This window comes from Ylistrum balloti, unplaced genomic scaffold, assembly GCF_031769215.1.
Source record: "Ylistrum balloti isolate Yb309-2 unplaced genomic scaffold, AGI_CSIRO_Ybal_v1 Utg370196, whole genome shotgun sequence".
NCBI lineage: Eukaryota > Metazoa > Mollusca > Bivalvia > Pectinida > Pectinidae > Ylistrum > Ylistrum balloti.
Genome location: NW_026782173.1, coordinates 227,951 through 492,500, shown reverse-complemented (window position 1 = coordinate 492,500; position 264,550 = coordinate 227,951). Strand labels below are relative to the sequence as shown.

The 264,550-nt window shown below is 35.2% G+C and overlaps 4 protein-coding genes across 4 annotated transcripts; 1 reads left to right on the top strand and 3 right to left on the bottom strand.

Annotated features, from left to right (window-relative positions):
• Positions 1–22,915: 22,915 nt before the first annotated feature.
• On the top strand, positions 22,916–173,260 carry LOC132551342 (synaptotagmin-15-like). The gene is made up of 9 exons (XM_060215477.1): positions 22,916–23,352; positions 86,027–86,216; positions 134,824–134,972; positions 154,729–154,939; positions 158,614–158,707; positions 159,333–159,503; positions 160,717–160,828; positions 163,102–163,284; positions 169,628–173,260. The coding sequence occupies exons 1-9, from the start codon at positions 23,202–23,204 to the stop codon at positions 169,750–169,752; spliced, it is 1,386 nt and encodes a 461-aa protein (XP_060071460.1). The 5' UTR covers positions 22,916–23,201; the 3' UTR covers positions 169,753–173,260.
• A 4,112-nt stretch (positions 173,261–177,372) lies between these two features.
• Positions 177,373–182,130, bottom strand: LOC132551379 (RING finger protein 151-like). Its single transcript, XM_060215522.1, has 6 exons — positions 182,075–182,130; positions 180,562–180,670; positions 179,452–179,498; positions 178,989–179,055; positions 178,294–178,429; positions 177,373–177,521 (listed from the first exon to the last, which is right to left on the bottom strand). The coding sequence occupies exons 1-6, from the start codon at positions 182,128–182,130 to the stop codon at positions 177,373–177,375; spliced, it is 564 nt and encodes a 187-aa protein (XP_060071505.1).
• Positions 182,131–224,193: 42,063 nt separating this feature from the next.
• On the bottom strand, positions 224,194–247,581 carry LOC132551434 (bone morphogenetic protein 3-like). The gene is made up of 3 exons (XM_060215572.1): positions 247,299–247,581; positions 233,139–234,166; positions 224,194–224,385 (listed from the first exon to the last, which is right to left on the bottom strand). The coding sequence occupies exons 1-3, from the start codon at positions 247,579–247,581 to the stop codon at positions 224,194–224,196; spliced, it is 1,503 nt and encodes a 500-aa protein (XP_060071555.1).
• A 9,904-nt stretch (positions 247,582–257,485) lies between these two features.
• LOC132551378 (uncharacterized protein DDB_G0290685-like) lies at positions 257,486–258,367 on the bottom strand. Its single transcript, XM_060215520.1, has one exon. It carries the CDS (start codon positions 258,365–258,367, stop codon positions 257,486–257,488), a length of 882 nt encoding a protein of 293 aa, XP_060071503.1.
• Positions 258,368–264,550: the final 6,183 nt, after the last annotated feature.

Genomic DNA, 264,550 nt, shown 5'->3' with positions numbered 1-264,550 from the left:
GTAGATATGCGAGAGTCTGTGTACAGAAAGGTCGAAAAAATGTGGAACGAGATGGGAAACAGAATATAGATGAAAAATTAAAAAGATTGTAATAATGCGCTGTAGTCAGTTCGGCTACACTTTGTTTAACACTTAGTAGATATGCAATAGTCTGTGCCTCCCTCCCATCTTGTCCTTGTTTAGTATTGGGCCGCCACGGCGTATCCAGATGGCTCCCTAATTTCCCTGTCGACTATTCTGGAATTTTTCCCAGTCAATAATATGGTTTTACTGTGTAGAGTGATTTGATAGTGTTGATTGTTTATCTGAGACTGAGAATGTTTTCGCTCTGTGAATTTATTTCGGTCTTCGTGGGATTCCGCCTTTTCGTCTTTGTAGTTTCCTTTGGTATATTTTGGTATCAAATAAACCATGTTCAGTGGAAATACAATACATTTTACTTGTTATCAGAACCAGGAAACACTAAATTTTTATATTTTTATTTCTATTTCTAACTGTTTATTCGTATATAAGGACCAATGTGAATCCAATGCAGGATGCTCTCATGTTCTCTATAACATTTAAAAAAAACTGCTGAATCATGAACTTTCCGATGATTTACACTCGCCAGTGATTTTGTTGTTTCTGATTTTATTTCCTATGAATCACAACATGACTTATTCATTTGATTCTTTATCTAATGTTTATACTTTTTATTCCGATTTTTTGTTCAGATTTAGTCCTTATGTTCGCGTTTCCTTCTATTTTTCCCTTACTCACTTTAAAGCAATTTGATTATGTATGACAGACTGTGTCTGACGTAACTGTTTGTGTAACATTACTATCGATCTCAGATCGGGAGTGCGGATTTTCTTTGACTTCTTATGTAACAGTTATCAGATTAGTTCCCAGTAGACTATTGCAGGGTTTGTGATTTACATATCTGTTGATTTAGATTTTTTATTATTCTCGAGCAGTGTATAGAGAGATATTAATTATTAACATTAGTTTTTATGCTTCATGGACTTTTGTAGATGTGTCGTATATGTAATGATTATCGACGCTTTTTTTATAAGTAACTGACCAGTTCTTTTCTCCTGATATTAAGTATATAGCTCAAAAACAGATCGTTAACAGCACGATGTTGCGAAAACGTAGCTTGCATCGAAATTAATCTAAGTACATCGATTTTCCCGAATCATCGGAGATTTGTCCCAATATTCCATTACATTGGTTTTAACAAACGCTTTCTGATATTGACTGATAGGAATTTTTTTTTGTATGCAACAGTTGTCAGTTGAATACTGGGTGATCAGACTGTCAGGCGTAACCTTTCATTCAAGGGGAAACATTATCGGAACCATCACGCATAGACCATAGACCTTCTCCAATCTGGATTAATCTGTCTCTAACAAAACTATATTTCATGAGTTTATACCTGTCCTCCGTCGACATTTTAAACAGAAATCGTGATAATGGGGACAGGCCATTGGATATCGAGACGGTGCCATCGTTAAGTAAACAACCAAATTCTAATTTTGGTGGCTATGTTTGTAGTTCAACCGAAAAAAAAAACTGATCGCACCGTTGTTGTGTTCCTTATATTAGACCACACCTATGTGTCAATTTTCATCAAAATTGGACAACATTTAAATTTCACTTCCTGCCGCGGCCATCTTAGATATTGGAAAATATGTCTCAAACAAATCTCCACATGGTCATCAATATTCACGGCAAATTGCATTTCAATCTGACCAACTGTTTTGAGTTATAACCTGTTATATTTTAACTGATCAGAGACTCTAGTCGCCATATTTAATATGAATAGCAGAAAACACAATTCTACATAGCCATCTATGCTCATGCAGAGTTGCGCTTTAATCGAGAAATCGGACAAGCGTGACGGTAGAATAGAAATACGAAACAGGGTATAAAAAAATAAGTCCCTCACTTCGTTATGTTTATATAAATACATGTTTCATATTCATGTGCTGATGTGTTTTCCATTGTAGAAAAGCACGAGAGGAATACTTACATGAGAACAGAACCAGAAGTAATATCACTGACTATAACAGGGAAAATAGAAATAAACAAAAAAAACACCCTTGGTCACGAGAGAAAACGCACCATAACCTGGGACCGAAGGAGACACTTGACAAACAGATGTAAACAACAGTGGTGAACATGCTTAAAGGGTATAACTCAAAATATGTATACTTTACCGGAAAATAGTGGCTAGATTTAGGGTTACATACCAAAATTATAAGCCTATATTGTTTTTTATCACTGAATTCCATGTGCCTCTTATAATCATAGATCATTGTTTCCCACTGAACGGGGCGGTCAGAAGGTCAATGATAATCAACCTGCTATAATTCAATTAAACTTTTCAAAGTCAAAATGCATGTAACATTGAAATATAGAAAAACGTATTTCCAAATCGCTTTCTAACGGGAAACATGCTGCTTTTAGTTTTTTTAATTTTGTTCCAGCGAGAGTCACGTGTCTTGTGTCCAAAATTGAGATAACAACAATGTTTGAGTGAAAATTGATTGTTTAAATGTATCGTATACATTCAGTCATTCAGCTGACTATAATTTAAATTCTGACCCAGTGGGTCTCAACTATACGCATCTGTTTAAGAGATATCCACAAAAGGCCGTACATTGGTGTAGATAAATTGAATTTGAATAGTAAAAAATATTGAACACAATAAACACATTCATGAAACATTTTATATCAACAACGCCATTTTTCTACTTCTTCCTTGAAAAAGTTTTTGAAATAAAACGTAACAGCTTTAGGCTGAAATTGACTTTTTTTATCTTGTCTGTATATTGGTAATACTTCCACAAATACACGATAAAAATAGAAAAAAAGGACAAAAGACACACAAATTTAGAATTATTTACTGTAGAATTGGATATTGTGTTAAACTGCATTACACAGCGGTTCCGTCCTTTCAGAATTAATCAGTGATGTATATAGATCTTACTCTTGAAATCTAGGATGGGCCCGAGGGAGATCACAACTGATCATAAGGAATGATTGAATCTAGTTGAAGAAGTGCACTGGTCCTCTACTTCAATAAATTTTCATATGTTGGATATTTCAAAATTTCTAAAAAGTTACCCGATTTCCAAAAACCTGCGCCCTGTTATTATACGTCACGTGCCTGTTTTGTTTGTACGAGATGGTCTGGACTGTCATTTCCATTATTGATTGGCATTAATTAGCTTCAAAAGTTGATGACTAATTATAAAAAGGATGATTGGGAAACACAAATAGCTTGCGTGCTAATATTTGACTTGACTCTTTCGCCATGATGCGCATTCTACACAACGGCGAACAAGCCAATTTCCGGCGGTGACGAATTACGGGACATGGTATTACAACGCGATCAACATGAGTGATAATCAAGTCGTGTTGACTTCTGGTACCGTCCCCATTTACCCTTACGAAAATAAGTTCATGAATGCCCCTAAGCAATTCTAGTTTCAATAGGTTGGTGACATTTACGCTTTATTTATTGCAAAAGTTTGCAGAATCAGTTGAAGGCCTATCTTTTACTGTCAAATTACAAAAAAACAATAGCAACAGTATCGATGGTTAGAGTGATCCAAAGGCAGAAAAATCAGGTTTATTTGTGATGCAACTGGACAAGGCACCTTATTTACGAGGCGGTAGTGGGACCCATTAACCAAAGGTTCGACATTACTGGCCTTTAAGTAAGATTAATGGATATTTCCCGTCGTCGACCAAAATTGCATTACAATAAGCAGTCAAGCGGTAATTGTGTGAATAATGTAGACATCTAGACCCGGAAACTTGAGAGGTTAAATTAGATATGCAATACTACGAAACAACGCTATGGTGGCAATATTAGGTTATACATGTATGTAGCGCGACCGAGAAACGTATTTGTCACCTTTCAGACAGCAATTTGTTTGTATTTTCCTGCACTTTTTTACAATCGTAATGCTATATTGATACCCAATTCAAATAAGTCTTTCTTCAGACCTGATCCTTATAACCTGAAATGCAATTTACAAGAACAAAATTTACACTGAAGAAGTAAGTATACTGCAATGCATCGACTACTGTGATACTTGGGTTCAGGTGAGGAAATAGTAATTAAGATGTCGTGGCCACATTGACCATTTTACATCTTATTTGTACAAGGAAAAAAAGTACGTAAGATGTCATTTAACATTCTTTGAAATCAAATCCAAATCTTTTTGAAAACGTTCATACTACACAGACGTTCAGGAAGAACAAGTATATTGTATAGCTTGTAATACTTGCGGGGGATTTAATTTTCATTTCACTATATTCGCGGTAATTAAAATTGGTTGCGTGAAATTAATGCCTAGACATTACTACCATAGTGAATCAAAGTATCAGAAAATGTATATTGCATGTCTGGATATATGGATTCCAAAAAAAGGTACTCCCCTGTATACTGCAACAAACAATAGTTGTGTGAAATTTAATTCCGGGACAAACATGAAATACTATCTCCGAGATATTGAACAGCTATACAATATTGTAATGTTTTGTCTCGAAATCTATACAATTCCTATCAAAGCAAAAGTATTTAGACTTAGGAGACCATCCATGATCAGGTCAACCTCTCTCTGAATTGTTCTTACCGATTTAATTTCTAACATTACTGCTTTCTGTTTTTGGTATCAACGAAGGGATCTACTTCTAATTGGTAAAATCGTTCTCCAGACTGATTGAACCTCTATTGGATTGATCGTGGAATGAGCAATGTAAAATAGGCACTGGGGACATTAAGACTCTAATACAAATAAAATCAGGTGAGAGATAACTATTTCCTGGGGCTCATGTTTACAATTTACTATTTTGAAAATGTTGGATGCGTTTCCACACACATTTGGTTGTACAAGAGTTCTCCGCAGCAAATATTTGCCACGCAGAAGAACGTGATAACTCAAATAACATTTATTTAATACTGTATTACCAGTTTATTTCGCAAACGGAAATTTTAAACTCGTTTGATTGGTGTCAAGGTTCAAGATAAGTAATTTAGTTCGAATGCAACAAAATCTTTAATTTGAATTTTAGGTTGAACATTTCGTCCCCGTCTGGCTTTGAACTTTTCTTTCAACCAATTGTGATTTTTATCGACCAACTCCCAGGTTTCAACAATATAGGTTATCAGCATTACTTGTGGTTAATGGAAGAATTAAATACATTTAGCGGTAGCATTATCCATTTCCGCTTAATATTTATTTTCTTATTTATCATCGGGTATACATTTCCAGCACATTGCCGTTTTCCTTCAGAAAGAAGCATTGCCGCAGAACTAATTTAGCTGTTATGTTAAATACACATAGTCGCCTTTCAGTGTCACACTGATGACGTCTCCGGTCTTCTCCTGTATGCGTCTGGAATGACCGGAACTGACATCTCTCTAATTAATCAATCAGCATAGTTTCTCACCATGACGTTATCTAATATTAACGTTATTTACTACTTTACTGACTACGTCCATCAGGTTTTAGTCCAGTAAACAAATACACATGATAACTCAATTTCTACACAACTCTTTGGTTCCTTACCAGACCTAACCTTCAATTTCAGAAGGAAATGTTTACCTGGAGACATAAGTTAGCTACACTTGATAATTTAGGTATTGATACCTATTTTGGTAAATCATGTCTAAAAGGATCATAAGTGAAGCTAGGCTTATTTGCTTGTATTTTTTGGCACCCATTACGGGTCAAATCTAGTTTTATGATCATCAGGAATAAATGGTAAGGAAAGCAAGCAAGTCCCAATATCTCATTATTTAGAGGAGAAGGTGTTCGGCATTGATGATATCTTTAAGGACTTATGCAACTGAATCAATCACAATATGTTATTACTACGCATTTAAGCTAATAGCATTAATATTTGAAGTTCAACACAAATAACACTTGTCTAGATTCTTAAAAGCATACCTGTCAAAGGCTACAAATGGCATACTTTAACTGTCTTCGCCTTCAGAAGTCAATCACCGAAAGTTAACAAGTGAGACAAACTACTCACTTTGGGGAAACACCCCGACATTTTACTCCTGTCTAAGTCCGCCCATACACATCAAAATAGTTGAAACTGTACATTTTTAAGAAGCCCGATAAATCCATATTTCTTTCCTGTATTATAAATGATAAATCTTATCCCACAGAAAGCATGATCTTTTACCAACTCTCAATTTTGGTAGGGAATCTATCAGGAGAAAAACAGACACTCAGCCGTTCATTGGCTGATTTTGTTTTGCTGTTGTTAAAAAATAGAAAAAATAAAACTGCTTTCTTCACACAGCATATACTGAGTGTATAATTAATTTTCCGTTTTATGTTACTAGCGGGCAGATTACATTTGACACTGCTTTATGACGGTTTGCGCCGGGTGAGAGACCTGAAGCTTAGTACAAATAACAATGTAGCGGCGTCATTTATCTGTCTATAACGATAAAAAGGTGTGTTATCGTTCATCACAATATTGATCTGTCAAATGAGTCGAGTGCACTAGGTGCCAGGTTATAGTTAGACTCAAAAGTCGTTTCTTGGTCTATTATGTTTAGTTAATTAATCGTAAAACCCCTATTGTATTTAAATGTGACCACTTTTAACACAATGTACTTCTGTTATAGAAACAAATAATTAAAATATCAGTAAAGTCCTTATTTGTGTGATATATCCTTTAAAATATTTCTCAATTAAATGATTCAGTAGTAAATGGCCTAGAGCTTCACGGTCTGCATTTGCAGGTTCTCCTTTATTATTGTTATTATACTTTCGTACGAACAATCCCTAAGTCGTCGTAATTTGAAACATATTCAAGCATTGTACAAAAGATACATAAGTGAATTATGTGTCAAACATGACGTCAAGTTTGATGTAGGCAACACTAATATATTAAACGGAGTCCTGCTAAGTCATCAAGCATGTCCGTTGATTAAAAAAGACAAGGCTCCCTCTCCCCTCGCTCTAGAATAACATAAAGCAGATGTTAATTCAGCAATTTTGGATGCATTATCATTTAAGAACGAACTGTAATTATACGAATAAAAACATCTTTATTATATGGTAATCAGGAGACACTTAATCCCTGTCTTATTGCGGAGGATAACAGCTGTAAGCTTTCTTCGTTGCCTTATTCTGTCGGAAATTCTTCCAGCTTCAGACCATTGGTGTATCATCATGGATTACGCAACGTCATATACTTGATTCCTTTGTATTAGCTAACATTGGGGATGTTAAAACTGTCCACTGATGATCGTTTGAAACTAGTCTGTATGCTTCATAGATTTATCTATGATTTGGTTCAAATACAAAACCTGTGATAACCACTAAGATCTAGGAACATCTCGACCTTTTTAGGAAAGACTACATCGCTGAATAACAACCAAGGATGAATGCCTAAGTTTGATTCTGCTTCTCCACCACCACAGGCCAATGGTCCCGCTAAAAAGGAAGTAACGGATGATCTAAACATTACCTAGGCTATCACATTACCTCAGAGTTGATGAAGGTCGGAAGAATCGAAAGGCTATTTAGATAAAATGTGATTTTCTGGATACTGTTTAATTTGATGGAGGGCTTTGCGTCCGATCATGTTAACGCCGGACTCTGCTGCATCGGTTTCATTTTCACACTGAATTTAATACATATAACCATACAACAATTCACTATGCCTCCGATCATGTTAACGCCGACTCTGCTGCATCGGTTTCATGTTAACACTCAATTTAATACATACAGCCATACAACAATTCACTATGCATCAAATGTAACAGCTAGAAAAATTCAAAACTGAAGATCAAATCTATATTCCTTGATTCTGATGTCGAATCCACACTGCATAAGTTGCATGGTGTGAGATAACGTCTGGTGAGGAGGCATTCAGTAGTACGATACTTGTATACAAAGAATTATGCTAAATCACCAACTATGAGAAATGATACTAATATATCCGAAATGTCAATCGATTTCTCCTTATGCTTTTGTAAAAATAATTAAAGAAACACGTTTTAATGAGAAGGATTCGGGTCGGTTTTCTACATATTGGCATGAACAACGTAAACAACAGAATAATTACTAACATTAGTCTACAGCTCTCTCTTCAAGCTTCAAACTGCCGTCCCGTTTCGTATTAAATCAGAGCTGAACTCGCATCGTGGCTTTACATATACATATGTATGTGTTGTAGGCCCACATTTGGAGTGAAATCAAAGAATTGGTGATTCAACAAAACAAGTTCAGTGTTTCTTCAATGTGACAATTTCACTTTTCACAGAAAGGGACGTTTTGTTGTTTGATCTGTGAAACATTTATACACCAAGGTGAAAACTATTGAAGATGATATTGAAGATGATATTGAAAATTAAGTACATGTAACGATTTGGTAAACATTATTTGTGCAGACAAGATTTTCTCAAGGAATATCGTCATTCTTTTGCGGACGGTGAATGGTGAATATCTAAATAAAATACAGGTCAGATAACAAAAAACTTATAAAATCTCTCGCTGATATATCGATGTCATATTTTAGACAGTGAAATCCGTCAAACATGATCCACTCACATGGACTAAGATAAATGTGCTTCCGTCTCGGAAATTCAAGTTTATCTTCTCTACACGTTTCTCAATTTCCCTTACTCTTTTATTTCCATTTAACGGTTTTACAAGCGGATTTACTTTTTGTTCTAATTTTTGTTAGTTTTTGCAGTTTAAAAGATATTACAAATGTTTCAAAGATGTTGAAAACACACAAGATAAAGAAAAACTAATTTATAGAAAAAAACATGATACAATACCTCTGTTACAAAGTTCGAGCTGGATTTCTATATATCAATCGAGACATGGGTTGAGTTGACGAGGATCCCTTATTAACGGTGACAAGCATGCGACGATATACGCGCCATGGGAAACAGACTTATCAATCAGAGGGTTAGATCGGCGACGTCCCTGGATAAAGCAACCATTTAGGAAAAGTGTAAAACACATCAATGAGACTGCAGGATCGGTTATATATGGAATCTGAAAACTTTTTATTTCTTTAGTTAAATATAAGCTGAAGAATGACTAATCGAGAATTATTTTTGTCCTCAGATTCTTGAAATTGTTTTACATTTTACTTTCTTTTCTATCTTGCTCTTTCATTTCGTGTTTTATTTTGCACTTTTGACCGCTCCTTCGACTACCATCCTCATATGGACCCAGCTGTTGCGACGATGTTGAACTTGACAAGAACAAATTTTAACTTCTGTCTCTTTAGTTAAATCTATACTGGTGAAAAATGTCTATCAATGTCAATACTAGGTCAACAAAAATGCCAACATTAACAAACTTTTAATTCAAACTCGAAATCTCTAACTTTTAATGTTATGGATGAAAAGAAGTAATTGAGTCGTCCTTTAATGACACGACATTTTTTGTTGTCAGGTTCACGATGCTAAAATATTTTGTGTTTCACGTGATCGAAACATCAGGAGTCATTTAATGACGATTAATTTTATCTCTTTCTTCGGGACACCAAAGTTCAAAAATTAAAGGAAAAAAGAGAGAAGAGATTCGAGAAAAAAAACAAAGTAACACAAAACTCAACGTACCCTAAATAACGAAAGCAGCAGAGAGAACGCGATTTTTTATCGGCCAAATTCTAGTTGTATTCTTTGCGTCTTTTACTAGACTCTCACTAAATACAATCAGAGAAAGTACATAATTTCTCTTTACATGTATTGATCTGAACAACATCAACCACAATAATGAAAACTGGCAGTAATTGTTTCGCATCAATCAATTTTTATAATCATAGTCAATTGTGATTTTTTTAGTCATTTTTTACGACGAAAAATAATTGTTTTGTCATATTCATAGCTTTGTATGCAACTTTATTTTATACCTCAATTGTTTAATTCAACATTATTATGTATTTAACATTGGTTAACATAAAAAAATGATCGATATTTTACTGCAGGTTTCTACTTAATAGCATGACATTTTACAGTGTAGAGATATATCATCTGGTGTTTTGTTGTTAAATAAATATTTCTCATGAAATATGCTAGCTTTCAGAGAGAGGATTTTGTAGTTGATAACTTTGTGAATCCTCATCAGAAATTACAAAGAATCTAAATTCAAACACAAATTCAATGAAACGAAGGTGAAATAAGAACAAACGAAAAATATACAAAGCGATTAAGGCCAGATGTGCCGGAATACTTATAGTTTGATCATACATATACATCAATACAGATTATACAATCTGTGCAGTTATAATGTAATAGTAATCATCATATAAGTCTAGACACAGCTGTGACCTCGTGCTGGGAATAATCTGCATGGTAATCACACATTTACTACGTCATAGTCGATATCTAGATAGCAGGGAATTATTGGTGTTACAACAAATGTTTAAATTGTTATGGAATTCCGGTTATCTCGATAACAGATGACAGTAATACTTTTATACAGAAACACTTATGCAAAGGAAATTGAGGACCTTAAAACTATTAACGTTGTATTTTGCATTTGTTTGTGAACGCAACTTTTCGTTCATATACCCTGATGTCAAATGTAAGTTAATACACTGCTGTGAAGCTTTTTTACGTCATATTCTAAAAAAAGAAAAGTTTTGCCAAGCTTTAACTCTAAAATGTCATTCAAAAGTTAAAAATGATGTTGTGCAATACAAAATGCAAGCAGGTAGAACACAAGCTGTCATAATAACGATCTTTAATATTACAGATGGTGCTACACTTGCAACGGTTGCTGCAGATAAATAATATAATCTCTGTGCAACTGCAGCTTAAAAGCTGCAATGTTAATTTCCCTTTCTACGTTAATTATATGTTCAGTTTTTCAATGTGTATGAATATGTGTTATTACGATATCAGCAATGCAATTCTGAGAAATATAAATTAATCGCTGAATAAATCTGCAACATTTTAGGTTAGAAGTCTGAAGGAGAAGCTGCTATAATGGTAACACGTATGAGGAATATTACTCGAGCTCAGGAACTCAGGAAAAGTACAGCGTTGAAGGTGACAAATGCATAATAAAGCATATGTTCCCGATGAGGACAATGGTAGATAAGGTATAAATACTCCAATTAAATGTTTTTCGTGCAATACTTGTCCAGAATAGGATATATAGCATCATATAAATGGACAAAAATCTAAAGGTAAAGGTAATTCGAATAGACTAATATGTACTTCGACGGTAGTATGGATAGAGAGTGAAATAGACTATTTATAAATAACAACTTTTCTGATATATATTAGAATGGGAAGAGAGAGACTGACAGACTGACAGTCGACGCTATCGAGCAGAGAGTGTAGACAGCCAGACAGACTGACGGTCTATGATATAGAGTGGGGAGGACAGAAATACAGACGAATTGGCGGTCTATGACTAGAAATGGTGACAGATGGACGGAGTTTTAGGTTAAACTGATGAGACTTGATAATATATTTACTTCAGATTGCTTTCAACGTTTGGAGAGTTAATTATTCTTGGGAATAATAAAAATAAAAAATGATGTGATTTTCGAATGTCTTACCATTTCTCTTCATAAAAGTTGCAAACACAATACGAGTGAAGAAATAGTCGACAAAGGTTATCGACATCTGTGCGTGAGATGTTGATGATTATAGTATGCTTTTTGAAGGTTAGACTTTATTGGCCTCTTTCAAAGCGCTGATTTTCTTCATCAACCCTATCACTCAATTATGTAGAGTCTGTGTATATATAGATGTGTCCCTACTTCTCTGATCTATCAAAGACGAGTTCATTAGCACGCCATACTCCTAGTATATTGGTCACATCATCTGTTAACGGATATTGCTTCCGTCAATTCCTGAAAAGAAACGAGTAGTCACCAATATTGGCTATTTCTTAGAACATTCACCTCGGTGGCTGCGTTTGCTTGTTTAAGAACATGCTTGCATATATATCAACAGAAATTAGATATATGCTGTCGGTAGGGTTCCCACGTGTGCATTTGTATCAATAACCACACCTCTTTAATTCGAACATACCTCCGCAAACAATCTAGGTTGAAAACCACAGCAAACGTTTGCATCTTATTTCCTCAATTGGATCGGATTCTGAATCTCCTGAAAAACCTGTAGAATATAGAAAGAAAAACCTAATGACAGCTTTTGAAAATGCTGTAGTACTCTCAAATGTTTAGTCAATTTCTGTGAGCATTCGATATGAATTTCCGCCGCTGAAAACGTAGTTTTGATAATCATATGTGGTGAACGATGCCCATTACGAGAAGCTAGACACCTGTTTCAATTAAGACTGAATAACGTACACGAGGTGAGGTCGTTGTAGAATGCCTTAAAAACCTTTAAATTAATGAGTTTTGTTTTTAACTCTTGAAAGTGTTTTATTTCTTGAAAAGCAAATCCAAATAAGCAAGAAATTTGAATATGATGTTTATAGTAATGCAGTTGATATGAGCAGTAGAACCAAATAACTGCATATTTATTGCATACAAATTAGAACAAGCTAATGCAATAAAGACTTCGATATATCAAAGACAATATCATAAGAAAGAAAAACAGGACAGAAAAAGCCGTCCAATGGTCTGGCTTAGGTTCATTAAATATTAGAGCAACAGAAACAGTAGCCTGCCAACAGATGTTTCATTTCATAACCAAACTACACTGAAGATATCTGACAAGTGCATACTCGTGGGAACACCACTCATGGCTGTAAGAACTCAACTGAATCTTTGCGGTCTGAATAATTTAGGTCAAAATCTATAAAATTTTGTGAAACAAAATGGTTTACAAAAATAATTTATGTTTAGATAATGTGTTCAACTAAGGACCAATTGAAGAACGCCAGGCAACATTGCACATTATCCTGCAATCTGTTCTAGAAATGAAATTATCACAAAAGATCTTTGCCTTTATGAAAACTTTATGTAGGTGTTTTCATTTTATGCAAAGAGCATGAAAAGAATATTATTACTATCAAATAACTGAAAGAGAGTTTCCTTTTGACAGGATTTAAGGTCAAAATGATGATGACAAAAGCATACTCAGGCAGTTTTTCTGTTGCGTCAACCAACTGGCACAAGCAATGAAAAATGCTCCAAGATATCTTACAGTAGAAGTGGCACATAAGCAAAATAAATACATGGACGAAATATTTGGATAAGAAACAAATATGGTGATAAAGTACATGTACACTATGAATGTAACGACTATCTTTCACAGAGAACAATGTATGTTAAGTTTTCTCTTAGCTTATCATATTGCTCCTTGCAACCATTGATGATGAAGAAGAGCAACCCACTGTCACGTGCCTCAAATCATTTTCAAATTGTCTTTAAATTCGAGTTGTCTTTGGAACGACTTTCTCCGTTTTGATTATCTGTCAAAATCATTAAAGATATATTAAATTTACTTTTTAAGCATTTATTCACCTACACGTATAGCGAGTGTACTTTACTGATCGACTGGCTGAAGCTGAACATTATACATGTGCCTGTCACACCACGAGCATCCTTCTCCACGTGTCTGGTACACCTCTTGTAGGTCTTCGCACCTGTGAGTTCTGGCGCACCTTTTATTCTTTATTGGTTTCAAAGTCGTCAAGGATTACATAGGCGACTGTTATATATGGTCTGAACGATGTTATTTGAAAGTACATGGCTATTTGTTACGAAAGCAATCAGTGGGATCTGACAAATGCTACTTTTTTCATATCAAGATACCTTGCAAGTGAACTATTAGCAACTCCGTGTTATTTTTACCATGAGCTGTAAATCTCTCAAATTTCGCGACCGAGTATCTTGACTTATTGACGCGAAATTAAAATGCTCTACAAAACAAAAGTGATTTACAATAATTGCAATGCCGGATCACTTAATCAATGTTTTAGGTTATCGCCGTACATCAGTTGAAGCCCATGCATATGCTGCACTAGAAAGTGCTGATTTATTCGCTAAGTAAAACTTCCCATTACTAGATTCTCATAAACATATTGTGTGGGAATGATGTATATCGTCAATGAAACACTGAACCTGTGTTTGATAAGGAAATTCTTACGTGGGCATTCGTCTCGTGTTGTGTTATATGGCATTTTTGTGTGTTTGATACACAATATCGAAGTAGGAGTTTCCCCGTATAAATCAAGTACCATTTATGTGAAAATACTTTCACCGCCTAGATATATTATTTCAGAAACCACATGTAAAAACAAACAAAAAATGTACTATCAATATCATGGTGATACAACCTCACTTGATCAAATGTATTACCGAATGAAGGTGATATCGATTCAGGTGCTGAACTGGCCATATTTGGATACATCTATCATTTTGTGTCAACATATGACCAGAGGTTTCCCCGCTGTCTAAATAAACTCAATCTGTGAATGAATCACGGCTGATGAAGAGTATATGGCCTGTTTTGGAACACTTAAGAATGAATTCCCTTTGGCGTAAGGGATTATATTCGTATGATAATTGCACGTCTAAGATATCATATAAACCGTCATGGGGATAGCAAAATCAATATGTAAAGACCACTCCTCTACGTTAAATACTCTACCTATACTTAGTCTTATTTATAGGTAATGCCTAGGATGGTTACGTTATGGCGTATACTGTTTTTACTATCTTGGCATCACAGATGCGTCTTCCTTGTTCGCAATTCAATTGTATAAGGTAAGGAAACGGAATAACAAGGACAAAATAATTAGACTCGGGGCTATTATAGTTTACATATGAACATTTGTGATGATATAAATAAGCCTGGAACAATGATAGCGTAATAAATGGTAATGAAGGAAATTATTTTATTAATGTTTACTAAAACCATGCTACAAAAGTTAAGACACAACTACGTGCATAATTACTAGAGAGGTAGATCTTATTTGCTGGCCATAGCGTTGAAAGATGCGTTTTTTCACAAATAAGGTACCAACGATAAAAAGAAGAAGCAATCACATCTACAAATATAACAAATAAGAACCTGTCTATATGAATCGTGATTCAAATTCAAGTCTAATGAAACGAGGGTAAAATATGAATGAAAGGCAGATTCAAAGGAAATCCTTTAAAAATACCAGGAGAATAAACCAGGTATTCCACAATGGTAAGTGTCTTCTGTATCGAAGACACCCAGTTAGACTGAACGTAGAATTTACAAACCTGGTCTAGGGACAAGTCTACTAGGAATGTTTGTCGAAAAAAACATATAACTCAACAAGAGATCCAAGAAGGATCTTTACGCCCACCATTGTTTGATCTTTATTTGCTCTTTGAAATTTGGATCCTTTTCCTTCTCTTGTCTTCTCTGTTTTCGAACATTCCTTTGCAGATATAGGGATGATAGTCTTTTCCTGCCAAATCCAAAATAGTCGCCTGGAAGTCATGTTGTTTATTTTTACTCTGATCAGTCCCAAAATCGAACGGCAACAAGAAGAGGCCAAAGGGAACATATGTATGAAATGTGAGGGAGATCGGTTATGTTGTTTTAAGGTCATAACCAAAATCAACTGGGCACAACAAGGGTAAGGAGAACCTACACATTAAATCAAAGAAAGATATGTCAGGACATCTAATAGAAATAGTGATAACAATTCAAAATTCAAAATGGCCAGTTTATTTGTCTGATCAGTCCGAAAATTGATTGGGCACAACAAGGACGAAGGGGAACCTACAAAGGAAATTTGTATAAGATCCGTTGAAAAAAACAAAAGGTCCGCCTGTCAGCCATTTTATTAGTCACAATATGATACAAAGTAAAAAGTAAACAAGGAGGTTGAAGATTTGGGATTTGATATTTTTAAATGGGTTTCCAAACGACTATATTGACCGCTGGTCAAGGGGATACATCAAGGCCTACGTCGTTCAATCAATCATTTTATCGAAATGCTGTGTGGGTTCGTTTGCTGGTTTCAATTGATTAATCCACTTGTTCACTATATAGAAATAACATCTTTGTTTTTTAATCGGTAACTCTGGCATCGACTTTGGCCAATGAATTATCCCTCGAATGGAATAACATTTTATCAGCTCCTTCTTGTTTGCATTAGTTTTTTTCTGGGGTTTGTTTGCTTTTCATTTCCTGTTTGTATATGGATACAATTTTAGTATCACGGAGAATGTTTCATGAGATCATTGAAAACATGCAAATAAAATCAGGCGATGATTTTGATATGCACAATCATGAGTCGCGTTACCATGATTTGCATTCAGATGCAGATATCTGGGTCTCTTTAACACTAAACTGTCGTGTTAATAAGCATAGATTTCGATTTAGGTATTGTGAGATATTTTAAAACATGCTTGGAATTCATGAGCTCGAATAATGGAACGATAATATTGTTTAAGTCATGTACAAGTTAATTATTTCACCTAAGGCGAACAAAAAAGTTGACAGTTACTTTCTATAAACACACAAGTTGTTGGAAATCATCAAGTAAAGCAAATCTACTGAGTATTTATCCATTAAGAATAAACAGATCCGAAATATTTCTCGGCAACTTTCAACTCATAAAACCAATCCTGCTTCCTTGTTTCAAGGACATAAGACATATCGGCCACATTGTTGAAACAACAATGATATTTAGCACTGCTTCATACTGTGAATATTAAATCTAGTTATATCTTATCAGGTGTTAGTGTATGCATGTATCTCAGCAGTTGAGTGAGTTGTTCATGAAACAACATAATTTGGTATATAATGTGCCATTGTGTTTTAGAAAAATTCAGTGACCTTTGTCTAATATTCCTGTGAGTGTCTTATTTTTTGTCATTTATCCCGCATATTTTCGTTTATTTGTTCATTAGTGAAACATATTACAGGATTTAGCATGACCGTCATTGGTATTTGGAAATTAGCATTCATTGTGTCCTTGATATTTCAATAAACCGTACCCCAAACATGAAATGATGTTAGGTTGTCAAATGAGAGGAGGGTTAATTTTGAAACAAACCACGAGGCGAATCAAGGAGTACTGAACACATTGTAGTTCATGTCATATAATGAAATAAATGACTCCTCAGTAAGATTTTTCCCGTACCTTTCGGATTCTTGTGTTGTAAGTTAATATGTCATATGTCCACAATGCCCTGCTAATAGCAACATGTAAACTCCATAATATGGGTAAGAAATGGTCTTTACATAATCTATAATGGAAATTTACATCAGGAATATGAAAATCATCCCGTTTATCATAAGACTTGGCGGAAATTTTCCCTCCTCGTTTCTCAGAGGTAGAATTGTATGTTTTCCACTGTCAAAAACAAAAAGCTATCTTGAAATTACGTTTGGAAATACAAAAAAATAAATTTTAAAAAGCAAAGAAGCTCGAATTACAGGTAATTAAAGGAGAGCCTACAAATGCTGTCATAGAAAAACAGTAGATAAATAAAAAAATCACAATTAAAGGTAAGATTTATGTAATTTAGGTATTTGATGATGGTATGTTCTCAGTGTATAACAAATTAACTGAAAAGTCAGTTTACTTGAGAAAATCGTCATTTTTTGCCAGCTACATCTATTAAATAATTTACCTACGTGTTGTATCAAACGAGAGCGTAATTGCTTAATTCCAGTCCGTCTTTTTATTGCAATCGATATTTGCGAAAATCTTTTTCCTGTGTTAATTGGTAATACCATTATCAATATCGTAACGACAAAATATGCTCTTGAAATATACACATAGTTTTACATTATTATTATATGAACATTTCTCTTACGTATTGGATAAGCTCCTGCTGTGATAAAATTTACCAAATCTCTGTTAAAACTTGTAGCATGGAATATGCAAACAGTAATTCTCCACATGTTGACAAGCGTATCCTATGCAACTTGTGCTATTTTGCAGATGATAAGGTACATTTATGAATATAGGCTTTACGATGCAGACGCAGTCCATTTGCTTTCAAGCACAACTGATACATATGTATATGCAGGAAGTAAACAACAGACGACGGTCTGCAAAATAACACCAAATCCGCAAACAGAAAATTAATGTTCCAGATCAACGATTATGATATCTTTTTTTTATGTTTCTGTGATTCTTTGTCTGCTGTCGCGCACACTTGCGCCCCGTACCCTTGATGTGTTCATCGCTTGCATTCTTTAAAATACAGTTGTTTTTTAATGATTCCGCTCTGTACTCTCATTTACGTATGCCGCTTAATGGAAGTATCGTAACTGAAATTCCCTGCTTTGCAACTGACTGCGTCTTTGACAACGGTTGCCTTAAGGTCGTACCGTAATTTGATAATGTGTGGTTTTGTAAACACAGGAGGGTTATTTGGTTAATTGACACGTAAATAGTCACCTTATTGGAAAGTATAGATGAGAGCATACCAGATATAGTAATACCTTTATGCATAATTCACACCAAAAGCAAAGGCCAAAAGTTAATTTAACACAGAGAGATAATTAAAATGCCAGCTTTATTTGAAGTTCAATTTTTTATAGTAATTGAGTTCACAAACCTGGTATAAGCAGAGTCGTTTAGAAAACGCCACACTTGTATCGTAAAGCCAATGTCAAGTACAATGAAGGCACGAATGAATTCATTAACCTACACCTTAAATGTGCAGTTATATTGATAGATCTACACAAAATAGGATGTTCTTTAACAATGGACCTCCAAGCGCGTGGTATTTCCATGAAAGATATATGCAGTTTGAGAACGTAAGTCCTCGTCATTAAGGGCGTCGATACCTTGTCACGTGCCGTTAAAGTGAAAGTTATGTGGATTCGTTTTTAATTTCAATTTTAAGCAATTTTATTGACATATGAATGCACATATGACAAAGGGATTGGACATCCAGCGGAGTCTATTTATGTCCTGTCGCACCCATGACATCTCAGTGGTACATGACAAACTAAATTGACATACAATGTAGTCTTTAGATAATTATCATATAGCAATATCACACTAGAATCGAACACTATCTACCATAATGTTTGTATTGTATATAATCACATGTAAAACAGGAATAATGAACGTATTGAATAATAATTTCATCTTCTACTCAAATAATTACACTATTTTATATGCCTAAGTATTTATATTACTAATCACTAGGATATATATGTGTAAGTATTTGTCGAGATTAGATTTCTTCGCCTCATCAGGTACAGGTCAATTTGTTATTTCTAAATACCTATTCCTTTGGCGCCAGCAATACAATGTAAACGACGTGCGTTTCTATGAGCTCGTCGTTACACTTATCGTGATAATATCTCTACTTCTCTTTTTGTACATGCATAACCCTGAGACGACATGCCCATAAATAATTTATAGACACTAAAAACACAGTATATACACAGTAAAAGTGGTATACTTAGCCGACAACCAGCGTGTCAGGATTAAAACTGATGCTGTACTTGTAACGGTTTTTGGTTCACAGAATTTAAGGTAACACCTGTAACTATGGTGTGTTTACCGTAACCAACACGTTGTCTTTTGATGCAAGTTGTATACTATTTCTAGGAGAAAGATTTACAGGGTGACTTCTGAACAAGTTGCTTCAAAACAAATATTGGTCGATCAAAGTCAGTAATGTCACGTTCTAAAACGAACAACAACAACAAAAACGTAACTAGTAGTTTCGCACGACGAAATATAATATTTCTCAATGAGATCATTATGACGACCTCAAACTGCCCCATAATTTTCATTAACATGCATCTCGCGAAACATTGTGATATGAATTTTACATCTTACATGAAAACTGTGATATTAAGAATATGATCTTGAATATCGAATCAACAGTGACATGTACATGTAAACCATATGTTGGGAACGCATGAATGTTGCTATCCAGAAATGGAAAATACACAATAGAGAAATTTATATCATCACCCTTACCATAGACCTTGGTGGCAAACTAACCATGTTGATGTCGTTGTGGGGAAAGGTCGATATTAGCGGCTGTTGTAGAACAATCTGTCATGTCTTTGATTTCAAGTCATCCATCAGAGGGCACAGTTAGTCCCATATGTATGCCATTGATCTGTTAGAAGATTTTACCATCACACTCGACGAAGATATTGTCAACCAGAAACTCAACTGTTTTATGAGTTTCCCTTCGTGTATTTCGTCCTTGATTGGGACATATCTTTATCGAATATACGTGTCTCTTATATGGATTTTTTTAAAGATAAAGTTACATGTTTATCTTACTTCACTTACTTGAAATCTGTCCGCATGTACAAAATAAATATACAGTTGCATAAGGCAGTTCCTGTGACATAAAAAACCAAAGTCACTTACCCGTTTTACAGAAAATGAAAGCAGGCAAGACCGTAAAGTATATAAGATCTAACAACATACACCAGTTACGAACAAAATAAGGTGCACATAAAGCCGGTAATCCACGAAATTGCCAGTATTCGAATAAGTTAAAACGTGGCATGCAGACTAGGAAAACCTCGGGGACTAAAAGTCCAACAGCAATATCCACAATGTACAATTTCGTACAAGATTGTACAAAAGACACAAAAGTGAATACAAAGGATCCAAACAAAGAATTAACTAACTATAGATTTAAACATACCTATTCAGGAACCTTTTATGAATCAAGCAATTTCTCCTAAGTGTAGACAATACTTTTCAGTAGGTAAAATTTCTCTCTTAAGCATATTGTTGAAGGATGATCCATGGCGGACATACACCGTGCTGGTGGTGTGTGATTCAACATGTTGTCTTATTATCGACAGCAATGTAATTGCATAGTATACAAAAGAGCTCAGACACTTAAGTTCTCATTTGTTCTACTCCAGAATATCGTCTCCTTTCATCACGGATAGTCATTGACAGGACTTTGAAATTTACCCGACGGAAATAACGTCTAATAGAATTTTAATATACCTTAACGATGTCCCTTGTTATCACAATCCATAATAATTGATACTTCATATATAGCCATATTTTACTTGTTTTAGGACCAATTAAAAAGTGATCAAAGCACCGGAATGTAAATGAGAAGCTTTCCTGTACAATTTGAGTCATGTGAATTAATTCAGCGCCACATAATTGTCACAAACGACATTGCCATCTCCACTAGGGAGCTTCATTGTGGTAAAGTCGTGAAGGTTACTCACACATGACGATTGGCAAGGCTTGTCTAATTGTAGAAACACATAGTTCAGCAACACTACCGATGCTATGAGAGTTATCAAGTAAGATTTCGATGATTTAAAACCCGGGTTTGTGTTTTGGGAGAGAATATACTAGGGAGGTGAAAATGCAAGCTTCAGCTCTTCTTTTTGGACATTGTCTAGCACCTTTTCTGAATTCTGAGTTCAAAGAATTGTTTTAGATCATAGCCAATTACTTTGAATATGATAAATTTAATGTTCTAGAGGGTGTTTGTATGTCAAAGTTGTCAAGAATGATAAGAGAAATATAATAGTCTTCAAAAATCGAGGAAAAAAAGAAACCGATGAAAAACAATAGAACATAAAATCGTGGTCTAGACGTGTCATGTTCTAGACCACCAGTCTATCTAACTAAATCCTTGGTTATAATCATTGGCACATTCGCCTCTAAATCCATTCGTCGTTGTGATATATCATTAATTGGCCTGGATTCGTTTGTTACTGTCGCTTACTAATCTGATATCATTAGTATTTCAGCGGTTCAGTTTAAATAATTAGTCACTCCCTCTAAGGCCTTAATGACCTCTTTATCCCAAGCTTTCAGTCCTATTAACAAACTTTGCGTAGATTGTTAAACACTGGCCGAACCCACATAGCCAAGCCAAATATTGAATTAGATTACATGTGCATCAAAAATTACATTTTTGTCCTTCCAAGACTCGTAAGTGATGAGAGCTTTTAAGTGTTGAAATCTACAGACAAAACATGACAAAAAGAAAGAAAGAGTATGCATAGATATTTGATGTCCGGCGAACCGTGGTATTCACCCTTGATAGATTCATAGTACACTGGAGGCGTAGATGATCAAGACAAAATTATCACGAAACAATATTATCTTAATTTCATTACAGTTATGAACGCAACCATACAGTAAATTTGAAATTGACAACCAAATGAGAAGGAGACACAGACAAGAGTTGGGAGGAATACAAAACCGGCACATGAGGTATAATTCCATGTTTGAGTACGATAACAAACTTGGTATGGTGGTTAAATTTCGTATTTTTGTTGTGTATTTATTTTTTGAGGAGATAGTATACCAGAACAAGGTTATAGGAAATTAAGTTGCCATTTAAGGTATTGTAATTACATGAGCAATATGACTACTGTAGAAGGTCTAGTGCAAGAAACTTGAAAGTGGTATCAAAAAGGGCTTGTTTATTAATTTTCTTGTTTTGGCTTGGTTCATTTCGATTGGCAAATGGCCAATGCCATTTTTTGCTAATGCTTTCATAATCGAATACACTGAGTTTCAAATACAGTTCTTTGCATATCTAAATAATTAAGTCGACGAAAGAAAGAAAAACAAATTGTTTGGGGAACTTCGGAATCTGTTTGGGCATTTCGTTGTGATGACTGTTTGAACAGTGTGTGTAGAGCTAATCAAATGGCGTGACGGCAAGATGTGTACACAAGATGTTATCATAAACATTGAAGGCAAAGCGATCTGTCTGAATTAATCGAATGTTCCTTTGGAGAGACTGACAGATACATCAGAATATACCATCAATACACAGAGCTGATTGCGATTGTAGATACTATTTGAAAATATGAATAATTTCGGAATTCTAAGATGGAACAAAACTGGTGGACACTGCAATTGGCATTTAAACAAAAATGACCTTAGTTTGTTCAATAAATAAATGTCCAAGTCAAAAATAGCGGAGGCTTGAGTGTTATCGCAGCCGTGGTCGGTATTGATGTATTGGTACGGAAGAGATAGGGCGCATTGGTTGTAGTGCTGCCGATGGAAGGGTGTACTTGGTTGGTGGTGTACAGCGCATATAGACACCTTTAGATGGATATTGATCAGCAGTAGTCGTGTCTTATAGATCAGTGCAAAATATTTGACGATGTAACAGCTTGGTTTGTTTTGCCTTGAAACTCCTTGTTGACAACAGCATAATATTTGTGTCACCATCATATCCTTTTAACACTAACCGTGATCCGTTAAAAGCTGAACATTGTTATCTTGAAGCTTTTCTTGTCACCCATCGTCAATGTTTGATAATTATTGTAGTTAGCTTATTCCAAAGTATTCGATTCGAACATGCAACAAGACGCATTCCACGCCGAGATCAGGAATTTTAAAACTTTGGAAACTCCTAAAAGAGCTTGGAAGCGTATTGGAGAAGGTCATGAGAAGAAAAAATTCAAGTATCCTGATCGAGATAGTAAGAGCAATACATCGACTGCGAGAGGTAAGATTTACTAACACGTTTTGTTGTTATACATGTATAGCTAATAGATAAATAGTAAACGTACCCTTTTTATTGTAGCGAATATTAGTAGTGTTAAAGAGTATACACAAATCATCTTATCATTCAGTAAATAAAAAAGCTGACAGCAACACGAATAAAATAAAACGGTAGGGGCATAGTTTTTCTTATGACAAGCAATTGCCTTTAATCAAAATTTTATTGCATAGCAATGGGACACGTTTACTGACAAGTAAAAATATATGGCCCACAAATATATTACGCATTGATATGTCTGTATGTAAGATAGTAAACCATTCAACGGATGATAAATGCATACAATAAAATGCAAATGAATGAATTATGAGTGCAGAAACATTTTCTCCAATAGAAACAAGGCAAACGACAACAGAGACAATAAGGCAAACGAACGAGCATCAAACCTGTCCAGCTTCATATCGCACAAAGGAAATATAATATTTCTCATTAAGAGCACCATGATGACCATAAAACTTCCATATAATTTTTATCAACCTGCATCTTTTGAAACCATGTCTTACAAGGTTGTCCGTCAGTTGACGACTTCATGCACAAATCCGTGATAATGGGAACAGGCCATTGCATATTGAATCAAGTTTGACATGTAAACATTATAGGTGCAGGAATATTGCTATCCAGAAATGAAAAAGATCACAATAGGAAAGTAAAATTCATCACGCTTAGCATACAGCTGTCCAAAGCGGTTTCGTTGAACGAAAAGATCCAGATAAGCGGCTGATGTAGAAGAGTCTCTAGTGTCCTTGATTTCCAATTCTGGTGGGTATATACGATAGACGTGGTCAATAAATTTCTTGTTATTTATAGACAAACATCATCAACATGTCGGAAAGTGAAATTAAGCGACTTTGCTTTGATGAGTTCCTGGTCAAATTCAGCCTCATATGTAGAAGTAGCACAATCAGTTCCCATAGACATGCCAATGACCTGTTGTCAATCCGAAACTCGATCATTTTATGATTTCGTATATTTCTTCTTTGATTTGGACGTATATTTCACGAAATACGCTTCAGCATAATTTACAACCATTATATCTGTATCACCTTTCTTGAAAAGATAGCTCTCATAGCAAGAGAATAATGGCGTTCGTTCAATTTAGAATCGGATATGGTGGTGAACTGCGAAGAAAAATCAAATGTTCTTATACAAGAAATCGCTTTTAGAAGATGGTGTTGAAGATTGATCAAAAGCTCTTTGGAGTTCTTTACAGAAGAAACCCAGAACACTGGTTCCAATTTATGTTTTAAAGTTAAATAACCGGTAGTCTAGTGTGAGTACGGTAAAACATCAGTATGGTGTACGAAGAAAAATGTTCTCACAAAATGACCTCTATGGTTGGTATCCTTTACACAGCATGTCTTTATGATGGAATGACGCACTAGGCTGTGTTTTCATCAAAGGCCATTACTAACTTTGCTATACTTTTTCAGTAAGCAAGATTTTTCAGATCAAACATAATGTTAAAAAAAAAAGATTTTTATTTGCTGTAACTCGACAATGTTATGACAATGGCAAAGACAACATATTGTGATGGTCAGAGTTAATTTAATCGATACGAAAACTTATTTGATATCAACAATGGGTAAAAATGTCTATATCCTGATTCCAATTATTTTCATGAACTCTTGTATGAACCTGAACATTGACAGTTGCATTTGAAATTTAGCAAATGATAATGCCAAAATATTCGAAGATAATGTAGAAAGATTGGTTTAAATTTCCATATGTTAATCTATTTTTTAACTTTTCATTAGTAAAAGTTTTTAAATTATTTTTTTCTAACTTCTTGGAATTTTAGCTTATGAAATCCAATCAATTCGGAAAAATTATTGTTGTTCGGTAAATGTAGAAAGTTTTCAAGGTGATGATTTGTGCTTAATTGACTATCACGGAATTACTTTTAAATGAAATAAAATTTTAGTTATAATTAAGTTCAATTACCTGATTAAATCAATTTCTGTAAAACTGAAGTGCGGTCGGTTTTCTCACACGAAGTTCACATTGGATATTTTTGTAGGAAAACACATTAACTAATGCATATGGAATATCTCAAGGCAATGCAGAGGCAGACACATAATCAACGTTTTTTACATCCCACAACTCCCCGTACGTGAAAACGCGATCAAAGTTATGTAATGTTATATAATACACGTGTTCTGTACTTTTGTTTTAGTAATAATGTTGACGGATGTAACTAAAACAACTTGATCGCCATTTAGTAAATATCGTGAAGGTCAATGATGTAACACTCATGTATATTTTGATGTATTTTCAAGATTATTGGATATCAAAAAACAATTTAGAATTTTCCTAATTTTTATACTAGATGTCTAAACTGTAGGCCAACTACCAATGAAAACTGCCACGAGCACGAAATAGGATAAGAATGCTAGATGCAGTTGTGTCAACAAATCATCATGTTATTCGACCTCTTTAAAATAATGGCCTTCAATAAGAATTCATAGATTTTGGAGAAAACTCTTTTTATTCAACTTTCCCTTCATTTGCCTCCGAAAAAAAATCAGTACATTTCAATGCTATGAATAGTAAGCATCGATTCAAAATTAAATCATGATATTTCATCAATGGAAATTACATCAACACGAATCTTACTTATATCCTCGCTGCAGTGATCAAACAAGTTTCCAGTTTATCGATTGGTTGTTGAATGTATCTAACAAAATTGGAATAAATATAAATGAACTAATCATATTATTAATGTATAATTTAGAAGATAATGTGTGACAACAAAGAACATCCCTGAACCTGATTGAAAACCTAAAACTATGATAATGTAAAATAAGCTTAATTGTAACAAATTGTAAAATAGCACAGGAATATTATTGAATAAATCTACACAACGGAAAACTAAATTCCGAAATATATGCAATCCAGTTCGCTATATTGTAATTTGGATTACGTACATGTATTACGTGATTCTGTACCAAACACCCATGTTTGCTATCCATATATAATTCATGAAATGCGATGCCTTCGATATGGGAAATCTGGGACGGCTTAGAATGCATTCATTACTACATTTTTTCTCATTTAATTATTTAATTAACTTATTTTATATTATATTACATAATATATAGAAATTAACTGAAGGGGCTATTTACACGATGTTTCATACTATATGTCAAGTAACTCTGTGTTAAGACTTGACATAGATTGATATGTATACAGACAAAATTGTTTATCTACTTCCGATGTTTTTTTCTTTGCATCGAGACATGTGTTATTCAATTTCATTTCTATATCATTAAACTGATTAAAATTATTGTCAGACAGTGCTTTGATTTTCTGTTAAATCCGACCAGCATGTGCATTGTTTATCCCGTCTGCCTACTAACTTGGAACAATAACTAATAATATCTTCATTTCACTGCGTTACGATATTTGTATCTATTTGCTTATATTGATAACAAACGACGAAACTAAAAATCGACTTGTCAACAGAACCTTAATTAAAATTCCTAATCGATGACCAAGGACAAGTCATGAACACCAGCCAGACTTACAGATGAACTCTTGAGAAAGTACAAGGATAACAAAACACCATGTGTTCGAGAAGTATCAGCGTCTTTCGCTTCATTGATACCACCTACTAGGAAAATCTAGGTCAATCCAAGCATCATCTCGTTCTTAAAACCAACGTGCAGACTAAAAAGCCTCACACTTGTGAAAATTCTTATAACGAACAGAAATGGAAGATTTTCTTATGAGATCAGACCAGACAAACGTTTTCATAATCTTCACTAACCTGCATCCTTTTCAATTCCGGTGTGTTATTGTCCTTATAGATAAAACAGCATAAAAAATAAGACTTTTCAAGGCTATGACTGAAGTACTGTCCACAAGAAATCTTAGAAGTCTCAGTAGTTTGCATAATAGAAACACAAAAGGAAATGACCCCTTTTAATACAGATTTTGAATTAGATACAGAAGAACCAAATTAATCAACCTGCATCGTACACCCTTTTCGACCTTCTAGCGTTGTGATACTAAGGGTCTAAATTAATCAAGATTAAGAAGCAACTGAAAATTGGTCAAATATATGTTAAAACAATACTTCAGCATAGCATGCGTTTGTTACAAATTATTTTAATGTTCATTCACCAGGCATTTTGATTGGTTATTTTTACAATAATAAATGTGTTCTCTGTTTTCATTGGTCGAATTCCTCTAAAGATTGATATAAAAACAAAAGCGCATTAATTTATTTCAAACGTCTCTATGTCACACTAGTGAAATACAAAAATCATACAAAAGATTATTACACAGAAATTGACGTTTATGGTACGTGAACAAATTATTAAGCTTAAGCTGACACAAAAGGGAAAGAGGAAAAAGCAAAATTCTGATTTGCTGGAGGTCTAGTTGATTCTCGACTCTATTATCATATCCTGTGAAGGAGATAGCAAGGTAATCTGAGCCCAATGATTCGACACGCTCATCAACGTATGTATTTAATTAGGCGAAACCTAATTAGTCCGAAGTCTCATTACCATCTTCCAAGAGATGCCGGGATCGAACCTTTGTTGTGTCTCCAACATGATACTTAGCTGACTGACTTTCTGAAGATATTTCAGGTTCTATAGAGCAGCGACGTAAACATAAGTATCATGTACATCTATAAATAAATGTGCAGCATTCATGATATTCACATATGTTATCTCCAATGTGTTCAACGATGAGGTGTGGTTTGCCAACTTTGGACTGCTCCAAGACTAGGTCAACGCTCTTCAAGTATAAATTAGAAATTAGAAATTATTGATTAAGTTGTGCCTTGTAGAAAATGTTGAATGAAGAGTACGGATTTTCGCAATTAACAGTTGTTAAACCGACAATGCCATAGATACACTGTACGTGTAAAAGCAATAGATGCACATATCTATTTTTGGTGTAAATGTGGGCTTTTATCCGAGAAAGCCTACTTTAATCAAATAAGCACTGTAGCCAACTTTTGACGTCCCATCAAGATAAAGCAATTTAAGAAATATTTCTTTCAAATATGGATGGCAAATTAAATTGAATTAGTATGATGCATTACCTAATTGGTGTTCCTGAGATGGCAAACCAGTTGTGCCAGACAATTTTCCGAATCTAGAGACAGAATCAAACAATGATATTATGTGGTCAGTGCTCTGTGAGCGGTGCCAGCCAGGAATCATAGGGAATATTGAATTACTTCATAACATATAGAGTAGAACATATACGGAAATAACTAGCATTAGGTTAAATAGAGAACAGGGCATATTCATAACACAATTTATTGTAAGAGTAAATTTTGTACATATTCGCTGAATATACCGTTTGAAACTGTTAATGCATCTATTATGTTTAGTTTCATTTACAATGTGGCACGGTGAAGAGTATACATTTTTTTTCTTTGAAATCGTCTATAACTTGTTAAGCTATGTTGTTCGTTACCACCCAATTCACCTACATTTATATCAATATGTTATTAATATCAACCCACAATTGAAAGTTAAAATGATTGACAAGAAAGGTCAATTGATGCCGAATATGCATTTTCAAATTTTTAGAAATGTCACAACCAGGTCTGTTATTTCGCGATGATCGGACAACTTTTAGTAATACATGTGGGATAGCGGTAAAGTAACACGCACTGAACAGAAATTCCAACTCTAACGCGAACATTCTGCATTGTAATGACAAGTATTATAGTGAAAATCGAGCAAATTTCTATTGCAAACGCTGGTCGAATATCCGCCACAAACCCACGTTAAGTTACTTCTGACATCGCTATACTATTTAATCAATAACAGAGATCACTTCATTACAGGCCCATCTATTCCCAACTAACGTCGGTCCGTGAAATAAAACGTCATGACTTTCGAGGCGGAAAATCCTTCCTTGCTCCGGATCCACACCAAATTGATTAGTATCGCCCCATCTCTTCCGGCGTGTGTTTTAACAGTGTCATATTAAGTCACATGGGAGACCATACGTCCATGACGTTAATATAAGTTCCCATCTAGACTTGACGGAGTTGGATTCCAGTTACAGTGTTGGTATGAACAACCCTGTACGAATTACAGTGATGGTGTTCATCAGTAAGTGTCCATTCGCCGGAACAATTTGTAATGATATGGCATCCTTGTACGATGTAAATTGCCATGTTAAAATAAAACCATGCACAGAATGATTATATTAACTGGTATTGTAAATCCATAAGATTGTTAAATCAGTTAGGTTTTTGTTTTATTTTCTTCCGGTACATATTTAAGGGATATTGCCACGCAAACAACAAGTACACTGCATCAGTATTGTATTGACATAGATGTTAAGTATGAACAGTGTATAGATTATGATGTAAATCATAAGTAATTAAATTTCTTTATAAAATATCCTCTGTACCAGATTTAACTTATCATATTTCAAAATATGTCTTGCAACATCACGACTGTGTCAGCCCTCAAGACTGTGGGCAGTTTGACTTCATACGGGAGACAATACAATAAGTACACATATTGTACTCCTATGCTATCGGTACAGAAAGCCATGAGCTATTTTCCTTAGATTTGCTACACTTCTTTATCCTACTGTTTTGTTGATACGCTATACAATTCGACTACGAGGCATGAATGAACTACATTTTTCTGACGTTGTGTAGACTGTCAAATACATTTTAGAGAGCAATGTAGCAATTCCCCCAGAAATGTCATTTCAAAATGCTAAACTGATATTAGTTGGTTCAAACTAATGGTTGCGAAGTATGTGTCTGACATATGCCAAACCCATGTCAATGTCACATAATGAAAACACGGAATCGACCCCAGTAAAACAATTTCCGACTTGATGATTGTTAGTTTTGTGGGAACATGCTGCATGGCATTTCAAGACAATAAAATTTTATTACCGGGATTTAATAGTTCACACAAAGACAACTAATCACCATCTAGTTGTTTAGAGAACAACACAGGGAACGTATTTATCTGACTCCGTATTGTGATAAAGTGCATTGCTCTATCAAAGTGCGCTCTCGAATGATGTGTAAAATATATAACATATTATCTTCTTTAATATTCACTGACTCACTGATTTAATTATTAGTAATGTGTGTAGATTCAAACTACAAATTACATTGAAATCTGATAAATAAATCACAAAATAGCAAAAACCTATAAATATGTATATTGACTGGAAGGTACTGTCGAAATTATACATTCATCGCCTGAGGTCGCTTCTTACGTCATCTCAAGTATCGGAAAAGTGATTACATGTATCTTATTACGTCGTCGAAGGGATTGGCTACACCATCACGTGTATCTTATTACGTCGTCGAAGGGATTGGCTACGTGATTAAAATATCTTATTACGTCGTCAAAGGGATTGGCTACACCATCTCATGTATCTTATTACGTCGTCGAAGGGATCGGATACACCATTACGTGTATGTTGTTAAGCTGTCACATGATTAATATATCTTATGTATCCGAAACATAGTCACAGGTGTCATGTTACGTCATTAAAAGTACATTTGCATCACATTACGTCACCAATGAAGTCATCTCTAGTTGTAATATCCAGCAAGGGTTTGCATCACTTTGTTCTAGCAGAGATTTTTATCGATAACGTTATTTGCCTTTCTCAGACATTGATGCTTAAATATTTAACATCAACTGTTCTTCCAAAACTCTTTTGTTTTTCGTAAATTCCGTTTTTCCATTTTGATATTCAAACAATTACCTCCGTGCTTATCAGCTAACGACAGAACTTTGTTGGGTGAGTCATGAATATTTTGTAAGTGTCAACATTAATTATGAGTGACCTTTCTGAATAGCAATCGTGAAACCATCCCCCAAAATGTGATAAACTATTAGTGTATGTAGTTATGAGGAGAATAAGAAATTACACTAGGAAATAATGTGACAGTTCAATAATGTGACGGTTTGTAGTATGTCTAAGGGAAATAGATCTGTTGGTAATAATGTAATACATGTAGTTTGTAACTACCATTATAACAATAAATCACAACGTGATAATATCAATATGTTTCACGAGTACGAAACCTAATAACTACTGATAAACGGGAAACATTCACCCAAGGTAAGTATTGCCCTTCCATTAAAATATGCATCTTTGAAATGACTTTAGCCTTTATATTCGCCTAATTGGCGATGAAGCGAAAGTTAAACTGCTGCTGAAGTATCAAGTATTTAATAACATTAACAAATAGGGTATCATTAGACAGCCCCTATATATCATTTTGGATATATTCTGAACTTCTGATTAACAATGTCTTTGTAAAATTTGTAAGTAAGATCTCCCGACAGAATAATAGTATGCATACGGGAGCAAACTGTGTTTCGCTACTGACTTTTCTATTACAAAGTTGAATCTATCGAAGAGATTATGAAAGAAGGTCATAAAGGCCTTGCTTGTGTCCATCATCTTCGTTCTAAATATATTGACGATGTCTTCTCTTTAAATAACAAGAAATGTATCTTCCATACCCGTCGTATATATTCGACAGAATCAGGAACACTAGCCTTTTCCCCTAGTTGTTAGATACATGTGATTTTCACATATTTTATTTGCAATTTCTAGATAGAAATGTTCGCGTTTGTCAAATCTTTGGTGTTAACATGTCGTAGTTGATATGGTATTCAACAATACGTCGACAGCTGACAAACTCACAACACATGTTCCGGCTTCGAGGGATGAGGGTTGATAAAGTTTATAGGGAAGTTGATTCGATTTCCATGTTCAATATAAAGTTGCACTCTTTATTAATCTTTACATACTTGAATATAGCAATATTTACACGGCGGGTATCGTCAATGGAGCAGAAAAAGCTTACTCTTCCGGAGCAACTGGCCTCATCAACATTCTTCTTGAACTTTTTTTGCCGGCAAACTCCGTTTTAACCTTTAAAATGACTTTTCGGTACCTTCTTTGCAATGTTGTTCTACGTTATGAATGTGAAATTGATAAAGAAAATTGAAAAGTACAGTTAAGAATCACAGCTTTATTACCTAAGCTTTTTGATAGATAAAGTGAACCAAATAAAGATGTATGTGAAATAACCATCATTTTTTTTTTTTTTTTTTTATGAATTTTTGATAATTTAAAAATGATTTCCTCACTATTCAATGACAATTCATATTTATTCTAAAACTTGGTTGCTCAATGACAAGCGAATGAATACGTTTATTTGTTATCAAGCTGATCATACCAGCGATATCACACTGTAGACATGTTCTGTTCTTTAAATAATACAGCAAAATGTCAGATATTAGCGCTCTGAAACCGGAAGCATACGGACAGTCATATTGGAAATTATCGATTGTACATTAGGCATTGTCAATCAAAACAGATGGTATTTTATGGAAGTCGGTATTTTGTACGGATGTGTAGGCAGGTTGCTGGAAGATAGGAACTAGCGTCTGTATAACGAATCAGATATCAGATTCAATGTTGAATAAAAGAAATGTAAATTTACAACATACATCTGCTCGACAGCAAGAGATGATAGATGATGAATGAATAATATACCGGAAATAGAAAAAAAATTACGAAGACCGACTGACGAGAAGCATTGGAACTGCCCAGAACCGGGGAATGTGAAGGGACAGGACTGATGTTTTATAGGACGTGTGTATTGACGTGTGTCGATTTTTTCGTTCATGTTTTACAAAAATGTATTGAAAAAGCTTTTAAAAAGGTCGTATAAAGCCTTTGCGATGCTGTAAGCGTATCCTGGGATCGACTTGCATTCTCCTCCATAATGAAATTTATCGGTTTAGGTCGGTATGTTGGGAACGATCTGCCACACAATATGTAAACTTAATTCTGTGATGTTCGATCAATGTTACTCAATCGCCTCAGAATAGCATGGTTTATAGAAACGACACCAATAGGGAACGCAAAACTTAAACCCAAAGCTTTTAATTTTCTAGCTTCAGGTTCGTATGAGAATCATTTGATCGGGTAAAACGCTTCTTTTTTTACAACTTGGTATGGCGTCGTGGTTGCAATAGTCGCGACATCCGAAGTTAGTATTGATTAGCGCATGTGCATAAATAGGGCCAGTGTTACGTTTGGTTTAATTTTGTTTTGACAATTGTCACCTGCATAGATATTACACCTTGTTGCGATATTTGCAAATTATTTTTTTTAAAAAATAGACGAAAATAGGAAAATGTAGACCTATGCTTGTACTAGAACTATGTCTTTTTTAACCGGAAAACGGTGATTCAAAGGATTTTACAAGGAACCTCAGCCTCCAAATGACATGGCTGTTCGCGGGGCGACACCAAGCAGCCAACAAGCAATCGGACAACAATATCATGACGTAGCGATATGATAAAATACATGGGAATTTTCAGTTCTAGAATTTGATTGTTACATGTTTTATAACTGCAAACATTTGATGAATAACAAGGTTGTTCAAGGTTATTTAGACCTCATCAAGACTAGACACTAATTTAAATGTGAATTACTGTACCCTCGGCAATATATGTCACATTTAATTAAATCGATGTACACTTCAACTCTAGGACATGTTGCTGTTTGTAAAGTGTATTACAATTGAAACAGCCTTGAAATTATTCGATAACTTCGGCACGGATCCACAGAGTTAGGATAATTAAGAGCATAACATGGAACTAGGTCTTGTGTCAATGTTACCATTTTATGAATTCAGACTAAACGTCAGAAGATTATATTTCCATTCTGTCAACAGTTTCCCCGTTTAGTTCTATGTAAACTAGATGTGAGTATATCGGGCCATGAACGCCAAGCTGATCAAGCGTATGAATATATATTTGGTGGTTAAAGCGAGACGTCCACCAAAACTTAATCCTTCCAGCTACAAACGTGACATTTACATTTTGTGTTGAATTCGCCTATATATCATTACTACATCTAATTGCAGTATATTAGACTGTACACTACATTTCACAGTGATTCAGTCCGTGTTGAAATTAACAAATCTATATGTCTCCTTGATAAACAAAACTGGCCGCTTGTCACTTTCACTGTGGTATCAATATGCATTGAACTGACATATCCGCAGTTGCTTGACTTAAAGAAGACATTCACAACAAAATAAATAACTTTGCAAAGTTATCAAATTATAACAGATTTTTTTTGTCAAACATGTAGATTCGCTACAATTATTATCATCGTCATAACATACTTTGATAGGAAATTTGTCAACTTTGTCTGCTAAAGTACACGTCGATCTGACTTCAAAATTAAACGTGTAGAATCTGTTACAAACAAAATGTCGTCACATACTACGACCAACGCCCATTTATTATTTCCGTGGATATTCTATTCTGAAAATCGTACCAATCCGCTCCACGACACGAAAAAGTAAATGTTCTGCGAAGAAACACTAGCCACATTGTTCCGTGAAAACTGACAGAGCCGCATCCCTTTTGAATGTAATATCAATGCGCAATTTTATTTTAAACTAACGAAAAAATCTTCCATCCGGATTGGCATCATATCAATTGTATAATCCATCTGATAACAGTTTATTGTTTAAATTGTCATACCATTCATTGCTGGCCTATTGAACAGGCCTGTGATTGTACTCCTCCTGATTTCTGACTTGAAACGTTTGTCTTTTGCCTATATATCTCATTACCACATTACATTGTAATTATGTAAGGCTATTTTTATCAGCCAATGTCCTATTGACCCTTACTGGATACCTTTGTGTAAAGTTTTGATTATCAATCAATCAATCAATCAATCGATTATTTATATTGTATCACCTGAACATATACGCAAGGATTTCTTACACTATATATATTTTACAGTCAGTCAAGCTAAGTGTTTATCGTATTTTCAACGCCTGAAGACCGCAGTCAGGGCAGGACGTCCTCAAATGACAATAGAAGTTCATAGGTCTTTAAACCAAACCATTTATCACATCATTTATTTGAAAAATTATATATGATTTTACATACATTTCTGATTTCCAAATTTGACAAATCATTGATGGAATTATCGATTATCAATACATCTGGGTAAAACACCACATCCTTATCATTTAAATCCTAATGGAATTTGCTCTATCCTGATGAACGTGTGATGATTTGGAGTACTGACGAGACCTGTGATGAATTATTTACAAATGGGTATCCTTGCTTACTATCTTGCAAAATTACATACAATTTATTCAAAATTATTCCGTTGAAGGGTTCGAACTCAAATGAATAGGTAAACAACTTCAAGCTGAAAACCTAGGTGATATCATGTGTATTTGGGGGAGCAAGTCGGAGAGGTTTTCACATTTTTATGACATTCACAAAGAAATAATTATGTATAATGATGTTATTTCAACATGTACACCAATGTAAGACAAATTTAAACTGGCAGACTCGGAATATACTGAAGACATTTCCCGACTTACAATGAAGGAGCTACAAGTATGAATCTGATAATGTATTAGAGAAATATCCCTACTGAGTGTCTGCTTCAGCACTACAGAAGGAGGTAAAAAAAACCTTCCAATGGAAGAAACAAAAACTATCTATATATCACAAGCATAATTCATTAACCCCAGATTTTTTTAACCGTCTAATTGACATTTTAAACTAAACATATCACACATTAAAAAAGCTGGCTCAAGCAGAGGTGTAATTGATTACCTTGCTTACACTAATTCCAAATCCATGGAAAGGCGCCAGTGGCTAACGTTTCTGTTGTAGAAACCTTAATGACAAATAAATCTATATTGGCACAATGATTCCTTTATTCAGACTTTCCGTCTCTCATTAATCTTTTAAATCGTACTCGCCTCTTGGATGAAATGTCTTTAAGTGCTTTGTACTTCCTATTAGACACCATTGTCTTAGTCTTCCTATTCAAGCCCGTCATGTACTGACAAAATTTGCCTGTAATCTAAGGCACTCTGATAGTTCCGCCATTAATTATCAATTCAGAGCAATTGTTGACAGTTGTGAGAATACCTTCACTATCCTTTAAAAATGGAAATGCCAATAATTTTAACATAGTAAGGCATATCATGTTGTAACTTTTTAAATATTTTTATTTTATTTTATTTTCATCTCTCTAAAAATTAAACCTTAACACTTTGAACAAATGTGCTGCCTTTAAGTTGGGACAAGATGTTGAATCTTCATCTTAGATACCATGCGTATCGTCCCATTTTTCCACATTCTGTAATAAATGATTTTAAAGTCACCATACCATGTTGACGTATACTTTGATGTATATTTCCTACGCCGTGGTAACTGTCTCTATTTTCTGATAAAATCACAGTGCTCTCGCTCTCCGTTCGTATTATTGAGTGGTCTGACAACGCTATCGTTTTTCATGCATCATGACAGACATATGGCGTCACCATTGAAAACAATAATACGGTGTATTGGTACAGGGAACATAGAAACTTACTTCAGTAAATTGCAAAATATCATCACAAAATTGAGATAAATAGGCATTAGTACGTTTTAATAGCATATCTATCATGTCTCATAACTCATTTATAACCTATATTTATTGATATGTGGTCATTGGCCTTTAAAAGTGCATTGATGAGTTATATTAAGTGTTTGCTATGTCGGCAAAAAGTAGGAATTTGCAAATCAAACCACTTGCAATTCAAATTAAGATGATCTTATGGCTAGAAGGCCACCAATTACGTGTGGCAGATATATAACAACGTTAAACAAGCTGTCGTCGCACTGAAAAACTTGTAACATTCCCTATCATGTGATTTGATCGAAACCGATCAATTACACATAAAGACATTAAGTTCCAAGTAAATATTTATATACATATTCATGTGATATCTAAATTGTTCATAACAAAATAATTTTGTTATTTCCAATAGCAAGTCTTTTAGTCGAAATGATTTGCCACGATACCTGATTTAACTATAAACACATTTCATTGACCAATTTAAAAAATGGCACAAGTTATGACAATTTATGATTTCATCCTCTAACAACAAATATTCCATTAGTAGGAAGTGATTTTTTAATCAAACGCACACAGCAAACATCAATCTCAAAGTCAAGTTCAACCATGTTATCTTCTGTTCGATCTAATGAATAAATGCATCACAATTTGCATCAAAAGCTCGGTTTTCATCACAAAAATAATATCCATATTTAAACAATCAAAGAGTACAGGACAAGCATTTGTATATCAATAACATTTATGATAGGGGTTACTTTAAGACTGTGGTTTATTTACTTAATCTATTTTTCTATTTTTTTTTCTCTCCATTTGTGGTTCGTAAATAATATCTTTTATCAAGAATTACATGAGTTTATTCCATTACAATATCATTGTTGTCTATTGACAAAAGGCAACGGCACGCCATTCGGGAAATCACGTTCAATTGAAAGTTCCCATAGGATAGCTGTATTCAACAATCAAGTTGAAACAGACGAGTAATTTCTGGTCGAACATTTGCATTAAGTGTTTACATGTACGGCTTTTCGGATAGATTTTTAATCAGTTATTTTATCTGAATGTAAATATTTGGATGAGAGGGATAGACATATCAATACAGTAAATCCCAAACTTCCGGTGACTGTGAATTCGTAATAACAACAAAAATAATACCGACATGACAACAAAACGATAGTTCGATCTCAAATTTGATTGGAATAGAACAAAACATGACCAAAAGAAACAAATCCAATGGAGACTCCTAAAAAGCACGTACAAGGATAGCGAAGGGAAGGTACGATCTTAAGACACCCTTGTTGTCAATGTTGATCAATAAAGGAATTAATGCAATGTTCCCAAATGAGAACAAGGTAGATAACAACAGAATAGAAATGTAAAAATTATCTCTGGTGCTAACATTACATATTACGGTCCTGTAAAACAACAGCGCAATTAAATATACAAACAGGTACAGTACTTAAGTCACATAATAACAAAAACAAACAGGTACAGTACTTAAGTCACATAATAACAAAAACAAACAGGTACAGTACTTAAGTCACATAATAACAAAAACAAACAGGTACAGTACTTTAGTCATATAATAACAAATACAAACAGGTAATTTAATCACGTAATAACAAACACAAACAGATACAGTACTTAAGTCACATAATATCAGAAACAAACAGGTACAGTACTTAAGTCACATAATAACAAATACAAACAAGTACAGTACTTTAGTCATGTAATAACAAATACAAACAGGTACAGCACTTAAGTCACTTAATAACAAAAACAAACAGGTACAGTACTTTAGTCACATAACAAATGCAAACAGGTACAGTACTTTAGTCACATAATAACAAATACAAACAGGTACAGTACTTTAGTCACATAATAACAAATACAAACAGGTACAGTACTGAGAAAAAGGAAGTTGGGGAAGGTAACGCAATATATGTTTAGTGACACGTGGATTCTATTGAAATAAATGAGGTGACGAATGGAACCTACTAATAACTGAATTGGTTCTGTCCTAAAGAACGTGTGATACAACAGAAAATTTGATAAATGATTTTCATGTCAAACTAAATGATTGACCACTTAAACATGTACGTCTATTTACTCATAAACAGTATCAAACCTAAAGAGTATGGTGACAGGTTTAATTCAGGAGCGACTTGGTATAAATCATCTATAAAATTCGTAATCTAACTTCGGCTTATCGCGAACGTGTATTAAGGCATCTCGGACACCGTTGTGGTTCATATCTCATCAGAGATCTATTATTTTATCCTGGTGTGGCATTTCAATTAAGGGAACTACATACTTGGTTGACAGCACATTCAGTCACAATATGTTAGTTATGTGTCTATACTGTTTTTATTTCTTTTGAAGGTGTGTCGTCACTTTCGGATTGACGCATGCATACCGTTATCTCTGATTCAGATCAAGTTATATACAGTAAAAGTACATATTTTGGCGTCAATGTTATTTTGGTATTTTTGCGCTGACACGATGTGGTAAACTATGATTGCAATGCTTAAAGTTTCTGAATGTTGATTATATAACAATTTTTAGTTAATTCATTAAAGCGCTACGTCACCAAAACATAAAATGCGTTAAAATGTGATAATAGCTTGTAATATGAGAAACCTAATATTTTGCAGTGGTTATATTTACATTTTGCGATACTTAATAAGAAATAACTCAGTACCTATGGTGGGGACCGCGATAGCACAGACAGTCAAAACACTGACCTACATTACCACAGATCCGCCAAACACTCACCTACTTATATACATGTAAATACGTTATTTGCCCCAAAACCTCAATACTTTGCGTCGACTTTAAATGAAGAATTCTTGTCTTCAATATTGAAAAAAGTATATAGGAAGATAACTTAACCTTCAAGATTAGACTCCTTGGCTTACAGTATAAATGTTACAGTAAACTAATGACAAATAATCTCACAACATTCTGATGATGTTGGATGACAATGATGCTACCAGATCCTTCAATTTCAAATCAATATTTTATAGAAATGAAGTATTACGTAAATATTAAGCTCCCCCTCCCTTCCCAAACACATATTAAGTCAACATCTATAAACTGCATAGATATTAGATCTTGAAGGCACTTTAAAGCTCAATAACAAATTGGCACAAATGGACTTTATTGAGGTCAGTATGACAGCGTGAAACATTGGTCGTTAATGTGGATAACATTTAGACATTTTATGTAGATTTATGTATCAATGTCTATTACTTGTAATGACTTGATGTGTTATTCATATCACGTAATGCAAATGTATTGCTTTATTAGATAACATATACTGAATTTTAAGTGGATTTTTGATCTTCATATCTTTATAAATCTTGTAACGTTACTCTAGGTAAATTAATTGTATTGTATATTCCAGACACGTTATCTTGTTTGGTTTTAGACAAGTTGTAACAGTTACATTTAATCTTACATTCCAATATCTATATTTTTATTTTGGCTTTTGTCTATTTCATATTTCAATCTATTGTTTTATTATCGATATCCCATAAAAAAAACATACATTTGATAGTATGCCACGTGTCACTTCATAAAAGTAATACTGATGACCTCACTGTTATAAATCTTGGTTTTCCCTAACACCCTCTCCATCGATTTCACCTTTGTCAGCACTTTCGTTAAGAACAGAGAGACAAAAGGACAAAAGACGTAGGTGAACAGGTCCAAAACAATGGGTAGCTTTTAAGTTTGGAATGGTGAATTCATTCTACAGTACACCGTTACTGTAACCTTTAGTACGATTTTGTTGTCCTGCAGATGGTTGGATTGATCCAGTGGTTAGATAGTTCACTGAGTGACAGTTACCATTAACGAAACAGCAATATCTGTAGCAGCAGGTGTTATGATAAAGAATTCCATTAATAATGAGTGTTGACGTCAGCAGGTCTGAAGTCGAGATTCATGTCACATGCATAAACCCGATATAACTGACATTGCTGTTTGTTTATGCGTATTGTTCCTTGCTGAGTTAGTCGACCTGTGAACAATCAGGGTTGTTTTGAGCCGGGCTAACTTTGCAGTAGCTGGTAGCTACGTCACTGAGCAGAATACGGAGGCATGCCATACAATGTTATAAGAATGAAATTTCTTGCTCAATGACACAACATAAATACAAACGGGTCCGTTTCTTGGCTTCCCGAGATATACACCCGCCAAAGATACGGGTACTGTACGCCAAACATCGGATCTTCCCATGAAGTTACGTAAGACAACGCTCTACTGATTGAGCTGTCTCGGCCCCCTAACAAGCATTGTAGCCTTATGTTACTCTAGTAATAACAATATGTCATTTTGCCTTTGAACATGGTGTAAAATGATTATTAGATAAAATATGTATTTACCACATCGTATTCCAAAAAGGTAGCAAATAGCTATAAATTCATCTTAAAGTTGAGACATCAAGAGACTTAATATCAAGGGCGATTTCATACTCAGCCAACGCCTCAGTATGTCCCATTACTTGTATACATTCACGTCATGGCATTAGTGTTCATCTTCTTGTTTGATATGAGGAAGGATTTGCCGTCTGATCAGAATCATACGCGGATTTGTCGCGACTATAGCCGAGTCCCTAGAGAACATCAATATATCACTTACAAACTCGGTTATTATAATGGCGGTTATTGTTGACTGTATAATTACTCTCCACACCCAAATGAGTCATGTTGCTGAAAATTACCAAGTCTAATAATTACGTAATGTTTTGCTATTTATAATCTCATCTTTATGAAATTAATTTTAGATGATATAGCTATCAGAATTACTCATAAGTCATAAAAAGACGGAAACTATTTTCCTTCATTATTTGGCTCAACTGAATCTTATTGTAATTAGTATTCAAATGTGATATTAATTTCCGTGTCTGTTATACAATCCTCTACACTACAAATGTTGTGACTCCTAATGAAGTTAAATCAAGTTAAGTCATAAATACAACGCAAGGTGTTGGTGTATTTGCTTTCCTGGGAGCTGAAATAAAGAATATTGAATGTCCATAAATTGTGAAGACAGTCATATTGCAATGGAGTTTGTTCAAACCTTATTCTGGTACCATGTGACTGTGACTATCACCTGACACTCAAACTGAAAGTCAACAGCGTCAAATAAATTGCTGCAATTAAGGAAAAATGCCATTTTTCTTGATAAACAAAATTACTCTTCAGTGAATACTATCTAAATACGTAAAGAAACAAATTCTATAATAGTTGTTTTGGATGACAATAATGGGACTACCAGTTCTAACAAATCGGGGTTTTTTACTTCTTTTTTTCCTTGTGTATTTATAGACTAAGTGTCTATGATAGCAGACGTGTAGGTGCGTTTTGGTAGTGGTTAAGAAACCTCTATACCATTGCGAGCTTTCGTGATCCTGCAGCCAACTCCAACGTCACCAATCATTTATGCAATAAGAAATGTTCCGAAACACATTTCTCATATGTTGTTCGTTTGATATTATATCTATTTCACGAGTACAACAAAATTTCTATATTTTACGAGTGTGAAACATAAATATATTGTCAAACATCTGTAAACTCAACATATTAAAACTTTCGCTCTGTTTGCGAACGAATAGGGAAACTTGTGCAGTAACTGGAAAGCACCAACACGATTGGTCAAAACTTCAAAAGTTGTATCATTTCTGGATTAAAACTGACGTGTAAGACTTCTTTTATCATGAGTGAAATGGTAATACAGTTTTATAAAATTGAGCAATTCCTATATATCACTGATTACAATGTGATAAATACCTTATAAATTGGTATTAGAATGTTCGAAAGATTGATAGTTCCTTTCTGAATGTAGGAACTGAGTTTATAACGAACGATCTCAAGACAGGCAATGGAATATGTATGTTGGAAGTGCTGAGAAAATTCAAAGTAACACACGTAGATATGTTAATATCGATGTGTGAGTAATAGTGTCTATCTCGTCACCTACAGACTTTTCAAAACGATTATTTTATATCGTTATTTTTGCGTATAAAATCATGGTAAATTCATTTTAATCAAATATCAGTAACAGTATACCTCTAAAATTATACCGCAACATTTGATGCCAGCGTTTGAGAAATTCTTTTGTGTTGTTCATCTCCTTAACGTCAAACGACTCGGAAACAGCAACGTCGAGCTGGAGATAACATCTACCGTAATTAAGATCAATTGATCCCTGCCATCATATTAGGGGGAGATCTAGATCTATTTCAAGGAAATAATGTCAAACTACGATGGTTCCCTAACTGCAAAAAGAACGTTTTCTTTCAGTCCTTTTGAGCCATGTAAATTAAGTCCGATTAATTTTATCTTTTACAGTGTTTTTTTCTTACTGACAACCCAATCACTTTAAAATCTCGTGAGATCTATTGAAATTTTAAAACCGAGATCTATGACGACCGAATGTTGCTTTAGTTCCATGTAGAATTTTTCATGGAAATCATTAATATTCTTGGAAGACTCATTTTCGTTGAAATCACGGGTACACTAAATCCGCAAAATCCTTCATATATGTTTAGGAAAAGGTGAACATATAAACAAAGGCATGGATAATAGTACTGTGATTTATCCACGAAATTAAGTGCTATCGAAAATCAAAATCTTTGGAAAACCACGAAATTTGAGTCTTACGAAAACATATGATTTTACAAAATATAAAGTAATGGATGTTCTTACCAAAAGTCTATAATGCACATTGCTATTGCTTTCAATAGTGGTACGAAGTTTACCAGATACAAGAATGTATCAGATAACGCTAAAATTCTATTTGTCAAAGCAATCATCACTTATCTTGTCTTAGAAGAATACTACATGGAAATGTGATTTACTTAAAGAACGTTTCCCATGCAATAAAAACATTAATTTACAACGAAAAAAATATTGCTCAACAAACTTATCATTTTTACTTTTCTTTCTCTTTGTAAATATCAGATATCACTTCTCCTCATCCCATATCGAGCAGTTTATCGACAGTTGAAATGGAAAATAGTCTCCTAATGCATGCTTATGCAATGGAAATATAAAAAATGGGGGCGTGGCTTTATAAATAACAAAAGGTGTATATATATACGCTATAATACGGTACCGCAGTACAATCTTAACTAATTACCTTACATTTGTTTGTCACTGTCATCACAACAATCAGTGATATCCTAGGGACACAGAAGTTAATATTTTCTTATTCAGGTGTTTTTTTTATGATTGTAAGATATGGAGAAATATCCTCAGGATATTTGACAGTTATTACTCAATATAAACAATTCACATCGTAATGTCGGATACTTTTACCGTATGTCTGACCTTTTTTCCTATAGTTGTACTTAAAGTCTGCATTAGAGTGCTTTATATGACTGCATCTTACAACGACAAAGCTGACGGCGTCATTCGGTTAACACCGTCGTCAATTTCAACGTCCTTTCGCCGTTGATAATGTACTTATCTTGAGCATAAGTGTGAAGAATAGATTTGGAACCAAACTAATGTTAATCACTCTTGAATAATAGTGCGTTTTGGAAAGGATTCTGAGTTAACCCTTACATTTTCATGTACCTCACATCAAGGAATCAAGCTACGGTCACATACATGCTGTAGGAGAATGACGAATACTTTGACCATTGCGCTTGCATGAGCCAAAAATGGCACTTTTGAGTAGGAGAGGTTTTCAAATAACAATAATTATGCTTGGATTTAATTGCCATTCTATTCCAGTGACGCAACATGGCGTTCCACATTTAGACACGAATCAGTCAGTCAAGGATGAGTAAATCAGATTAATTGAAGCGTTGCAATTACCAAGTGTGTGAGGTCTCGAATTCTTACAAATTTGGTTTCTATTGTTGTCAAGAAGTCTGCTAAAACTGAAAACAACCTTAAATTAACAATTTGGAAATTTCGCGCATTACGAGTCAATTTGTTTTGTTGTGTTAACATAGAATAATCCCTGCCCTTTATTTCTCTCGTACCATTCATAGGGTAATCCACACTGTCCATTCTTACGTAAAATTCCTACCTCTGTCCTTAAAGGCTTCCATAAGAAATATCATATTATCTGATGAAGCTTTTTTCAATAAAGATAAGAAATGTCTCAATATCTCATGGGTAATCATATTTCCAGACAATAGATCCAATTACATATTCGTTGTATTATGTCTGACATATACAATATATCTTAATTAGATATTCATAGATTATTGTCACACCTAGATAGACTTCAACTCCACGCAAAACCATACCTGAAAGTACAGAGCTTTACGTAATAGGGCCAGAACCGTACATACATTCATCTGTACCTTTACTGAGGGAGATTATATCACGTTAAGGCTGAATTTGATACAATACACTCATATTCATAGTATTTATTTGTCAGAAGATGGAGGTAAAATAAACATGCCATACAAGAAATCAATTGCCAACACCTACGATTCTTCCAGTTACATAACGATTTTGGCTTTGCGTCCATTTTCCTGACTGAATGAACACGAGATATTTAGGTTTAATGAAGATTGATACCGTATTGAACAGCTCAGCGGATGGCTTTGTTTACGAGAATTCAAACATTGAGAAGGCGACTCTTCCCTAGGGTAATATTGCATTTTGAAACATCACAAACTCTCATATAAATCTGAATAAAAGTCAATGTTTGTTTTGTAACATTACACGGCATAACGACATCGATGTTAATTAATAACTCAGGCAGGCTGACCTCACAGGGAATGTTGTCAGCTTCAGCACGCGTTTTATACAGTGTTATGCATTCTTGATATGGTTATCTCTAGATTGATGCTCGATTATAACCTAGTGGAACATGTTTGTCGCTGTAAGAAGGTGTGCAACCATACGGTTATTAGATATATTTTGCCACATACTAACAAACAAAAATGAACAACAAATGGTTTGCCGATTACCTCAGTGTTTTTTGTTTTGTTTGTTTGTTGTTGTTTTTTTTAACTAGAGTCCTGGACTTATGCTTTTTCTGTGGAACTCACCTAAATCTTGAGAACCCTCTTTATCTCTAAAAACATTGACTGAATTTTGTTGAATGGGAATTTCGGACGGCAATAAGATATCGATCGTTGTGTTACGACAACATTTGTCAAAGAAGTTCCCTAATTTTATATGTACATTTATACTAAAACAACAACACTTTGTTAAAAGAACTACCATTTTACCATACAACAACATATTAAATGTCAACAATGAAATTAGATGCGATATCAACAACTTGTATTGACACGGTAAGCTGTGACCTCTACTACATCTTAGCTTTCTCCGTGTCTCCAGTAATGTCAGTTTGACAAACTGTGATAGAGATAAGAAATCTCCGTATATAGGTGTACGTCTCTGCTATTGAAAGTACAGTGGGCACCAGTCCGTCACATTTAATGTATGTTGAACGATAATTTCTTCAGCTGTTCCACACACCCATTTCCGACACCTAACGATAGAGCGGGCAACACATTAATGACCAGTGACGAGTTAGTTGGTAATTATCCCGGAATTTATTGTATTGACGTGCACATAATCTCACACTCTCAGTCCTCAGATGTCTGAAAGCCTTCACACAGAAAAGACGTGATATTATTTAACCTTAACAAGATAATGTAATGCTGACATTGTTGAACCATATTCATCAAGTTAAACGACGCCAAATTAGGCGTTACTATGACGTTCAGTACTCTTGATCGTTTGATATTCAATCACGTGCAATGCGCAGGTGTTTTTGCAGCAATATTCTGAATTCGTAATACATGAATCTTTCAATCTCAAGTCAGTATAACCCTTTTGAAAGTATTGACCTGAGATTCGCGTGATTGACATCTATAGAGACTATTATTGTATTGCAGGTATTTGTTTTTGATAAACATTGCAACACGCCAAGTAGCATTCTGATGCAAAACTTATGTTTAAGGAAAATGTTTTATCAAAACGTAACATCACACAATTTACACCACCTTACTATGAATATTTTATAGTGTGTCATGTATAGTGTCTTACGCCGTATAATGAATCCTGAAATCAATAATACATTTGTATTCATGCTTGATATGCAAACAAGCATAGGTTTGTTTGTTCAGGGTGTATTTGATCAGTGTCAGTAGGTTGTGGACATCTCCTTTTAGAAAATGCCACAGTATTGAAATCTGACTTTACTATTATTATATTTCTATTCAATTCTCATTCGTGGAATGCATATTCCAATAGAATATTCATCAATAGTAAAGGTCTCGGCTTGCCTTATAAAGAATCTTTTGTTTGTAATGTTCGATGACGACCTGATTTTCGTATCTGTCGTTTTATGTGTGCGAAATAAAAAGAAAACGGAAAGGCGCAAATATCTAAATTATATATATCAGTAAGAAAGGCAAAGTTTGAAAGTCTTTATTGTTATCATTTTTTTCTGAGAAAACGAAAATACTATCAGAGATTTTTTTAACTGAGATACTCGAAAAAAGGTCCGGTGAAATACCAACTGATACATCTTTAGTATGGACTTTTTTTATCGTGTACTGGACTAGCTTACAAAAATAAGTTACTAAGCCTGCTGTATTATCAGTCTTCTTTTTGGCAGGGAGTTTAAACTAAATTTAAATTGATTATGTAGCGCGTTTTTCAACTGGATAGTTTTCATAGTCCAATCCTATATATATATATATTTATGAACTCTTACGCTAGACTAACCTAAATATGGCGGCCATCTTCCCGTTTAAGGTAGATGTTCGACATGACCATAGAAGAAATTTACTATAATGACATGCAAAAATTGTCATCGAAATTTGAATTGGAGAATACGACAATGAAAACCTTATGATATATTTCGATTCACTTTTTCTTTGCTTAAAAATGTGTGTGTCGGTAATTTCAGAATGTTGAGAAATAACCGTTACAGAAGGTGCTATTCTCAATCCAGTGATCGATTCATTTAATAATATCACAGCTAAATGAAATCAGAGCACATGTCTCCTACCTTTACTGGATAATTCTATAGAGAATGGCACATGAATCCCAATCTCTTTTTCAAAGAAACGTACTGACAACTCCATACGAGTCTCCCGACATGAGATTAGTGAATAAATACCTTTACCATTGCAAGAGATATGGCGAGTTTTGGTTATGTACACTGGGAACCAACACAAAATCAAATTTAAACAGGAACATTTTAAGCCTATTCAAATGCCTGGAGCTACACCCTGACCCGAATTTGACGATAACTTGACTAGAAAGTGGGTGGAGCTTCTACGTCATCGATGGTTTAAATGAGCATTGTGATTTGCTAAGAACATGTGAGGGACTGTTTTGTACAATTGTGCAGTTCTTTAAGTTTTGTGAAATTTCGTTGACATTGCAACAATAGCATTACGTTTAGCTTCAAATTATTTCAGAATGAGGATAGTATTCTCATGTTTATGCATATACTTCGATCATGAATTGTGTCGTTTTAATTCTCTATTTCGTTCGTGTTAAAACCAAAATTCATTATTTTGTCTTCAGTATATGCATACAAACACGTGAAATGTTACCCATAATTCGCATACCTTACACCGTGCATCTAGATTGTGGTATATTGTATAAAACAACCATTCCCTACATCATATCACTGTAACATCATTCTGTCAATTTGTAAAAGCGTCTGACCCCATGACCTTCTTAGACAGTGAGAGGCCAACTAGACAGGTTGACCCTTTCTCTGATCGACACCAAACGATGGATTCGTTTTGCTGTGTATGGAACCGACCATGGCTCCGAAGCTAGAGCCTGTTTATCTTTTTTGTCATGCTTCATTTACATTTGGATGTAATACTTGTCATTCTGTCAATTTCAGACTTGTTTTTATGTTAGACAATTTGTATTCTCACTATTGGAGTTTATCGGCAATGTCACTGAGGCATCGCGAGAATATTAAAGGCTCTCTGAAATGAGGAGAGCGTAAAAAATCTCAACTTTGGAGGGATGTTTTAATAGTTAATATCAATTAACTATTTCTCGTTAGTATCTAATGGCCGTGCATAATATCTTCGAGTCGTTTAGCTACGGTCTACTGTTCTCTCAGCACATGGAAACAATACCGACATCTCAAAATAAACACCACTTCGATGAAACAAGGGCACAATGTGAACGAAGATATACATGAAAAGTACTAGCAAAATAAGACCTGGCTTTCCGAAAATGTAAGCGTCATCTTGATTTTTCGACACCATCCATGTATTTAATAGCCGTTCCAAAATTGGGAAAAAGATAAACGAAAAAAACGGTGTCAACGGAAAAACTAACTAACGACTTGATAACACACAACAAAACATTGTGACACCGGTAAAACAACTAATAATCTTCATCAAGGTGAAAAACTTAATTGCAACATAAGAACATTTAATAATCAATGAAGTACACATATTTTATCCAACACACATCGGTGAAATTTACAAATGATGGAACGTTGAATAATAATTATAAAAGTCTTCGGCATGACCTTGATCTGTCTAAATAATAAATAATTTACGTTCTTCTAGACATATCAGCCAAAACAAAACACTGAACTTTATTATATTTGAAGTATAAGGCTGGTGTACCACCTTATCTAGATTTTGACATTTCCTTTGTAAACTTTTTCTATCAGTCGCATTTTAGGGTTCAATACTTAGGCTCTGAAAAAAAAATCAATTAGAGTGTCGTACTGCATGACTAAAAGTTGATTTTATTTAACACATAGTATCAGCGGGGATGGATCTTGTGAGTCGTTCCAGAAACAATTGTACAAAAGACACACAAGAGAATAGCACATTTGGATGAAAATAAGACGGAACTAGATGAGCCTAATAGCAAATTAGACAGCATCACAAAGCTGTTTAGTCCTTCTATGACTCACCGGGGATGCCAAAGGCCTTGAATCTAGAAACATGCGAGGCGACTGATGAAATTCAAAGTGCTCTGGCCCCATAATTCAATTAATTTCGTATTTTTATATATCAGATCATATCAGAAGAACGTCAAGTTCCTGTGTATATTCTATTAATGATTCTCCTTTTAATCAACTAAGCATTTCCATTATTGACCATTTTAAATGTGTATATAAAAGGACACGTGCTACAGCATATTAGTAGATATCAGTAAGGATTTCTGTGTGTCCGTATGTTTTTGTTTAACGTAGACTGCAAAAGGTGTTCAGTAAGCTGTGGATAATGGACAATAATGAACAATATTCACCAATTTGTTTTAACTTATGTTCACCTGTTTAAGAAAGCAATGATTTGATATGTATTGTGGTACTCCAAGTCCGTGTGTTTAATATGAAATCATTAAGAAAAGCCATGTATCATGGAACTAGAAAGAGCCTTAAGCTCCTAGCCTTATCGTACGAAAATCAAACAAAAATCAATTAATCTTTCATAGAAAACTACTTAACAATGACAGGTAATAAATTTAGCAGATTTGTTTTATTTTTGGATGAGAAGTCTATGATCAGTGCTCAATAATTTTATTTCAATGACAACTTTAAAATAAATTGCTTAAGGACATATGCTTGAAACACCACAGTTGACTTCAAATAATTGGCTTTACTTAGGGCATAGATGCTATTTCATATAAGTAAAGAAATATTAATTTCCGTAATTTAATATTTTTCGATTAATGCATCAACCTCTGGTTTCTGCCTCCAGCGTGATGTACCAATAAATAGACATCCGGTGGGTTGGAGTAGAGCAGGTGGAAATGTATTTGTCGTATGCCAGTTCATGTGGGAGTAAGACACACGAAAATTCCAATTTATCTGAAGAAGGTCAATAAACAGTAAGTGTTGGGGGATACTTTATACTAAAAGGGTGCAACAAAAACATACATTATAAAGTAGCTTTCAATATAAATTTGTGATAAGAATCTGAATAGCTAAATAATGAATTAAAACTGTATTGTACAGCTGTTTTATCCCTCTGTGACTCGGCAGTGATGCTACAGGCTGCAGTCGTTGATACATTGGGAGCGGCTGAGGAAAATTAAAATTGCTGAAAACTAGAACCGGAGGTGCTCTGGATCCGATATTCAACAATTTCCTAAAAAATATTTCAAAAGGACTTCAATTTGATGTGTATATTCGGATTCGTGCCAACGTTCAAATGAAATATAACAAGGCATACAAGTTGCAGAAAATCTTTGGGACATAATTTTACATGCATTGTCTACCACCTACAGTCATAGAGATTGCGACGTGATGATCGATAATCAATACAAAGAATAATAAATTCTACAGGTTCTTGGTCTGTCGGAGACTTCATAATATGCAGCCACGCGTTCCTAATCTATCATTGTAAACGTGACAATCAGTTCAAAACCTAGGGAATTCATTTAAGATTGTATTAATTCGCCGACTAGTGATATCAAATTAAAGTTCAAAATAAAAACTAAACTTTTTTATCCCAATGTCAAAACCTCACTCAAATATGTGATCGTGTCTGCAGATTGGGGTATTTAAAAATGTTTCTTCACAAAAACATTTTTTTACTGCTTTTTGCATGTTCCAATTTTAGAAATGTATGCATGCATGAATATCATGTTTTAAGACATTAGCTAATCCTGCTTCATCTATATATACAACATTACCTAGTAAATAAAATAAACTAGCTAATTAACTTCATCTATATCGATAATGTACATGATAATGACAGCGCTAACCTAGTTGAAGACAATGTCATATTCAGGGAGCAACAGTAGGGAAACAAAAGGGAATGATTTAACAATTATAGGGTTCATTTAATAATGCTCTCCTTGACAAAGACTGTATTTGTGCGATATGAAGCTGGACATGCTAGTGAGTATGGTTTTATTTTCCGTTTAACTTGTGAAGTCTTTGTGTTAGCTTTTAATTTGTTCATATTTTGTTCTACTTTCATCTTTTTTAAATTCTATTTAAGATTCTTTTTGAAAAAAATATGTATATTATTCGTTGTTTTTATTGCCATTTTCTATAATTCATTTCAATTGTAAACCTACACATGCATCTATATCTGAACGTCAAAGCCCACAGTGCCACTTACAACCGATAACTGTATTGGTTAAGAACACGCAGTTCCTTCGAATAATTTCACAATTTGATCCAAAAACTAGCTATTTAATTTGAAATGGAACGATTGAAACCCTCTCTCCCCATTTGGTTGGTCAACCGAAATCTTCCCCACCCTTCTTTCCAATTAATTGCCATATGTTTGCCACATTATCATCATGAAAGGGTAACAGATAAAGTACACATCATATTAAGTACCAACTAATAGATACTATTACTTAAGATCTTAGCACAATCGTATATATTTGTTTATTATTACTGAAATCATATAAACTTTGTTTAATCACATTTACACTGTATTTCCAACTAAATTAAATATGTGTCAGTGCAATGATTCAACAGACTTCAACCATTGGTAATGATAGGCGCAGACCACAAAAATGTGTATATTTCATTGACAATTGATAACATCCATCTTGACCCATGTAACATTTGATAATGGACAACGCTGCCAATACGGTCTACCTACTGTATTGAACACCTACCATACAAGCTTGTAAGAAAGATGGCTGCTTACATCGATATCGCATTGCTTTCTCGTATTTATCACGTGATAATTAGTATCCAATCTTAACAATGCAAGGGTGACATTACTCGTCATGAATATTCATACATTGGAACAGAAATTAATCCCACAGACACAAATGGTTAATTGTGTTTGTGTAATTAGGCTGTAACAGATCTAGAGGACAGTCGTCCTTGTGTGTGAGTGGGCGTATGGAGACAATGTCATACAAGACACTTCTCGGAATATTATGACCAGCCCTGTGTTTTGGAAAATGAACAAGCACACACACTAGTCTACTGTAGATTTTTGATCGATGACATCCAGTTGGCTTAGCCATCACACTAAATGGTCATTGCTAGCCCGAGTAATCATTCAGAGGCTCGAGGGTCAGTTTTGATGAGTCTTCCCTAGGTTATGGTTCTAATACCATGAAATGGAAAGTACATTTCTTTGCATTTTGGATCAGGACAACTTCCCTTTATCGTAGCAGCTTACATCTGCGTTGATTTTTCCCTTATGAATCTCTGGGAATAGATTCACACTTTAATTCTAGTCGTCGACATTGTATTTCTTAATATGGAACATGCAATATTTACAAAAACGTGTGAATACATACATCAAACAACTTCACGTGTCCAAACTAATGAAAAAATGGCATGAGCTCTACACAGAAGCATGACGTTTGCAAGTCTGCCAACCCAACCTCTGACATAGAGAAAATACGGTCTACCGTTTGCTAAATTACATCACAGCATAAATGTGCACTGGCTTACCCGTTGAAAAACCTTAAACACGGCATTCCTTGTAACTGGATAGTTTGAAACTTCATTATTGCTCTATACTGATTCGAGATAGCTACTGTCATGTATGTAAGAATATCAATCTTCCCCGTGGGACTTTTAGAAAATATCTACGAATGAAGTCACCATTTTATCCGAAATTCAATTCAGTATTTGTCATTTCTATTTATCAATAAATCAGAAATGCTATATATACCTTGTACATACACATTAGGAACGAAAACATGAAAGAACAAAGACATTGAAAAAGTAAACTTTAAGGATATACTAGCTCGTGTTTAGTATAAATTATGTACTCTTCAGGGGTCCCTTTATGATTTTTAATTCATTTCATATTCTTCATGTTGACATGGCGATATCCTCTCGTGTGTATTGTTTATACAGTATTTATGCCGAACTGGGATCTTTAGAACTAAACAATGTACATCACTTATATTTAATGTTCGCGGTCTTTTTTAAGCTTTCTTATCCTATTACAGATATGACAGAAGCGCAAGTATTCAAAACAACATTCCACCATTTATCCGATTTTCTTTTTGTTTGCGATGCCTTCCAGCACACAGACGAAAGTCTGGCGCGTTGCTGTAATACTATTATTACAGAGCAACATACATCACGTCTTCCTAATAACTCGTTTATAACTTGTTTCTGGATCGTATGTCTTTTTTCCTGATGAGATATTCACTCTGGTCTCCTTGGTATACAGTTTGTAATATTGCCTGAATAATACATGAAAAACAACAGACTGTATTGCGCAGAAGATTCATTATGCCTTGATCCTATTATAGCCAATAAGGCGACGTCTTTACGTAAATTTGATAAAGGCAATGGAACAGCAAAAAAAAAGTTCAAACATTGAAATAATGAAATAAAAACTTTGTTGTGTCTGTGACACTGAATTGATGTTTTATCTATAGAAAAGCTGTAGTATTTTGTACCGAAGAGACATTGCAATGAACGCTTTCTCCATAGATATACTGAAATGAACTCTCAGAGGAGAGACAATATGAACAACCGTCCATAGATGTACTTAAGTAAACCTTTTAATATTTTAGTATAGAGAAAATCAAATTATTAACGATTGGTTGGAGAACGGTCAATAATCTTTGACAGCAAAAACTAATTCCGAAGTAGAGGGGAAATGAAAACCATGTCTATAATTTAAGCTCCGTTAAGAGTCCTTTTGTTAAAGCATATGATGTAGCTGTACATTATTATATGTTCTCGATCTGACATTTTAAGTAATATGTAAGTACGTAAAATGGAAAGACTCTTTAAAGTTCTTCAGAGTATTGATATGGGCAGCTATTTTTTTTCTAAAGATGACGATTGGTTAATTCAAATACATATAATTATATACATATATATGATTGGTAAGATGTGAGCCTTGCATTGAAGAAGTTAAGCACTGGTGTCTTTTTCAGCTTTACTTTTCCTGACTATTTAAGGCTGTGTACCCGAAGACTAGTGTCATTTGGTCAGTTTATGTCGAAGAGGTAGTACTCTAAAATAAAGAAAGCAAATGATTTTTGCAAAATGGATAAAATCCCTAACGAGAGGTGATTCACAAGAAAGGTCTAGCACCGAAAGACATCAATATCTATATAGTAGCAACACTAGGGATTGATGCCCATTCATATGCCAAATTGAAAAGGTGGGTGGCAGAATGGAAACATGACTGGAAGAGCTTTGTGAATGTGGCTGACGAGTAACAGAAAATATATAGTCAGAACAAGAAAAAGTACGTTCCATTCTTACAGAAGATCTTGCAATAAGAAAGTTCTAAGCCTGTTGGGTACCAGAACTTCTGATAGTGGATCAGAAGCATACCAGGTGGACTTTGTCCCTTGCTAATCTGAAGCTTTAGAGGCAGATCCTGCTAACTTTCTGCTGAGGTTTGTGACTATGGATGAAACGTGGGTCCACCATTTCACCCCAGAGGCCAAACAACAGTTTAAACAATGGAAGCACCCTGGTTCACCCACTCCAAAGAAGGCAAACACTGTTCCATAAGTTGGCTTCGGTTTTCAGAGATGCTGATTGAATTCTGATGGTAGATTATCTGCAAAAGGTACAAAAAATCAACGGCACGTATTATGCATCACTTCTTATGTAATTAAGAGAAAATATCAAACTCAAGTGGAAAACTCAGTAAAGATATGTTGGTCCATCAGGACAATGCCTCTGTTCACAAATCTGTCATTGCCATGGTTGTCATTAACGATTGTGGCTTTGAATTGATTGAGCATCCGCTTTATTCGCCTGATCTTGCTCAATTTGACATTCATCTATATTCAAAATTGAAAAAGGCCATTTCCGGTACTCACTTTCGGTCAGAAGGTGACGTCATACATGCAGTGAAGCATTTTCTAAATGGTCAAGAAAAGGACTTCTTTAGAAGTGGCATTGAGGCCCTTAAACATCACTGACAGAAGAGTGCTGGTACTGAAGGCGATTATGTTGAAAAATAATTCGATATGTCCGCCAAGAGTTAAATCCTTCAATATGAGGCTCACAACTTATCAATAAGCCCTCGTATTTAAAGCATACAGAAGTCATAGTGGGAAATTTAATTGATCGTTTCTTATAGATACAAAACGTACACTATAGTCGTTTGGTCAGTGTTGAACAGAGATAAAAGAGAAATTAAAATTATCCGTGAAAACAAGGGCGTTCAAAGCGAAATCGACACTCAAAATATATAGTTCTGACTCAACAAAGCTGTTGCTGTGAACTAATCACTGCTAAACTCCGAACTTTCAGAATGCATTGCCTCTGACTTCTTTCTATACACATGAAAGGACAACTCGTTTTAGTTAAAATAAGCACAACTAATTCTTCTAAAATTTATACATGTTTGTCTTGAAATATATCTGTTGTTAACGAACTACTTCAATATCGATTAAAGCAGAGAGGAAATCGACAATAGCACTATTAAATACAAATACTTTGGTAAGGTTTTATCTTCCCCAGAGACAAACCGCATGACAGCCTCTGTTAATAAGCCTATCCTTAGGAAAGACAGGCTCAGTCAATGTCCAGAAATACGTTTTCATTGTAACCGATTATTCCTCTCCAGTGGGAACCTGAGTAAAGTGCACTCCCCGCCTATAATGGAAAAAGATATAAGGGGAAAATAACACGAAACGGTCAGCCCGTTACAATAACCAGCTATTCCTTAATGACCAAATAGAAAATAACATAAAAATCACCATTCACAGACAAACAAAAAGCACGTTCATTTATATAACATCAGACACGATGAAATTAGTTTAGTCTCTAATATGCGCACTCATAGAAATATAATGAGTGTAAGCATCTCATGTCGAATCACTTCCTATTACACCATACAAAAATGGCCTCATGCTCGAACTACTTCACTAGAAACAACTGTAAACTAAACCAACTTGTTTAACCAATCCAAGTAAATCAGAGAAAAGACAATGCAATGATGCACACCTTTGTACCAGTAAATTACATAAAGATAAATATTCCAACCGATCACTGCCGTAATAAAAAAGAAACACCAATTAAATCTCTACACCATCGTATATATTATACTTAAACATTACATAACTTTAGAATTCTTATTTTTCTAATGTAAACGGGATATAAGGGAACGACTTGAATAAAATTGAGTGCAGGTTTACGATAGACATGCGCGGATCATGGTATGTTGTATATTGTATATAAAGACAATCTAATTACACGAATCAGACGAAATCAGACTCATTATGTTTAATAACACAGAACTTATACATAAAAATCCTACTCAAATTCTTGTATGTTAGATTTATAGACAAAATTCGAATGTGAGCTGTCCTCAGATGGCCTGATACTCGTATGAAAGTAAATTGATATTGCGATGAAATGACTTTTTTATATTTTGACCTGAACAAGCAAAATAATAGCCTGACCTTGTAGCAATATACAATAAACTGGAGGTCAGAATACTTTTTATAATCTGTCCTGGCTTTGTAACAAGAACACCTAACTCTGAGACAACATGGCCTACTTTGTAACAAGACCACATGACCTTGAGACAAGATGACCTGACCTTATAGTGAGATGATCTGACCATGTAATAAGGTGTGACCTTATAATACGGTGACATGACCTTGTAAAATGACGTCCCGATGGGAAAATAAGGTTACATGAGGTTATAATTACATTGAATATATAATTGAACAAAGTAATAAGGCAACGTTACATTGTTAACTTTCTCTCATAGTGGGTGAAACAATGGCCTTATTTCGTTTTGTGTCTGTTGTAAATATTGCATAAAAGATCTCGATTCTGAAAAGGATCTTATAGTATGGATACGGTAGAGCAAGGTGCTGCAAGTACATTCTATTGGAGCGTAGCGCAACCTGTCGTGGTAAATCTACTTCCCAATATTTGCCCTTCAGAATGTTTATATGTAAAAATATATTAGACTCATTGTATCCATGCGCATCAGTTTTGAATGATATTCACGTTAACTGTTTAAAGTTAGACGACAAAGGTCGTAATGTTGACATTCATCTCCTATCAATCTTGTTACTGAATAAGAATGGTCTTGATGTAATGATGCGTGTTGCACGACACTAGGAGTTTTGACTCGTATCTGCACTTTTTGAAATGTACACGACAAAGAAAGCACAAAACGAAGCGTCATCTAGACTACATCTAACGTAACAAAAATGGGTTACGTAAGACAGCAACCAAGTTTTAACTTATCAGCCAAACGTAATTTGGCGATTTCTGATCCTACAATGATTTTAATCGCGCCATGGCTACGAGGCAAGTATAGAAATGGACATAGAAAGATGTTGATGATTACTGGGACTGTATATGCGCTGTGCGATTTAAAAAAAAATATTCATTTTATTATATGACATTGTGTCGATCGTACATCACGCATGCATATGCACACACTCAGGAAGTGACAGTCTGCTTTTCAACCGTGCTGAAGACATATGAGAGAAAATAATTAGTTTTGAAGCGTTGATTTATTGTTTCAACTAAAGCAAGTTTCTTAGATTTTCCTGTTGAAGCCAGGTCTTCGTTTTATGGCTGGTTACATCTTTTGACAAAGTCAGTAAATAGTATTTAGAGAATCCACTGTACACAAATAGGGGTGAAGCACAGTTCTTGCAAACATTCTCCCGAAAGTATAAGTTAACATGTCCTTCACTGGATTTTTTTATGTATACTGCCATACCACACGGTAAACCAGGCAGCACACTGTTGTGATTTTGTTTGAAGGTGGTATATAAGGCTATGTGCTTTTGATAACTTGTTAAATATTAACAAAGGGCGTTTAAGTAAGAAATACCTTCCAAATAATTCGATAAAGTACATCCATGTATTGAATAACCTTGTATTATGCAGCTATTCCGTGCACGTTAGATTAAACATAGGTAGTGAAATTGCTTTTTATATCTTTAAAAACTAATTTCACTTAAAACCACAAAGGAATACTATCATGACAATAAAACCACAATTGAAACACAAAATCAAATAAACTAGGACAGATATATGCATAAGGACGTTTTATTCAACATGTAATACTATAATAATAAGAACATACAATAAAATAAATTCTATTTAACCTGTATTACTATAACAGTAAGTACATAAGGGAAGTTTTATTCAAACCGTATTACTGGAAAACTTGGATGTAAGTTGATTCGTCTGATGTCGATTTTCCTCATGGAAATCGTGATATTGATTAAGAATTGGTATCATTTGAAATCGTCATGGTACAATCAGTACGTATCAAACCGCTTATCATAACTGGTTTCACAGACCTCGAAAATCCTAAAGTTTCATTTTCAGATGTAATGATAATGTATCAATTTATCTAAATAACGAGAAATGTATTGACTATATACATCGTATATGCCTACCTGAATCGCAAATCAAGGACACTTACTTTCTGGAAAGTAGCAATCCTTCATTCGCAACCTTTGGTGTTTACAAGTCGTACTTGATATGATATTCAAGGGCTTGTTTTCACAAATGTCTTACATTATGTAAGCAACAGACACAGGGGTTTCGAAAGATGTAGGTTATGAAAATAATGGGTTCCATTCAAAACTTAATTATGGTATATTACTATGAGGAGTTCGTACACACAGTAACAAACCTGAATTTATGTACTAAATTGCAGTAGAGGATAAAACCAAAGTTCACACAATGGCATATTTAAACAAACAAATACAATGTTGTTTGTTCAGCTAGGAGCAATCAATAAATGACTATCCCGTGATTGGGAGCCAGACGTTGATTTAATTGTCATATTCTCATCGATTTACGACCATCCATGGCAGGTAAGAGGCTGTATATGTTTACCTGTGTTTAACACCAACTGGGACATTTAAGTGGGTAACGAGTGACGAACTAGTTGAGAATTAGCATCCGACATCCCGTCATAGGCACGTAATAGAAAAACTAATAGTAAACCGGATGGTATGATTATTGGGAAAGAATGGTGTTCAATTGATCTCTTAACAACATTGTGACGATGAAGCATTGGCAACAGAAAGCGTTTCTTTGTCAGTTTATTTGCATCTGCTTTTTGAAACACTAAACTAACAAATTAACATTCCATGGCTTTTGATGTATAGATAGGTGTCATATTGAAATTTTAAAAGTTTTTACATTAAGTGCATTTATTGATACTTACAGTTCAACCACTCAGTTTTTTACATGAAAACTTATAATAATGATTCAATAACACACCTTTCAGCCATAAGTAATATTTGTGGTCGTGTTTATTAACTTGTTGTTGAATACGCATTTGAGAACGTGATATTATTGACTTGGATTGAAAAATGTTTACATGGAGGGTGTCTTTGATGAAGTAATATACGCTTATCCTTCCGGACCACCGGATCTTATTATCCTTGTACTCTATGTGAACCTTTCTTTTGTTCCTATTTTCTATTTGCTGACATAAATCTTACATTGTCATCACAAACAACGCACTGACAACCAATTAAATAAATGAATAATTACTACATCTAAAATGACAGGTACTTCTACTGTTTTTTTTTTTTGTATTGAATTTGATTTGTATAAGCTATTCCAGTTTTTGACGTTGATGCTTATCTATATAATGTTGAAATTACATCGTAGTGGATATCAATATAAAACTTTATTGTTTAATCAAAAATAAAAACAAAACAAAAAATTCGATATATCAAAATAATGGCAAACAGAAGACTTCCTGGTTCTCGAATAAATAGATTAACTATACAAACCTGACAATATATGGCTAAACAGTTGGGCACTTGAATTCCAATTGTATTAGAAATGTGTAAATAATTACGTCCATCTTTATTCCATTGCAAGACATGAACTTCATAAATAAGTGGTAGGAAAGGTTGCTGCCTGTGAACTTGAGGAATTGTAGTGCTGAAAGGTGCAGTGTTCTTTGTAATGTTTCATTCGTTCTGCAGCCAATTCCCAGACTTTCATCAATCTCTCCACCAAATATTAACACCAACGAAAATTCTTTACGCGAAACAATTACCCGTATGGATTTTACTTTAACGGCCATTTGTTCGGGGGGGAAATTTTAACACTTCGTGTTCATCACCCAACGTTCTAACTCAGTGTGTACGTTACGAACTGCAAAAAATCTTAAACCAATGTGTAAATGCAATGATTTAGCAACATGTGCAAAGTGCACGATCGCCAGCGATGGGAGTTAAACAAATACAACGTAACACAGGGAAGTACACTCCATCCCTACCAAATTAGATTGTTCTAAACCAATTGGGCAATCTTCATACTACGTTAATGAGAATTACAATCTATTAAACGAATCATGTCCTAAATATTTATGATTACTTTTTTTATATTTGATTTGTAAACAGCTATTGAAAATATTAAATATTCGAATGAAAAGTTAATGTGATTAGACCACATCGTAAAGCTTGGATTTTAATGCAGTCATTATGTTAAATGGGTTTAAAATTCAGAACAGATCTTCAATATATCGCGTGAAAATGATTGATCTTGTAATACTTTATTGTGTAAAAACTATATTCGTGTGATATCTTTTGTATGTTACCAGCAGAAGAATACATTGTAGGCTTTAGTAGCAATGCGAATAGTAACATTAAAATAATTGCAAAAGTTTGATTATATAATTGTACAGCTACTTTCAGTGCAGTGTTTACAGCCTCCTGAGCTGCAGTATTGACTGTAGTGTATCTCTACTCCTCATATTACCACAAATGAAGCTATATTACTTTCCCCAAATCAATAACACCATGAAGTATAACGTGCTATAAAGACTTAAGTAATTCAATTCACCATTGTCTATTGTACAAGAAAAATCTATTGCTCTTTACATACTCTATATTCTCTGTTGTATAGAAAAAGTTTACGGTGTTGTGTATCATGTATTTCGTGGCATAGATACACAATGTAATTCGCAACATTCGGAATTCCAAACAGTTCATAAAAGTCATGCATACACAATGTCTGTCAGGGAAATCATGTTTGCAATGAACTAAACATGTAATTTATCTATAGCTCTACGGTAACTGACTTAATGGCAAAGGCAAATTGAAGGTAGTCACTTCATTTCTATTACAAATATATGATAGCATTTACAAATGCAACTATAAAACTCGTAAAATTGTCAATATAGTGTAAAGCTTACAGAGCTGCATCAAATATCAAAGCTATTACCTCCATTACTCATATAACTGCAGTGGACGGTGGCCTATATAAATGAACTGGAGCTTAGATATGTTACTGGGAATGTGGGCACATTTTCTCTTAGGTATATAGCAGAACAACAATTCTACTAACCGTTATATGACATCTATAAACGTTCATTAGAGTATAAGAATGTTATTGACAATTGTTTAAGGGATCTTATACCCTGCTGACAGTTTGATGTAATACGACTTAGAGTTTGGTATAACTCCATTATGGGCAAAACCGGTACATGTAGCTACATATTGGACTATCTTAACATATTAACGTCGTTTAATGTTTTACTGATACTTGCTATAAAGTATAGAGTTAGGAATCACGTGCAGTTCCTGTAATCCATTGTCGAACTTAAGATGATATTTTCTCTGGATAAACATTTCCATATAGAGCACAACAATCAATTTGATAGTTTTTTTTAATTTCGAATAAAGGTAGTGATTATTCTTTAAAAATATGCCAATCTTTTTCGTATTTTGTTCACATAAAAGCTTGCACGATGAAACCTAATCCGGTACTAGACAATATATTATGACACAGTGGGAAGTCTTGCAATCTACAATATGCATCCCCTTGTGTGTGGCTGAAGAATTCTAAAACACAAGTGAATAGTGCCTTTTAATACCAATTTAGAGTTGAATAGAGAAGAGCTAAACAACGAATTAAAATACGTCATACAGCTGTTTCGTCCTTCTGTGACAACAATGCTACAAGCCTAAAATCCAAAGTAATCGAAAATCAAGATCTAGGAGATTTTCACTAGTCCTATAATTGAAGAAATATCGTAATTTCCATGTATCCGATAATGTGTATATTCTGAACCGTGCCAATATTTGAATGAATTAAAGAACAAATTATTACGATAGTGATAAACAAGCCATAACTAGGGTTAACGGTGTCTTACTTTTGCACGAGATGTTATGTTTTTATGAAAGAATCGCAAATCAACTTGTGACTCCAGAAGACGGCAAAATTTATTTGACAACAAGAACGTATCAACGTGTTTACAAAATTGTGACTCAAACTCAAAATCGGTGAAGTTTTTACAGGGTGCCTAATCATTAAAGTGTTTGGCTTTAGATGATGTAACCATAAATCGATGTAGCACTTGAAGTAAGTTTCTACAGAAGATTCTCTACTATATGTTTTGGAAGATCACGGAGATATACAAACGGATCGACTAACCCATTCTTTAATTCAGGTATGTCCAAAAGACTTTACTTTTTTTATAACTTTAGAAGAACTTTGTCCAGGGCTCATACCTAATAAAAAAAGTTCAAGAGATGAAAAATAAATGTCGTTTTAAAAGGAAACCAATAGGAAACTTCTTCCTATATTTGGTTTACCCAATAGGAAACTTCTTCCTATATTTGGTTTACCCAATAGGAAACTTCTTCCTATATTTGGTTTACCCAATAGGAAACTACTTCCTGTATTTGGTTTACCCAATCAGAAACTTCTTCCTGTATTTGGTTTACCAAAGAGGAAACTGCTTCCTGTATTTAGTTTATCAAAAATGAAACTACTTCCTGTATTTGGTTTACCCAATAGGAAACTTCTTCCTGTATTTGGTTTACCAAAGAGGAAACTGCTTCCTGTATTTAGTTTATCAAAAATGAAACTACTTCCTGTATTTGGTTTACCCAATAGGAAACTTCTTCCTGTATTTGGTTTACCCAATAGGAAACTTCTTCCTATATTTCGTTTACCCAATAGGAAACTACTTCCTGTATTTGGTTTACCCAATCAGAAACTTCTTCCTGTATTTGGTTTACCAAAGAGGAAACTGCTTCCTGTATTTAGTTTATCAAAAATGAAACTACTTCCTGTATTTGGTTTACCCAATAGGAAACTTCTTCCTATATTTGGTTTACCCAATAGGAAACTACTTCCTGTATTTGGTTTACCCAATCAGAAACTTCTTCCTGTATTTGGTTTACCAAAGAGGAAACTGCTTCCTGTATTTAGTTTATCAAAAATGAAACTACTTCCTGTATTTGGTTTACCCAATAGGAAACTTCTTCCTGTATTTGGTTTACCAAAGAGGAAACTGCTTCCTGTATTTAGTTTATCAAAAATGAAACTACTTCCTGTATTTGGTTTACCCAATAGGAAACTTCTTCCTGTATTTGGTTTACCAAAGAGGAAACTGCTTCCTGTATTTAGTTTATCAAAAATGAAACTACTTCCTGTATTTGGTTTACCCAATAGGAAACTTCTTCCTATATTTGGTTTACCCAATAGGAAACTTCTTCCTGTATTTGGTTTACCCAATAGGAAACGTCTTCCTATATTTGGTTTACCATATAAGAAACTACTTCCTGTATTTGGTTTACCCAATAGGAAACTTCTTCCTGTATTTGGTTTACCCAATAGGAAACTTCTTCCTGTATTTGGTTTACCAAAGAGGAAACTGCTTCCTGTATTTAGTTTATCAAAAATGAAACTACTTCCTGTATTTGGTTTACCCAATAGGAAACTTCTTCCTGTATTTGATTTACCCAATAGGAAACTTCTTCCTATATTTGGTTTACCCAATAGGAAACTTCTTCCTGTATTTGGTTTACCATATAGGAAACTTCTTCCTATATTTGGTTTACCCAATCAGAAACTGCCTCATCTATTTGGTTTACCAAAGAGGAAACTGCTTCCTGTATTTAGTTTATCAAAAATGAAACTACTTCCTGTATTTGATTTACCCAATAGGAAACTTCTTCCTGTATTTGGTTTACCATATAGGAAACTTCTTCCTGTATTTGGTTTACCATATAGGAAACTTCTTCCTGTATTTGGTTTACCATATAGGTAACTTCTTCCTGTATTTGGTTTACCCAATAGGAAACTTCTTCCTGTATTTGGTATATAGAGCTTATTTGGGAATGTATTGGGTCCCATTCGACTTTATGAAATTGAACATTTTTAATTTTTTTTGTATTTTTTTTCTGAAAAAAAATTAAGTTAAAATATACTCAATGAACAAAACAAATCTCCATTCCACTTGACATTACATGCTATAATAGGGGCGTCAGTGAGAAATAAGCGCCGAATCAGAGATGATTTGACTCGTAATTTTATACTGCTGTCTGGCTAAAATCACACTGAAGCTTTACTGCGTGGGCCGTACAACCATCGATCCTTGGTCACCGAAAGAAATAAGGCATTTTATTGACCAAATTACTATCCGAAAGTCTCATTTAAGCTGACTACTGCAATGGCGTAATAATGGCATGGGTATCTCGTGGCTTTATTACCCTCGGGTCATTGTTCAGTTTATTATAACCTCCATAGAACTCCAGGAGGAGGCCAAATTAGGTCTTAAACCGATCGGAAATGCAACTGCGCAAGCGCGATTTATTGCATTTTATGAAAGTATTCGCCATCGGGGAACGGAAATTCATTTTACATAAATAAAGGTGTCATACAAGGGCTATAATGGAAATTGTGTAGTAAATGTGTATACAAAGAAATCTCAATGTTTTATTCTGATTTATGTTTTGTGTAAACAATTTGAAGAGAACACCGACATGTCAACAGAACAACGTGCCTGAAAGGAAAATATGAACAAAAGAAATATTAACATATTGACTATTCAAAATAGGAATCAGAATAAATGCACGTTTTGTCGTTGACTTAGACCACGTATTTTTTTATCAATTCAAGCAACTTTACGTTCTGAAAAGAGAACTCCATTAGTAGCGATCAAATAACCAGGCATATTAACAAACAGTATCTGTCAAAAGCATAGGTTTGAAGTTTTCCCCATGGGAACCTATCCGATAAATCATAACATAAACTTACCGCAGCGTAGAAATCTAGGATTCTCACAATTTTCAGAAATAGAAAATTCATAAAAGGGAATTTTAAGCATCATTATAGTACAGCTTATCAAACAGATGCTCCTTTTAGTTCTGAGGAATAAATATGATGGACATTAAATACAATCGGTTTCTTGATATTCATAAAAAGACATCAATCAAAGTGACATTGAATGACCATGAAAGGACTCCGTTACCTGCTCTGAAAACAAAACAAGTTTGTCCAAATTTAGTAATCAAAAACAAAGCTTTGGAGTCGGGTATGGCACATGTATTTTAACTCTTTTGAAAAAAAAATGATATGTTTTCGATATATTTTGAAGACACGTTCTGAAGGAGCGGATGACTAACAGTAATCAAAACTTCTTTAGAATTCGTCCAATTAGAATTGCATAAGGATTAGATTCCTCTCTATTTCGATATTACTTAATACGTATACATGTATTGCAGTAACGTGCTTAGATAAAGGGTTGGCTGAGCAACTACCAGAACTACGAAGTTGTTAAACGTTGCTGAATTATTAGTATTCTGCTTCTGTGAGTTAAACAGGTATACCGTGTTTTCTGTTTGTGATAATGAACACGCTCTTTGTAACTTGGACTGGTATATCATGAGTAAACAAACGGTCATCATTCTGCAGTGTACAATACAAAAACTTAAGGCTTCAATCAGTGTTTTATCCTGCCTGTTTCCTACATAAATTTCTATATTTTTTTCGTATTCTAGAGAACATTTACCGTACTTCGTACTAGTTCTAAATTTAGTTTCCTGTACGTTAGACAACAATAGGAGCATCATTACAGACATTGCTACCACATATGGATTTAATGGTGGTCAGGTAAAGGTTCTAGAGAATTTGTTTTCAAGTGTCTGATTCATTTATCTTCATGAACTGTTTAAGCATTCTACTTATTTAATTTAATTTATACACTGTCACATATCATTCACAATCGTATTTGTATAATGAGTTTCCGTTTTTTGAACGCATGTACAGTAAATCAGACAAACATTTTAATAGAACCTTTCAATACATAGGTATAAAATACAATATAGCAAAGTAATGAGGAAAACTGCAACATTATCCTTAGTGAGGCTAGGTTCTAAATTGGTGGGAAAAAAAGAAACCCAAAAAACAGAAGTCGAATGTTTGCGTTCAGAACATAATGATCTGCTCATATACTGTATCGTATTTCTTATTTACACATTTACAAAGCAAGACTTCCCCTCCCTTCCCACTTTCAACCCTCATCTTGTCAGACCAACTGTATCACAATCTCCTTCAGCCTACTTTGTTCTGTTGTGAGTCGTGAGAAATGTTATGTGGTTAACAACCCTTACAGTGTTGTCTAGTGATACCATCTGATACGTCAGTTATAACAGGGTTTTTCTAACAACAAAAACCAGATATAATAATTCACATATTCCATAACGTAGACAGGTTCTTGTCTTGTATTCTATCAAGAAGGGCTTAGAACCGATATGTAAATGCAAGATATATTACCAGCCACGTCTTATACAAAATTCCTTCGTTCAATTATTTTCTATCTGCAAAGAGATCACTTAGACATGAAATGCAAAGAAGCAGGTATCGGTTGCTTTAAATTCTAAATGCCGTTTTCAGAGCGTGGTTATCATTCTGAAAATAGATTACCGTTGATATATAGAGGTTTCAAGTGACACATGTAGAATATTGCAGACATCCGTTATAGTGTGTAAATTTGGTTAAGGACCTTCTTTGCTCCTTATTATAGAACAGCTTATAAGGGGCTTCAGTTGTTTTTACGCACAAGCTGTTCTGAATTACATCATCCAGGATACGAACAGATTGTGTAAGGGATGTTATTAGAGATCTTTACAAAACCGCAGAAACACTTTTCTACTGCAATGGCAATCAATAAAAAGAAGCCATTGAACTTGCTAATCTGATCTGATTTTACTAGAACGGAAAATTGGATAACTTTTTCGATATTTTTATTCAGGAAATAAATTGAACTAGCTTTGCTCCAGAGACGCATAGGACCATCATGAGTCCATCAATGAAAGCAAATGACAAACTATTCCCGGCAGTCGTAGAAAGGCATGTGTTTACCGAGAAAACTATACCTTATGAATGTGTTAGCCTCTGTGGTCAGTCATCCATGAAATCTAATCGCGGACGTCACTGTAGTGACGTCATTGAGCTGATTTATGTAACAAGTTTATTGTTTTTTTTGTATAGGTTACATACCGGCAACATACAGTTTGTCTGTGTAACCGGACACAATAACAGGAAGTTGTGACGGAGGAAATGCTATATTTCGTCTTATGTAATGATATATGAAATAATATCGTCTAGAAACTATATTTCGAGTACACTCTGGATTGTTCATGACGTTGGTGACGCAAGTATTGTAAGATATTGTCAAATTAATGCCATTGTTATCACATTTCTAATCATCGATCGTATTACTTGTCACATTCCTAATCATCCAATTAAATCAACGACCACATTCCAAAATCAAATGTGATCAACATTCTAAAAGTCGTTCTTCCACTTATAGCAACCTTTAATACACCAAACAAGGTCTTACTAATCTTGTAAATAATTATTTCGATATCTTAAATATGTTTAAGACATTGTACATATAACAACTTATCGGAACTTATATGATATATATACAATGTGCATTATAGTATTTCTAGTTTATACGCATAGTTTTGTACGGGTATTGTACATCAGCGTTGGGTAGTCTTGATTTGAGAAAGTCGTTTCATTTCAAATCATTATTCTTATGGTTTCGTTTTATAGAAAATTTCTAATTTTACGTCAACTTCCTGGTTCGTGCCTTCTTACAATGTATATATAGATCGCAGTAATTATTGAGTTATTAAAGGGACAATTTCAATTATTGTGAAGGTCAAAGATTTTTACGTGCAATGATACACAGAACTTAAATGTCACGGCTAATTTATATAGTGTATAATACAGTGCATGGAGCCACTGATTAAACAAAACTTTTGGTGTAAAGGGAAACAACTCTGGTTGCCAGATGGATGGAGAATAAATAATTTCTTTTACACGAGATACTAGTTCTACTATAATTATTCCTCGTCAATGTAACAATGGTATACTTAATAATATAAAAACCAATTTGTTATATACAAACTTAATAACATTGTGATTTCTTAAATTGGAAATTGATTAGCTTAATTGATAAGATATATCAGGATTTCGGTATAGAACGACGTCCAGTTATTAGTTATAATGGTATAAAGACATGACGTTGATATGATCAGCATACCGTGCTGGGGTGAGATTGGGGTCACAACAGTACACAGCATTCGTATACACAAGTTATAAAGCTAGCCGAAACAAGACATAGTTGTTCAACTCTCCGTCATATACATCTAAAAACGAAGTGAACGGCATTTTAAAAAGTTCATATCGGTATTACGGTTAATAGGTTTTAGTTCATTGAATGGAGCAACTTTTATGTGAAAAGTGTATTTCCCGATATAGCTGATAGGCGTACGCAGCGCAGCCGCACGAAAATTATAAAGTGTCATTCGATCCAAGTTTTTTTCTTCTTATCTGCTTTAATAAAAGCAAAAATTTGAAAAAAAAGTGTTCACATAAGTTCTTGCCGTGAGGTACAGCGTATTAAACAGCAATTTGATTGTTAGTAATCTGTTATGAGTGTATACTAGCCCACAGTTTACTGTTCAATAGCAGCCCTTGGTCCAATATCGTAACAAAAAATAAAATGAACAATTGACACATCCATCAGCTGACAAAAAAATTCAACACGCATCTTTTTAAATTGGTTTCCTGTGCGAATAAGGATACAAAATATAGATATCGTGAGAGATGGGATATCTAAAATGATTATTCATACTTGAAACATCCTGTACACCCACACGTTAAGGACATAATAAGACACTTATTTAATTGAAATCACCAATGCCTGGTAATTATGTAAGTATCAGTAATAGTACACGTAAGTTGATTGGCTAATCCCAGATATTTACGAAAGATCATCACTGACAACAGATTTTAACACAAGGAAGTGTTTAACGTTGTTACATCCACTTGGAGACAGTAATCAATGTGTGCTATTCACGAATTATCACTCGGGAAGTGTACTGCTCATCAGTAACATGTGTTACCTAATTTAAATATGAAAGGAATCCTGGAAGTGCTCTAATAAATAAGATAAATTCATGGCGCTGATTATCATTATGTTATGTCATGTACACCATGATAAGAAAAAATGTTAGTCTGTTTGTAATTCCATGTCCCAACATTTCATTTATGTGTACATCATTCGGAACAACTTGGCGCAAAAGGAACGTCCAGAGAGAACCGAATGTCAGTATGACTCAGTTCGTCTGAGGTGGTATTAACAAAGATGAATGCAAAAAAAAAAAATGGTACAAAGCTAAACATGTACATTCTACGATGTATGGACACATACACAAAGTGGTATACGGTGCATGAACACACACAATATGGTATACGGTGCATGAACACACAAAATGGTATATGATGCATGAACACACACAAAGTGGTATACGCTGCATGAATGCACACAAAGTGGTATACGATGCATGAACACACACAAAGTGGTATACGATGCATGTACACACAAAATGGTATACAATGCATGAACGCACACAAAGTAGTATAAGATGCATGAACGCACACAAAGTGGTATACGATGCATGAACACACACAAAGTAGTATACGATGCACGTACACACTTAAAGTAGTATACGATGCATGAACACACACAAAGTGGTATACGATGCATGAATACACACAAAGTGGTATACGATGCATGTACACACAAAGTGGTATACGATGCATGAACACACACAAAGTGGTATACGATGCATGTACACACACAAAGTAGTATAAGATGCATGAACACACACAAAGTGGTATACGATGCATGAACGCACACAAAATGGTATACGATGCATGAACGCACACAAAGTGGTATACGATGCATGAATGCACACAAAGTGGTATACGATGCATGAACGCACACAAAGTGATATACGATGCATGAACACACACAAAGTGGTTTAGGATAAAATGTTTGTAGAAACAAAACATCTACGATAGCTTCACGTTTATGGATGTGCACGTACATGGATACCAAGATAGTATAACCATTGTCACATGGTCATATGATTATTGTGAAAAATCGACGACTTTATCTGCACCTCGCCATGTAGGTGCCTTTAATGATAATGATAATAATAATAACAAATTCATTCAGCAAAATTTAACAACAAAAACAATAATTACATGTGTATATTACATTTAAAATCAATCTTTTTTTTCTACAATCAACATAACCAAAAATAAATGCAGTGTCCATTTAAAGAACCGGAATATTGAGACTACTCCGCTTGCTACCGCCTTTCTGAAGGAGCTCACGGATATGACTGCGTCTATACATGGTTCTTTTGACATAGGTGTTTTAAATAGTGCCGCGAGGAGACACAGTCCAACCTGGAGTTTTATTATCTTATAAACATTTTACATTCCATGGTTGTAAATTAGTCAAAATATTAAACGGTAAGAACCGTAAATTGATCAAAGTGATATCCTTGTTTCACACAACATCGAACTGCACTTGAAGACAGTTTATCTGGCTCGTGGCGGTGACAGCACAGGTGAATATCTTACTGTGTTGAAACAGGTGCATTAATTTGGATGATACAAAATGACAGGTAGGTTTGTATTTTAATTCTTATTTCGCTTTTATAACTTTAAATATTAATTCCAGGTTCATCCACTTACATTTGAACGGATGTTTATTTTTCATTATTGACGAGGTCGTTCATTCTATAATAAACCAGCCGTGTAAAGTGTGGGTAGGATGTAATCATGTTGACAGGCATTAAAACTCGTTACACTAATGGAACACTAGATTCAATATTCAGATTAATCTAAAGCAATTAGAGAATCGCGGTGCTGACTAAGAAAGGAAAATAATTTCAAATGCTACATGCACAGTAAACCATGGTTTCATGTCCCTGGTACCAAAATATTGGAAAATATTTTCAAATTTTGCACTAAATATTAGTGTGAATGAACCAAGAATACCACTATGTAATACAGAAAATGCGGAAATAACCTTCATTTCATAACTAAACTGTTATCAGTATAACGCCTTTCACAAAAACGTATGTAATACTACCGAACAGAGCGTGATTGAATGAAGTCCCATTATATCAATATTGACGTCTTGAATTCATGACGTCATGGCATTGTGACGTCATCGAAGAAATTTATGTGGTGTGAAAATAGATACCTGTCATTTCAGTGTGATTTTGTGTTGTTGTACATGTCAGCTTACCGATACAAAAAGCGTAAATAATCTACCATTTACTGAATTTGTGAACTCCATGTAGGAAATTTACGGTCTGTCCATGTTTGTGCCGTTTTAGAGCTATATACTAGTGTACAATATATAATATGACTGAATCGTGGAGTTCAAAGAATACAGACACCCGCAAAATCCTATTTAAAGAGTTTAAATCAACCAGAGTACAAATCCTCTTTAATATAAACGTAATAACATAATTCGCTCTGCTGCGTTGCCAATTTGTCAAAAGATATTATACACTGTTTAATTCTTAAAAAACATTTCTTAAAGCCACAAATCTGCCAATTAAATATTGAATATCTAGAAAATCAAGCAACTTATAAATGTAGCCAACATTGATAAAGTGTTACATTATTAAGGACGGTCGTTATCGCTATCATACAGCAAGCATTTAGCACCATACACAAACATAAGTAGCGACACTTCACTGCCGTTAATCCTGATAAGCCAGTCCAACGCCTGCCCGTAAGTCGGACTTTTGATAAGAACATTTCGAGCTTGGATAAATGTCAGTTTGTTATAAATGATTAAAACTGCTACTTGACAATGGTAACTACGATTTTTAAAACATGATAGGTGGATAAATATTTGTACGTTAGGTTTCTATAGTTTTGATACACAGCACTGTTAGTTGTCGCGGAATGCCTAGGAACTGTAGCACGTTTGTGTAGGAGTATATGATGGTGACAGAGAGACCTGGGCCCCCGAAGATCTCCCAACTACCCAGTTGTTATGATAGCGGTCCGAACGTGGTGGGTCGTTTACACGGACGCCCTTTTTCCTTCACAAATATGTAGGATCGAATAACTAACGTTGTGTGGGAATCACAAAATACAAGAAATTTTATTATATATCTGGAAATTTTAAACACTGGCTCTGTAGAGCTGTCTCCGTGTCGAGGATACAAAAGGAAACATTAAACATGAAACCAAGCAAAAGGGTGTATGACACTATTATAGAACAAAGGCAAAGCATTAACATACGTAACACGCATGGATAAGACCATTATATCGGTCAAAACATTCTTAAGTGATCACATACAACATTGCGTCAAGAAAACATTAGTATAACTGATGAGTTTAAAGACTTTGTAGGATTGAATTGAGTAAATAACGTTGTGGAGAAATATGGTATTGCTTGTGATATGATTGTGAAGTGTTAGACATCTTCATATCGGGGAAAATTCATCAGCACGTGGATATGACTTATTAAAGATTTATAAGCAAACTAACGAGATTACATAATCTGTCGATATATTGAACAACGTCCGTCCAATGTTATAACTCCAAGATAAATTAGATAAACACTGGAAATATCAACTACAAAAATAATGTTTTAAAGGAAAAAATCGAACTGAAAATATTATAACGTTTTAAAAGTAATGTTTTTCATTTCGTATCTGACTGTTAAAATATGTGAAATGCTACTTTATCATAATCAAATCTTTGTGTCTATGTAATGCTTTGTATATCCCTTATATGAGAGACTTCTAAGCGTTTCCTCAGAAAAGCTGACCAGTGATACATGGACATTTCGTAATACCACTTTCGTTCCAGTGACAGCAACTGACGACCGCAATAGAGCCCTGACTAGATAACATTTAGTGTTTTTACACCAGTCATGTTATTCCGTTCGCTTTCCCACTAGGGTTCTTCAACTTTGGTGAATAAAGTGTTATACACCCAGAACGTGTGAGGTTATTTCAACATCTGGATGCAACCCTTTACAACAACAAGTCTTTATACCATTCGTTCAGTCATATTCTTTCCGAGAATCAAATCTCTGACACCATTTTGCGTAAGATCATCAAGATTAGTGTTAAAAGAAATTGCATAAGCCACCGCGATCTATAATTCGACTTTTGATCTTGATGAGGCAATATGGTTTTCAAAACACATTGGCTGTACTATTTCGTGTAGAACCGAGAAGCCTAAGGGAAGTCTAAATATTGTACAAGAAATCGGTTTCTGTAACGTATATATATATTTTCTATTTTTTACATTCCTAGTATAGCCGAGCTACCGGGACAAACATCCCTTTTTTATGTATCCTCAAGATGTATGCATTTCTTGTGAAGATACTGTGTCATGTGCCATAAGGAAGTCGCTTTGATGTTTATCGATAAGCCTAAGTTTCCTGGTCATAACTACATGTTCCAGTCTTATGCTATCCTATGTTCTTTGAATAGTTCCACCATGCATGTGATTGATACAGACTTTCATTGTATTGTGAGGTGAGTCATCATCCAAACAGAGGCAACAGTCGTGTATATCCATTAACCATAGTGTTTTACACTTCTGATCATTTAAACAGACATGGTCATGTAAAAGGAGCTGCGGAAACGGAAATGACAGCAAGCTTTACTCTAAACTTTTTTTTTCAAAAGAAAAATACACTGCTCCATGCAATCATACAGACAACCCAAACGTTGTCTTGATCCGACTATTCGCTCTATGCAGGGATACAGTCAATGTTACACTGTTTTACAATTATGTACAACACTAAAGTTTACCTCCCAGAAGACTTGTCGTTTAACTTGAAACTGTATTTTTCACAGATAGGCATATTCAATGTAGGAACCCCATTAAAACAAAACATGAAGTGTGTGGGAGTTCAAACGAATCAGAGTGTAATGCTTTAAGGCAGAAATGTTTTGATCGTCGAAAAATGTTCCAGTATTATCCATTAAAGTTACCATCAATTATTTCCAAGCAACATTTTATTAAATTTGGAAAAGAACACAGTTTCAAGTATAAAACAATCTTCTAAGTTTGATTTTTCTCAGTCATTGGAGAATGCTTTTTTTTTTACATTAACTGTATCTTTCAATCAAAGACACCAAAGACAGCCTTATGCTGGTTAGTCAAGGAATTAATCAGATCCACATCAAACACCTAAAACATATAATACATATAATAAAGACACTAAATCGTATTAACTATGATAAGAAAGATATGGGGAAACGCAAAGTTCACGTGGAGAGAAGATTGGATGTGATCATAACCTTTACCGGAAAGTTATTAATGTAATACATGTAAAAACACAATGCTAGAATTAGAAGTCCAGTAACAACATTTACATGTTTATAATGTGATTAGATGATAAGTCGCTTCTTCTACCTATAATGGCCAACACTGAGTATTTCTTGTGTTCACGGGATGAACTGAATATATAATATAACCAGTTGATATTGCACACATCTATAATGTTGACGACAAATGTTAGAACTCTTGCGTGTACAGAAATCGGTTAATAACGATACCAGGTGAGATATTTCTCACGTTTGATTAAAGGTAAATTGTTCTATATATAACACGTATTGCAACGTTCTGTGTGCTTTATCAAAGTCTTCCTGGTGAATCATACGTAATATATCATAGTTATGAAATTCTCTTGTTTACGAAGACATGAAATACGGCACTTGTGACGACTATAGTGAATACAAGATGCAATAAAAGAATCATTTAATTTATTAAGACGGGAGTATCAAAGGATTGATATAACGTCTGAACATTTAAATGTTTACCATTGATACGCACATGTATACCTGTTTACTCAAATTTTCTTTGCATCGACAAACATGACACTATAGTTCATCAACCCTAGAAGGGGCAAGTAAATTAAGCAACATATGATTACTGTGTATAACCGAAGGTCGATCCTGTCCGATCGTTCATAATCTAACGTACTTCAGATCTTGGAAGAAAACAACACATTTTTTTTTCCAAAGGAAATATCAGTCCATGTTATGGTTAATTGAACTCTTCTTATTCAATAGCAGTGTTGCCCACGTCGGCAATCTTGTACAATGTTCATGTGTAAATACCTTCCGAATGGCTAAATGCACTTCACATTACACTATAAATATCTACTATAAATTGATAACATCAATACAGAAAATAAACGCTGTATCTATGTTTACTTATTGTATTATCATAACTGTTCTTGAATATCTTATATATGGTACATTCGGAAACAACAGCTTGATTTATAGGTTAACACATTTTTTACTAAAATATGTAAACATTCCTTTTATGTGTATATCATAGCTATAAAAACTTATGTTTATTTATTTTATTAGTAACTAAATGTGATCGATGAAATAAATTGATTTTTAAAGTGCGAGTTTTAATATGAATGTGATTTAAAGTGTCCGGTCGTATTGGTCACAAGCATTAATAAACAATATCTAAACTTTATCTGTTAAACATATACATGTACTAAGTAAAGTGTATACCTAAGATTTCGTCCTTCAGAAATCACTTAAAATCACATTAAGGATAACTTTGATACTCTGTAATTGATAGCATGTCAATTACATGACCTTTCAATAAGACGACGGTACAAGAAAGACAACTCGTGTAAGCGAGCTATGTTTGCTGTAATCTTAAAATTCCACGTGTCAATATCACATTCTTGAATAAGAATGACCGTGGCTTTATCCGTCCCTACATGAGAAGTTACTTTACTTTCCAAAGTGATAGTAGTCATGTACAACAATAAGTTCGCAGTGTGTTGAACTAGATCAAGATATTCTCCATCACCTGATGCAATTTTAAAAACCTTTTTCATGAAATAGGTTTATCATTTTGTTTTGGAATCTAATAAATCTCGCAGATTTATTACATTCTTCACTTGTATGTGACAAAGAAAAATCATTCTACTGTGTCTCACCAAGAGATCTTCCATAAGTATGGACAATTTGATATAAACATGAAACTCGCACTAGAGGTTCGCAAATTGATAACCTAAACTAGCATTGTTACAGGGAATCACCGTGACGTGAGTTATCGTCGCATATTGATAATATAGACAACTAAAATGCTGTGTCATACAACAAAACAGAACATAACAACAAAGTTTTTTTTTATGTTAATTCTAGGATTAGTCATCCTGATACGATGATATTCCAGAACTTTGCCGCTTGTAATCAATAACTGTATATTGTCAGTTTTGTTTTGTTGGTGAATCAGTTAATGCTATCATTACGGCAGAACTTATTTCATGAGACTTAGTCAAATTGATATTGATGAAATAAACACGTGTACTATAACACAGCAGTTCCGAACATCATTCACCAGTAATGATTCATCAGAAGGGAGGTAACTCGTTCTATTTTATCAAGTTGAGAGATTTTGGTTTGTAGATTATGAAAATTTTAGAATAATTGACGGAAAAATTACATCTATGAATCTACAACCGACCTGGTCAACAGTATTGTCACATTGTGTCTGGTAAAATATTGTCAACTCTGTGAGTAGCTGATGAAACTATTGTGTAAGTTTTGATATATACATGAGTAGGACAGTATGTATGGACTTACGTTTGTTCTGATACAAACTACTATATCATGATTACATTGTACCTGGTATGTCTGATGTGGGGAATATCTGAATGGTTCTTATCTATATTTACGATATTCATGAGACTTTGAATTTGAAAGCAGCAAGGAAAATCTTTAAAACAATATTTGTGTGTTATTGTAAATACCCAGTTTTCGACTACACAAAACATGTCTACACTTCCATATGGAATGTAGATAACGATATATCAATTTTAACAAAAATTTCGTGTATAACGTACATAACCTTAAGTAAACTGTAACATTCACTTTTGTGACTCCACACAATAATGCGTGCATTATGTAGTATTACTACTATCTTCTAAAGTTGTAACCCCTATGATCAGTAACATACCGAGTCAAGATGTTCTTTCTTCTGTAACCCAGCTTACCAGTATTGCTCGCCTAAACGATTTTTAAAGACGGGGGAATAAACATCATATATACATTTTTAATCAGCTCTTCAAATGCAATGAATGAATGTAACCTTTTCTACCCGTGAAAGTCTATAAAAATCTCATATCAGCCAAAACCAGTGAACGTTACATATACAAACTCCTTTTTATCTGAGAAAGGAGGGGTCTTCAACCTTAACTTATCTTAAATTGACGGATATTGTTTTTTTTGATAATTTACGAAATGACATCGGCAAATAAAATTTACACTTTATAACATTTACTTTGTAATTCTATACTACAATAGTGTTATTTTTCCTCAGTTTGGTTAAGGATTGACAAAATGCCATTTCACTCCCATTACATGTATGCTATGTGAGATTCCCTATAACCCAGTGTTACGTACATAAACGCTCATAAAAGTCCATATAAACAGTTCTTTTTTTCTATTTCACATCAAACTAAATAATTAGATTATGTGCTTTTGCATGACAAGTTTTTAGTTAATGGACTTGTATCATACACATCTCATTTCTTCTCACACAGATACGTGTCGATCAGACACGAAATGAAACGGGCACTGTTCGCTTAACACTGACTTTAGTGATGCTCATATCTAGTCTAGAACATATAAATTTCCTGGATTTTTGGCTTTGTTATTCAAGTAATATTTTCATACACAATTAAAATAAGATGATTCATGAGTTTAGAAGTAACGTGTATGTCGATTTACAGCCGAACAGAAAAGATATAGAACTGGTGTAAAGCTTGACTAATCTTACGTAGGACCGCCGTGATTTTCAGATTAGTAAAAGTAATTTTCCGTTTCTCAAGGAGTGCATGAACATGGAATTGTTTTGAACACATAATCAATTCCGGAACATTGATAAAACAAACTGTGCCAGCAAAAACCGTTGTTCGCATTGCACCTAATCCGTGTTTCTAGATTCCGGATCAACACTTTTACAACGAGAAGGACTTCCGGTTGTAAGTTTATAGTCGGAGAGGACCATTGGTAAGCTAAGGATCAACACCTGTTTCTATGCATACTTCTGTAACACTATTCAGTCGTTTTTCACCTGACAAATAACTCAAACCTCATGAGTCCGCCCTACAGAAAGGTGCCCAAATAATTCGGATAATGAGATCAATTGGCTCCCGACACAAAGTGTTTGTTAATTTGTCAATCCCCTGTGCTAACACCGAGCTACAGATTTGTTCAAGTTGATTGGTTAATCTTAGTTTTCCTAGTTAGCTTATCTGATTATGAAGGTGTAACCAGTTAGTAAAGCACTTACTAACCAACATTACCACTGGTATGTACACGTATTAAAACCTACATCCTAAGCCTATCGCTGGTTTACCTAACCTATTATAACCTACATCCCAAGCCTATCGATGATTTACCTAACCTATTATAACCTACCTCCCACGCCTATCGCTGGTGTACCTAACCTATTACAACCTTCCTCCCACGCCTATCTTTGGTGTACCTATTGTATTAAAACCTACCTCCCATGCCTTTCGCTGGTTGATCTAACCTATTAAAACCTTTCTCCCGCGCCTATCGCTGGTGTACCTAACCTATTAAAACCTACTATCCACGCCTATCGCTGGTTTACCTAACGTGTTTAAACGTAACAACCGCCCCTACCACTGGACATAATGTATAAACCCCTAACAACCACCCCTACCACTGGACATAATAACCCCTACCAACCGCCCCTACCACTGGACATAATGTATAAACCCCTAACAACCACCCCTACCACTGGACATAATAACCACTACCAACCGCCCCTACCACTGGACATAATGTATAAACCCCTAACAACCACCCTTACCACTGGACATAATAACCCCTACCAACCGCCCCTACTACTGGACATAATGTATAAACCCCTAACAACCACCCCTACCACTGGACATAATAACCCCTACCAACAGCCCCTACCACTGGACATGATGTATAAACCCCTACCAACCAGCTCTACCATTGGTATACTATGTTAAAACCCTACCAACCACCTCTACTATTGGTATACTGTGTTAAACCTCTACCAACCACCCCTACCACTGCGGTACCTCACGTATTAAACCTCTACCAACCAACCCTACCACTGCGGTACCTAACAAACCTCTACCAACCATCCCTACCACTGCGGTATCTAACAAACCTCTACCAACCATCCCTACCACTGCGGTATCTAACAAACCTCTACCAACCATCCCTACCACTGCGGTATCTAACAAACCTCTACTAACCACCCCTACCACTGCGGTACCTAACGTATTAAAACCCTACCAACCATCCCTACCACTGCGGTATCTAACGTATTAAGACTCTACCAACTACCCTTACCCCTACAAAACATACCGAACCCTTACCATCTGAACTATCATAATTCGTTACCAAAGTTAAAGAGGTTGATTACTGTACCATTCACTTAATGGTTATATTCCAAGTCTCTTTTTTACTGCCGACTTGTGTGTCGTCTATCCTACACTTCTCGTTAAAACAAACAACAGCCCACACCTTTATTTAACACAAAGACTTGATGACGGCACTATCATTCCATTATAGGGCTTGGTAATGTGAAGCAGTTCATTTCAAGTCAGTTCCCTTGGCGAATTCACCACCTAGAATCTGACAACACGACTAAATCACTTTATTTAATTGTCATAATTGTTTCAGGATCCTACTTTTTTTCTTTTATTCGTTCTATGTTGAAGGCACTTGATTTGACAGGTTTAAGTGTCTGATTAATGATAGTGGTACTCTGACAAATGAGTTTATTTTTTATAAAATAAATCAGTCCATCTGAATGAGTTTCTTTCGAATGTCATTAGGTAATCTGAGATTGTGTAAAGGTGACAAGAGATGAAATCAATGATAATGATGATGCTACGTCATTTTACAAGGAACCTTCACGTTCTGGATTGTGATTGGTTACATAAAACAAAAATAACTTTGTCATCAGAAGGTATAACCATGTATCGATTTTATTGAAGTTTGCTATTAGAAGTTAAGGTTTTCTATGTTATATGGAGATGACAGTTTATCAATTTCTATTGAAACTTGCAATGGAAAGGTGATAGTTCATCGTATTTATTGGACACTCCTGTAAAAACATATCGATTCCTCTTAATAAAGTGTATCAATATCATGATCGGGTCCCAGGCTATTGGGCCCGTTGAATCTTTCTATGATCGGGTCCCAGTCTATTGGGCCCGTTGAAGTTTTCTATGATCAGGTCCAAGTCTATTGGGCCCGTTGAACCTTTCTATGATCGGGTCCCAGTCTATTGGGCCCGTGGAACCTTTCTATGATCGGGTCCCAGTCTATTGGGCCCGTTGAATCTTTCTATGATCGGGTCCCAGTCTATTGGGCCCGTTGAACCTTTCTGTGATAAGGTCCCAGTCTATTGGGCCCGTTGAATCTTTCTATGATCGGGTCCCAGTCTATTGGTTCCAGTTGAACCTTTCTATGATCGGGTCCCAGTCTGTTGGTTCCCGTTGAATCTTTCTATGATCGGGTCCCAGTCTATCAATTCCCAATGAAATTACATGTACCTATAACAGAGTCCATGTGTACTAATTTCTTATGAATCGTCATCTAATAGGGTTCCAGAATATCTATTCTCAGTTACCTCTCTACAGGAGGGTCACATTTTATCGATTTATGTCAAACTGTTCTATCTTTCGACCCTCCCACTATATTATAAGATAAAGTCTGTCTGTCATACTTTTCATTTTGTCATTTTAACTATAATGATTTTTGTTTGTTTTAATATTCTGAACTGCTCGCCTTGAAACGCTTTCCGAATGTTCAAAGAAGCAAGCTACGGTGGCTACTCTTTGATAACAATCATACAGATTTTTTTATCACAGTTGAGCGCACGGCAGACGAATGAAAACGTGTTTGTTTACGCATGGCTATGCACGTTGTGTTTGTCTGGTGCGCTTAGCGGCCATATCACTGTAATTAAATTGTAATGGAGGACAGCGGAATACAACTTTCTATATATACATGTAGATAGAGAAATATGACTTCCAAATGAATGAAAATTGAAAGTAGAATAGTAGAGATATATGCAAAAATGAAATGAACAATTAATAGCAGATGAATACTGCAATTAAACTGAACTGAAAATGGAATGTTAGGAATACGACAATTGAAATGAAATGAAAGGAAAATTGATAGTAGCTTAATAGGATAATTAAAGCGAAATGAAAATAAATAGTAGAGGAATATGACACAATGACATGAAAATGGAAAGTAGAGGGATAGGGAACAATGACATGGAAATGGAAAGTAGAGGAATAAGACACAATGACATGGAAATGGAAAGTAGAGAAATACGACAACATCACATGAAATCGGAAAGTAGAGGGATACGGCACAATGACATGAAAATGGAAAGTAGAGGGATACGACACAATTACATGGAAATGGACAGTAGAGGAATACGACACAATTACATGGAAATGGAAAGTAGAGGGATACGGCACAATGACATGGAAATGGTTAGTCGATTTATACAACAATTAGGAGATAACTACTCCGTCAACATAGGCTCCTCAATGGTTGTAATTACGTAATATTAACTATAAACATGCAATGTGTCTTTGCAATATGACCTTATATGGCCAACGCCTTCTACAGAGATGACGCAGCAGATTATTTGTTTCACGACCTTCAGCATCTGTTTATCAAATACAGTCTTTTGACAAATCTCTGTAATTGAAATGAACGTGAAGCTAGCTCATAAACGATCAAGATTAGTGAGGCGTGCTTGTTTTGTTTATCTGTCGTATCAGTGTTAACACGCTTTGTAAAGTCGGGAAATGAAAGACGACATCCGCCATCCAAGATCTATTCTCCTGGTGCCGAGACCGCTTGTCTCTATCGTCGCTAAATATCTCTAGGAGCAGAGCAGCATACTGTATTATGTAACGTCTTCATACTGCCCAAATCGATCTACTAGCGGTACAAGATACCAAAGAGAAAGATTAAAGGGACTGAATCTAAGAGATTGGTTGTAACTCCACAAAGGCAATCAAAGGCAAAGGCAAAGACATGGAATAAAGCGTGTGAGTGATTCGGACGTTTATCATTCAGAACCATGACGTTAACATTTACAAATCTGAAAGCAACTCTGCCCGATGTTAAACGCTCCGTTCATACCGAGTACCCTTTCAAATTACATCGAAGCAGGATTGAACGATTTGTTTCAGAGCTAGACACGTCAAAATCTCACTTTCAACAAAGATACTGTCGGTCAACGTGACAATTAAACATGTATACTTTACTTATCATCAGAAACAAGGCTTGTAGGCTGGAATGCATCCTGTATCACATGTTCACCAGATACAAGACATATCGGTTGGTGACCAGTCTGTATCTCATGTTCACCAGATAAAGGACATATCGGTTGGTGAACAGTCTGTATCACGCGTTCACCAGATAAAGGATATGTCGGTTGGTGACCAGTCTGTATCACATTTTCACCAAATAAAGGACATATCGGCTGGTGACCAGTCTGTATCACGTGTTCACCAGATAAAGGACATGTCGGTTGGTGACCAGTTGTATCACGTGTTCACCAGATAAAGGACATGTCGGTTGGTGAACAGTCTGTATCACGTGTTCACCAGATAAAGGACATGTCGGTTGATGAACAGTCTGTATCACGTGTTCACCAGATAAAGGACATGTCGGTTGGTGAACAGTCTGTATCACGTGTTCACCAGAAATGGGACATGTCGGTTGGCAAACGGTCTGTACCACGTATTCACCAGATAAAGGACATGTCGGTTGGCAAACGGTCTGTACCACGTGTTCACCAGATAAAGGACATATCGACTGGTGAACAGTCTGTATCACGTGTTCACCAGATAAAGGACATGTCGGTTGGCAAACGGTCTGTACCACGTGTTCACCAGATAAAGGACATGTCGGTTGGTGACCAGTCTGTATCACGTGTTCACCAGATAAAGGACATGTCGGTTGGTGAACAGTCTGTATCACGTGTTCACCAGATAAAGGACATGTCGGTTGGTGACCAGTCTGTATCACGTGTTCACCAGATAAAGGACATGTCGGTTGGTGAACAGTCTGTATCACATGTTCACCAGATAAAGGACATGACGGCATGTGAACACATGATTTTTATCTGGTCAAATACAAAATTAAAAGTTGTTCCAAATGTTGACTATTTCCTGCTCTCAAAGGCCATCTGTAGAGTTTTAACACATATCAAGGCCGACATTAGCGTGTCAAAACAACCGTGTCTTTTATAGGTGTTAAGTCGCTCCTGATATTCTTCGTTGAAAGGATTTTAATCAAATACTTGATTATTTTCAAAAAATCGTCTGGCGCCAACGGTTAGATATAGAACACCATTTAATCAGTGACAACGTTTCAACAATTATATTGATAACCCATCGTTTGATTTTTATGTATGACGTTTCTTTGTAACTTGTTGATAAGGAACGTTTTCACGAGCACTTGTCATCTGGTTATGTAACAAATAATTGTCTTAGGTTATCTGCATAAAACGGGAAATTATTGTCTGTACCATCCTACACTAAACATCGTTGACTTTTGACATCGATGTTAAAAACCTGGAAACAATGTATGGAATTACCAATGAAACGGCTTTATTTGGTGATCGGTGCAGTATCTGGAACTGAAAATGTGCAACATCAAACTTCATACGTCATCCTATGTATAGAGATGTATTCCTGTAATAATTTATAATTGTGAAAATATTATATTGAAAAATATACGTTAATCAAAATAAATATGTAGGTGACAACTGATGTACATTAAACCATTAAACTATCTACTATCCTCAACAGAGGGTCTATCTAAGTTTTCCTTGCTATCTGTTTCTGTCGGTGATATATCCCTTTATCATGCTGCGACCAAACATCTTATCAGAAGATTAGATTTTGATTATTTAATTTTGTTATGTGCATATTTTCTTTTCTCTGCTGAAATATATATATTGAACTACCAGACAGAAGTAATCATATATATATGACTGGGAAATTAAAATTAAAATTTAAATTGGAATATATAAATTAGCAAAGCTCAACTTATCGTTAAGTAAACGAATTTTTCCAACTTGGTTCGTTTAAAGCGGATGTAGGTCCTCTATATGTATGTTCGTATAAAAAATATATTGGAGACAACTTCATGCACACAAAGCTTTCTTTTTCAACTCAAAGAAATCATAACCAAGACCTGTTGTTATTTCAGGTTGTGACCTAATGATAAGCTATTTGTAATAAATTGTTTGGTTAGAGTTTATTGCGTCCTTTACTTGACGTCACTAAGTACGACTTCACATGTTTATAACACCAAGGTGATATATGTCTCTGATCAAACGTTATAATTTTTCGTTGCTATCCACACGATATTTGGTCAGACTTACGATTAATCATTACACCACACCCTTCTCTCTCACCAGGAGAGATGGAAATCTGACAACTGCAACGGCACTTACTATTGTTACTCGTGTAGGGTCACAACAAACAGTGACGATATCAATATATATTCAAGTTAAACCATCAGTGAAAACGCTGTAGACTGAATGATGATTTTGATATAAAAAAAAATAAACAAAGAAAAAACGAAAGTGTCCATAGAGTTTATATTCAAATACAAATTAGCTGAAACCCGAGCAAAATATGGACGGAAGAACGATTCACACACATGCTACTGAAAAATTACAAGGATAATAAGACCAGTTGTTCCGGAAGGGTACATGCTGAGTTTCATAAAAAAAAATCCTTGAAGAGGTGATGAGAGAGAATGAAGGTGCATCGTTCTGGAAACATTTTAAGTTATGCATATAAAACGTTATGAGGATGAGGAACTTTTTTTTATTTTATTCATCAAACCTATATCAAAACGACATTCATAGTCCTAAATAGATGTGACTCAAAGTTCTTCAAAAACAAAATATTTGAAATACTCAATACGAAGCTTAGCAGGCGATCTGGGGGGGGGGGCAATATGTTTGTATATATATACTATAATAAAAAAGAACTTTTTCTTACAGATCTTGAAAAGAGTATTAAAATCAACCCATTTGTAATTTATAATAAAATGTTGTCATGTAATCTTTATATTTATCATTGCAGTGCCGTTGACAGTTGTCATTGTTGGGGCCGTGTGCAGTGCCTTCGTGTTGTCCCTCGTCATGTATATTACATGGAGGAGGTGCTACAGACAGCGCCGGAAGTCGTCCACCTACGAACAGATCGTATCGGAGCACAAGGCATCCAACATCCTCGTGGAGAATGGCACTGTCGTCCCCGCCGCTTCTGTCAGGTAAACGTAATTGCATTTGTACAGCTTTATCATCCTGGTCAAACATTAAATCAATCCGGGCAATCTGCGTCACATAAAGACGAGTTATGGTTTTGATCTTTTTTTTTCAAGCAGTAACACATTGGATTGTAAGGCTACTAATTACGTCATCAAGATTACTTTGAATGGAAAACTCTTCCTTCTAACATTTTATTAAAAATGTCAAATTCGTCAAAACTTTCACTGCTATTAGATTTTCGAAAAAGAAAGGAATACATGTTCATCACTAGTTACTGGCATTTCTGCCATTTTTCGACATACATAGTGTACCCCGAAAAATTAAAAAAAAAAAAAAAAAAAACAAACAAAAGAAAATTTCTTAATAAGGATATGGTGGTGTACAGAGTGAAAAATCAAATGTTCTTATGGAAGTAAAATTATGAAGAAGGTGTTGAAGATTGGTCAACATCTCTTTGGAGTTGTTTAAAATCCACATACTATTAATTCAACTTCTGAAGTGAATAGTATTACAATAAGACTGTAATCCAGATTTGATTGTGATAAGAATGATAGTTAGTACAAAAGTTTTAACAAACTGCTAGACGAATCAGGAATATAACGTTGTCTGTATAAATTCTTGTGAAGTGAAGGAATCCAATATAAACGGGGGAGGTCTGCATCCTTAACATGAATAGGCAATCTAAATGACTGTGATACTAAAGCATGGTTAGCCTGTTAACATAGAACAGAATGTTCGAAACCTGTCAATTCTCAGTGTACCATTTCCAACAATGGCCGACCAGCAAAAACAATTATATTCCATCAGCCAGGGTTAATTAGGTCATGGTGCCATGTGTAATGGCAGTTTAGTTTCCAATAAAACGATTTACAAGTATAAAAAGGTTATGTACCACCTAAAAAAGGGGCGACTGGGTATAAACATCAACTGATAAGACATGGAAATGTCATAAGGACACTGACAAGACAGCAGGTTGCATATGTATTAAAATCGTGTATGTGTATGGACGCATATCCTTATTATTCTCAGGAAAAATGTCTACGAATGTATGTTGATTGACATAACCTTTTCTGTTATCGCTATTTTCATGTGTCATGTAATCACAATGTATATGGCTTGACTACAACTGTAAACCAATCACACATCAGACGTGGTTATAAATATCGATTTTCTTTTTTTTTTTTTTTTTTCTTTTTTAAAATGTTCCCTATTCTTGTCAATGACACTTTAAAACCAATCAAAGGTAGAAGCACCATGTTTATCCCGGAGGCTTTCTTTTTTAGATTTATAGTTATATGGGTCAGGTAACCCCGTAGTTTGAGGATATCGCTAACACATAAAATTGTTATTGTCGGCGTTAGCGGCTGATTATAGAAATAATCTTTTTTTTTCTTTTATTTCATCTTGATTAGATTTTTCGGATTAATAACCTCGATTAGATGATCTCACACGATCAATATCTTATTTGTTTTTAGTACACAAAAGTGACTGACAAGACCTTTATTTCCTCGAAGAATGTACGTATGGTAATAAGCGAAATTATTCTCAAATATATAAATCTACAGATATCGCCTACAAAAAGTATAGTTTCAGTTCATAATGGCTCATAAATTCAAAGATTGTAAAAAAGACGCAAGTGATTAGCACCTTTCAAAGAAATTTAAATTACAGGATATGGGTACAGTATAGTGTATAACATGATAATGAATTAAACTGTTTCGTCCTTCTAGGACTCGTGAATGATGCTACTTCATACAGTTATTTCGTGCTTCTAGGACTCGTTAGTGATGCTACATCATACAGTTGTTTCGTCCTTCTAGGACTCGTCAGTGATGCTACATCATACAGTTGTTTCGTCCTTCTAGGACTCTTCAGTCATGTTAAAGGCCTAAATCCTGAAACCTAGAAAGCGATTGGGAAAAATCAGAATTGCTGGAAAGAAAGCGCAATATTCATTAAATTCTTAAATGTCAATATAGCGTAACTTTAAATGAACGTGATGTACTCTTGCATATTCTAATCCGTGCCACTATACGAATACATTAACACGTGACATTACGGCAAACCTCGTGGAATAAAAGTCTAGCAACAGTGTATCCTACCTGCAATCTCGAAGTAAAGACCACTTTACCCTCTAGGTCATTTTGATTACCATGATAAGTCTTGCTGAACGACACTTCGTTAATAACTGAATATAATAACTGAATATCTATTTGGATGGTCGGGTGGTGCTGTAGCATTGCAGTCGCCTTTCACCCTGGCGACCAAGGCTTTTGCCGGTTCCCTTCCACATTTACACAAGTCATGTACTTCTTTTTGGGCAAACAAAAGTAATGTACGTGTATGTTAGTACTTGTTCATGGAACTTGTTTTGCAGTTGTTGTAGAATAAATAAAGTTTATATTTACCTGGTCACGTGGTTTTTTGAACGCTTTAACCTCAACATCAGCACTGTCAGTGCTATAGAGAATTTCGCACTTGACCTTGATTCCAAAGTCACCAATCATGTCGAGCGGTCAGAATTAGTGTGATAGAGGGCATTGTACCAACCTGGTTGGAAGTGCATCTGTAACCTATTGTTCTAACACCATTCCGTCATTAACTGTATATTGTCCGCTCGCTGGTGTATTTTCAAAGCAACACGGACAAATCAATAGTTGATTGTATCGGTCAAGTAATATACATGCTAAACTAATAGGACATATATCTACATTATTCAGCAATTATAAAGATACGTACATTTCTTCGTGTATAGATACTGGTGGGAAATGACCGACATTACCGCTCCCGTGGTATATGTATATGACAACTTGATATATATCTATATAGATGTATGCATATATAATTGAATAAAATTTTATGTCTACCTCCGAACATACCAGATATATATCGCCCGATTATTTCGATAATGCTTCGCTTTTATTTCAAGAAAAATGGAATTTGTAAAACAAGAGTTCTAGGTATGTCCATATGTACTTGCGCGATACACTCTTTGTAGACAAATGAAAATTATCAAAGTGTTCAAATCAATTTTCGCAATAGCAGAAAACAGAGTTTCGTGTGAGTAACTAAAGAGATATGGAAAACGAATATTGATCAATGCATTTCCAATACAACGGCAGTCCAGTAAAAGTTAAAACACTAACTGTGATACATTATTTTTTGCAATGCATGCCTTTTTGGTACATGTACAAATATATTTCAAAATCATAAACACGAATGCAGAGAGTTCCTGATATTTATCTTTAAACCATACACACTGTACATAACATGATATTGTGACAAGCACAGTCTTCGTTTGAAGGCAGTAAATGTAACAATTGAACCTATATTTCTATCAATAGTCAACTTTTCTGGTGTCGAGTATTTCTCAAACAGCCCCGGAGACCATTGTTACGTACACACACACTAGTAGCTTTTTATACAATTGCTCGTGTCACCATTCTAAGAAAGCTTTATTTCAAAAGACAGTTACGACCCTTTTAGTATCCGCTCCATAAGTCCTTTACGACCGGAGTGGATCCGTGTCCTTGGCCAGCAACAAATTTTGAACCAATTGTTGATAACGTTTGACCCTTATGAACGGCATGATTATTCTTCAGGGAAATGTCAATGACTCCTTCAAACGCAGGTCTCGTTCTATCTACGAAGCTAGGTCCGTGTCCATTGGTCTCTGTAACAACGACAATACTATTGTTCTGTGGCAATGATCTGTTCTGATCAGTGGAACTAAGTAGGTAATTTGTAGGCATCACAACGGACAATTAACAGCAACATGATTCAGATGTAATAGTGTGTGCCAGACAGGAAAAGTAAGGTTTGATTCAGGTTGTTTAAACATACATACATTGGTAATGTAGTGTGGTTAGATCAAGGGGTGCTGAGACAATTTTTCAGTATATTATATCATTTGAGGTTACAAACATGTTGTTTTTAGTGTACTTTGACGAACTGGTCTTTTGATTAAAAACTGATATTATCAATAAGCATACTTATTACTCTCCATAATGACAAGCAACAACATTTAACATTACTATATAACCCTTTCTACGTTAATCGATTATCCAATAAGCGACCCTGGTTGTGACGAAGTATCTGTACATGGATGGCTTTCGATATGGACAATTCTTGTATAATTTATTATACAAGCGACCAAAATTACTATGAATATTCAAAACATTTGTTTGCATACGTCAACAAACTGTAAAATGATCCACAATTCGATCCTGTTGATAAATACCCTTTATCTACATTTCTTCACTGTCATTTCTTAGCTGTCGAAGCACTTCGTGACCGGTGTCGCATCGGTACTGGTGACTTACTTTGACATTGGTGGATAAACACCCTTTATTGAAAATATCCCGATATTTGTAAACACACCAGTAGAATGCATGGGCCTTTTATGCCTACGACCGACCTTATCACTGCTTGTTGACCACATATTTGAGAGAATAATCAGATGTACTAAATAACCGTCTTTCCTTTTAAACTGTTGGTGTTTAGAAGAAACAAAACCCTTTGTTAAGTATGAAAAATGGGGTGTTCCTAGTATAACCCTATTGATTCACAAACAATCGTAGTTCAGCAAATCCACTCTACCAAAATTGAGCCGCTATCGCTAAGAAAAGACACTTGTCTCCCTACAGATTCCAATGACCTTCATCCCTATAGAAACGACTGACTTACACTGTGCCTTGTGCTCTGCTCTTTGATATGAGCCATTATCACATTGTACTCTCCATTGAGATCCGGAATTTCCTGTCAACATTCCTAGCAGTCTGTAACACAGTCTCTTTTGTACGGAAAAATATACTTTTACTGAAGACGGTAAACTTGTTTCATGGATGCCAACATTGTCACCAAGGACAAGTTAGAAACTTTGTACAAAATTTTAATTGACCAAGATTTACATCGCTAATGTCGTTCGGTGAAACAGAAGACATCAATCTCCCTGGACACCTGTCTTACATGTATCTAAGTTGGATCATTCGTCATAATGATTATTTGACAAAATGAAAGACAGTACTAGTAGATAACATTTCTTGAAAAAATTACCCCTTTAGGGGGTTCTCAAATAGAGGATTTGTAAGTAAATTAACTAAATATAGAATGCAAAAAGCATGATTCAAACGCATAAGCAACACACGGGAAATCTGAATGCTTTTTAGTCATGTCACTCACTGTGACGTGGTTCATGTTTAATGCCGAAACGAGCGATCAGCGCATGCAATTGGTCATGCCCAAGGGATTAACAGACGAATTTTATTGCTTAAACTCGAGACATATCGTTTAATGATGAGGGAATTATCTATCCCACCACTTTCTGTTCAAGCTAGAAAAAAATCCGACTTGTCCATATTACTCAGCCATTAGTACAGACAACCTTTATCCATACTGTTGCTCATCCCCAGTTCGGACGAAACTTGTCCGTATTGCAACACTATCGATCAGAATACCTTTATCCACAGCTGTTAATACGGACGATGAAAGTCTGTATTGTGTGTCCATTGAAATGTATACATTGACTTCTAGGGCTAAAAACCCAGAGTAATCATTCGGCGTTTTTACTATACTCCGGGGAAAACGAAACTCAATGAAGATGTATGCCTCCTGTCTATGGAAATTGGATAATATATGGAATGTTACGTCTTGGGTCTTGCGATTATCTCCCCTGAGAGTCGTATATCTGCCTTATTCCGACATCTTTGTCCGATGTTAATGGAACCTGTCCAATCACATTTTGTGTGACAGGGTTAACTACATCCCCTGGCCCCGCCTCTCGGCACCCCTTCCACTAGCCCTGCCATCACCCCTATACCAGGTCATACTGACACTCCCTATTGCCACAGGGGAAGGTTTGTTGGTGCCATGATGTCGTAAATTTAATCCTTTGTCTAGAGTCTTATCAGGGAAGCTTGTTTTTGTGCCGGTAATGACGCTACGTTTTAATTTAGAAGCTTGGTAAAGTGCACATGTTGCTAAGAGTGACTTCCGTACTGACGATTCTCGAATACGTATCTATTTCCATCTTCTACCTTCCAAAATCTGACTGACGGTCTACTGGATCTGAGGGCTGATTCGCTCTAAAGTCTAGGTGAATATTAGCTCCTCTTAAAATTAAGTGATTGTCATCCCCAGATAAATCATTACTAGAAACACAATAGTCTCGGCCAATGCATAAATTTCAATGTATCATTACGTATTATGTATATGAAGTGAATACCTATTCCTCAGTCCGGAGGATTCCTAGAGGTAAAAAAACCACTTGTACAACACACTTCGTCCCTACCGAATTGTCAAAGGTTCATTATAAAAGTATAAAGATTAAAAGTCCAAGTTGTCCAAAGAAAACACAAGTCGGTGACTTTTTCAATATGAGACATGTCATAATATAAATATGACATCACTTAGGGATGGAATCCTCTGAGAGGTAAAACAAGTTCTTTGTGTGATTTTTACGGTTTGAATGTGGAAAGAACATATACTTCAAAGGCCAAAAATAAATATGTTGTTGTTGCATTGCTTTTTCCAATACAGATATAAAAATATGTATAATGGAAATAATCTTTAATTTTGTTATTTTCTTTTGTATATATATATTAAAAGGTAATACACATTTTAGTTTGACACAATGAATATTAAGGGGAAAATAGTGGAAATTTTATTTATTTTATCTAACGAGCTAAAACTGCAAAGAAACCAGGAAATATGATTTTAAGAAATGACTTACATGTATATCATTCATTTGACCTTGTGTTTAACTTTTGTATGACTTGGAAATAGAAATATTCGGGAATATTCTAATTAGAAAAGAGTCGACGTGCTATAATTTTAGAATCCTATACATCAGGGAAAGTGGTCTACCAAACCAAAACTCCCGAATTTAAAATTTGTGATTTTCATGCAAACGAGAGTTTCATTCCAGTGAAATACCTTAGTAACGAATATTCTTGATATTATTGACACTACTAAGTGAGTCGACAATTATACCGTCAAAAGATGTAGCCAACAAGCGAAATATCTTCAAAACGTCATATAAAGAGCCGTTTCAGCTTATATAAGCACACCTATAGATAACAAATTATATACAAATAAAAAAGCCCACAATATCTTCATATTTAATTTTTCTTTGATTATGTATGTCCTACTTCCGGTCAAACGTCAGAGGAGCACATCGTTAATTGATGTAACGCCATGCTGCATGAATCATGTTTTGTATTAATGATTGTAATATAAAAATAATAGAATTAGCGTATAACAGTAAGCTTAACTTTTAAATAAGTCTTCGGCTTAATTTCTCATTTTTTAGGTTTCGAATGACATTGAAACGTTCACTACCATACTACTTTTCAAACACAATGTCTAGGCTATTAACTTATGAACGTTTTTCATAAGAACCATGTACACTGAAGTACAAAAGTGAGTATGCATTGAAGTTGAGGATAAAGTATTTTCAGTATAGAAATTGATAACTAAAATGTAGTTGACATCATTTTAAAACTCTATGTATTTGATGATCACATTCAATAATACAATGTAATAACATTGTTACATTGACTCTGATCATTTACTCATATTTTGCTAGATTCATTTTTGCTGTATGAATACTTACTTTTGTATCTCAATGTATTAACAATATATATACCAATATGCTTTGTGTAGAAGTATTTAAAGTAAACACATTGGGCTAATTTATTTCTTCCAAAGGTCAAGAACTATTTTCGCATGATGTTATAGAAAGGCTCTTGACTGGTTGAACACCAACAGAAGAAAGATATTTTAGAGGCAGCTTAAATGAATATAAATGTATTTATATTCAGAAATACACATTTGCATAATGCAATGAGGCACTATTTAAACCAAGTGTTATGTCGTTGCTAGCATTCACTCTCGTCTTCGGTTGTTGTGTATCACCATACCCTGTAAGGATGGAAAAGTAATAAGCTTTTTCTGTATTCCGGTTGCGAGTACATCGTTGTGTTGACACCTGCTGACGATATCAATTAAGCTCTCGTACGTCCTGGCCACAGTTATTCAAAGCTCGGTTAGAGTTGACCAATGGTTACCGAAATTTTGCAAATATGAAGTAACCAAAATTTGGAACATTCTTTATCATTTCCCAATTGTTGATTTTATTGACACAGGTCTGATTTATATTTTTAATGACGATTTTCCTTTAAAAGTCCCTGCTTTTTAAGTGATATTTTTTTCGCTAGCCACTGATCAACTCCAACCAAGCTTTGAGCACCTTGGGCCAAATAGCGGCGTTACTAAGTGTCGAATCATGGTAACGAACACCCTAGGATTGGCTGCAGTAATATGTCCAGCGGTGTAATTAACATTTGTTTGCACATGTGTATTATCAAAGTATTCTTCAATGGTAAATATAACATGGTGTTTTATTCTTTTAATACTGTTACTTAATTGATAAAATATAAATTGGGTTAGCTGGGCATAGCAGAGCCAAAGCAGAAACTAAAAACGAAATAAAAGAAGTAAGCCAAACATCAAAGTTATTTTATTACGCGTTCAAAGACATGTGGTGCCTAACCGATCCTTGGCGTATACTGTGGGAATATTAGCTATTCTTATGATGTCTGGATAGTATCGAATTTATTTATTGACACCCAGCTTTGATATAATATTGTTTTACCAACATTGATGTCACATTGTGTAGTTGGCTTCATGTATTTCTCCTGATTCGATGAGTCATTCAGAGTTGAAGAATTGAACATTATCGCAGTGTGAACGATAATAGTTTTTTGTGGCACGCGTAATTTTTCCTCCGGAGGATTATTCTGTAGGACTTACAAGAATAAAAGCTATATTCAAATACGACAGGATATTTTTCTTTCAGGCCATTGTGTCTTCCTCGATGAGATCTTAACGTAGACTTGTTGGATGTAACTTTATAGTGTTATAGATCGTCGTCATTTTGATAACCATGCCAGTGGTTAGACCGACAAATCGAATACAACAGTTTAATCAAACCAACATGATCATATCATACGCTTTTTACGTCATCCTCCTGATTAAATCAATCATGAAAATTATCATACCCTCTTCCTACCATTTGTTTACATCATTCAGTTGGTCACTTGGTCACTTTACCAACTTTCACATTACCCAAATGGTAACATCGCCCACTTGGTCACATCACATCAACGGCACATCACCTAGTCGGTCACATTGCCCACATGACCACATCACCTACATGACCACATCACCCACATGGTCATATCGCTCATCTCTAAATATTCTTGGATATTCTCGAAAAGCAAAATAACGTTTTTGTCGCCCTAAGAACAACAACAAAGAACAGTAGAATATGTTCAAGGAAGGAAACTCTCGTTACTCCTTTTTCACAGCAAACATGATGTTATATGTATATCTTTTTCTTTTTCTGGAGGTGAAGGATCGCCGATTTTCGAATTTCTATAAACAACTATCGTGCATGCACGGATATTAGAGATTTTAATTTTCTATGATTTTAGAGAAAAAACAGAAAACATAGTCAACAATTCTATTTTCATCCGGTGTAGTCATTATTGATACCAATTGGCAATCATGGATGTCGTGTCCCTGATGATAAGACGAAACTTTACAAGGTTTTGTTCTTACTTGTTTGCGAACCAACAGAAAGTTGTAGCCAAAAGTGACAATTGGTCACAACATTGACTTACTCACCTCATTCACCGTGCGCTTTTCTATGTTGCCTACTAGACCATAATGCTGATTTAATAAATACTGTATCATTGTTTCCAATAGTGTATGTTTCTAAGTTACTGACAGTACTATTGCCCTTTTGACTTTTGATATCATGAAAACTGTTAATATTGTAGTACGTAAAGCACAATTTTCCCATCTACACAAGTCAGTGAAATTGACACGGATGGATGCCTTATTCAGTCGGTACGAGTAGTGTTACTTAAAATGTTGTTTCTTTTTTCATAAAACATTTTGATCAACATGGCATCAATCTAATTGTTCAATGAAAACAAAAATGATATGTTAACAGAATATGAATTCAAATACAAATTCGATGGAACTAAACTAAGAACAAAAAATATACGGAGAGGTCTGAAAAAGTACAAGAAGAACAAGACTCTGTGTTCTTCAGGTGTGTCTTCTGTTTCATTAACGACACCCACCATGTAGATCTTTTTAACTCTAAGTAATGTTCTGAAGTAAGAACAAGGTAAACAACAAGTGAACCGATGATTAAGATATTTAGATTTTTCATGTGAAAATATTTACTATAGATGTTGGAAAAGAACTGCTGCCACAAGGAAATGATTAATTGAACATGGAGCACGAGTTTTCATTATCACAGCCTTATTATAATTGTCTTTGAATGACAATGTTAATTTTTATTCCATGCGTGTTAGTTGTTTTTTACATATATTTATATTTGACATTGGTAGCAAACTTTCACCTGTGCTTCCACTTTATACAAATATAGGAAGTAAGACTAGTTGATTAAAGTCACATGGTATGAAATGAATGCACCAAATTAAGGAAGGAAACTACCGTTGTATACTTGTACTTCACAAGTATATACAAGAAAGTTGTCGGCAGTATTATTGTACTTCACAATATATACACGGGGAAGTTGTCGGGAGTATGATTGTACTTCACAATTATAACGGGGAAGTTGTCGCAGTATCATTGTACTTCACAAGTATAACGGGGAAGTTGTCGGCAGTACCATTGTACTTCACAAACATAACAGGAAAGCTGTCGGCAATACCATTGTACTTAACAAGTATAACGGGGAAGTTGTCGAAGTATGATTGTACTTCACAAGTATACACGGGGAAGTTGTCGCAGTATCATTGTACTTCACAATTATAACGGGGAAGTTGTCGGCAGTATCATTGTGCTTCAAACAGGGAAGTTGTCGGCAGTATCATTGTACTTCACAAACATAACGGGGAAGTTGTCGGCAGTATCATTGTGCTTCACAAACATAACAGGGAAGTTGTCGGCAGTATCATTGTACTTCACAAACATAACAGGGAAGTTGTCGGCAGTATCATTGTACTTCACAAGTATACATGGGGAAGTTGTCGGCAGTATCATTGTACTTCACAAACATAACAGGGAAGTTGTCGGCAGTATCATTGTACTTCACAAACATAACAGGGAAGTTGTCGGCAGTATCATTGTACTTCACAAACATAACGGGGAAGTTGTCGGCAGTATCATTGTACTTCACAAACATAACAGGGAAGTTGTCGGCAGTATCATTGTACTTCACAAACATAACGGGGAAGTTGTCGGCAGTATCATTGTACTTCACAAGTATAACGGGGAAGTTGTCGGCAGTATCATTGTGCTTCACAAGTATAACGGGAAGTTGTCGGCAGTATCATTGTACTTCACAAACATAACAGGGAAGTTGTCGGCAGTATCATTGTACTTCACAAACATAACGGGGAAGTTGTCGGTAGTATCATTGTACTTCACAAACATAACAGGAAAGTTGTCGGCAGTATCATTGTACTTCACAATTATACACGGGGAAGTTGTCGGCAGTACCATTGTACTTCACAAACATAGCAGGAAAGTTGTCGGCAGTATCATTGTACTTCACAAACATAACGGGGAAGTTGTCGGTAGTATCATTGTACTTCACAAACATAACAGGAAAGTTGTCGGCAGTATCATTGTACTTCACAAACATAGCAGGAAAGTTGTTGGCAGTATCATTGTACTTCACAAACATAACGGGGAAGTTGTCGGCAGTATCATTGTACTTCACAAACATAACGGGGAAGTTGTCGGTAGTATCATTGTACTTCACAAACATAACAGGAAAGTTGTCGGCAGTATCATTGTACTTCACAAGTATAACGGGGAAGTTGTCGGCAGTATGATTGTACTTCACAAGTATACACGGGGAAGTTGTCGGCAGTACCATTGTACTTCACAATTATACACGGGGAAGTTGTCGCAGTATCATTGTACTTCACAAGTATAACGGGGAAGTTGTCGGCAGTATCATTGTACTTCACAAGTATAACGGGGAAGTTGTCGACAGTCTCATTGTACTTCACAAGTATACATGGGGAAGTTGTCGGCAGTATCATTGTACTTCACAAGTATAACGGGGAAGTTGTCGACAGTCTCATTGTACTTCACAAGTATACATGGGGAAGTTGTCGCCAATACCATTGTACTTCACAAGTATAACGGGGAAGTTGTCGGCAGTATGATTGTACTTCACAAGTATACACGGGGAAGTTGTCGGCAGTATCATTGTACTTCACAATTATACACGGGGAAGTTGTCGGCAGTACCATTGTACTTCACAAACATAGCAGGAAAGTTGTCGGCAGTATCATTGTACTTCACAAACATAACGGAGAAGTTGTCGACAGTCTCATTGTACTTCACAAGTATACATGGGGAAGTTGTCGGCAGTATCATTGTACTTCACAAGTATAACAGGGAAGTTTTCGGCAGTATCATTGTACTTCACAAGTATAACAGGGAAGTTGTCGGCAGTATCATTGTACTTCACAAACATAACAGGAAAGTTGTCGGCAGTATCATTGTACTTCACAAACATAACAGGGAAGTTGTCGGCATTTCCTTGTTTTCATCAGTATTCATCGGCAACCCTCTATCATTTATATCTTTAACAGAATAGTTCTAAAGAATTTTATTGATTGTACAGAATTGGGATGAACTTCTGTATGAATGGCTTGGTCGGTGAGAGCTTCGCATGCGACGCGTGTGTATGATATGTGATTAGATGCCCCTCCCCCGGGCCACGGACTCTCCCAAATGTCCATATCGACGTGTCATTTCAGGGTCAGTAACAAGCCTGGAACAAACAAATACTATCGCAACATATAAAACAAACAAGTATGCAAAACCACCCAACCGGAAGTCATTGCATCCTCGCCAGCATATCCAGAATTATTATTCAGGGAATATTCCTGTATAGATCGTGTGATCCGATGGTGATAACTGTTGCATTTTGTTGGAGTTACATGTAGTAATGGATAGTATGTTTGTGAAGGGAAGGGCGTCCATCAGTTGAGTAGTTAGGGGACTAGGTTGCATTGTCCTTTATATAAACCAGAAGCATTAAAGTGATTAAACAGTGGCTTGGGGTTGGAAATAACAACATTGTATCTGAAAGAGTGGAATTTGTATGGATTTTGAAAAGTAAGAGAACATGGCATTACTTACTTAGATTGATCAAGATGTACATGTCGGGTGTCGTCGAATAAGCATGAAGCGTTTACTCTTCCGGATCACCTGGTCTTATTCTGCTTGTCCTTTGTCAGAAATCTCCATTTTATTCAATTGATTCAATTTGAATTTGGAAAATTATTATGTTTACAGGTGTGTATTTCCTTGTTATTTTATAAAAGGTTCCACGTGCGGTTTTACAAGAAAGAACCAGCTAAAAGCGTCGTTATATTGCCTAAATGTAGAATATTTAGTAAATTAATTTTATAAACTTCAGCTGTTAAATGTTCCCTTCGTAGTATCTTAGAAATATGTTGTAAGATGACCTAACTGTGTTATTGAATTTTTGTTTCAGTATTTAACATAACTGCCCCAACGTGGTGTCAATACCGACAGGTCAAATAGAGGTCAAGACATGATTACGTTAGATTCTTCTCCTTATCAACACTTTTATGACGTTTGTTTATTTGTTTATCAACTAGACGTGAAAGGATAAACATCAATATCTTCGAAGTTTGTGATAGTTTGTTTAGGAATGCGATGTGTTTACACTAAACATTTTCTGTGAAGAAAATAGAGCACACACACACACATCCTACCAGGCAATATTTTACAGTAAACACCACAGAACACCTTACGGGTTGATGTATGTATTGTGCCAGAAAGCATTACTCGGCAAACAGCCTTGCTAGAACTCTTGACTCCGATAAAAACATGTTAAAATGACAGAGGTCCGTCGGATTATCCATTACCTACTGCAGTGACGCAATGTCTCAATTTATATATGGTATTTTATTAAATTGACAATTTCTGCATATTGGTTTGGCAAGTGATTCTAAGACAGTATACATGGTAATTACTCACTAGAGATAGGGCATGGAATTCCTATCACACTCTTGTCGATTGTCAATACCGGAGGAAAGCATACATGCTATCCTAAGAGAAATTAAGTGTAAGAACTATGACGACATTTTATGTGAGCTCGAGTTATTGGGAACTCTTTTATTGTCAGAGTTTGAGGCGAAACAGTAGATCACATATGTAATAGTAGCATCCAAATTGTCGTATGACCGTAGTGACTGATGCTTAGCTGGTTAGTGTGTGTAATAAGTTTCCACTTCAAACCCTACCCACCGTGGATAAGTAGACTCTGAAGCACTGGCAACGCCAAATAATGACGTTGATTAAAAGTAAAAGTTGTGAACAAGTAAGAGTGAGTTTGGGTACACACTTGTCTGGATATTAGCAGCTTACGGTAAATTCGTTTACTATCAGGACTTTTATTAAAAACATAGATGGTAATACCTAAAATAGACCTCATTTAACTGTGTGTCTATCTAAACAGTATCCAAACCACTATCGCAGAGGTCCTTTTCAGCTGTGTCTTTCGGCGTTTACAAGCTCATAAGAAACCAGTGCATTGAATATGAAGCTTCAGTTCGATTTGAATTGGCGTTGAAGGCCACTCTGAAAACGAACAAAATTCGAACTTCTTGATCCTCGTCTTAAATTAATGTAATATATCCTAATCCTATCTAAGTTGTGTTTTCCGGAAGCAATGTGTTATGCTTGTTACCTGTTACTGTAACCTCTTCATAGACACCACTTGTTAACTTACTTTAGCGAATGGAGGCGCATTTTGTTGAGTCAACTCATTGTCCGGTTGTGCCACAAAAAAACTTGGGTAAAACTTGAACGGTACTTGTTGCCAGCGTTTGTTCAAAAGACTCTTAAAAGTGTTTAGGGTAGGGGCTTCTATTACAGTGTTTGGAAGAGAATTCCAAAGATCCACTACCCGTCGACTTAAAGTCCCTTTAGTGACATTTGTCCTGCTATGCTTCTTGAAAATTTTTGAGTATTATCTCTAGTAGAGGCTGTGGACATAGTAAATAGTTTGTCTTTGTCAAGTTTGTCAATGTTGTTTAGGATTTTATATACCTCAACCGTATCGTTTCTTTTACGTCTTCACTCTAAAGTTGAAAGACCTAGCTTTTTTAACCTGACATAATATGGTAAGTTCTCTATGGAGTGTACTCTCTTAGTGACCCTGCGCTGAACATTCTCTATTGCAATCTGATCTTTTACTAAGACAGGTGACCTGAGTAGCACACTCTAGATGACTCTTGTAACACTATATTCGGTAGTTTGAAATAACACCACTTTTAATATTTCGATAGTGAATTCAACTGTTTCATGGAAAGGGATACAAGAATGTATTAGCCATGTTTATGTAGGATTCATTAAGTTATCGTTTTGTTCATTGTTGACATATAGGCATTATGTCATTGAAACCTTTCGGCCCTTTTGGTTTATAAGGTTTAGTCATTAATCAAATCAAAACCTGCGGAATTTCTCACTTATCTTGACATAAATGTGAGCATTAAAGTATCTTATCTTCAATGGACCCGTGTAGTTAAGATGACTCTAGTAGATCTTTCGGAAATTAGGTTTTATTGTGTGATCGAATGTTGGTATGAATGAAATAAAATGTAAAATCAAGTCCCGTTACAATAAGTCGAAATGAGGTCAAATATATCATGTGACAAAAAATCTTTCCATTTCATAATGTAATTTCTATCATTTTTATTTGTTTTTTTCAAATCGATAATTACATTAAATTGAATAAAAGTTACACTTTCGAGATAAATTCCAAAAATACATTCCGGACACCTAACATATATATGTATTCAAACTTGATTGTCATGAGATCAGGTTCTAAATAGATATATCTCTTTACCTCGTTGAACTGTAGAGGCATTCGTCGCGGACGTGACCTAAGATGAAATAGTTATTTTTTCTTTTTTTTTTTTTTTTTTCATACAACATGCTGCAATCTGATTTGTCTTAAAAAATGTTCATACCTCTATGAACTATTTTCCCGCTGATCCGATCAGCTGACACACGCGCGCTCATTTGCATATCGTTCAGTTCAAGGTTATTGCGCATAGATAAAGTGCCACAATTAAATTCGTTTAAAATTACTTCCTTTTATGTTTTATTTTAAACTCGATGGATTTAAAATTAATTATAAGCGTTGATATATTTTTTTTAGTTTCATAGGGGTATGAAAAAAAATTTGTTTGCAAACTTTTGAATGAATCCGCGTACAATTTTTTTCATACCCCTATGAAACTAAAAACGATGACATCAATGCTTAATTGAGACTACATGTATAACATGATCCTCTGATTGGCTTCCGATTCATAAGATTAGAAACAAAAAAGCGACCTTTTGCTGTAATTATTTAAAGTAAGAATTATATGATCTGTTTGGATTCAATTTAATATTTGTCACTATATCACATGTAAAAAATCAATTTGTTGAGACAATAAAAAACGAGTGTAGATATTCAGTATATCCTCAGATGACCTTCGTGAATTATAGTTGAAATTAACATGTTATTAGTCATAATTAGTCACCGATTTTTCAAACCTTTTCAATTCTTATAATATCCTTTCAAATGTTACATTGCAGTTTTATGTTGAAAACTGTCTTTGTTTTCCAACATTCCAATATCATTGACGCAATCGATTTAAAGTTGACCGATCAATAAATGTTATTCAATGTTTCGTTGTAGATGGTTGTTGGGATCAAGTCAATTATGAATTAAAAGATTCCGAATTTCAAGAATAATGCCGATGAGTGTGTTCTTATATTTTCTATCATCCCGGGATAGACTGTTAAAAAGGAATCAATTGAAAAAAATAAGTTACCAACAAAATCGAATTGAACTAGACGTAACGGAATACTTTTTCTCAAATCAGTTTTAGAATTCATCACTATAGATTTTAAATCAGGACAAACTATGCTTACAGACATAAAGAACTACTGTTGTACCTGTGTCCTCATGTCATCAACATGTTGTTGGTAACTAGGAAGAGACGGTCCTTATGACAACTACGATCCCTCGTTTGATTTGTAAAATTACTGGAAAGCTTAAAACAATAAGTAATTCGATGTTCACACCAAAAAAGATAATGAATTCATTATTCTTATTGTATTTACTAAAATATTTTACATATAAACTTGCAAACAAATATCTACCGTTGATCTTAAGTTGATTACCGACTTTAGACAATATTCCTTTATTGTCCACCCAATCATGGTCAACATGTTTGTTACACTCGATGTTGTTTTCCTCCTTAAGACAACAGTATTGTCTTATAGCTGACATGTTTTTAAGGTTAAACACTAGACCAGCTCAGTGGTTAGTAAAAGTGAATTAAAATGAGGACGAACAACTATGGTATTGTGACGAATGAACATGAATAGACGAAACAAAAAGGATATAACTAGAACATGTAAACATTTACAGTGTAGGTATTCCTAAATATTTTCTTAAACATGTACTTTTGTTATTAACTTTCAAAAAAATAATTAAGCATGTCCAGTTGGCGAGGCATTCTTTAAAAGAAAAAGAAGTGCTTAGTTCCGATATAACGGAATTGCTAAGCTTGTTGCCTATCTTTAATTAAAGGAACAAATATTTACTTAATCTATAATACATTTTGTTTTATAAATTAAGTAAACTTCCTGACCGCTAGTGAAATTTTACATGTAACATAAAGACATGGGCTGGAATTGCAAAGTAGGCAAGTAGTTCTTGGGTAAAGAGTAGGTCAGCACTGGCTACCAAGTCCTCCTGTTAGTGCCACACGAGCAGTTTTGTAAGATCTGAAGGCTAAATTGAAGTAAAATCGTAGGACATGACAAAACAAAAGGCTGGTTGTATTACACACTGGGATATAGGCTTATAAATGTAATGCTGTGTATCACACCGGCTTTTGTTAAAGCCCTGTTGTATCGCACGCTAGGCGATATTGGCACATTTACTTGATAATATCTTCTCAATGTTTCTGACTATAAATATATTATTGAGCTTGATACCGTTAAATCAAAAACAAATATAGCTACTTGACCTACCAAATGGGTCTGTCGATATAGGGATTCTTGCTACCAATTCAGTGAGATATTCTTGTTTTACGAAAAGCTGAAAATTAAATTCTGATGATATGAATGGTGTGTTTGCAATAAAATAAAAACCGACGGTAAAATCTGAGTGTTCGCAAAATTTGATTGATAGTCAGTATGATTACATATATCAAAAACTGATGCTTGTATATAATGTGTTGTCCTTATAACTGCACCGACATTTAGAAATGCTTTATATCACCGCAGAAAAAATAGCCTTTTCCATAGATATTAGATATCAATGTTTGAGAATTTATCCACAAAAGCAGTCAATTATCTTCGTATCATTTACTCGTTTATTTGCTATCAAAACCTACTTTGCTTTACAGGACTTAATAAACGTCAAAAGTCCATTTGCCTTATCGTAAACCGATCAATGCTGACGAATAAATAATTACTGTTTGATGCAGTCGTTCGTAACGCCTGTTATCACAGCACGTGACAAGATTAACAAAATAATGATTAACTACATCGTATTTTTGCGTGTCCTACAATACAAACAATGCATGTGGAAAACAGGTTATCAATAACATGTTAAAGAGACTTGAACTTAACGAACTCGAGTTGTCTCAAAAACGTAGCACACTAGTACATATCATCTTCAATACAATTTGAGAATTAGACACAGTAGAGCAAAATGATAATTAAACAGTGTCATATAGCTGTTTTGTCCTTTTAGGACTCGACAGGGATGCAATGGGCTTAAAATTTGAAATATAGGAGGTTCGCAAAGAAATGTCAAAATGCAGATAAACAGGCTTTGATTTTCTTTCGCTCTCTGGATTTACCTTAGTCACCTCCTAGGCTTCATAATTTAGGACCATAACATCACTGACAAGTCGTACAAGGACGAAATAGTTGTATGATGTTGTAAAATTTATTGTTGAGCTCTACTGTCTCACATACTTTGTATAAAAATCCTATTCACTTGTAGGTCTTTTGTACAATCTTTATTTCAACTTCTTTCAATAACGATGTGTTTCAATTCCACAGATCATAATGTTGACTTCTGTTTCTCGGATGGCTCCATTTATAACTAATTGCAATTCGGTCTCATTTTTCGCGTGGAATGTTAAAAAAACGATTTTAATTGCTTTTTTTAAGTACTTTCTTTTATCAATGGGTGAAACCTTATTCTGTCGCACGGAATTTGAATGAATTTTTCATTGGTTATTTCAGTAGCTGCTGTTGTTGATCAATGGCTTCAGAGTAAATATCAACATTAAAAGAAAATTAGCTCTCTTATAGTTTCGACGATTGCACGTGCTCAAATTCAATTTCGTTCTAAATATATCAAATGCGTAGTTAGAAACAAATAAACAATTCTTGAGAGAGTCTTATCCTGATAATGGAACCTGAAAATGCATGATGTATTTCTGGAATCCGCAAAACCAAAGGTTTGTACACGATCTTCGTATTTATGACATTTGTCCATTCCAGTCAAATGTTGCATATTGTCCTGAAAATGAGAAAATAAAACACATTCGCTCCTGTCTACGCAATTGATTAAATGTAGTGAGAATTTGATATAAATTGTTGTTTTTTTTTTTTTTTTTATTATTATTATTATTATCAATTTCTCATTTCACAAATAAAAACGGCAAATTGAAATAATTTTAATTGCATAGTATTATGATCTAGAACTTTCCTAGCTTCTGTTTTATAACGTACAACATTAGATGACTTGGATTCGAAGTTAAGAAAAGAGTTCCAATGTTGGCAATTTGATACGTATGCTGTTTTTCTGTTTGCAATATTTTGAAGAATCATTGCAGTCTCTCTAGTTTAAAGTGTTCTTTCAATAATAACTTGATGTGGAATGTGATGATGATTTGATGCTGGCAATCACGGGGGATTTATTAAATGAATACTAGTAATTTGTGATCCCTGATACTCGCTAGACAATCAAATCCAACGTTGTTTGCTCTGTAACCCGAATTTACCTCTCCTATTTGTCCTCAATACCGATTACGATCTAGACAAATAACATAGGAATTTACTACCTGTAAATATGCCGTGTCGTCTCGAGAAACGCATTACTACGCGCTACGGCACAAGGAGTACAGGTGATGTGATCGCGAATATACCATACACCTGTCCATATCAGTTATAGTGTTCATTCTCTACGACAAGACTGAACGATGCTTCGCTTTATAGAAAACATAGAGTTCCTGGATTTTTCCTGGATAAAGAAACCAAAGAAGGAAAACGCAAGGTAACATTGTAGAATTACGTAAAATTTGATATTTTTATCAACTTATTTATGAATCTTGTCGTGTATCGCCTTTTGTATCCAACACTTACAATAATGTCCCAGATTCATCCTACTAAAGACATTTTACTAAACGTTTTTGAAAACAAAACTTTTTATCATTGGTTTGATACACATCTTATAAAGACTGAAGGGGCCATTTGTTATTTGGCGTACTTATTTGTTACTTTCTAAAATACACGTGCGGTCTACAGTTATGTGGTTACAATGTGACTGTAACTGTGGTGGCCTAGTCATAAAATCAGATGTGATTATTTGTGGCATTTCCGGTGTAGTGTTATGTGGTTACAATGTGGCTGTAACTGTGGTGGCCTAGTCATAAAATAAGATGTGATTATTTGTGGCATTTCCGGTGTAGTGTTATGTGGTTACAATGTGGCTGTAACTGTTGTGGCCTAGTCATAAAATCAGATGTGATTTTTTTGTGGCATTTCCGGTGTAGTGTTATGTGGTTACACTGTGGCTGTAAATGTTGTGGCCTAGTCATAAAACCAGATGTGATTATTTGTGGCATTTCCGGTGTAGTGTTATGTGATTCTTTGTTACCTGAAACACTTTCGGCATAGTGTTTTCTTGTACCTGTAACTATAGACACGTCAAGTAAAAAGTTTTGTAGCTATATGTTACTTTACAGACGCCCGATCAAGTGGTATGTATTGTTGTTACTTTATAAACAAGTTCCTTCTAACACATCCGGCCAAGTGGTATATATATGTGTTACTTTCTACACATCCGGTCAAGTGATAAGTAGAAATAAGTTCCTTCTAACACATCCGGCCAAGTGGTATATATATGTGTTACTTTCTACACATCCGGTCAAGTGATAAGTAGAAATAAGTTCCTTCTAACACATCCGGCCAAGTGGTATATATATGTGTTACCTTATACACATCCGGTCAAGTGATAAGTAGAAATAAGTTCCTTCTAACACGTCGGACCAAGTGGTATATATATGTTGCTAGTGTTATGCTAACTGACAACTGTACATTGATGGCTACAATAACTTAATGATCATCAACCTGTTCTAGTAATGATATATTACTGTAGATGGAATTATCTAATTTGATTTCAGATGTATGACATCTTTTAGTAAATGGTTCTGTTTGACTCTCCTGTAATGATTGGTGGAAACTGATATCTCTTAAATGAAATATTGTAGTATATATGTTACCTAATTTCTTTCGTTGGTGTTGTCTAATTTGTCAAAGATTTCAGTCACATAAATAGATAGCATTAGTAAATATGTTTACATTTAAACAACATGATGACGTAATGCTGATAAATGATGTCTTTTGACTTTTATGTTGCATTAATGATTATGAAAATATTGATCATTTTGGTTTGTGATCCATTTTAAATACATTGCCTTAGAGTTGACTGTGACCTGATTTAAGTGTGCTTCAATGAAATTGGTCAATAATCTTGTAGTAATTTAAGAATGTAATCCAATTATTAAAAAGGCGATTTTTCTATTATTTGTAAAAGATCTCTAATAACTCAGTCATATTAATATGATTGGTCAACTATCGAATGTCAATGACATCTCAAAAGTTGAATGAACGACTATCTTGATTTAGCTGTGTATTTTACCTGGTCGATGACCGAATGCTTTTTAAAAATATTTATTGTAATGATCTTAATTGCCTTATTATAATGACATATTGTAATATACATATATTTTCTTCATTTTTTTAAACATTATCACCGTTGATCGATTTTTATTCAGATGAAAAACACATTTTAAAGATATGCCTCATCTGTCAGGCACACCACTTTCCCTTTAAAGATTAAAACGACTATAACCGCAAAATCAATAGAACAAAATATTGCAAGTTATTATCACTATTAATTATATCTGAAATTTATCTGAAAATAAGAAGATAAAAATTCCATGAACCCTCCCAGTTTGATTCGTGGCTCGAATAAAAGAATCGACATGGTGAATGCAGATTACTTCATATTGTCTATAACTTTTCAGACATTCGATTCCGACTTTGTGTGAAGAAAACCGTCAAGTTTGTGTCGGCTTGTTGAACGGATTAGCAATCCATGACCACGTGTTCAGCTTGCTTTGTAGCGACATCGAACATGCTTACAAATATCAGTCTCGGTAAATATTATTAAAACCCAATAATATGTATATAAATCAGCCAGTTGACGATATATCTCGTTGTTTCATGTTTTTTCCATTCCTTCGGTATGAAACCTAAGGCAAAACCCGCTTTAAATCGCAGTCTGCATCAGTTTGTTAAAAGCGACTTGCCTTCCATTATCAGTACTCTTAAAATTAACACGACCTCAGTAGCATGTTATCGGTGAATACTCTTCTGAGCACTACATGTACTTCATGTGAATTAAGTCTGACACGCCGACATTAAAACAAATCTGTGGGCTTGTATACGTATCACACGGATGTCCACTTGGCATATCTTGATAATATCTTATTATCACATGACTGCGTCGATTTCGGTTTTTGACCTTATCATTGTTGCGGAAGAATCATTGAATCAATTCGTTTTCAATTATATTAAAACCAGATAACGTTGAAAATACTCAAAGGGTAAATGTTAAATGTCAGACTTTTAAGGCTGTTGATGAAAAAGTATACCCGCACACAAGCATCGATGTCGACGTGTAGTTGGCATCCCAGACAACCCCCAGTATCATCAACAGCGAGGTCATGATGATAGTGCAGATCTGACAACCCTGGGTCAAAATGGGTACGTGTTATCAACTCGAAAACACAGCAGTAACTATGAACAACAGCGGTTGTATTTCATTGTATATAGCCACACATATTATAACAGAAATGGGTAGTATGTATTGGGGAAATATTCTGTTTCATTGTGTGATATGATTTTGATGCTCGTTAGTTTGCCTGGTGGTTTCGTGGATCCTCGTTTGAGTTCTTGACATAAGTTAAGCATATACTTAGATTGGTAAAGATTGCACGATCGGGAAATCTTCGTTTTGAAGCAGAAGACGCTTGTAAATCTTTGAGGTTTGATATTTTAGTTTGAATGACGATATTGTTGACATGTTGGTATTTTCTAGATTTTTTTTAGCAATACAATCTTTTGTTATATTATTGCTGTCTTGCTTCCACCATCACTGTGTCTGACGACAACTGTGATCAACATTGAAAGAGCTGGTAATTAAGTCATGCCATCAGCATTATTTTCAGTTCGTGTGAACTTAAATAATGTCAGGGGTATAATTGTTACATGAAAATGCATGCAGACGAAAATTCGTTTAGCAGGCATATGTTACGTATCGTCGTTATTATCATTCATTTAATTTATTTTCTTCACGAAAACTCTGAAGATAGTCTCCATCGTAAAGAATTGGTGTACAAGATAGAATGAAAGATTTGTTGTACATGTAATACTGAAAGTTAAGATGATGTTATACTGATTCTATTTACATTTTCTCTGATAATGTGTTGTTTACACTAGTTAGTTTGAGATGTATAGTTAACAGAATAAATCTAAAGGAATGCTTTTACTACGCTCACTCTTTTGTTTCAAACTGATTGTATTACAAAAGCAAAGACAGCATGACATTTCCGTACTACTTCTGTGGTACGCTTAATGTCATAAATGGCCATGGTAGCTCACTCGGTACAATGTAAAGTGTTTGCTTTACTAATCTGAGGTTGACATCAAAGGTCAGATGTTCGATGTATCCAGCAAGAAAATAACTGACTAGTGTCCATGAAACAGCAGAACTTTCATACCCTTCCGGAACATCTGGCTTGTATTTGTTCATTTATGTCCTTGTAAATCTTTTTGTTCACATTCGTAATCGTATTTCATCGATTTGCTTTTGGATTACGACGTCCTTTTTAACTTGTTGGTGTTTTCTTGTTTATTTTTATTCTGGTAATCGACAGCAGTTATGTGTTACAAGTAACAATTTCTTTTCCTGAAAAGGCGATATGCTTTCTCAAACATAAATTGTATTTTCAACCTATGAAATGATTTTTACATCCTTATCCACTAAGATGTTGCATTGGCATTATATATTTGCTTTCAAACAAAATGTGTACTGCAATTTCTTGTCCATATTGCAATTATAAATAAAAGACTAAGATTGTAGAATAAACACATACGTGAATAGCATCTTTCACACGAATTTAGAATTAGACACAGTGGAACCAAACAATCAATTGATTTGCGTCCATCAGCTTTCTTGTCCTTCTAGGACTCGAAAGTGATGATAAGGACTTTTAACACCTGGGAGGTGACGGAGGAAATATTAAGTGATCGAAAGGAATGTCAAAATTTAGATAGAGAGGCGCAAACGCCCTATTATTTAATACATTTCATATCTTAAACATATCTAGTAATTTTAGGAGACCCACAAGTACAGATGTATGAATTAAAAAGTGGCATGCATGTTACGGCAAACATTGGTAACTAATAGTCCACCAGCAGAGTCTACCATTTACACACAGAAGTGAATGGCAACATTTAAATGTAACTCAATTCTTCGTAGAGTTTGGGAATACGCATGCATTTGAACATGTATGGGGTTGAACTAAACACACAATTGAATTGAACCATTTAGTACAAATTTAGATATAGTAGGTAGCGTAGAGTCAAACAATAAATTGCGTTGCACAGCTGTTTCTTCGTTCGAAGAGTCGTCAGTGATGCTAAGAGCCTTAATGCTTAACTTGATCATATCATTTTTGTTGGGACTTTGGCCCAATTTTAGCAGAGGAATATGACCTAAGATATACGAAAACAGCAGCTAATTAAAACATAACGTTTCGAACATTTATAAACACTTCTAAGTGAAGGTTAAAAAACCTATGCAACTACTGACCCTTAACAGGATCTTAAGTAAGTACGCATTATCTAGGATGGATGTAAAAAAACAGTATAGCTATTCATCGCGTCCGCCACATAGACCACGAACTATTATTATTTTTTGTAAGACTCTACGGTATGTCTACATTATTAGAGAACCAAATATGAACATATTAGATTCTGTTGAGTCATACCCTCTAAAATCATAGGTTATATTAAAGTGTCAATCATACGTTATCGTCAGATCTCTTCATATCATGCTTAGGGCTTTGTTTTATGTGTTTTCAAGTTTAATATAGGACATACTTACGAGTAATAATCGACGACGGTATCAAAAAATGATTGATTTTTCCTGTAAAATATGTTACCTGATAATCAGTTTTGATAACCCTGTAAACAATGGTTGGATATACATATATTTGGTTTACCAATTTTTTTCTTTTATTGTCGTAACAAAAAACTAGATTCTAAGAAAAAAATCTGATACAGTGTCATTGGGCATGCATATTACAGCTAGTGATAAACACCTATGGTCGGTAACTTCAGCTATAGTCCTTTATCAATTCCTCTGTAATGTACATGCTACCTTTCTCGTACAATATTTGCTGGGTTACCTTGCATGCAAAGCTCGTAGTGTGTAAAATTGTACCGTAATTTCTGTTTGGTAGCAATATAAAGTCGCCTTCCATTCCGTACAATCACAGAGAGATTTACAAAAACATATAACAGCCTCCTAAAAACACATGTACGCAACACATATACTCACCTCGTATATACCCACCGCCTTTAAATGACTACAGCTTTTGATAGAACGTGAACAATATAAAACCAAATCAAACTAAATTGATGATGTTCACCTGCAATCATTATCTTTTCTGTATTCCTCACCAGCTTGCTACTTCAGATTTCCACATTACATCGTTATGATATAAGTTTATTGCGCTCCTGTTGGTTAAAATAATGTCTTCCTTTTCAACGACAAATGGGTTTGACTGTGTAGTCATGGTTTATCTTTCGACAAGATACTTTGCCCTTTTTCCTCTGGATAGCAATAGACGAGCCTACTGTATGCTGATCATTGTGTTAGCCGCCAACTACTAAAGGGGACCCTACCTTAGAGTAACTCTGGCTGTTCACGGGGCGTGAAACCAGTAGACGATAAGTAATCCTTCGGGATTTCTTTATAAACATTCCTTTTCCTTGTAGCAACACTTTTTTTCATTACCTTTTGTATATTAACACATCGTCGCTAGAATTCTTATCGTCGAGAGAAATAGTATGGAAATACACCGCACCAACTTTTACAAGCAATACAGAATAATCACTTTAATCGTACATAAGGAAATAGGTGGATATCGATGATAGAGTTTTCGTGACCTTGTCCTTACAGAAAAGCTAATAAACGAATGTATTAACTAAGTATTGTTTCGGTTTTCCTGGTAATGGATGCTTACATCAAATTGCATCCTTAAAGATAGTAGCCTTGGTAACACCATCGTTATATCTAAGCGTTGTTAACTCTCCAGTTGACAATACTTTATCATCAGAACATGATTCTGCCAAACCATTAAACAGCCAAAATGTAATTTGTCACTGAGTTACGACACATTCAACACCCAATCGTAAAAGCCTGCCAACCAACCCACACTCTACATTACACTAGTTTAACTGTGTTCCTGTAAAGGTGCTATAGAATAACAGTGATTTTATACCTATAAACCTGGCAAAAATCTATAGTTCCAAGTGCTTCCGGAGGGAAAGGATCAACCCATACAACACCATACTACCCATAATAAACAGTTATAACGTGCTGGAGAGCACCGATGTATCGACACATTGTCTTTGCCGTTAGAATTTTTAAGTTCAAAGCGTTTGCCTCATGTTTATATGCAGTACGGATTAAGAATGACCGCCGGTTGTAAACGTTGTACAAGGTTACCACGCCATCTATTCCACAATGATTCAATTGGCAGTTAGTTTAGACGGACTCGGCTATGTGTATGTAGATAAGGAGGAGATTGTAGGGAGGTGAAGGCGTGGAAAAAGTGCCAGGACCCCAATCAATTGCTTTCCAATGCGATTTGATTATTGTATTAGAGATCACAACATTTCTCTGAAGTGGCCATCTGTCTCATGGATACGGTAGCCACACGAAGACTGTGCAGTTTCCGGGCCGTGACTGCACGATAATGTGACAGTCTATGGATATTTACACATGTATGCTGACTTTGTGGTTATATAAACTCTGATACAGACATATGTCATCATTGCCAAGTTCATCTGTATTCCTCTGAAGACTTTTATGACTTGGCGTCTTTACACGGGGTGTAGATCTGCTAGTGCTTGTGGACACGCACAACACAAAGACAACTTACCGTGGTACAGGTTGTTGTTTTGTTAAACATTTTTAGTGACACTGTGGTTTTTTATTGAAACGAAAGTTCAAACCATTTGCAGAGACTTAAAGTGCCGTTAAAAAGTTTGATAGAGTAAATTGCACCACCTGAAAAAAATTAATATTTATCATCATCATCATCATTTTTCGTCATTACATTTAATAAGTAAAGCTCGGCGTGTAAACTGTTGAGTCACTGAATGCTGTAAGTGGATTGATTTCAAATTCATGTGTTAAAGTATATGTCTTTTAAACATCCGTGAGGTCTTCGTGAAATGTATGACGAATCAGCGGGAATACAAGTAAACTTTTACAGATTTCCTTAGCCCATTTGATATCTATTTCTTGCTATTAAGAGCAACACAGAGCAGACAGGATATAGGCTCATTACGTTACATATACATCATTTATTAACCTCATTAGATATACTATAAGGAGGACTGCACAGTCTCTGCCCGTCGACTCTACATGTTTGTCTGACGCTCAGGTCTCGCTTTTGTCAAACGAACACCAACTATTGTGTAAAAGTAGGTTTCAATTGGAAAATAATTTACAGCGGTTTTTTTCATAGACAGCGTAATGCGTGGTTCGACAGTCGCGTAATCGTCACAATTGCCTCCAAGCTCAGTTCGGCAAGACCGTCAATGTATTGTTACTGGTATCGCGCTGACTAAGTGGCTTAATATAACACTATCTGACGCCTAGAGTTTGCGTTCTGGTATCCTTGCTTTTTTAGAACAAAAGGAAAATACATTATTGATAAAAAGAAAACTACACCAAATATTTCAATGGACGCCTTAAAAGGACTGCTTCAAAGTATGGAGAGGTATGTATGCCATTACGACCAATTGTGACAACCTTTTTTTACTGTTGTTAATTGCCTAAAACCATATCTCTTATGACTCCTGGGTGATTGGTTTTATTTTTGTATTTTTTCACATTTCAGAATGTGTGAGAGTGCAAGAGTGGCTCACTTATGTAACAATTGATTGTAAATGCTTATTCGTGTCTGATCTATGTGTTCTTACAGTATTTGTGTCTCTGTCTGCTCTATAAATGCTTATTTGTTTCTCGTTTAGTACATACGTGCTTATTTATGTCTCAGTCTGACCTTTGTGCACTTATATGTGAATTTGTCTGATCAATGTATGCTTATTTGCTTTTCATCTGGTCTATGTGTGCTTGTTTGTTTCTGATCTGGTCTATGTGTGCATATATATTTCTCCGTCTAATCTACGTGTGTTTATTTGTTTTTCATCTTGTCTATGTGTGTGTGCTTGTCTGTTTCTCATTTGGTCAGTGTGCTTCTTGAAGTCTCCGTCAATGTCTAATATGTCTTTCAAAAAATTCTATTGCAAATGTTTACTTAAGTATGCATATTGTCTTACGTGCTTGTTGAAGTTTGAAAATCCTCCGACATGCCTATTTTAGTGTGCACAATGTTCAATGACCTAAAATCCTAAATATGAAACTGTTACTGAGTACATGTGATGGAGCTTTTTGTGTACTATTCGTAGTCAACAGGACAATACACAATGGTGATTGTTTAGCACAATTTACGGTAGTGTCTAATGATACGACTCCACCTTGTACAAGTGTAAAATTGTATCTCTGGATTGGTTAAGTTCTTTATTTACTGGTTGTTTATCAACATGAACAGCAGACTTGGCTTGACTGGTAAGCATTGCTGCATTATACAATGTTACTAAGGAACGTACCGTAAGAGTCTTTTCTTGATAATGAAATTAAAGGTTAGCGGCTACGAACTGTTCGTGAGAAAAAAATCATTGATTTTAATGGGTAGATCAAATGAATCTTACTGCCTATTAAAACACATTTCTATCACATTTCATCGTTTTTATGACCTTTCGATCACTGGCAAACAAAATGTTCACTAGTAATGCATCTCAGAAATGTTCATTAGTTCTACCTACTTGTAAAGGCCTTTTAGTCGTGCATGTTATAACTTGAAAGAAAGTATCAAATGGCTGTCATTTGCCAACACAGAATGGATAGTTCTTAAAGCGAATAATCGACTCATTATTTCTAAATTGTAATATAATGCAAAGAAACAATTAACAGATATTCTCATTAACATTGAAAACTTCAATGGAGTACCGAGAACATTATTATGGTATATGTTTACTTTAGCGGCAGGTTCATGTACATATCTCCTCATGATTTTATACATTAATTCAGACCGATTTTTCTCAGTCGTCTTCTAGGTTTCAGCAAATAAGGATAATAGCATCACTTGCGAGTCCAAGAAGGACGAAATTGCTGTATGATGTATTTTCATTATTGCCATCAATTTAGTGAGAGGTGTTAATCACTTCTGTGTATTTTGTACAAACTTTTCATTTGAAGACAAGTCTTTGATTTCCTGTTCAGTTGTAGGTATAAAATGCTTCTTCAAAAGTTAAAAGGTACACTACAATTTTTTTGCCATTTCTTCATTTACTGCTTTGATAATAAATGCATTTGTAACTTAAATGTGTAGAAATTCAATTTTCTGTAACAATGTTAAAGAGGAAAGCTAATTTCTCGAGAGCTGTATACAGTCGTTTGTCTTAAATACTCTCCATCACTACGCAGCTTTTGGGGAATAAAGTACGTATTCCACTGATTGACAGGTTTCTTGGAAGGACGTTTGATGTATTTGAATTGGCATGCTTTTCAATGCCATCCTTTCCACGAATGCATTTAATGCAATCTAGAGAATTTACTCCAAACAGTTGACTACACTGCAAACAGAAATAAGGTTCTTAACAGTCTCTTACTAAGTGATAAATCCAAACTGGCGTTCTTTACAATTAGGAAGGCTAGCAGAACTTTGTTTCTATGCTTAATTTAACACTGTTTAGGCGTTAGAGAATTAATACTAAAAACTACGAGTACAAACTCCTTGGTACCGTGTCAGTGTTAAATGTTGGTTTAACGGGACAACTTACTAATGGTGTACAACAACACGTCAGCTATTAAGGCCGGCACCTGGTATCGAATGATGTCAGATACCATCAGTGGAATACGTACTTTTCTCCTCTTCAGGAAATAAGTTTTTGATGTTTAGTTTTCTCTTACCGATTGTATATGATATGAGGCAGACGTCACGTAATAGCCAATGGTAACCACCCAAACCTGGCGAGTCCTTGAATGACACTGGCTGTTAATAGACAATAAACTTAACACTGCCATATGATACTGGGTATTAAGGATATTTTGACATTTTTGCCTTGGGCCCTTTGATGATTCCCTCGTACCTGTAAATTATAGGAAAGGCATAACTCAGAAGCAAAAAAAAAACATCAGTTTTAATGCGGGTCATTGATGAACGTATCACTAGAATGGATTAAAAGAAAAAAAGTCGCTAGAATATTCATCGTTTGAAGATATTTTGCATGGTCACAGAGTGACACATCGGTGGTTTCTTAATGTAACACAGCATCAACAGAAAGGCCTAGAATCCAGAATAGGGCACAGGGTAAACAAGAAAGATGTGCCCGCATTTGTCTTTTGACCGTTTATAGATATATATGTATATTTATTTTGCTGTATTCCTTAACTGTCTGTAAAAATACTGTTTAAAAACGTATATTACTTCTTGTTTTTTATCAGTATATGTTGTGACGAAACGATGCAGGTTTGCAGGCGAAGCGTGTGTTCATTTTCGTGCTCAAGTCAAACGTAACCACTTGGAGTACAAGCTGTAGATGAATTGCAGGAAAAACAAAATAACTCATTAGTGCTTTGAAATATAAGAAAGACAATATTGGTGAGCCAAATATCTGTATAATTTGTTTTGTATTCATTTTATGATTTGTCTGTTTACATGCCAGTGAACATGAATTGCGCTTGCTCGTGAAGTGACATGTCCCCAAATCGAGGGTCCTTACAGTAATCATAGAACTACGGCTCCTGTCACAGCTTCCGTAACTGGAAGCAACAGAATGAATTATATTTCATTTCTTTGACACACTGAGGCTTTTCATCTTATATCAGCAAATAGTTCGTGCTGTGTGATGATCTTTTTCATATCTTTCTCTCTCCTTTCTACTAATGCTTATGTGTTGCCTTAATGTTGCAAAGTCATTGTGTTTTATCTGTCATCTTTAATACCTCCTACGGAAACAAGATTTACTGACTATATTCATTACTTTTCCATTTGATAGCAAAATTACGAACAGATCCTATTATATAAACATAAATCTTTCTTTATCTTGATTTGCGACACTTTCACAAGATGTCCACAACTTCTCGAGTTATATTGCAAGCGAAAGGTATCCTATTTTTTGTTTTAATTGTCAAATAACCTGCGATCTCTGATAACATGTCAGGCCTACAGGCATGCATCCTCAATACTATAGCTTGATAAATCATTTTGATTAAGTAAAATTACTGTCAATGAATTTTAAGTCGATATTAAGCACTGTCCCTATTCCTGAATTAAATTAAGTTTTTAGCAATATGTTCCCTGTCTAACGATACAATCTCTCTTGTTTAGTTGTTGCTTCAAGGGAAACTTCTGTCTGGCATAGAGATGAGGGTTTTAGTTCCTATTGCACTTACAAATGATTTGCCAGTGTTGTCATGTATAGATAAGTAAACAGTATTTCCCTGATATGACTTCATGTCAATATGAATAATACAGAATTGAAGACAAACGTACCACATTACTTTGTTACCAAGCGTACCATTGGTTAAAGCTTTTGTGTAGTAATACATTACAAAGCATAAAGGTATGTTTATGAAATTCACGAAAATAGTACAAAATTGAATGTAGAGTACTGAACATGTGTGAACATACTTTTTAATCGATCTGTATTTTTTCATGATACCAGGAATTCGCTTTATATCAATGTAATCTTCAACTTGACCTTGTAATTGATACACTTAATGCTAAAGGCTTGTGCCTATTATCCAAGAACATCCCTTCCAAAATATGCTCTGTCGCTACATGATACAATATGTTAAGTAAGTTTTCTTGGATATATTTCTATATAGATTACAAATATTTTGAAATTGTATTCCAATAATTGTAAATTGAAAATTTTGGGGTCATTAATAGTAAACACATTGGTGCATGGAATGCACGACGTTCGACCTCTGAATCTCACTAATCTCCTTCTATTTGAAGTGAAGCCTTTTTGGAATATGCTGTGTCATTTTCTTTTCCGATTAAAGCGAAAACTAGTTCTGTGATGTGTGCGGTCTCTGTAGATTGGAGGTTGTATTATGTACAGAACATATGCCTGCTGTCGGCTTCAGTGACAGGAAATGAAGGAAATAAGACCAACATTGGTTTGTGAATGCAATCATTCGTTAATGCGGATTGTAGAATGCCTTGTACAACTGGTTTTCAGTGATGACAGTTTGTTCTTTGGTTATCGATCTATGCCGGCCATTGAGACGGGATAGAAGGGGCATAGCTATACAGGGACGATCTAATTTAACATTGTTTATCAGGCGATCATCTCCGTAACTCAAGCTGGTCAAAATAGTCATTTCCCTATACTCACGACGTAATACAATTGTTTTAAGTAGGCTCTCTGATTTCCGACCTTCCGTCTGTGAAGCTCTCTTTCTTGTGCTAAATGTGTGGACGAAAATACAGGCTGACTATTTTTGGAATGTTCTGGCAAACAGATTATTGAAACTGTGAATACCTGAATTATATGATATATAAAGACCATATTGAGAAAGCTGTAAAATTCATTTCGATGTACTTTCATTCATAGGTCAATACAGTTTTAATAACAAACATTCAATGGCCTTATTTCTTTTCATATACATATTTGAATGAATGTGAATAAAAGAAATAACTCATCGCAAACCATGCAAAAACACATAGTATGATATTGTTCCTAAAATGGCTCTTTGATCTTATGGCGTTCAATTACCGAATACATGAATTTGTTCTCTAAACAATATGATTTAAACCACTCGTCTTTATATGAAGGAATTTAGAAAAATGACGCACAAAGTACGTCGTAGCGTTATTTAAACTGTATTTGAGAGAATAATTTTTTTTGTAAATTACCCTTCGGTAAGAAAGTCCGGAATGATTTAACACAAAAATTCCACATTTTTTTTCCTATTTTGCCTTTGTTTTATAGAATTTGAGTTTAGATTATGATAATGTCGCCATGTTGCAATTTTTTTTTTAATTTTTTATCGTTTTACTTTTTTTGAGTAGAGTTTTTTTAATTGTTCAATGTAAATATATATATATATATTCACCCCTTCACAAAAATGAGCAGGTATGTTATTTTAATGAATACGTTCTTCCGATTTTGAACAAAACTACTGTTTATATGTGAGGCTAAATGATCATTTGGGGTTATCCACAATGATATAACAAACCTGCATACACGATTCGAGCACAGGCATCGTCGCGTGTATAAACCAATTATTTCTTAATGAAGTTTATGTATTACAGATGAGCAAGTACCCATACCATTCGCCACCAATCTCCATATCTTATTTGATGTGTGGTTTGAAGATTATTAAAATGATGTCATCCTATTAGCAAAATTTGAAACATTTACTTCCGAGATGCAATTCTTAATCACGGACAACAGTTCTTTATTCCGGAGACGGAACCTCGCTATATCCCAAAAACCAATACTGCCATAGCTGTCTCATCGATACATATTTTCTAAAAAGACAAAGCTGAACTTCAGGCCACTTCTTACTGTATTTAAAGCTTTTATTTTTTGTTGTTTCATCTTATATTCAGTTGAAACTGTGAAAATAACACTACTGCCAAAATGTCTTACTTCGAAGTATTTACCTCAATACACGAAAATGATAATTGTTTTTAGATGTGGTGCTAATAGATAAACGTATTTCAGAATAAAGTTTATATACAAGTGCACGATTAGTTATAGTAGCTTTTACGCGTACACAACATGTAGTACAATTTTGTAGTAGCGTGTGAGATGCTATGCCATTGTATTTCCTGCGTTCATTTTTATAAAGTAGTCGAAGGGATGTATTTTAATATGGCTGTATACGTCCGTCGCAGTACAATGTTTATTATATTCTAGAGTATGTTTTATTCAGTCACTTTTCCCTATGGCATATCTACAAATATTCATGTTTTAGGCTGTTTTGTGTTGACTGGAATAGGTGAATTATCTGCTATCGTCATAACGGCCCGTTAGTCACCATGTAGAGGCTGTGCTCACGTCACACGTAGGTAGAGGTCGTGTTTAATGACCTCTCCAGGGAGATACTCACATACACATGTATTGAAATTTAAGATATCGCTCTAGCCAATTAAATTGTGTGGATAGGATGAGCAGCTTTTTTATGTGGATAGGTTGAGCAGAAATTTCATGTGGGTAGGTTGAGCAGAAATTTCTTGTGGGTAGGTTGAGCAGAAATTTCAAATGGGTAGATTGAGCAGAAATGTTTCCTTTTTTATGACTGATTTTGACCTTGTCGACATTTTATACCACGTTTGGTGAAAAGTGAGTTGCTGCAGCGAGTGTAGCTCTCTTGACAGAACCTGACCCGATTCTAGAGATGTTGATGTTCTCTCTGGAGATGTGTGATGAAAAGATCGACAAGAATCGTGTCTGTGTCCTTCCTATCACGTCATGTAATAGCGTCCATAGGCCGGAGATTCGAAGCGATTTTGTTGTCTGATTTGATACTAAATTGAGTTTGCTTAGCATCGTAAATGTCCATTTTTAAGATATGTAGTTTGCAAAACAACCTTAATCCTTACATGACCTGACGTAGACACCAAGGTTTTTCAGGAAATGTTTTATTTTCAAAAACGATTTATTTAGTAAGTATAAAGCATTGTTATCCCAACCAATTGATATTTGATTCATATCTAAAGAAGGAATCTGTACTATTCTGATTATGAATGAACATAGTATTTCGTCCACAATGAGGAGGAAGTCACCAAAACTTTCCTCGATTTCCCTGCTATGTCAAATTGTGTTGTGTTTTGCTTAGATTTTGTTCATATCATAGTCAACACGAAACACACCTCTCATCATTGATTTTACACATTGCCCGACTCTGAATACAACGCCCTAAATACGTTATAATAAAACTAGTTTAGTAAAGATACCTGTTTTAAATTTACATTGACCACAAAATTGTAATTTATATCCATTTCAAATAATTTTGGGGAACAAGGCTAATCATGATCAAAACTACGTCACAAGACTACTTTTGCTTGTGATAATGACTACCCAAGAAGTGAAATGAATGACTGGTGTGTGATCTTTGAGCAAGTAAGAGTTTTTGACCAATCGTCTACACTTTTTCGTAAAAAAACATTTCTCTTTCTATGAACACTACCACATCCCTTGCTAAACTGAACTAAGCCTTCATTCTCTCGCTATAAGAATGTTCTATTAGATTAAATACGGATTGCTATGCTCCAGAAAGCTCGCCTCTTACACATGTATTATGGGTTTATAGTAGAGGGCTATTTTTCCGAGCGGAAAATGAAAGTAATGATAGTTTTGAGTTGGTCAGTGATAAATATCATGATTTACGTAATTTTACATCAATCCAGATTGTTTGATGAATGTGAGGCAGTCGGTTACACTCCCTACACTGATGTTAACCACGGTCAGCCACGGTCTTCCACAACAATTAGTCCCATGGATCAGTTTCCAATCATATCAGAATGCATATCTAAAGGCTGAGTTTCAGATTCGATTCCATGGTAACTTCCGCCATTTTCGTTGTATATTGTTTCATAAAGGAGCTAATGGGTCGTAAATAAGTAACGTTGGAAACCAGAGATCGCAAGCTGCAGTTAGATAGGAGGGATTTATGACTAGGAAGTGGTACATGATTTTGATAGTCTACAGCAACTGTAGTCTTTGTTACTGCAATACATTACTTATGTACAATATACGTTCTGGTGTCGTTTTATGGAACTATCATTAGACATGTGTTATAGTTATGTTTTCATTGCGATCGTTTGATACAGCTCGCGTGTTCGCATGGAGAAACCCTTCGTATTCTGCCATTACGTGTTAAAGAAATGAAAATTAAACTTGATTTCATCGGTTGTAATATTACTGAAATTGACGTAAACACTGAACATGAACAATTGTTATTCTTTTAAAATGAACCCACCTATTAGTTACATGAACGTGATGTCCAATAACAAAATCAAAATAGAGTTATCAATAGAAACTTCATTTAAACTCAAACTGAATAAAACGAGGACAAAGTATGAAGAAGAAAACTTTGCGTGGATAGGAGAAAAGTATGATGCTGTGCTCCTGAATGGTACCCGTCATGTGATTGGTCAATCTTGTAATGTCACTTTTCCAGATGATAATAGTGTTTACATCAGCTTAACCATAATATTCATCAATCTGCATCTCTCGAAACTGAAATCGTATTTTCCTGTCAGTTGTCGATGTCTTGCAGGAAAAATCCCTTGAAGATCGCGTCAGCTGCATCATGTTAACTTCAATATGTGTTGTTAGTGGCGTTTGTAAACTCCGATATGACTTGTCCATGACGTCTGTAGTGTTTGATTCACAATGTGATTATATACACAAAAGCCTTAATAAAAAATACATGATAAATATATATGTAATACTACTCCCATAAATGACATTATTTGTACTGTTGATGCATTGACTTCACTGCCTTGACATTGTGAACTAATGGATGGTTCTTCTCTTTTTACATTGTCATATCTCAGGTTTTTTTCGTATTACAATCAACAATGCGTTTTAAGTGATGTTTTCTTTCGATGTTGTGGACGGTTTGTACTACGAGACGCCAACTTTGTTGTGTTATCCGGGGCTGTGATCGCGTAAATTCAATTTTTCAGTCAGTTGTTTTAGATAAACAACTCAATTCCCCTTAAGGGAGTATAAAAGGACAATGTTTAACAGCTGATAGCAATTAATACAAGTGTGTGAATACAGAACACGGGGTAAATATTAGGAACAAACAGACCGAACAAACACGTGGTCTTTTATGTGCTAGACCTACTGTAATTTTCCAGAGCATATATAAACACTACAGAGTTCCTTAGGGTCCAATTACATGTTTATAAAACAAAACGTAAGCGTAACAGAGTGGGATGGGGATTTGTATCCTGTTTTGTACGAATTGTTATAAATGTATTTTTATATCTTTATTGTATATCACATTCGGGAAAATGTTCTATACACGCACAAATCAAAATAAAGTGCCAATCTACTTGAGTGGGAAAGTTATACAAAATACAATTGATGTCTTTCTATGGTACAGTTCTTGCAATTGATCATGGTCTTTAAATAGATATTCCGCACCGTTTTGTAATTTAGCAAATTGGCAACTCCCAGTACCTCGGAACAAATTACTTTTTACATTATGAACATTAGTATGTTCCAAGCTGATGTTAATGTTTTGCACATCTTCCATTCTTCAACTGTTGACACTTGAAATAAAATATCGATATATTCAACTTAAACTCGAATGATAACAGGGGGCAAAATATGGGCAAAAAATTTACAAGGACACTCTTGAAAATGTTCAAGGGGAATAAGCCCAATTAGTGGTCCGGAAGAGTAAGCGTTTCATGCTTCATCGCCGATATCTGCCGTGTCTATCCAAACTAGTAATATAACTGAACCATAAGAGTAAAATATATCATTTCCATGAGGATTGCATACGTTCAATGAAACGACTGTGATAGTACCATATAGAGGTATGGTGTCAATGTTGTGTACATAGGTTGTGTGAAGTTATGTCCGTTTTGTGTAAAGGTTTTAGCCTTATTGTGTAAGGGATATGTCATTGTTACACAAAGGTTGTGTAAAGGCTGTATCCGTGTTATGTAAGGATTATTTCCGTGTTCTGTAAATATTATTTCCATTTGGTATACATGTGTTGTCCTAGTTCTGTTAATGATATGTCAGTGGTATGTTAAAGTTATTTGAATGCTGTTTAAACGTATATCTGTGTTTTGGTAAAGTTTATATACATATTGTGTATAGGATCAGTTTAGGATATGGTGTGTGAAAATGCTTTTCCGGTTGGTTAAAAGTCCGTTTTGTGTAAAGATTATTTCAGTGTTGTGTTTAGGCTGTGACATTAGCGTCATTGTTGTGTAAAGCCGTCGTCAATGTGTTACGGATGTATCAGTATTGTGTTAATGTCAAGGTTGTGACTGTCTGCTAAATAAAGGTTTGTTAATGTTCATATAAAGGTTGTTCCAGTGATGTTTGCTATGAGCAACAAGTAGCTCTAAAGAACATTAAAACTAACGAGTTTATAACCCTGTATTCTATGTGTAATTTCTCATGCTTTCAAGATTGTGCTCGCTAATGCATGTCATTATCTATCAATAGATAGTAATTCTGAAACCAGAAACAACTACGTGTTCTCTGTGGCAACATGGCTTGTCTCCCTGGAATCAAATATTTAGTAAAGTCTGGAGAATTCATAACCAAATTCCCATCAAAGGCGCCTGGGATATATTATCTCCAGCGGCCCGTCTTCGACATCGCCCTAAGCTCATTATAGAGCTTTGTTTTAAAACAAAAGCCATATTATAGAATTTTCCTGTAGAATATAAAAAGCTCGTAAGTGATAAATGTGTTACAATAGGTACCAATAGTGTTATTTCCGAGAATAATTGTTGATATCAGTATTCAGATGATACTACAAAGACAATGGCAGGATCACACAGAATGGGATTATACTAGATAACTTCCACAGTACACATGTTTTACATTAAATGAAGAAACATTCGTACAGATATTTCGATTAATTTAAAATAAGTATAATCTGTGTGTAGTTTTTTAATAGATTTTTTAGGGTTAAAGTTCAAATTGCATACGAGAAAACAAGTACAAAATCATATATGGTGTTGCTTTGGGGGTTTTTTTGGTGGGGGGGGGTGGGGGAGGGGGGGGGGGGAAGATGTGTATTTCAATTACACTTCATATCCATCAGAAAGTAATCAAATAGCAAAAACCAATACAAATAATCGCGAACAAGCGAACAAATTCAAGGAAATTTTATAAAATATATAAATAAAAAAAAACGTTGCCAAATGCACATTTAATGTCTTTATATAAATATAATATTTGTTTGTTAATTTTTAACAAAATATTGATACGAATTTAAAAAATCACAGAATGTTACTGAGACTCATGTACATACCTAACTCACGCGTGGAATGTGACCGAACACTATATACAGAAAATGTACAACGTGGTCCCGACGACATCCACAACCGGACAATAAAATAGCTATTACTACACTAATAATGTATTAACCGATAATTTATCTTGACACCATGTCCTTGTGACGCGTCCTTCGGAGAGAGTACGGGTTTATCAAGAAAAGTATACGGTGAAGATGTCGGCTGTTTTTAGATAAAGCTTGGGAATCGATGTCTTAGGTCGAGACCGTTATGCACGGTGCGTATGTCGACGTAGTTTTTAGCGGCTGCCTATTTACTAGCTGTGATTGGCATTGATCGAGCAATTCTAGAGTTGAGACTAAGCTAACACTGTAACTTCGTGTGTGTAGGTATTGCCTGGGAGCAATTGAATAGGGCAGTTCCGACGTCAAATTACTTTTAAAAGCATGCCACGGTAGTTATGTATTACAAATTTGTGTTCACTTCCGCTTTTAACAAAGATTGCATTTCCAGATCTGTTCACTTCCGATGCTTTCTGTTACCTTGACGTCAATAAATGACCCTGTGATCGAAGATCCCACTGCCTCCGATGGAATTGTTTACACATGTATCGAATTCAGCGTATACGATTCACATGCATGTATATATGTGACGTTTTTCATTGGGCCTCCAAAGAAAGTCCAAGCTGTGCTTCGACACTGCGAGACGAACACTGTTGCCTCATTAGTTGCCCATTGGCCTTTAGGTAATCCAACATTGCTTGAAACTTTATTCATTTTACAACAATTGCGAAACAAGTTTTTTCAACTGATATTAGTCACTCTTGTTGACCCGGATGGAAGGGTACTTCATGTGAGAGGAAACCGGACTACCCGGGGAAAACCCACGTGGTCAGGCATGTGACAAATACCTTTCACGTCAGGGAATCGAACCCCGAACGTCGAGGTGAAAGGTGAGCGCGTTGATGGTACCACATACACCTATAAATGCCGTCTAGTCGCCATGTGGCACGTAAACAGACATGTTTGACAGAAAAGTAAATGCTTACCTCTATTGTTTATCTTTAGTTCCGTACACGAACTTTGCCTGAAAGTCTAGTCTTATGAGCGAGAGCCCCATTTCAGTGAACGGTACAATTAAATACAGGAATAGAATAAAATACCGACATGTTACTTGATTGGAAATGGGGGACATACGAACGAAAGAAAGATTTATAAATAGATCCTTGAAAAATGTACAAGAATAAAACCAGATGTTTCGGAAGGTTGTTGTCTGCTTAATCAAGGACACCTATCATATAAGTCTTGTCCAGTATAGTGTCATGCTCTCAAATGAGTCACATTTAACAACAACAAAACCGCTTGGCACACTTTTATAAAAGAACATTAAACAAATCCAGCTTATTATCACACCGGGATGTATATTTCCCATAGAGATCATGGTGACAACATATGTGATTTCATTGTTAATTTCTGTCATCATAAATGTTTGATAAAACATAGTATTCCAAACAAAGTATTCAGTCGTAGCCTTTAGTCAACAGACGTCAGTATATGAAATATTTAGCAACTGCCTTCTGATAATAAAATTGTCTTATAGTTTTGTCCTTTTGACCTTCGCCAATGTAAATTTAGCAATACGTGTACTTGGTTGATTCAGTTATAGGTGTAATTATAGAGGACCTGCAGCACACAAAGCTCTTGCTTATTTTGTCTCTCCTGTCATGATGCCTTCGAAACGTGTTGTGTGCCACGACGTGAATAAAAAAGTAATATTCTATGATGTATAAAATAAATGTAGTAATTAAATGTTTATAAATGTGAAAAAGTCGAATCTTTCCAAATTAATATCAGTATTAACTTAAAACCATAGTACAGTACATACAGTATGTCCGGAAGACAGCAATCCAACACAACTCATTGATAACTGTTAGAGTATATGGCATTAATCGTGAAGTGAGGAAATTCTCACAGACTCAAACAGGACAAACATATTGCGTGAGTGAGGATAAAGATGTAGAGAGTATTGATATAAACCTTACTACTTTAATAGCGCCCGATAAACGATTTGTATTAAGATTGCGATCACGCTACGAAAATATTTACAATTGCCCTATTATAAATGTACGTCACAACACTGTCCGAAACGTGCGTCATATCTCAGCCTGAATCTGTTGTGGTGAAATAATTTTGTTTACTGTTGATTGTGCTCGATGAGGCACACTGTTTTCACAAGTTTAAGTTATACAGTAGGATTCTGCCCTAAGGATATATCTCCATTCCACGCATAATAACTCGATTAGATGTTGATGTCTCGTATGTTTCTATACCTTTGGGGATTTTACCACATACCTTTATAACAAAGTTCCAGTCACGACCTTTCCGTACTACATGCAGTTTGAGCAGACTATTAAAATTTATTTTCCCATTAACCCTTAAAGTATTGTTCCCAAAGCAAGTGAAATTGCTTACAAACATTTAGTTTTTAATTAATTTTTTTTTTTTTTTTTTTTTTATTTTGATTTTTGGGGATTTTTTTTAGATAGGAAGGCAGCGCGAAATGATATTTGAGTATTTGTAAATTTAGCTTTCTAATATAGTTTCATCTGCAATCAGTTGTCCGATGCCTTTGGCCATTTTTCACGGAGTTCCTGGTGCTTGATTCGAAACAGTTTTCAGACTTATCAACTGGTATCAATTGAAAAGGGTCCATACAGAGCCATATTTACTGCGGGTAAAGCTCTCACATACCGATAAATTATATCAATTGCAATGGATTGTACAAATGTAATACATGTAAATAGCATTTCTATACAAATTTAACATTAAATACAGCCAAATAATGAATCAAACTTCATCATACAGCTGTTTCGTCCTTATATGTTTCTTCAATAATTGTAAGAACATAAAACCGAGGAGGCGTCCAAGGAAAACTAAAATTCATCGAAGAACTGTAGAAATCTAGAGCCGGAGATGATGTGATCATTGGAAAATTATATTCTATAAGCACTTGGATATAAATATGAAGAGAATATGAAAAGAAAATACGTTTTCCGTTTTCGTCACCAATGGTTATTTGAATTTCGATGTGAATACAGGGCCATTTCCAAATTATAAACATTGTGATTTTCAAAAAGAAAACAAGATAACATTTTAGATTTTCTTGAAAAACACATGTACATGAAACGTTTGTGTAACATTGGTATTATATTCCTATTATCTCTCCATTTTTTCTACTTATAAAAACCTCAGGAGACATTTAGCACATGGCTATTCTGCAAAGTCGATCATGTCAATGTCGTTTAGGCGTTAAATAACGTACTAATTGTCGTTATGCTGTTAAACAATAAAGTTTTTTCACAATAGTTCAAGTATGATAGAACCGTCTGGTGATGCTATAGCAACTGAAAACACAGCTGTGAAATATTTGTTGACCATATGTGTAGTTAATCGATTTCTTGATACAGTTTATGGTGAATGTCTGTATTGTATATGTACGTGTTCCATCACCGCTATTAACGAAACTGGCCCAATCATTCATCCTCTGCATGCCGATTAATTCCTTATATGTCGGACGGTGGTTTGGTTATCAGTGGAAATGGTTGATTTAGTATGTATGTTTATATTGCAAGGCAAATTATAGACAATACTCCAGTGAATGATTGGGTTGGCAAAAAAACATAATACCGTAGAGTTACGGAAACACCAATTACTTTTCGTCTCTGTCTATTGATTAGTGAACGGCTAAGTCAGCTTCTTATCTTAAGCATTGTTACAAACCTTTTGAAACAACAAAGCATGAAAAGGATGACATATTCAAGGAATTCCTGTGACTGAACATTGAATACAAATGAATCCGACATGCACATGTACTTCATGTGAAGCAATGCATATGAATGTAATACGCACAGATCATGCCCTGTCAAGGCTTCTGACTGGCGATATAAGACACCAGATTACTTACCTGAAAAAAAATCCGCCAATTTTTGGAAGAACATGAGCTACGTAGAAAGAATTCAATATCGTCAACAACGCGATATCTCCGTCAGGATCAAAACAGGTACAGTAACAGAATCACGACGTGTGGGTATTTGACGTCAAGAAATTCGAAACTTTCCATAAGATGACAAGGACGGACGTAATTGTTTTGGTCTCCTACTGTTATTAAGCAGCACAGTATCACATTCTCCTTTCTGTTTAACAAGCCGCCATCCTTTGATAAAGAGAGAATGTTTCCAAAATATCTGAGTTATGTGACAAACAGAATCTGACCTTCGTTTCCTTTTAGATGTCATGTCATGATCCTATTATCTTAGGGGTTTTCTTAATTATTTATTTTTTTATTATTATTATTTTTATTTATTCATTTTTTATTTTGTATTGTTTCTTAACCGAGATTATTTTTCCTCGCCAAACTGCTATGCGAAATAAAAAAAAAGTCTTATACCTTAGAATCGTGTCATAAAAGTAATTCTAACTGTTAATGACAGGTGATGTCAATATTAGCTTGACGTACTGCGTTTGTTAATGTGCAAATTGTGTAAATTTGATAATTTGATAAAATAGATACGAAACTAAAAACCTATGGATGACTTTAAACCTTAAAACCAAAAGCTAGCAGGAAGAAAAAGTTCTTTCCTTTAGCGTCGAGAAAACTCGCTTTAAAATCATCCGTCGCACCATAATGATTGTAGGGTTAACACAGAAGGAGATTATACAGGGATAGTGGTGTGAAGCACGTGACTACTCGTGTTACTGGATATTACGAAACCTAACGATATTCAGCTAATATTCCTAACATGCTTTTTCCCACTATGTGTGTGAATCTGTATGATGTAATGCATTCGAGATTATGATCAAATCTTGACACAAGATCAGTCCTTAAAGCGATCCAGAAGTATGAAAATGTAGTATGAATGTTCATTTGCTATCTAAAGATGGCGTTTCAGATTTAATAAAGAAGTGTCGTGCTTAGGGCGAGAATGTATCTCAAAGCTCTTGACATAGACAAAACTAGTTCGATATGAGCAAATCCAGCACAAGAGAGGGATGTTTCGTCTTACTTTGGAGAGATTAGTTTTAAATTAGTTTCCTCATAATGTTGTAAACGTCAGGAATTGCAGAGCAATCTTATGTCACCATTTCACTCAGTTTTTAAAAATCTATTTATACATTTTTTTTATTTCATCAGCATATTAAATTACAGTTACGTCATTTTGAACTACATTGTTTTTGATGTGCTTAATTGATAAAAGGAAAGAGATCTTTAAAGAAAATCACATATAACTATTTCACAAATACCAGAGAGTAATCTCTACAAGTTCCGGCTATACAAATACTTAACGTCAAAAGTGATCATGTAGTTAAAACTAAATTATTCTATTTCAGCTCAAAAAGCGTTTCTATGCATCATCTGATAAATTATAACAGTGACGTCATTGTTTTCTCACATCGTTTTTAATTGACTTTTACATCTGCGTGGTACAATTTCAATGAAAAAAAATACTGGCTAGAGAAAATACATGTAACAAGTCGTACGTTATAATAACACAAATAGAATCATAAGATTTGAATCATTTTCATGAAGCCATAACAAAAACGAAATGTATCTTAAATATACTGCAAGGCAGTTTCCAGGAGCGAACAATTTGTTTCTCTCTTATCTTTTATGGTGGCTCTACAACACAAATCATGACGTAAGTGTACCAATCTGCATACAATGGATGATTACTTTTACAGTACATAGTACATTTGTGTATGGCGTTAGTGTACAATGGATGATTACTTTTACAGTACATAGTACATTTGTGTATGGCGTTAGTGTACAATGGATGATTACTTTTACAGTACATAGTACATTTGTGTATGGCGTTAGTGTACAATGGATGATTACTTTTACAGTACATAGTACATTTGTGTATGGCGTTAGTGTACAATGGATGATTACTTTTACAGTACATGGTACATTTGTGTATGGCGTTAGTGTACAATGGATGATTACTTTTACAGGCGTTAGTGTACAATGGATGATTACTTTTACAGTACATAGTACATTTGTGTATGGCGTTAGTGTACAATGGATGATTACTTTTACAGTACATAGTACATTTGTGTATGGCGTTAGTGTACAATGGATGGTACATAGTACATTTGTGTACTTAGTGTACAATGGATGATTACTTTTACAGTACATAGTACATTTGTGTATGGCGTTAGTGTACAATGGATGATTACTTTTACAGTACATAGTACATTTGTGTATGGCGTTAGTGTACAATGGATGATTACTTTTACAGTACATAGTACATTTGTGTATGGCGTTAGTGTACAATGGATGATTACTTTTACAGTACATGGTACATTTGTGTATGGCGTTAGTGTACAATGGATTTACAGTACATAGTACATTTGTGTATGGCGTTAGTGTACAATGGATGATTACTTTTACAGTACATAGTACATTTGTGTATGGCGTTAGTGTACAATGGATGATTACTTTTACAGTACATAGTACATTTGTGTATGGCGTTAGTGTACAATGGATGATTACTTTTACAGTACATAGTACATTTGTGTATGGCGTTAGTGTACAAAGGATGATTACTTTTACAGTACATAGTACATTTGTGTATGGCGTTAGTGTACAATGGATGATTACTTTTACAGTACATAGTACATTTGTGTATGGCGTTAGTGTACAAAGGATGATTACTTTTACAGTACATAGTGAAGATGTGTATGACGTTAGTGTACAAAGGATGGTTATATTTACAGAACGTGGTAAATATGTGTATGCCGTTAGTGTACAAAGGATGGTTACATTTGCAGAACATGGTAAATATGTGTATGCCGTTAGTGTACAAATGATGGTTACATTTAGGAGGAACATGCATGCATGACTTGTTACCTGTATAATGTACTGTCGTTTGTGATGAAGTTGTAAAACGATCGGGTACATGTACGTGGTACATGTACGTGGTACATGCACATTTGTATATGACGGAAGGGTAAAAGTTGCAAGTAGTGCAAATGTTTGAAATGGAAGTGCACGTGCACAGAACAGGTACATGCGCGTGATACATTTGAATTTGGCTTGGATGTGCAAAGAGAGAATACATGTAAATACATGCATATGGTGCAGTTGAGTATGACGTATTTGTACAGAAAGGTGATAATGTACCTGGTACATTCGTGTGATCGACTTAACTCTTTAATCAGTACCTTGCATAGTAAGCATATGTAGATTATTATAATTTAATCCTGTGTTTAATTTTCTACAATGCATACATATATGAGAATAAAATCGTTGTCGTTGACATTGTATGATGTCGACTCAATAAGGACGGTTGAGTGTAGCATAAAGTTGTAATATAGAGAAAACACTACACTCCCTTTCGCTATTGATCGATCACACCACCAGTCGCCTTGGTCAGTTTTATTTTACTTTAATTACTGCAATATTGAGTAAGGCGTGTAGCTGTTGTAGCCGAGTCAACATACAAACAGTACAGCGTCTCACGCCATCGATTCCATCCTTACTTTCAAGTGGATCATGCTGAATAATTATTGAGTTTTTTCCGGATTTTTTACTGTCGTTTCCCGATGTTAGTTGCGTGTGTTTCATTAGTATCTAAAATTCTTTAACTACATCGTTGATGGATTTTTACGGAAATCTTAAATTTCCTGTTGATTTGTGGCTTTTTGAATAAAAAACATTAATTTTCAAATGTTTTCAATCAAGCGCTTTTTACGGTATAAGTAAGCTTATATAGATAAAGCTCACGTGCATTTTTCATGCTGTCATTAAATCGTGTTAATTCCCGCAAGTAGAGACTCTGACATCACCTTCAAAGTGCGAACGGTTCCGTGACGTATTAAACCAATGATCTTAAAGGATTTAAAAACTTCTCAAAGACGACGAACGAGCTGACAATAGCAGCTGCTGAAAGTGGATAAAACTCGACCGTTAATCCTCTGTGATCCTCTAGCTCTTAGAACTAGCATACCGGTTAGTGAAATCAATGAGAGAACTCTGCAGACTTGGACACGGCAGACATGTTCTTGTAGGCGTTCGCTCGTGTATGTTGAGTTTTCTGTTGTGATTTCAATACATTTACTCAATTACTTGTTATAACTTGGGTGTTTTAAACTGCCCGGACTGCCCGTTCGCTGGATTAAAGTTCACTACTTTTTGATAGCGGGGTGTATCAGTGTGGCTATGACAACTATGAAAACTTTTGTGTATCTTACTTACAGCGGGATTATAAATCTTGATAAAACACCAGCTAGCACGTATACGAGTGTGTGATGAACGATTTAGTTACTCAGAAAAGTCCTTCCCGGATGGGTTTATGTATAGTGTGCAAACATTTTTGGATATTTAGAATGAAAAAGTGATGTGAACTCTATTGAACTATATGGGATATAGAAGTATTACCGGAACATACGCGCTGTTCTCATACCGGCAGTCTTTCCAACCACAAAGGCCTTAGGAATCAAAATTGAAAAATCAAATGTTACCGTTGTGGAACTAAACGACATTTGCTTTCACTTCTGTTGTAAATACATGTATATTTAGAAGATTGGATGTTTGTTGGTGTTTTCATCACGCGATGGATTACTAGACACATGTGGATCTTATAAATACTTTTTGAAGTAACAGATGCAATTTTCAATGTATAGAACTGGCCTTAATTATTTGTTTGAATTAACATACGTCCCGACACATCAGACACGATACTAACAGGAGTGCAGGGAGTTCGGAATCGTTTCACTATGACTATGTTAAGACGTTACCATTCTCTTATTCTCCTTCCTTGCAGTATGAAGCAAATTCCCTTCACGGTGCCTCCCCATGGCTCATCTCCTCGCCGAATAGACCGAGGGTCTTCCGAAGAAGCTTTGTCATCAGGGGGTCGCATGTCGGAACCCTCTTCACCAGGGGGTAAACGTCCATCTGTCGAAATTCCAGGTGAGTGCATTAAACGTATAATTCATGACTTTTTAAATATGAAGATTGTGAAATTATGTCCTTACTAACTAAGTCCCTCCTTTCAAAACTACCAATATTAAACGACGTAATTGTTGAAATATTCACACAAACAAAAAAAAAATTAGAGAAATTGACCAGTAACGGAAATAGGTTTCAAAACAGTTATGATAAAGTATATCGGTGGACAGTGTAACAGTATATTGGTAGACATGTTTTAGTATATTGGTAGACATGTTACAGTATATTGATAGACATGTTACAGTATATTGGTGGACATGTTACAGTATATTGGTAGACATGTTACAGTATATTGGTAGACATGTTACAGTATATTGGTAGACATGTTATGGTACATTGGTAGACATGTTACAGTATATTGGTAGACATGGTACAGTATATTGGTAGACGTTTAACAGTATATTGGTAGACATGTTACAGTATATTGGTAGACATGTTACGGTACATTGGTAGACATGTTACAGTATATTGGTAGACGTGTTACAGTATATTGGTAGACATGTTACAGTATATTGGTAGACATGTTACAGTATATTGGTAGACGTTTTACAGTATATTGGTAGACATGTTATGGTACATTGGTAGACGTGTTATGGTACATTGGTAGACATGTTACAGTATATTGGTAGACATGTTACAGTATATTGGTAGACATGTTATGGTATATTGGTAGACATGTTACAGTATATTGGTAGACGTTTTACAGTATATTGGTAGACATGTTACAGTATATTGGTAGACATGTTACAGTATATTGGTAGACATGTTACAGTATATTGGTAGACATGTTATGGTATATTGGTAGACGTGTTATAGTATATTGGAAGACGTGTTACAGTATATTGGTAGACGTTTAACAGTATATTGGTAGACATATTACAGTATATTGGTAGACATGTTACAGTATATTGGTAGACGTTTTACAGTATATTGGTAGACATGTTACAGTATATTGGTAGACATGTTATGGTACATTGGTAGAAATGTTACAGTACATTGGTAGACGTGTTACAGTATATTGGTAGACATGTTACAGTATATTGGTAGACGTTTTACAGTACATTGGTAGACATGTTACAGTATATTGATAGACATGTTATGGTATATTGGTAAACATGTTACAGTATATTGGTAGACATGTCACAGTATATTGGTAGACATGTTACAGTATATTGGTAGACGTGTTACAGTATATTGGTAAACATGTTACAGTATATTGGTAGACATGTTATGGTATATTGGTAGACATGTTACAGTATATTGGTAGACATGTTATGGTATACGTGTTACAGTATATTGGTAAACATGTTACAGTATATTGGTAGACATGTTATGGTATATTGGTAGACATGTTACAGTATATTGGTAGGCATACAACAGTATATTGGTAGACATGTTAGAGTATATTGGTAGACATGTTATGGTACATTGGTAGACGTTTTACAGTATATTGGTAGACGTTTTACAGTATATTGGTAGACATACAACAGTATATTGATAGACGTGTTACAGTATATTGGTAGACATGTTACAGTATATTGGTAGACATGTTACGGTAAATTGGTAGACATGTTACAGTATATTGATAGACATGTTACAGTATATTGTGAGACGTATAGCAGTACTTCTTAGACGTGTTAATGTTTACCGTACGACGTGTTACATTTACAGTATATTGTTAGACGTATAGCAGTACTTTTTAGACGTGTTAATGTTTACCGTACGACGTGTTACATTTACAGTATATTGTTAGACGTATAGCAGTACTTTTTAGACGTGTTAATGTTTACCGTACGACGTGTTACATTTACAGTATATTGTTAGACGTATAGCAGTACTTTTTAGACGTGTTAATGTTTACCGTACGACGTGTTACATTTACAGTATATTGTTAGACGTATAGCAGTACTTTTTAGACGTGTTAATGTTTACCGTACGACGTGTTATATTTACAGTATATTGTTAGACGTATAGCAGTACTTTTTAGACGTGTTAATGTTTACCGTACGACGTGTTACATTTACAGTATATTGTTAGACGTATAGCAGTACTTTTTAGACGTGTTAATGTTTACCGTACGACGTGTTATATTTACAGTATATTGTTAGACGTATAGCAGTACTTTTTAGACGTGTTAATGTTTACCGTACGACGTGTTACATTTACAGTATATTGTTAGACGTATAGCAGTACTTTTTAGACGTGTTAATGTTTACCGTACGACGTGTTATATTTACAGTATATTGTTAGACGTATAGCAGTACTTTTTAGACGTGTTAATGTTTACCGTACGACGTGTTATATTTACAGTATATTGTTAGACGTATAGCAGTACTTTTTAGACGTGTTAATGTTTACCGTACGACGTGTTACATTTACAGTATATTGTTAGACGTATAGCAGTACTTTTTAGACGTGTTAATGTTTACCGTACGACGTGTTACATTTACAGTATATTGTTAGACGTATAGCAGTACTTTTTAGACGTGTTAATGTTTACCGTACGACGTGTTACATTTACAGTATATTGTTAGACGTATAGCAGTACTTTTTAGACGTGTTAATGTTTACCGTACGACGTGTTACATTTACAGTATATTGTTAGACGTATAGCAGTACTTTTTAGACGTGTTAATGTTTACCGTACGACGTGTTACATTTACAGTATATTGTTAGACGTATAGCAGTACTTTTTAGACGTGTTAATGTTTACCGTACGACGTGTTACATTTACAGTATATTGTTAGACGTATAGCAGTACTTTTTAGACGTGTTAATGTTTACCGTACGACGTGTTACATTTACAGTATATTGTTAGACGTATAGCAGTACTTTTTAGACGTGTTAATGTTTACCGTACGACGTGTTATATTTACAGTATATTGTTAGACGTATAGCAGTACTTTTTAGACGTGTTAATGTTTACCGTACGACGTGTTACATTTACAGTATATTGTTAGACGTATAGCAGTACTTTTTAGACGTGTTAATGTTTACCGTACGACGTGTTACATTTACAGTATATTGTTAGACGTATAGCAGTACTTTTTAGACGTGTTAATGTTTACCGTACGACGTGTTACATTTACAGTATATTGTTAGACGCATCGTAATTATTTTATGAAGACTTATTTGAATATATTGCTGGATGTTTGACAATATATCGGTAGAATTATTACAGTTAACTGTCAGACGTATTTAAGATGCATTACATCATTTTAATAGATGGGCTTATTAAATAACTTTTGGGTGAAGCCCAATACACGCACACGTTGAGTGTGATTTAAGTTTCTGTCATCTTTTTAAAAATAGTTTATGCCAGTAGATACATCTTAATGACTTATACATGAAAATGTATCATTTGTCAGTCAGTAGAAATTCCAATCTTTGTAAATATGAGGAACAAGAAGAATCACAAAGTGCCGAATGTATTACATAGGAAATCAATAATTTGTCGAGGATGCTAGCAGAAAAACCGTAGGAATCTGTTTGGCAGTAGAAAATATCAGAGGTCCATTTTTGTAATTTGGAGACAGTTGAAGATTGGCGGTGGTCGCCTGCATCAATAGCAACATCACCTTGTGAAACGAGTTCAAATTATATCCGCTATATGTCAAGAGATCCAGCACAGGCGTCAGCACAGGCGTCAACAGTTATCTACTGTATATTTTATTATTTTAGACAAAATATCAGCTTTATCAAACAAGTACATAAAGTTGGATAGAGGCAGGGGAAGGGGCGGGGGATGGGCGGGGGCGAGGGTCGGGGGCGAGGTTCGGTGGCGAGGGGCGGGGGCTGTAGTCGATGCTTTATTTAAATCGTTGTAAATCAATTGTTGAATCCGTATGTGGCGTACCTTACAATTAACCTAAGTCTCCGTCAATGACGGAGTTATTGAATCATGTCAGAATGAACAATTCTGCCAATTCCTGTCAAATAAATAAGACACCGTGTGTTTATATCATTGCAAACATTAAAATAGATCGTCACCACCCAATCTCCTAAAACGCCGTAAGGGTTGCGACAAATCGAAATTGCAATTTAGAGTTGGTCTTGAGTGGAAACGTCTATAATCACATACCCGCTATAGCGTTGCCTCTGATGTAACATACACTTTATCATATTGACCACTGTGTCATATAGTCCTATCGTGAAATCGATTCTCGCGCCCAGATGTAGTGCCCGGAGCTAGCCGATGTAAATTTTCGTATCTTAAACGACTATCTTTGTGTTTTGGTCGGCGTGTTTAGTGTTCCTATAAACCAATGTGAATTACTAGTTGAATGGACCGCTACAGGCGTCTGTTGTAATGTCCAAACTGCTCATATCACAAAGGTATACACAAAGGAAGAAAATCTCCCCTACCTTGTAGTTCTTAATGGTCAAAAGATTTCGTAAAATAAGTCTTCTGATAGATAGGTGTTAATGGAATATAGCAATAAGCAAACAAGAAGCATACTGCTGACAGCTCTCCTCAATACTTCGTTCACTGACCGGTCATACGGGTCATGTACAAACTGCATAAGGTCTCGCCTGTATCTTCTTCAGTGGTAAAGCTAACAGCTCAATTACGAAGCTATCTTGAATGTTTTCTTACGTTTATTTAGCAGAACCTGTCTTTTGAAAAGTTTTGAACATCATCCGTTCCGAAAATATTTTTATCTGAAGATTTTTCTTATTTTTCAAACAGCACACTGCCATAGACGAATAGAAACTGAAGATACTTTCATTTCGTTTTGAAAATGTTCTGTTCTAGGAAAGCGAATGGAAATTAATATACTCGAATTTATGTTCATTACGTCTAGCTACTCTAAGGTATATTTGTGAGAACACCAATATTTCATAAAGAAATTTGCTGACGATGAAGTCACAAGATTTATGAAATTCTATGTTAAGCTTTCTTGTTGACTAGGCTTTCCTACGTCATGTCGTTATAACCAAGGACACATATTTTACCGACTTTTATTTTGAAAAACAGAATATCAAGAATGTTCTACATTTTAAATATGATGATGTGGTGTTTGTAAGTAAGAATCAAACTTGTTCATCCTTCCTACCTACAGTACTTAAATCAAGGACACAATTTTTTCTACTACAACAGCCATTTAACCCTGATATTTACATACAACGTGACCGACAGGGACGAATTACCACTAATATACATGATCCACATATCAGTTTTCCTATTGCTGATTTTCCATTTCTTGATAGCATTATTCCTGTTGACTGCAGGTCATGGTTTCTAGAGAATTATGCCTCTATCTCCTATGTATTATACAGGTCCCCGTTTTCGATACTTATTTATATATCTATTGAGATTGTCTATATTTAAAGAACTATGCGTTTACTTTAAAAGTCTCTAGATTTACATATAGACTTCGATCAGTCATAAACATATAAGTTTTGTCTTATATTTATTGTTTTTACATATTTCTCAATTGGTTGCGTTGATTTGAATGTGAATTGCGGCCTTTTTTAATGTGTATAATTATCCCTTCAATACTTCTCGAGTCAATGATGGGGCTTTCGACAACATACCATAGTAGTATAAGGTGAGGTGTCATCTGTGTTTTAGAGTCAGGAACTATGGATAAATCAAAGCCGGGAAAAAAACTCAAAACCCAGAATAAATCTGCAGCAATAACGCTATAAATAGCGCTCCGTTAACGAAAAAAAGTCGTTATGCATAAATCATTTTGCTTATTGATTAGACTATTTCTTCAGTGTCTTGAAGCAGTACTTGTACATGTACTTTCTGTTTAGTACCGTTCGCAACGGCCGTGCCAAGCTAATGCCCGGGAAACATAGACAGCAAACAGACCACCTCTGCCACTAGACATTTACTGAATCAATGCCTCTATCAGATTGTGCATTGCCTGCCCTGCTTTAGGCCCTGACGTTCTGACCACTTTGACTAAGTCACTTTAACAGAATAAAATATCGTAGCTAATCCAGTGATATATTATTGTTGTGTTGTATCATCGATATCACATCAATTCGGTATGTTTTTGTAACATGCGTTAGAACTATGCAGAACAATTGCACAATGAAAAAAAATCAAGAAAATACCAACATTGCAATATAATCATAATTCAAACCCAAATTCAATAAAACTGGGCCAAAATATAAATGAAAGAAAGATTTACACGGAGACTCCTGAAATAAGTACAAGGAGAATAAGACCTGTTCCGGAAAAGTAAGCTTCTTCTGCTTCATCGACGACAACCTTGGTCAATAGAAGTAAATAATGCCACGTTCTCAAATGAGAAATTTGAGTAATTACACCTTTTTTAAATTAAAACATATCGTCAAATATAACAAAGTAAACTTTGTAGACCATTTAAAAACAGCAAAATCATAAATGGCAGATTGTTCCCGTAATCAATTTTGCAAGTCCATTATCCTATCTATCTACTCCTAACTTTCGTCGTTGTCTACCTAGTTTTCTCTTGTGAACCATTCTTCGAGCCATGTGACTGGATGGCGCATCATGCTACCGCTTTCGATGACATGTTACAATCATCACTGGTAACAATTATTGTCATTAAATCACAAATTGCCTCGCGTAAAAAATTGGAAATGATGATACATTCGTATCAATAGCGATAAGGAAACAAACTTTAAGTATCCCTTCGCCTGAATTTACGAGGCTAACTAAAGGACCATCGTTATAGTATTAGTGTCCATTTTCTGATGACGCATCGCCATTTCGATACATTCGCCGTGTATTTTGTGTAGGAGACTTTCGTATTGAGCAGGCAGCTAACGATTAATTTAAAACGTTAATTGCTATCTCAGAAACTTTCTATGTTCGAACGCATGTACTGAAACACATTAAGGTGATAATAACTGTTTTCTACTGCTTCTCACTAATCTAAGAAGCTCATTCTACAACGATAGATGGTATTAAAGGACTTGTTATATCAGATTTCACGCATGCGCATCGTTAAATTTCCGCTGCTGTCACACACGGCACTGCTTCCTGGCACAGATATGTATCTTGTATTCATTTTTTATTCATAAATCTGATCTTCTGTTCGTGCGTGATTGGCTATCTCTATGATGTAAGTTAAACGCCGAGGTTTTCATGCTTTCGCTAGTGCTGGATCAATGTAATTAATCAATAACCGCTCGATCATTATCCTCCCCTCCTCCCTCCCTCATCCCCCACCCTGGGCATTTAGATGCTTCGTTGGTTTATCATCTCTAAAGTAGATAACATATTATGTTGTAAAAAACATCTCCATTTGGATTAGTTTTTACATCAATTTGACTAATGAGGTGTAATATTGAACGTGCCTTGTAAACACAGGCTTACATAACATGCACCGACACTATTTAAACTACTATATGTTTGTTGGTTAAAAGAAATTAGCGTGAACGTGATCCACACAACATTTCCTGTCCTCATTTGAATTACAAATTAGTTTGTAAATGGGTCATATTGACAAAAACACCATTACATCTATGTCATCATTTACAGCCAGATCACGATAGAGAACATTTCCTATATAAACATGGGGCATCAGTTGATTCTGCACCGGTATATTCATCAATCCTGTTACAAACATACAAACTCTTATACATAATACGTCTTACATATCCTTTCTTGGCATAGCGCTTCTCCACTGGTTACCAAATACATTGTGTACATATTAATACACAATGGCTTTATGAAATTTTGAAAAATAAAAAAAAATGAATATCAAGTAATATATACGTGAATATCATAAGGGGTTTACAATAAATCTATAATATTTCTGGAGTTTTTTCTCTTGTATGAACCTGTATTTATTATTACCCGAACATTCATGCTTATATTAAACGAAATCAGTCAACTAAAAGATATAATTTACTTTTGAAGTCCGCCAACGTCAGTCTTGGAACTGACATCATTTAAATGCTTGCTTTTTATAATTGTCTCTCAGTATAAAGGTCAGGATAAGTGTCAAAACGACCTAGATCAAAATGTATTCCTTATCTTAAAGTACACTTCATCCAACATTAGCCAAATAAGGACTAATATTTTATATGATAGTAAATATAGTGTGCATCCGATGACTGATATCGTTTGATATGCACACACCAGCAATTACTGAAAATAATTATTTTAATATACGACAAAATTAATGAAAGTTTGGCAATAACAGAACTGATTTACTAACAGAAGTTATCGACAGGAAATATCAGCACTGGTATTAATTTATTGTGTTAGACGAAAACATTCTAAATATTAATGTAGTTATATGTCAGTAAACATTTTTATGTAAATTTTCACTTTGTTTAAATAATGAAAGTTATGCCTGAGATGTTGTTAAAACTTTGTTAAACTACAATTTGGCATTTTATTTGATGTTGTCTGGGTTGGACAGGATGACGGACCTATTTCACTGTTTCTGTCGGAAGTCAGCTACACAACTAGGATGAAACGATCAATTTTTTTCCAGTTGGAAGATAATACATGTAGCCATTTCTACAGATTGGAAACATGTTTTTCGGCGTGGTTAAAAGCTAGCCGATCAATGTCATGGACATGTTTCTATATAAATGACACTTGTAACATCATATGACACCCAGAGATAAATCCGATCCAACTGTATTCCCTTCACGATAGTCTGTTTTATTTCCGCCATGATGATATACAAGCAAACTCCGATGGTAGACAGATTATTGTTGTTTATTTTATGAAATTGTCCAATTTTGATGTAGATAATCTATGACAAGGCAATTGAGTATATTGCCTGTATGTCCATATTTTGTGGTACTCTTGAAATCGTTTATCCAGAGGCATAACAATTAGATTTGTAGATACAATCCATATTCCTGTAAAGAAAGATGCGAACCAGACAGGAATTTAAGTTAGGTCTTAAACCAGGTGCAGGAACACTTTATATTCTAATTATAACGATGGGTTGGTGATTCTACTACACAAAGAGTTAGTGATATCATTACATGCTTAAGATAAATGGGTGATATCAGGTGAAGTAAAGAAAATGCCCTCATATTAAACATCAGTTCGAAAGCATTTATGCTAGAGCTGGATCAACAAATTAAGAAAACAATTTCTGTCAAGAAAATCACACAACGTTGCTAACATTAAAGACTGATTTATTCACCATAGTTTGTTCTTAGCGCTACCTCAGGGATCCAACCCTGGTCAATACACGTTTCATTTTTTATCAAATACATCATTGCGATTCCTAATTCGGATAATAACGACATCCTATTGGGGCACTGCAGCATTACCTGATATATACACATCACAGATTTAACACAAATAAAATGCAAAGTTAAAATAAATCAAGACTTAAAAGGTTTGGAAAGGTTACGGAGTGAATTTGACGCATGCACACGTATGCAGGAAATGTCGTTGATATTTTGTTAGTAAACGTTTGCCTAAACTTGAGTTATTTGTTCGTCTCAAGAAGTCAACGAGACCAAATTTGTCAACAAAACAGGATTTTGTGACGGTGTTAAGATTTAACTAAGCCAATCACGGATTCCGTCATGAACCGGGACGTCTTATGTGAATGGCTAGCAAACACTGAAGTTTAATGAGAATGTATCATGATCCATGGACCAGCTTTTTGCCCGGATCAGTGGCAGAGTGCGTGCCATTTTAAAAGCGCCAGGACGTTTATCATTGTCATAGCCTTTGATATTGTTCGTTAAGAATTAAAGACGGAGCATTTCGTAAGCAGATTGGCTCAAAATATGTATTGATCATATAATGAAATAATAGAGGGAACATTAATCTGCAGCATGACTTATTGTAGGCCTTGGTGATGATTCCATCTGGTTACCATGCTATCATCTGCGGTTTGAATACAGCTTGAATTAATCATCGCTTTGCGTTATCTTCGCTGTCTCCATTTTAGCAGCAATCGACTCATCTTCTAGACAACAGAAACATTTTTGTGATCAAATGTTAAATTAAGCCACCGTTTTATATATACACTTTGTCCTGACAATTTGTCAAAGGAAATATTGAAGTAGCGATGTACTTTTGTATGAAGGTACTGTAATGTTATTTTAGATCTGTCAGAACGACTATGCTAAAGCTTTTAGAACATGTTCGTGTCTCTAATCAATGCCATTGTGTGGCGGGAGTTTCTGATGAATCGACACTAAAGGATCCTGTTATCGTATGTCAATCTAAATATTTGGTCATACTTAGTACCGCAATATTATAACACATCGGCCAATTGTGTTCACGGCATGGATACAAAAATGGCGCCATTTTAGCGTCAAGAAGATGAAATGACAGTCGGTCTATTACTTATTCTGTCATCAGCATCAGTTCTTCTCTAACATCCAGGAACTTCCTTTATTCGTGAAGCCAGCAGAAGCCTGCCAATTGCAGCAAGAGTAAACAAGATGGACGAAATCAATTTCAATACGCTGACGTCACAGTGCAGACATAGGGGCTCTGGGGTCCAACAAAGGGGTATAGATCAGTTAGATGGATGTGAACTTAATTTCTTTCAATACATGTTCTACAGTAGATATACATGCACAATGTATTTCCCAAGGGAAAAACAAACGTTTACATCAATCTTTTATTTTCATTATTGTTCTTAAAGTTAGGCTAGCTAAGCGAGAGACAGAGGAATCTCACATGTGAAGAAATGAGGAAGAGGGAGGAATGTGTGATGCATATTGGATCTGGATGTCATATACATATATACGATGTAAATACTAGGTCATTTATCTGAACGACAACGGCATAGTTAGCAATACTGTAGGGAAATGTCTATTTGTTCCTTTATAATCAATCTCAGACACACCCAGAGCTCATCCATTTGACATCAAACCTTCAGAGTGAATAATGAAGTTTTCGTTTTAATATTACGTCATTCTCGATTCTTGTATGGTATCTAGAAGTGATAAATCAGCTGAGAGCTCTAATGGTGATGTTCTAGAGATAAAAGGGGTTGTGAATGGTTTCCGAATGAACGTTATACATACAATATATTTCACTTGTCTGGCAGCATAATGGTGTAGTTTACCTCGTCAGTAGATAGCAGTGGTATTAGTCAGGAAAACGTTTTATTATTATTAAAATTATTGTTACTTTTAAACAATGCAATGTTATTACAATGTATATGTTTCCATGTCCATACATTCCAATTACTACCTTACAATAAAAATAGATTCAATAACAGTTAAATGATCTGAAGGAATTGTTGATCAGATGTGAAGTTTTAAATGTCCTCAGAATGTGCATTAGCAATTGTTGTAAAGTAAGAGGACTGGAAGTTGAGCCTTGTACAACACCTGCTGTAATCTAGAAAAAATGTTTTCCGTTGTTTTCCCTAGCCTTAAATCTTGAGAATTAGTTTACACTAAAACCTGAATGAAGAATATTCAATGATAATAATTGATTTATCTACCAGTATTTTGAACCAGCGTTACTTTAGGCGTACTTCTAGATGAACGGTCTAAAAACAGATATTTTTGTGAAATGCATTACACTGTATCTTAAACAGATAAGTAACGACTTCCAAAATGTCTTTTGAATAGGAAAATTTATCAAATTAGCACTCACAACCTTAGTGCATTTCAAATCAAGAAACATGCCACCGTCTATGTAAAACCTTTATCTTAATTGATTAACCACATGTCTGTGATAGGATGCTAGGAGCAGTGTTAGTTCTTCCTGGAGTCATCTGCCCATGTAATATTGCATTTATATTAAAACATTCATATAAAGATCTGAACAATAAGTATTGTTAAGGATTAACTCTATGCTTTGTTCAGGTTAACAAGGGATAACTACAATTAAAATCAATTAAGTTGCTTAATTGGCGAAATAAGGTCTGTAAACATTAACGAGAGCGATTGTAGTCATCCCTACTAAACTATACATTTAAAAACAAACGCGCGAAATTCAAGCTCATTGTGTGATAGGATCATGCGACGCGGGAATCCTTCATTTATAGCGTTATATCAATTCGCACGCAAGAGAAACTGTCCGTGTAAAATGATAATGAGCATTACAGTGGTTATAGAGTCAATTACAATGGTAACTGTAAATATAATGGTATTAACTAGAATTGAGAGAAACCCGTTCACGTATACAAGTTCTTGACCAATATTTGTGCGTAGATGGTTACAGAATTATATTCTAAAACGGCGATACAGTTTACCTGCAGTAATGAGGTACGATGTGCACCTCAATAAAACTAAAAATACCTGAAGGGAGATCCTTGTTAAAAAAGTGTTTTATTAGATATGCCATATAAAGTAAATTTGTTTCGTCGATGATGTATACAAAAGGAAATTGGTTCTTGTGTACATCATGTAAAATAATTTGAGATATACGTACGTGCATCAAACAAATATTTACTTTTTATAAACAGTCGAAAAGGAAACCATACTTTGCAACTTTAGACTAAGTAAGCAAGTGTTATCGCATAAATACAAGTTATGGCGATGAACATATGGCATTCCTTAACTCGAAAGCGATCTTGAATAGGTCTTCAGTGAGAAAACGCAGCTGGAGGAAATCCTGTCGACGATTCAGTTGATAGTGTAGTCGGGTTGATCAACAACAGTATGGTGGCAAGATCTTTCAGCAAACTTAAGCCATTTGTATGGAAACTAACCAAGCCCCTCTCTTGACTGACTTGGTTTTGCTTTCATACGAGGATGAATTTATCGAAGAGCTTATCAGGTCACAAAGACCTTGCATTTCTCTTTCTGATATATTGATGACATCTTGTCTTTAACTTACAAGAAATTTATTGATCACGTCCATCCTATATACTCACAAGAATTGGAAATCAAGGACACACCAGACTCTTATACACCATTCGATTATCTCGATCTTTGCCTGCAACCAAACAATATGGCCTGCTTTCCACTAAGCGGTATCCTACGAGTGATGATTTCAATTTCCCTATTGTATTTTATGAATAGTAATATTCCTGCATTCCAAACCTATGGTGTTGACATGTCACATTCTTAAATTTGTTTGTGGGGTGTGATTCTGTTTGTATGATGGTATTCTCTTATGATTTCTGTTTAGATCTATCCAGGCGAACGACAGCCATTTCTATTAAGTCTAAAATAGTAGCAAGTTGTGTCAGAAACAACAGGCGATAGTCTGGTACTTGATAGTTTCAACTATTGCCATGTTTTGTATCTTAAATTGTTGCTTAATTGGTCATTACAGTCGAAAAATGCAGATCGTGCTGAAAGGTCAAGTATTTTTTTTTTTTTTTTTTTAAGATAAATCAATCAATGTTTCCCCGTCATGATTAAAACTATCGCAAGCCTTTGAAACACATCATTAAACCAGAATATTTTACCCTTTTATCCATTTAAAAGGTGTTTTTTTATGCAAGTTACGTAAAATCTAGATACGTTTGATCATTAGTTGATATCGATGTTAGCCGGATGTATCACTTTGTGATTTTGTAATATCTGAACAGGATCGGGTTTGGTCAGAGCTTGCACAGACATGCAAAGATGGGAAAAGCAGTGACAAAAACGACTTGGGTGTTAACTGAAAATACCGAGGACGACCAGATGGTATTGGAAATAAAAACAAAGAGAACAAAGAGTGCCGCACTTCATAGTGCGAACAAATAGAAGACGGATTTCTGATTCCTTTTCCAATGATATTTTGGCGTAGTAAAACAAGCAAAAAGAGTGTATTTTTCACGGAAGTTATTGAAGAGATACGCGTTCTGCTGGAAACTAAGACAGATGGATTCTCTTCTGTTTTTATTTTCCATTGAGGACTAAAATTACCAATTTCAAATAAAGATGATAAAACTTTCTATTAGTAACAAAAACGACTTGAATATCGGCGGGAACATAGGTGATTAGTTTTTGGAATATACTTGTCTTATTTTCTACTTAGAAGGGAAAGGATGTGGATTATTATCCCTTCGAGCAATAATGGTTTATTTATCTCTTAGAAATAAATGTATTGAATTGCCCAGACCCATTGTGCCATGGGTTTGTTGGCTAAATGAAGATGTATTTACTCTCGGATACAGTAGACATAACCGACCGACAATCTTTTAAATCAGAATACTATACTAGTATCTATTTCTAACGAAACGAAATCAAATGTTAACATTAAACTTCACGAATACGATAAAAGGAAAATCAATCCTGACGGTCGATTTCAAAAGTATTTAAAGCCAGATTGGTCTGGGAGTTCCACAGAATGGAAGCTCTTTTATATGAGGGCTCTCAGTCATTGTGATGTTGTTAAAGCATTGTTTCTATGCTTCTTATTTAATTAAGTAGGATATCCCATTTAGCACTAAAATTGTGTTTTATTATTAAAGGCCAACTGCTGATCAGGATTATGTAGCAGGGATGGACTGAAAAATATATTCGACACAAACGCTGTATCCGACTCAACAGTGTTCAAATCATCCGTGTTTAATTTACTAAGATAAAGAGGAGAAAAAATCGGGACCGAACAAAACATTTGACTTATCCGATGCACTCGATTCAAACATGTTCGACACAAGTGAGTCATGATTTTTTTTTTTTTATCATTTGAATTCATAGAATGTTTTCTTCATTGGTTTGCTAGGAGAGAAGGTAAACATCTTCGCGAATCTATTCACTCGACTAGGATTAGCTACAGTGAAGAAACATGCAGAAATTGCTTCTATGTAAAAAAAAAAACAATGTTATTTTAATCCGTACAAGGAAGACGAATGACTATTTCAAGAAACTTAATCAGATTAATAATCTCCTACAGCATGTCGTGTTAAATCTGTCCCAGGCTGCAGCAGAATACGAGCGATTAGCTGTGCCCACATTAGTCAACGTTATCACGAAATTGTTCGTCATACTCACGTAGGCATGTACATGTTCATGTAGCTTACACTGTAGTTGCTGAATAGTTAACGTTAGTAGTGCAGTCAACTTTAGAATGTAATTATCGGCCCTTTAAGTTGAATGAACCTTGTGGAAATTACACGAAGTTAGATAAATTGCTACAAGATGGATCTCGACTGATGTGCTGGATGATGATAGTTTATGAGGGACAGATGAGAATACGGATTAACAGCTTTGTTTTAATTTGCGTGTACACCGTACGTTTTAAATTTTAATTTTACGGAGAGTAATTTATTTCACTACGGCATTACTGAACAAACAAGGAAAAGTACACAATATTGATTTTATAACCTGTTGACAGTGTATGAACGTTTATTTTCAGACTTTGTCCATATAGGAATTGCTGAACAATGTAGGGAAGCTTACAAAACTATTGTGGCTTGCGTATTTAAATTTTTTTAGTGCGGAAACTTTTATCGTTCACATCTTTGAGTTCCTTTTCTTTTGTTTTCAATTCTGACACGAAGATGTTGGTGACGTCTTTGACGCTACGTAACTACTTAAACTGGGAGTATAGGGTCTGTAATTGGCATTGTAACATGGTTAAAACACAATGAAGAAATTACTGACATGTCAACAGAGTCATAATCAATCCTGGAATTGGATAGACTGAGAACAAATAATGAACAAATGAAATATATACAGGGAGACCCTTGAAAATGTACAAAGATGATAAAACAGGATGTTTTGGAAGGTTAAGCGTCTTCTGTTTCATCGGCTACACTCGCAATGTAAATCTTGGTCAATCATGTAAACAAAGACTCGTTTTCATATAACAAGATTAAAAACAACGGCGACAATGATTAACGGTGTTAAAATGTATTGATAAAAATCGGAAAACGAGGAGGGTGGGTAAGATGATATTGTACGGGAAAAGGGCCAAAATAGATTAATAATAAAGGAGGAGCATAGAAAAGTAGCTCTCTATGTGTTGATAATATTGATTATAGTAGATAGCTTAAACGAACATAATAACTTGAAGTTTGCTATATATGAATATATTGGTTGTGATGAGGGTTATATTGGTTGTGTATACATGCACAATATAACAGTTAATATTCGTTTTGCTAGCATTAAAATACATTATCTTTCCGAACAGTGAGTTTCCGATGCATTGGATACTAATAATGGTCTTTAATTGTTAATTATCCTCGTAGACACTTGAAACATAGAGACGCACGTGCAACAACGATTTTATTAGCTGAACGGAAACTAATTTTAAACTGTATTTTCACCGCAGAGGGTATTCCATCAATCCACGCCTTTCAACTTCTGTTATAAGATCCAGGTGATGCACTGAAACAAGAAGACATCTCTCAATACGCTGAACACCCCAAAACATTTATTCACGGGGGATATACATAGGTTTTTTTTATTGCCCTTGTCATTCTTTATTTCAAATCACCTTCACGTGAAATTTTCTCTAAAATTACAAATCGTTTCCAATATTCGGTTATGACTTCGATGAATTATTAGTACCTTTTGTTCCATTATCTATGACATAGACGGTCCGATAAATCTCATACTCGTATCTAAATTAGATGATTTGAAATGGGCTGACTAAAACTGGTGATTCAGGAAAGAAATCTTTATTTGAGTGCACCTATCACACAGAAGAGTTTAAATGTTTTATACATGAAATATAAGTTTTTTAATTGCTTTGTCTTGCCATTGAAACGTGGATTGAAACTCTCTGAAGGCTGCATCTGTCAAATACCGGCATGTTATTGCTAAGATTCAAAGTGTTAATTGCAGAACTATGTGGTGTGATACACCCTTGAGATCTGCTAGTAAGATATCTGAACTCGTTCACAGATCTCCATTAGGATAGATTCGTACGGTTGACATTTATACATTCTGTTATAAGGGTATGTGCTCGACATTAGAGACATAAAACAGCAAGGCAAAAACACTCTTTTTAACAAAACATGGCCTTCTGTTGAACAGAAGTGTCGGTTTCAACGGAGAATTAATAATAAGATATTTCTAGAAATGTCCTTTCTGTAGTATTGTTTAATTACGAAATATGAGCTGTACGCCATACAATTCATATACATTATAGCTTGAAAATAAAAGTATCTGAAAAAAATTGTTGAAATAAACTTATGTTCTAACAAATCTCATTAAACATTATCAAAAGTGGAATCGCGGAGAATTCGCCCCTTAACAAATAATTGACTATTGTCTACTTCGGTAGTTGATATACAGGTCACCATATATCCTTGTTGACTCGATGCTGCATCGTACTAGGCTGAATGCGATGTCGACCATCTTCATAATGGAAATGCTCATCTTGGGTGTTTAAGCATTAAATCATTCTCTCATACATTTCTGGACTGAACAGGTCCAATACATTATATGAAAGGGGATTAACATTGTTAAATTGTTGTAAAACGGCTAAAATGTTATTTTGAGATGAAAAAAAGTTATTTATAGGAAACCAATATCGTTTATTAATGCAGCTATAAAGTCTTGTGCCTTAATGCTCATTAATCAAGCACAGACCTGAACTTTATTTATCAATAGAGTATCCTAATATAGAGGCAAGTATCATAAATTTACTATTCAATATTTACGTAACAATACTGGAGATCTACAAGTTTTGATAATAGATAATGATGTTGGTGAACCTATAATCTGTTCTAATCGATTAAACGTGAAATATGCCATGATCTTCATCATATCATGTTTGCCTTTAATCTCCTTTTTTATTTTGTGTGTAATATCAGATCACGGCAATTAATCTTGATTATGAATTCTGATTTGAAGACCCCTGTAAGTTATTTTAGCCATTTGCAGTAATAACAGGTTTTCACTAATTTCTACCTGTGTATTACTGGTATGTCCAGGGCAATACACCCGAGTTCGCTGTTCTTGTATTACACACCCATCCATGCAATACAGACGCTCACGCTTAGAAAAGTGACGTGTTCCTTCCCAATTGACCTCACACAATGTATACATACGTGTACAAATAGTTATTTGCTGTAACTGTTTATATTTCATTTCATTTAATTTTTCTAGAGCAAACTAGAAAAAAATCTCGATTTTTCTATATCAACTAGTGAATTAATTGCAGAATGGAAATATCTTCGTTTAATATTGTCGACGTTTGATACTAATCATTGTTCAACATTGAAGAATGAGAAATAAAGGAAAAAATATTATATGTTTTAACTTAAGAAAATATCAAACCCATATCCAAACCAATGTATACTTCCTTGCACCTTCAGGAGCAAATGAAATAGGTTGAAATGTCAATACATGTTAGTTACATATATATTAAGGAAATCTTAGAGATGACGTCAGTCTGAAAACCTTTAGCCTTAACAACATCAATATTCACCATGGCAGTAACGGACCGGAATTACAGGTCAGGGCAGATGGTGAATTTTATGACTGCAAGGAAAATGAGCAAAGTGATAAAAAACTGAATTTATAATTGAAATATTTAGAATTATTTTTTATTGCCAATCACAAATAGTTAATACCACAGTGGGCTGTGGAATCTCGTCTAATATGGTAAGATGAATCACCCCACAGGTCATCGATTAAACCCTATTTAACGTGCGTTCGTCGAGCCTTGATGTTTTATGTCGTTTTAATGGCAAATTAGTGTGATTATCTGAATAATAATGTCACAAAACATCTTGAAGGGGGGAAATTAAAATTGAAATAATAATTTGGAATGTGTGACTAGGGAATAGATTACATTTTGCACTTAAAACATTCCAGCGTTCGCATTAAACAGCAGCTCAATGTTGCAAACAGGTCGTATAACACAGACGATTTTCACATTCCAATTGTCACATATCTCTCACAAAATAAACACATACGATATTGTTAATTTACTGTTCCTTATGAAGTGTAACATGTTGAGGTTCAGGTAAGGTTCAGATTACGAAGTGACATCATATTCTAGCATCCTCGCATTACATTTTGACGTCATAACGCACACCTTAGACTCATTACATTTGTTATTTTGGCTCGCAAAGGGCTTGCAAAAATTCTTAGACTTATTTCATAAACCATACATAAGGTGACTATTCATTTAAGATTCTATGTAGAGAGTGTTACAATCTGTAACATATATCTCAAACATTTATTTATGTTTTGAGCAGCTTCATCGTTGAAGAATATCCCTTCTGTGTCCATTTCTTTACTTATGATTTAACTTGACGCTTTCCAAAATGGAACACTTCTCAAATATTTGCTGCACAACTTTTATTGACTATTAAATATTCGGAACAAGAAATAAGGTGTTTATATAGTATTATGGGATTTTTTATCAGCTAATGTCTTCCATGTTGCACAAATATTCTGTCATGTTTTTAAACAATGAAAAGGATTGTTGAATATTTTCGATAGATTAGTGTTTGAGATTAATGAGAAAGTTAGTGAATTTTTATTTAGAAATATATCCAAGATTATGACACTTCTTTCTATAATTGAACTGAATGTAAGAGGCGTTCCCTACCTGTTTAAACGTATTGCTGAACCTGGCATGCTTTTTTGTGTTTTATCTATAGACACGCGCTCTGGTGAATAATATGATAGCTAAAAACCTATTTGTGAAATTCCAAGCAAAATACAGGATTCAAACAAAAGTTTTACAATTTTCCTCAAAAAGTGTTACAACCCGGGTACGTCACGTTATTTACTACATTGTTCAAACAGTATTCACCCTTGGTTCAATAATTGTTTTAAGGTTTAACAAACAATGGCCCATCTCAACAACTTTAAAGTTCTTGTGGTAACAACAACAAATGTTAAAGATTTTTAACTACGCCGATATAGAAGAATATATAAGAACTCTTTCTGAACAACTTTATACTATTTCTTCCAGGTGCCTACGCTCTCGGGAGCATCGACCCAAGCCTTTATAAAATTGTGGACGAGGACGATGATTACGAAATTCCCCCAGAACACATAGGGAGGGTGTGGTTTGCCGTCGAATACGAACGGGAGACAGAGAAACTGCTGGTGACCTTGATCAAGTCCAAGAACCTTCCCACCCGACAGTACGGCAACAATAGCAGCTGTGATCCTTTTGTTAGGTAGGTGTTGCTTTCTTCTTTTTCCTTGCTACTTATTGCTCGAGCTGATTTAGCTACGAGGAATTGGTATTTACTTTCGTTGCAAAATGGGATTTTGGTATTTTTGGATGCATGAATCATATGTTTTATGTCTTAAAGAAGATCAAAAGCTACATATGTATGTGCACATGTAATGTTTATTTGCTTTGATTAAAATGTTTATTCATGTGGTCATTTACTCTTCTTTCCTGTATCATCATTCAATCTTAAATTTAGAAATTGGTACCTACGGTATTTTTTCCAATAGAATGTTAATCGACAAATTCCTGGTATATTGCCATCATGGTGGTCAAGTTGTCTGCTTATTGTTTGTTGTCAGTTAATGTCCTAGAGGGAAATATTCGGACATACTCAGCATGACTGAGGAAAAACTTTGCCCAAATATAGACATAGTGACCCACAAAAAGATGCAATAGTATTTCTTCCATTGAAATAAACAACTTACATTTTTTATTAGCATAAATATCAAAGAATAATAACAGTGTGTGATACCTGCCTCGTGGGCAAGTTGTTTATCCTGAAATGTCATTATAAATCAGTTCATATATAAAATGTATGTTCTCGCTGTCTCGAGTTTCAAACTAGACAGCACACATGGGATAAATATTTAAAAGTAAAATATCTCGTATACACTCATAAATGTCATACCTTTATAGATACGACTACAAGCTGATCCAAGGATTGTATGCTGCTCTAAGTGATGTCTGCACAACGTAATGGCTATTAATATATTAAAGAATACAATGGTATTTTCGTTAGATAATTCCAAATTGCTTCTGACAGAACAAACGTTTGACTGAAATTTTGTTCCATCTTCTAAACCGTCAGCGATTACGACCGTATGACGTTATTACATCACGAAACATTATTTACAATAGTGCATTCATTATCAACTCTTCGCCCCAGAGTATTGGCATTAACCTGCCTATATATATGATAGTGTATAATTTAATCATTAATAGTAAAATTAGATGTTATAGAAAATAATAGAAATATTTCCTCTTTCTGTTTCCAATGGAAATGCTAGCATCTAATTGTTGAAATAAGTATACTTCGCTCGGACGTGTTGATTATGTCTAGATTGTTATCTTGTGTACGCTGGATTAATTGAAGGCCATCTTTCACTAGTAGCCAAATCTGGTGCCCGCCAAGGAGGAGTCGTATATAGCAATAACCTTGGTTGCGGTAAGAATCTTGGTGTTAGTAGTAATTTGGAAATCAACTAAATACAAAATCGACTAAAATACCAATGAAGAAATGAATCTATTGATGTTTAAACGAAGGCTATCTATGGGCTATTTACAATTCATGTAAATGTGGTAACTGCTATAGTTTAAAGGATTTCCTCTGGGACTAATTGCAGGCGTGCCATATTTGGTCATTTTGTGTTTAATGGCCACTTTTTCACCGGAAATTATTTGCCTGTGGTGTAGACAATGTGTTTTTTTTAAAACGTCAAGCAGAAAGTGCACGCACAGGAAGTGCTTCCCCCCATCACAAAATGAAGACACATTGAACATAAAGAAACTTTGTTTCTGCATTTCTATTGAATTGCAAATTTTTAAATACACAAAAATCTATTTCCCGGAAATTGCTTTCGACGAACTTGTTTCCCGAAAAACTCCTAATGTCCTCATATATAGTGACCGACGAACGCATATCAAGTTTACGTCGATTCCTCTACCGGAAGTCCATCCTAAGGGCTGTCCTGGGTTAGACCTAGATATTGATGGCGACGTTGATGAAAGTACTATCACGACGAGCTAGAGTGTAGAAGTTAGCATCTTAAAGGCGACTAGCCAATACTCGGTAACTAGGGCTTACTGTCTAGTGCTATTTACCATGCGGAATAGAAGGGATCTGTACACGCCATCTTAAGATATTCTTCACGAATGATAACAAATTGGTGTAGTGTGTAAATCGATTCCATCCAATCGAACACGCGAAAATCGACTTCTGTACATACATACATATATTAGTATGCATATGAAGGCATTCGGTTGGCGAGAACGTCGCCAGTAGTGAAAGGTACCTGTCTATATGTTAGATGACTATAATGTCTCGCGGGAGCACTGAACAGTTTCTTTGGGTCTTTCCATCAAATTTCTGTCCAATTGGTATATAAAATACTCCCGAGAGGAAACGTGTGCACGAACCTACTTTCCATCATTATTTGGAAAATATAAACACATCATTTCAGAAAATTGAATTGAATAATATTTCTCATAATGCATGCTTCATACCTGTGTATTTAATGGAATGATGAAGAAAGGTGTATAATGCAAGAAAAGAATTTCGGATGCAGATCATCTGTTCACATATTCCTTTTTTATTTAAAGTTATTCTGATAATTGAAAACCGACAAGTCAACAAACAGAATCGGTATTCAAACTCAAATTCGGTGAGATTAGATCAAAATATGAACAAAGGAAAGATTTACACGTTGATTCCCTCCTCTAATCCCCCTCCCTTCTCTCCCTTCTTCCCTTTCTCCCCCTTCCAAAATGACTAGTCATTCTTGCAGACTCTTCCACTTAAGTCGGACAAAAACGTGAGCTATTCATTTATATTTGCGTCAATGTCGCCTTTTTATGTACAATGATAGCTAGCCATTGTACGTCTGCTAGTCTGATTAAATATTCCTTCACCGGGATACCGAAATGTCGGACAAAACGTCCTGAAGAGAATGTGTATTCTTGTTCGATAAATCTTGGCGATACATCTTCATTTGTAAGTAATGAACTATTTACTGCACACGATTCAGATATATGTTGGGTTCGTGGCACGAATTAGGCTTGTCGTGTTATTGGTCAAGCTGAACTCTCGTGCCCCGCAAGCTTAGGTTTCATGCAAGAAATGAAAGAACTACTCAGGGGAGATAGTTGGCATGAGTTCGCGTCGTAAAACACAGCTGAACATTTAAGAATTGCAAAGTAGCTGTGTGTTCAATGTAATGCCAATTGTTCGTGTGCTATTAGAGAATCTAATGACCAGTGGAGTGTCAACGAGGCTATCCTTCTCCCCGCCAGCCCCGCTATTATCCACACCGAAGTGATTACAAATCAAGATCTTATTTACCTATCTCTGCGAAGATTGATAAATGCTGTGTTTTCCATACACAGTCATAAAAGGATGTCCATGTACCTTGATTGTATAATTGCGTGTGCATGGATGTTGTCACTGAACAAAAAATGTTAATCAATGTCATTCAGTTTGGCATGAAGGATTGGGAATACTCGACGCTAAAAGAGGAAGTGTTTTTTGTTTTGAGTAGTCAATACAACACATATGCAAATAAATCTGTCTCTGTCACTAATGAAAGTTTCCATATTAGGTAAAATGCAAGTAAGGACTACACAGGAAATTAGACGTTATCAGGGAAAACCATGACTTTCAAAAGGTGATGAATCTTCGCCTAAAACTTTTTTTTGTTTTGATTAAATATAAAATAAAAACCAAAGCTTAGAATTTCTAGTTGATTACATATATTCATTGTATCAATCATTTATTCAATTTGTTTCAGTTTTCGCCGTCTCTGTTCGGCTAAAAAAAACATTCAAATAGGCAGAAGGTGCAGTTCAATGAATTTGACATTTACCACATCTATTGATCTAAACATTGGCCATGTTTTGCAGAATATACCTGATGCCTGACGAGAGACGTTATCTACAATCCAAATTTAAAAAGAAGACATGTAATCCAAAATTTGAGGAGAGCTATGTGTTTCAAGTAAGCTGACTATAATTTTACTATCACAACTATTGTTGCTCTTAACGTCTAAACCTGCTACAGTCTAGTTTCTCAAGTATAATGCGTTTATTTTCATAGAAAACACCAGCTTGAATTCAGGGACATAACCAATTTTAATTCTTTTCTTACATAGACAGTTAAACCTGTAGTTTTCGCGATGATAATTTTTTCGCTATTTCGTGGTACGTTAATGCGAAAAATTCCATTTGTGAAATGATGAAACACTTGTATATAAGATGTCTTTTCACATCCAGATCGCGAAAATTTTGACCAGTTAAAACTTACCAGCTATACGGTACTGACAACGTTGCCAGCAACAATTTAACGAATTTAATTATCTCAATTTCCATGTTGTGTATTTTCTATGTTATGATAGAAATGGTTGTACATCGCAAACATATGCCTTAACTACTTGTATTTTAGGGATTTTTCATATTTCGAAATAACTTTAATTCCGCTACAATATCGGATTTTGAGAGATATAAGTTGATAAAATCACTAACATTTTTCAATGTTGTCAGCATGTTCTTAGTGAGAAACATTCAATCCCCTTCTGCAGAATAAAGTAGGACTTTCTTGTTTTGTAAGTTGCTTATTTTTGCAGGTTTCCACCAGGTCCTTGCAGGACAGAGTATTAAAATTTACAGTTTACGACGTAGATCGTCATAAAAGGCACAACGTGATTGGACATGCGCTGTACCCTCTCAAGGAGCACGACGGAGAAAGTAACGAGCGGCTTGTGATATGGCGAGACTTGGAACGAGAAGTCACAGAGGTATGGTAGATTGTGAAATGCAGGGTTATGGTTACATGCCTTTGACAAACATTAAACTTGATCCATATAATATAAAAACGACAAACCAGATTTGTCTTTAATATCTAAATTTTTTTCTGATCTTTGTCAATTTTGATAGGACGTTTAAATACTTGGTATCCTCCACTGGTATAATGTTCTCATTGTGATTAAAAAAAGAAAATTCTAACATGTCAACATGATCATAGCCCAAACTTAAATCCAATTAAACAAGGGGAAAATATTACCTAAAGATAAAATTACAAGGAGATTCATGAAAAAAGTAGAATAAGACCAGGTGTTCCGAAAGTGTAATCGTCTTCTGCTTCTTCGACGACACCCGCCATGTAAATCTTGGTTAAGATCAAGATAAGCGGCTGATGTAGACTTATATAGTTGGTAATTCATTATCCACTTATCAATGCGAAATGTCTAAACAGCATTCCCAAAACTTTTGAAAATGTCTTATTTCATTACACCTATAAAGTATGGCTGACGTTATCTAATCGATCTTTCATAATTTCACATATCTATCTCACAAGCATAAAACGTGGTATACGGTAAGGATATTTACGTAGAAAGTTGTAAGATTTTCATCTTCATTAGATACAGACTGATATTTGCTATACAGTGCTGAAAACTTTTTCCCCCTGAAATAAATTTTTACCCGAAAAGTTATTCCGCTCGACCGTGAAAAGCATGATATACGGATATACTATTTACAATGGTGATATTCTAGCTGTATGTCTCATTCATTGGTGACGCTGCAAAACAAATGATGTCATGAAGCTATAACGTCACAACTGAAAAATGGGAACCGTCAGTCAATCAAAGTTTCACCAGGTCATATAACACATGTAATGAAAAATATGGATATAATGAGGGTATTTACTGAATGTAATTACATGTGATATACTTTGGGAACACTTATTTTTGTTTGCGAAATTCGCCTACATGGTGGATGTCGTTGATTTAATCTCCAGACACTGAACCTTCCAAGACTACCGGCCTTCTTCATCTGAATATTTTCAATGGTTTCCGTGTCAAGCTTCCCTTTGTATATATTTTGCCCTCCTTTAACCAATTTTGACTTTGAAATGTGATTTTGTTGAAATGTCTATATTCTCTTAAGGTTTTGGCATCCCATGTTGAAGTTTTCTTTATTCTACTTATATGAACCTTTCCACATTTACAGACTGTGACCAACAAGGGAGAGCTTCTAGTGTCGTTATCCTACAACAACCATCTGGAAAGGCTAACGGTGGGAGTGTTTGAGGGCCGTGCACTTAAATCGGAAGGCGCAAACGGTAGGAATAATGCAATTCCTTCTGTCTTATCATTTACTCAATAGTTACTCCACATGGAAAAATAAGAAGCAAAACGTATGTTGGTTAATAATCTTATATCATGATCAATCTTATTCATATGGAATTTTTGTATAGAGTCTGGTAAGTTGTTATCACCTTGTACACAAATACAGTACACTTGTGATTAAGTAACACAATGAAGGGAAAGTTAGATTCACTCAAGACCAATTCCGCTTTCCGAAATTACAGACTAAAAATCCTAGAGTCCATCTTAAATGTATTCTACGCAAGTGAGGACATACCATTTACAGAAGCGGCGCCGGTTATTATATATCCGACTTTGTTTGGAATCCTTAGCATTTATCACACGAGTAGGCACTGACTGACCACCCAATGAGACTGATTGACCATGCACTGAGAGCATTTATGTCCAAATACTGATTAGATTAAATATTGTTAGTTCAATGCCGCTCACATCTTGAAAATAGGACCAAACAGAGAACTTAATGTTTATTGTAACATAAAAGAAAACTTGTATCTTTTGATTAGTTTGTTTTTTCTTATTTACTCTCTCTGTTATATGAAGAATATTTATTTAGCAGCAATTTTTGACAAAAGTCGAGTAAACAAAGTTGCATCAAACTTATTAAGTGGGTCATTTCAGTGCAAATGTATATTGTAAATCTATGCATTGTCCGACATTTCGATACGCCTTTTAAGTGGTAAGTACATCTCACTTATTAATCAATGGTATTCTCTTATCGCCGAAACGTAATTTTATGTTTAAGACGAATAATGTAATTGTGAAACTATATCGTTGTTATAAGATATTTAATGGACACTGAATTTTTTTTTTGAGATAATGATGATATAAAAGCGCTGGTAACGTATACAATTTTTTTCCTCATCTCATTATCGAGATTCTGAAGTCACGCACACTATGACAAGATACTGGATACTTAACGGAACTTCCATCAATCAAATAAATAAAAATCGGAATGCGGTGACCGTAAAATCCGGCGGCTATTTACATTGTGCATTGATTGTCTTCTTTAATCCATTAAATCGGATCTCGCGTGATATTCTTGTGGCTTTATTGTGTTTACATTACTTGGCATTTAAACGAAGCCATACATTGATTTAATGGCAGCATTCTAGTGAAATTTTATGCATCCGAAAAATCACAAACTTGGGGCAATCATGAAATTAACTTATCAAATAACCGTTAGATGTCAAGGCAGAATAAATGTTAGATCATAAATTTTACGACGTGGTTGACATTGATAACATTTTTTTCTCTCTCCTTTTCATCATCATCTTCTCCTCCTCCTTTTCTTCTTCTTCTTCTTCTACTACTTGTGAGTTTTAATTCACTTAACATGTACTTAATTAAGTCCTATCGATGTAAGATCGATGCGTGTTCTGTTTCTTAAACAGCAATACATTGTCACGAGCATGACAAAATTCTGATTTTGGATGGATTTCGAAAAATACATTTCTTAAACACAGATACGTCAGAGAAAATATTGATCCATTTTTACTTACGTACATTTGGTAATAGTGGATGTCGCGATGAGGAACTCTTCGCGATTTTTGTTTTTGCAACTCTGTAAACAGGTAGATATGCAATAGCAGCAAATAATGAACTAGGTTTTGTTGCTGTTCAACGATGTCATTACTTCATTGTGGATCATATTCGTTTATGTCTGATTTATAGCAGACCTTCCCTCAATACAAAGCCTTTCAAGGAATAAATTAATAAAGATTTTTTGTAGACGTTGATTGATTTGGGCTTTCAGACAAATATTCCAGTATTACACTATGCCATTTTCCTCTAAAAACTCATGGCGTATTCATAAAGTTAATTCTTTGTAACTTCGGCAGCGAGCTAAATTGAACAGAAATAACTGGTCTGCGAATTTTTTTTAGTTACAATAAAGTTTCAATAAATCTAAATAGGAAAATCACAATAGAGGGACATTAAGAATAGCTATTAGGTTTTTCTATAGGATATACAAACAGCAAAATGGTTAGTAGCACATACTTTGAAAGTAAATACTTAAAGCAGCATTTGTTAGATAATATAAATATATACAGATTAGTTACTGGTGAGTCGTCTTAATGTCGAGGATGTTGTGGAAGTAGCTTCTGATCTGTCAATATAGTCTGCAGACCCATCAGTAGGAGTGGTAGAAATGACTTATCCTTTTATCGAAAGCAATAAATGGTGCCCAACACTTCGCTCTAGAAATTCTGTCTGTCATTTTTTTCAGATTTCTTCGTAAAAGTATGTTTACATGTGCAGAACCGTGTTGTCAAATCAAAGAAAACGGAAGTGGTAAAGAAGTCAGACTGTCCGAATTTTAGTGAATCCTTTACCTTCAAACTGCCAGTAGCAAATCTGGACGCTGCCAGTCTCAACATAACGGCCGTACAACATATAAGTGGACACAAGGGTCAGTATGATATACATTTTTGTTGAATCTGGTGATATTCTACGGTATTTTATCATGGTATATATCAAAGATATGTTGTGCAAAACAATACAAATTAATAGCACCTTTAGATACAAATTAGATATAGTAGAGACAAAAAAATAATTTAGCTACATCATACATTAGTTAAACACAAACTTAATTTTGCAAGATAAAATTAAAGTATTTTATTAAAACACATTGCATAAACAATGTTCTTGATTATGGCTGTTGTGTTGAAAATAAGCTTTCAAACAAAACAACATATGTACTACAATGGTAGGATACCTATTGTTCCATTGCATATTTGTCATGTTTGCTGTCAACTGCAAAAGAATATATCATCCTCTCCACTTATACACTTATACCCAACATTTTTATTCATCAAAGGATGCCAATAGAGTTAACGTTTGCCGTGTATCGTAAAAATCGCATTTTTGTTTTGTAAAAGTTATGCGTTAATGTTAAATTGCAGGCTTAGATACTAAAGAAACGATACACGACAACGTAGCCCATGTCGTGTTCTTTTCCCATTGGGGGTCTTTTTATATTACACAGCATTTTGGATGTAAATGAGAAAGTCATTTACTACGTTCGTTGGTTATTTACATATAATCGTTATCTGAGCTCGCAAACTAACTTCAGACGATCAAGGAGCATTCCAACAAAACTGGACTAACAAAGTCCCCAACGCTATTGTAGGTGATTGACTTGACCTGATAGGCCCAATAATCCATAGAGAGTAACTAAAGAACAGAAAAGTTACGATCATTTATCTTTATTATTTTTCCATAAATACAAATACGATATTATTATCTTTTTACTGTTTGCCTGTATAAACCTCTCGAACAAAGCTATAATGATAAACTTGTGTAGCCAACCTCTTATTACTGGTCAATATGTGGCAGTATTACAAATCAATATGACGAAATGAACATCCTCGGTCGATTTCATGTCAGCACTTACAGGTTCCATTGACAATAAAACAACAAGACACAATTTAGTTATAAATGTTTGGTAAATAAGTATTGATGACAAAAAGACTTTTGATATAATTGAAGATGATAAGAACGAGGTAAGAATAGATGAATCCGGTCGTCAATTTTTTTTTTTTTTTTTTTGATATATGTGTATTGAAAGTATTTGGAAACGTGGGCTCTACTATTTTCGCGTCTGATAATAGTATATTAAACTAACAAATACTCATCAGCATGCCTTAAAAGCCTTGAAAGAGGTCAAAAGTTGGTTATGGCAAAGCAAGCATGTTTTATTGGCAATACATGGTCATGACAGGATACTTAATACGTATTACAAGACACGGTCAAACAAGACATTACATACAAGCGGTCTACGACCTAAACGTACGCTAGTCAATCATTAGGGTTCTTGAAAGTGATTAGCAGAACCTATATCTTGGTATTATATCCTAGACAGAGGTTGTACTTGTCAGCGGCATGCTGAAGTGTACGGATGACTCGTGGGAAAGTGTGTACTATTTGAACCCCTCCTCGGAGACAAGATTCACACCCTGTGAAATTACGTGCATTTAGCATGACTTGTTCTACTATTTAAGTAAGTGTACATGTGTGAGACTAATTTATCAACATCATATAATGGAGACGGCCAAATTTCATCACTCAAGACAATTTAGACGACCATGTGTCCTTCTACTGGCACGACTAGTACGTCCAATGTATGACTCCTCATTGCATTCTCACCTCATTGAAAGTACTTAATCTTCTATAACTGAAACGAGTGTTCAAACACAAAGCAATTAGTTAAACATATCCAAGTTTGGCAAAATATGGAGAAAACAACGGTGTTCACGGAGAATCAAGGAATATATGACCAGGTGTTCCGGAAGGGTATGATTTTTTCGCTTTATCGACAACACCCGGCATGTAAATATTGGTCAATCCAAATAGGTAAGTTCCCAAATGAAAGCAAGGTGAAAATGCCAAACCCCCAGGTATACTAACAAACATCAAAAAGGTCTGACTTCATATTGCACAAAGGAAATAGATGAAATATGTCCAAATGAGATCATTATGACAAACGTTAAACTTCGTCATAATTTTCATAAACTTGCATCTCTAAAAAAAACCTTATATTGGGAGTTTGTCTGTTATAAATCGCGATAATGGAAAAAAATATTTCATTATGGAATCAACTGCAAGATGGAAACAGCGAAGGTTGGAGATGTAAGAATATTGTTATTCAGAAATGAAAAATTCAAAAGAAACCATCAAACTTATCAGACATCATGACGGATATCTGTACATGTTTTTCCATTACCAATATATACGATTTCCAACAATTTACGGAAGAAAATAACTGTTGATAAAGGAAAAAGATAATTTATCATTTAAAATCTTCATCAATTTGGAATTACCAACCATTTTACTGAAATAAATAGAAAGTTTGTTCAGATCATAATAACCCAACCAAATAAATGTTCCGTGATAGAAATGACTACTAAAGTCCACAGATTTCTATAATTTTATGAGAGTGTTTACAAATAAAAAATGTTCTATTTTGTTTTTGTGTAGAGTGCTAATACACCCTCATGATCTCGGCAGAATACCATTATCCTCATGTACCACTTTACCACAATACGTGACATTAAAGAAGCAGTGAACGATAAAACGGTTTAAAATCTTGTCCGTTTTATCATTCACTTTTTTATCCGGAAAAATACACACAGAAAAGTGAGAGAACATATGTGTATTTCGTAGGAGGCAACAGATGTAAATCTGTATTGAGGTGATGTAGGGGTAAAACTGATATAGTGTAATCAGTACGCTGTATTTGCATTCAACTTAATTATCGATTGATACTGTAAGAGACATGTACATTCTTTAAAGAGCGTCGGGTCCAAATGGGATATACAACATGTCGTAGTGACAATATGAACTCTCCAACGAAGCTTCGTGATATATTGTTCGTCTTTCATGAGAGGATGTAGATGATGGCACTACATTCATCGTCAACACTCAAGGGGAAGGAACATAGGCTATGATCACAAATAAACCAGACATTTACAAGGCTCATGAAGCTAGAACAGTTTTAATACACTTCAGAGTATACGTCTAGGTGTTTGGCATTCGGTATGATATTGATCACACTAAAATATTGGTATCCACAAACTCATGAAAATTTTCAATAAGTTACAAATAATACTACGTTACTTCGAATATTTTTAAATGACTCATCTGTAGCATGATTCACACATCTACAAAATAATTAAATATGATCAAAAGCCCAACTCCTGCATAACTTTGGTTAAAAATACTTCTTTTAATCAATCTTTACTTTCTCGTTATATAGGTTGATTCTATTGTGATCGACAGGCGTGGGCGAGTTATAGGCAGTACATATAATCGACAAGGCCTACTCCACATTTATTTTATTGACAATTTGCGGTTAATTCAATATTCAAGGGCCTGTTTCCAATATTACGATTTCCGTGATATTGTCGACTGCTGACGGACATGCTAAGAACACGAAGTTTTGAGACATGCAGGTTGATGGGGAGTTTAGGCTTTCAGTAGTATATCATCGAGAACTCTTTCCTGTCGAGATACAAAATCAGTATGTTTGATGATCTGCCCAGTAGACTCATTGTCGCTACCTGATATTTCTCGTCAAGGTTCGCCAACATAAACAATACTAAAGCTCGTATGATAAAATCATACACTAGTATATACGTTTGACTATGGAGATACATGACAATGAGGTATACCCACCCCCACAGAATCATGTGATCGATGTCCCCAGGTTTACAGACATTCCTGGTGCTTGATTGATGACGGATTCTATCACCAGACATGTCTTACAGATCATTCTTCTTAATGCTTTGCTCTAAATATCGCTTCATTCTCCTTTCTCGTCCAGTCGACAGACCTATTTTCGTTTAAAAGAGAAAACGATTATTCTTCAATCCATCGTCGGTGAGAATAAAATATTCATCGTCGATACGTGGTCAAATTGTTTGATGATCTGAAAGAAGAACAAAGGACAAAAAATGACCAAATGATTCTGTATAATGGTATTACGAATAGTTAATGGTTATCGAATTCAGCACCAATAATCATGAAAAGGCATCTGACTATATAGACATCCTAATAAATGGAGGTTTTCGCTCCATTTAATTATTAGAAATATCACAGGTAAATAGCTTTTTCTTAAAAAATGAAGTACCGGTATCAAAATTGCATATTATTATTTCAAGATTAATTTTGCATTTATTTGAAAGACTGTTATCAAAAACATACCTTTCTCAACATTGACTATTGTGAAAAAATTACATCAGGCTTTAAAATATAATTTATGAATTATCTACCTATGCATATAAGTAATTATCCGCTCAGGGGAAATGGTCCTGTCGTGAAAGATTGACGCCATACTGTTCTGTCAACAAAGTGATGTAAAGATGAACCTTTCGTTTGCCTGATTTTCCGCAGTCGCCTTTAAGGTTTCAAATAGAATTAGTATCACTGGAAGAGCGAAGCATCAGTATTTTGTAGTTCAATTCATTATCCGTCTCTACTGTATCTAATTATGACGAGAGGTAATGAACGTGAATATGGTTTGTGTTTGCTACTACATTACCTCTTGCTTTCCCTATTGTTATGTTATTTAATTTGGCTTATTGAACTTTGGTATATGGCCTACACGGAATGTGCTAGAACATGTACAAGTAATATCTCCACCTTTTTACACAGTACGTATGGTCAATAAATTATCGACATTCTCCAAGGGAAACTTAGATATTTGAACCCTTGAGACCACCAATTATATAAATAATTTACAGATTGTTTTCAAGTTTCCGCAAAATAAATGCATTTATAATGTCATTATAAAATTTCAGAGCTTTTTCACAAAGACAGGCTTATAGATTTAAGATGAGCCTTAACTGTTTCAAAACATTATTGCATAAACTGGTTTTCCGTATCCTCTTTGAAGAGTAAAAAAGGTTAATTTGAATATACTCTTTGGAACTTGTTCTACCGAAGGCTAAAGGCAGCGTGCTAAACTGTGTGTGCTTCCTTAATACACTGATTCTAAATAGTTTATCTGATAACTTGTTTATGTCTAGAACAAAAGTGTTAGAAATGCTGTAGAAGGTTTTCCCAGTAGGATCGGTACAACAGGATCGTTCAGCGGTCTGAACTACGTAACCATTTCAAAAATTCCCTACATACAAATAATCTCTGATATCGACATACACGCTTCTCAATAAAACAATACACGAAAACCTGTCTTTTCTGATGAATGCAATCGTTTTGTAAAAAACTAGATTCAATAAAAAGAAGCCAAAGAATCAAATTAAATATTGTAATGTTCCTGATAGCATCGTGTACCAAATGACCGGACAAAAAGAAATCCCCAAAGTCAACATGAATAAACTCCTGGTAGTCGATTGTCACTGATACTACACGGTAGTCTTGTACGCCTTATCAATGGTACTGCCGATATGAAATATCTCACGTCGATCTCCAATGATTTGATGTAATTCAAACAAATGCTTTCACCGTAAAATGTTTCGTCCGAATAAAAACATAATCAGGTTATGCTAACATAATCCAGACTGGCTATTTTCGGATGTCAAGCTTCGATGAGCACTTGTTATTCTGGACAATAGGACTTGTTGTATAGTTTTGTGTTCAAGTATAACACCTTCATGTCAACACATCTGTGTAAACCGTATGGGAAATGACCAGCTGGGGATCACCGTTATATTAACAGAATTTGTCCAACATCATAACAAACTGGGTTTTTTTTTTTTTTTTTTTTTTTGCTTTTTTATGGTTTTAAAATAAGTCAGTCGCGACTTCACTACCTTCTTTTCAACAAAGTAATTTTCTTTGGTAAACTGTTACACGTGACATGTTATTTCTATATTATCATTACGTTGTTGAGTAGGTGCAGGTGTACTAAGTTAACAGTGTGTAAATACAAGGGAATAGTAATTTACATTAACTTTCTAAATAAATGGAGTCACATAACCTTATCTTGAATAGTCCATGTAATCAGAACTTCATAAACCTTAATTTTAGGATACAAAAACGATACGTTGAACAAACATACCATATTGGTTATTTTTGTTTCGTGTCGGCTGTTTTATGAAACCTAAAACTTATTCGTTTCGTTTTTAATAAATCATTAATTGCCAGCATATATATGGTCTAATGTGATTCTAAGTTAGTAATGTAAATGTAATGCTTGCTTCTAGTTGCTTCTGGGTCTCGTCCTTACAAACTTTTTTCTGATCATGTAACTCTACTACCAGGTGTATAATACAAAACTTGTTTCTCTTTTTCAGACAAAGTGCTCGGTCGCGTGATCCTGGGATCGTTCATGTTTGCGCGCGGAAAGGAACTCGATCACTGGAATGAGATGGTGGCCAATCAGAAAGAACAGATAACACAGTGGCACGCCCTTGTATGAAAAGTACGGAACAACAACAATGCCATACCAAGATATGGACCACAGGTTGCGCTGTTTGAACCATTTATGATAATGTTGTGATCTAGTGGGGCCAAATTGGATATTGACAGGACAGACAACTTGGATGCAACAATCATTATTCCGAGAAACGGATTATCTTTCGCACACGTTCATAACAGGAATGCTTAGGACGGAATACCTCCGTGACCACGTTATATACCTAACGGACCGACTGGCTAGTTAACTCGTTGTTTTATCTTTCTATATTACAATTTGTTTACGTCATAGTTACTTAACACACCTGGATTCAAGTTTGTTCTTGCCTTATTGAAGGGAGTTGTCCTGTTTACCACGCGTTACTAACAAATCTAACTTAGACCTGTTGATCTTCAACCCTACAGTGTACTGTATAAATGGTTATATGATATGTCGGTATACCGGTAAATGAAAGCCATCTCTAAGATCAAAAATTGTTTTCACCATTTTTTATTATTAATATCATTGTTCATCGTTTCGTTCTTGTACTTTGGAAAAGACACGATGTAGTATTTAATTTTTTTATGATTGAAGTTTTTGTTTGTATACTGGATAATGATACCGCCTCTTAAGGGAAATTGTTGTATTCCACCACAGACCTTGCCATGCAACTCCGCCTTATCTCAGACATAATACTTGTTGCCGAAAACACGTTCTAGTCATGTTTCCAGCGTTCATATCAATACTGGCATGCTGTGTGGGCATACAGACTGATAAACCCGTCAGCTCCCAAATTTGATGGTAGACTCGTCTGATTCCGAAAAGGAAATTGCCGCTTGATTAACTGGCTTAACGTGAACATATATCAGCAGGCAACGATACCGTTTCGTAATATCATGCCATTTTCGTAAGATATATCAGTTATGATGATTTCCAATGACATACCAAAAATAAGCGATGACGCATCTGCAATAGAACCGATATCAATATCAGTAGGTCTATTTATCAAATGATTGCCAAGTTATTCAGTTATCATACCAAAGTAACACTTTTGTCCATTCCACCTATATACTATACAGAAGTGTAAACATAAGTATACATTGATGCTGAGGATAACGTACCCCCAGCATAGACAAGAGCCCTCATGTAGATAGCATTTTTGGAAAATTCAATGTAGATACATTCAATATTATAATGAAATAACCGGAAAAATAATTTTACTCATTTTTGTAAGTCACTTTTCTCTGTATGTAACCTATTGATGTCACACGCTCATATTGTGACGTAATAATGGAGACGATTGAGTCGAAATGATTTAAGTTTCTCATGAAAATATCAGTTTTCGACAATATTTGCCTGAATAATCGATCATGTGACAAAAAGAAAAAGATCATAATTCATTCTATTTGATATGTGAATTATGAAAACCATCACTATGTTTTCATTTTAGCTTGCCAGAGGCTCGCTAAAATAAAAAAAAATCTTTCATGAATCACATACCAAACGGAAACGCATGTACGTTGTAATATATCAGATGTATTACTATATACGTCTTTAAATTGTTTCTCCCGTTGTTCAGCTGGTGCCTTGGTGCTAGTCCTGTTACCATAGTTTGTAAACAATTGCGATTTAGTTTTTTATTTGTTCTTTCCATTGGTGCATTAATTTGTTGAACTGTTCGTGTTTATCCTTACAAAAGTAGTTTCTGACAATACATGTCCTTCAGATTGCCATCTAACTATTGGCGGAAAGAAGAGGGGTAAGAAATGCCAAAATTGATTTTAAATTATGTTTATATTAAGCACGTATCTCCCACTGCATGTAACCATCTGCAACGGCTGCTATAACGGTTGGATGTCCGAATTTATGAATGCCTTGCTTTAAAATATCACTACCGTGAAAATTAAACGGCTTCATGGAAGTTATAAGGATGTACAAATGCTAAGGTATTTTTTCTTCTTCCTTCACACGTTTAAATGTTGCAGTTTATTGTGAAACAATCATTTTGATTCGTTAATTATCAGCATTTGTTATCGTTAATTTCGTCAATGTGTCAAGTTACTTTAAGTATCCGCACTGATGATATCTAGTATACTCGCACTATAGTTACCACGTCATTTAGTATACTTTCCACACACACACTATAGTTACCACGTCAAAATCGATACTCTACACCGAACACACTTCAGTAACCACGTCAAAATTGATTCCACCAAACACGCTTCAGTTACCACGTGTAAAGATGATACTATCCACCGAACGCACTTCAGTTACCACGTCAAAAATTTATCCTCTCCACCGAATGCACTTCAGTTACCACGTCAAAAATTGATCCTCTCCACCGAACGCACTTCAGTTACCACGTCAAAAATTGATCCTCTCCACCGAACACACTTCAGTTACCACGTCAAAAGTGATTCCACCAAACACACACTACAGTTACCACGACAAAGATGATACTATCCACCGAACGAACTTCAGTTACCACGTCAAAAATTGATATTCTCCACCGAACGCACTTTAGTTACCACGTCAAAAATTGATACTCTCCACCGAACACACTTCAGTTACCACGTCTAAAGTGATACTCTCCACCGAACACACTTCAGTTACCACGTCAATATGAATTTGATCTGGCGTAAAAGTATGCAGTTACACATATTTTACTGTGATGACTATAAGTTACATAGGAGCATGTGATTATGGGGGGATTTATGTCATTTTTACCATTTTAATATATAAATCATGTTACTGTTATGGAATTTATTTTATTTGAACATCATATACTGGTAATTATAGATAATCATTTTAAAAAGGTTAAAATTGTTAGCACAAAGGAAATGTGTATATCATATCGTAAATCTAGAAATCGTCGACGAAACAAACAGAAAAGCGTATGGGTGCAGCATGATTGTATCAATTTTCACGTCAATATAATTTCATTCAAATCAATATCAAGATCGCGACAGCCAAAATCAGCATTGACATTTAATGTAATAATTTTAGTATCTTAACTTTAAATTTATGATCATTGGTTTTAAACTGTTGTTCTATTATTTCATTGAATATGCAAATGGAGGTTATTATAAAGCGCAATGAAATATTGACGAGAGTATAATATGTATACCTGTGTAGTTGTCAGACTGTGCCGGGCGTGAATACAACAAGTTTTTAAACTTATTGATCAACATCCAAAGAAATTGTCTATATTATATATGATACAATCCATAATGTCTGATCTGTTGTGTCATCAAAAGTTTGTAATGTTTTGAATTACGATGACGTCATTTTAACACCAAAGAGGTTGTTTTTAATCTACGTAGGGATATTAACTTAGATAGGACGACCGTCTAGATTAAAATGTACTATGGTAACTGTTATGATTACAGTGGCCTTAAACTTATTTGTTTAAATATCATTACCCGATGAGTCAAAATGATATGTACGTACAAATGTATATGATATATATGATTATAACAATACTTATTACCTGTACATTGTGCTGGCGTCATGTACTTTATTAAAATGTGTAACTTGCAACAGGTGTGTTGGTTTTGAATTATCATCAATGTGAAACATCGATGGAAGGGATATTCTTTTTGAAATGCAGTTTATTTGTGATCAATTTTCCTGGAGTAAAACCAACAAAGGAAACACAGATGTGCAAACAAACCCGTTATTCTAACTCAAAGTTGACGTATTTAAGGTAAGCTATGACTGGATATGAAGATAAAAAAAATTTACATTGAGATTATTAAAACGTGCATGGAGATTAAGAGCAGTGTTTCGGAATAGTTAGCGTCTTTTCTCTTACACTATCAACTATGTAAAGTTAGCTCAAATGCATGTTACTTCAGATTCAGTGATAATGAATTTCCGCCTAAACTAATGACCATATAGAAAAACATGGATGACAAAGAAATTGTCGAACATAATATAGCAAAACATAGGCAACCCAGAAATGGTTCAACGTGGTATAGCAAAGCGTGGACGACACAGAAAATGTCAACATCGTAATGCAAAACATGGGCGACACAAAAAAAATATCGAAATACGTATAGCAAAGCATAGACGAACCAGAACAATGTCAAACTTCTCACTGGAAAATATTCACGACACAGAAAATATCAAACGTAGTATAGCAAAACATTAATAATACAGAAAAAAATGTCAAATTTCATATTGCAAAACTTGGAGGACCCAGAAAAAACATCAAATTTCTTTAGCAAAACATTTGCGACACAGAAAATGACAAACCTCGGAAAGCAAATGAGAGGCGAAAAACATAGTATTTGACCTCATGATGTTTTCCCTACATTGTTTGGTATCTCTCGTGGAAATCATGATATTGGTATCAAAGTTGTCATACTCGCCAGTTTAACATTTGATTAACGCTGGAAACGCCCATCCCTACCTACATATAGATAGGTTAGCTGACGTCCAAATGAAGCTTTCTGAAAGTCACTAGTCTCTTTAATCCACTCAAAATTACAGGAAGATAGGCAGTTGTCACGAAAGTAAGCTATTTATTATAAATCAGCTCGATAGTGGTTACACAAAGGCGCTGCCTCAATCAAATTTGTCCGTGTGCGTGATGTGATGATGTAATGAAGTCATAATCACGAGACTTTTCATCACCCTACACTATACAGATATACGTATATCTCGGATATTTCTCAGCAGCATTAATAATCCATCTTGTTATATACTATTACATGATAAATCATTGTTTTATCTACTGACCTTCGGCTGCAGTCCGTGTGCAAAGAGGAATTATGATTAAAGAGTTTTTCGTTGCTTACGAAGCGTAATCAAAAAGTAGACTGAATACCATGTTTGTGTTTATACGAGGGCTTCAAAGGCGCAATACTGGGTAATCATGCTTCATTACTGCCATTTCCATATTGCCAGTCAATTGAATGGTTACAGACCCCCCTCGTTTATCATAGATTCCTACATTTCAGAAGAATGCATATAAGTTTTATTGCCGGTTCCTCTAGTTCTTCAACTAAGCATTTGTCAAATCTTCTTACTACCAATTTCAGTACTATCAAAAAACCAGGTCACAGTCTTGCTGGTTTACTGTTTACTCGAGAAGTGGAATTAATGAAACGTGGATTTTAAAGAATTCAAAAGATATGGACAAGGCTTGAACATCTAACCCACCTGAAAAACATATAATTTGACAATGATCGATTTCCTGTTTGACAATGTATAAACTGAGTTTGCCTGTAGCATCTTTAAACAGAATATTGACATACCATTGAGAACAAACTGTACCGTGTTTCTTGGCTAACTTCTTATTGAAGACATAATAAATAAAAAAAACTTTCAATTTCGCCTTTTCGATGTATCAATGATGAATGGTTGAAATTTTATTTACCCGCCAGAGTTGGAAACCAAGGACACAACATAATCTTTTACATCAACATCAACCTGCGACTTCCCCATCGTAAAATTTCCATTTCTAGACAAATACATTTGTGTAGCATTTTATTCTATATCAAAAGACTTGTTCCCATGTCCGTCTCTGTGACAGGTGGCCACAACCACTAGATAAACTTACAACACAAGTCTCCGAGATAGACAAATTAATAAAGAGTACAACGTATTGTGAAAGGATACACTCGCAACAAAGTATCACTGTGAAAAAATCTTTATACGATGTAACAGGAAGTACGATGTGTTTGATTCTCGTTAGGATATCAAGTGTCTTATTTACTTTGTTCACATTTAAGTGCACGGCATTACTTATCAGATGGAGAGTCAGACACTAGAAAGTAAATATTTAGGGGAAAGAGAAAAAAAGATCATATCATACCGGGATTTTTATAAAATTTCATTCTTAAAATTTTAAACAGAGATGATGAGCTACAAAGAAGACATGGACCGTTAAAAAAGTCACAATAATTTATGAATACCTTATTTTTGTTAAGATCAGTTAATATTCCTTTATACAGCAAAATAAAAACCATGTATCAAATATTTTAGAAGTGTTTCGTTTTGGGTTAGGGTTCCATATTGGGTAGGGTCACATTAACAACTGGTCTGTGGTTGCCAGGACGTGTATAATGTGACCATGTGGGGTATCCTGCTGGGTACTTCAGTTTGGTAGCACTATCACAAGGAGACTTAATCAAAATATCCAAGTCTCTCACATACGAAGACCCTCCTCAAATGACCATAGCTGTTAACAGGACGTTAAGCAACAATATATAATGGCCAACCGATTTGTCTGGAAAAATAGCAAAAGTGGTCCAAACTGCACATCTACATGTACTTAGTAATGCCACCTTGTCATTCCAGAGTTCACGTTTTGTGTTATACCTTTACTTTTTATCTTCTATACTATTCTATAGTAAATAAAGTCTGAAATTCCAGATGTTTGCCACAGAACATAGGTTCTTGATGTTCACTGCTTAGTCACAGCTCATTACTGTTCGGTACTTCCGGTCGTTACCTGACATCAATATAATTGACACTTATACACATCCCTGTTTTCTTTATTTATTTCAGAATTAAAATTGTTGATATAATGTTGTCTCGTCAATCGTTTTCTTATAGATCAACGGTAGACGGTATAACAAAACATTTGTTGACTGGATTTTCTGTCAACATGTGTTATGTTGAACCCTTGGATCCAAATGTTGCCTTTGGCCTTCAGCAACAGTTTATTTATCTATTTCAACATGTTGAATCAAGTCAACAAATGCATAATGTTTTATACAATGTAATCTTGACTTTTGTTGAACAGATATAGCAAAAAGAAGTGAAATGTTTGGCTTTTTTTAAAACGTTCATGTGTGGTGGCCTTGAGTTTATACAACAATACCCATTACCTGAGTAAGACTTTTCAATTCATACCTTTGTCAGTGATTTAATTTTCAAACCAATCAATTAAACATTTATTACATATAGGTAGATCTAAAATCTCTTGTAATACTGAAGTCAGGACGTAATGTATAATTACTTGTGAATGTTACAAGGTACATGTACCAGTTACCTATATGTCCTTGTTAATCTGTAATACAAGCCATAAAATATCATCAGACATATTGATGCCGCTAATTACTGTATACAAGAATAAACTCAGTTTCTAAACGAAATAAAATCACAGTTGCCATCTTGCATCACAAAAACTTTTGAAGTCCGATGAGAGTGAAGTAATTAATATGTCACTTTAGCCAGTTATTATATTCATTTTTTTCGATAAGAAGCAAATGTTGACACATTTAAAAAATTATACTCAGTATGGATGAAATAAGTGCAAACTTTAAACAACAGAATAATTTACACGGACACTCTTAAAAAAGTACAAGGCTGATAAGTCTAGGTGTTAAGGATGTAAGCATCTCCGCTTTATTATATGTATAAGACATAACACACAGCACTTAATCAGTGTGTGAATGTATATTTATTACATGTAAAGTCTTCAAAAAACTCATATAATTTCAATTTAAATATCATTTTGAAATTGAATTATATGTATACGTATATAACAATACTAAGATTATTACACATTTTTTTGTATGATTTAACATAGCTTAAAGATGGTGACAAAAGTTTTCAAAATTACATGTATACCACAAAAATGTATAAATTAACAAAAAATAGAGCATATTGGATACATTGTTTGAAAGAATATCACATTTTATTTTCTTTGTCTTCAAACATAGTTCCTAAAAGTTTCTTTTGGTCATCTCCAGCACGAAATAGTCTCATCATAAGCGAGGGTTTGCCAGGGGATGGAATAACTTCTAAATCACTTGTAATGCCAATGGACTTCTCAGCTGCTGAATCAAATATGAAAAAAAGTAGTTATATTATAATACATGTATACATAATGATAATCTAGCTTTGTCATGGATCATCACTATGATAGTTTTATTCAGGGATTTCAACGTTAATTAGAGATAGGTAAACCCTCCGAATTCTCCCTTAAAGTTACAGAAAAGATATTTCTATTAGTTAAATGGTTCTACTGTACTAAGTGTTCCAGGATATAGTAATCGCCTTTCAACTAGTCGTCCAGAGTTCGATTCCCAGAATGGAAGTGAAAAAGTATGAGGTCACCTGCCCGACCACATGGGTTTCCCCAGGTACTCCTGTTTCCTCCCACACTAAGACTCCTTGCACACTTTCATCCGAGCCAACAAGAGTGACTAATATAAGTTTGAAAAACTTGCTTCGCAATTGTTGTAAAACAGATAAGTTTTATATATTGTCAAGAAAAGAGTTCCATTTTTTATTTTCAGAAACTATATAAGAAACACATTTCACAATTTCTGATTACATGCTTGTTTCATAACTGGATGGGTTTAGTAAGTAATGTGGACAAGTTCCATGTTTGTATTCACATGCTCCATGACCATTATTCTTTCAAATGCATGTACAGATATGTTTCACCTGTGCAAAATGTACCAGCTTTAAAACCCTTCCTCTCAGTCCCTTCTCCAACACTTCTTCAAACCAAAAGAATATGATTTTTTAATGCAGATCTCATAATCTGACATTGCCCTCATTTTTCCATGATTCAATCACAGTTCTTTCCATCTATTCACTTACCATTTTCAACAGGTGTATTCTTTTTAATGAATTCAGGTAAGTTTTTTGGGTTGAAATCACAACTTTTCTTATGTGAATTCAATCTCTGAAGCTGTCCAATAAATTCACACCCTGATCTGCGGAAAGGACAAGCAACCTGCAAGAAGAAAACATGGCCAAATGGTTGAAACAGTGAAAACAATTGACAATTACAGGACTGAAAAAATCAAATAAGTGCAGATCTAATAAGTACTCATCATCCACATCTCTTCAGATAAGATCTTCAACAAATGTACCCTTGGTTTAGACTGGGACAATTCTGTGAATTTGGCCAGTGTTTAAATTTGGTACATGCATGTTTACACTTGCCAGAGCTGTCACATCACTAAAATAGTTTAATAGAAGTTGTAATCGTCATTAAATTTCTGATATTTCACATTTCACTTAGAAAATAAATCATAACTTTTTTTCACAGGGAGGTCATTTCTCCAAACTGTAAATTGACAATACAATGTACTTTCAAAAATAGAATTTTGAAGTCTGAATTAAGTGATTTTGATTAAAGCATCTAATTCATGGACACCAAACTACATTACATTTAATGTTAAATTTCACCAAATACCCACCAAGTACCTTTACCTTGTATAACAAAAGGTACAGTGGACCTGGATCTATTATATTTGAAGTTGACCAACTTTGACAATGTTGTTTCTTACCATTTGATCACCTATGATATTCTCCAAAATGAAGTCATGATGAAGTTGTCCTATGTGTAGAGTTTTTCTATGAAAAATAAACAAACAAGAACTGGACTGTAATGCATTATATGTTGATATTTGATGATAAAAGAAGGAAAATATGAACACAATATACAATAGTAGTTTTGGGCCTGGTTTGGTTTATATTTCATAAGATTTCATTTTCAGGTCCAATACAATATATAACAATATTTACAAAATATTGAGTAATTCATAGCTCTACAAAATAGGTCAAAGAAGCAAGAATTTGTCAGAGGAGTGTAAGAAACTCTATTTAAAACTGCATTTGTATGTTAGTCGTACAAAGCCACACTGGTTTGCCCCTCATACATTTGTATAGATGACTATGTATAAAGTGTGATACATTTGTACCACATATCCACATGGAGAGAAGAATCACAGTGAACTTTTTATATCCTACCTGTCCTCCGGACATGTTTTACTGTGCTTTAGCCAAGGCAGAATGCACTGAAAGTTGAGAATGCAGATTATGTATCAATATCATTTAAACACTTACTAATTTATCAATGTTATTGTCAACAAGCAATTTAATAACCATAAGATTTAGTCACAAGATGATTTTAACACTTCTTTTGTGATACATTGTATAACATCAAGATTTTAAATTCCATACACATCTGAAAATTATATTTTTTGCTTGCGTATACATTGATTCCAACAACAACTAGAACTGTCGCCTAGATGGCTGACCAATACCCCCCGCACACTGCAACGAGTCAATGGATAAGTTAGAGTGTTATTCTGAGAGTAATTGACATATTCTGCATGTGCCTGCATTTCTGGAAGTCAGAAGGGGTGGAATACATGTTGTTCATGATCAAGAGAGTCTTGCAATACTTACATCTTTATTGAAGTAATATTTTCCACTGAAGGGCCACAGAGACAAAAAAATGTCTGCCGTTATGTTCTTGATCTACACTGAACACTCATGTTTGTCATGGCAACGTTATGTTCTTGATCTACACTGAACACTCATGTTTGTCATGGCAACGAAACCTGTTTTATAATGTTTGGCATCCCCTAATAACGCTATATACCAAATTTGGTCAAAATTAGACAATATCCAAATTTTGACCAATCAGAGGCCAGGATTGTGTTTCCGCGGTAACAGTTTGGGAAACGTCTAATATGTCCAATTATTGGCCTTACTGAATTACATCTTTTTACTAAGTTTGAATACAATCGGTCAAATAACTGAGGAAATATGGACATTTATTAGAAAACTTGTTTATAGTGACCAGTTACCATGGCAACCAAAATTTTCAAAAAAAGAAAGGGGCATGATTATCTACACATGATCCTTAATATTCCTGTAAAGTTTCATCAAAATCGGTTCACAGGTTTAGGAGGAGTTAGCCGGACAAAATGTGTCTACAGACGGACGGACGGACAACCTGATTCCAGTATACCCCCCTAACTTCCTTGCAGGGGGTATAAAAATTGGTGATTATGTACAAAATAAAAAGAACTAGATACACAAATAGGAATCTGTTACATTGAGTGAAGTTACCTTTTTACAGAAGCTGTGTCCACAAGGTGCCCTTTGAGGATCAGAAAAAACATCCTGGCATATGGAGCAATACAGATGAGAACTTACTGAATCTGGATTAAGAAAGTACCTACAATAAACAGAAAAAGCTATTACTTCTACATGTAAACATTTGCAAATTATTTGAACATCTACTTTTGTTTTACACAAGCGACTTATTTATAGGGACAAACTGTCATGGTAGCAAACTTAACTTTAATTCAAAACATACTTCATACAAATGTTTATATCTATTAAATATGTTTATTTCTTCAGACAAATTAATGATACAAAGTGAAGTTTGAACAAATAATATTTCTCAAACATTTACTGTAGTTCACAAGCTCTGCAATCAAAAGCAATCAAAAAAGCTACACGTGTTATCATAAATCTAAATTATGTTAAAGATATCAATACAAAGACAAGAAATTTATTGCTCGGAGGCAGCTGAATTCACTTACAATTTGACAATATTTTGTTTTCTAAATTTTGTCTATCATGGAATTGAAAGCACAATAGTTTGTCAATATATGCTTCAATAACACGTACAACACATATGCAACCCTGGCAAAACACTATCGCTCAGCTTGGGAGAACTTCTCTTTAGCTTGATTTAGACTAGTTAGCCTGAGGTCCCAAGTTTGATTCCTTGCAGAGGCATTGAAATGAATAATGGCCTCTGTTACATTGTTTTATTATGAGCTCAAGAAATAAATGTGAACCATATATCATGGTCTTCAAGTCATGAATCACAACCCACTAGGCTAAAAATGGTACCCAACACCCAAGAATGTCAAGAATAAGATTGTCATCACCAGGGTGATCCTGTGGCGCAGTGGTAAAGCACTCGACTTTCACCTAGCCTTCCAGGGTTCGACTCATGGAAAGGAGGTGGAAAGGTAAGAGTCACCTGCCCGACCACATGGGTTTTTCATGGTTACTCCGGTTTCTTCCCACAATTAGACCCCTCACGCGCATACATCCAGGCCAACAAGAGTGATTAGTATAAGTTGAAATAACTTGTTTCGGAATTGTTGTTAAATACAGTACCTTGTTTTTTATAGACGTCAATAATAATGTGAAGACCAGTGGCCAAGGGACTCAGGTCTTTACATATGTAGTGCTAAGGTGATTGGGAAATATGCTCAATCGATCAAGCTAAAGAGAAGTTCTAGTATTTACTACAATTTCATACAACTTTCCCAATTTGAAGTGAATTCTAAAAGAGAAAGAGTTTAGTGAAAATCAATGCTTTCTGCAATTCCTATATTACTCTAAGATTACCTGCTACTTATTTGATTTAGTACTGATGAAAACAGTATTGCTTAAGTGACCCCAGTCCTCAGAAATTCACTAATACAAAATTAACTTAATTATATAATATTATTATCACTGGATGCAAGGTTTAAGAATTATTCAAAATCCAATCATAACACTGAGGCTTTCTTAAAAATAGGAAGACTTAAAGACATGTATGCTTAGTCCAGATATATACCTCTCCTCTTCAGTCTCAATAGATGCAGGTTCAGGGTGTTTTCTTTTCCATGACATTTTCATACATCTGTACTTTCAATGTGTAGCATTCGATGGATCCTTTCAACTTATATTAGAATTCAAAATCCCAGCCAAGTTATACAAATTTCGTTCCTATAGGTAAAGCAAAAATACTACATAAGTAAAAATTGAATGCAAGTAAAAAAGTGTTAAGGCATATATTTGTGCATGTACACATACCAGAAAAAGAAGATGAATCTGACATCATTTGTAACCGATACGTTAATTTTTTTTTAAAGTTTTTTAATTTTCTTTTTCTTAATTCAATCAGAGCAAGAAATCTTAAATCAAATTAGGATTTCCCTAGTTCTGCACTATATATGTATGATAAGGGACAATATCTTGAATAGATATAAAATTTGATTTTCAATGGGTGTAAAACTGCAACACTTATGGGGAACTCCCGACTTATTCTGACACAAAGCACAGTTCCCCGACTTATTCTGACACAAAGTACATACTACCATGTAATTGTTTCAATTTTAAGTCCACTAAAGTAATTATGATCTTTCATTAATGAAAAGGACTCAATCAATCTGTTGTGTTTGGAATTGAATCAACTTATTTATTAAGTTGATCTGGGACATAAAATTCTTCAAGTCTTGGAATTGGAAAATATAGAGTGTTGTAATGTTTGACAAGAAACGGTCTCATAGTAGCATGTTTGACTCCAGTCCAGTTCTCGTGTTGAGATTGCATATTTGATTTATTAATATTAAATAGCAATTACATCTTTAGCCTTTTCTCAATGTTAAATCGTAATTTGTGCCAATTTTGTATTTAGTATTGCTTTACAAAATTTAAGTTGGGAGTTAAATAAAAATCTAAAAAAAAATGATATTACGTATAAAGGGGAATAACTCGATCATTTTTTTCGAAAAGGTTTTCTGGATCTGCTGTATCACATCATCTCGTATTGTGTTGTGGATTTATGGATATTTTCTAGTTGGTTAATGGAAGATATGTGTCCAAGAGTTTGTGGTTAGTACATTGTAAAAATTCACATTCCTTTCGTATGATCGCTAATCCGGTTCTTTTTTGTCTCGCGCGAAAGATTAAAAATCTTTCGAATTATCACCAATGGCTGTTATTTCCCTCGTATACTGACTATCCTGCATTGTAGAATAGTATTTGTGAATGTTGCATCTGACTCTTGTTTAACGTCGACGTATAGCATATCATACACCGCTATGGTTACTTACCACATTGAAAATTGCGGGCTATGACAAACGAATTTAAATTCATAGCCTCCGTGTTAGAGAAGTCCGCACAAGGGACGTCACTCCGCACAGCCCAGCAAGAAATGTACAGACGATGCACGTTCAAGATTTTTTGTAAGTAAGAGTCGTGTTTTTAAACAATAAAACACTAGCTCTGTAGACTTATTATTACGACTTAAATTAACAAAACAATTATATTTACACAAAACAAATCATTACAATAAGAAATCAAAATATATATCACAGATAACTTTACAAACACTGCTAGTTAACAAAATTCCTGCGACAAAAAACCTCATGCAGCATATATAAATGATAATTAAAAGGCCGGAACGTCCAGTATACATAAAAATTGACCGAATACATGTTAATATATCATAATCTAAAACAACAAGTAATAATCTAGAAATTATGTTATGAAGCATATGGCACTAAAAGTAAATAATTAAATACAGTATACATGTTAAGCGCATGATAATAAAAAAGAAAAAAAAAACTGGCAGACAATGACATACTACAACAAAATGGTTATATACACGTAGGTAACTCGTAATATCCTCTGACAAGATAACCCATATTACAGTACAAAATAACGCTTTCAGTATGTTTTTTTTTTTTTTTTTTTTACATTTTCCATGAATTATGTATAATCGTTTCAAAAACTCATCCATGGTTTAATAATTTATTACTGGCTGGTCATACATTATAAAAGAAGTATAAACAAGTTCATTTTATCATTTTAATGCGTTTCAGTAATTATCAAAACAGTTGAAAAGAAAACGAAAACGTAATAAGGAAATCTGCAGTTATTTATGTTCCAATCACTCGCAAATTATGAACTAACCTTCATAGTCCTTGTTCATTACTTTTTATAATACGTCGTTTCTAATCAAGCGTAGACCAGAAATATCGGATAAAATCTAATTTGCATATTTGAATAACTCATTTAAATATGTTCTTAAATTTGAGCATAATGACGTTTAAAATGTCCCCTTTTGAGACAAAGACACTCTCTAATACACTCTAAACCGATATCTATCTATAAGACCGTTACCACCATTCAGTGAGAGTTTCACCGATAGGGTTTCTGATATACGGCGATCCGAAATTAAAAAAAAAAAAATTATCAGTTCAGAATTGCATAACCATTCACAAGTAGATTGTGACTGAATATCTCTCTCTCTCTCTCTCTCTCTCTCTCTCTCTCTCTCTCTCTCTCTCTCTCTCTCTCTCTCTCTCTCTCTCTCTCTCTCTCTCTCTCTCTCCATGTATTTATGTTTTATAAAATATTGCCCGATCCTTTTGTAAATTATTCGCAATAAAGTACGTTTAATCTTTGCCGTCAAGTACATAATAACCAGCACCGAGGGTACGATCACAGTCACGGTCACCGTCCCTTTACGTTTTAGATTTATAAATAAAGTATCATAACATTATTATACCTTATATTTTAATTTATTTTTTGAGGTTTTGTACGACAACATATAAGAAGCGATTTTCTGTACAAATGTGCGCTCCCTCTCACCTGAAATCCTAAAATCCGCAGCTGGTCGCGGTAATAGTCAGAATTGACATTCAGGCAATGCCTTATATGATTTAATCTTATATAGATTTTTTTCTGTGAAGAAATTTATTTGTATGTCACAATCTAAGCAATCACACGTTTCAAAGGCTTCATTGTAAACTGATTATTTCCCTGCATTTGGCTCAAAAACACTTTTTATTCTATTTTGCAATGGCGGTAGTGCATAATCTCTCTAATCTTGACGGCATAAACCTATTGGAAATACATTGAAACTCTCGTTAGATTGGCTGCAATTTTAGGTTTGAAGCCTAAAGCGACTGATCAATTATGACTGAAATATTTTAAAATCTCAGTTTAAAACATGCGGATTTCATCTTTGTCATTTTATTGTCGAAGTTACAAGCACCATGGGAGATAAGCCCTCGGATAATTTAAACAGATCACAAATGCGATGTTCCTTACAGTATAAGATTAGGAAGTGCACCGACATTCAGTACCTAGGCACTATGTAACGCTGTACAAGGGAGATAACCATTGTAAGATTAATTTATGTTAGATTTAATGGACATTTTAAACATTAAGATAAAGTTTAGTAAATAGTGCTCATTTATCCCTAATCCTGTAATAGGAATTTATGGACTATTATATGATATCAAGCCATTTTGTTTGTGTCTAAACACATTTTGAAATAGCTACGTAAGTTCAGTGGTATATACATGTATCTCTTACTTAATTTTACCACTTATACTCTCTTAATTAAAACTGAGTGTTATAATAAGATGCAATATCGATTTTTCTATCCAGATTTTTTTCTTTCAATTTCAGTGTGTATAGGTCACAGTTAATTCGATAAACAAGGATTTCTGATATCAAGATTTCTATGATGGACGGCGATAACAAGACAAGGCTTCGTGTGTACCCAATATTTTTTAGCATTATCATCAATAGAAAATGTTTATTTTTCACTTACCCTGGACAGATATATCCACGATATAATAGGATGAGATTTCCTTGTCATATCCAAGGAGAAGCCGAGCAGGTCTCCGGTGAAGGCAATGACATGACTTCACAGCAGCAATTTAACAACGTTAACAATGGCAAACATTTTAAAAAGCAGCAAGATTACATATATAGAAGAGCAAAACAGTATTTGAAAAAAAATCATTCATCCCCTTGCAGCAAGATTACATATATAGAAGCTATGGGAAATAAGGAATTAAATCGATTTGGTCATTAATGTGTCTTAAATCTGTGTTTTTCCAGTCATGTAATATAATCTGCTTTTATTGTTTGTTTGCGACAAGTTCATCATTAATTCAATAGATTATTTGTTTTGTTAAAATCAATAATTATAGATATCTACATAGTTTTTTTATAAAGCTTTCTTTTCAGCAGTTTTTTTTTATGAAAAAAAATTTCAGATTTTTATGTGCCTCGAGCCAAATGTGTCTTACAAGAGATCCATTTTACGAAACAACATACATGACAGATAGGGTAATAGAGGTATGATACAATGGTATATATTAAATAAATCGAGGAATATAAATAATCATAATCAATGGTATACCATTGTAAATATTAACAAGATTTGATTTCAATTTCAAAATTACAATGGAAATGGAATTGTAATAAAATCATATAGTAAGTGTTAAGTACACTGGTTTAAAAGTTTTTAAGAAAGTAGCTAACGATAACTAATAAAAGTCGGTTGTACATGTACCATTTTCGCTACACCTGGAGTTATATAATGAAAATAAGGGAAGGTACTTATATCTATAATTGGTTACAATAGTGTTATTACATTGAAATAAACTTGGTAGTAGTATTACTCCTCAATACCATCATTACATCGTGTTATGTGGGTATACCAACCCATCTAGAGGCACCAATGGGTTATTTTAAATTCTACATTCTAAAGTTGCTAATAATTATACACTTTTTAGAATTAAACATAATTTGATATGATTTTAGGAAAAAGCTGTTTTTAAAGATGGACAAGAATTGTCCACGAGACGAAGAGTCAATAGGAGAGAACCAATTTTGAATAAATTGGTCACAGAAACGACTTTGAAGATTGCTTTTAAATAGTGATATATTCATTGTACATGTGTTTTTGGGTTTCCAAATGTTGGAAACACCGAAGTCATCAAGTAATGCTGACATAAGCCATTTGAATCCTGCAATTTTATTTTCTTGCGATTAATTTATATCAGAACATTAACATCCTCACCTTAATTTCAAATTCTAATGGAAAGAGGCAGGTGCTTTACCTTGACGGAACACCTATTTCATTCAGTTCGTCGCCTTGGTCGATCTAAAATCACGTGACTAATGACGACAAGTAAACGTGAATTTGGAGTCACCGTGTCTAAATATAAAACATGAACGTCCGTAAAGCAGTTTGTTAACCGTGAATGATCATTACGATATTACGAGTAAAGCTGGGAAATGTACAATAAAAAAAGGCAAAAACAAAAGAAGGATTCAATGGCAGAGAAACTCCTTAATATGTGGCCTTTCATAATCCTGAATATATATTGAACCATCACGCACTTAAATATAGATACATTCATTCATTGTCACCAAAGATAATAGGTCGAGTTTTAGTTAACAATAGCTGCAATGCAAATGAATAATTGAAATAAAAAAGACACTGCGCCATTAAAATTAATTTATCAATGTGTATTGAAAAAAATAATATCATGATGTCAGTAGCTGAGATCGAATGTGCGACCCAACAAACATTGCAAAAATGCGGGAGTAATGTCTTAACGTCAGTCCTATTGACAATGCTATAAAAATCGTCGCCATTTTAATCAAAATTTAATATTGAAAGGAGGAGCACTTAATATTTTGGTTCATTAAGTTTAATCAATTTTTGCGGTATCAGCGCATGCTTGTACCAGTTTTCGAGGATAGGATTTAAGTTGCTTCTGATCATACTGGATTAGGTTCAGTTTCCTAAAAGTACATGTGTGCGCTGTGTGTCAAAACAGCATTAGGAGCCGGGCAAACTCCTATGTTGAAGTACATATGCTTCAGGTAGCAGCTTTGACGATCTGTTTAAAAAAATCACACTTGACACATATCCAAGATATCTTTTTATCTGATAATAAGTATTGGGACATAGCTCACTGAGATTATCATTCCGAATTCATCGAAATAAAAAAATCTTTTTTTTTTCATTCTATTGTTGGTTACATGCTATACCTCTTTTCCCAATTCGCCATAAACTATGAAATTTGGTGTACAAGTTCGAACATATAAAATTTAAAACAACCGAATCTTACACACATTGAGTACAATGTAGTTATGTAAAGCAGTGCAAAACTGTATGTTTTTTCTAGTAGAAGATTACATCATTAATTGATATATATCTGCTGTAGGATATCGTGGTAAGTGTTGTTAATGATAACGGAACTTTAAATGTTGATTCTAACGGGATATATAAAACCCAGAGGCAGATACGTCAGTCATAAAACACGCAAGTTACACAGTTTGCTCCCCTTAGAAGTTCTTAAGAGATAACCATGTAATTCTAATGGCAAAACACTGGTATTTCCAAAGTACACCTTAGCTAATATTGAAAAATATAAAAACTTCAACGTTATTAAAATAATCAGAAACGGCCATCTGTCCCAGCGACACAAATAGGTCTGTGTGTTAGCATTAATTAAGGTAAATAACTTGCGAATCATCACACATAAATCTCAGTTCATGTTTACTGATATTCGCGGTAGTTAAAATAACTCTTTAACCCGAAAAGTATCTCCACAATTTTTACACTTTTAATGTACTAGAGAAGTGCAATCGAGATTGTGGATGAAGTCGGTGAGAGAGTTGCTTTCCTTTGTACGCCAAAAAGTTCACAGACACGACATTGTAGTCCCATTTAGCGCAACCTGGTTCATTTCACACAGGGACACTTTCTTATTTCTAATATATATGTAAACTGTCTACAAATGATACCAATAATGGAGGGGGCAGGGGAAGCTTGATTTGGTCACTTCACAAGTTGACCCCAAAACGACACCAGTGTACTAGTGGGATACATCTTTCAGGTGCCTTGTCACTATGTTTTTCTATTTGGAATAGGATTGATCAAAGTTTAGATGAATATCACCATTTAGTAACACTGGATCATATCAATCTGGGTTGAATTAAGTGTCGTAGTTCTGTTCATGAATTACCAAAGTTTAAACATTAAGCAAGGCTGATTAATTGAGACTCGTTAATAAAACCTACTTACATTATAACTCGTTCATTATACTGTACGTATATTACATCTCAGGTTTTATGGCTGATTGTTATATTTACGGTATCTTATTAGCTATGGATTGGTGAATCAGATAAAAAAAATAATAAGAATGAACTTGTTCATGGAGATAGTAGCGAGATAATGTGATTTAACACTTATACTTTCATTTGTCTCATTTGTCAGCGGTGAAATAGAGATGGATAAGATTTCTTACAAACTTACAGAAAAACACAGGATATTTCTAAAGCCTACATTGATACTTATTTGCTTTCGAATTTGAATTGAATATATATGAACTGGATGGAAATTAAGAGGAAAATCGCCTTTGGAACGAAGCATTAAAATAGTGTTATGAATTCAGTTTTGAAAATCCTAATTATAAAAATAACAAATTATTAGTAAAAAAAGCTACTTCGGGTAAAGGATAAAAAAGGAAAGAAAACCTAACAATTTTTCACAAGGACGACTTCCGAAAAGGTGAAGTTAGAAGATATTGATATTATGAATTATGAATTGGTCATTATTTTACACAAATTTCTAGATTTCTTAGCTTCATTCCCTCTATAAAAGTTTATCTCACCCTTTTCATACCCTATAAAATTATGTAGATACAGATCATTAAGGATTTTTAACCCAAACTAATTCATCCCATGTTTAACAGTTCATTTTACCTTATAATTGATCTGGTAACCTTCTCTCAATATTGTGTTATACTAATCTGAAACACGAACTATTTCACATATGTTGAGAGAATGTCATGCAATATAAAAGCTACTACGAAACTGTGAACTTCTGCACCATCATTCAGAAATATTTACATTTTCACACATATGCCGTTACATTTTTCATATTAACAGGACTGATAATACATTATCGTTATCACGTCATACATGAGACGTATATATAGACAATTTTGGAGATTCCAAGCCATATAAAACAACAAAAAATACCAACACGTGAACACAATCGTAATCCAAACCAAAATTCAGTAAAACTAGTGCAATATATAAACAAAAGAAAACGGAAAGAAGAACAATGAGGAAAAACCAGGTGTTCCGGAGGAGTATGCGTCTTCTGCTTCATCGTCGACACAAACCATTTAAATCTTGGTAGATCCAAGTTAGTAATGTTATATTCTCAAATGAGAACAAGGTACACAACAACCCTATGTCATGAGATTGTCGACCCATTGACGACATTTTACACAAATATCGTGATATTAGGAACAGGGTCTTCAATATCGAATCCACCGAGACATGTAAATACCTTAAGTTGGGAATGCAGGAATGTCGCTATTCAGAAATGGAAATTTTAATCATTACGCTTATCATACTATATGGTTGAAAGCTGTCCATGTTGGCTTCGTTGTAGGAAAAAGTCTTTGGAGTTTCTCATGATATTAATTCCACTTCTTGAGTAAACAGTATCGCTGTAACCCAGATCTAATAGTGCTAAGAATGGTAATACGAAATTTGGACAAAGGTTGGGTTGAACAGCCAGACGAGCCAGCAATAAAACGTTGTTTATATGGATACTTATGAAGATTAGGAATCCAATATAAACAGGGTAGGTCCGTATCATTATCATTAATAGGCCGTCTAAATGAATGAAAAGCTGAAGTATGATTAGCCAGCATTTATTCTTTGGAAAGATTGCATAATGTATAGGCGGGGTTTCCTTCGTTATCAAGCAAGTCTAGTAATTTTTGTATTCAGGAAATGTAATAACGTCTGCAGACAAGGATAAAGTTATTGGATGCCTTATCTGCAGGAACAAGAACATACCCATCAAGGATACCTCTACCAATTTGAAACAGGATGGTGTAAATAGGAGACTTAAAATTGCACAAGGTTTTAATCTTTGCTTTATATTTTACATTAAAACATATTATAAAAGGCAAAAATGTTCAATTTTCGAAGAAAAACTTCTACAAAAAATATCAAACATACCATTCTTGATTAGCCTGCTGTCTGATCCCTTCAAACATTTAATGTTCTTCTTGAACTCCTCTATTGTTCACTAAAAGCACTAACGGACAAAAATCTGTTGAAATTCTTTAAATAGTGTTTGGTTAGAAAATGAAAAGTGGAACTGAACATCTATTCAAGGAAAAACAGACAAAACAAAATGGCGGTCTTTTGTTCTGCAAACATGAAACAAAATTCTTTGAATTCGAATATTCTTCATAATTAGCAGGACTAACGCAAGCCGTGTTAAACATCACATTTCCAATTCACCGAGACAAAAATCAACAAGAAAATATCATGTGAACATAATCATAATCCAAACTCAAATTAGATAAAAAGCAAAATATGGAAAAGAAAGATTTATACGGAGACTGAAAAACTATAATGATAATAAGACCAGGTGTTCCTGAAGAGTAAGCGTCTTCTGCTTCATTGACCACATCCGCCATGTTAACCTTGGTGAATCCAAGTAAATAACATGACGTTCTTAAAGACACTATTTACCACGAGCATCAAACACGCCCAGTTTCATATCGCACAAAGAAATAGAATATTTCTCAACGAATTCACTATGACAACCGTAAAACTTTCCCATAATTTTCATCAACCTGCATCTTTTAAAAGTCTGTGTTACAAGTTTTTGCGTCAGTTGACGAGTTCTTGCGCGAAAGTGGGAACAGGCTTTTGAATATTTAATCAACATCATAGGTTGGGGATGCAGGAATGTTGCTATCCAGAAAAGAAAAATTCACAAGACAAGAGGGAAATTGAAATCATCACATTTATCACATAGCTTGCTGGAAAGACAAATGTATTAATCAAGGTTTTCATGACACCACTACAGATAATATAAAAGTCACTATGAATGCGAGCCCGAAACGACACACTACCTAAAGGGTAAAAAAGGTAAATAAGAAAGAAGCGGATGACACACGGAATAACGTAATAATGATAATAATGAGTCGCCTCATTCTAAAACTAAATATGTAGTCAGTTATGTATTATTATCCTAAGATGACAATACACGAACATTTGATATCTGTATGTCATGTTTTTTTAAGATATAGAAACGAAATTAAGATCACATCGCAGTCAATTAGTGTCAATATGTCATATTCTTTGAAGCTATTATAGTGACGTTGATATATCCGTACCTGTTTACCCATAAAACAGTGATGTCATGAAAAACGAAGAACGACTGTCTGTGGTAGGTTCCGAGTTACAATCACACCCATTTATGATTTAAAACTTTACATTATATGTGTTAATTAAGATAATCGATACTGATATTTTAATTGTTGTTTGGAAAAAACATTTGATAAATGTATACTTTAAGATATTATCTCTAACATCAGTCGTTCCCACGCATTTATACGTTAAAACGTCAGAATAAAAGTACTATAATTATACTGCTATAACCTTGTAACACACGACAAAGATAAATAGGCACACCTTTGTTGGATATCCATTAGATTCAGGTGTTGTAATTACACATAGGTAATATCGACCTGTGTATATTCTTATCCTACTTCCTTATCTAGTAAACGATCTTAAAAACACATTTGTAAATACTGGTGACTCGACTTAACGTATCACAACACCCGAATCTCCTATTGTTTTTAATGTGTTTATTGTTCTTTGTCGGTGTAAATAACAGAGATCAGATTAAACAAAGTCTATGTGTCACGATAAGTTATTTTTAAAAGAATGATAATCCATAGTATATAGTGAATATATTTATTTCCTTATAAATCTTTGGTTGATATTTTACAGATCTGTTAAAGTACCTGTACATATATAGGTATACGTCATGTAACCTACGTTATCCGTTGAATATTTGGACATTTTGGTTACTGAATAAAAGTATTCTTGTCCTGATCATCCCTGACAAGTGTACCAATAAAAAAATTATTATTTAAATAATCTGCAATTTATCGATAGAAGTATAGACTGTCTTATTTAATACCAAATACAAATTTCAATTCTGTCATCAATCGACATTGGAGTCATATCATATGTACAAACTCTTCGTCACGAAATACACGTGCTCTTATTTGATCACTTGTGATTGTACAGGCTTTCTTCTCACTGTACTAAATTATTTCCAAAATTGACATTCTTTTAAATGATTTGGATTATGAAATTCTTAAACGTTGTGCAAAATCATAAAATATCACACCTTTCTATGCACTCATGGCTTCTTAAACGTAATTATTCATGTCTTGTTATACATTCAGAGAGTCTGCACTGCCGATCTGTGCATGACTGTGAAAAACAACTCGCCATCGTGGTTGGAAATCAAGGACACTAGGGGCTCGTCATCCTCAGCTGCTTCTTTACTTACAACACAACCAACGTGGGCAGCTTTCAGCTAGGTTGTATGAGGAGCTCCATGATATCCCCTACAATAATATCCCTACTTCTCCGTCTACGACGTTTAGATAACACAGCTCATTCGATATTCAATATTTTACGTTTCCCTGAAAGATGTCGACGGTTGACATATGAACGAAAATTAAAGGATTTTGACTGATGCAGTTTGATGAAGACTTGGAAGATATTTTGTGGCCATCATCATGATTTTATTGATTAATGTTCTTTTCTTCTGCGATATGAGTTCAGATGTGCTTCATCATGTTTAGGTTGCCTGATTGTTCATCTGTTATAACCCAAGGCTCTTATGAGAGAACGCATACCCCTCCGGAACACCTGGTCTTATTCTTCTTGTACATATTCATTGTATCCGAGAATGTTTTTTTCATATGGTCACCTCGTTTAATCGGCTTCGAATTTGAATCAATGTTTGGTTTAAACGTTGGTATTTTCTTTTTCACACATATCAGTTCAAGACAAGAGATGTTTGTGATGTATCTTTTAAAAGATACAAGATATACATTATGTGTTCTTAGTGCCTGTAGGTGAAACACCTTTATCATTATTAACTTGGAACTGGTCGTTATCCTTATCAGCCGTGATATTGCTGTACTTTCAAACCAATATTTTATTTGATAAATGAAAAAAACAATTATGATTAATATCACTTTTAAAACGGAAAAAGAAGAAAAGGTATTGGCATTATATTCCTTATCAGCCTTCGTACATTTCACCCTTTATGCTAACATTAAAGTCTAGGAGGTGTTCTGGATAAGGTGTGGAAATAGATTAATGACAACCTCCGATATTTATATTAAATGTTAGGTCCTAGACAGATCAGCGTATGAACATCTTTCTCTTTCGAAGGAGAAAGATTGGCCAGATCAAATCGACACATATCATATCTGTAAATACTGGATTGAATGACAATTTCGGCTTTCATTTCACTCTAGTCACCGTTGTACTATTTTACGGGTGTGTCACACTCGTCTGACATCTACACCTCGCTTTTTGGATGTCGCTGACCGCAAATTTGTACTCATTATGTCGACTAACTAACCACTTGCCAAAGGAATGATACACAGTTTCGTAATCCTGTTATAAAAGTTTCATAAAAAGTGGGGTACACATATCCCTCCTCTGATAATCCTACACCATACATTTCTAGTGCTTTCTACGTTTTGAGTGTCTTGGCTACCTTTCCTATAATCAGGGATAAACGAACAAATGGTTAGGTAAGCTTAAGTATAAACATAGAACGTGACACCTGGGTAATACAAAAGAAATAGTCCGGGGACATGGCGCATGGATGGAAAGACACGGGAATTGGCAAACCGATGGTACAATGTAGGTAGGCATAGACAAGGGAATCAACTCCGATAAGTAAGTAAGGCATAGGCAAGAGAATTTGGGAAAGGATAATAATGTAGGCAAATACAGAGCACGTGACGCACAGATAAGCTAGGCATAGACAGGGGAATTGGCGCAGGAATAATAAAATAGGCAAGAACAGTGAAGTAGCGCATGGATGATAAGGTAAGCATGGGCAAGGGAATTTAGGCGCATAGATAATAAAGTATGCAAAGACAGGGAAAGTGGCGCATGGATGGTAAGGTTAACAATGACAGGGGAACTGGCACAAGGATGATAAGGTAGGCATAGTCAGGGGAATTGGCGCAGGAATAATAAAATAGGTTGGGACAGGGAAGTGGCGCGTGGATGCTAAGGTAGGCATGGGCAGGGGAGTTGGGACATGGATGATAGGCTAGGCATAATCAGGGGAATTGGCGCAGGAATAATATGATAGGCAAGGACAGGGAAGTGACGCATGGATGATAGATTAGGTAAAAAGTAGGAAAGCGGTGTAGTAATAAGCGAAAGAGGATCAAGACATGTTATACATGTAGGCAAAGGCAGGACTAGGACCCATGATTAATGATATCTGCATATACGGATGATAATATAAGCAATAGTGTAGGTATATATGAATGGAGGAACAAGTTGGCAACATGAGGAATAAACAAGAAAAGGGAAACATGAGTGACAATACCCAACTTAACTGTTACACACAGGATAGGGATAAATCGTGATGAGTTGATAGGACATGACGGCGTTGAATACGGGTTGAATTAGGTCTTGTGTTATCTATCATTGATCTTCTTCCGAAGAGATATTTTCGATAACCTTATGATCTGAATTCTGCTCGTTTTAATTGCCAATTGATATGTTTCTACATTTTCCAGATCCACTTTCATTTCTTTTGATACTCATTCATCACTCGTCACTAACAAAAAGCGTTATCTAAGAAAGCAAACATAGTGCGACAAAAAGGTCATATCTAACTGTCGTAAAACTCCGTTGAGATGAGAGATTAACATGAATAATGTCATTTTTATATATAAAACGACATACCATCCGATCCTTAGGGGAGGTCTAGTAAAAACGTAAATTGAAACCTCGATGAAACATAAGAGACATGATTAACTATTACATGTATATGTACCCATGTCGATTGCTAAATGTTATTGTGGCTTGGCTTAAAACTTGGATTGGACATCGAGAGTGGTGCACTCGTGTTCTTGTTCACTTACTATGGGCTCAATAACTCGACGTTCCCTTCAATTGCTCATATTGATGAACTTGTGTATGTCGAACTAAGAACAATGTACGATATAGGGATGAAAATCTACAAGTGTTTGGACTATTTTTTCCATTCCATGTTTTCCAACTGACATAGCTTCTTTGGTGGCTAACGAGCATACGTCTACGTGTATGTAACAAAATATTTTTCTACATATTTCAAATAACAATGGCGGCGCTTCCGGTTTCCGGAAAAATGTAATTAATGGAGTATTACATAACGTATAAATGGTGTTTCGTGTGGCGAATCTGATTGGATTTGTACCTATTTGACAGAGATATGTATAGCTTCTATTATCTCACAAAGAAAGGAACAGACGTGACGTAATTGACAATGCATCGCTTCGTCCTCGGCCATGATTGGAGTTGTCAGGGACATACCTGCTGTCTTACACTCCCCTGTCATTTGCCCTATCTGATGGAGGAAAAGTCGTGCCGTGGAGCGATATGGTGCAGTTAATCTCTAAATATTTACATAAACGATATGTTTCCAAAGACAAACAGACAGTTCCCTGTGTTTGGTATAAATTAGGTATCCTTCTAAACAAACAATTGTAATGACAAAATACACAAACCTAAATTCAATATTTATCAGAGCGAACAGGGCTCATTTGTAGCCCTTTCTTATTGTCAAAGCTAAAACTGTTTACAAACTAGGCAATTTGTTGATATTTAATTAATATCATGACACTTTATTTTCAGCTGAGTAAATTGTGATATCATACTTGAGAAATTTAACCTCGATATAAATTTATGACACGATACCAATAATGCAAATAGGCTAATTTCAAAACCCTTTGAAGCCAGTACATGTAAACTTATGCTCTCAAATTTCTGACAATGAAGTCTTATGCCTTTATACAGAGGGCTGTCTGTTTCCGAAACAAAATGGTACCATATACGTAGTATCAGTCACTCAAGTACTTCTTCAACTCGGATACAAGTGTTTGTAACCATGCTTCTGTAACAATATTCTTTGAATAACATGTTGACATTGACAACTTCAAGTTAACTTACTTAAGGTTAACATTTTCGTAGCTATTTGAAAATGTACATGATGTTTCGATTTCTGACAATTAAAATTACACTTGAACTTTATTCAAACATGTGCCGCACCTATTTATTTAAACTATTTAAAAGTAAAGTTCTTTCAAAAGGATATTTACTTATGTGTTTCATTCATTGATGAAGACAATAGCAGGTGCTCACGGAAGTGAGAATCGATGACAGATATATTGTATTATCTACAAGTAGGTACAGTTCTTAATCATCTGTTAAAAGCGATATAATATACTCTCTAAAATACAAGATCAAGAAAACTCACAATAATTTATTTCTCGTATTTAATATATATTTAGTATATGTGACAGCTGCATTGCTTTAGGGAAATATAGAAACAGGTCTCTTTTTTAGTAAAAAAATACATATATATAAACATGTTTTTTTAATTCTGGAGAGAAAAAATGTCACCTGATGACGGTGTTAAATGTTTGATACCCCCAATATGCTGACAATTAAATGATTTATATATCGTAAAAAAGATAATAAAAAGATTGTAACATGAAAGAGAAACATGATAGGTTAATCGATCTAGAGATCTCCTTAATAAGGCGGACTTATCTACAGAGTGTATTGGGAGAAGCTCACGGATCATTAGCCGGGCCCTTTGTCGACGCTCTTTTGATATGTGCACTGTGTACACGTCAGCTATTCCGTCCAATATGGTACTCTTCCAAACACAACATGATTTGCAGTTCTTTATCGAAGCCAACCATCAGGGTCGGGTCGGGCAGGGCCGATAGTTCTACTTAGAAGTACTGAGAAAAGACGACCCCGAGTGGGCAAGTACGACGTAAGTGTCGGTGAGATATCGTTAGAAATATACCAAACATCATCTTCACCTCAAGGAATCTAGGTTTCCCATTTACTTTGTTAAAAATAAATTACATACTAACTTATTTATCAAAACCCGATTAAGAAGATGGTTCAGCTGTAAGAATGATTTAAGATTTAGACACAGTATTATGAAATTCAAGATACTTCTAATTACAGACGTCCTACATAGCCGTAAGTTAAATCATACTTTTTTCAAATGTATTTTATAACAATCATATTAGAAGCCTCATGTCGTCAATCTGTGGTTGCCTAGGAAACAAATAGCGTGCAGTAAATGAGGTACCACGTAAGTTTCTTCACTTTTTAGATCCATTTCACGTTAAACAATTTAGAGCATTAGGTCGGATATGCAAGTATATTACTGCTACGTTAAATCAATTTTACTTCCAGATTGGATTAAATCATTGAGGTCAATCTTCATTCAAATAATTAGCAACTTAAACTATCCTATGTATGTATTTCTTGAACACGGTGTGAAGACTCTATTTCACACCTGGTATTATTATAATGGCATAGTTCTGCTTATAGAAGAAGCATTTTATGCTCAGCCGGAATCCTGGCTATGAACACTAGAACCTATTGTATATTGAAACCCTGCGGGGCTGAAACTATTGAGGAACTTACCTCAGACAGGAAACAAATATCATGCCAAGAACTTCTTCATCAGCTGCTTAACTATGCCATTACTGACGATGTAACCAACAACGACAGCTTAAAATTTAACCGTACAGCAAGCGTAATGATTTCAAATTATCTGTTGTGAACTTTCCAGTTCTAGAGAACCTCCTCCCGCTTTCCCAAACTAAAAGTTTTTATATGTGTCAGTTAATCCGATGCTCATTATATTGTTAACGTATATCAAATGGAATGATTTCAAATTTCCATTTGTGAATTATTTGTCTAGAGAGCATCCTCCTGCTTTCACACTACTGCACATCATTTGGGTGTTTATTCGATGCTCAAGACCTTGTTCCTAGTGACATGATTTCTACGTAAGACATCGATTGTTGACCAAAAAGATTGAGTTTTGAGAAACGCCTGTCTTTGAAAGCTATTTGAATATATTTATTTCGGGAATTTTGGAATTATTCCATTTTGAGGATTCAGACATATAAATATTTCTAAATTTACTGAATTCTGGTGTTAGTGCATCACACCATCTAGATTACGTTTTAAGGATTTTAAGGTTTTTACTTCTTAGGTTTTAAAAAGTAGGTCCTAGAAGGACGAAACAGCAGCATGATACAGTTTAATTCATTATTTGGCACTATGAAATCTTATTCCAAATAAGTCCTGACAAGTGAATATTTATTCAATCCGCTAGTTATCAATCCTGTCTGTAGTTAATCTGGAAGTTAAATCATTATTTTGATCCTGTAAATCCTACGTACCACCCATACTGGATATGTTTTAAATCTTGCCACAAAATATATTTTATTTTTAAACATGTAATACGCATTCCTTAAAATGATCGTATTAAATCTCCCCCAATCTTACCATTATGCTGTATTAGCTATAATTACACAGAGGCGTCAGATTCTGTTATTTTTGTACCATAACTCACGTATAGAAAAAGGATTAAAACAAAATGTATTAAGTTATATCTTTTTTATTGTGATGTATTATTGTGTAACTGTTCTGTTATCGTTAATATAGCATAGATATAGCACTGTAACCCATCTCTGACCCAGAAATATACTGACGTTAACACGAACTTAAACGCAAGATAAAACGACTGATGATTAGATGTTTATACGTAGTACGCCAAAAAGACTTTAAATTCTTTTGCACGTTTTATGTTGTTATGTGCGGGTATACAATTTGAAACAGATGCACATCACGGAGATTGTGGAGAAGTCTCATAAAAAAAATCTCGGCTAATTCCTGTGCATCATTCTGTTAAACCTGTCAAGAGGATTCTGATCTTTACTCAGTTTAAAGACGATATAAAACTTATGATATCCACGACCCCTGACAAACATATGGTATATGTAAGTAGTCAGCCGAAATTAACATCAGAGGTGTGAACATCTATAGGAAATAGGCCTTGATGAAATATGTCAAAACACAAAAAATACTTGCACAAACCGTCTATCGATTTAACCTTACATCTAAAATAGACAAATTCTTCTAATGTTCAATAATGATAAGCCCAGTTTAAATCAGGAATACAGGATGTATAACTGAGGTGGGTAATTCAGGGATTAACGTATCGGCTTTTACATCTATATGGTCGTTATGGGATTTCTAGCATGGCACTTGTCAAAATGTGGCTTATATCAATACACATTTATCTCAAATACTAAATGTTCACGTTTATATGATTTAGACCGGGTGTTCATGCGGTATATCTCACAGATTGTGTGTTTATGTACACGTATCTCACAAACAACATGTTCACGTACATTGTACGTATATCTCATAGGATTTTCTTAAACGTACGTAACGTAGATATATGACTTTGTGTTCATATTGTATGTCTCTCAGAATGCTTTCTCTTTTCGTACGACTTACATTGTGGTAACGTTCGTACGTGTTACATTGTATTCACATCCGTACGTCTAACATTGTGTTACCGTCCGTACGTCCTACATTGTATTCACATCCGTACGTCTAACATTATGTTCATGCCCGTACGTCCTACATTGTGTTCACATCCGTACGTCTTACATTGTGTTCACATCCGTACGTCTAACATTGTGTTCACATCCGTACGTCTTACATTGAATTCACATCCGTACGTCTTACATTGTGTTCACGTCCGTCCGTCTTACATTTTGTTCACATCCGTACGTCTTACATTGTGTTCACATCCGTACGTCTTACACTGTGTTCACGTCAGTACGTCTTACACTGTGTTCATGTACTTACGTCTTACACTGTGTTCACGTCCGTACGTCTTACATTGTGTTCACATCCGTACGTCTTACATCGTGTTCACATCCGTACGTCTTACATTGTGTTCACGTCCGTACGTCTTACATCGTGTTCACGTCCGTGTATATTGCATTTGTATTCACGTCATCCGTATATCTTTATCGTATACCCCTCATAATGTTCACTTCCATATGCCTTATATTCATAGGCACTAGCACCTCACAAACAAGATCTTTACTTTTTAAGTTTCATGTCAAATATAAATATAACCTGAATTTATTTTTACAACAATAATGAAAAATATTATAGCAATTTATACTTATCACTCCTGCTGCCCCGGATGCAAGACAATGACATCCTTAATTACTTGCTTACAAAAGGAACCATACAGGTTCGATAACTCACACCTAACCAAACATTTTCCAATCTTTTGAGGGATAAGATACGCTATAATCTAACTGATATAAACCATGTTTAATGAACTGATTTTTACGCTTCCCGAGATTGCTTGCTTTGAAATGCGATGTAGTTGAATCCTTATTCAAATTCTTTAAACAAGTTTCCAATACTGTGTCAGTGTAAATACCAGGTGCAGTAAATGAAATGGGACTTTTGGTGATGTTTCGAATAGATTATATTTGAAATTTCTCTTAAAAACCTTTTTAATTATACATTACCACTATGATATATACATGTATGACAAACAAGGACGCCGACTAACTCATTATTTTTACTTTACCGTTCTTGATGGTTGAATACATGCATATCTAATTCTTATGTTTTGATGTCGTAATTGATTCCGCAAAGGGTGACCACAGATGGAAGTTAGAATTGACAAAGAAATATTACCTATGCTACAATGTATATGAGGGGTTCGTTCTATTGTTATATTCAATGATTTATTAAATCACTACAAATTACTAAATAGTTCTAAGTAGTTCGTCTTAAGGACGTGACATCACATGTCATCTATATCTACCTTCCGCTTATCGTCGATTAAAAGCAGAAGACGCTTACCCTTTCATATCCCGGGGTTTTCAAATTTTTTGCTGATTGGTTTTCTTGGTTTACTCTTAACAAGATACGGTTAAGACACACTGAATATATATATATATATTAAATATGCTCTGGTGGGTCGTTTTTCTTTCGAAACACGTTTATCGCGATAATAGTTTTAAAAAAGAAAAGAAAATGTTGTATGTAAAGTTAACATACCAACGCGTCACGAAGTTCCACTTGTAGAGATATAATATATGTAGTTATAATACATATTATGTTAGCAATATTTAGATAGAACATTTAACAAATAATATTTGCGAAACAAGCTATCAGCTGATATTAATCACTCTTGTTGGCCCGGATGGAATCGCACGAGGATCTAACTTTGCGAGGAATCCACAGTACCCAGACCATCTTTTCATGTGTGCTCGGGAAACTGAACCCCGGACGTATGGAGGAGAAGCGAATGCGATACGACTGCGACCCCCAATCATCAATACGGTATCAATAAATACGGTATAGAACTGTACATACGTGTATATACACTTTATGCATTTCACTTTAACTGTCAACAAACGATCAGGACTGGAACACAGATGTAATGACATACATTCTATTCGTGATAGTGAGTGCTTCCTATATTCGTTATAACGTGTCAGGAATGCATTACCATGTTCCATTGTGCATGTTCATTTTGCCCTAAACATTTTTTGAATGGAATATTTAAGTCGTATTTGGCCGAGGTCAGTTTATAATCAAGTCACCAACATGCCCATATTGGACCTTTTATATTTGTTTAATGACTAGTTTGACACATATTTTTTCGCATACGAAATGCTTTCACCACTTTTATACGTTTCTTTCCGCTTTAACGAACAGGTACCGTTTTTGTCTTCGGTCAGGTGCAAGTTTTGGAAATATGTTTTTCTTTTTAAAACTTGTACACTGTAGGGTGTGTTTGTTACAGATTGAATTCTGCTATACAGTTATCTGTTCTAGTGTTCAGGGCACATGTCAAATTATCTTCTTTGTGTAGTTTGTTGGAATGTTTTGTCGTATTAATAACAAAAATCAACAAAATAGAACCGCATCTGCAAGGGTTTGGTTATAACTTTCTAATATTCCAGGTTTTTCTGGGTTGAGGAGGTGGGGTATGATTACTGGTGGTTTCAGTATTTATGAAGTTTGATATTGGCCGCTGTGATATACCGTAGTTATCCTATAAGACTCTTATCATTGGAGTGAACTGGGAAAGTTCCAGTTGTTTTTAAATTTGAGTGCTACAATGTCGGGGCTTATGGGTATGTCTGCAACAGTTTTGGAATCCAATACTTGTGCTGTAGAAGGAGTGAGATACATATTGGACATCGGAATGGGAAAAGTTCTGTCGAATAATTTTTGTTTTGGATCAAGGTGAGCCTGTAAAAAGACAATGAAAATATCATTGTAAGCTTCATGGCGTTCATTACCAACGATTCTACATTGTTTGACTGGGCACGTAACGTCTTTCATTCTAAAACCGCGAGATTTTGTTATCTAGGGATCACGTAGACAAATAGGAAGTTCACTGTAAATCTCAATTTGTATTTAATTGTTTCTGGTGACCACAAATTTCTCCGTGGATGGTAACAAGTGGTCTCTTCTGATTGCCTTGATGAAGTTACCATATTTGTGGTTTATCACTTTAAAATACTTATACTAAAACATTTCTATTTTGCACATTTTTTTTTTTTTTAGAAATATGTTTATCATTGTGAAAATTCCAAATTGTTCAAGGTTGTCGCCACATGATCCTTTAATTAATCTGTTTAGGTCATATCTCACACACTTGTGGTTGCACGCTGATATTACAATAATTGTGTTATTGAAAGGGTACAGACAAAATACCTACTTCTAAATAGTTCCTCAATATATTTAATCTGCAGGTTAAATGTTCAATAACTCATTTCAGATCTTAAAACATTATATTAAGTCAAACACATAAAAACGGGTATTGATGACATTTTAAAGAAACCAGATTATGCGATAATGACAAAAAATTAAAGTGTGTCAAAAACCTTAAAAACCAAATCGTTTGAGATTTTAAACTTCCAAAAAGGTATACGTATTCAATAGAGGTATTTAAGTATAACAAAATATCTTATATAGACAACAATGTCATTTTTTGTCATTCTCCACGAATACTTATTGCATTCCATAGTTTTTTGTGTTTAGACTGTCTGACGTTAAACCCTCTAAATGGAAACTGAATACCTACCAACGTTGTCCTGATGTTTTAACAAGTTAATTCGCCTCTTTGTTCCCGGCTCCAGATTGGTACGTAGATTTTGGTGTATATTACAGCTTCTGTATATTGGTCAGATAACAAGGTCAAATGTTAAACTTACAAAATTACACGCTAAAATACATATTTTGAAAGCGATACTCGACCTAGTGTTAAAAGTGTTGTCAGTCGCCTGTCTCGACATAACATCTGTATTACAGAGGACCACAGTGCTACACTTACGTCAACTCTTTCGTATGTTCATGGGTACATGACGTGTGAGTTGTTTTCGTTTTAAGTCTGAATAATTCCGTTAAGTACGGTTCAGCCATAGCCTGTAATGGTGTATACCATCACAAATACTGGAAACTTACAGTACCGTCAGTACTCAACACTATATATCTTTTACATTGCTCGGTTGAAATCTTTCTACATGAAAGAAGATGACGATGATAATGAAATATCTCCTAGGTGTAATCATTACTTGTTTAATATGATTAAGTACATATTCAGTATTTGAGTACTCCCGATGAGATAACACGAGACTTAAATAAGTTTACGCACTCACTGATAAGTCATGTGATCTAATCATCTAAGTGCATGTTTACTTCCAGTAAATATTAGTTTCTATCCTCCCAACCGCAAACGACACAATGAAACACTATCTCTCTTTTAATAACTGAGCATTGGAACTTTTGTCTATGGTGTTATATAAGGTCAGTTACGTCTTCCGTTTCCTACATTTTTGTGTGTTTTGTTTTTATGTAAAGCTGCACGACACCTGCCTGCAGGAGTGATATTAAAGGTTTTCTAAACGCTAGCTAAATAAAATTGCTTTATGTACCACAACTGGCGGATTCTAATTAGCTAAATTATATTTTAGCGCAATAATTACAGCGCGAAAAGCGCTAAATTGATATAACGCTAAAATATATTATAGTAACATGTAAAATTTGTTTTACGTGTACATACGCTAGTGTTTAGTGAACGTCAAATTCTAAAATCTTATCTGAATGTTCTTCAATATCAGAAGATTATAATCAGACTGACATAGCATGCATCAATACATCATAAAAAACACGCAGTAGCTGCCTTATACATAACAACACGCAAGCTTTCATTTAACAGCAAGATGACGTCATTGTATTTGGACAAGTGTAACCTTTAATTATATTGACATTGACTTGTGATTATAATGGGATATATCATAAATGTCAAAATGTATTTAGTGTGATATAAAACAACTTGAAAACAATAATGTATACTACATGTCGCCTTGTCGGGTTCGATCGAATTACTTTGATGTAACATTGTCTTTGCTGAAAGAACAACTTTCTCAACCAGAATAAAGTGACATTATCAAGACATCCGGGATAGTTTCCATATCACTTATCTTCATAAACATTAATTGCATTGACGTGTTTCGCAGTTTAATCTTGAACTTTTCTGACATCGAAGACATGGATAACTTTATGTTATTTGATTAGACAAGTGTACTTTTATTTGGTGTAAAAGCTTGGGCAGATATATGATTAATACCTGTTCTGTAAAACGTCATGTTTCCACTATCGACATAAGAACTATGAAATCGTATTTCGAAAGAAGGTTTAAAAGTGTTTTCAAAGACGTTGACATGATATCAGAAAATATTGGCATATTCTATCAAGCATAAGTGGGAACCACTAGCCGCTGATAAAGATAATTCAACGAGTTATTGATGATTACACATCAGATTGTATAAAAGACACAAGTGAATAACATCTTTTCATAATTTAGAGTGAGATACAGTAGAGCCAAGCAATGAATTAAACTACATCATACAGCTGTTTCGTCCTTCCAGGACTCGTCAGTGATGCTACATCACACAGCTGTTTCGTCCTTCTACGACTCGTCAGTGATGCTACATCACACAGCTGTTTCGTCCTTCCAGGACTCGTCAGTGATGCTTCATCATACAACTGTTTCGTCCTTCTACGACTCGTCAGTGATGCTACATCACACAGCTGTTTCGTCCTTCCAGGACTCGTCAGTGATGCTTCATCATACAACTGTTTCGTCCTTCTACGACTCGTCAGTGATGCTACATCGTACAGCTGTTTCGTCCTTCTAGGACTCGTCAGTGATGCTACATCTCACAGCTGTTTCGTCCTTCCAGGACTCGTCGGTGATGCTACATCTCACAGCTATTTCGTCCTTCCAGGACTCGTCGGTGATGCTAAGGGCCTAAATTTGAAGCCTAGGAGGCGACTTCAGTTTGCTGTATGAGCAATGCATCAACTTATTATCAATTATCTTTTTTTTTTAAAGATTATGGCGTCCCCATGCTTCGGTGATTACAGGTCATGTTTAGCTCCACAATAAACGGTTCGTTCTCAATATATTGTCAACTGACAATATCATTATAACAAATGGCAATGCCATGATATGGGGTTTCGATAGATGACGTTTGATGAAGATTTTATGGTTGTCATGATGATCTTATTCAGAAATATTTCATTCCTTTGTGCGATATGAAGTTAAACTGTTTGGTGCTCGTTAGTTACTTGGTGGATTCGTTGTGGTTTATCTCGTTCTCAATCGGGAACATAACATAACTTAATCTGGTTGATTAAGATTTACGTGGTTGTTGTCGTCGATGAACACACCCTTCCGAAACACCTGGTCTTATTCACATTATACATTAATTTAGGAGTCCTGGTGTAAATCTTCCTTTTGTTTATATTTAGCCATTGGATGTTGAATCCGAGTTTGAATTGAGATTGTGTTGACATGCCGGTATATACTGGGGTAAGTTTTCATATAAATGTCTTATTTAACACCCATGTAAAATAATGAAACAATAACATCTATCAATATGGAACTATTTCCCTGTATACATTTCCACCATAATGCATTGTTTGTTACATATGTGATATTAAGGCTACAAAAATAATGTGATCACTAAAGGCAATATATTTACCAGATGGCTGAAAGGTATTCTATTTTCAATTACTGTCTACTATTTAATATCAAAACGGAAGTTGTCATATTAACGAAGATAAATTTAGTTGTAAGTAACTAATTAAAATACAGGGCAAGTACAATTAGATGAAATTCCATCCTGTACATATATGTAAGGTTAAAAACCAAATAAACAAGTAGCAATTGACGAGGTCTTGTATTGCTCGAGAAATGATTCAAGTTAACCAGCAGGTTTATATTATAAACATTTTTATAACGTTTTTATTGTGACATTTTGATGCGTCACAAGACCCTAATGCCATGTAAGCCGACATATACAGCTGATGACCCCGTGCTGTGTGGTGGTCAATGGAGCCATTTTCAGCAGACAAACTTATTGTTCGACAAGGTTGGCATACCTATTTAATAAAACGCAAGGAGGGCAAATTGGCGACAACATTGGAGGACAAAGCATCAAAAAAGGCTAGAAAATTAGATTGTGTTAACAATTTACATGGATATAACAGCTTTATAAAGTAGTAGCACAGGTGCACGTTTTCTCTGTGTAATTATAGAACCACACGCAGTAATAATATCGGTGTCTAGCTTACCGTAAATCACCCAGTATCACTGAAACCAACAATGACACATTTTCACAAAGTTGTTTGATTAACGCGGTGTTCTTCCAAATTGTACATTTTCCATTCCATGATAGGAACATCCTACCTTATTGAACCTGTAGTGTTTATATGTTGCGGATAATCGATGTTATGGGACTTGTGGATAGACATTTTTTCGAGAGGTATATGTTGATTGACAATTTGATTTAATGGCTGCCATCACGTTTGATGCTCTTTGAAAATATGTTTGTCACTTTTGAAAATTTTCTCAATCACCTGGTCTGATATTCCTTGTATGTGTCCAGTGGTTTCTTGATGCATATGTTTTCCTTTTCCGTGTTGGTATGTCAATACTATCGTCTTGTTGTAGTGTAAATACGGTCTTTCATAACATATCATAAATTGTACACATTATACAAAACATTGGACATGCACATGTAACACCTAAATATCCTCACAATTCGTGGAATTATTTCAAGAAACAGTAGTTAATTACAGGTTGGGGACGCCAACAAATCACACAATAATAAAACCAGGTGGCATCACTCAAGAAAATAAACTGAATTTTAGTTTATTGCACAACAGCAAGTAAAATTAATCACAACTTCAAGTTTCTCATCCGCACAAATCTCACACATTTACGGTAGGATATGCATCGAAATATTCAAACTGAATTCGTTTTGAATTAATGTCTTAATAATATAAGCCATTAACGAGTGCAGTCTTTTGATGCAATAAAAGGGCTCACAGCACGCTACCCTGCTGTCGTAGTCAAGGCCGTGTGTTAACCTAGCACCTGCATTGAGAAAGGAGACCACCTGATTTTCCTACATTTACCTACATAAACTTTCAAACATTAAAACGATATCGACAACTAGGTCCATTTATACACAGCTTGTTAGCTTTCCTCCTTTGATGTCCATCAAACATAATAATAGTGTCATATTTTAACATGTTGTGGGGGGCATGGTTTACGTAAGTCGCCTCTTATGATAGAAGAAACACATACAAAAACAAAATAGAATGAAAATGTCAGCGTTTACATGACCTCAGTACAGTTTTAATATCTATGAAACGAGTCAAAAAAGCAATGTAAAGTTTAAACGGAGACCCTTGAGAATGTATCCGAGAAAAAAACAGGTGTTCCAAAATGGTAAGCGTCCTCTGATGATGTTTTTTGAAAAATCATTCCGAATTAAAATTGATTACATTATGAGGTTAGAGCTACCTCAAAGATATATTTCAGTTAATTTACAATCGCTTTGTAAATACTGGTCAAGTATAGTAACTAATGTCACTTTCGCAAATTAGTACCATATTTATAGCAAAACAATGTCAGACATAATACCGTTACGATTAGGCAGCGGCATTACAAAAAACCAACCAAAACTTCTAGATCAATGACATTCGTCCGATAAAGTGTGTTTGATTATGTTTTCTATATGACATGGAATATATTTAATCACTGATACTTTGAACTGGATTGAACTGTAACAGTTCCTAGTTGGTTCTCAGTCACTGGTAGTATTTGTTCAGTAGCTATATCCCCCGTAAATAAAGTCCTTTCTGGTTCATACCTTAACAATTATTTAACTGGGGACGTTGAGTATAACGTCGTAGGAGGTTTCACGGGAAATATGTGGCCAGCTACTCTTTGAATATATTGACTGTGATATTTAAAATTACAAAGATCAACAGAAGGCATGAATTAAACTGGAGTCAGTGACTTGTTGGGAATGAAGTCGATCCACGCTGAAAAACGCCTTTGCTTACCACTATCGACAATTGCCAACATACCTAGACACCCTGTGCTAATGTATGTACTGTACTCGCGAAAACTCATCGGATTTTGTCTTTGTGTTAGGCGACATATATGATTTTGTCATTGTGGTAAGCGACCCAGGGGATAGGGACGGGAAGCTTTGATGTTTGGGATATATGTATGCTGTCGTAAAACATGCTCATTAGGGGTTACACACACTTGCCTGTGAAAGGTGTATCTACCCGATGTAAGGGTGTTAAGCTGGCACCCATGTTATTAATTAAGATGGCTCTCATAATCACGAAAAGCACGAACTTTATGTATGAAGACTTTAAAAAGGGGAGACGACAATATAGTGATATTCAGAATATCGTTTCATTCTTTTCCATCATTATCAATCAGAGTGTAATGTCATACAAGTACAGTATTCTGCACCTTTTCTCGGCTAACAAAAATCACAGATAATATCACGACATTTACGCAATGGATAAATATTTAATTTGGTTTTAAGTTAAGCACTAGTATTAGTTTATTTGCATGTTTATGCGACTTTATAAAAGAAATATGTTACATATAGAGTAGTGTTCTGTACATCATTCATTTTCGTGGGAGATTCATTTTCATTGATTTCTTTGGTACTCTAAATCTGCGAATTTTTGTGTCCACGAACTGTTGAATTAGTATAGATGTATGTAGATTTATTGAGATGTATTCATCCAGGAAACCCAGTGTCCATAGTGATAGTTTGGAAAGCCACGAACACTGAACCCCACGAAAACACGTGATTTTACAGTACTGAACCTGTGATTGAAATCTTTGCACTCAAACTCTCTATATATTACATCTTTTAGGCTTATATAATTGTACACCTGGAATGGTGTCATTGAGTACATTTTTATAATTCACCACCCCGATAAACAGTCGATCTCTGCATACGGAGTAAAACATAGCAACCCTATGTATATCTAATGATCGTTAAAGATAAAGAAATGTACAGGCATTCCAACACGATAGATTAGGAATTTATTTCCTATCATCGTTCCACGAAACATAGTGTGCTATAAATTACAGTTCAGACGTTTTTAGAATTATAACAAACAATTTAAAAGTCAATTACAACTTTTCATTTCAGAATGGCGTATCATCGCTGGTATCAGTGGTTTTAATCGGTTCAGCACTTTCAATAGCGGGGGAATCAACCTAATTCTTTTGGAAATAAAACCAGTCGTTTTCGGAATTAGACAATAAATCGATTAAGAGATCCTGTATTTCGTTGTAAATGAAATTATAATCGCATATAATGTATATATACTGATAAGTTGCTTTATAAGCAATGATCACTTAACAAAAATGAAAGTTAAATCTAGTTGAAGTCGATTTTGTAAAGAGAAGAAAAAATAAAAACACATATTTCAATTCAAAAAAAATCAGCATTAACTTTATGGTTATTTTAAGACAGTATAATGTGAACAAAAACTATTGAGGCTAATATCTCACTTCGACCAGATGTAATATTAAACGATCACAACTATCTTGTTCCTGCAATAAAACATTTACATATTGTAAGCGGACAAGATATCAGAAGCTAGATATCACATTTCATATCAGGTGACCTTTTTGAACTTTAATGCAAAATTAATCTATAGGTCGATAAATTAGTAGATTTACCAGTAGATGTAGATATATTGCTTATGAATAGAACCTCAGTGAGTACACAAATGAATTATAAGATAACGTGATGGCTCTTCAAAGAATGAACACAACTCCGCTAGGACATCCACGCAAGGAATACATCACATTTCCTTTATTGATGTTTACTTAAACACACACGTTGTCTAAATTATTTCCTCACATTTTATTGAAAGTTTTCAAATAAATAAATTCTTGAGTGTAACAAACGCCTCCTTAAACCTTATATTTGTATGTATAAATACATTTTCTCTAGATTCATAAGGTGTTGCGTATGCCGGGGGCGCATGGCTTTGTTTACAATGCATTGGAATGTAACTCCGGTATGTAACTCGCTTCCGACTATAATTGGATTTATAGAATAAAGTAGATAGCCATTTGTATGACACAAGGTTATTTCAGATACCATAAACTTTATTGGTAACAAAAGTGTTGTACGAAACTGTCAGCCATTGTCGATATTTTAGTATCTCTATTACGTCCTGGGTCTTTCGGATCAACGTATTGTTAGCATTATTTTAACTTTCGTGTGTGTTATCCTAAACGGTTAAAATTGATGATATACAAAATATGCGAAGAACGAAATTGATTTATATCATATGGTAAATCTACACATTAACGATGATGCAGACTTTGACAGGGGTTAGGTGGTTTTGTGTTTACTTAAGTAACGCACCTAATATACGGCACAGGAGGTGCTGTCGTCCCATGGCTTGCCATCCCCTGGAGATCTTTTGATCTGTCGTAGAATTGTGACCGAAGTCACATACAATGAAATCACAAGCTGTTGTGTCGATGGAAGTAAATCGAATTACACATCGTATTTAATTGTACTGTAATAGCTTTTATCACCTTACCCCGGGTCTGTCTGTCCGAGTACACCCAGATGGTTAGTGACAGGTGACAAATTCCACAGCTGTACCGTAACTCTGGGCATAAAACCTTACCATGAAGCGTAATGACAGTGTCACTATCACGTGCCAAGACGTCCATATGGCAGCGTTTTGTGCTGTCAAATAAAAAAACTGTCGGAGCAATGACAAAAATACTGTGGCAATACATTTCAGTGTGGCTGAAAAAGGAATCGGTTGGGACCACATCGTCCAAGAAGTTCTATGTCAAATGAGAGTTTGGAGGATTCAATATATAATGTCTTGCTTTAAAATGTACATCTTTTACTGGTAACAAGACTAAACAACTTTTGGAAATTAAAATTTTAGAACTTACTATGACTGGATAATGTATGGATTGGTAATATCGAAATTCTATCTGACGACCACTCGACGAATGACAATAAGCAATGCAGAGAAATAAAACTTCGGTATCAGAATCTTTTCGTTGATAAAGTTATGACCGTGGAAGACTGAATAATAACAGTAATTCATCCGGGAACTTGTTACGATATCATATCAAACATTTCGATAACCCCACTTGATTTGGTCGATTTTCATGTAAAGTTAATTTCATATCTTTTTTTGTCTTTTTCACTTTCCTTTGCCAAACGCGCGACCCATTGAAAACGATATGCCACATCATTTTGCTCTGCGACCTACTGAAAACAATTTTCGATCACATTTTAAAGCCCTGGGGACACAAAATATTCCCGCTATAGTCTCGAATGAAATCAATTTGTTAAGTCCTCGAAGAGATGTGTATACTTGTGACTTCGTTTGTTTATGCCATTCTGCTTCGATCCGACGAACTGAACCTTTCTGCTGTGGATTTTATTGGCCACATCGTCCTACCTGTGAAAACCTGACATGTTAGATGTATTTTCTTTGTTCGCTGTCAGTATTTCAGAAATGGTTTTGAGTTTAATTTCCGTTGTAAATTTAGTTCTAGAATGTCATATAATCTTCTTCGGTATTTACATTATCAGCAAAAAGCCCATTCGATATGCGAACCTGGTTACTTGGACGCCTTTCCCTGTTTTATTGGTATTGTTTTGTATGTGATGTTTCATATGTGACTTGCAGCCAAAGAGAGCAGCAGACTTAATAGTCCTTCAGGGTGCCCTTCACAAGCTATGAAATAAAGACGGGAATAAAAAAGATACTAATATTCTCTGTAATCAACATAAAATTAAGATATTGCTCTCCGGCATTCTTACGAGATGTTTGGAGAAAATGGGGTTATAAAGCCGCTGATGGCCGTGTTGTACATTTAAACGTTACCCTTGACACCGATGAAATAGGAACGTGTTCCACGAGTGTCTGTTTATTAGCTAAGGTGAAGCTATCACTAGTGTACTGTTCTGAAATCTCATAAAAACATGTTTTCCTTTTACATTTATGTTTATTGTATTCTTACACATCTACATTATCGCTCAAATGATGATTTCCCCAATACATTCATTAACTTTAAAAAACATTTTTTACATGTCACTAAGTAACGGTTTGTTAAATATATAAGTACAGCTCTTTGGATCACAGCTAGAAAACATACATCATTTTTTTTAAGATTCTGTATGAAATTATCCAATCATTAAGTTAATTTATTAATGGAGGTTTTGGGTTTTTCGACATTCTGTGATATCATAAATTTTCGTGGAAATTTTATTTTCGTTCAATTCGTTCTAATTCTCAGTCCACGAATTTAAATGGGCACGAAGGATAAACAGGAAAAAATGACATGAATTATATTACTTGTGGATTACATGAGCAAGATTTATTTATGAAATCAAGTGTCAAAAACAAAACACAGATTTTGTAAAACCACGAAATTTCAGGACAACGAAAACATGATTTTACAGTATGTAAGATAAAGTTTGTCGTTTTAAATATTAAATGGAAGCTGTATCAAGAATCGGGTCAAACAATCCATTATTCCTATCATTTCATCGCTAAATCAAATAATTTGTTTGAAAATAAAGTGATATTATAAGTGCAAAACTACTAAAATTTATGATTAAAAGATTTTTAAAAGGCATTTACATTGAAATTGCCACGAGAAAAATACAACGACAGTCTGAAAATTATGGCGAAATCGTGTTTACCAGGCATCCAAGTAACCTCCAGTGAAGGCACGGTCAGATAACTCCAGCTCATGTAATCAGCGTTTCCAAATCGAAGCCAACCACTGTGGGACATTGTTGTTTGTAAGTGTAATATTTCACGCGACAGAGGCAATCTGATGGCGGACGGGGTCTGTTCTGGTACATATGAAAAAGTCATATTTTTACTGATGGCTATGGCGATGATATATATGATAACGTCAGTTTGAGAGCCATTATAATTAGATTTTACGATATTTGTGTGACGGGACAATCATTCAGGCTTTCTTTCTTCTTCCTTTTATCGTCGCTGTCGTCGTCTGTCAAATGACGACTGCGACGAAAATATACGTTTGTTAGTACAGCTCCTATTAATTCTGGAGAGGTTATGAAGTGGTAGTAACACCTATGTATGTTATTATACAGCTAATATCCCTTACCGAGGTTGTCCCGACAATATGACATACATTTTCTGAGGTGTTCGGCGGTACTTCATTGCCAATATCATCCACCCTTACGAACAAAATACACCTTACCATTTGAATTTTTGTATATACGTCAAATACCTTCCCTACAACTACAGACATGCAACAGATTCCTAATTATTGGAATAACATCAATGAAATGGCAATTAAGAGGTGATAAGGCAAGGGGAAATGTTGCTCAAGCACTAAACTTGTAGATCTAGAGACTCTAAAATGGCAGCAGGAATATACATGTACAAACTAATGTACATGACGTATGTCGGTTAATTAGACATCAACGATATGACAACACAGATCATAACTTGACCCCAGTATGATAATCTTATAATAAATAGTACGCCCTCATTATCTTAACATGATGGTTCATATATCTAATGTGAAAGTAAATGTACGCCGTTTACGAAATGTGTAGTTTGATAGTACGTCCCCTTTTAGTTAATGTGTAGTGTACTGCTACGTCCCTTTTTAATTATTTTGTTGTGTTATGCTACGTCCCCTTTTAATTAATGTTTAGTGTGACGGTACGTCCCCTTTTAATCAATGTGTAGTGTTGTGCTACGTCCCCTTTTAATTAAAGTGTAGTGTGGTGGTACGTCCCCTTTTAATAAGTGTGTAGTGTTATGCTACGTCCCCTTTTAATTAATGTGTAGTGTGATGGTACGTCCCCTTTTAATTAATGTTTAGTGTGATGGTACGTCCCCTTTTAATTAATGTGTAGTGTGACTGGTACGTCCCCTTTTAATTAATGTTTAGTGTTATGTTACGTCCCCTTTTAATTAAAGTGTAGTGTGGTGGTACGTCCCCTTTTAATAAGTGTGTAGTGTGATGTTACGTCCCCTTTTACTTAATGTGTATTGTGATGGTACGTCCCATTTTAATTAATGTGTAGTATGATGGTACGTCCCCATTTAATTAATGTGTAGTATGATGGTACGTCCCATTTTAATTAATGTGCTGTGTGATGTACGCCCCCTTATACTAACTGTTTTGACAGACAGAAAAAATGACAGTCCCTTGTAATTAATTGTATAGTGTGAACGTCCCATTTTATCAACTATATAGTATGACGAACGCCCCCATTTATTAACTATATAGTGTGATGAACGCCCCCTTTTATCAACTATATAGTGTGATGAACGCCCCCTTTTATTAACAATATAGTGTGATGAACGCCCCCTTTATTAACTATATAGTGTGATGAACACCCTCTTTTATTAACTATATAGTGTGATGAACGCCCCCTTTTATTAACTACATATTGTGATGAACGCCCACTTTTATCAACTATATATTGCGGTGAACGCCCCCTTTTATTAACTATATAGTGTGATGAACGCCCCCTTTTATAAACTATATAGTTTGATGAATGTCCCCTTTTATTAACTATATCGTTTGATGAACGCCCTCTTTTATTAACTATATAGTGTGATGAACGCCCCCTTTTATCAACTATATAGTGTGATGAACGCCCCTTGTATTAACTATATAGTGTGATGAACGCCCCCTTTTATTAACTATATCGTTTGATGAACGCCCCCTTTTATTAAATATATAGTGTGGTGAACGCCCCCTTTTATTAACTGTATAGTTTGATGAACGCCCTCTTTTATTAACTATATGGTGTGATGAACGCCCCCTTTTATTAACTATATATTGTGATGAACGCCCCCTTTTATTAACTATAGTGTGATGAACGCCCCTTTTTATTAACTGTATAGTGTGATGAACGCCCCTTTTTATTAACTGTATAGTGTGGTTATCACCCTCTTTCATTTATTGTCTATTCCATTTTTAATTGCAGGATGCTGTATATCTTAACTGTACCACTTTTCCTTCGAATTCCTAATTACCGGTTTGTCCTTTTATGAAGATTTGCCGAGTTCTGGGTTCCAGCTATAAATCGTATAGGCTGAGATACTTCTCTGTTTCATCTGTCTTTTCCATGATTTCTCTGATCGCGATTAATTTCCTTCTAATTTTGTAAACTACCTGTACCACATGTCGTGCCCTTTACATCTGAGTGTCGATACTGTCACCGTCGTAAGACTGTTTCTTTTAAATATTCTTTAAAAGCAATTGCCGTGTACCCATATTTGAATAAGAACTTGAAATAAAATAATTTCTCTCAAAAATCTTTTTATCATTGGCAGTATATATATATATATATATCAACTACCTTAGAACGATGTCTGAGGTTAAACAGTAGTTTGATTTATTTACGGCTTAACTTCTTCAAATATCATATTATATCTAAACTATATGTGTTTGTAAGCAAAGATGTTGATTTTACACTAGTAACTCTGAACGAAGATTTTTGGTTTGTCATTCATGACTCTGCAAAATATGCCTTGTAATATATCAGTGTGACCAATTATGTATTTAACGCGACTAAAATAAACAACTTACCTTTGCTATTTCTTCGAAGAAAAGCTAGCTACAAAACAAAAATTCCTTTACACAGAAAAAATGTATACATTTATGTGTTGATCACTAGATCCTCTTTAACACAAGAAACGATAAGGTTTTTATCTCTACATCATCACGACCTTCCTTAGAAGACAAAAGTTGTTGACGTTTTGTACAGTTTTATCTTTCTATCATTACGGTATTGTCGTGTTTCTTGTACGCAGCGTGGGGTCCGTTTGATTTAAACACGGTGCTGACGTGTGCCAAACAACAACAAAAAAACTTGATTGCCGATGCAGTTTTAGATATACGAAACAAATTGTTCGGAGATTGAACAGATAAAATTGAAGGTTCTTCCTTTATTCCCTTTCAGATTTAAGCTATACGCTCGCATTCGTGTCAAACACACACGATCAATTCCGTATCGCCTTTATCAACAATGCACGCATCGGAGACACGCGCGGGATTCAAAAGCTATTCCTGTGGAAGTTCTCCATTTTGAGTGTTATGTCCTTTACCTTTTATTAGGAATTAGCATAAAAATGGATTTGCATTCTTTGGCGAGTGAATTCAGTGACTTCTAAAGTACGTAACAAATAGCTTTGTCATCCTAGCAGAGTCCTGACGCAATGGTCAATAGTTATGTGTAATATAGCACTGATGTATTCTAACATCTGCACGTATTCTTATTGTTCTATTGTTTTCTCTTATCAGTAAGTATATAAACATTACAAATATTTGCCGAGATACCTAATACTTTATTATGTATTGTACTCTGTAAAACTCTTAAATTCTTCACAAATTTCGAGAATATTTTGTATTTTCATGAATGCATTTCGTAAACTATCGATATATGCTTGGAATGTGAAGTTAAGAATTAAGACAAGGGGAACATTTTTATATCTTATTTTAAAACACTCAAACACATCCTAAACTATTATCAAAATGATTATTGCTTTCTGTTGTTCAACAAGAAACATGTTTTTATTGTACGGCAGAATATTTGTTTCTGTCACAGAGATGATAGATAGATAGATGGACACTGCAAAATTTAAATAAGAAACAATTGTTCTACTCTTTCATACAACAGCAAAAAAAAACTCTCAATGATTCTTAAGTAAATGTTTTCGACTGCCAACAAGCTAGTATTTTTATTTCTCTCTGTATTATTTTAAATATAGCATTATGTAAAGTTCTCAAAAACTGTAAACATGTCAAAAAAAATTGCTGAGAAATAGGTTGTCTAAAGTTTGCTAAACACTTTATTTTTATTCGTCATTCTTTAGATTCTTGCGTAATTCCCTCTATAGATGATTAATTTTGCTGAGCCGTTACCCGTCGATTCTGAAAACAGCACTTGTTGCACCCTCGACTCAAGGACAACCTCCTGGTATACCATGTCAAATAAAACCTTAAAAAAACAAGTAATCGAAGCTTGTTTAGCGGAAATGTTTATAGCAGCATTATGTTATAATTCACTTCTTGGCAAATCTTGCCAGTTACTACATCAGATATGGATTAAGTATATATTTTTCAACTGTGAGGTTGTATTGCTTGGATATATCAGGACAGGCCGTTCTGTAACATTTGGCCTCGATTGCCAGTATGACGCAGGGTTTAGTTAATCTCTCTCTCTATTTAACATTTAAAACTACATGCTGAAGTTCAGCTTAATTGTGATTATTACAATAATCATCTTTCCATGGTGACCTACCCCTCAATTATCTAAACCATTGTCTTGAATGTTTAAGGAATTGGTATTCTTTCTGTTGATTTTACTCAGTATGTGTGTTCGCTAATTATCTTATCCTGCTTGATTTTGATTGGTGTTTCATTTCGATTTCTTAAATTCATCATCATGATTCTCTTTGTTCCTTATTTTCCTATTACAAAATGTACAGCACAAATTCATTGTTGCAAATCCCTAAATACAAAGCCTTAATTATTTTATAGAAAATTCGCCCTATGGCTGATTTGTGAATTGACTTTTCCGGCTATTTTTCTGGAAACATTTTCATCATAATATACGAGAGATCAAACAAAACGAGTAAGTAATCATCCACCATTAATGGCGACCTTCCAACGGTTCATTCTGTTTTTATATCTGCTGTGGATTTTTTTCACAATACATTAACCGACGGTTTAAACATCATGGGATGAAATGCTTTAAAAGGAATTTTGAAATTGTCTGTAACATTCACCTTTATTTTACTTCCTGATGACATAATTCTGCCTTGCTATGTAACGAGCCTATAAATGTCAGCTGCCTGTAAAACATTACCAGTGACAATAACGTCTTAATAACGAGCTCCGATCAATCAGCCAAACGTGAACAAGTCGACTGACACATAACGTAAAACTCATTGATTGAATGTTTCTGATACTGATGTTTATGTACTATCTAGTCTAGTCGTGATTGGTTTTTATTTAAAGATTTAAAGCGAATTAAGAACGAAATTTAAATTTTTCACCGATCAAATGCACAGTAAGAGAATCCGGGAATCTTAATCGTGTAACATGTAGTCAGGTCATTGTGATCAGATGTCACCCCAGTAAAACTTTACTTAGTAGCCGCATGTAGGACAAGCCGAGGGTTCAATATATAAGAAATGCCGTATGATTAGTTCCGGTTCTCCCTATGCTGAAAAGGTCGTTTGTCAGTTCTAATTAAAGTTTGGTCCAAACGTATAAACAGTTTCAGCCCTATTATCACCCAAGTCTTCCAGGAGGTTGAATAAACACTCGCAGCTGGTGAGGGCGAACGGTGCAAAGAAAAACTATAATTTGAGATGGAATATCAAATTTTGTTACTACCAGCTGTAATTCAAGCTTGGCTTAATAACGAGATTGTTTCACCTCATACATCTCTACGAATAACATGACAATGACTCAAATATTGATTATCCGTTATTAATTTTATTAATATATTTCAAATACATGGATTTTACATGTATCATTTGTCACTTGTTTTTTGTCCTTGATTTTATTCATTTGATTGTCTAATTTTCAAAATTGCTTGTCTCCAATTAAATACTTATAAAAAAAAGGAAAAAGTGACTACCTATCTTAAAAGGCCGGGAAAACTTCAACTTCCAGAAATATAAACTTGCTACATATATTAAAAGATATCATTATAGAATGTAAAAAGTGTGCACAAAAGATATTTATAAAGCATTGTAAAGTTATTCCTCGCCACGCGGAAAACAGGCAAAAACTATCGCCCTGGGATAATGAGAAAGACGTATGGAATATTGATGGCGAAAGGTCCTACAGAGGGACAATGATGTTTAATGTTCCTTAGATAACCATGAAATAGCTGTTTTATTCCTCAGTGATCCATTTTGATAGCACTGAAGCATAAGATATCCTCTGTTAATTCTTAATAATTTCAGCGATAGCGTAAGAGATTTTTCGGTAGTCGGAATGTCTTTCTGTATATCAATAATATCTACCACAGTGTTGTCTTCTGATCTACCGGTACTTGTATTTCAGTCAAAATCATCATATCTTTATCTAATTGTACATGTTAATTGATCAAGTTGGGCCGTTTCCAAGAATTTGGTAAATTCATTTTTCCGAACACAAACATCTTCACCTTGTACTCCGGTTTCCTCCGACTCTCGCGCTTCTATAAGAGCGAAGAAAGATTATAATATGAGTTGATATGATTTGTTTCTTTAAACAAATGTTGCCATCAGAAGTTGACCATATGGTACTGCTGCTATTCTTAGCACGAAGTTTATGGTGCTAGAGTACAACTGTTAAATACTTTTTAATGACAAATTCGTGTTTACAAAATATTTTATCTGTTCTTTTATATCCCACATACCGCAGGCGTCAAGTACTACAACGAAGTTTACTTATGTAATGATGTCACAATATTTTATAGTGTATAAGTAAGGTTTGGCTGGACGTCGATATCTGAATGTTTTGAAATCCAAAATACTTCTACTGCTATGTAAAATATGCCGTTCTAATATAACATTGACATAAGTTATATTGTATCGTAGTAGATAAAGTTTAAAGTTTATTTGTTGTTTTTCAGATTGAGAAAACATGTTACAACTGTTGACTAGATGTTGTCCTAGTGGTCCAATTGTGGTTCAGCACAGTGTGAAGTCTGTTGGTTCCGAATTTCTACTTTTATGCCTCTCTTTTTACATGTTTGTATATCGACAAAGTCAATAGGACTAATAATCTAATCTTAAAGTTGGTTAACGTTGTTAGGACGCATAGAAGTGCGAACGTCAATATCAGTCTGCTGACCATTTCTGTCACCATTGTATTGTATAAGGTAGGTCAGTCGTCAATTAATATATAGAAAATTATAAGTTTCCGGTACACTTTGTTTGCACGTCAATAAACCGAAAACGTTTTGTTTACAGGTCCATTCAATAGCTGATAGAAGTAGTTTACAACCGACTCAATTCAGGAAACGATAGCGTAGTGAACGTAAACGGCTTTCTGACAACACAATACGTAAACACTTATTACCGTGGTATTTCCGGCAGTAGTAACCGGTATATTGTGTTTGGTTAGAATTTTATTATTTCTGTAAAGGTTGTATAATATGTGATTATTGAATTACTGCTTCCGGTACAATTACATTTTATGATAATGGGACCAATACTTCCGGTAAAGTTATTTAAAACGATCTACATCTCACTACTTCCGGTACATTTAGAATGCTCGCAGGTTCACTATTTCCGGTATCGACCACATTTGTGATGTGGACTTTATGCATCAGTTCTTCGAAAAATGGTTAAGATGGTAAGGGTATGTTATAATGCATTAAAGCTAAGTGGTCTTGTTCACGGTGTCGATGGCAATCCCTATGGCATTTCGAATGAACAAATTGTGGAACTTTACGTGGGTAAATCAATGAATGAGAACATATCTATATAGTCGACATGAATGATAAATAAGTTCAAAACAAAACAAAATGTTAAAGAATGTTTGTTTTTGTAATTTATTTTACAAAATAATTCCGATATTTAAATGACAACGAATCTCAAATGACATATCAGATGATGAGAGATTGATAATGACGACGATGATAAACTAATTTTCTCTACATATATAATGGTTATTTCTATGTACAATAAATAAAGTAAAATGAAGTTGTACAAAGAGTTCAAGAAATTGGTTTGTACAAACCGCTCACGACAAAATATTATAGAGGTCTCGACAATATTTTGTACAAAGAGCTTGCGACAATAATTCGTACAGAGGGTTTTCTACAAAGATCTATACAGAGAGCTTACGACATTTATTTGTACACACAGCTCTCGCTTTCGACGATGATTTGGAAGTTGTACAACAACAAGCTGATAATCTCCAACACATACATAATACCACGGTCGGTCGGAGATGAACCAGGAACAAAACATTCACACCCACGCACATTCCCACGCACATGCATACAAAAACATACAAAAAACTAACGTAGGTACATATATAATATAGATGTGTATCCGATAATAGACATTTGAGTTTTATTCATCAACTTTTTATTTTTTGAAAATAAAAATTAAAATCTTTTTAACTAGAAATATGCAGCTCTTATTATTTTAATTAAGTGTTCAACTTCATCGCGTATTTTTTAAATAGATTTCCGATATGGTAAGTGTATCGGGCCGGTGTAGTATATTCAGCATATACAAGACAGGCCAACATAAAAGAGACAGAGAAGAGCACATGGGCATGTTCTATATATATATATATACGTCCGGTTTAAGAATGCAATGGACACTTAAGAGAATATCGTCTGGATGGTTATGAAAAAAGAGTGTGCAACCAAACAATTTATAAAACTTTTGAACTCTACACACCAACACACTTAACTTGGGCTGCCTTATACATAAAGAAGATTTTTTTCCGGCCACTTCTGACACTAATACACATTTTGCGAGTGTCAGCAATACCTAATTATGTTGATAATGACTATTGTTGAAACACTTTTTATTTGCTGATGGACTGTGATGGTAGTAGACAGTATGATATCGGGCCGACAGTTGCGTTTGCTCACATTGGTAGCAAATGGTTAACTAGAAAAAATATACATGGAAGTACAAATCAGAAGTAAACAAGGATGCCATGTTTAAAATCAAGAAATATATGAAGATGAGTTGTATACCGATTTACACTGACCATTTTTCTTTTAAATTGTATTCAAACATATTGAATCAAGTTTTTTTTTATTACAATCAACTTAAACTGCCCTCGTACAGCTTACATGGCAACACAAACGTAAACGTGTCAATGACGTCATCACTAACACAACACAGCGACGCTTTAATGAGGTAGATGACACATTTTGAAGTTGTAAAAGGAAATGTGAAGGGCGTGAGTCCGAGTCATGGCTCCATTATTCACCGAAAACTACAGAATAAATGTCACGAGGTCAAAATCTGAAAACAATATTCAATTACAACCATCAATATACTGTCTAGAACTAAATGTACAACAAAGCGTCCCGCGTTGTTTTCCCATCCAACGTCTACGGCAAATATTGGCAATTTGCACGCTATTTCTCATGTGAAAAGCCATGGCAAATACTGGCGATTTTCATGTCGTCTTAGCAGCCAAAGATCAAAGCAATGACTGAAAATGCAGCGATTGGTGTGTTTTGCCGAATGTGTCTTTAGTATCAATGTCTGTAAATGATGGGCCTTACATTCATTTTCAATAGTACAAATTGCTGCCCTCCAGTATTGCCAAGTCCTTACAGAAGCTAGGAAACTCAAATGACACGCTCCAAAATTCCCGAATGCTTGAAAATTTTGGCACGCAATAGACTGGTTTGTTGTTATTTTTGAGTACGACAGAATCAGCACAATGTCACACCAGTGTACTTTCATTGCTAAAGACGTGTTATTCCCTTCGCATGTAATACGATTGTCTGTTTTACTCTCTATTAATAGTGCCTTTATACTGATTTCTTTCCCCAACAATCTGTGATCAACATTGTATTCTTCGGTGCCTTATTTTTTTTCTCTTTAATTTGTTAGCATCGGTCCCTCTTTGTCACCGCACCAATTTTGTATTTGTACGGGTAATCACCGAGCCCGATCGTTTGCACTATATTTGAATATCTGTACTGATAATGAGTTCCACGTACATCAATTATGTTGATGATTCAAACTTATTTATCTACAGCCACACGCCTTGACTGACATGCTGGGGTAATTCTTGAGTACGACATTCCTGTTGCTGTCGAAGAAGAGAAGCGTGATGGAGGAGAGAGACTCGGGGACACAACAAGGCGCCGGCACGTCTGTATGTATTCCAATGGCGTGCACCATGCTCTGAATGGTGGCGTGATTGGACGGTCTCAGCTTCTGTAACGAAAAGTTTAAACATTATATAATATCATGAATAGCTTAACGTTCTATAATTGTTTATAACGCTGATAGTGACCTGCTATATTTGTGTGTATTTCCGAGTCAGCATGTCCAGCTACACAAAATTTCACAATGGAATAAGATGTAAATTTCAATTAGATATGTTCTGTTTGTGTAGACCTAATTACATAAACATTGACAAAACTTGAACATAATGAAACATTGCCCGAGGAACGACAACCTGTCGGATTATTTTCCTTCGGGAATAAAACCAATTTTACGCTCATGGAATGCAAATCAACAAATGAATCCCTGAAAACTTATGGATGATTTCTTTGTCTCCTGGTCAAGTGCAAACGACATGTGTACAGTTTCAGTCTATCAAAACCTCGTTAGATATGGAGGCTGGGTCATACTCTGTGGCAATATGTTTCGAGTTAGATATGATTACGGTGCGTGCATCAAGGAGGTATTTTGGCGATACCAATTACAGTGTGTGTATCAAAAAGGTTTTCTTAATTCATCACAAGAACATAAGCTCAGACTTTAAATATTCATAAAATCACATTTTTTTTTACATTTAATCACATTACAACAAGTTTGTTTAAGTTAATCGGGTGCACGCGTACGTTTGTACGCGGTGCAGTTTGAAAGGAGGAGGGGAATAGGGTCGACAGGAAGTTCGAATGATTACCTATCCTGTTAGAATGGCACATGGTAGCGAATTATCTCCCTCTGAACTGGAATGAACCATATAGACCATCGTTTTATCAAATGTTGACCAACCGACGAAATGCCAATTGTTTCACACGTATGGGTCGCTAGGTGAAATTAGTTCGCTTTCAGCAGATTGGCTTCTCAACGTGTTATACCGTTAAAAATGACATCACGTATGTTTTACACACAAAATAATACAGCGATGTTGATTTGGGGGCGTGTTCTTGAAAATACTTGGCATTGACAAGCTAACAGGCAATCTCATGTTAACAATACAGACGTACAAGATTTAGACTAATATTTCTAATTCTAAAGTAAGTGTTATTTTGTGTAGCACTCCCCCTTTCCTGTGTGCTTGCTTATTAAGTGAAAACGTGTGCCTTATCCGCTCCCATTCATATCGGATAGGCGTCAGAAAGGACAATCATACCAACTCAGTGCTAAAGTAGGACCGAGGCGCCATATCTTATACCACCCTGAAAATCCTTTAATACTATTGTACCAGAGAAGGGTTGAGCATTATCTTACATATACTCTTTTGATATTTCTTTTTTTTCAAAAGCAGAGTAAGATTTCTTTCTTAAAACGCCTGATGGTTATGTACCATTTTCCCTTAAGCCCACAAAATAAAGCAGCCTGGAGAGACCAAAAAGCATTGAATTCATCCGAAAAAAGGACTTGAATTGAACATAGTGTTGATTACAAACATTTGAACCAGTGAACGTAAAACGCTTAACAAGCGACACGGCAATTAAAACCTTAACGTATTATCGCATTGTAGAAGTGAATGAAATGAGCGAGGGTGTTGAGCGCGGTTTGAAGGTTTACAAATATCGGATAGCATTGTACTACCCAAGCATCAATCTTTAATCGCGTGAATTCTTTGTCTCCTCCATATGAATCATAATTCTATGTTCAATCATCTTGCTTTTAATATATACCCAGCGTATATATACATCTCCTATAATGATATCCGGTTACAAAAAGTCAATAGCAATTATTATCAATTCATGTTAATCTTTTAAAGATCTTTTCAGTATTGAGAGTTTTTCCTGTAGTTTCAGTTCGTGCAAATATAAAATTCAATTACACACTATGAAGATAAACATCGGACCGTTGTACAATCATCGTATTGTAAATTTAGATATAATATTACAATTGAAGAAAGACTCGGAACTCAAAATGGACGTTAGCAATTTTCGCGTGAAATAAGGGTCGGGTGCGGCAATTATTAGAGCGAAAGACTCCAACTAAGGAAACAATTCACTATTTAAAAATACTTCTGTTAATGACAAGGCAAAATATGAAAATGGTAAAATATCTGTATATCTAAATCATCGATTTTTTAAGAAATATTAAAGTGGTGTCTTTGAGGTGATTTCTCCTATTTTTTTCTTGTAATGCTCTCAAATTTCCCTGTAGTGTATTCAAGCTTGTAGATGTGTTAACGATGTGACTGGTGTCACAGGGTCCGAACCCCAGGCTTCCATTGAACGTCAGTGTGAAGGAGAGTGTTGGAGTGAAAGTTCCCCCTGTCCGACAACAACACTGACCCATGTACAATGCATTGGCCTATAGATTTTTATGAGTCCTTCAATCTGGTGTAAGGCTTATGTTATTAGTGTTCACAACCGTGAAGTGGAGAATAAACCAAGCATGACTTTGATATTTTCTAGATGAAAGGCACTTAAAATATTTTTCTGTGGTCAACATAATACCGGAAATATACAATGCTTTCTAATAACCTGTTCTGAAAAAATCTGTCCGGAAACCCTTGTGTTGTGCGTATTTATGTGAGAAAGCGTAATACTGTGGCGAGTTCTGAGAAGTTCTCTACTCGAATACACATAACTATACTAATAGCAACTGCAGTTAAGGAATGAATATTATTCGTTTTTCATTTATGTCCGATGTCCATAATTGATCGAATGCCTTATTCGCAAGCTAGGTCCACGACTTCAAACAAAGCTGGTTGACCCAGCTAATTTACTGGCGACAGTTTGGTAACGGGTGATAGCGCGCGCGGCCTCCCCTCGACAACCTACCCCGATGTTTACCCGTGTTGCTTAATGAAAACCTTTGTAAACATTTCTAGATTGCTATCACTGAGAATTCAAGAGTTTTTTTGTAGTTTTCTGATAGCAAACAAATTTGCGTTGATTTAGAATATTTATCCGCCCTCTGATCTCGCTTGTGTATAAGGTTACGGTTGGTAGTCTAGGAGTCACAGATTTACCTTACACAAATCACTTCATTCATGTGCTTCAGTTTTACCTCAGCCCTTGTGTTTGTAACACTGATGTTTGTTACCTTGTCGTAAATGTGTTACTCATTCCTGTGATGTGTCGACACACAGAACATTATTATGCATACGTTACATGAATTTACACGACTAATTAATACTGCACAGAAAATTAAAAGACATCAGATTATTTCACATCGATAAAACCGGTGTTGAGACACGATTATGCATTCGTAATTCTGTTGTTTCCGTCCTTGTATGACCACGGCCGTAAAAACAATCGTAGTACATTTGTATCCTTATCTTATCAATTATCAAGATTAATTAATGATTTTCCATTTCCATGAAATCATTTATTTGTAGAGTCAGAAGATAATTTTGTTAACCGGCTTGTTTTAAGGTCAGATATAATATTGAGATGTTCTCTGACGTTAAAAGAACAGAAGCCAAGGCATCAGTGAAATTACGAATCTACTTTTCTCAGGCTAAATTTAGCAACATCGTTGTGGGGTAAAATGCTAGAATAATTTCTTAGTTCTTAATAGGATTCATTTAAAGGTTGTAGAATACTGAGAAGTTACAAAAGGCAACCTTAGACTAGGTTCTTTATGACAGTGTTATTATTAATGTTGAAAGCAATTTGATCCGAAAACAAGCTCTATAGAAAAGCGTTGTAGAGTTTCAAATTCCAAATAAATATGACTATATCTACTATAATTAATGTCTCAATATATTGACACTGCATGCATGCATCCATGATTTCTGTGTATTTTTTTAATTATAAAATTTAATTTCATCATGAGCCTACTACCATATGCCCTGTTCTATTCCAATTTAATGGAGAAATACTTATTATGGTTTTATATCTTTCTAAGAATTTCATATATTTTACTCTCGTGTTTCAGAAGTATTGGAAAATAATGGGAATTAAGGTAGTTTAAGGTAACAAATCTTGGAGTATATATACATATCTATGTAGACAGTAGTGCGACGGATGTCTAGAGTACCAGATCTCGCTAACAAAGGACCGAATATGATACCGTCCTATTGGATTACCTACACGTTACACGAATGGTATCGTAGACATCAAGACTGTGTATAAATGTAACGAAATAACCTGTCATTTCCAACATCTATTGTCCTAATGTTTCTTCTTATAGCTATCCAATCTGCATTCCGTTTGATTAATTAATATACCATAGATGTTAATTATATATTGATTTGAATGATCATTAACATTAGGGCGTGGGCATGCGGGCTGAAGGTGTGTTGGAACATTAAGTTATTATGACTTGCCAAGGTTGTGTCAGAAAAGAAATTAGCTAGTGATCATATGTATCACTGATGGCATTAGACGAATCTTATCACAACTAATTAGACACATGAGGAGATGATTAAGATTTGCAAAAAAATCAATTTGTGGTTTACAAAAGTACTTGAATGTATTACCATATCGGTCAGAACAGAACTACGATCAACGAACTCGACCCCAAAAAGCAAATAGCAGAATAGGATAGAAGTGCATTGTGGACCAAACACACGTGTTTTGTAAAGTTGACTTCGACAGCACAACAAGCTATTAAATTGCGGTTTGTTTATTAATCGGACGAGTGGTTGAAGAACTTAAATACCTTAAATCGGTCTAATACTTGAAATCTTGTTCTTCAGGGTAGATTTAAACGGTTTTTGGTAAATAATTAAGATTTTCAGAAAACCTCAGTTCGCGTGTCCTGAATCAAGTATGGAAAAGTACCTTAAGCACTTAATATCTATTTTATTTATGAGGGTAGTATAATGTGGATTAAAATTATAAAATGGCAAGGTCAAATCGCAGTGCCTTGAAAAACAACTTACCTACATGCCGTGATAGATCAAAATATTTGAACGGAAGTGAATTCAGAATAGATTAGCGATTTTTAATCCAATAATATCGTAGTAAAATTATTCCCGTATTTTCACAGAAAGTTTGTAATTCAACTTGGTCCCACGTGCTCACGAGGGATTCTCTTTTAGATCGTATAACTCGCTTGATCTGGTCTGGTATATAATAAAAATGTAAACAAATTCATTTATATCTTGAACTTATTACGTGTTTGCCAAATATATCTTCTTGCACTCTTTATATATAGAATGGATATCAAAAGTATTGTAGTGAACGATAGAAAGAAATATAATCCGTGGATAATTTACCTCTGTAAAGTTATAACTTATATTTTGTCAGTAACATTCACAAGCCATTGACGGGTTTTCATCTTTGGAAAGGGTAAATGTCAATTTAACAGCAACCTAAGACTTACTAATAGATACTAGTTGACAGAGTACAACTATCCATTAAGTGCCTATTGTGTATGTGATCTTGGGCACGCCTTCACCTACGGCAGGTGCCTATCACATGATACTGGTCAGTCAGCATCCCGTTACGGTTGGAGTGGTCAACGACTGTCAGAGGGTCAGTCGGACACAGGGCAAGACATCGATTTATATTACAGAACTTGACAGGACCTGACACTGAGTCTAGTTGGACTACAATCCAATATATCAAAGTTCAAGGATTCTATTGATTTCCGTATAAATAACTTGGAAATATATTACAAAATGTAGATTCCTGGATGCATTCGGGAAAATATTATATACTTAACAAGTTTATACTAAAAACTACCCCACGTCGACGGACAGTCTTAGAGCGAGAGGAGACAACACATTGTCTCATTGTCATGTTTGTCTTGTGGTCAAATCGATTGTCAAATAAAATATTACATTATAGCCTCTTGTTTTTATTTCTTTCCTCGCTTGGTGCGATATCACCAAGGTATCTAATAAACACAGTCAGAATTGAGTAGACCGCTGACCATAAACCATACTGACCAAATGAGCACGCTCTGGATTTTCTGGTTTGCAGTGTAGGTCATTCTATAGATATATTGGTATTCGGCGAATGAGAAAAATCTCATAATGACCATGCAAATATAGTGTTGTTGTCATCACTGCTGACATGAGGTAGATTGGGAGAATTCGTCTCGGAACATCAATAACGCCGATAATTGAAAGCGATATAAATTGATGTGAAGCCCACAAACTACTAAAACGAAGGCACTGCGGATTTTAACATAGTTACAACCTACTGGAACGCATGGATCTATCGGGGACACTGACCATGAAATATACATTGCCTAATTCATCTAGGTTCTAAGAAACTAATTCACTACGAACTCTGTACAATTCATCAGCGCAGACGTTTCGTCAGAGCGAATTGACGTATTTCTTGTCACTATATATCAACTAGCTAATTCGGTTCAGACATTTTACATTTCATAGCTGTCACTTGGGTTATGTGTTTTTGTATATTCACCGTCCAAACTAAATTATTAGGAATCCCCCGGTCATATATTACGGAAAACAATATAAACGGTAAAATTAAGGACAGGGTATTTCATTACGCTGTCTTTAATGTTTCTTATATCAGTAGATTTCTGATATTTTAAATATGTGCAATATATATTTTTTATATGATGATCACATTTAGTGATAATATATAGGATATTTCTGTAAGAAGTGTGGCATTAGGGAGAGTAATATAAGCTTTATACGATCTACTTTTCTTGTCAGATGGAAAATAAAATGTATTATTATGGATGTATATGATAATGTAATCGGCAGACATACCAAAAATGTCAGAAAGTTAAAACCGGATATAGCCATTTTCTAGTGAATGGCGCGTGCGTTGGCAGACGACAGTTGCATAACACCATACTTAAGATAGGCAGAGTCTCACTTTCATTTATTATGATATAATATATCCGAAAATTACTGAATTTGACAAATAACTGTGTAGTTTACTTCCGAGCTTCTAAAATTGTAATTCAGATCAATATGTGACGATAATTTACTGTGCGTGCCACAATTTATCTTGTCTAGGACAACCTGTCAACGTTTTAAATGGCGTGAAACTGGATACAAACACATAAAACAGGCGACAGTCACTAATATTCCTTCGAGAGAAGAGCAATTTGGCGATATGTTCAACCTGTCAAATTATCGAATTGGTCAGGCTTTAACTTGTACGATAAACCTAGCCAATTATCAATGACAGTTGTTTTGTACAAACGTAACGTCGTATGAAGTTAGTACACTGTCCGGATTACTTGGAATGGAAATTGAGCCAACAAGAACCGTTGAATGTGACGTCCTTAGAAATAAATACCGTGTATGCATTTCTAATTACAGACATTTAGACTATAATATTAATATCCATTTTCTAGCGATAAGATCTGAGCGTATGTCAAACAGCCCTGATAGTCCTTCTAGATACTCGGGAGATAGCATAGTGGGTCTGTAGTCATGTTACCCATAAGGAGCGGTGTGTATGCCGTTTTATTTACCGGACAGACCACGTCCGGATTACATATCCTATACATATGGCGGTGTAAGGAGCGGCTATGTACCGGATAAATCTTGTTCGGATTTCTCTTTTTCTATTTAATGTGCTGCCTGATATATGACATCGCCATATGCAGAAAAGATATCGACGGCGTTTTATTTCCTGGCCAAATTTAGTCCAGTTATAAAGAGTTGAATCCCTACGGTGGAGTCATTCAAGTCTCCACGTTACAACGCATAAAATATTTAAAGAAGCATCCACCTGCATTCGTTTCCTATCTTATCTCTCTTTCTTTCGAAACTCTAGAATCAGATATATCCGAGAGCTCAAAATTTCAAGTCTCGTTTTCTTCTTAACAAAGATTTTAGAAACAGGTGCCAGTCGACGTATGATTCTAAATTATCAGCAAGATGAAGGCCAAACGGTGACCTCAAGCACTGCACGTCAAACACACGAACTCGCACTCATGTTCGCACGTAATACACTGTGTCGCTATCTAATGCATGTATTCAATGTTATCTGGTTGCCCGACCATTGAGCATGTAACGAATACATCCCGAGGAAAACATGGTCATAACAATAGTACAATTTGTTACAAGACCATCTGCGATTTTGCAAAGGCCAGGATCACCTTCAACAACTACAAACGATTGGCGGAATGTCTGAATGAAACAAGATGAATTAGCGAAACGAGCCATCAGAGTCATTGAGGGCTGACCTAGTGTTGTGGCGAATTACGTATCATTCATCAAGACCGAGGTCGGAATGCTAGCCAACACACACGTTCGTTAGTGAACCTTTCCGACACGTGCCCGGTACTTGTTTGTCAAGACAACACGTGCTGAGGAATTTTGGACAGTAGCTGTTATGGACAAGATACGTTAGCAGACGAGAAGGATGATGATATCGACCTCAATAGCCATCTGTAGTTCCTCGTCAATCCTTATCTTTGCCCGTCTGACCTTATCCTCTCAGAACTGTCAACAGACCATACATTCACCTAACATTCAGACATATTTTCACTCCGGCTTAAAGTTTAAGGTCAAACAAAAGGTTTGAATGCTTGAGTCTTTAAAATGCCCATAGACATGAGGTATTATGAATGTTGTTTTCTATTGCAAATCTCCAGCAATATCTATCAAATCTATCTTATCGTTAACTATGTTACGATGCATTTTCTGTAATGGAGCACGCACCATATATCATTGGGGATCTGTCACTTCAGCAACGTATTACTAATAAACTACGTAACTGAATGTGCCTATTTTTCAAATTTTAATTTAAAATTTTAATTGATTCAAATACACGTACTTTAAAACTCAACTCCTTAATGCGTAAAAAATATTTGCCTGCGGAACATAGTTTATATCTCCTTTACAAAAAAGAACATTTGGGGAAAAAGTAAGAATTTACCTTGGTAAGTGGGAATGGACATGAGCCTGCGCAGTAGTGAGCTTCGAAAGATTTAGGAGCGATGATCTTGTCCTCCCAGCCGATATCTGCGAAGTCCAGAATAAGCTTCCTCTTGCTACATGTATCACTAATTTGGTTTTCCTGTGTTGCGCTTCCCCGAAACCTATCCCACTCTTTGGGGAAAAGGAGGTTAGCATTTTTATTCTTTCGTCTCCTATTTTTCCTTCTATTTTTCCTGTTTTTCCGATTGTTCTTCCTATTTTTTCGCTTGTCTCCATCTGGATATGGAATCAAACGAGAATCGGATATTTTGTGTCGACTTTCCCGTCGTGATTGTAAAATGTCCGGATGAGTTTGAGGAATATTGAACTTCCGGTGAAAGGTGTCATATTCCTCTGGGACCTCTGGTATTTCGTTATCAAAAATTGAGCGTTTTTGACGTCTCTGCACATTTTTTGATGTTTTATCTTGAGAAAGGTCATTTGAATCGACCTCACTATTGAATTTATCGACTTTAAATCTTCTGGAAAAGTCGACAAAAGTGTCAGTATTACTATTTACAAAGTCACTATCTTCCTTCTTTTCTTTATGCATTTTTTCCGCTAAATTTTCCAATGATTCCAGTTCGTTATTATGAGTATCATTTGAATAAATTATAAGAAAAGGCATGGAATGATGTCGAATGAATTTTTTTAGTGCTACGTCTTTCACTTTACCATTGTGCTTTTCAACTTGAAAATTTAATGCGAACAGATGCGGAATATTCCTTCTCGCTGCTAGGCAACTTAAAGCAGCATTTGTGACGTCATACCACTGCCATCCAAAACTTTCCGCTCTCATTGTTATTTTGCCATTTTCTGTCATGTAGTGAGGTGCTATTTCGTACATCAGTAATTCCAAATCTCGTCGACGTCGTCTGGTTTTCTTCATCTGCCTCTTGTACAAGTGAATTTCTGCACTAAGTAACCTTTCTGAGGGTATGATGGACGTAAGGTTGAATACAAACATCTCCTCACCGTTCACCTCAGCTGAAAAAACAAGAAATCAAATTAATTCTTCGCCTGTTTAATCTATATGTACGTTTTTATGATAACCAATTTTAAGTGAAAGGAACGGATAATTCGTGCAAGTTATAAAAATTTCCTTTAAAAATCAAATATTTTACATCCTTGTACAGTGTTAACAAATTCGTTATTTCAGTCTGCTTTTGATCAACCAGATGAAACGAACAAACGGCATCACCTATATATCAAGCAATGTGTTACATTTAAATTCATGTATTCACATAAATCGTTAGAAGAGAAATGTTTAAATGACATTCTTTTTCTTGTGTATATAAACACTCTCGTATATAGTTTGTTATCGAACTCTCAGCAAAGTAGAATTATACACATTTAAAATCGGGTTTCTTCATTTATAGTATATCATGAAATATGTCATATGTACAAAGTGTACGTGGTCGTGTGTGATACAGTGATAAGAGATAGATACATCTGTCAATATATTAAGTCGGCTTGAAATGGGAGGAGATATTCCAAATATTCCATTTGATGTATCATAAAACAAGGAAACAAATTGATTGAAAGATGAATATAGGGGCTTTATATATAGAAGGTATTAATTGTTGGGCGGGCGACCCTGATGGCATACGAAAAAGTACATTGCTCTCAGATGCAAAAGCGATATCATCAGTTTTTGTATCTTTATAGTTGTATTATTAATTCTAGGTTATTTGAGACAGCCCATTTACCACCTTACAATTTCCTATCGCCGAGGTCGACCTGCGGTAAAAGAATTTGCACTAAAACTACAGGTCGAACACGTTTGAGTTTTATACATAGATAATATTACAGTCGACACGCAAAAACAATGGGCAGGTTGAGATGAAAATTGATTGAAACACGTTTTTAGATTCCATTTACACGCCTCTTTATATACGAAGGTTTACCATGTAGCCAGAAGAGTTTCCTCTTAAACATCAACAGATCCTGTTAGGGCTACGGTAAAAACTGTCCCTAATAATTATAATGTTTCATGTGTAAACAGGTCCCCAAAAACTTCCATTTATTATAATATCTGATACTTTTGATAGATGGCCGCTCTACTGTGACCCGCTGTCGCGGTACCCCGAGTTTAATTAGACCTTCTCCCAAGTTAGCAGGTGTTTCGGCAATAAACTAGGCGACATTTTACATTTGTGTGTCGTCAACATGAATAAACATACCGTCAACATATGTACACACCCCCTAGCGCACCTGGTCTACCTGTCGTCTTGCTTGTCAAAAATAACCTAATACAGGCCTTACTCGTCACTTTGTTAAGGTATGATATCTCAATTGCTTGCTCAGACACAATCATAATTCATATGACAATTAAGATGTTTATTTCCTTCCGAGGTTTCATTCTGTATATCTATAACAAATTTGCCTGATTTTTTTTCCATGCTACTTTACAAAGCACTTAATGTAAATGTGTTTTTTAGTGACCAGACTTTTGATCAGCTATGTAGAAAGTACACCACATCTTATTTACCATCTGATTAAGCCCATCACTCAAACGTTGACAAGACTTTCCTAAAACAACAACTTCATGGAAATTATTGTTACATGATGATAATGCAGATTTTCTTTTCATTACACACAAGGTAAACCATATTTAGGATAAGTTTTTTCGTCTTTGTGGCCAGTACATCGAAAAAAGATACTGCAAGTGTTGATCGTTTCTCACAGGAATTAAAGTATGGGTCAGATTTGGTAAACAAGTCATACCCGATCAGGGCCGGTTCAGTAGAGTTGTCACCTGCTTGCCTGTAGTGCATATAGGATTTCATTTTGATGATTTCCATGTTACAAGAAATCCAATTAAGCGTCACGAAAATGACGTCAGAAAGATATTATACTATATCGAATTAAAACAAAGGTGTCTGCGTCTAGACCACCAAGTTTTAACGACTTCTGTTCCATAAAAAAATCACTGCTCTCTTCACATTTCAACCCGCCCTAGTTACTTTATCGGGGTTTCGATGTCATGTTGAAAGTCATTTAAGTACCCTATAATAACAGTGCTCGGGTGCTGTATTGGTAGCTACCCATTGCAGGGTCACTGCCTTTGTATAGAAAAACACATAGCTGCACCTCAGCCCTCTCGTGTGTTCATCCGAGTCCCTAAGCGGCTACCTTAGCACGCAAACCTCGTATTACCCTCGTCGCTCTACACCGGCCATCAGGGGTAAGGTAGTATACGTTTGGGCGTGTTTCCGTCATTTTACGGGTACTTCTAAATGACCTCTAACTTTGCTTTAACACGAGAAAGACATCGAGACCCTAAATTAAGACATGCATGTCATCAAAATATACTTGTGTGGTGGTATTAACGAACTGTTGTCTCTCGCCAATACTTCACAGAGGTGACATTTAGAATGCGGATACTATCACTGTGACAACTATTGCCGATGTTGTACTAGTCATTCATTAAAGACAATGTATTAAACAATCAATTAAAGATATCCAAATGCGACCAGTATTAAATTCGGTATTAAGTTTTCAAATTTCGTGTTTTACAAACACTACTTTATTACGTCGTTGTGTACTTTGAAAATGAGGTGCAGAAGCAAAAGTCTTTAATCAGGAGTGAACGAATCGAGATTCGATGTATGACTTAATCAGAACGAACGCACGTACACGATCTTTAAATCTTTTTATTCACGAGCTTGAATAGTTTCTTCCGTTCACCTGCTATCCGGAAGTCGGTCACTAATCCCTGTCGACAATTATGCTAGTGTGTACCTACTTTTGGCCGGTTTAACTTTGTTGTGTACAATACGATGGAAAGGTAGTAATTACCAGGAGTTTATTGGTAGGTAAGCGCCCGTAGTCTCTACACTAATGACGGTTCTATGGTGCACAGTAGAACTTTCTACTACTCAATGAAGTTCACACTCCTGCCACCGCGGCCTGGACATCGGGGCACCAGCACCGCCATTGATGTGGGCCTAGCTACAACAGGACGCCTTTATCTACACTCCTCGGCCACTTCCTTTACAATTTATTTACGAGCACAGTGTTTACCCAATATAATTCTGCAAAGTTGTAAATGGGGTTAACTCTATTGGGTTGTTATACTGAGCCGAAGGAAAGCCATGAGGTTACTTATTCTGACTTCCATTGTAGTTTTTTTATCCTCAATTAAGCCCGATATTTTCTGAAATCTGGTCTATCCTACATTGAGGTTTCGTAGTCGTTTTTTAAACTTGTATACATACGAAATCAAGAACACAATAGCCTATACAGGTCGTACCAAAATGAACCATCAATGTTCCCATCTGCAGACAATTGTTTTGTATATATCTTGATTGCAACTTCGTGACGTAACAAAACCGTTATATAAACATACATGTCTTTCGATCTAGGTTGTCCTAATTTAGATAATTTAAATATATACGAATTTTTCAAATGTCCTTCAGCTCTACTTGACCACCGACAGCAGAGCAGAGTGGTCAATGGCCGCTCGTCACTGGCGCCGACAGTGACATGGCTTGACCACCGTGCAGAGTGATTAAGTACTTAACTATAAAACTGTTATGATACTTTCTAAAAGGGTATCTATGGGTCATTATCTAGACAGAGAAGTCTGTCATTCATTGGGTTGTGTAGTAACCCCGTCGCTACATCAGAATGTATCACACAGATAGGATCACAGGCCGAGATTAGCTAAATCGCCAGTAAACAAACGTACGGCCATTTGCCACTGATTACTTGTAACGTACGATCACCTTGGTTCTAATAAAGCGGTCTCTTCGGTCTGTCTGCGCGATAACATCTGGGGTGGAAAATTGCTTTTCATTTAACTAGCATGAAGGCTTCGTCTTTTCAACATTGAGAGTGAATGTTGACAACTTGTGGTGAGAGTTGGACCGTTGTATATAAAGACTTTTGTTCCCGAGTCTCTTTAACCCCAATCATCGATTTGTCGAACGCAGATTTTTGACCTCTTTAATTTCTTGCTACTTGAAGCTTGTTATATAACGGAAACGATCGAGTAGTATTAGATTGAAGTGCTAATACTTAACAATTTGTATTTTTCTATTTTCCAGTCCTTTAAACAGCTGGCATACCGAGACACTTCAAGAACTCACGATTTACTCTGTGATAGAGATAAATTGTCCTGCCCGCCATAAATCTTCGGTACAGTCTTTGATTGAGATTACAATTATAGAGAAAAAGCAGCCAGGCGATCTTGGACAGTACACCACGCCCAAGACCAGTTATCTCCCTTCAGTGTATCACTGCTGCCCACACCCCATCAAGTAAACCAAAGCTTTCCGATCCGCTTACACTTATAACAGTATTCTGTTTTCTTGGATCTTCGGTAAAACAAGTGTCAATGATAATTTGTTTCAAATACGACAGTTCACTTTAAGATGTAATTTCAAGAATATTTTCAAAATACATCAAATTCATCCCGCCCAAAAAGGTAATTTTATATGTCTTAAAGTTAACAAATAATTTAAACGGAATACACAGTACCTACTTCGAGAATGCTCTGACGAAAACATTTCCACTGTTACATAAACCATTCGGTAACCAGTGTGTATGGTTACATTTACACATGCTAACAACTTGCATGATTCTGCAATCAGTTTCTAATAAAAGACTCGCCCTGGTGATATGGTATATTGTATTGTATCAGTTTTTTCCTTGGAGTATGGACAAGATCATTTCAGAACTGGATTAGTTTTACACGTCTCCTGTTGCATATCATTTAGATATCAGCATTATCCTATAATAGGTCTACAATGTACAGTTCTGAGGAGCTGGTTGTAAAACGGTCGCTGAACAGTCAACATCCATGTGCAAGCGATTATGTAACTAGGTGTACTGTTGTCGGTGCCTTTTTGGGGCCAGTATAGCTATTGGTACCTACCCTTTGTATCACACAAGGTTTCTTCTCACTATGGAATATAGCCAAGAAGGAATCAATGATATGTGCCAAAATGGTCCTAGTGTGCTATTTAACTTGCTATAAATCGAATTATCAAAATTCCCTCTTGTACTCGCCCTTTATATTGGGAAGACTCGAAATAGCGGTTCTCTCGTTCTGTAATGAATCTTAAATATTAGTCATTAGAGTTGCGAACGGTGATACAATTTGTGACCGAGGTCTTTTGGTACAAACATCTATCTTTGCTCTGCTCTAATTGTCAAAATCAGGTCGCAAAAATCTCATTTCATTCCGATCTATTAAGCAAGCTGTGTCGTAGTAGTTAAGAAAATATTTGAGCTGATGAAAAATAATTAATGAAAACCAGATGTTTGCATATCTTAATGAGTCAAGAAATTATCACTAGTGCCCACCTGTTAAAATATTTCTAAAGACTCGGTACTTTGTAGAAGTAAAACTGTCCCTTCTCTCAACATTTTACTGGGGAATAGGTATTCAGCTCATTAATCTACAAGAGGGTCACATTTCGTAGATGTACCCTGCATCAGTACAAGATAACTTCTAGTAGGTCTACTCTTTACGGTCCATCAACAAAACAGTATAAATGGCCAAATTGGTGCGAAACTTCCAACATCAAACCAAATCTACTTTAAAATCTGAAAGCATTCCAGATGGACTAAAATAGTGATACAAATTAAGATAGATAGTGGAGGGTTAAAGTGTCGTAAGGGGGCGCCACAGACGTCACGCGAAATCGTTACCCCATACTCGTATTGCCAAGGATTGATGTAACGCCATCTTATCGTGTGGCGAACCCTCTCCTCCCGTCCTCGACAGAACGGATCAACGCTTGGAATGCAGGACCAAGAGAAGAGAAAACCACACCAAGATCTATGAATAAATATATAAAAATCGCCTACCAAACCACATCTATAGTGTCTTTAAATGAGATATCAATATGCCACATTCGAGGATTCTGGATAATTTATTTTCATCGTCATGTATTCCATTAGAAAGACAAGGTGACAAAACAATATCTGCTTGAATGCTGACGCTTAATTCTGTTGAAAGAAAGATTTATGAACTCTCGAAAGTTATTTGCAGGGGTTATCCCTGGTATTTAGCAAGTGGTGGATTGTCAATATTACTGTCGGTACATGTACATGTCATACACGTGATAAATATTACAGATAAAACCCATTGCTATAAAGATACTTACTTTCATTTCTAAATTCCCTTATCAATATTATCAGGTAAATAAATATCTCTGAGTGAAAACAGGTTACGGTTTACGTTGATGTACAGGTGATAAAATTACCTGATGCGAAGCAAGCAAGAACCTGCAGTTAAAAGAGCCCTATATTTCTCTTTAAACACATCTGTTCACGAATGAATTGCACTTGGATTTCCCCTTTAAGCGAGGTTGTCTTAATTAAATAAGTTATTGCTCATTGAATCATCCATCTCTAGTAATCACATATTATGGATCATAGCTGGGAAGAATGGGGCTGGTCGTAGATTGCTTGGAGTTGAGCAGTTTATAGGGAGGGAGTAGCCAATGCGATGTTTAGAGAACACTATCGGGCTTTGAGTTTTCAATTGACTATCCGCCATGTTGTATTGTAGATCAAAATCGGTGTGCCGCTTTCTCTGTGATAGTAGAAGACTTGCTGTCTCCAGCCAAACTAGCATAATTCTCCTCAAGAACTAAGCTACAAAGGCAGACAAACTATGCTTAATATATGGTCCAGACTTGGGTGTAATCATGTCGTCTGCCCGGAGCCCTTGTAACCAGGGCCTTGTCAGCTTACAGCTATCACTACCACCGATTTGATATTCTAGATTTTGATATCATAATTGGTAAGCCTAGATGTTGAGATAATCAGAATCAATTTCATGATAAAATTGTTTCGATATCCATTGTTAATCAGCTGTTTGTAATTTGTTCTGTGGATAGTATGAAGTGTTTTATTATCAAGATAACAATGCTACTATATATAAAATACAGAACCTGATATATACACTGTATATTTGAGAGTCGCCATCATATAATGGCGGAGATTCAACATTGATGATTGTCATTGATGGGAGAGAGTTAGGAAAGTACGTAGTCATCCTCTCCGCCATACCTTCACCGAAGTGATGTAGAGGTGACGCCATGTTCTACTGACATGTATTGGTATTAAACTGACTATGTCGTCTTCATTTGATCAGGCCTTGACGGCAGACGATGGCGATCGTCGTTCACTTACAATATTTATGTCTGAATTTTAAGAAACTTTTCATCTTTTCTAAGAGCCTTTCATGTCTGTTTCCAACAATTTGCGGACATTTGTTTAGTCTTGGGTATTTAGTTCAATGATGAAATTACATAGACCTATTATTGTATAATGTGCAATTTCCGGAGGGCGTTTCTCAAATACATTTCCGGAAGACATGTTTTGTCTTCCGGTGAAAACCTGTCGTATATAACATTGAAAACAAATACTGTAAACTTCCGGTGAAATCCGTTGTATATAACATAAAAAGTAAATAATGTATACTTCCTTTGGAATGTATAGAAGTAGCAAGACAATATCATACATGGAGACGACAAAAATTTTAGAACATTATTGTGATTTTATGAATAAATATGATTTTTTTTTAATTGAGAAAACACTTATTTCATAGTAAGTTTAGGCTTTTAGGGTTTCATTGTCGGAGAAAACCAGCTTTATAAACAATGTCTGTTAGAAAACAGTTGTTATTGTGTACATTATCTGTAGATCACTGCTGTCATACTACTCGTTTGACATGAACATGATAGTCCGATTAAGTATTGACAATGTTATATATGACCATAGCCACGTGACATTTCTATTGTTTGATTGCCAAACAATCTGATGTCTTATTTTTATTGAAGGCCGTTGTGGAGAAACTGAGGGTTGATGTGTATACTTTGTTACCCGAATGAACTTTGATTGATACAGTCTTGTCGTTGTTAAAATTGCCAGATCAGCGTGTTTGTTATAAATTACATATATAGTTCATATTGAATGATTATGTCTCGCGGGAATAAGATGAACAGCATATGTATCCATTTGTATATATTTTCTGTTTCGCAAATGTATTTTAGATAAAATGGCGAAATTACATATAAGCCTGTTGTCTGAATTTCCTTGGCCACAGGACCTTCAACACCGGAAGTTAATACAACACAATGGGTGGCGGACTGTTTCGCTCGTTTCCTAGATCTTTGTGTAGATACAGATAAGATTAAATTAGACCTAATTGACCAGGAATGACGGATTTCTGTTTACAATTTTCCACCACTTGTGTTTCCGACCAGGAAATAGCCACTGCCAGTGGCGGCGTCTTAAGTAAAACCATTAAACGTTGATTTAAATTAGAATTAAAAGTTTTTTCTTTCCTATATGAATGAAATGATTAGCCAAAACAAACAGCCTACGGTACAGGTTTTATTATCCAGTTTCTTCAGAATCCTCGCTCGAGGGGACAGGTTATGATGTCTAGTCTGAACCTCCAGGGACTTCAAAATATGTACTTGTTGGGCGTCTAAATGGTGTACGTCCTGAAGGGCTCCGAAATGCAGCCAGAAGGTCTCGTACACGAATTATAAAAGCCGAGGGGTATCTAATGTCTTACCGTTTAGGACTTACCTGACGACAGGTCTAATTCAATTAATTTATACTTATTCCGTCATGTCGCAGCTGTGACATCATACCTGGGGGGAACGGTCACCACATCGATCCAGCAGATATTAGAGAGTGTTGTTAATAATGTACTAAATACCCGATAATTGTTTACCAATCGTCACCCTTTTGTAGCCAGCTTGTCGACAATATGACACAATATGCCAAGTCTATTGTCGGCTAAAATTGACCATTGTCCATTCTCCTTTCTAGCCTTCAACTGGACAAAGGTGGGGAAGGGACAGCACGTTCAGATCAATGCCAATTTGTCGCTATCATTATTGTACGAGGTAGAGTATGGAAGACCACTGATGTCACGTCTTTTAGTTACGGAGTGTTATAATTGTACTCATCCAGGGAACAATTCTACAGACTATATAATAGAAAAAGCAATAAACGAAAATTGGGCGCATATTTTTGTCATTTGATCCGGTTCTATTTCTTTGTGAATGGATATTGGGGCAATAAAGTTTGTTTTCTATTTGTTAATTATACATAAGTTTAACGCCTTTTTAAAAATATCGCACGCTGCTCATTTTCGATTGAGTATGCCTTAAAACAATTGAAAATGCACCGAATGAACCCACGTGTCAAGCAAAGACCTCGCCAACTAGTGGGTCTCATATATGTTCGTATAGGCCTTGTAAATCGTGTTAACATACACGTGAAATGGTTCTATCACGCGTTTTTACAAGGTCGGTGTGTAAAAACAGCAATAAATTGGCGTGCTATCCGGTACCCCTTTTTCCCCATCCATAGCCAGAGGGATTATGTAGCGGTGTTGTTGACATACAAAGATGCCTTTCTGAACATAGTGGTTAATAACGAGAGCAAACATCGTGTAAGATACATGAGTTGTGAACATTTGGCGCCGAACAGTTCGGCAAAACAAAATGGTTGTAAGAGGCTACTTTCAACAAGGCGCCTCCAAAGGATTACACCCAACTCTTCCTCCCCCTTATTCTCCACATCTTTCCTCAATTCCCTTTACCCTAACCGCGTGTCATAAATATGGTAATTTTATGATAGTGGATGGGAGTATTAGATAGAATCATGTCATGGCACATGGCCGATTTAAAAGACTAGCTTGCACGCGAGAACAAATCCCCTTCCTCTTCTTCTAAATGAACAAATAACGGAACTGTACATATATTACGCCTGTCAAAGCCTTGTGGGAATTGCCTTAATATACATTGTAGTATAGGATGTTTAGAATTTGAAATTACATGCAGATCATGTTCGTTGTTGTCATTTCTCTTTAAAATATTTATATAAACATTCAAAATCAAAATATGTAAGTGTATCAAACCAGCAAGGACGTCGCCTATATTAGTGTAAAACCCAGTAAGCCATATGATCAGGTCTAGTTAATTCCAGTTTAAATGTTTTTACGATTGCTGAGATAAGATAGCCAGTGTGTAAGTAGTGTCGCGACTCGACACACGGGCAGCCCATTCACGGTAACTCCCTCCTCCCCGTCATACTAAACACTACCAAGTTAAACGGATCGTATCTGTTCCGGGCGAAGTCTCCAGTACGTCGCCGGGTAGCGAACACAAAAACCTCTAGCGTTCTTAAACAGATTTGTTCCACATTTAGCTTTGAAAAGAGACAAATGATTTTAACCTTTAAAATAATAGCTATTATACGTTGATATCTTCGGAGCCCTGGCAATTTTAAACGGTGTCAACACTGCTAATAAAGGCCTGACAACTACAAACAAGTACATTTTACGACAGACTAAAAATCGCACGTCATGTCTGTGTATGCATTGAATTAATCTTGACATGAATATAGGTATTTAGAGATTAGCTCACACTGGAGAAATGGGACAAGTTGTCCACACAGTGATTTAGTTAATTATTTTTCGTATTTATAACCTTCAGTACATAACAGTCATTCAATAACTTAAGAACGAGTTGTCATAAGTTTGGTTAATATGGCCAATTAACTATCTCATCAATTTGTAATGCTTTACAGAATGATGGCACCTCTTATGTCGGCCTAGCCTTTTTTTATAAGTACAACCATTACATTAGGGCGCCAAAAAAACTTCGTTTCATATCCTTCATTTCCAAACAACACAATTTTGGATTAAATTGTATAGATAAGCGTGGCGTTGTTAAGCTTCGGTAAACGGTGGATACCTGGAATAATATATATGATATAGACAGCTACCGTTAGTATTAACATCACGTGTCAAATTTCTTTTTAAAACACGCTGCATTACTTTAATCATTTACCACTGGCGCTTTTTAATAGTCATTTTGGTGGATATTAGTGTCGCTTTAAATCTAAAGAGATTTAAAAAGAATGAAAAAGTTTGCTGATGAGAAAATACCTACTGATATCAATTAGTAAATGGCGGACGTAAGAAGCCAAACATATTAAAAAGTCTTGTGGTTGATAAAAAAAATCTTCGGTGTGTTAAGGTATGGAATTAAACATTGGACAAAGGAAGTCGTTTGTGTAATGCAACAGTTCAACGAAAGTATTACACAATACTTATGATTCTTTCCGAAATTTCTTAAAATACATCTTTTAAGTTGAAAAAATATGAAATTTTGAATTCGGAAAAACACTAGTTTAATTTTCAGTCCCGTGCGATATTAGATTCTTAGTACAGAACCAAAATAAATTGTTATATGTTTATGTTTTAAAGCCTTTCCATTGAATACTTGTATGATAACAGGAAATTCCTTCTATATTTGTTAGAGAGTTACATAGAAAAACTCTAGGTGGAGTCGGGACTGCCCAAACTGTCCGGTCTCGTTGACAAGTGACAACTCTATAATGAACGTCAACTGTTTGTCGTCATTGAACACAAATTAACACGAGCATGTTCGCGTGAAAAACTTAAGACATACCGACACTGGGCACGACATAAACATTAAAACGGTTGATTTATTGGTATTTTTTAACTACTCTCAAAACGTTCTTTGTTACTACGAAAACGTGCTACGTCATTCCAAGTAATTAGTTGCCAACGGGTTTTATGAATGAATATGTATCTTCGTTATGCGAGGGTTCGGACGAATCCAGGGAACAGCTGTGACACGATCTTGTACATACATAATGTATATTAACACTTCATTATATAAAACTTAATTAACTTACTGAGGTGATACAGAAAAGACTAGTGGTGGGATAATGACCAGAAGTGGTCAGAACGGTCCGGCGGGACCATCATTATCTGTGGTCCGAATCTGGACGCAAACAAGTCCGTGTCATGTATAAGTCCTGTGGTATTTCTCGTCCACTTTATCACCTCGTTTTTCTCTCATTAGACGAAATCTGGCAGCTTTATTTCACTTTTACACAGCTGTTGGTATAAATAACAAGTATAGCTATTCCAGTCTTTACGTTAATGCCTTAATAGTTCCTGATATGTGAAAAGATATCGTACTTGGAACATTAATACGTGTAAAAGTTCGCACACGCATACGAAATTTACAAAGCAGCTAATTTTGCAGCCATCTGGACATTGTAATGCGAACCATTCGTGATTATATATGTATAAACTTTAAAGTCTGGTGTAATGTGTGAGTATGAAATCTAAAATCCTTTTTATTAGCGCCATATAAAACACCTGACAGTCGTTTTAATAATGGACCACTTTTGTATATAATTATCCACTTTTACATAATTTTTACAGGGCTTATTTTTTTTGCTATATAACATTCTTTGTCGTGAGTTGTCGAGATGTTTTTAACCAACCATGACGATTAACCGTCTGGCCTAACGATGACAGATGAATACCACGTGCGATTGAACACCTCCTGTATCCCGTTAATTATTGTCCTATTTAACTGTTTTGTTTCCTTTTAGTAAGGTATGCGTTACTTTCCCTCTCTTTACGTTCGCCCAACAATTTTGCTATTCTGATGCATGTAGATTTCAATTACGTCACACTAATTATTAACCAAATAAGTGGTATTATTTTTGGTGATTTAATTAAGATTTCACATGAATTTTATTTTCATTTGCGTGGTTTGTAAATTGGTTTAGCTATAAATTGATAAAACAGACAGGAGCGCATAGTACACACTATTTTGCATGTAAAACGGGACTCCTCCCTAGCGTTTTCGCAGAAATTCCTCATTTGCGCTTTTGCGAGACCCCCTACCATAGTTATCGATCATCTCGGTAAAACTCATCGATTATATATGGGACATATCAAAGAAACCAAAGTCATTAAACCTTATTTAATGAGGTTTGAAGATTGCCCTTCACGTATTCTATGTTTTATCGCTACGTGAAATCTCTCACAAATATCCTCGACACTTACTACGGGTTTATTACGAGGGATTTAGATATTCAAGCGACGTCATCTTTCGGGTATATCAATACTTATATGTGATTACACTTTAGATGATTTAGTCATGTGATGTAATCTTAATGCATTTTCTGCGTTTGATATTTCTGTATACGCGAATTTCATCGGAAAGCTTTAAGATTCTTTTTAAACGTCTCTAAATGATTTAGTGTATTAAATTTACATAAACATTTAATTTGAAAAAAAACTTACCTATTTCGGCGTGGATGCTCCGGACAGTGTTCCCTGACAGATGACCCTTTGATATTTGAGAATTTCGGAATCTTTCATAAAGGTCCAACATGTATTTCGGAGCCTCCTGGCCTACGCCGTATGGGGAAGAATGCTTGTCCCTCGGGACTTCATCTTTGAACCCCAGCAATGTCTTGACAGCTTCGTTGAGAAGGACGTTTTGGGGTCCGTCCGAGTTCTCTCGCGATAACACAGTACACACTAGTACAGCTAAGATGAGTGTCAAATTTACGGTATGAAACATGACTTTTAAGCTCATAAATCCAACACAAGTTCACAGAGAAATGCTTCGTTTTTATTACCCGTACAATTAAATTCCTTGTGCAATACAACAACTCCCCGTGGTTATTGGATAAAATGAAACCGATTCCACCATAGTATTTCAGACTTGAAATTTAATTTCAAAATCATTCAAAACGAGTCGTCATCTTGATGGTAACGAAAACACATAAGAATGAAAGTTGGCATTTTTACTACACATTTTCGGCACGAGTTCTGTTACACTCTGTAACATAAATGATCACTTCGAATAAATCCCAATACCGGTGCGATTAATTTCTCACAGCAGTGAAATTTTGATGATTGTATTTCTCACGGTATTAAAATGCTTATTATTGTATTTCATTCATATATATGTGTGTAGTATCCGTTAGTAGATAAACTTGTACGTAAAGATCCAGTGGTATACAATATCCGGTGGTTGTAAGATGTGTGTGTATATATACTATATGAGTGCCTTATGAACGCGAGCACCTGTATGACAGGTAAAAGAATTGCCAATGAATGCACAAAAACTGCTAATTTCCACTTGTATAGTGGCAGGCGGGCTAGAACGTAGTAAACAGTGGACTACGTGGAGTACGATTGGGTGGCTCAGCGTGGACAGGAGTCGTCAATAACACCGCGATAAGCCCCGCCCCCAAACTGTCAGAGAGCTTGCGCGGCACGCCAGTGATTTATGCCTATCATGCAGGGTTTGTCCATCATTATTTTGATGGCAGCAGTGGGATTTTAAGAATGCACAAATGGCCAAATTATAACTTGTAATTTTCTTCCCTTGTTTTTGACATAAAAATTTGTCGTTCTTATCATATTGGCTGTTGTAAATGTGTACCTCCCGTTACTAGTGTAGACCGGCGTGTACGATACAGCCCTCTTACACACATACACACGGCAGGTAAAGCAATTAGTAGTCAGGAAAGTCAAACTTTGCCCTGAATATTTATTTCACTAATTTTATACTTATTTAAACTGAAGTCATTCCGGATTTAACTTTTTAAATACTACTTAAAAAGACAGGTTTAATTCACTTAGCCCGATTCTGTCTCCTGCTGGCCTCTAAGTATGATCTGAAATCTCTTGAAGTGTAGGCAATGTCTAAAATCCCTTGCATAGTGCCTTTAATACCGTGTCGCGAGAGGTTATTGACAGAATTTTACAACAGATAAGTGGCGCTGTTTAGATTTTATACTAGCTTTACAGCCGCGGAGAGTGGAGAGCTCCGCGTCCAGGTTGTTTAATAGTGAAACGCTTGTACCGAAACTATGATTGCTTTACTATAAGATAATTAGAGCTAGCTTCGATGCGACAGTTTGAAACTCGATACAAAGTGAAATGTTGACGACCACAGGAAATATCTAGTGAAAACCAATAGCATTTGAATAAAAGAAACGAATTAATAAATCTATTAAAATAAGTGGAAATACTTACAAAAACAATTAAAAAATCTAAAAATAATACGTTTGGCCTTTGCGATACTCATCGTATCCTCTTCGTTGAGAATATCAATCTGGTTCTCACTGTTGTTTGTACTTCACGCCAATGAACAATATAGTTTCCTGCCATACTCGAAATAACCTACACGGCCATGAAAGTAAAATAAGTTTAAAAAATAAACTGTATGAAAGTAATTTATTACTTTTCACCGGTACGTTTGATAACGTTTCAATATTAGTTAAAAACAAACTTGTTTGAAGATATCGGTGATGCATTCCGTAAACAGCCAAATTGTAGTAGAGTGTCGACTGCCTCGTTAAGGTAAATTGTAGAAGAGTGTCGACTGCCTCGTTAAGACTGCCTCGTTAAGGTAAATTGTAGTAGACAGTCGACTGCCTCGTTAAGGTAAATTGTAGTAGAGTGTCGACTGCCTCGTTAAGGTAAATTGTAGAAGAGTGTCGACTGCCTCGTTAAGACTGCCTCGTTAAGGTAAATTGTAGTAGACAGTCGACTGCCTCGTTAAGGTAAATTGTAGTAGAGTGTCGACTGCCTCGTTAAGGTAAATTGTAGTAGAGTGTCGACTGCCTCGTTAAGGTAAATTGTAGTAGAGTGTCGACTGCCTCGTTAAGGTAAATTGTAGTAGAGTGTCGACTGCCTCGTTAAGGTAAATTGTAGTAGAGCGTCGACTGCCTCGTTAAGGTAAATTGTAGTAGAGCGTCGACTTCCTCGTTAAGGTAAATTGTAGTAGAGTGTCGACTTCCTCGTTAAGGTAAATTGTAGTAGAGTGTCGACTGCCTCGTTAAGGTAAATTGTAGTAGAGTGTCGACTGCCTCGTTAAGGTAAATTGTAGTAGAGTGTCGACTTCCTCGTTAAGGTAAATTGTAGTAGAGTGTCGACTGCCTCGTTAAGGTAAATTGTAGTAGAGTGTCGACTGCCTCGTTAAAGTAAATTGTAGTAGAGTGTCGAGTGCCTCGTTAAGGTAAATTGTAGTAGAGTGTCGACTGCCTCGTTAAGGTAAATTGTAGCTGAGTTGTCGACTGCCTCGTTAAGCTGTCAAACAGAAGTTATCATTGTGATTAAATACTGATATCGGCAATATAAACTGTCCGAACTAAAGATTTAAATTTCCAACAGATGACAACGAATTAAGGGTCTGTCAAAATTATCATTTTATCATAAAGTGGATCGGGCGAGGTTTTCCACTGACAAATCGTCCGCAACGTGACCTGCTACTCTTGTTTACGTTCAAGTTGTTTATGTAATACATGAAAAGATCACATGGTTAAATGGTGTCACGTGTAATGGTGTTCCGTTTACCCCATATCCCAATATGGTGATACCCCCTTGTTCCAAACTATTATTCCGCGCACCCAATTATTCCTACTATTACATCTTTGCTAGCCAAAAGTGTTTAATACGATATACTGACCTTTTTCAAAGCCACTGGACTGTTGACCTCACTATCATAACGTGTATACATTATTCCAGTTTGGTTTTACGAGTTCCTCTTTAATCCGGACTGGTGGTACATGTTCCTTTTTATTCCGGATTGGTGTTACGAGTTCCTCTTTATTCCGAACAGGTGTTACGAGTTCCTCTTTATTCCGGACTGGTGTTACGAGTTCCTCTTTATTCCGGACTGGTGTTACGAGTTCCTCTTTATTCCGAACAGGTGTTCCGAGTTCCTCTTTATTCCGAACAGGTGTTACGAGTTCCTCTTTATTCCTGACTGGTGTTACGAGTTCCTCTTCAATCCGGACTAGTGGTACGTGTACCCCTTATTACGGACTGGTGTTCCATGTTCTTAATTCTGCACTGGTGTCATCGGTTCCTCTTTATACTGGACTGGTGTTACGGGGTTCCTCTTTATTCCTGACTGGTGTTACGAGTTCCTCTTTATTCCGGACTGGTGTTACGAGTTCCTCTTTATTCCGAACAGGTGTTCCGAGTTCCTCTTTATTCCGAACAGGTGTTCCGAGTTCCTCTTTATTCCGGACTGGTGTTACGAGTTCCTCTTCATTCCGGACTAGTGGTACGTGTACCCCTTATTACGGACTGGTGTTCCATGTTCTTAATTCTGCACTGGTGTCATCGGTTCCTCTTTATACTGGACTGGTGTTACGGGGTTCCTCTTTATTCCTGACTGGTGTTACGAGTTCCTCTTTATTCCGAACAGGTGTTACGAGTTCCTCTTTATTCCGGACTGGTGTTACGAGTTCCTCTTTATTCCGGACTGGTGTTACGAGTTCCTCTTTATTCTGGACTGGTGCTACAGGTTCCTTTTTATACCGGACTGGTGTTACGGGGTTCCTCTTTATTCCTGACTGGTGTTACGAGTTCCTCTTTATTCCGAACAGGTGCTACGAGTTTCTCTTTATTCCGGACTGGTGTTACGAGTTCCTCTTTATTCCGGACTGGTGTTACGAGTTCCTCTTTATTCCGAACAGGTGTTACGAGTTCCTCTTTATTCCGGACAGGTGTTACGAGTTCCTCTTTATTCCGGACTGGTGTTACGAGTTCCTCTTCATTCCGGACTAGTGGTACGTGTACCCTTATTACGGACTGGTGTTACATGTTCTTAATTATGCACTGGTGTCATCGGTTCCTCTTTATACCGGACTGGTGTTACGGGTTCCTCTTTTTTCCGGACTGGTGCTACAGGTTCCTCTTTATACCGGACTGGTGTTACGGGGTTCCTCTTTATTCCGGACTGGTGTTACGAGTTCCTCTTTATTCTGGACTGGTGTTACGAGTTCCTCTTCATTCCGGACTGGTGGTACGTGTACCCCTTATTCCGGACTGGTGTTACTTTTTTAAATTCTGTACTGGTATCATGGGTTCCTCTTTATACCAGACTGGTGTTACGGGTTCCTCTTTACTCCGGACTGGTGCTACAGGTTCCTCTTTATACCGGACTGATGTTACGGGTTCCTCTTTACTCCGGACTGGTGCTACAGGTTCCTCTTTATACCGGACTGATGTTACGGGTTCCTCTTTACTCCGGACTGGTGTTACGAGTTCTTAATTCTGGACTGGTGCTACAGGTTCCTCTTTATTACTGACTGGTGTTACAGGTTCTTTGTTCTGGACTGGTGTTACGGGTTGCTCTTTCTTCCGGACTGACGTTGAGGGTACTTTATTTTACTGAACTGCTGTGACGAATTCTTCGATTTTCTATACTTGTGTCACGTGCACCTCATTTTTCCTACGTTTATCGTTGTTAAACTTCTTAAGGTCATTTATGGAAATGCCATGTTTTATATATTACAACTGATTTCACACCAGTTATCAGAACAAACATTTACAAACAGTATATTTTTGTAAGATGCAGAAGGCAAACGGGTAAAATAGGTCATTTGAAACTTATTCAACTATTGTACATGTACATTGCTTTTCTAGTGCTGTCAAAATGGACTACGACAATAGCAGTTATGTAAATGGTTGACTTATATATTGTAATCCCGAACATTTCTGGGGTTTGGTCTACTTCCGATCCCATTTATGTACTGTCTTACCGTGGACGTATCGGAGCACGAAGTAACCAGATGGCGAGAAACGTTCACCAGACGTTTGGAGAAATTGTTAACAGACTCGGAAAGGACATACTGGTAGACAAGCGCCAGTCCTGTTTGACAGGAAGTGACGAATTAACATTCCACATTAATTCAGAGTAAACTAACCGAAACAGAATTACATTATCACTTACGAACATCACAACCGACCATCATGAGGTCAGTGAATACTATAGAGGAAGCGGTGACGGCGTAGAAAGGGCAGAAAGCTGTGTAAATCATACATATAGACGTCAGCGTACACTCTCACAGAGGATAGAGGTCAACATACATATTCACAAGGGTACAGGTCAACGTACACCTCCACACAAGGGGTACACATCAGCGTACACCTTCACACAGAAGGTACAGGTCAGCGTAGACCTTCAAACAGAATGTACTGGTCAGCGTACACCTTTACACAGAAGGTACAGGTCAGCGTACACCTTTACACAGAAGGTACAGGTCAACGTACACATTCACACAGAAGGTACGGGTCAGCGTACACCTTTACATAGAAGGTACAGGTCAGCGTACACCTTCACACAGAAGGTACACATCAGCGTACACATTCACACAGGGGTACAGGTCAACGTACACCTCCACACAGAAGGTACGGGACAGGTACACCTTTACACAGAAGGTACAGGTCAGCGTACACCTTCACACAGAAGGTACACATCTGCGTACACATTCACACAGAAAGTACAGGTCAGCGTACACCTTTACATGGAAGGTACAGGTCAGCGTACACCTTCACACCTGGGGTACAGGTTAGCGTACACCTCTACACAGAAGGTACATGTCAGCGTACACTTTCACACAGAAGGTACAGGTCAGCGTACACATTCACACAGAAGGTACGGGTCAGCGTACACCTTCACACAGAAGGTACAGGTCAGCGTACACCTTCACAAAAGGGGTACGAGTCAGCGCACACCTTCACAAAGAAGATCTATGCCAGTGCATGCGTTCACACAGAGTGTACAGGTCAGCGTGCACCTTCACAGAGGGTGAACAATTCAACGTACACTTTCAAAAAGAGGATACGGTATAGCGCACATCTAAACACAGATGAGGAAGGGCATAGGGCAACGTACATCTTCACACAGAAGACAGAGATCAGCACACACCTTCACACAGATGGTGCAGGTTATCGTACACCTTCACACAGAAGGCAGAGATCAGCACATACCTTCCCAGAGATGCTGTAGGTTAGCGTACACCTTCACACAGAAGACAGAGATCAGCACACACCTTCACACAGATGGTGCAGGTTATCGTACACCTTCACACAGAAGACAGAGATCAGCGCATACCTTCCCAGAGATGCTGTAGGTTTGCGTACACCTTCACACAGAAGACAGAGATCAGCACACACCTTCACACAGATGGTGCAGGTTATCGTACACCTTCACACAGAATACAGAGATCAGCACATACCTTCTCAGAGATGCTGTAGGTTAGCGTACATCTTCACACAGATAGTGCAGGTTAGCCTACACCTTTGCAGAGGGTACAAATCGACATACACCTTTAGCAGAGGGTATATGTTGGTGCACACCTTCGTACAGAGAGCAGAATCAGCGCAAACCTTCATTCGTTGTCGAGGTTGTGTCCTTGGACAAGACACCTTACCCCAATTGCACTGAATAACAAATGATGTGCCTCCCGTGGGAGGTTCAGAGAGGTAGTCACTATTTAGAATATGCTTCAAAGAAAAACGTGAAAGGATCCTGAATGTTCAAGATGTGATGATATCACCAAGCAAACATAGAAGTAGACACATCCGATGTATACATTGAAGATGCCAATATCATATATCATCACATTTGAGGTGATAATTGGAAGTATGTGTACATTTTCTGCTGTTTTTGTACGATGTATTTACGAAGTGTTTGTTTTAATTATTGATGATCATTTGTCGTTTTTGTTTTTCTTCTCCGCTTCTCTATGTTTTTTTGTTTTTTGTTTTTTTTTCTTTTGTTTGCTTGTTGTTTGTTTATTTATTCCCTTCGTTTGTTATTAAATCAATTCATCCTCTTAGAAGATTTTGGATAGAAACCATGTGAAGATGACTACGATAACGACAATGAATTGGATGCTAGCTTTCCGTCAAATAAGAAATAAAAATGATGTTGTCATTTGAAAATATCGTTGTTTGCACGTGCAATAATGAAAATGCCGTTCTTGAATAATTCTGTTAATATTAATCAATTGTTTGGGCGAAAACTGACCCATAGAAATCTGATGTGCACAATTAAATATTCTAACGAAAAGCGATACCTGAATTTCCTTCTAAATATACATCATGCATCATGCCCAACTTTTATCTAATTTAATTTATTAATTGTATTCATTGTGATCCGTTATGTGTAATTTCCTTCTGAAACGAAGAGAACAAAAATTCGAGGCATTTACCTGTGTCTGTGATGACGTGTAAGTTATAGTGATGATTTATAGTGAAGGAACAGACTACCTTGTCATTCACATTAAATTGTCTTTCATGTCAATTGATTTAATAGACATCGATCGTTATACATAAATACTTTTTTTAAAACCAAAACAATACATCATGTTTACATCCAGAACCATGTTGGAACGCTCTTCCGGAGTGTCGACACCACATTGTTACCTTTGATTCGTGTATTACACAAAGCCTTGACATGGTTCCCGGTATAGTCAAAAGAACTCTTACACAATTGTTTTTATCCTCAACAAAGTAAAGTTGATATTTACAATTTGCATATCTTTCTGACATTTTCTATAGATCCCAGAAAAATACATGAAAATACATCATAAAACATTTTTTTTTTTTTTTTTTGCGCAAAATATTGTGAAAATAGATGTTCTGTAGACGGTTTGCTTATAAACTTTAACAGAGCTTCATGGCGTCAACAGACGTCCTAAATGTCGCGAATCAGATGTCTTCAAAAGATGTAGCAAGACGTCCTGGCATGTCGCAAGCCAAATGCCTTCAAAAAGTGAAGTCTTACACCCGCCCTGAAATGTCGCGAGTCAAATGCTTTCCAAAGCTGTCGCCATACGTCCTGAAATGTCTTCAAATTGAGTAGCTCAACGCCCGACCTTTAATGTAATGTCGAGAGTCAAATGCCCTCAAATTCTGTAGCTCAACGCCCGACCTGTAATGTAATGTCGAGAGCCAAATGCCCTCAAATTCTCTATCTCAACGCCCGACCTGTAATGTAATGTCGAGAGTCAAATGCCCTCAAATTCTGTAGCTCAACGCCCGACCTGTCATGTAATGTCGAGAGCCAAATGCCCTCAAATTCTGTAGCTCAACGCCCGACCTGTAATGTAATGTCGAGAGCCAAATGCCCTCAAATTCTGTATCTCAACGCCCGACCTGTAATGTGATGTCGAGAGTCAAATGCCTTCAAAAGCTGTCGTTATACTTCTTGACAAGTCAAATGTCCTAAAAACCAACTGTCGCCATACGTCCTATATGTAAAGAATTAAATGGTGTAGCTCATCCCTGTCCTGAAATATAGCGAGTCAAAAGCCTGCAAATGCTGTCGACATTAGGCCTGAAATGTCACGAGTCAAATGTCTTCAAATGGTGTGGTCATACGTCCTAAAATGCCTTCATGTTGGGAGTCAAATATCTAATGTCGCCATGTCACGAGTCATATGCATCTAAATTTCGAAACCGCAGTGTTTTTTTACCTTGAAGAACTTGAGAATTACAATAATAGGCTCAGCATAACGTCCAAAGCAAATTCACAATTATTCACGTTTTTATATCATGCTATCACATTAAACGGTTACTGTCATTGAACATATTTAATTCTGCAAAGTACAGAAGGATTTAATATGTCATTCCAACATCAACACGATTACTCATCTCTGTTACTGATCTGACGATCGATACGATATTTATCAGTTCCTTTCATCACAAGCCGTAACGTTTACTTCAATATAGGGCAACGCATTATTTATCGTTAAAACAAACCCTATTTTAGTCATAACTAGTATGATTGATGATGTAAATTTATATAAAATTTCTACTAATTTACATGCACATAAATCTAAATGCTACACGTGGCTGCATTAATTCATTGAAATTAAGGAAATGTAGAATACCTATACGTAAGAGATGAGTAAGCATGCTGAACTCTTTTTTTTGTGTTTTTTAAACAGAACTGCAGTAATTTATGTTGATTTGCCAGGCACCCAGCCATTGAAGGTAACATGGCAAATTTCGTCAAATTATTCGTTTCAATCTGTTGATGTTTATCTTACAAAATGTACTTCCTTTTAACACATCCTGATGAACAATCAACATTTAACTTAACCGGCAAGTATGATCAATGCAAATACTGTATTATTGCATGAAGGATAAAATTTCTGGTTTGACTCTAGCACCTCCATCATATATAAATATATATATATATATATATATATATATATATATCCTGGTAGTCTTTTATATGATTCTTTTAATCTCCTCTGTCATACTTGTAGTCTCCAGGTATGATCCTTGTAGTCTCCTGTATGATCCTTGAAGTCTCCTGTATGAACCCTGTAGTCTCTTCTATGATCCTTGTAGTCTCCTGTGTGATCCATGTAGTATCCTGTATGATCCTTGTAGTCTCCTGTATGATCCTTGTAGTCTCCTGTATGATCCCTGTAGTCTCATGTATGATCCTTGTAGTCTCCGATATGATCCTTGTAGTCTCCTGTATGATCCTTGTAGTCTCCTGTATGATTCTTGTAGTCCCCTGTATGATTCTTGTAGTCTCCTGTATGATCCTTGTAGTCGCCTGTATGATCCTTGTAGTCTCCTGTATGATCATTGTAGTCTCCTGTATGATCCTTGTAGTCTCCTGTATGATCCTTGTAGTCTCCTGTATGATCCTTTTAGTCCCCTGTATGATCCTTGTAGTCTCCTGTATGATCCTTGTATTCTCCTGTATGATCCTTGTAGTCTCCTGTATGATCCTTGTATTCTCCTGTATGATCCTTGTATTCTCCTGTATGATCCCTGTAGTCTCCTGTATGATCCTTGTATTCTCCTGTATGATCCCTGTAGTCTCCTGTATGATTGTTGTAGTCTCCTGTATGATCCTTGTAGTCTCCTGTATGATTCTTGTAGTCTCCTGTATGATCCTTGTAGTCTCCTGTATGATTGTTGTAGTCTCCTGTATGATCCTTGTAGTCTCCTGTATGATCCTTGTATTCTCCTGTATGATCCTTGTAGTCTCCTGTATGATCCTTGTATTCTCCTGTATGATCCTTGTAGTCTCCTGTATGATCCTTGTAGTCTCCTGTATGATTCTTGTAGTCTCCTGTATGATTCTTGTAGTCTCCTGTATGATTCTTGTAGTCTCCTGTATGATCCTTGTATTCTCCTGTATGATCCTTGTATTCTCCTGTATGATCCTTGTATTCTCCTGTATGATCCCTGTAGTCTCCTGTATGATTGTTGTAGTCTCCTGTATGATCCTTGTAGTCTCCTGTATGATTCTTGTAGTCTCCTGTATGATCCTTGTAGTCTCCTGTATGATCCCTGTAGTCTCCTGTATGATCCTTGTATTCTCCTGTATGATCCTTGTATTCTCCTGTATGATCCTTGTAGTCTCCTTTATGATCCTTGTAGTCTACTGTATGATCCTTGTATTCTCCTGTATGATCCTTGTAGTCTCCTGTATGATCATTGTAGTCTCTTGTATGATTCTTGTAGTCTCCTGTATGATCCTTGTAGTCTACTGTATGATCCTTGTGGTCTCCTGTATGATCCATGTAGTCGCCTGTATGATCCTTGTATTCTCCTGTATGATCCTTGTAGTCTCCTATATGATTCTTGTAGTCTCCTGTATGATCCTTGTGGTCTCCTGTATGATTCTTGTATTCTCCTGTATGATCCTTGTAGTTTCCTGTATGATCCGTGTGGTCGCCAGTTTGATCCCTTCCTTGTCCCCGGTATGATCCTTGTAGTCACCAGTTTGATATCTTCCTTGTTCACGGTATGATCTTTTAAGTCCCCGGTATGATCCTTGTAGTCGCCAGTTCGATCCCATCCTTGTTCACGGTATGATCTTTTAAGTCCCCGGTATGATCCTTGTAATCGGCAGTTTGATCTCGTCCTTTATTCATGTGTTATCCCTGTAGAACCGTATATGACTTTGAATCCTTCTGTTCTGTAGCGTTCATTGTACGTCCGCTTTCCCTGTAACCCGGGATATTAAAATTCAACCTGTAAGAAACTAGAAGGGCCAAATAGCGATTTATTTATTGTACGATATTCACAAAATATCGAGAATGGACTTTTGGCAGAGAAATGATGGATTCACGATCTCTTCAGGAACATGACGTACAAGTAAGAGACATAATATGATAATTCCGGTCCTTCAACCTGTCGATAACAACTTCCAGAAAAAAACTTCAGTTGTGAATACAACTCTTTTCAGGTGGATGTCAACTTTTGATTTCGATTGGAAGTCTTTTATTGCTTTATTTTACGAATTTATAAATGTTAATCATGTAGATAATCGGTACGAAATTATATTTAAATTGCGTTTCCTTATGAATGTACTCCGACAAACAGATTTTCAATTTCAACGAATTTTATTGCTCAAAAAGGGCAAAGGGATAGGGCATCAGGCATTGCCTATTTCAGCCTTCTCCCAGCAACTTCTGGATGGTAATACAAGCAATTGAATTTATTAAACACATGCAGACAATACATAACAGATAAATATACAACAGTGTCTCCATTTCGCCACTGGTATACATACAATTACTTTTAATCAAATCTTTTAGTGTCAATTATATATTCTGAGATACATACAATAAGAATGTACTTATTTCTTTATCACATTCATGGCACATATGAATTACTACATATTAAGATGGAGAGGCAAATAAGTAATGATCTGCAGATTCTTCGCCTAAATGACAAGAACATAATGGAGAATCTTTTAAGCGATCAAGAAAGAGATCAGAGGTCAAATTGCTGGCTTCATTTCTAAGTTGACAAATCTTTATATTTATTCGACGGCTACCATTATTTTTAAGCGCTTGTGTTGCAGCAGAAACAGACATAGATGTAATTTGATGAAATACTAGACATATTGTGTTTAGAGTTAATCCAGTGACTTGACATAACACATGTGCGTGTACATGTATATCTCGGCGTATAATAAAGCATCCTGTACAACTAAAATGACCCTGTATGTACATGTCTGTGTATATGCAATCAACACCTGCTTACTTTGATTCTGTGCAGCACAAACTCATTTTTGATGAAGTGAAAATAAAAATAAAAATTCAGAGTTCAACTCTAAGCAATGGCAAATTTCTGTTCAACATGACCTGAAAGATGAACGTGAAAAACACTTGTTCATAAATCACGTGAGATAATTTAGACCATACAAACGTTTGTTTGTTATCATACTACAAACCTAAATAGATCATTGCACCTTATTGTGATGTTCACACCTGCTACTTTGGGTTGTACAATTTTACACCTCTCAAAAACAAGCAAATCGCTCAATCTAGAGCCAATCCCTTTATCAAAATTCTTTGTCCGAACAAGAATATATAACACTCAAGATGCAAACATGTTGATGAATCGCAACACAACAGCTGTGATCGAGGTCCAGAGACGTGTGAGAAAACTTTTGATAAAGTGTAGCTTTTTTGTAGTGATCTGTCACTATTATAGACGTTGCCGCATGTTATCAACACGGGTGTCGTAACACAGCGGGTGATCTCAGCTTTACATCACAAGCTAGATCTCTCTCGGATCTTTCGTCTAGAACATCACTTTTTAATTCTGTTAATATCCTCAAAGCCTTACTGACATGGAACTTGTGATTTAAGATATACAAAATCCACGGTTTAATCCGCTGAATTGCAACGAACCGGCGTAGTGTGACATATAACATCTTCCCGTGTAAATAATACTAGAGTACCCATGGTCCCTAATGTGTTTTGGAGGCGGAACAGAAAGTACGTGTTGCCGAAGGCAAGTTTGTAATTAAGAGTTACATGTGAATATGAAATTGATAAACTTATCTTATGTGTGACCACAGGCTACAGAATCGTCATGAAAAGATGCCTTTAATTGTAGAACGCATTATTTGGTTAAAAAATGTTCGACTTGTCATGCGTATTCCCACTAGGTGGTAAAGTAGGGGATTAGATGTACTCCACGCGCTCTACATCACCTTTGCTGTGAAAACGACACAGTCGTTGATTAGTGGTGCCGACAAGTACATCATGATATGGGTTCTGTAGCACATTTTAAACTACACTTATAGTTATTAATATAAGTTTAGACTTTATGATGCTGTGATAACCAACAATCTAGTAAATATAAATCTTTTGCGTATCCATATCCAAATTGTGGGCGCCAACACACAATGCCTACCCGTGTGTCCCATATCACATGACCTTTTTTCTGTATCACATGACATGAAACGGGACTAACCGTCGAACCGGAGTCCGGATTTATTCACCTGTGTGACTCTGAAATACACAAGTTGACACGAAAACAATGCCATTTTCGACACAGGGGGTGTTGAAAACTAGCCCACTGATTTAGAAACTTCTCCAGAACCATGTCTGCACTCCTTTGTAAAAATTCAGATTCCGGAAGCGGGAAAACGATACCGTTATGGTTAAATTGCTCAGTGTTCCGTGCAATGTTAGTCCGTAAAACGTGCCAGTAGGTGGTGTTAACGTGTTCTCAATACCACGGCATACAGACTCAGTGTCTCGTTCGGAATGGCTGTGACCAGTACTCGTGGTGATTTTTCAAGGCCATCAAACAAGAGTTATGAGCGTGCTTTACAGAATATGATATTTTACAAAGATATGAAAATAAAAGGTGTGTTATCAGAATCTGGTGGTTTACAAAGATGTAAAAGGATTGAGTGTATTTTACAGAATTTGACGTTTCACAAAGATGTAAAAATAATCAGTGTGTTTTACAGAATTTGACGTTTTACAGAGATGTAAAAGTAATGAGTGTGCTTTACAGAATACTGACGTTTTACAAAGATGTAAAAGTAATGAGTGTGCTTTACAGAATTTGACGTTTCACAAAGATGTAAAAATAATCAGTGTGTTTTACAGAATACTGACGTTTTACAGAGATGTAAAAGTAATGAGTGTGCTTTACAGAATCCGATGTTTTAGAAATCTATAAAATTAATGAGCATGCTTTACAAAATCTAATATTTCATCGCTATTTTCCGATGAAATAACGAAATGGCACATATCTCCGTCACCATATTTCACAGTTAGCGCTTACAAACTTACTTTGTTCAGATTTCCCGAAGTTGAACAGAACTGAAATCGTTTTTCTTTGTGCAGTAACATCAGATAGATCTAGACAAGGATTTAGGTATTGGCCTCCGCGTTAGAGCATGTAATAACACTACATTGCGTGTTTTGAGCAGGTCTAATAAAGAATGCGCTATCCACTGGTAGAGACACGTGCTCTGACATGTAGTAATTGAATATTTCTAGAAATGAAACGTTCCTAAAAACGTAACGTAAATATTATTTTTCTCTGCAACAGAAATAATTTTAACGAACCCCAAAAGAAATTGATGTGTTGGTAACATGACATGTGTTCGTGTACATCAACTACCAACAGGGCCCTCGCCTAAATCAAATAACTGATATCACACAGTTAAATAATATAGCGTTTTTGAACTTCTCGTGTAAACATCGTAAAAGGAGTGAACAGACTGAGGTGAGGTTTGACTGATTTAACAATGCAAGTCAATCTTATCACGTGGTTTAGTGATAACGTGGTTAAACAGTTAGGTTCAGTATCAAATAGACCTTTAATAACGATGTTTCAGTCTCTTTCTGAAACCAAAATGCTACTTGTAGATTTTTGTCAGTACAACGCATCCCAAGAAGTGGGAACCCAAACTAACGTTTTCTATAATCCTGTGATATCATAATCAAGAACATTGCCGAAACGCATATTTCGATAGTTCAACGAAATTCTTCTTGAATTACGAAGTGTTGAAGGGGCTGAGAAAACGAGACTAATATTTCCAGCTTTCTGAGTAGTTTTCACGTCCAGTAGTTTTTGTACTTTCCACATTTACATAGTAATATCGTAATCATTGCTAGGAAAATGCATCTTGAAATTGCGGCTGTTTTTAGATCATATTCTATATTTGAATGTATTTTAAGTTTTTCGCGTATGTTTATGACAAATATTATTTAGACACGACAAGTTTGTTTTGAACCACACCGACCGCCACCCTAACCTCAATCCTATTTCCCACCCCCGCCCAATCATGCTTTCAATATGTTTCCTTCTCTCACCGTTTCAGGTTCTCGGTTCGTATACAGGTGTGCCCTTTGCAATTTAATACGTCTGTTTCACAATTACCAGTAAAACCACGACCCAAATTATACCACGTCACGCACATTTTGAAGGTCGAGCGAGCTTTCTACACCTTTCATATACCTTATTATCGGAAATCTATTCAATCATTTCACATTATTGTTGTATGTACGATCAGTTTTATTTTCATAATGTTAGAATATTTTGTATACAAACATCTCATTTAGGAAACTTTGGGTGGCCACGGCGCCAAAACGACCCGGAAATCAATAACGGGATGAATGTCACGACATAAATGTATCCCATCTGTGACATAACTGTGTGAAAAGTGTCCTACAGATCAGTGTGTATATAAAGTATCCTAGTGATCAGTGTGTATATAAAGTATCCTAGTGATCAGTGTATATAAAGTATCCTAGTGATCAGTGTGTGTATAAAGTATCCTAGTGATCAGTGTGTATATAAAGTATCCTAGTGATCAGTGTATATATAAAGTATCCTAGTGGTGATCAGTGTATATATATAGTATCCTAGTGATCAGTGTATATATAAAGTATCCTAGTGATCAGTGTATATATAAAGTATCCTAGTGATCAGTGTATATAAAGTATCCTAGTGATCAGTGTATATATAAAGTATCCTAGTGATCAGTGTATATATAAAGTATCCTAGTGATCATAAAGTGTATATATATAAAGTATCCTAGTGATCAGTGTATATATAAAGTATATAAAGTCCTAGTGATCAGTGTATATATAAAGTATCCTAGTGATCAGTGTATATATAAAGTATCCTAGTGATCAGTGTAGTGTATATATAAAGTATCCTAGTGATCAATGTATATAAAGTATCCTAGTGATCAGTGTATATATAAAGTATCCTAGTGATCAGTGTATATATAAAGTATCCTAGTGATCAGTGTGTATATAAAGTATCCTAGTGATCAGTGTATGATATGTATATATAAAGTATCCTAGTGATCAGTGTATATATAAAGTATCCTAGTGATCAGTGTATATATAAAGTATCCTAGTGATCAGTGTATATATAAAGTATCCTAGTGATCAGTGTATATATATAGTATCCTAGTGATCAGTGTATATAAAGTATCCTAGTGATCAGTGTATATATAGTATCCTAGTGGTGATCAGTGTATATATAAAGTATCCTAGTGATCAGTGTATATATAAAGTATCCTAGTGATCAGTGTATATATAAAGTATCCTAGTGATCAGTGTATATATAAAGTATCCTAGTGATCAGTGTATATATAAAGTATCCTAGTGATCAGTGTATATATAAAGTATCCTAGTGATCAGTGTATATATAAAGTATCCTAGTGATCAGTGTATATATAAAGTATCCTAGTGATCAGTGTATATATAAAGTATCCTAGTGATCAGTGTATATATAAAGTATCCTAGTGATCAGTGTATATATAAAGTATCCTAGTGATCAGTGTATATATAAAGTATATAAAGTATCCTAGTGATCAGTGTATATATAAAGTATCCTAGTGATCAGTGTATATATAAAGTATCCTAGTGATCAGTGTATATATAAAGTATCCTAGTGATCAGTGTATATATAAAGTATCCTAGTGATCA

What these genes read in the sequence shown, in the direction of transcription:
- LOC132551379 (XM_060215522.1), bottom strand. Translation starts at nt 182,130, where the DNA reads ATGTCATGGAAAAGAAAACACCCTGAACCTGCATCTATTGAGACTGAA. An exon ending in AAAACATGTCCGGAGGACAG is followed by an intron (nt 179,056 to 179,451) that starts GTAGGATATAAA and finishes TATTTTTCATAG; the next exon opens with AAAAACTCTACACATAGGAC. An exon ending in GAATACACCTGTTGAAAATG is followed by an intron (nt 177,522 to 178,293) that starts GTAAGTGAATAG and finishes TATTTGATTCAG; the next exon opens with CAGCTGAGAAGTCCATTGGC.
- LOC132551378 (XM_060215520.1), bottom strand. Translation starts at nt 258,367, where the DNA reads ATGGATCATACAGGAGACCACAAGGATCATACAGTAGACTACAAGGAT.
- LOC132551342 (XM_060215477.1), top strand. Translation starts at nt 23,202, where the DNA reads ATGCAACAAGACGCATTCCACGCCGAGATCAGGAATTTTAAAACTTTG. An exon ending in CAATACATCGACTGCGAGAG is followed by an intron (nt 23,353 to 86,026) that starts GTAAGATTTACT and finishes TTATCATTGCAG; the next exon opens with TGCCGTTGACAGTTGTCATT. An exon ending in TAAATCGGAAGGCGCAAACG is followed by an intron (nt 160,829 to 163,101) that starts GTAGGAATAATG and finishes CATTTTTTTCAG; the next exon opens with ATTTCTTCGTAAAAGTATGT.
- LOC132551434 (XM_060215572.1), bottom strand. Translation starts at nt 247,581, where the DNA reads ATGTTTCATACCGTAAATTTGACACTCATCTTAGCTGTACTAGTGTGT. An exon ending in GAGCATCCACGCCGAAATAG is followed by an intron (nt 234,167 to 247,298) that starts GTAAGTTTTTTT and finishes TTGTTTTTTCAG; the next exon opens with CTGAGGTGAACGGTGAGGAG. An exon ending in GTCCATTCCCACTTACCAAG is followed by an intron (nt 224,386 to 233,138) that starts GTAAATTCTTAC and finishes TTTTCGTTACAG; the next exon opens with AAGCTGAGACCGTCCAATCA.